At 33.3% G+C, this 214,847-nt stretch overlaps 4 protein-coding genes across 10 annotated transcripts; 2 read left to right on the top strand and 2 right to left on the bottom strand.

The window, feature by feature from the left end:
• Positions 1-64,333: 64,333 nt before the first annotated feature.
• On the bottom strand, positions 64,334-170,947 carry LOC135687950 (uncharacterized). Of its 7 annotated transcripts, XR_016144954.1 has the most exons (9): positions 170,729-170,946; positions 159,135-159,230; positions 145,390-145,569; positions 136,300-136,386; positions 80,127-80,209; positions 75,655-75,869; positions 73,527-74,114; positions 69,543-72,429; positions 64,334-69,227 (listed from the first exon to the last, which is right to left on the bottom strand). XR_016144954.1 is itself a non-coding variant. In XM_089114231.1 (4 exons), the coding sequence occupies exon 4, from the start codon at positions 127,177-127,179 to the stop codon at positions 126,247-126,249; it is 933 nt and encodes a 310-aa protein (XP_088970357.1). In that variant the 5' UTR covers positions 127,180-136,386; positions 145,390-145,569; positions 159,135-159,230; positions 170,729-170,847; the 3' UTR covers positions 123,839-126,246. The 7 variants fall into 7 exon arrangements, 2 of the variants coding, with proteins under 2 accessions (XP_088970357.1, XP_088970358.1); XR_010516318.2 differs by having other exon boundaries at positions 69,543-74,114; positions 170,729-170,947; XR_016144955.1 differs by lacking the exon at positions 75,655-75,869 and having other exon boundaries at positions 69,543-74,114; positions 170,729-170,947.
• An 8,577-nt stretch (positions 170,948-179,524) lies between these two features.
• Positions 179,525-183,065, bottom strand: LOC135687949 (uncharacterized). Its single transcript, XM_065204582.2, has one exon. The coding sequence runs from the start codon at positions 182,287-182,289 to the stop codon at positions 181,387-181,389; it is 903 nt and encodes a 300-aa protein (XP_065060654.2). The 5' UTR covers positions 182,290-183,065; the 3' UTR covers positions 179,525-181,386.
• Positions 183,066-189,491: 6,426 nt separating this feature from the next.
• Positions 189,492-193,090, top strand: LOC135688274 (uncharacterized). The gene has a single exon (XM_065205050.2). The coding sequence runs from the start codon at positions 189,649-189,651 to the stop codon at positions 190,558-190,560; it is 912 nt and encodes a 303-aa protein (XP_065061122.2). The 5' UTR covers positions 189,492-189,648; the 3' UTR covers positions 190,561-193,090.
• Positions 193,091-203,398: 10,308 nt separating this feature from the next.
• On the top strand, positions 203,399-213,686 carry LOC135688157 (uncharacterized). Its single transcript, XM_065204884.2, has 6 exons — positions 203,399-203,562; positions 205,360-205,403; positions 206,945-207,003; positions 208,307-208,426; positions 209,741-209,812; positions 213,116-213,686. The coding sequence occupies exons 1-6, from the start codon at positions 203,414-203,416 to the stop codon at positions 213,386-213,388; spliced, it is 717 nt and encodes a 238-aa protein (XP_065060956.2). The 5' UTR covers positions 203,399-203,413; the 3' UTR covers positions 213,389-213,686.
• Positions 213,687-214,847: the final 1,161 nt, after the last annotated feature.

The raw sequence follows: 214,847 nt of genomic DNA on the forward strand, positions 1-214,847 counted from the left end.
CTCATTACCCCGGACCTGCAAAAAAGTTCAAAAAATCTGAAATTTTTCAAAAAAATTTTTTTTACTCGAAAAAACCAAGAAAGTTATAAAATACGTTCCAACATCATTCTGGGTAGTTTCGGAGAATTTTAGACTCTTACCTTTAAGATAAGAACTTAACCATTTTTGAAAAATCTCATGACCCCGGACCTGCAAAAAAGTTCAAAAAATCTGAAATTTTTGAAAAATTCTTTTTTACTTGAAAAAACCAAGAAGGTGTTAAAATACGTTCCGAACATCATTAGGGGTAGTTTCAGAGAATTTTAGACTCTTACCTTTAAAAAAAGAATTTAGCCCCTTTTGAAAAATCTCATGACCCCGGACCTGCAAAAAAGTTCAAAAAATCTGAAATTTTTCAAAAAAGTTTTTTTACTCGAAAAAACCAAAAAAGTGTTAAAATACGTTCCGAACATCATTACGGGTAGTTTCAGAGAATTTTAGACTCTTACCTTTAAGATAAGAACTTAGCCATGTTTGAAAAATCTCTAGACCCCGGACCTGCAAAAAAGTTTAAAAAATCTGAAATTTTTCAACAAAATTTTTTTACTCAAAAAAACCAAGAAAGTGTTAAATTACGTTCCGAACAACATTCTGGGTAGTTTCGGAGAATTTTAGACTCTTACCTTTAAAAAAAGAACTTAGTCTTTTTTGAAAAATCTCATGACCCCGGACCTGCAAAAAAGGTCAAAAAATCTGAAATTTTTCAAAAAATTTTTTTTACTCGAAAAAACCAAGAAAGTGTTAAAATACATTCCGAACATCATTTCGGGTAGTTTCAGAGAATTTTAGACTCTTACCTTTAAAAAAAGAATTTAGCCCCTTTTGAAAAATCTCATGACCCCGGACCTGCAAAAAAGGTTCAAAAAATCTGAAATTTTTCAAAAAAGTTTTTTTACTCGAAAAAACCAAGAAAGTGTTAAAATACGTTCCGAACATCATTACGGGTAGTTTCAGAGAATTTTAGATTCTTACCTTTAAAAAAAGAACTTAGTCATTTTTGAAAAATCTCATGACCCCGGACCTGCAAAAAAGGTCAAAAAATCTGGAACTTTTCAAGAAATTTTTTTTACTCGAAAAAACCAAGAAAGTGTTAAAATACGTTCCGAACATCGTTTCGGGTAGTTTAGGAGAATTTTAGACTCTTACCTTTAAAAAAAGAACTTAGCCATTTTTGAAAAATCGCATGACCCCGGACCTGCAAAAAAGGTCAAAAAATCTGAAATTTTGCAAAATTTTTTTGGTCGAAAAAACCAAGAATGTGTTAAAATACGTTCCGAACATCATTTCGGGTAGTTTCGGAGAATTTTAGACTCTTACCTTTAAGATAAGAACTTAGCCATTTTTGAAAAAGCTCCTGACCCCGGACCTGCAAAAAAGGTCAAAAAATCTGGAACTTTTCAAGAAATTTTTTTTACTCGAAAAAACCAAGAAAGTGTTAAAATACGTTCCGAACATCGTTTCGGGTAGTTTCGGAGAATTTTAGACTCTTACCTTTTAAAAAAGAACTTAGCCATTTTTGAAAAATCTCATGACACCGGACCTGCAAAAAAGGTCAAAAAATCTGAAATTTTTCAAAAATTTTTTTGCTCGAAAAAACCAAGAATGTATTAAAATACGTTCCGAACATCATTTCGGGTAGTTTCAGAGAATTTTAGACTCTTACCTTTAAGATAAGAACTTAGCCATTTTTGAAAAATCTCATGACCCCGGACCTGCAGAAAAATTCAAAAAATCTGCAATTTTTGAAAAATTCTTTTTTACTTGAAAAAACCAAGAAGGTGTTAAAATACGTTCCGAACATCATTTTGGGTAGTTTCGGAGAATTTTAGACTCTTACCTTTAAAAAAAGAACTTAGCCATTTTTGAAAAATCTCATGACCCCGGACCTGCAAAAAAGGTCAAAAAAACCGAAATTTTTCAAAAAATTTTTTTTACTCGAAAAAACCAAGAAAGTGTTAAAATACAATCCGAACATCATTCCGGGTAGTTTCGGAGAATTCTAAACTCTTACCTTTAAAAAAAGAACTTAGCCATTTTTGAAAAATCTCATGACCCCGGACCTGCAAAAAAGGTCAAAAGATCTGGAACTTTTCAAGAAATTTTTTTTACTCGAAAAAACCAAGAAAGTGTTAAAATACGTTCCGAACATCGTTTCGGGTAGTTTCGGAGAATTTTAGACTCTTACCTTTAAAAAAAGAACTTAGCCATTTTTGAAAAATCTCATGACCCCGGACCTGCAAAAAAGGTCAAAAAATCTGAAATTTTGCAAAAAATTTTTTTGCTCGAAAAAACCAAGAATGTGTTAAAATACGTTCCGAACATCATTTCGGGTAGTTTCGGAGAATTTTAGACTCTTACCTTTAAGATAAGAACTTAGCCATTTTTGAAAAATCTCATGACCCCGGACCTGCAAAAAAGTTCAAAAAATCTGAAATTTTTGGAAAATTCTTTTTTACTTGAAAAAACCAAGAAGGTGTTAAAATACGTTCCGAACATCATTTTGGGTATTTTCGGAGAATTTTAGACTCTTACCTTTAAAAAAAGAACTTAGTCATTTTTGAAAAATCTCATGACCCCGGACCTGCAAAAAAGGTCAAAAAATCTGGAACTTTTCAAAAAATTTTTTTTACTCGAAAAAACCAAGAAAGTGTTAAAATACGTTCCGAACATCGTTTCGGGTAGTTTCGGAGAATTTTAGACTCTTACCTTTAAAAAAAGAACTTAGCCATTTTTGAAAAATCTCATGACCCCGGACCTGCAAAAAAGGTCAAAAAATCTGAAATTTTTCAAAAAATTTTTTTGCTCCAAAAAACCAAGAATGTGTTAAAATACGTTCCGAACATCATTTCGGGTAGTTTCGGAGAATTTTAGACTCTTACCTTTAAACAAAGAACTTAGCCATTTTTGAAAAAACTCATGACCCCGGACCTGCAAAAAAGGTCAAAAAATCTGAAATTTTAAAAAATTTTTTTTACTCTAAAAAACCAAGAAAGTGTTAAAATACATTCCGAACATCATTTCGGGTAGTTTCGGAGAATTTTAGACTCTTACCTTTAAAAAAAAATTTAGCCCTTTTTGAAAAAACTCATGACCCCGGACCTGCAAACAAGTTCAAAAAATCTGAAATTTTTCAAAAAAGTTTTTTTACTCGAAAAAGCAAGAAAGTGTTAAAATACGTTCCAAACATCATTACGGGTAGTTTCAGAGAATTTTAGACTCTTACCTTTAAAAAAAGAACTTAGCCATTTTTGAAAAATCTCATGACCCCGGACCTGCAGAAAAATTCAAAAAATCTGCAATTTTTGAAAAATTCTTTTTTACTTGAAAAAACCAAGAAGGTGTTAAAATACGTTCCGAACATCATTTTGGGTAGTTTCGGAGAATTTTAGACTCTTACCTTTAAAAAAAGAACTTAGCCATTTTTGAAAAATCTCATGACCCCGGACCTGCAAAAAAGGTCAAAAAAACCGAAATTTTTCAAAAAATTTTTTTTACTCGAAAAAACCAAGAAAGTGTTAAAATACAATCCGAACATCATTCCGGGTAGTTTCGGAGAATTCTAAACTCTTACCTTTAAAAAAAGAACTTAGCCATTTTTGAAAAATCTCATGACCCCGGACCTGCAAAAAAGGTCAAAAGATCTGGAACTTTTCAAGAAATTTTTTTTACTCGAAAAAACCAAGAAAGTGTTAAAATACGTTCCGAACATCGTTTCGGGTAGTTTCGGAGAATTTTAGACTCTTACCTTTAAAAAAAGAACTTAGCCATTTTTGAAAAATCTCATGACCCCGGACCTGCAAAAAAGGTCAAAAAATCTGAAATTTTGCAAAAAATTTTTTTGCTCGAAAAAACCAAGAATGTGTTAAAATACGTTCCGAACATCATTTCGGGTAGTTTCGGAGAATTTTAGACTCTTACCTTTAAGATAAGAACTTAGCCATTTTTGAAAAATCTCATGACCCCGGACCTGCAAAAAAGTTCAAAAAATCTGAAATTTTTGGAAAATTCTTTTTTACTTGAAAAAACCAAGAAGGTGTTAAAATACGTTCCGAACATCATTTTGGGTATTTTCGGAGAATTTTAGACTCTTACCTTTAAAAAAAGAACTTAGTCATTTTTGAAAAATCTCATGACCCCGGACCTGCAAAAAAGGTCAAAAAATCTGGAACTTTTCAAAAAATTTTTTTTACTCGAAAAAACCAAGAAAATGTTAAAATACGTTCCGAACATCGTTTCGGGTAGTTTCGGAGAATTTTAGACTCTTACCTTTAAAAAAAGAACTTAGCCATTTTTGAAAAATCTCATGACCCCGGACCTGCAAAAAAGGTCAAAAAATCTGAAATTTTTCAAAAAATTTTTTTGCTCCAAAAAACCAAGAATGTGTTAAAATACGTTCCGAACATCATTTCGGGTAGTTTCGGAGAATTTTAGACTCTTACCTTTAAACAAAGAACTTAGCCATTTTTGAAAAAACTCATGACCCCGGACCTGCAAAAAACGTCAAAAAATCTGAAATTTTAAAAAATTTTTTTTACTCTAAAAAACCAAGAAAGTGTTAAAATACATTCCGAACATCATTTCGGGTAGTTTCGGAGAATTTTAGACTCTTACCTTTAAAAAAAAATTTAGCCCTTTTTGAAAAAACTCATGACCCCGGACCTGCAAACAAGTTCAAAAAATCTGAAATTTTTCAAAAAAGTTTTTTTACTCGAAAAAGCAAGAAAGTGTTAAAATACGTTCCAAACATCATTACGGGTAGTTTCAGAGAATTTTAGACTCTTACCTTTAAAAAAAGAACTTAGCCATTTTTGAAAAATCTCATGACCCCGGACCTGCAAAAAAGTTCAAAAAATCTGAAATTTTTCAAAAAAATTGTTTTACTCAAAAAAACCAAGAAAGTGTTAAAATACGTTCCGAACATCATAAGGGGTAGTTTCAGAGAATTTTAGACTCTTACCTTTAAAAAAAGAACTTAGCCATTTTTGAAAAATCTCATGACCCCGGACCTGCAAAAAAGTTCAAAAAATCTGAAATTTTTCAAAAAATTTTTTTTTACTCGAAAAAACCAAGAAAGTGTTAAAATACGTTCCGAACATCATTCCGGCTAGTTTCAGAGAATTTTAGACTCTTACCTTTAAAAAAAGAACTTAGCCATTTTTGAAAAATCTCATGACCCCGGACCTGCAAAAAAGGTCAAAAAATCTGAAATTTTTCAAAAAAAATTTTTTACTCGAAAAAACCAAGAATGTGTTAAAATACGTTCCGATCATCATTTCGGGTAGTTTCGGAGAATTTTAGACTCTTATCTTTAAGATAAGAACTTAGCCATGTTTGAAAAATCTCATGACCCCGGACCTGCAAAAAAGTTCAAAAATCTGAAATTTTTCAACAAATATTTTTTACTCAAAAAAACCAAGAAAGTGTTAAATTACGTTCCGAACATCATTCCGGGTAGTTTCGGAGAATTTTAGACTCTTACCTTTAAAAAAAGAACTTAGTCATTTTTGAAAAATTTCATGTCCCCGGACCTGCAAAAAAGTTCAAAAAATCTGAAATTTTTGAAAAATTCTTTTTTACTTGAAAAAACCAAGAAGGTGTTAAAATACGTTCCGAACATCATTTTGGGTAGTTTCGGAGAATTTTAGACTCTTACCTTTAAGATAAGAACTTAGCCATTTTTGAAAAATCTCATGACCCCGGACCTGCAAAAAAGGTCAAAAAATCTGGAACTTTTCAAAAAATTTTTTTTACTCGAAAAAACCAAGAAAGTGTTAAAATACGTTCCGAACATCGTTTCGGGTAGTTTCGGAGAATTTTAGACTCTTACCTTTAAAAAAAGAACTTAGCCATTTTTGAAAAATCTCATGACCCCGGACCTGCAAAAAAGTTCAAAAAATCTGAAATTTTTCAAAAAATTTTTTTTTACTCGAAAAAACCAAGAAAGTGTTAAAATACGTTCCGAACATCATTCCGGCTAGTTTCAGAGAATTTTAGACTCTTACCTTTAAAAAAAGAACTTAGCCATTTTTGAAAAATCTCATGACCCCGGACCTGCAAAAAAGGTCAAAAAATCTGAAATTTTTCAAAAAAAATTTTTTACTCGAAAAAACCAAGAATGTGTTAAAATACGTTCCGATCATCATTTCGGGTAGTTTCGGAGAATTTTAGACTCTTATCTTTAAGATAAGAACTTAGCCATGTTTGAAAAATCTCATGACCCCGGACCTGCAAAAAAGTTCAAAAATCTGAAATTTTTCAACAAATATTTTTTACTCAAAAAAACCAAGAAAGTGTTAAATTACGTTCCGAACATCATTCCGGGTAGTTTCGGAGAATTTTAGACTCTTACCTTTAAAAAAAGAACTTAGTCATTTTTGAAAAATTTCATGTCCCCGGACCTGCAAAAAAGTTCAAAAAATCTGAAATTTTTGAAAAATTCTTTTTTACTTGAAAAAACCAAGAAGGTGTTAAAATACGTTCCGAACATCATTTTGGGTAGTTTCGGAGAATTTTAGACTCTTACCTTTAAGATAAGAACTTAGCCATTTTTGAAAAATCTCATGACCCCGGACCTGCAAAAAAGGTCAAAAAATCTGGAACTTTTCAAAAAATTTTTTTTACTCGAAAAAACCAAGAAAGTGTTAAAATACGTTCCGAACATCGTTTCGGGTAGTTTCGGAGAATTTTAGACTCTTACCTTTAAAAAAAGAACTTAGCCATTTTTGAAAAATCTCATGACCCCGGACCTGCAAAAAAGGTCAAAAAATCTGAAATTTTTCAAAAAATTTTTTTGCTCCAAAAAACCAAGAATGTGTTAAAATACATTCCGAACATCATTTCGGGTAGTTTCGGAGAATTTTAGACTCTTACCTTTAAAAAAAAATTTAGCCCTTTTTGAAAAAACTCATGACCCCGGACCTGCAAACAAGTTCAAAAAATCTGAAATTTTTCAAAAAAGTTTTTTTACTCGAAAAAGCAAGAAAGTGTTAAAATACGTTCCAAACATCATTACGGGTAGTTTCAGAGAATTTTAGACTCTTACCTTTAAAAAAAGAACTTAGCCATTTTTGAAAAATCTCATGACCCCGGACCTGCAAAAAAGTTCAAAAAATCTGAAATTTTTCAAAAAAATTGTTTTACTCAAAAAAACCAAGAAAGTGTTAAAATACGTTCCGAACATCATAAGGGGTAGTTTCAGAGAATTTTAGACTCTTACCTTTAAAAAAAGAACTTAGCCATTTTTGAAAAATCTCATGACCCCGGACCTGCAAAAAAGTTCAAAAAATCTGAAATTTTTCAAAAAATTTTTTTTTACTCGAAAAAACCAAGAAAGTGTTAAAATACGTTCCGAACATCATTCCGGCTAGTTTCAGAGAATTTTAGACTCTTACCTTTAAAAAAAGAACTTAGCCATTTTTGAAAAATCTCATGACCCCGGACCTGCAAAAAAGGTCAAAAAATCTGAAATTTTTCAAAAAAAATTTTTTACTCGAAAAAACCAAGAATGTGTTAAAATACGTTCCGATCATCATTTCGGGTAGTTTCGGAGAATTTTAGACTCTTATCTTTAAGATAAGAACTTAGCCATGTTTGAAAAATCTCATGACCCCGGACCTGCAAAAAAGTTCAAAAATCTGAAATTTTTCAACAAATATTTTTTACTCAAAAAAACCAAGAAAGTGTTAAATTACGTTCCGAACATCATTCCGGGTAGTTTCGGAGAATTTTAGACTCTTACCTTTAAAAAAAGAACTTAGTCATTTTTGAAAAATTTCATGTCCCCGGACCTGCAAAAAAGTTCAAAAAATCTGAAATTTTTGAAAAATTCTTTTTTACTTGAAAAAACCAAGAAGGTGTTAAAATACGTTCCGAACATCATTTTGGGTAGTTTCGGAGAATTTTAGACTCTTACCTTTAAGATAAGAACTTAGCCATTTTTGAAAAATCTCATGACCCCGGACCTGCAAAAAAGGTCAAAAAATCTGGAACTTTTCAAAAAATTTTTTTTACTCGAAAAAACCAAGAAAGTGTTAAAATACGTTCCGAACATCGTTTCGGGTAGTTTCGGAGAATTTTAGACTCTTACCTTTAAAAAAAGAACTTAGCCATTTTTGAAAAATCTCATGACCCCGGACCTGCAAAAAAGTTCAAAAAATCTGAAATTTTTCAAAAAATTTTTTTTTACTCGAAAAAACCAAGAAAGTGTTAAAATACGTTCCGAACATCATTCCGGCTAGTTTCAGAGAATTTTAGACTCTTACCTTTAAAAAAAGAACTTAGCCATTTTTGAAAAATCTCATGACCCCGGACCTGCAAAAAAGGTCAAAAAATCTGAAATTTTTCAAAAAAAATTTTTTACTCGAAAAAACCAAGAATGTGTTAAAATACGTTCCGATCATCATTTCGGGTAGTTTCGGAGAATTTTAGACTCTTATCTTTAAGATAAGAACTTAGCCATGTTTGAAAAATCTCATGACCCCGGACCTGCAAAAAAGTTCAAAAATCTGAAATTTTTCAACAAATATTTTTTACTCAAAAAAACCAAGAAAGTGTTAAATTACGTTCCGAACATCATTCCGGGTAGTTTCGGAGAATTTTAGACTCTTACCTTTAAAAAAAGAACTTAGTCATTTTTGAAAAATTTCATGTCCCCGGACCTGCAAAAAAGTTCAAAAAATCTGAAATTTTTGAAAAATTCTTTTTTACTTGAAAAAACCAAGAAGGTGTTAAAATACGTTCCGAACATCATTTTGGGTAGTTTCGGAGAATTTTAGACTCTTACCTTTAAGATAAGAACTTAGCCATTTTTGAAAAATCTCATGACCCCGGACCTGCAAAAAAGTTCAAAAAATCTGAAATTTTTCAAAAAAATTGTTTTACTCAAAAAAACCAAGAAAGTGTTAAAATACGTTCCGAACATCATAAGGGGTAGTTTCAGAGAATTTTAGACTCTTACCTTTAAAAAAAGAACTTAGCCATTTTTGAAAAATCTCATGACCCCGGACCTGCAAAAAAGTTCAAAAAATCTGAAATTTTTCAAAAAATTTTTTTTTACTCGAAAAAACCAAGAAAGTGTTAAAATACGTTCCGAACATCATTCCGGCTAGTTTCAGAGAATTTTAGACTCTTACCTTTAAAAAAAGAACTTAGCCATTTTTGAAAAATCTCATGACCCCGGACCTGCAAAAAAGGTCAAAAAATCTGAAATTTTTCAAAAAAAATTTTTTACTCGAAAAAACCAAGAATGTGTTAAAATACGTTCCGATCATCATTTCGGGTAGTTTCGGAGAATTTTAGACTCTTATCTTTAAGATAAGAACTTAGCCATGTTTGAAAAATCTCATGACCCCGGACCTGCAAAAAAGTTCAAAAATCTGAAATTTTTCAACAAATATTTTTTACTCAAAAAAACCAAGAAAGTGTTAAATTACGTTCCGAACATCATTCCGGGTAGTTTCGGAGAATTTTAGACTCTTACCTTTAAAAAAAGAACTTAGTCATTTTTGAAAAATTTCATGTCCCCGGACCTGCAAAAAAGTTCAAAAAATCTGAAATTTTTGAAAAATTCTTTTTTACTTGAAAAAACCAAGAAGGTGTTAAAATACGTTCCGAACATCATTTTGGGTAGTTTCGGAGAATTTTAGACTCTTACCTTTAAGATAAGAACTTAGCCATTTTTGAAAAATCTCATGACCCCGGACCTGCAAAAAAGGTCAAAAAATCTGAAATTTTTAAAAAAATTTTTTTGCTCGAAAAAACCAAGAATGTGATAAAATACGTTCCGAACATCATTTCGGGTATTTTCGGAGAATTTTAGACTCTTACCTTTAAGATAAGAACTTAGCCATTTTTGAAAAATTTCATGACCCCGGACCTGCAAAAAAGTTCAAAAAATCTGAAATTTTTGAAAAATTCTTTTTGACTTGAAAAAACCAAGAAGGTGTTAAAATACGTTCCGAACATCATTTTGGGTAGTTTCGGAGAATTTTAGACTCTTACCTTTAAGATAAGAACTTAGCCATTTTTGAAAAATCTCATGACCCCGGACCTGCAAAAAAGGTCAAAAAATCTGAAATTTTTAAAAAAATTTTTTTGCTCGAAAAAACCAAGAATGTGATAAAATACGTTCCGAACATCATTTCGGGTATTTTCGGAGAATTTTAGACTCTTACCTTTAAGATAAGAACTTAGCCATTTTTGAAAAATTTCATGACCCCGGACCTGCAAAAAAGTTCAAAAAATCTGAAATTTTTGAAAAATTCTTTTTGACTTGAAAAAACCAAGAAGGTGTTAAAATACGTTCCGAACATCATTTTGGGTAGTTTCGGAGAATTTTAGACTCTTACCTTTAAAAAAAGAACTTAGCCTTTTCTGAAAAATCTGATGACCCCGGACCTGCAAAAAAGGTCAAAAAATCTGAAATTTTTCAAAAAGTTTTTTTTACTCGAAAAAACCAAGAAAGTGTTAAAATACAATCCGAACATCATTTCCGGTAGTTTCGGAGAATTTTAGACTCTAACCTTTCAAAAAAGAACTTAGCCATTTTTGAAAAATCTCATGACCCGGACCTGCAAAAAAGGTCAAAAAATCTGAAATTTTTCAAAAAAATGTTTCTCCTCGAAAAAACCAAGAAAGTGTTAAAATACAAACCGAACATCATTTCGGGTAGTTTCGGAGAATTTTAGACTCTTACCTTTAAAAAAAGAACTTAGCCGTTTTTGAAAAATCTCATGACCCGGGACCTGCAAAAAAGTTCAAAAAATCTGAAATTTTGAAAAAAAATTTTTTTACTCGAAAAAACCAAGAAAGTGTTAAAATACGTTCCGAATATAATGACGGGTAGTTTCAGAGAATTTTAGACTCTTACCTTTAAAAGAAGAACTTAGCCATTTTTGAAAAATCTCATGACCCCGGACCTGCAAAAAAGGTCAAAAAATCTGAAATTTTTCAAAAAAATTTTTTTACTCGAAAAAACCAAGAAGGTGTTGAAATACGTTCCGAACATCATTTTGGGTAGTTTCGGAGAATTTTAGACTCTTACATATAAAAAAAGAACTTAGCCATTTTTGAAAAATCTCATGACCCCGGACCTGCAAAAAAGGTCAAAAAATCTGAAATTTTTCAAAAAATTTTTTTTACTCGAAAAAACCAAGAAAGTGTTAAATTACGTTCCGAACATCATTTCGGGTAGTTTCGGAGAATTTTAGACTCTTACCTTTAAGATAAGAACTTAGCCATTTTTGAAAAATCTCATGACCCCGGACCTGCAAAAAAGTTCAAAAAATCTGAAATTTTTGAAAAATTCTTTTTTACTTGAAAAAACCAGGAAGGTGTTAAAATACGTTCCGAACATGATTTTGGGTCGTTTCGGAGAATTTTAGACTCTTACCTTTAAAAAAAGAACTTAGCCATTTTTGAAAAATCTCATGACCCCGGACCTGCAAAAAAGGTCAAAAAATCTGAAATTTTTCAAAAAAATTTTTTTACTCGAAAAAACCAAGAAGGTGTTAAATTACGTTCCGAACATCATTTCGGGTAGTTTCGGAGAATTTTAGACACTTACCTTTAAAAAAAGAATTTAGCCATTTTTGAAAAATCTCATGACCCCGGACCTGCAAAAAAGGTCAAAAAATCTGAAATTTTTCAAAAAATTTTTTTTACTCGAAAAAACAAGGAAAGTGTTCAAATACATTCCGAACATCATTTCGGGTAGTTTCGGAGAATTTTAGACTCTTACCTTTAAAAAAAGAACTTAGCCATTTTTGAAAAATCTCATGACCCCGGACCTGCAAAAAAGGTCAAAAAATCTGAAATTTTTCAAAAAATTTTTTTGCTCCAAAAAACCAAGAATGTGTTAAAATACGTTCCGAACATCATTTCGGGTAGTTTCGGAAAATTTTAGACTCTTACCTTTAAGATAAGAACTTAGCCATTTTTGAAAAATTTCATGACCCCGGACCTGCAAAAAAGTTCAAAAAATCTGAAATTTTTGAAAAATTCTTTTTGACTTGAAAAAACCAAGAAGGTGTTAAAATACGTTCCGAACATCATTTTGGGTAGTTTCGGAGAATTTTAGACTCTTACCTTTAAAAAAAGAACTTAGCCTTTTCTGAAAAATCTGATGACCCCGGACCTGCAAAAAAGGTCAAAAAATCTGAAATTTTTCAAAAAGTTTTTTTTACTCGAAAAAACCAAGAAAGTGTTAAAATACAATCCGAACATCATTTCCGGTAGTTTCGGAGAATTTTAGACTCTAACCTTTCAAAAAAGAACTTAGCCATTTTTGAAAAATCTCATGACCCGGACCTGCAAAAAAGGTCAAAAAATCTGAAATTTTTCAAAAAAATGTTTCTCCTCGAAAAAACCAAGAAAGTGTTAAAATACAAACCGAACATCATTTCGGGTAGTTTCGGAGAATTTTAGACTCTTACCTTTAAAAAAAGAACTTAGCCGTTTTTGAAAAATCTCATGACCCGGGACCTGCAAAAAAGTTCAAAAAATCTGAAATTTTTAAAAAAAATTTTTTTACTCGAAAAAACCAAGAAAGTGTTAAAATACGTTCCGAATATAATGACGGGTAGTTTCAGAGAATTTTAGACTCTTACCTTTAAAAGAAGAACTTAGCCATTTTTGAAAAATCTCATGACCCCGGACCTGCAAAAAAGGTCAAAAAATCTGAAATTTTTCAAAAAAATTTTTTTACTCGAAAAAACCAAGAAGGTGTTGAAATACGTTCCGAACATCATTTTGGGTAGTTTCGGAGAATTTTAGACTCTTACCTTTAAAAAAAGAACTTAGCCATTTTTGAAAAATCTCATGACCCCGGACCTGCAAAAAAGGTCAAAAAATCTGAAATTTTTCAAAAAATTTTTTTTACTCGAAAAAACCAAGAAAGTGTTAAATTACGTTCCGAACATCATTTCGGGTAGTTTCGGAGAATTTTAGACTCTTACCTTTAAGATAAGAACTTAGCCATTTTTGAAAAATCTCATGACCCCGGACCTGCAAAAAAGTTCAAAAAATCTGAAATTTTTGAAAAATTCTTTTTTACTTGAAAAAACCAGGAAGGTGTTAAAATACGTTCCGAACATGATTTTGGGTCGTTTCGGAGAATTTTAGACTCTTACCTTTAAAAAAAGAACTTAGCCATTTTTGAAAAATCTCATGACCCCGGACCTGCAAAAAAGGTCAAAAAATCTGAAATTTTTCAAAAAAATTTTTTTACTCGAAAAAACCAAGAAGGTGTTAAATTACGTTCCGAACATCATTTCGGGTAGTTTCGGAGAATTTTAGACACTTACCTTTAAAAAAAGAATTTAGCCATTTTTGAAAAATCTCATGACCCCGGACCTGCAAAAAAGGTCAAAAAATCTGAAATTTTTCAAAAAATTTTTTTTACTCGAAAAAACAAGGAAAGTGTTCAAATACATTCCGAACATCATTTCGGGTAGTTTCGGAGAATTTTAGACTCTTACCTTTAAAAAAAGAACTTAGCCATTTTTGAAAAATCTCATGACCCCGGACCTGCAAAAAAGGTCAAAAAATCTGAAATTTTTCAAAAAATTTTTTTGCTCCAAAAAACCAAGAATGTGTTAAAATACGTTCCGAACATCATTTCGGGTAGTTTCGGAAAATTTTAGACTCTTACCTTTAAGATAAGAACTTAGCCATTTTTGAAAAATCTCATGACCCCGGACCTGCAAAAAAGTTCAAAAAATCGGAAATTTTTCAAAAAATTTTTTTTACTCGAAAAAACGAAGAAAGTGTTAAAATACAATCTGAACATCATTTCGGGTAGTTTCGGAGAATTTTAGACTCTTACCTTTCAAAAAAGAACTTAGCCATTTTTGAAAAATCTCATGACCCGGACCTGCAAAAAAGGTCAAAAAATCTGAAATTTTTTTAAAACATTTTTTTTACTCGAAAAAACCAAGAAAGTGTTAAAATACATTCCGAACATCATTTCGGGTAGTTTCGGAGAATTTTAGACTCTTACCTTTAAGATAAGAACTTAGCCATTTTTGAAAAATCTCATGACCCCGGACCTGCAAAAAAGGTCAAAAAATCTGAAATTTTTCAAAAAATCTTTTTTACTCGAAAAAACCAAGAATGTGTTAAAATACGTTCCGAACATCATTTCGGGTAGTTTCGGAGAATTTTAGACTCTTACCTTTAAGATAAGAACTTAGCCATTTTTGAAAAATCTCATGACCCGGACCTGCAAAAAAGGTCAAAAAATCTGAAATTTTTCAAAAAAATGTTTCTCCTCGAAAAAACCAAGAAAGTGTTAAAATACGTTCCGAACATCGTTTCGGGTAGTTTCGGAGAATTTTAGACTCTTACCTTTAAGATAAGAACTTAGCCATTTTTTAAAAATCTCATGACCCCGGACCTGCAAAAAAGTTCAAAAAATCTGAAATTTTTGAAAAATTCTTTTTTACTTGAAAAAACCAAGAAGGTGTTAAAATACGTTCCGAACATCATTTTGGGTAGTTTTGGAGAATTTTAGACTCTTACCTTTAAAAAAAGAACTTAGCCTTTTCTGAAAAATCTGATGACCCCGGACCTGCAAAAAAGGTCAAAAAATCTGAAATTTTTCAAAAAGTTTTTTTTACTCGAAAAAACCAAGAAAGTGTTAAAATACAATCCGAACATCATTTCCGGTAGTTTCGGAGAATTTTAGACTCTTACCTTTCAAAAAAGAACTTAGCCATTTTTGAAAAATCTCATGACCCGGACCTGCAAAAAAGGTCAAAAAATCTGAAATTTTTCAAAAAAATGTTTCTCCTCGAAAAAACCAAGAAAGTGTTAAAATACAAACCGAACATCATTTCGGGTAGTTTCGGAGAATTTTAGACTCTTACCTTTAAAAAAAGAACTTAGCCATTTTTGAAAAATCTCATGACCCCGGACCTGCAAAAAAGGTCAAAAAATCTGAAATTTTTCAAAAAATTTTTTTTACTCGAAAAAACCAAGAAAGTGTTAAATTACGTTCCGAACATCATTTCGGGTAGTTTCGGAGAATTTTAGACTCTTACCTTTAAGATAAGAACTTAGCCATTTTTGAAAAATCTCATGACCCCGGACCTGCAAAAAAGTTCAAAAAATCTGAAATTTTTGAAAAATTCTTTTTTACTTGAAAAAACCAGGAAGGTGTTAAAATACGTTCCGAACATGATTTTGGGTCGTTTCGGAGAATTTTAGACTCTTACCTTTAAAAAAAGAACTTAGCCATTTTTGAAAAATCTCATGACCCCGGACCTGCAAAAAAGGTCAAAAAATCTGAAATTTTTCAAAAAAATTTTTTTACTCGAAAAAACCAAGAAGGTGTTAAATTACGTTCCGAACATCATTTCGGGTAGTTTCGGAGAATTTTAGACACTTACCTTTAAAAAAAGAATTTAGCCATTTTTGAAAAATCTCATGACCCCGGACCTGCAAAAAAGGTCAAAAAATCTGAAATTTTTCAAAAAATTTTTTTTACTCGAAAAAACAAGGAAAGTGTTCAAATACATTCCGAACATCATTTCGGGTAGTTTCGGAGAATTTTAGACTCTTACCTTTCAAAAAAGAACTTAGCCATTTTTGAAAAATCTCATGACCCGGACCTGCAAAAAAGGTCAAAAAATCTGAAATTTTTTTAAAACATTTTTTTTACTCGAAAAAACCAAGAAAGTGTTAAAATACATTCCGAACATCATTTCGGGTAGTTTCGGAGAATTTTAGACTCTTACCTTTAAGATAAGAACTTAGCCATTTTTGAAAAATCTCATGACCCCGGACCTGCAAAAAAGGTCAAAAAATCTGAAATTTTTCAAAAAATTTTTTTTACTCGAAAAAACCAAGAATGTGTTAAAATACGTTCCGAACATCATTTCGGGTAGTTTCGGAGAATTTTAGACTCTTACCTTTAAGATAAGAACTTAGCCATTTTTGAAAAATCTCATGACCCCGGACCTGCAAAAAAGTTCAAAAAATCTGAAATTTTTGAAAAATTCTTTTTTACTTGAAAAAACCAAGAAGGTTTTAAAATACGTTCCGAACATCATTTTGGGTAGTTTCGGAGAATTTTAGACTCTTACCTTTAAAAAAAGAATTTAGCCATTTTTGAAAAATCTCATGACCCCGGACCTGCAAAAAAGGTCAAAAAATCTGAAATTTTTCAAAAAATTTTTTTTACTCGAAAAAACCAAGAAAGTGTTCAAATACATTCCGAACATCATTTCGGGTAGGTTCGGAGAATTTTAGACTCTTACCTTTAAAAAAAGAACTTAGCTATTTTTGAAAAATCTCATGACCCCGGACCTGCAAAAAAGGTCAAAAAATCTGAAATTTTTCAAAAAAATTTTTTTACTCGAAAAAACCAAGAAAGTGTTAAAATACAATCCGAACATCATTCCGGGTAGTTTCGGAGAATTTTAGACTCTTACGTTTAAAAAAAGAACTTAGCCATTTTGAAAAATCTCATGACCCCGGACCTGCAAAAAAGGTCAAAAAATCTGAAATTTTTCAAAAAAATTTTTTTACTCGAAAAAACCAAGAAGGTGTTGAAATACGTTCCGAACATCATTTTGGGTAGTTTCGGAGAATTTTAGACTCTTACCTTTAAAAAAAGAACTTAGCCATTTTTGAAAAATCTCATGACCCCGGACCTGCAAAAAAGGTCAAAAAATCTGAAATTTTTCAAAAAATTTTTTTTACTCGAAAAAACCAAGAAAGTGTTAAATTACGTTCCGAACATCATTTCGGGTAGTTTCGGAGAATTTTAGACTCTTACCTTTAAGATAAGAACTTAGCCATTTTTGAAAAATCTCATAACCCCGGACCTGCAAAAAAGTTCAAAAAATCTGAAATTTTTGAAAAATTCTTTTTTACTTGAAAAAACCAAGAAGGTGTTAAAATACGTTCCGAACATCATTTTGGGTAGTTTCGGAGAATTTTAGACTCTTACCTTTAAAAAAAGAATTTAGCCATTTTTGAAAAATCTCATGACCCCGGATATGCAAAAAAGGTCAAAAAATCTGAAATTTTTCAAAAAATTTTTTTTACTCGAAAAAACCAAGAAAGTGTTCAAATACATTCCGAACATCATTTCGGGTAGTTTCGGAGAATTTTAGACTCTTACCTTTAAAAAAAGAACTTAGCTATTTTTGAAAAATCTCATGACCCCGGACCTGCAAAAAAGGTCAAAAAATCTGAAATTTTTCAAAAAAATTTTTTTACTCGAAAAAACCAAGAAAGTGTTAAAATACAATCCGAACATCATTCCGGGTAGTTTCGGAGAATTTTAGACTCTTACGTTTAAAAAAAGAACATAGCCATTTTTGAAAAATCTCATGACCCCGGACCTGCAAAAAAGGTCAAAAAATCTGGAACTTTTCAAGAAATTTTTTTTACTCGAAAAAACCAAGAAAGTGTTAAAATACGTTCCGAACATCGTTTCGGGTAGTTTCGGAGAATTTTAGACTCTTACCTTTAAGATAAGGACTTAGCCATTTTTTAAAAATCTCATGACCCCGGACCTGCAAAAAAGTTCAAAAAATCTGAAATTTTTGAAAAATTCTTTTTTACTTGAAAAAACCAAGAAGGTGTTAAAATACGTTCCGAACATCATTTTGGGTAGTTTCGGAGAATTTTAGACTCTTACCTTTAAAAAAAGAACTTAGCCTTTCCTGAAAAATCTGATGACCCCGGACCTGCAAAAAAGGTCAAAAAATCTGAAATTTTTCAAAAAGTTTTTTTTACTCGAAAAAACCAAGAAAGTGTTAAAATACAATCCGAACATCATTTCCGGTAGTTTCGGAGAATTTTAGACTCTTACCTTTCAAAAAAGAACTTAGCCATTTTTGAAAAATCTCATGACCCGGACCTGCAAAAAAGGTCAAAAAATCTGAAATTTTTCAAAAAAATGTTTCTCCTCGAAAAAACCAAGAAAGTGTTAAAATACAAACCGAACATCATTTCGGGTAGTTTCGGAGAATTTTAGACTCTTACCTTTAAAAAAAGAAGTTAGCCGTTTTTGAAAAATCTCATGACCCCGGACCTGCAAAAAAGTTCAAAAAATCTGAAATTTTTAAAAAAAATTTTTTTACTCGAAAAAACCAAGAAAGTGTTAAAATACGTTCCGAATATAATGACGGGTAGTTTCAGAGAATTTTAGACTCTTACCTTTAAAAGAAGAACTTAGCCATTTTTGAAAAATCTCATGACCCCGGACCTGCAAAAAAGGTCAAAAAATCTGAAATTTTTCAAGAAATTTTTTTACTTGAAAAAACCAAGAAGGTGTTAAAATACAAACCGAACATCATTTCGGGTAGTTTCGGAGAATTTTAGACTCTTACCTTTAAAAAAAGAACTTAGCCATTTTTGAAAAATCTCATGACCCCGGACCTGCAAAAAAGGTCAAAAAATCTGAAATTTTTCAAAAAATTTTTTTTACTCGAAAAAACCAAGAAAGTGTTAAAATACATTCCGAACATCATTTCGGGTAGTTTCGGAGAATTTTAGACTCTTACCTTTAAGATAAGAACTTGAACATTTTTGAAAAATCTCATGACCCCGGACCTGCAAAAAAGGTCAAAAAATCTGAAATTTTTCAAAAAATTTTTTTTACTCGAAAAAACCAAGAATGTGTTAAAATACGTTCCGAACATCATTTCGGGTAGTTTCGGAGAATTTTAGACTCTTACCTTTAAGAAAAGAACTTAGCCATTTTTGAAAAATCTCATGACCCCGGACCTGCAAAAAAGGTCAAAAAATCTGGAACTTTTCAAGAAATTTTTTTTACTCGAAAAAACCAAGAAAGTGTTAAAATACGTTCCGAACATCGTTTCGGGTAGTTTCGGAGTTTTTAGACTCTTACCTTTAAGATAAGAACTTAGCCATTTTTGAAAAATCTCATGACCCCGGACCTGCAAAAAAGTTCAAAAAATCTGAAATTTTTGAAAAATTCTTTTTTACTTGAAAAAACCAAGAAGGTGTTAAAATACGTTCCGAACATCATTTTGGGTAGTTTCGGAGAATTTTAGACTCTTACCTTTAAAAAAAGAACTTAGCCTTTCCTGAAAAATCTGATGACCCCGGACCTGCAAAAAAGGTCAAAAAATCTGAAATTTTTCAAAAAGTTTTTTTTACTCGAAAAAACCAAGAAAGTGTTAAAATACAATCCGAACATCATTTCCGGTAGTTTCGGAGAATTTTAGACTCTTACCTTTCAAAAAAGAACTTAGCCATTTTTGAAAAATCTCATGACCCGGACCTGCAAAAAAGGTCAAAAAATCTGAAATTTTTTTAAAAAAATGTTTCTCCTCGAAAAAACCAAGAAAGTGTTAAAATACAAACCGAACATCATTTCGGGTAGTTTCGGAGAATTTTAGACTCTTACCTTTAAAAAAAGAAGTTAGCCGTTTTTGAAAAATCTCATGACCCCGGACCTGCAAAAAAGTTCAAAAAATCTGAAATTTTTAAAAAAAATTTTTTTACTCGAAAAAACCAAGAAAGTGTTAAAATACGTTCCGAATATAATGACGGGTAGTTTCAGAGAATTTTAGACTCTTACCTTTAAAAGAAGAACTTAGCCATTTTTGAAAAATCTCATGACCCCGGACCTGCAAAAAAGGTCAAAAAATCTGAAATTTTTCAAGAAATTTTTTTACTTGAAAAAACCAAGAAGGTGTTAAAATACAAACCGAACATCATTTCGGGTAGTTTCGGAGAATTTTAGACTCTTACCTTTAAAAAAAGAACTTAGCCATTTTTGAAAAATCTCATGACCCCGGACCTGCAAAAAAGGTCAAAAAATCTGAAATTTTTCAAAAAATTTTTTTTACTCGAAAAAACCAAGAAAGTGTTAAAATACATTCCGAACATCATTTCGGGTAGTTTCGGAGAATTTTAGACTCTTACCTTTAAGATAAGAACTTGAACATTTTTGAAAAATCTCATGACCCCGGACCTGCAAAAAAGTTCAAAAAATCTGAAATTTTTCAAAAAATTTTTTTTTACTCGAAAAAACCAAGAAAGTGTTAAAATACGTTCCAAACATCATTCCGGGTAGTTTCGGAGAATTTTAGACTCTTACCTTTAAGATAAGAACTTAGCCATTTTTGAAAAATCTCATGACCCCGGACCTGCAAAAAAGTTCAAAAAATCTGAAATTTTTCAAAAAATTTTTTTTTACTCGAAAAAACCAAGAAAGTGTTAAAATACGTTCCGAACATCTTCCGGGTAGTTTCGGAGAATTTTAGACTCTTACCTTTAAGATAAGAACTTAGCCATTTTTGAAAAATCTCATGACCCCGGACCTGCAAAAAAGGTCAAAAAATCTGAAATTTTTCAAAAAATTTGTTTACTCGAAAAAACCAAGAAAGTGTTAAAATACGTTCCGAACATCATTCCGGGTAGTTTCGGAGAATTTTAGACTCTTACCTTTAAGATAAGAACTTAGCCATTTTTGAAAAATCTCATGACCCCGGACCTGCAAAAAAGGTCAAAAAATCTGAAATTTTTCAAAAAATTTTTTTTACTCGAAAAAACCAAGAAAGTGTTAAAATACGTTCCGAACATCATTTCGGGTAGTTTCGGAAAATTTTAGACTCTTACCTTTAAGATAAGAACTTAGCCATTTTTGAAAAATCTCATGACCCCGGACCTGCAAAAAAGTTGAAAAAATCTGAAATTTTTCAAAAAATTTTTTTTACTCGAAAAAACCAAGAAAGTGATAAAATACGTTCCGAACATCATTTCGGGTAGTTTCGGAGAATTTTAGACTCTTACCTTTCAAAAAAGAACTTAGCCATTTTTGAAAAATCTCATGACCCGGACCTGCAAAAAAGGTCAAAAAATCTGAAATTTTTTTAAAAAATTTTTTTTACTCGAAAAAACCAAGAAAGTGTTAAAATACATTCCGAACATCATTTCGGGTAGTTTTGGAGAATTTTAGACTCTTACCTTTAAGATAAGAACTTGAACATTTTTGAAAAATCTCATGACCCCAAACCTGCAAAAAAGGTCAAAAAATCTGAAATTTTTTAAAATTCTTTTTTACTTGAAAAAACCAAGAAGGTGTTAAAATACGTTCCGAACATCATTTTGGGTAGTTTCGGAGAATTTTAGACTCTTACCTTTAAAAAAAGAATTTAGCCATTTTTGAAAAATCTCATGACCCCGGACCTGCAAAAAAGGTCAAAAAATCTGAAATTTTTTTAAAAAATTTTTTTTACTCGAAAAAACCAAGAAAGTGTTAAAATACATTCCGAACATCATTTCGGGTAGTTTCGGAGAATTTTAGACTCTTACCTTTAAGATAAGAACTTGAACATTTTTGAAAAATCTCATGACCCCAAACCTGCAAAAAAGGTCAAAAAATCTGAAATTTTTTAAAATTCTTTTTTACTTGAAAAAACCAAGAAGGTGTTAAAATACGTTCCGAACATCATTTTGGGTAGTTTCGGAGAATTTTAGACTCTTACCTTTAAAAAAAGAATTTAGCCATTTTTGAAAAATCTCATGACCCCGGACCTGCAAAAAAGGTCAAAAAATCTGAAATTTTTCAAAAAATTTTTTTTACTCGAAAAAACCAAGAAAGTGTTAAAATACATTCCGAACATCATTTCGGGTAGTTTCGGAGAATTTTAGACTCTTACCTTTAAAAAAAGAACTTAGCCATTTTTGAAAAATCTCATGACCCCGGACCTGCAAAAAAGGTCAAAAAATCTGGAACTTTTCAAGAAATTTTTTTTACTCGAAAAAACCAAGAAAGTGTTAAAATACGTTCCGAACATCGTTTCGGGTAGTTTCGGAGTTTTTAGACTCTTACCTTTAAGATAAGAACTTAGCCATTTTTGAAAAATCTCATGACCCCGGACCTGCAAAAAAGGTCAAAAAATCTGAAATTTTTCAAAAAATTTGTTTACTCGAAAAAACCAAGAAAGTGTTAAAATACGTTCCGAACATCATTCCGGGTAGTTTCGGAGAATTTTAGACTCTTACCTTTAAGATAAGAACTTAGCCATTTTTGAAAAATCTCATGACCCCGGACCTGCAAAAAAGTTCAAAAAATCTGAAATTTTTCAAAAAATTTTTTTTTACTCGAAAAAACCAAGAAAGTGTTAAAATACGTTCCGAACATCATTCCGGGTAGTTTCGGAGAATTTTAGACTCTTACCTTTAAGATAAGAACTTAGCCATTTTTGAAAAATCTCATGACCCCGGACCTGCAAAAAAGGTCAAAAAATCTGAAATTTTTCAAAAAATTTGTTTACTTGAAAAAACCAAGAAGGTGTTGAAATACGTTCCGAACATCATTTTGGGTAGTTTTGGAGAATTTTAGACTCTTACCTTTAAAAAAAGAACTTAGCCATTTTTGAAAAATCTCATGACCCCGGACCTGCAAAAAAGGTCAAAAAATCTGAAATTTTTCAAAAAATTTTTTTTACTCGAAAAAACCAAGAAAGTGTTAAAATACGTTCCGAACATCATTTCGGGTAGTTTCGGAAAATTTTAGACTCTTACCTTTAAGATAAGAACTTAGCCATTTTTGAAAAATCTCATGACCCCGGACCTGCAAAAAAGTTCAAAAAATCTGAAATTTTTCAAAAAATTTTTTTTACTCGAAAAAACCAAGAAAGTGTTAAAATACGTTCCGAACATCATTTCGGGTAGTTTCGGAGAATTTTAGACTCTTACCTTTCAAAAAAGAACTTAGCCATTTTTGAAAAATCTCATGACCCGGACCTGCAAAAAAGGTCAAAAAATCTGAAATTTTTTTAAAAAATTTTTTTTACTCGAAAAAACCAAGAAAGTGTTAAAATACATTCCGAACATCATTTCGGGTAGTTTCGGAGAATTTTAGACTCTTACCTTTAAGATAAGAACTTGAACATTTTTGAAAAATCCCATGACCCCAAACCTGCAAAAAAGGTCAAAAAATCTGAAATTTTTTAAAATTCTTTTTTACTTGAAAAAACCAAGAAGGTGTTAAAATACGTTCCGAACATCATTTTGGGTAGTTTCGGAGAATTTTAGACTCTTACCTTTAAAAAAAGAATTTAGCCATTTTTGAAAAATCTCATGACCCCGGACCTGCAAAAAAGGTCAAAAAATCTGAAATTTTTTTAAAAAATTTTTTTTACTCGAAAAAACCAAGAAAGTGTTAAAATACATTCCGAACATCATTTCGGGTAGTTTCGGAGAATTTTAGACTCTTACCTTTAAGATAAGAACTTGAACATTTTTGAAAAATCTCATGACCCCAAACCTGCAAAAAAGGTCAAAAAATCTGAAATTTTTTAAAATTCTTTTTTACTTGAAAAAACCAAGAAGGTGTTAAAATACGTTCCGAACATCATTTTGGGTAGTTTCGGAGAATTTTAGACTCTTACCTTTAAAAAAAGAATTTAGCCATTTTTGAAAAATCTCATGACCCCGGACCTGCAAAAAAGGTCAAAAAATCTGAAATTTTTCAAAAAATTTTTTTTACTCGAAAAAACCAAGAAAGTGTTAAAATACATTCCGAACATCATTTCGGGTAGTTTCGGAGAATTTTAGACTCTTACCTTTAAAAAAAGAACTTAGCCATTTTTGAAAAATCTCATGACCCCGGACCTGCAAAAAAGGTCAAAAAATCTGGAACTTTTCAAGAAATTTTTTTTACTCGAAAAAACCAAGAAAGTGTTAAAATACGTTCCGAACATCGTTTCGGGTAGTTTCGGAGTTTTTAGACTCTTACCTTTAAGATAAGAACTTAGCCATTTTTGAAAAATCTCATGACCCCGGACCTGCAAAAAAGTTCAAAAAATCTGAAATTTTTGAAAAATTCTTTTTTACTTGAAAAAACCAAGAAGGTGTTAAAATACGTTCCGAACATCATTTTGGGTAGTTTCGGAGAATTTTAGACTCTTACCTTTAAAAAAAGAACTTAGCCTTTTCTGAAAAATCTCATGACCCCGGACCTGCAAAAAAGGTCAAAAAATCTGGAACTTTTCAAGAAATTTTTTTTACTCGAAAAAACCAAGAAAGTGTTAAAATACGTTCCGAACATCGTTTCGGGTAGTTTCGGAGAATTTTAGACTCTTACCTTTAAGATAAGAACTTGGCCATTTTTGAAAAATCTCATGACCCCGGACCTGCAAAAAAGTTCAAAAAATCTGAAATTTTTGAAAAATTCTTTTTTACTTGAAAAAACCAAGAAGGTGTTAAAATACGTTCCGAACATCATTTTGGGTAGTTTCGGAGAATTTTAGACTCTTACCTTTAAAAAAAGAACTTAGCCTTTTCTGAAAAATCTGATGACCCCGGACCTGCAAAAAAGGTCAAAAAATCTGAAATTTTTCAAAAAGTTTTTTTTACTCGAAAAAACCAAGAAAGTGTCAAAATACAATCCGAACATCACTTCGGGTAGTTTCGGAGAATTTTAGACTCTTGCCTTTCAAAAAAGAACTTAGCCATTTTTGAAAAATCTCATGACCCGGACCTGCAAAAAAGGTCAAAAAATCTGAAATTTTTTTAAAAAATTTTTTTTACTCGAAAAAACCAAGAAAGTGTTAAAATACATTCCGAACATCATTTCGGGTAGTTTCGGAGAATTTTAGACTCTTACCTTTAAGATAAGAACTTGAACATTTTTGAAAAATCTCATGACCCCAAACCTGCAAAAAAGGTCAAAAAATCTGAAATTTTTGAAAAATTCTTTTTTACTTGAAAAAACCAAGAAGGTGTTAAAATACGTTCCGAACATCATTTTGGGTAGTTTCGGAGAATTTTAGACTCTTACCTTTAAAAAAAGAATTTAGCCATTTTTGAAAAATCTCATGACCCCGGACCTGCAAAAAAGGTCAAAAAATCTGAAATTTTTCAAAAAATTTTTTTTACTCGAAAAAACCAAGAAAGTGTTAAAATACATTCCGAACATCATTTCGGGTAGTTTCGGAGAATTTTAGACTCTTACCTTTAAGATAAGAACTTGAACATTTTTGAAAAATCTCATGACCCCAAACCTGCAAAAAAGGTCAAAAAATCTGAAATTTTTGAAAAATTCTTTTTTACTTGAAAAAACCAAGAAGGTGTTAAAATACGTTCCGAACATCATTTTGGGTAGTTTCGGAGAATTTTAGACTCTTACCTTTAAAAAAAGAATTTAGCCATTTTTGAAAAATCTCATGACCCCGGACCTGCAAAAAAGGTCAAAAAATCTGGAATTTTTCAAAAAATTTTTTTTACTCGAAAAAACCAAGAAAGTGTTAAAATACATTCCGAACATCATTTCGGGTAGTTTCGGAGAATTTTAGACTCTTACCTTTAAAAAAAGAACTTAGCCATTTTTGAAAAATCTCATGACCCCGGAACTGCAAAAAAGTTCAAAAAATCTGGAATTTTTCAAAAAATTTTTTTTATTAGAAAAAACCAAGAAAGTGTTAAAATACGTTCCGAACATCATTCCGGGTAGTTTCGGAGAATTTTAGACTCTTACCTTTAAAAAAAGAACTTAGCCATTTTTGAAAAATCTCATGACCCCGGACCTGCAAAAAAGTTCAAAAATCTGAAATGGTTCAAAAAATTTTTTTTTACTCAAAAAAACCAAGAAAGTGTTAAAATACGTTCCGAACATCATTACGAGTAGTTTCAGAGAATTTTAGACATTTACCTTTAAAAAAGGAACTTAGCCATTTTTGAAAAATCTCATGACCCCGGACCTGCAAAAAAGTGCAAAAAATCTGAAATTTTTCAAAAAAATTTTTTTACTCGAAAAAACCATGAAAGTGTTAAAATACGTTCCGAACATCATTACGAGTAGTTTCAGAGAATTTTAGACTCTTACCTTTAAAAAAGGAACTTAGCCATTTTTGAAAAATCTCATGACCCCGGACCTGCAAAAAAGGTCAAAAAATCTGAAATTTTTCAAAAAATTTTTTTTACTCGAAAAAACCAAGAAAGTGTTAAAATACATTCCGAACATCATTTTGGGTAGTTTCGGAGAATTTTAGACTCTTACCTTTAAAAAAAGAATTTAGCCATTTTTGAAAAATCTCATGACCCCGGACCTGCAAAAAAGGTCAAAAAATCTGAAATTTTTCAAAAAATTTTTTTTACTCGAAAAAACCAAGAAAGTGTTAAAATACATTCCGAACATCATTTCGGGTAGTTTCGGAGAATTTTAGACTCTTACCTTTAAGATAAGAACTTGAACATTTTTGAAAAATCTCATGACCCCAAACCTGCAAAAAAGGTCAAAAAATCTGAAATTTTTGAAAAATTCTTTTTTACTTGAAAAAACCAAGAAGGTGTTAAAATACGTTCCGAACATCATTTTGGGTAGTTTCGGAGAATTTTAGACTCTTACCTTTAAAAAAAGAATTTAGCCATTTTTGAAAAATCTCATGACCCCGGACCTGCAAAAAAGGTCAAAAAATCTGGAATTTTTCAAAAAATTTTTTTTACTCGAAAAAACCAAGAAAGTGTTAAAATACATTCCGAACATCATTTCGGGTAGTTTCGGAGAATTTTAGACTCTTACCTTTAAAAAAAGAACTTAGCCATTTTTGAAAAATCTCATGACCCCGGAACTGCAAAAAAGTTCAAAAAATCTGGAATTTTTCAAAAAATTTTTTTTATTAGAAAAAACCAAGAAAGTGTTAAAATACGTTCCGAACATCATTCCGGGTAGTTTCGGAGAATTTTAGACTCTTACCTTTAAAAAAAGAACTTAGCCATTTTTGAAAAATCTCATGACCCCGGACCTGCAAAAAAGTTCAAAAATCTGAAATGGTTCAAAAAATTTTTTTTTACTCAAAAAAACCAAGAAAGTGTTAAAATACGTTCCGAACATCATTACGAGTAGTTTCAGAGAATTTTAGACATTTACCTTTAAAAAAGGAACTTAGCCATTTTTGAAAAATCTCATGACCCCGGACCTGCAAAAAAGTGCAAAAAATCTGAAATTTTTCAAAAAAATTTTTTTACTCGAAAAAACCATGAAAGTGTTAAAATACGTTCCGAACATCATTACGAGTAGTTTCAGAGAATTTTAGACTCTTACCTTTAAAAAAGGAACTTAGCCATTTTTGAAAAATCTCATGACCCCGGACCTGCAAAAAAGGTCAAAAAATCTGAAATTTTTCAAAAAATTTTTTTTACTCGAAAAAACCAAGAAAGTGTTAAAATACATTCCGAACATCATTTCGGGTAGTTTCGGAGAATTTTAGACTCTTACCTTTAAAAAAAGAACTTAGCCATTTTTGAAAAATCTCATGACCCCGGACCTGCAAAAAAGGTCAAAAAATCTGAAATTTTTCAAAAAATTTTTTTTACTCGAAAAAACCAAGAAAGTGTTAAAATACAATCCGAACATCATTCCGGGTAGTTTCGGAGAATTTTAGACTCTTACGTTTAAAAAAAGAACTTAGCCATTTTTGAAAAATCTCATGACCCCGGACCTGCAAAAAAGGTCAAAAAATCTGGAACTTTTCAAGAAATTTTTTTTACTCGAAAAAACCAAGAAAGTGTTAAAATACGTTCCGAACATCGTTTCGGGTAGTTTCGGAGAATTTTAGACTCTTACCTTTAAGATAAGAACTTAGCCATTTTTGAAAAATCTCATGACCCCGGACCTGCAAAAAAGTTCAAAAAATCTGAAATTTTTGAAAAATTCTTTTTTACTTGAAAAAACCAAGAAGGTGTTGAAATACGTTCCGAACATCATTTTGTGTAGTTTCGGAGAATTTTAGACTCTTACCTTTAAAAAAAGAACTTAGCCATTTTTGAAAAATCTCATGACCCCGGACCTGCAAAAAAGGTCAAAAAATCTGAAATTTTTCAAAAAATTTTTTTTACTCGAAAAAACCAAGAAAGTGTTAAAATACGTTCCGAACATCATTTCGGGTAGTTTCGGAAAATTTTAGACTCTTACCTTTAAGATAAGAACTTAGCCATTTTTGAAAAATCTCATGACCCCGGACCTGCAAAAAAGTTCAAAAAATCTGAAATTTTTCAAAAAATTTTTTTTACTCAAAAAAACCAAGAAAGTGTTAAAATACAATCCGAACATCATTTCGGGTAGTTTCGGAGAATTTTAGACTCTTACCTTTCAAAAAAGAACTTAGCCATTTTTGAAAAATCTCATGACCCGGACCTGCAAAAAAGGTCAAAAAATCTGAAATTTTTTTAAAACATTTTTTTTACTCGAAAAAACCAAGAAAGTGTTAAAATACATTCCGAACATCATTTCGGGTAGTTTCGGAGAATTTTAGACTCTTACCTTTAAGATAAGAACTTGAACATTTTTGAAAAATCTCATGACCCCGGACCTGCAAAAAAGGTCAAAAAATCTGAAATTTTTCAAAAAATTTTTTTTACTCGAAAAAACCAAGAATGTGTTAAAATACGTTCCGAACATCATTTCGGGTAGTTTCGAAGAATTTTAGACTCTTATCTTTAAGATAAGAACTTAGCCATTTTTGAAAAATCTCATGACCCCGTACCTGCAAAAAAGTTCAAAAAATCTGAAATTTTTGAAAAATTCTTTTTTACTTGAAAAAACCAAGAAGGTGTTAAAATACGTTCCGAACATCATTTTGGGTAGTTTCGGAGAATTTTAGACTCTTACCTTTAAAAAAAGAATTTAGCCATTTTTGAAAAATCTCATGACCCCGGACCTGCAAAAAAGGTCAAAAAATCTGAAATTTTTCAAAAAATTTTTTTTACTCGAAAAAACCAAGAAAGTGTTAAAATACGTTCCGAACATCATTTCGGGTAGTTTCGGAGAATTTTAGACTCTTACCTTTAAAAAAAGAACTTAGCCATTTTTGAAAAATCTCATGACCCCGGACCTGCAAAAAAGGTCAAAAAATCTGAAATTTTTCAAAAAATTTTTTTTACTCGAAAAAACCAAGAAAGTGTTAAAATACAATCCGAACATCATTCCGGGTAGTTTCGGAGAATTTTAGACTCTTACGTTTAAAAAAAGAACTTAGCCATTTTTGAAAAATCTCATGACCCCGGACCTGCAAAAAAGGTCAAAAAATCTGGAAGTTTTCAAGAAATTTTTTTTACTCGAAAAAACCAAGAAAGTGTTAAAATACGTTCCGAACATCGTTTCGGGTGGTCTCGGAGAATTTTAGACTCTTACCTTTAAGATAAGAACTTAGCCATTTTTGAAAAATCTCATGACCCCGGACCTGCAAAAAAGTTCAAAAAATCTGAAATTTTTGAAAAATTCTTTTTTACTTGAAAAAACCAAGAAGGTGTTAAAATACGTTCCGAACATCATTTTGGGTAGTTTCGGAGAATTTTAGACTCTTACCTTTAAAAAAAGAACTTAGCCTTTTCTGAAAAATCTGATGACCCCGGACCTGCAAAAAAGGTCAAAAAATCTGGAACTTTTCAAGAAATTTTTTTTACTCGAAAAAACCAAGAAAGTGTTAAAATACGTTCCGAACATCGTTTCGGGTAGTTTCGGAGAATTTTAGACTCTTACCTTTAAGATAAGAACTTAGCCATTTTTGAAAAATCTCATGACCCCGGACCTGCAAAAAAGTTCAAAAAATCTGAAATTTTTGAAAAATTCTTTTTTACTTGAAAAAACCAAGAAGGTGTTAAAATACGTTCCGAACATCATTTTGGGTAGTTTCGGAGAATTTTAGACCCTTACCTTTAAAAAAAGAACTTAGCCTTTTCTGAAAAATCTGATGACCCGGACCTGCAAAAAAGGTCAAAAAATCTGAAATTTTTTTAAAAAATTTTTTTTACTCGAAAAAACCAAGAAAGTGTTAAAATACATTCCGAACATCATTTCGGGTAGTTTCGGAGAATTTTAGACTCTTACCTTTAAGATAAGAACTTGAACATTTTTGAAAAATCTCATGACCCCAAACCTGCAAAAAAGGTCAAAAAATCTGAAATTTTTCAAAAAATTTTTTTTACTCGAAAAAACCAAGAATGTGTTAAAATACGTTCCGAACATCATTTCGGGTAGTTTCAGAGAATTTTAGACTCTTACCTTTAAAAAAAGAATTTAGCCATTTTTGAAAAATCTCATGACCCCGGACCTGCAAAAAAGGTCAAAAAATCTGAAATTTTTCAAAAAATTTTTTTTACTCGAAAAAACCAAGAAAGTGTTAAAATACATTCCGAACATCATTACGAGTAGTTTCAGAGAATTTTAGACATTTACCTTTAAAAAAGGAACTTAGCCATTTTTGAAAAATCTCATGACCCCGGACCTGCAAAAAAGTTCAAAAAATCTGAAATTTTTGAAAAATTCTTTTTTACTTGAAAAAACCAAGAAGGTGTTAAAATACGTTCCGAACATCATTTTGGGTAGTTTCGAAGAATTTTAGACTCTTACCTTTAAAAAAAGAATTTAGCCATTTTTGAAAAATCTCATGACCCCGGACCTGCAAAAAAGGTCAAAAAATCTGAAATTTTTTAAAAAATTTTTTTTACTCGAAAAAACCAAGAAAGTGTTAAAATACGTTCCGAACATCGTTTCGGGTAGTTTCGGAGAATTTTAGACTCTTACCTTTAAGATAAGAACTTAGCCATTTTTGAAAAATCTCATGACCCCGGACCTGCAAAAAAGTTCAAAAAATCTGAAATTTTTGAAAAATTCTTTTTTACTTGAAAAAACCAAGAAGGTGTTAAAATACGTTCCGAACATCATTTTGGGTAGTTTCGGAGAATTTTAGACTCTTACCTTTAAAAAAAGAACTTAGCCTTTTCTGAAAAATCTGATGACCCCGGACCTGCAAAAAAGGTCAAAAAATCTGGAACTTTTCAAGAAATTTTTTTTACTCGAAAAAACCAAGAAAGTGTTAAAATACGTTCCGAACATCGTTTCGGGTAGTTTCGGAGAATTTTAGACTCTTACCTTTAAGATAAGAACTTGAACATTTTTGAAAAATCTCATGACCCCAAACCTGCAAAAAAGGTCAAAAAATCTGAAATTTTTCAAAAAATTTTTTTTACTCGAAAAAACCAAGAATGTGTTAAAATACGTTCCGAACATCATTTCGGGTAGTTTCGGAGAATTTTAGACTCTTACCTTTAAGATAAGAACTTAGCCATTTTTGAAAAATCTCATGACCCCGGACCTGCAAAAAAGTTCAAAAAATCTGAAATTTTTGAAAAATTCTTTTTTACTTGAAAAAACCAAGAAGGTGTTAAAATACGTTCCGAACATCATTTTGGGTAGTTTCGGAGAATTTTAGACTCTTACCTTTAAAAAAAGAATTTAGCCATTTTTGAAAAATCTCATGACCCCGGACCTGCAAAAAAGGTCAAAAAATCTGAAATTTTTCAAAAAATTTTTTTTACTCGAAAAAACCAAGAAAGTGTTAAAATACATTCCGAACATCATTTCGGGTAGTTTCGGAGAATTTTAGACTCTTACCTTTAAAAAAAGAACTTAGCCATTTTTGAAAAATCTCATGACCCCGGAACTGCAAAAAAGTTCAAAAAATCTGAAATTTTTCAAAAAAATTGTTTTTATTAGAAAAAACCAAGAAAGTGTTAAAATACGTTCCGAACATCATTCCGGGTAGTTTCGGAGAATTTTAGACTCTTACCTTTAAAAAAAGAACTTAGCCATTTTTGAAAAATCTCATGACCCCGGACCTGCAAAAAAGTTCAAAAATCTGAAATGGTTCAAAAAATTTTTTTTTACTCGAAAAAACCAAGAAAGTGTTAAAAAACGTTCCGAACATCATTACGAGTAGTTTCAGAGAATTTTAGACTCTTACCTTTCAAAAAAGAACTTAGCCATTTTTGAAAAATCTCATGACCCGGACCTGCAAAAAAGGTCAAAAAATCTGAAATTTTTTTAAAACATTTTTTTTACTCGAAAAAACCAAGAAAGTGTTAAAATACATTCCGAACATCATTTCGGGTAGTTTCGGAGAATTTTAGACTCTTACCTTTAAGATAAGAACTTGAACATTTTTGAAAAATCTCATGACCCCGGACCTGCAAAAAAGGTTAAAAAATCTGAAATTTTTTAAAAAATTTTTTTTACACGAAAAAACCAAGAAAGTGTTAAAATACATTCCGAACATCATTTCGGGTAGTTTCGGAGAATTTTAGACTCTTACCTTTAAAAAAAGAACTTAGCCATTTTTGAAAAATCTCATGACCCCGGACCTGCAAAAAAGGTCAAAAAATCTGGAACTTTTCAAGAAATTTTTTTTACTCGAAAAAACCAAGAAAGTGTTAAAATACGTTCCGAACATCGTTTCGGGTAGTTTCGGAGAATTTTAGACTCTTACCTTTAAGATAAGAACTTAGCCATTTTTGAAAAATCTCATGACCCCGGACCTGCAAAAAAGTTCAAAAAATCTGAAATTTTTGAAAAATTCTTTTTTACTTGAAAAAACCAAGAAGGTGTTAAAATACGTTCCGAACATCATTTTGGGTAGTTTCGGAGAATTTTAGACTCTTACCTTTAAAAAAAGAACTTAGCCTTTTCTGAAAAATCTGATGACCCCGGACCTGCAAAAAAGGTCAAAAAATCTGGAACTTTTCAAGAAATTTTTTTTACTCGAAAAAACCAAGAAAGTGTTAAAATACGTTCCGAACATCGTTTCGGGTAGTTTCGGAGAATTTTAGACTCTTACCTTTAAGATAAGAACTTGAACATTTTTGAAAAATCTCATGACCCCAAACCTGCAAAAAAGGTCAAAAAATCTGAAATTTTTCAAAAAATTTTTTTTACTCGAAAAAACCAAGAATGTGTTAAAATACGTTCCGAACATCATTTCGGGTAGTTTCGGAGAATTTTAGACTCTTACCTTTAAGATAAGAACTTAGCCATTTTTGAAAAATCTCATGACCCCGGACCTGCAAAAAAGTTCAAAAAATCTGAAATTTTTGAAAAATTCTTTTTTACTTGAAAAAACCAAGAAGGTGTTAAAATACGTTCCGAACATCATTTTGGGTAGTTTCGGAGAATTTTAGACTCTTACCTTTAAAAAAAGAATTTAGCCATTTTTGAAAAATCTCATGACCCCGGACCTGCAAAAAAGGTCAAAAAATCTGAAATTTTTCAAAAAATTTTTTTTACTCGAAAAAACCAAGAAAGTGTTAAAATACATTCCGAACATCATTTCGGGTAGTTTCGGAGAATTTTAGACTCTTACCTTTAAAAAAAGAACTTAGCCATTTTTGAAAAATCTCATGACCCCGGAACTGCAAAAAAGTTCAAAAAATCTGAAATTTTTCAAAAAAATTGTTTTTATTAGAAAAAACCAAGAAAGTGTTAAAATACGTTCCGAACATCATTCCGGGTAGTTTCGGAGAATTTTAGACTCTTACCTTTAAAAAAAGAACTTAGCCATTTTTGAAAAATCTCATGACCCCGGACCTGCAAAAAAGTTCAAAAATCTGAAATGGTTCAAAAAATTTTTTTTTACTCGAAAAAACCAAGAAAGTGTTAAAAAACGTTCCGAACATCATTACGAGTAGTTTCAGAGAATTTTAGACTCTTACCTTTAAGATAAGAACTTAGCCATTTTTGAAAAATCTCATGACCCCGGACCTGCAAAAAAGTTCAAAAAATCTGAAATTTTTGAAAAATTCTTTTTTACTTGAAAAAACCAAGAAGGTGTTAAAATACGTTCCGAACATCATTTTGGGTAGTTTCGGAGAATTTTAGACTCTTACCTTTAAAAAAAGAACTTAGCCTTTTCTGAAAAATCTGATGACCCCGGACCTGCAAAAAAGGTCAAAAAATCTGGAACTTTTCAAGAAATTTTTTTTACTCGAAAAAACCAAGAAAGTGTTAAAATACGTTCCGAACATCGTTTCGGGTAGTTTCGGAGAATTTTAGACTCTTACCTTTAAGATAAGAACTTGAACATTTTTGAAAAATCTCATGACCCCAAACCTGCAAAAAAGGTCAAAAAATCTGAAATTTTTCAAAAAATTTTTTTTACTCGAAAAAACCAAGAATGTGTTAAAATACGTTCCGAACATCATTTCGGGTAGTTTCGGAGAATTTTAGACTCTTACCTTTAAGATAAGAACTTAGCCATTTTTGAAAAATCTCATGACCCCGGACCTGCAAAAAAGTTCAAAAAATCTGAAATTTTTGAAAAATTCTTTTTTACTTGAAAAAACCAAGAAGGTGTTAAAATACGTTCCGAACATCATTTTGGGTAGTTTCGGAGAATTTTAGACTCTTACCTTTAAAAAAAGAATTTAGCCATTTTTGAAAAATCTCATGACCCCGGACCTGCAAAAAAGGTCAAAAAATCTGAAATTTTTCAAAAAATTTTTTTTACTCGAAAAAACCAAGAAAGTGTTAAAATACATTCCGAACATCATTTCGGGTAGTTTCGGAGAATTTTAGACTCTTACCTTTAAAAAAAGAACTTAGCCATTTTTGAAAAATCTCATGACCCCGGAACTGCAAAAAAGTTCAAAAAATCTGAAATTTTTCAAAAAAATTGTTTTTATTAGAAAAAACCAAGAAAGTGTTAAAATACGTTCCGAACATCATTCCGGGTAGTTTCGGAGAATTTTAGACTCTTACCTTTAAAAAAAGAACTTAGCCATTTTTGAAAAATCTCATGACCCCGGACCTGCAAAAAAGTTCAAAAATCTGAAATGGTTCAAAAAATTTTTTTTTACTCGAAAAAACCAAGAAAGTGTTAAAAAACGTTCCGAACATCATTACGAGTAGTTTCAGAGAATTTTAGACTCTTACCTTTCAAAAAAGAACTTAGCCATTTTTGAAAAATCTCATGACCCGGACCTGCAAAAAAGGTCAAAAAATCTGAAATTTTTTTAAAACATTTTTTTTACTCGAAAAAACCAAGAAAGTGTTAAAATACATTCCGAACATCATTTCGGGTAGTTTCGGAGAATTTTAGACTCTTACCTTTAAGATAAGAACTTGAACATTTTTGAAAAATCTCATGACCCCGGACCTGCAAAAAAGGTTAAAAAATCTGAAATTTTTTAAAAAATTTTTTTTACACGAAAAAACCAAGAAAGTGTTAAAATACATTCCGAACATCATTTCGGGTAGTTTCGGAGAATTTTAGACTCTTACCTTTAAAAAAAGAACTTAGCCATTTTTGAAAAATCTCATGACCCCGGACCTGCAAAAAAGGTCAAAAAATCTGGAACTTTTCAAGAAATTTTTTTTACTCGAAAAAACCAAGAAAGTGTTAAAATACGTTCCGAACATCGTTTCGGGTAGTTTCGGAGAATTTTAGACTCTTACCTTTAAGATAAGAACTTAGCCATTTTTGAAAAATCTCATGACCCCGGACCTGCAAAAAAGTTCAAAAAATCTGAAATTTTTGAAAAATTCTTTTTTACTTGAAAAAACCAAGAAGGTGTTAAAATACGTTCCGAACATCATTTTGGGTAGTTTCGGAGAATTTTAGACTCTTACCTTTAAAAAAAGAACTTAGCCTTTTCTGAAAAATCTGATGACCCCGGACCTGCAAAAAAGGTCAAAAAATCTGGAACTTTTCAAGAAATTTTTTTTACTCGAAAAAACCAAGAAAGTGTTAAAATACGTTCCGAACATCGTTTCGGGTAGTTTCGGAGAATTTTAGACTCTTACCTTTAAGATAAGAACTTGAACATTTTTGAAAAATCTCATGACCCCAAACCTGCAAAAAAGGTCAAAAAATCTGAAATTTTTCAAAAAATTTTTTTTACTCGAAAAAACCAAGAATGTGTTAAAATACGTTCCGAACATCATTTCGGGTAGTTTCGGAGAATTTTAGACTCTTACCTTTAAGATAAGAACTTAGCCATTTTTGAAAAATCTCATGACCCCGGACCTGCAAAAAAGTTCAAAAAATCTGAAATTTTTGAAAAATTCTTTTTTACTTGAAAAAACCAAGAAGGTGTTAAAATACGTTCCGAACATCATTTTGGGTAGTTTCGGAGAATTTTAGACTCTTACCTTTAAAAAAAGAATTTAGCCATTTTTGAAAAATCTCATGACCCCGGACCTGCAAAAAAGGTCAAAAAATCTGAAATTTTTCAAAAAATTTTTTTTACTCGAAAAAACCAAGAAAGTGTTAAAATACATTCCGAACATCATTTCGGGTAGTTTCGGAGAATTTTAGACTCTTACCTTTAAAAAAAGAACTTAGCCATTTTTGAAAAATCTCATGACCCCGGAACTGCAAAAAAGTTCAAAAAATCTGAAATTTTTCAAAAAAATTGTTTTTATTAGAAAAAACCAAGAAAGTGTTAAAATACGTTCCGAACATCATTCCGGGTAGTTTCGGAGAATTTTAGACTCTTACCTTTAAAAAAAGAACTTAGCCATTTTTGAAAAATCTCATGACCCCGGACCTGCAAAAAAGTTCAAAAATCTGAAATGGTTCAAAAAATTTTTTTTTACTCGAAAAAACCAAGAAAGTGTTAAAAAACGTTCCGAACATCATTACGAGTAGTTTCAGAGAATTTTAGACTCTTACCTTTAAAAAAAGAACTTAGCCATTTTTGAAAAATCTCATGACCCCGGACCTGCAAAAAAGTTCAAAAATCTGAAATGGTTCAAAAAAATTTTTTTACTCGAAAAAACCAAGAAAGTGTTAAAATACGTTCCGAACATCATTACGGGTAGTTTCAGAGAATTTTAGACTTTTACCTTTAAAAAAAGAACTTAGCCATTTTTGAAAAATCTCATGACCCTGGACCTGCAAAAAAGTTCAAAAAATCTGAAATTTTTCAAAAAAATGTTTTTATTAGAAAAAACCAAGAATGTGTTAAAATACGTTCCGAACATCATTCCGGGTAGTTTCGGAGAATTTTAGACTCTTACCTTTAAAAAAAAAAATAAGCCATTTTTGAAAAATCTCATGACCCCGGACCTGCAAAAAAGTTCAAAAATCTGAAATGGTTCAAAAAATTTTTTTTTACTCGAAAAAACCAAGAAAGTGTTAAAAAACGTTCCGAACATCATTACGAGTAGTTTCAGAGAATTTTAGACTCTTACCTTTAAAAAAAGAACTTAGCCATTTTTGAAAAATCTCATGACCCCGGACCTGCAAAAAAGTTCAAAAATCTGAAATGGTTCAAAAAAATTTTTTTACTCGAAAAAACCAAGAAAGTGTTAAAATACGTTCCGAACATCATTACGGGTAGTTTCAGAGAATTTTAGACTCTTACCTTTAAAAAAAGAACTTAGCCATTTTTGAAAAATCTCATGACCCTGGACCTGCAAAAAAGGTCAAAAAATCTGAAAATTTTCAAAAAATTTTTTTTACTCGAAAAAACCAAGAATGTTTTAAAATACGTTCCGAACATCATTTCGGGTAGTTTCGGAGAATTTTAGACTCTTACCTTTAAAAAAAGAACTTAGCCATTTTTGAAAAATCTCATGACCCCGGACCTGCAAAAAAGTTCAAAAAATCTGAAATTTTTGAAAAATTCTTTTTTACTTGAAAAAACCAAGAAGGTGTTAAAATACGTTCCGAACATCATTTTGGGTAGTTTCGGAGAATTTTAGACTCTTACCTTTAAAAAAAGAATTTAGCCATTTTTGAAAAATCTCATGACCCCGGACCTGCAAAAAAGGTCAAAAAATCTGAAATTTTTCAAAAATTTTTTTTACTCGAAAAAACCAAGAAAGTGTTAAAATACATCCCGAACATCATTTCGGGTAGTTTCGGAGAATTTTAGACTCTTACCTTTAAAAAAAGAACTTAGCCATTTTTGAAAAATCTCATGACCCTGGACCTGCAAAAAAGGTCAAAAAATCTGAAATTTTTCAAAAAATTTTTTTTACTCGAAAAAACCAAGAATGTGTTAAAATACGTTCCGAACATCATTTCGGGTAGTTTCGGAGAATTTTAGACTCTTACCTTTAAAAAAAGAACTTAGCCATTTTTGAAAAATCTCATGACCCCGGACCTGCAAAAAAGTTCAAAAAATCTGAAATTTTTGAAAAATTCTTTTTTACTTGAAAAAACCAAGAAGGTGTTAAAATACGTTCCGAACATCATTTTGGGTAGTTTCGGAGAATTTTAGACTCTTACCTTTAAAAAAAGAACTTAGCCTTTTCTGAAAAATCTGATGACCCCGGACCTGCAAAAAAGGTCAAAAAATCTGGAACTTTTCAAGAAATTTTTTTTACTCGAAAAAACCAAGAAAGTGTTAAAATACGTTCCGAACATCGTTTCGGGTAGTTTCGGAGAATTTTAGACTCTTACCTTTAAGATAAGAACTTAGCCATTTTTGAAAAATCTCATGACCCCGGACCTGCAAAAAAGTTCAAAAAATCTGAAATTTTTGAAAAATTCTTTTTTACTTGAAAAAACCAAGAAGGTGTTAAAATACGTTCCGAACATCATTTTGGGTAGTTTCGGAGAATTTTAGACCCTTACCTTTAAAAAAAGAACTTAGCCTTTTCTGAAAAATCTGATGACCCCGGACCTGCAAAAAAGGTCAAAAAATCTGAAATTTTTTTAAAAAATTTTTTTTACTCGAAAAAACCAAGAAAGTGTTAAAATACATTCCGAACATCATTTCGGGTAGTTTCGGAGAATTTTTGGACTCTTACCTTTAAGATAAGAACTTGAACATTTTTGAAAAATCTCATGACCCCAAACCTGCAAAAAAGGTCAAAAAATCTGAAATTTTTCAAAAAATTTTTTTTACTCGAAAAAACCAAGAATGTGTTAAAATACGTTCCGAACATCATTTCGGGTAGTTTCGGAGAATTTTAGACTCTTACCTTTAAAAAAAGAATTTAGCCATTTTTGAAAAATCTCATGACCCCGGACCTGCAAAAAAGGTCAAAAAATCTGAAATTTTTCAAAAAATTTTTTTTACTCGAAAAAACCAAGAAAGTGTTAAAATACATTCCGAACATCATTACGAGTAGTTTCAGAGAATTTTAGACATTTACCTTTAAAAAAGGAACTTAGCCATTTTTGAAAAATCTCATGACCCCGGACCTGCAAAAAAGTTCAAAAAATCTGAAATTTTTGAAAAATTCTTTTTTACTTGAAAAAACCAAGAAGGTGTTAAAATACGTTCCGAACATCATTTTGGGTAGTTTCGGAGAATTTTAGACTCTTACCTTTAAAAAAAGAATTTAGCCATTTTTGAAAAATCTCATGACCCCGGACCTGCAAAAAAGGTCAAAAAATCTGAAATTTTTTAAAAAATTTTTTTTACACGAAAAAACCAAGAAAGTGTTAAAATACATTCCGAACATCATTTCGGGTAGTTTCGGAGAATTTTAGACTCTTACCTTTAAAAAAAGAACTTAGCCATTTTTGAAAAATCTCATGACCCCGGACCTGCAAAAAAGGTCAAAAAATCTGGAACTTTTCAAGAAATTTTTTTTACTCGAAAAAACCAAGAAAGTGTTAAAATACGTTCCGAACATCGTTTCGGGTAGTTTCGGAGAATTTTAGACTCTTACCTTTAAGATAAGAACTTAGCCATTTTTGAAAAATCTCATGACCCCGGACCTGCAAAAAAGTTCAAAAAATCTGAAATTTTTGAAAAATTCTTTTTTACTTGAAAAAACCAAGAAGGTGTTAAAATACGTTCCGAACATCATTTTGGGTAGTTTCGGAGAATTTTAGACTCTTACCTTTAAAAAAAGAACTTAGCCTTTTCTGAAAAATCTGATGACCCCGGACCTGCAAAAAAGGTCAAAAAATCTGGAACTTTTCAAGAAATTTTTTTTACTCGAAAAAACCAAGAAAGTGTTAAAATACGTTCCGAACATCGTTTCGGGTAGTTTCGGAGAATTTTAGACTCTTACCTTTAAGATAAGAACTTGAACATTTTTGAAAAATCTCATGACCCCAAACCTGCAAAAAAGGTCAAAAAATCTGAAATTTTTCAAAAAATTTTTTTTACTCGAAAAAACCAAGAATGTGTTAAAATACGTTCCGAACATCATTTCGGGTAGTTTCGGAGAATTTTAGACTCTTACCTTTAAGATAAGAACTTAGCCATTTTTGAAAAATCTCATGACCCCGGACCTGCAAAAAAGTTCAAAAAATCTGAAATTTTTGAAAAATTCTTTTTTACTTGAAAAAACCAAGAAGATGTTAAAATACGTTCCGAACATCATTTTGGGTAGTTTCGGAGAATTTTAGACTCTTACCTTTAAAAAAAGAATTTAGCCATTTTTGAAAAATCTCATGACCCCGGACCTGCAAAAAAGGTCAAAAAATCTGAAATTTTTCAAAAAATTTTTTTTACTCGAAAAAACCAAGAAAGTGTTAAAATACATTCCGAACATCATTTCGGGTAGTTTCGGAGAATTTTAGACTCTTACCTTTAAAAAAAGAACTTAGCCATTTTTGAAAAATCTCATGACCCCGGAACTGCAAAAAAGTTCAAAAAATCTGAAATTTTTCAAAAAAATTGTTTTTATTAGAAAAAACCAAGAAAGTGTTAAAATACGTTCCGAACATCATTCCGGGTAGTTTCGGAGAATTTTAGACTCTTACCTTTAAAAAAAGAACTTAGCCATTTTTGAAAAATCTCATGACCCCGGACCTGCAAAAAAGTTCAAAAATCTGAAATGGTTCAAAAAATTTTTTTTTACTCGAAAAAACCAAGAAAGTGTTAAAAAACGTTCCGAACATCATTACGAGTAGTTTCAGAGAATTTTAGACTCTTACCTTTAAAAAAAGAACTTAGCCATTTTTGAAAAATCTCATGACCCCGGACCTGCAAAAAAGTTCAAAAATCTGAAATGGTTCAAAAAAATTTTTTTACTCGAAAAAACCAAGAAAGTGTTAAAATACGTTCCGAACATCATTACGGGTAGTTTCAGAGAATTTTAGACTTTTACCTTTAAAAAAAGAACTTAGCCATTTTTGAAAAATCTCATGACCCTGGACCTGCAAAAAAGTTCAAAAAATCTGAAATTTTTCAAAAAAATGTTTTTATTAGAAAAAACCAAGAATGTGTTAAAATACGTTCCGAACATCATTCCGGGTAGTTTCGGAGAATTTTAGACTCTTACCTTTAAAAAAAAAAATAAGCCATTTTTGAAAAATCTCATGACCCCGGACCTGCAAAAAAGTTCAAAAATCTGAAATGGTTCAAAAAATTTTTTTTTACTCGAAAAAACCAAGAAAGTGTTAAAAAACGTTCCGAACATCATTACGAGTAGTTTCAGAGAATTTTAGACTCTTACCTTTAAAAAAAGAACTTAGCCATTTTTGAAAAATCTCATGACCCCGGACCTGCAAAAAAGTTCAAAAATCTGAAATGGTTCAAAAAAATTTTTTTACTCGAAAAAACCAAGAAAGTGTTAAAATACGTTCCGAACATCATTACGGGTAGTTTCAGAGAATTTTAGACTCTTACCTTTAAAAAAAGAACTTAGCCATTTTTGAAAAATCTCATGACCCTGGACCTGCAAAAAAGGTCAAAAAATCTGAAAATTTTCAAAAAATTTTTTTTACTCGAAAAAACCAAGAATGTTTTAAAATACGTTCCGAACATCATTTCGGGTAGTTTCGGAGAATTTTAGACTCTTACCTTTAAAAAAAGAACTTAGCCATTTTTGAAAAATCTCATGACCCTGGACCTGCAAAAAAGGTCAAAAAATCTGAAAATTTTCAAAAAATTTTTTTTACTCGAAAAAACCAAGAATGTTTTAAAATACGTTCCGAACATCATTTCGGGTAGTTTCGGAGAATTTTAGACTCTTACCTTTAAAAAAAGAACTTAGCCATTTTTGAAAAATCTCATGACCCCGGACCTGCAAAAAAGTTCAAAAAATCTGAAATTTTTGAAAAATTCTTTTTTACTTGAAAAAACCAAGAAGGTGTTAAAATACGTTCCGAACATCATTTTGGGTAGTTTCGGAGAATTTTAGACTCTTACCTTTAAAAAAAGAATTTAGCCATTTTTGAAAAATCTCATGACCCCGGACCTGCAAAAAAGGTCAAAAAATCTGAAATTTTTCAAAAATTTTTTTTACTCGAAAAAACCAAGAAAGTGTTAAAATACATCCCGAACATCATTTCGGGTAGTTTCGGAGAATTTTAGACTCTTACCTTTAAAAAACGAACTTAGCCATTTTTGAAAAATCTCATGACCCTGGACCTGCAAAAAAGGTCAAAAAATCTGAAATTTTTCAAAAAATTTTTTTTACTCGAAAAAACCAAGAATGTGTTAAAATACGTTCCGAACATCATTTCGGGTAGTTTCGGAGAATTTTAGACTCTTACCTTTAAAAAAAGAACTTAGCCATTTTTGAAAAATCTCATGACCCCGGACCTGCAAAAAAGTTCAAAAAATCTGAAATTTTTGAAAAATTCTTTTTTACTTGAAAAAACCAAGAAGGTGTTAAAATACGTTCCGAACATCATTTTGGGTAGTTTCGGAGAATTTTAGACTCTTACCTTTAAAAAAAGAATTTAGCCATTTTTGAAAAATCTCATGACCCCGGACCTGCAAAAAAGGTCAAAAAATCTGAAATTTTTCAAAAATTTTTTTTACTCGAAAAAACCAAGAAAGTGTTAAAATACATCCCGAACATCATTTCGGGTAGTTTCGGAGAATTTTAGACTCTTACCTTTAAAAAAAGAATTTAGCCATTTTTGAAAAATCTCATGACCCCGGACCTGCAAAAAAGGTCAAAAAATCTGAAATTTTTTAAAAAATTTTTTTTACACGAAAAAACCAAGAAAGTGTTAAAATACATTCCGAACATCATTTCGGGTAGTTTCGGAGAATTTTAGACTCTTACCTTTAAAAAAAGAACTTAGCAATTTTTGAAAAATCTCATGACCCCGGACCTGCAAAAAAGGTCAAAAAATCTGGAACTTTTCAAGAAATTTTTTTTACTCGAAAAAACCAAGAAAGTGTTAAAATACGTTCCGAACATCGTTTCGGGTAGTTTCGGAGAATTTTAGACTCTTACCTTTAAGATAAGAACTTAGCCATTTTTGAAAAATCTCATGACCCCGGACCTGCAAAAAAGCTCAAAAAATCTGGAATTTTTGAAAAATTCTTTTTTACTTGAAAAAACCAAGAAGGTGTTAAAATACGTTCCGAACATCATTTTGGGTAGTTTCGGAGAATTTTAGACTCTTACCTTTAAAAAAAGAACTTAGCCTTTTCTGAAAAATCTGATGACCCCGGACCTGCAAAAAAGGTCAAAAAATCTGGAACTTTTCAAGAAATTTTTTTTACTCGAAAAAACCAAGAAAGTGTTAAAATACGTTCCGAACATCGTTTCGGGTAGTTTCGGAGAATTTTAGACTCTTACCTTTAAGATAAGAACTTGGCAATTTTTGAAAAATCTCATGACCCCGGACCTGCAAAAAAGTTCAAAAAATCTGAAATTTTTGAAAAATTCTTTTTTACTTGAAAATACCAAGAAGGTGTTAAAATACGTTCCGAACATCATTTTGGGTAGTTTCGGAGAATTTTAGACTCTTACCTTTAAAAAAAGAACTTAGCCTTTTCTGAAAAATCTGATGACCCCGGACCTACAAAAAAGGTCAAAAAATCTGAAATTTTTCAAAAAGTTTTTTTTACTCGAAAAAACCAAGAAAGTGTCAAAATACAATCCGAACATCATTTCGGGTAGTTTCGGAGAATTTTAGACTCTTACCTTTCAAAAAAGAACTTAGCCATTTTTGAAAAATCTCATGACCCGGACCTGCAAAAAAGGTCAAAAAATCTGAAATTTTTTTAAAAAATTTTTTTTACTCGAAAAAACCAAGAAAGTGTTAAAATACATTCCGAACATCATTTCGGGTAGTTTCGGAGAATTTTAGACTCTTACCTTTAAGATAAGAACTTGAACATTTTTGAAAAATCTCATGACCGCAAACCTGCAAAAAAGGTCAAAAAATCTGAAATTTTTCAAAAAAATTTTATTTACTCGAAAAAACCAAGAATGTGTTAAAATACGTTCCGAACATCATTTCGGGTAGTTTCGGAGAATTTTAGACTCTTACCTTTAAGATAAGAACTTAGCCATTTTTGAAAAATCTCATGACCCCGGACCTGCAAAAAAGTTCAAAAAATCTGAAATTTTTGAAAAATTCTTTTTTACTTGAAAAAACCAAGAAGGTGTTAAAATACGTTCCGAACATCATTTTGGGTAGTTTCGGAGAATTTTAGACTCTTACCTTTAAAAAAAGAATTTAGCCATTTTTGAAAAATCTCATGACCCCGGACCTGCAAAAAAGGTCAAAAAATCTGAAATTTTTCAAAAAATTTTTTTTACTCGAAAAAACCAAGAAAGTGTTAAAATACATTCCGAACATCATTTCGGGTAGTTTCGGAGAATTTTAGACTCTTACCTTTAAAAAAAGAACTTAGCCATTTTTGAAAAATCTCATGACCCCGGAACTGCAAAAAAGTTCAAAAAATCTGAAATTTTTCAAAAAAATTGTTTTTATTAGAAAAAACCAAGAAAGTGTTAAAATACGTTCCGAACATCATTCCGGGTAGTTTCGGAGAATTTTAGACTCTTACCTTTAAAAAAAGAACTTAGCCATTTTTGAAAAATCTCATGACCCCGGACCTGCAAAAAAGTTCAAAAATCTGAAATGGTTCAAAAAATTTTTTTTTACTCGAAAAAACCAAGAAAGTGTTAAAAAACGTTCCGAACATCATTACGAGTAGTTTCAGAGAATTTTAGACTCTTACCTTTAAAAAAAGAACTTAGCCATTTTTGAAAAATCTCATGACCCCGGACCTGCAAAAAAGTTCAAAAAATCTGAAATTTTTGAAAAATTCTTTTTTACTTGAAAAAACCAAGAAGGTGTTAAAATACGTTCCGAACATCATTTTGGGTAGTTTCGGAGAATTTTAGACTCTTACCTTTAAAAAAAGAATTTAGCCATTTTTGAAAAATCTCATGACCCCGGACCTGCAAAAAAGGTCAAAAAATCTGAAATTTTTCAAAAAATTTTTTTTACTCGAAAAAACCAAGAAAGTGTTAAAATACATTCCGAACATCATTTCGGGTAGTTTCGGAGAATTTTAGACTCTTACCTTTAAAAAAAGAACTTAGCCATTTTTGAAAAATCTCATGACCCCGGAACTGCAAAAAAGTTCAAAAAATCTGAAATTTTTCAAAAAAATTGTTTTTATTAGAAAAAACCAAGAAAGTGTTAAAATACGTTCCGAACATCATTCCGGGTAGTTTCGGAGAATTTTAGACTCTTACCTTTAAAAAAAGAACTTAGCCATTTTTGAAAAATCTCATGACCCCGGACCTGCAAAAAAGTTCAAAAATCTGAAATGGTTCAAAAAATTTTTTTTTACTCGAAAAAACCAAGAAAGTGTTAAAAAACGTTCCGAACATCATTACGAGTAGTTTCAGAGAATTTTAGACTCTTACCTTTAAAAAAAGAACTTAGCCATTTTTGAAAAATCTCATGACCCCGGACCTGCAAAAAAGTTCAAAAATCTGAAATGGTTCAAAAAAATTTTTAACTCGAAAAAACCAAGAAAGTGTTAAAATACGTTCCGAACATCATTACGGGTAGTTTCAGAGAATTTTAGACTTTTACCTTTAAAAAAAGAACTTAGCCATTTTTGAAAAATCTCATGACCCTGGACCTGCAAAAAAGTTCAAAAAATCTGAAATTTTTAAAAAAATGTTTTTATTAGAAAAAACCAAGAATGTGTTAAAATACGTTCCGAACATCATTCCGGGTAGTTTCGGAGAATTTTAGACTCTTACCTTTAAAAAAAAAAATAAGCCATTTTTGAAAAATCTCATGACCCCGGACCTGCAAAAAAGTTCAAAAATCTGAAATGGTTCAAAAAAATTTTTTTACTCGAAAAAACCAAGAAAGTGTTAAAATACGTTCCGAACATCATTACGGGTAGTTTCAGAGAATTTTAGACTTTTACCTTTAAAAAAAGAATTTAGCCATTTTTGAAAAATCTCATGACCCTGGACCTGCAAAAAAGTTCAAAAAATCTGAAATTTTTCAAAAAAATGTTTTTATTAGAAAAAACCAAGAATGTGTTAAAATACGTTCCGAACATCATTCCGGGTAGTTTCGGAGAATTTTAGACTCTTACCTTTAAAAAAAAAAATAAGCCATTTTTGAAAAATCTCATGACCCCGGACCTGCAAAAAAGTTCAAAAATCTGAAATGGTTCAAAAAATTTTTTTTTACTCGAAAAAACCAAGAAAGTGTTAAAAAACGTTCCGAACATCATTACGAGTAGTTTCAGAGAATTTTAGACTCTTACCTATAAAAAAAGAACTTAGCCATTTTTGAAAAATCTCATGACCCCGGACCTGCAAAAAAGTTCAAAAATCTGAAATGGTTCAAAAAAATTTTTTTACTCGAAAAAACCAAGAAAGTGTTAAAATACGTTCCGAACATCATTACGGGTAGTTTCAGAGAATTTTAGACTCTTACCTTTAAAAAAAGAACTTAGCCATTTTTGAAAAATCTCATGACCCTGGACCTGCAAAAAAGGTCAAAAAATCTGAAATTTTTCAAAAAATTTTTTTTACTCGAAAAAACCAAGAATGTGTTAAAATACGTTCCGAACATCATTTCGGGTAGTTTCGGAGAATTTTAGACTCTTACCTTTAAAAAAAGAACTTAGCCATTTTTGAAAAATCTCATGACCCCGGACCTGCAAAAAAGTTCAAAAAATCTGAAATTTTTGAAAAATTCTTTTTTACTTGAAAAAACCAAGAAGGTGTTAAAATACGTTCCGAACATCATTTTGGGTAGTTTCGGAGAATTTTAGACTCTTACCTTTAAAAAAAGAATTTAGCCATTTTTGAAAAATCTCATGACCCCGGACCTGCAAAAAAGGTCAAAAAATCTGAAATTTTTCAAAAATTTTTTTTACTCGAAAAAACCAAGAAAGTGTTAAAATACATCCCGAACATCATTTCGGGTAGTTTCGGAGAATTTTAGACTCTTACCTTTAAAAAAAGAACTTAGCCATTTTTGAAAAATCTCATGACCCTGGACCTGCAAAAAAGGTCAAAAAATCTGAAATTTTTCAAAAAATTTTTTTTACTCGAAAAAACCAAGAATGTGTTAAAATACGTTCCGAACATCATTTCGGGTAGTTTCGGAGAATTTTAGACTCTTACCTTTAAAAAAAGAACTTAGCCATTTTTGAAAAATCTCATGACCCCGGACCTGCAAAAAAGTTCAAAAAATCTGAAATTTTTGAAAAATTCTTTTTTACTTGAAAAAACCAAGAAGGTGTTAAAATACGTTCCGAACATCATTTTGGGTAGTTTCGGAGAATTTTAGACTCTTACCTTTAAAAAAAGAATTTAGCCATTTTTGAAAAATCTCATGACCCCGGACCTGCAAAAAAGGTCAAAAAATCTGAAATTTTTCAAAAATTTTTTTTACTCGAAAAAACCAAGAAAGTGTTAAAATACATCCCGAACATCATTTTGGGTAGTTTCGGAGAATTTTAGACTCTTACCTTTAAAAAAAGAACTTAGCCATTTTTGAAAAATCTCATGACCCCGGACCTGCAAAAAAGTTCAAAAAATCTGAAATTTTTCAAAAAAATTTTTTTCCTCGAAAAAACCAAGAAAGTGTTAAAATACGTTCCGAACATCATTACGAGTAGTTTCAGAGAATTTTAGACATTTACCTTTAAAAAAGGAACTTAGCCATTTTTGAAAAATCTCATGACCCCGGACCTGCAAAAAAGTTCAAAAAATCTGAAATTTTTCAAAAAAATGTTTTTACTCGAAAAAACCAAGAAAGTGTTAAAATACGTTCCGAACATCATTCCGGGTAGTTTCGGAGAATTTTAGACTCTTACCTTTAAAAAAAGAACTTAGCCATTTTTGAAAAATCTCATGACCCCGGACCTGCAAAAAAGTTCAAAAATCTGAAATGGTTCAAAAAAATTTTTTTACTCGAAAAAACCAAGAAAGTGTTAAAATACGTTCCGAACATCATTACGGGTAGTTTCAGAGAATTTTAGACTCTTACCTTTAAAAAAAGAACTTAGCCATTTTTGAAAAATCTCATGACCCCGGACCTGCAAAAAAGTTCAAAAAATCTGAAATTTTTCAAAAAATTTTTTTTTACTCGAAAAAACCAAGAAAGTGTTAAAATACGTTCCGAACATCATTTCGGGTAGTTTCGGAGAATTTTAGACTCTTACCTTTAAGATAAGAACTTAGCCATTTTTGAAAAATCTCATGACCCCGGACCTGCAAAAAAGTTCAAAAAATCTGAAATTTTTGAAAAATTCTTTTTTACTTGAAAAAACCAAGAAGGTGTTAAAATACGTTCCGAACATCATTTTGGGTAGTTTCGGAGAATTTTAGACTCTTACCTTTAAAAAAAGAATTTAGCCATTTTTGAAAAATCTCATGACCCCGGACCTGCAAAAAAGGTCAAAAAATCTGAAATTTTTCAAAAAATTTTTTTTACTCGAAAAAACCATGAAAGTGTTAAAATACATTCCAAACATCATTTCGGGTAGTTTCGGAGAATTTTAGACTCTTACCTTTAAAAAAAGAACTTAGCCATTTTTGAAAAATCTCATGACCCCGGACCTGCAAAAAAGTTCAAAAAATCTGAAATTTTTAAAAAAATTTTTTTTTACTCGAAAAAATCAAGAAAGTGTTAAAATACGTTCCGAACATCATTTCGGGTAGTTTCGGAGAATTTTAGACTCTTACCTTTAAAAAAAGAACTTAGCCATTTTTGAAAAATCTCATGACCCCGGACCTGCAAAAAAGTTAAAAAAATCTGAAATTTTTCAAAAAAATTTTTTTACTTGAAAAAACCAAGAAGGTGTTAAAATACGTTCCGAACATCATTTTGGATAGTTTCGGAGAATTTTAGAGTCTTACCTTTAAAAAAGAATTTAGCCATTTTTGAAAAATCTCATGACCCCGGACCTGCAAAAAAGGTCAAAAAATCTGAAATTTTTCAAAAAATTTTTTTTACTCGAAAAAACCAAGAATGTGTTAAAATACGTTCCCAACATCATTTCGGGTAGTTTTGGAGAATTTTAGACTCTTACCTTTAAGATAAGAACTTAGCCATTTTTGAAAAATCTCATGACCCCGGACCTGCAAAAAAGTTCAAAAATCTGAAATTTTTCAAAAAATTTTTTTTTCCTCGAAAAAACCAAGAAAGTGTTAAAATACGTTCCGAACATCATTTCGGGTAGTTTCGGAGAATTTTAGACTCTTACCTTTAAAAAAAGAACTTAGCCATTTTTGAAAAATCTCATGACCCCGGACCTGCAAAAAAGTTCAAAAAATCTGAAATTTTTCAAAAAAATTTTTTTTACTCGACAAAACCAAGAAAGTGTTAAAATACGTTCCGAACATCATTTCGGGTAGTTTCGGAGAATTTTAGACTCTTACCTTTAAGATAAGAACTTGAACATTTTTGAAAAATCTCATGACCCCGGACCTGCAAAAAAGGTCAAAAAATCTGAAATTTTTCAAAAAATTTTTTTTACTCGAAAAAACCAAGAATGTGTTAAAATACGTTCCGAACATCATTTCGGGTAGTTTCGGAGAATTTTAGACTCTTACCTTTAAGATAAGAACTTAGCCATTTTTGAAAAATCTCATGACCCCGGACCTGCAAAAAAGTTCAAAAAATCTGAAATTTTTGAAAAATTCTTTTTTACTCGAAAAAACCAAGAAGGTGTTAAAATACGTTCCGAACATCATTTTGGGTAGTTTCGGAGAATTTTAGACTCTTACCTTTAAAAAAAGAATTTAGCCATTTTTGAAAAATCTCATGACCCCGGACCTGCAAAAAAGGTCAAAAAATCTGAAATTTTTCAAAAAATTTTTTTTACTCGAAAAAACCAAGAAAGTGTGAAAATACGTTCCGAACATCATTACGGGTAGTTTCAGAGAATTTTAGACTCTTACCTTTAAAAAAAGAACTTAGCCATTTTTGAAAAATCTCATGACCCCGGACCTGCAAAAAAGTTCAAAAAATCTGAAATTGTTCAAAAAAATTTTTTTACTCGAAAAAACCAAGAAAGTGTTAAAATACGTTCCGAACATCATTACGGGTAGTTTCAGAGAATTTTAGACTCTTACCTTTAAAAAAAGAACTTAGCCATTTTTGAAAAATCTCATGACCCCGGACCTGCAAAAAAGTTCAAAAAATCTGAAATTGTTCAAAAAAATTTTTTTACTCAAAAAAACCAAGAAAGTGTTAAAATACGTTCCGAACATCATTACGGGTAGTTTCAGAGAATTTTAGACTCTTTCCTTTAAAAAGAGAACTTAGCCATTTTTGAAAAATCTCATGACCCCGGACCTGCAAAAAAGTTCAAAAAATCTGAAATTTTTGAAAAATTCTTTTTTACTTGAAAAAACCAAGAAGGTGTTAAAATACAATCCGAACATCATTTCGAGTAGTTTCGGAGAATTTTAGACTCTTACCTTTCAAAAAAGAACTTAGCCATTTTTGAAAAATCTCATGACCCGGACCTTTAAAAAAGTTCAAAAAGTCTGAAATTTTTGAAAAATTCTTTTTTACTTGAAAAAACCAAGAAGGTGTTAAAATACGTTCCGAACATCATTTTGGGTAGTTTCGGAGAATTTTAGACTCTTAACTTTAAAAAAAGAATTTAGCCATTTTTGAAAAATCTCATGACCCCGGACCTGCAAAAAAGGTCAAAAAATCTGAAATTTTTCAAAAAATTTTTTTTACTCGAAAAAACCAAGAAAGTGTTAAAATACATTCCGAACATCATTTCGGGTAGTTTCGGAGAATTTTAGACTCTTACCTTTAAAAAAAGAACTTAGCCATTTTTGAAAAATCTCATGACCCCGGACCTGCAAAAAAGTTCAAAAAATCTGAAATTGTTCAAAAAAATTTTTTTACTCAAAAAAACCAAGAAAGTGTTAAAATACGTTCCGAACATCATTACGGGTAGTTTCAGAGAATTTTAGACTCTTTCCTTTAAAAAGAGAACTTAGCCATTTTTGAAAAATCTCATGACCCCGGACCTGCAAAAAAGTTCAAAAAATCTGAAATTTTTGAAAAATTCTTTTTTACTTGAAAAAACCAAGAAGGTGTTAAAATACAATCCGAACATCATTTCGAGTAGTTTCGGAGAATTTTAGACTCTTACCTTTCAAAAAAGAACTTAGCCATTTTTGAAAAATCTCATGACCCGGACCTTTAAAAAAGTTCAAAAAGTCTGAAATTTTTGAAAAATTCTTTTTTACTTGAAAAAACCAAGAAGGTGTTAAAATACGTTCCGAACATCATTTTGGGTAGTTTCGGAGAATTTTAGACTCTTAACTTTAAAAAAAGAATTTAGCCATTTTTGAAAAATCTCATGACCCCGGACCTGCAAAAAAGGTCAAAAAATCTGAAATTTTTCAAAAAATTTTTTTTACTCGAAAAAACCAAGAAAGTGTTAAAATACATTCCGAACATCATTTCGGGTAGTTTCGGAGAATTTTAGACTCTTACCTTTAAAAAAAGAACTTAGCCATTTTTGAAAAATCTCATGACCCCGGACCTGCAAAAAAGTTCAAAAAATCTGTAATTTTTCAAAAAAAATTTTTTACTCGAAAAAACCAAGAAAGTGTTAAAATACGTTCCGAACATCATTACGAGTAGTTTCAGAGAATTTTAGACTCTTACGTTTAAAAAAGGAACTTAGCCATTTTTGAAAAATCTCATGACCCCGGACCTGCAAAAAAGGTCAAAAAATCTGAAATTTTTCAAAAAATTTTTTTTTACTCGAAAAAACCAAGAAAGTGTTAAAATACGTTCCGAACATCATTTCGGGTAGTTTCGGAGAATTTTAGACTCTTACTTTTAAAAAAAGAACTTAGCCAATTTTGAAAAATCTCATGACCCCGGACCTGCAAAAAAGTTCAAAAAATCTGAAATTTTTCAAAAAATTTTTTTTTACTCGAAAAAACCAAGAAAGTGTTAAAATACGTTCCGAACATCATTTCGGGTAGTTTCGGAGAATTTTAGACTCTTACTTTTAAAAAAAGAACTTAGCCAATTTTGAAAAATCTCATGACCCCGGACCTGCAAAAAAGTTCAAAAAATCTGAAATTGTTCAAAAAATTTTTTTTACTCGAAAAAACCAAGAAAGTGTTAAAATACGTTCCGAACATCATTTCGGGTAGTTTCGGAGAATTTTAGTTTCTTACCTTTAAAAAAAGAACTTAGCCATTTTTGAAAAATCTCATGACCCCGGACCTGCAAAAAAGTTCAAAAAATCTGAAATTGTTCAAAAAAATTTTTTTACTCGAAAAAACCAAGAAAGTGTTAAAATACGTTCCGAACATCATTACGGGTAGTTTCAGAGAATTTTAGACTCTTACCTTTAAAAAAAGAACTTAGCCATTTTTAAAAAATCCCATGACCCCAGACCTGCAAAAAAGGTCAAAAAATCTGGAATTTTTCAAGAAATTTTTTTTACTCGAAAAAACCAAGAAAGTGTTAAAATACGTTCCGAACATCATTCCGTGTAGTTTCGGAGAATTTTAGACTCTTACCTTTAAAAAAAGAACTTAGCCATTTTTGAAAAATCTCATGACCCCGGACCTGCAAAAAAAGTCAAAAGATCTGGAATTTTTCAAGAAATTTTTTTTACTCGAATAAACCAAGAAAGTGTTAAACTACGTTCCGAACATCATTTCGGGTAGTTTCGGAGAACTTTAGACTCTTACCTTTAAGATAAGAACTTAGCCATTTTTGAAAAATCTCATGTCCCCGGACCTGCAAAAAAGGTCAAAAAATCTGAAATTTTTCAAAAAATTTTTTTTACTCGAAAAAACCAAGAATGTGTTAAAATACGTTCCGAACATCATTTCGGGTAGTTTCGGAGAATTTTAGACTCTTACCTTTAAGATAAGAACTTAGCCATGTTTGAAAAATCTCATGACCCCGGACCTGCAAAAAAGTTCAAAAAATCTGAAATTTTTCAACAAAATTTTTTTACTCAAAAAAACCAAGAAAGTGTTAAATTACGTTCCGAACATCATTCCGTGTAGTTTCGGAGAATTTTAGACTCTTACCTTTAAAAAAAGAACCTAGCCATTTTTGAAAAATCTCATGACCCCGGACCTGCAAAAAAAGTCAAAAGATCTGGAATTTTTCAAGAAATTTTTTTTACTCGAATAAACCAAGAAAGTGTTAAACTACGTTCCGAACATCATTTCGGGTAGTTTCGGAGAACTTTAGACTCTTACCTTTAAGATAAGAACTTAGCCATTTTTGAAAAATCTCATGTCCCCGGACCTGCAAAAAAGGTCAAAAAATCTGAAATTTTTCAAAAAAATTTTTTTACTCGAAAAAACCAAGAAAGTGTTAAAATACGTTCCGAACATCATTTCGGGTAGTTTCGGAGAATTTTAGACTCTTACTTTTAAAAAAAGAACTTAGCCAATTTTGAAAAATCTCATGACCCCGGACCTGCAAAAAAGTTCAAAAAATCTGAAATTGTTCAAAAAATTTTTTTTACTCGAAAAAACCAAGAAAGTGTTAAAATACGTTCCGAACATCATTTCGGGTAGTTTCGGAGAATTTTAGATTCTTACCTTTAAAAAAAGAACTTAGCCATTTTTGAAAAATCTCATGACCCCGGACCTGCAAAAAAGTTCAAAAAATCTGAAATTGTTCAAAAAAATTTTTTTACTCGAAAAAACAAAGAAAGTGTTAAAATACGTTCCGAACATCATTACGGGTAGTTTCAGAGAATTTTAGACTCTTACCTTTAAAAAAAGAACTTAGCCATTTTTAAAAAATCCCATGACCCCAGACCTGCAAAAAAGGTCAAAAAATCTGGAATTTTTCAAGAAATTTTTTTTACTCGAAAAAACCAAGAAAGTGTTAAAATACGTTCCGAACATCATTTCGGGTAGTTTCGGAGAATTTTAGACTCTTACCTTTAAGATAAGAACTTAGCCATTTTTGAAAAATCTCATGACCCCGGACCTGCAAAAAAGGTCAAAAAATCTGAAATTTTTCAAAAAATTTTTTTTACTCGAAAAAACAGAGAATGTGTTAAAATACGTTCCGAACATCATTTCGGGTAGTTTCGGAGAATTTTAGACTCTTACCTTTAAGATAAGAACTTAGCCATGTTTGAAAAATCTCATGACCCCGGACCTGCAAAAAAGTTCAAAAAATCTGAAATTTTTCAACAAAATTTTTTTACTCAAAAAAACCAAGAAAGTGTTAAATTACGTTCCGAACATCATTCCGTGTAGTTTCGGAGAATTTTAGACTCTTACCTTTAAAAAAAGAACTTAGCCATTTTTGAAAAATCTCATGACCCCGGACCTGCAAAAAAAGTCAAAAGATCTGGAATTTTTCAAGAAATTTTTTTTACTCGAATAAACCAAGAAAGTGTTAAACTACGTTCCGAACATCATTTCGGGTAGTTTCGGAGAACTTTAGACTCTTACCTTTAAGATAAGAACTTAGCCATTTTTGAAAAATCTCATGTCCCCGGACCTGCAAAAAAAGTTAAAAAATCTGAAATTTTTCAAAAAATTTTTTTTACTCGAAAAAACCAAGAATGTGTTAAAATACGTTCCGAACATCATTTCGGGTAGTTTCGGAGAATTTTAGACTCTTACCTTTAAGATAAGAACTTAGCCATGTTTGAAAAATCTCATGACCCCGGACCTGCAAAAAAGTTCAAAAAATCTGAAATTTTTCAACAAAATTTTTTTACTCAAAAAAACCAAGAAAGTGTTAAATTACGTTCCGAACATCATTCCGTGTAGTTTCGGAGAATTTTAGACTCTTACCTTTAAAAAAAGAACCTAGCCATTTTTGAAAAATCTCATGACCCCGGACCTGCAAAAAAAGTCAAAAGATCTGGAATTTTTCAAGAAATTTTTTTTACTCGAATAAACCAAGAAAGTGTTAAACTACGTTCCGAACATCATTTCGGGTAGTTTCGGAGAACTTTAGACTCTTACCTTTAAGATAAGAACTTAGCCATTTTTGAAAAATCTCATGTCCCCGGACCTGCAAAAAAGGTCAAAAAATCTGAAATTTTTCAAAAAATTTTTTTTACTCGAAAAAACCAAGAATGTGTTAAAATACGTTCCGAACATCATTTCGGGTAGTTTCGGAGAATTTTAGACTCTTATCTTTAAGATAAGAACTTAGCAATTTTTGAAAAATCTCATGACCCCAGACCTGCAAAAAAGTTCAAAAAATCTGGAATTTTTCAAGAAATTTTTTTTACTCGAAAAAACCAAGAAAGTGTTAAAATACGTTCCGAACACCATTTCGGGTAGTTTCGGAGAATTTTAGACTCTTACCTTTAATAAAAGAACTTAGCCATTTTTGAAAAATCTCATGACCCCGGACCTGCAAAAAAGGTCAAAAAATCTGGAATTTTTCAAGAAATTTTTTTTACTCGAAAAAACCAAGAAAGTGTTAAAATACGTTCCGAACATCATTTCGGGTAGTTTCGGAGAATTTTAGACTCCTACCTTTAATAAAAGAACTTAGCCATTTTTGAAAAATCTCATGACCCCGGACCTGCAAAAAAGGTCAAAAAATCTGGAATTTTTCAAGAAATTTTTTTTACTCGAAAAAACCAAGAAAGTGTTAAAATACGTTCCGAACATCATTTCGGGTAGTTTCGGAGAATTTTAGACTCTTACCTTTAAAAAAAGAACTTAGCCATTTTTGAAAAATCTCATGACCCAGGACCTGCAAAAAAGGTCAAAAAATCTGAAATTTTTCAAGAAATTTTTTTTACTCGAAAAAACCAAGAAAGTGTTAAAATACGTTCTGAACATCATTTCGGGTAGTTTCGGAGAATTTTAGACTCTTACCTTTCAAAAAAGATCTTAGCCATCTTTGAAAAATCTCATGACCCCGGACCTGCAAAAAAGGTCAAAAAATCTGAAATTTTTCAAAAAATTATTTTACTCGAAAAAACCAAGAAAGTGTTAAATTACATTCCGAACATCATTTCGGGTAGTTTCGGAGAATTTTAGACTCTTACCCTTAAGATAAGAACTTAGCCATTTTTGAAAAATCTCATGACCCCGGACCTGCAAAAAAGGTCAAAAAATCTGAAATTTTTGAAAAAATTTTTTTTACTTGAAAAAACCAAGAATGTGTTAAAATACGTTCCGAACATCATTTCGGGTAGTTTTGGAGAATTTTAGACTCTTACCTTTAAGATAAGAACTTAGCCATTTTTGAAAAATCTCATGACCCCGGACCTGCAAAAAAGTTCAAAAAATCTGAAATTTTTGAAAAATTCTTTTTTACTTGAAAAAACCAAGAAGGTGTTAAAATACGTTCCGAACATCATTTTGGGTAGTTTCGGAGAATTTTAGACTCTTACCCTTAAGATAAGAACTTAGCCATTTTTGAAAAATCTCATGACCCCGGACCTGCAAAAAAGGTCAAAAAATCTGAAATTTTTCAAAAAAATTTTTTTACTCGAAAAAACCAAGAATGTGTTAAAATACGTTCCGAACATCATTTCGGGTAGTTTCGGAGAATTTTAGACTCTTATCTTTAAGATAAGAACTTAGCCATTTTTGAAAAATCTCATGACCCCGGACCTGCAAAAAAGTTCAAAAAATCTGGAATTTTTCAAGAAATTTTTTTTACTCGAAAAAACCAAGAAAGTGTTAAAATACGTTCTGAACATCATTTCGGGTAGTTTCGGAGAATTTTAGACTCTTACCTTTCAAAAAGAAATTACCATCTTTAAAAAATCTCATGACCCCGGACCTGCAAAAAAGTTCAAAAAATCTGAAATTTTTGAAAAATTCTTTTTTACTTGAAAAAACCAAGAAGGTGTTAAAATACGTCCCGAACATCATTTTGGGTAGTTTCGGAGAATTTTAGACTCTTACCTTTAAGATAAGAACTTAGCCATTTTTTAAAAATCTCATGACCCCGGACCTGCAAAAAAGTTCAAAAAATCTGAAATTTTTGAAAAATTCTTTTTTACTTGAAAAAACCAAGAAGGTGTTAAAATACGTTCCGAACATCATTTTGGATAGTTTCGGAGAATTTTAGAGTCTTACCTTTAAAAAAGAATTTAGCCATTTTTGAAAAATCTCATGACCCCGGACCTGCAAAAAAGGTCAAAAAATCTGAAATTTTTCAAAAAATTTTTTTTACTCGAAAAAACCAAGAATGTGTTAAAATACGTTCCCAACATCATTTCGGGTAGTTTTGGAGAATTTTAGACTCTTACCTTTAAGATAAGAACTTAGCCATTTTTGAAAAATCTCATGACCCCGGACCTGCAAAAAAGTTCTAAAATCTGAAATTTTTGAAAAATTCTTTTTTACTTGAAAAAACCAAGAAGGTGTTAAGATACGTTCCGAACATCATTTTGGATAGTTTCGGAGAATTTTAGACTCTTACCTTTAAAAAAGAATTTAGCCATTTTTGAAAAATCTCATGACCCCGGACCTGCAAAAAAGGTCAAAAAATCTGAAATTTTTCAAAAAATTTTTTTTACTCGAAAAAACCAAGAAAGTGTTAAAATACGTTCCGAACATCATTTTGGATAGTTTCGGAGAATTTTAGACTTTTACCTTTAAAAAAGAATTTAGCAATTTTTGAAAAATCTCATGACCCCGGACCTGCAAAAAAAGTCAAAAAATCTGAAATTTTTCAAAAAATTTTTTTTACTGGAAAAAACCAAGAAAGTGTTAAAATACATTCCGAACATCATTTCGGGTAGTTTCAGAGAATTTTAGACTCTTACCTTTAAAAAAAGAACTTAGCCATTTTTGAAAAATCTCATGACCCCGGACCTGCAAAAAAGTTCAAAAAATCTGAAATTTTTCAAAAAAATGTTTTTACTCGAAAAAACCAAGAAGGTGTTAAAATACGTTCCGAACATCATTTTGGGTAGTTTCGGAGAATTTTAGACTCTTACCTTTAAAAAGAGAACTTAGCCATTTTTGAAAAATCTCATGACCCCGGACCTGCAAAAAAGGTCAAAAAATCTGAAATTTTTCAAAAAATTTTTTTTACTCGAAAAAACCAAGAATGTGTTAAAATACGTTCCCAACATCATTTCGGGTAGTTTCGGAGAATTTTAGACTCTTACCTTTAAGATAAGAACTTAGCCATTTTTGAAAAATCTCATGACCCCGGACCTGCAAAAAAGTTCTAAAATCTGAAATTTTTGAAAAATTCTTTTTTACTTGAAAAAACCAAGAAGGTGTTAAGATACGTTCCGAACATCATTTTGGATAGTTTCGGAGAATTTTAGACTCTTACCTTTAAAAAAGAATTTAGCCATTTTTGAAAAATCTCATGACCCCGGACCTGCAAAAAAGGTCAAAAAATCTGAAATTTTTCAAAAAATTTTTTTTACTCGAAAAAACCAAGAAAGTGTTAAAATACGTTCCGAACATCATTTTGGATAGTTTCGGAGAATTTTAGACTTTTACCTTTAAAAAAGAATTTAGCAATTTTTGAAAAATCTCATGACCCCGGACCTGCAAAAAAGGTCAAAAAATCTGAAATTTTTCAAAAAATTTTTTTTACTGGAAAAAACCAAGAAAGTGTTAAAATACATTCCGAACATCATTTCGGGTAGTTTCAGAGAATTTTAGACTCTTACCTTTAAAAAAAGAACTTAGCCATTTTTGAAAAATCTCATGACCCCGGACCTGCAAAAAAGTTCAAAAAATCTGAAATTTTTCAAAAAAATGTTTTTACTCGAAAAAACCAAGAAAGTGTTAAAATACAATCCGAACATCATTTCGGGTAGTTTCGGAGAATTTTCGACTCTTACCTTTAAAAAAAGAACTTAGCCGTTTTTGAAAAATCTCATGACCCCGGACCTGCAAAAAGGTTCAAAAAATCTGAAATTTTTCAAAAAAATTTTTTTACTCAAAAAAACCAAGAAAGTTTTAAAATACGTTCCAAAGAACACTTTGGGTAGTTTTGGTAAATTTTAGACTCTTTTCTTGAAGATAAGAACTTAGCCATTTTTGATAAATCTCATGACCCCGGACCTGCAAAAAAGTTCTAAAATCTGAAATTTTTGAAAAATTCTTTTTTACTTGAAAAAACCAAGAAGGTGTTAAGATACGTTCCGAACATCATTTTGGATAGTTTCGGAGAATTTTAGACTCTTACCTTTAAAAAAGAATTTAGCCATTTTTGAAAAATCTCATGACCCCGGACCTGCAAAAAAGGTCAAAAAATCTGAAATTTTTCAAAAAATTTTTTTTACTCGAAAAAACCAAGAAAGTGTTAAAATACGTTCCGAACATCATTTTGGATAGTTTCGGAGAATTTTAGACTTTTACCTTTAAAAAAGAATTTAGCAATTTTTGAAAAATCTCATGACCCCGGACCTGCAAAAAAGGTCAAAAAATCTGAAATTTTCCCAAAACTTTTTTTTACTCGAAACAACTTAGAGAGTCTAAATACACGTTGCGCACAACATCTCGGGAAGTTTTGGTGAATTTTAGGCTTTTATTTTAAAAAAAGGATTTAGTCATTTTTGAAAAGTTTCATGACCTCGGACCTGCAAAAAAGTTCAAAAAATCTGAAATTTTTCAAAAAAATGTTTTTACTCGAAAAAACCAAGAAAGTGTTAAAATACAATCCGAACATCATTTCGGGTAGTTTCGGAGAATTTTCGACTCTTACCTTTAAAAAAAGAACTTAGCCGTTTTTGAAAAATCTCATGACCCCGGACCTGCAAAAAGGTTCAAAAAATCTGAAATTTTTCAAAAAAATTTTTTTACTCGAAAAAACCAAGAAAGTGTTAAAATACGTTCCGAATATAATGACGGGTAGTTTCAGAGAATTTTAGACTCTTTTCTTGAAGATAAGAACTTAGCCATTTTTGAAAAATCTCATGACCCAGGACCTGCAAAAAAGTTCAGAAGATCTGAAATTTTTCAACAATTTTTTTTACTCGAAAAAACCAAGAAAGTGTTAAATTACGTTCCGAACATCATTTCGGGTAGTTTTGGAGAATTTTAGACTCTTACCTTTAAGATAAGAACTTAGCCATTTTTGAAAAATCTCATGACCCCGGACCTGCAAAAAAGTTCAAAAAATCTGAAATTTTTCAAAAAAATGTTTTTACTCGAAAAAACCAAGAAAGTGTTAAAATACAATCCGAACATCATTTCGGGTAGTTTCGGAGAATTTTAGACTCTTACCTTTAAAAAAAGAACTTAGCCGTTTTTGAAAAATCTCATGACCCCGGACCTGCAAAAAAGGTCAAAAAATCTGAAATTTTTCAAAAAATTTTGTTTACTCGAAAAAACCAAGAAAGTGTTAAAATACATTCCGAACATCATTTCGGGTAGTTTCGGAGAATTTTAGACTCTTACCTTTAAGATAAGAACTTGAACATTTTTGAAAAATCTCATGACCCCGGACCTGCAAAAAAGGTCAAAAAATCTGAAATTTTTCAAAAAATTTTTTTTACTCGAAAAAACCAAGAACGTGTTAAAATAGGTTCCGAACATCATTTCGGGTAGTTTCTGAGAATTTTGGACTCTTACCTTTAAGATAAGAACTTAGCCATTTTTGAAAAATCTCATGACCCCGGACCTGCAAAAAAGTTCAAAAAATCTGAAATTTTTGAAAAATTATTTTTACTCGAAAAAACCAAGAATGTGTTAAAATAGGTTCCGAACATCATTTCGGGTAGTTTCGGAGAATTTTGGACTCTTACCTTTAAGATAAGAACTTAGCCATTTTTGAAAAATCTCATGACCCCGGACCTGCAAAAAAGTTCAAAAAATCTGAAATTTTTGAAAAATTCTTTTTTACTTGAAAAAACCAAGAAGGTGTTAAAATACGTTCCTAACATCATTTTGGATAGTTTCGGAGAATTTTAGACTCTTACCTTTAAAAATGAATTTAGCCATTTTTGAAAAATCTCATGACCCCGGACCTGTTAGATGGAATCTGCATTTAGCTGGAATCTAAGAAGAAGATAAAAAGAAAAGAAAGAACATGAACTATGGTTAGAATTCTTTTAGGCTCTAAACAACTGAACAATTTCTGTCTTCACATATACATTTTTATCATACAATTTTACAATATACTGATACACCTTTGCCCTGGATAAAACACTGATTACCCTGGACCAAATTCTGAAGGGCAACCAGGCATAAGGAAGCATAGTGATGATAAGCCCTAAATGCTGTAACTGTCAGATTAGTTGAGGAGCTAGCAATTAATGAAAATAAAAAAAACAACATATATATGTCTTTAAAACACACATGTGCTTTCAAAGAAGATTATAGCAAGACATTTGCATGTTGTTCTTTTGCTGAGTAAAAAAACACTATACTGGTGCCCAGAGCTGCAAAAATGTATTCCTTTTTGGGAACCTGGGAAACAGAACAACAATTTTTGTATGAGGTGAAGTATTGTGTACAATGCCAGCTTTAATAGATGCCAGCTTTATGGAAGATGAATCTAGATACCTGTTTATATTTGTCAGCCAGCTTTTTTGGTCTTCATTTCTAATGATGGGTACACATGTCAACATGAACTTTGAAACTAATAAAGGGTGACATCTTAATATTTAGAGGGAAAATGTGATGTTAAGAACATGAGGATATCAAATACCAATTGAAATCTTTGGGAGATCTGTTAAGATCTCAATCAAAACTCAAAATTCAAAAACTCAAAAAAAAGTCTGCCAAGACCTCAATCAAGAGTCAAGTTCTAGCAAGAAGAGAACTAGCAAGAAGGGTGCAAGCAATTTTCATAGCTTTTGATCTTTACAAATCCAAAAGCATAGACTGACATCAGGCAGCTGAAACTGTCCTTTTCAAAACACATAAATTGCCTACTTTGGGTCTGCAGCTTCATCTGTTAAAAAGGTTCTGGACAATTTTTGTGATATTTGATAAATGATTGCTAGTTTTTGTAAAGGTTTAATGGTAAACTTCTTCACTTGATGCATTCTACAACCTGAGGATATTAAGCTTACATTTTAATGAACATTAAATCTGTTGTGAAAAAGTCAAGAAAAACTTTTGTTATTGCAAAAAACAGCTGTTTTCATCAAGTTTTGCTAAAAATTTTCTGCCAAGGCAAAAAATATCTGGGATTCCAATACTACTTGCAGATCTGCTGATACCCAACCCTTTAAAATTTTGCACACTATTTTTACAGCAAACTGGATCCCAGATTTTCTCACAGAAAAAGATTATATAAGACAATACAATGTCCAATTAGGCTGATGTTGGAATGACACAGTATGTTCCAATGTGATTGTTTTCTCTGTATGGATTTATACAAACAAGTTTGAAGTATTTGGAATAAGAAATAAGCGGACTTGGGAGTAAGTCACAAGACACATGATAACTGAAAAAATCCTGCTTTTCCCTAAAGACAGGCCACATTTTCAAAGGATAAAAAAAACCATGATGGAAAGACTAACGAACAGTAAAAGTACTTTGGTTAGTAGGAAGGCTTTGAGTAGAAGGACTTAAGCTCACGGTGCCTAAAGCACATTGGTTCTTGCTCTTACTTTTAATTTCTGCTGCCAAACACTCCCATTGCCAAATTTTCTACACAACAAATATTCCCTGAATCCAGCACAGAGCCTTTCAAAGCTTTTAAGAATTTATGGATGCCATTAGTATTTGAAGTTTTATAAAAGCATATGGTTGTTAAATAGGTATGTAAAAAGCTCTGCTTCTATTACTGGCCATGACAAAATTCTTGCGAATCTAAGATTTTAAAAACTTATAAAAGTTTTCATACATTTTCATGAAAAAAATCTCTAGATCCTATATTCAAATTAATATATGTTATTCAAAAGAAAATGATTGAGTTTAATTTACACAATGTAATTTTTTCAAACTGGAACTGCACAAAAAATTTTGAATCTGTCATGAACATTTCATAAAAATATTTTAAAAGCATGTTTGGGTACCTTTTATGTTTCATTTTTTCTCTTTTTGAGCCCTTTTGCTGTACATGCTAATGAATAAATGTGTTTTGAATGCATGTCTGTGAAGTGAGTGGGCCTAAATTCCCTTGATTTTCTACTCTTTGAAATCGAGATGTAGCTTTCTGCAGTGATCAGAGAAAGTTAAATGTTTTTGTTTTGACGTCATGCTATGATTGATTGCATGATCACAAAATATATTTTGATTGGATAACCTGGGTATCCTCATCGCATGGCACAATTTTGAGATTCTCCAACATTCCTGGACGAAGTATATTGCACATGCGCATGGACAATGCCAAGTTTGCATAGAATCCTGGTTTTTTATCAGAGCATATTATTGTCAAACCTTTGATTATTCCTTTTTATCAACCAATCAACTAATAAAGACATTTATCAGAAAAGTATTATCATTTCCCATCCTAGAATTAAACTCTTCCATTATCCCTAGTCTTATATCGTATTCTTATTTAGATCACCAAAACTGTGTTGTGTTCAATCTGCCTGTCTGCCATTACCCATGGATGCCCGACATTACCAACATGGAGTTATTAGCGCTGATTTCAGAAAAACAACAAACTATGTAACTGTAATGTAAGAGTAAATTCATTAGAAAATTTCCTTATAGATATGATTTCCTAAGAACAAACAATTTTATCGAAAAGAAATAGTGGTATTGACAGATTGGCAAAATAATTGAAGGTGTCCGACATTACACCCATGACTACCCTATAGGATACAATATATCGCGGACGTAGCTACATTTATCTACATGATCAAAAATCCGAGTTTGGTCCTCCTGAACCAAATTTAAACCAATGTAAACCTGCATTGCTGAATGAGCTACCATAAATAATTGAAAGTCATATGCATGTGGTGGTGCTTCGAAATCCAATGAAAATCTGCCTTGGTTGGTCTTTCATAAACGCTGACAATATGAACTATACAGGGTGGAAATTTGAACTTACTGGTAAGCTGCATAATCAAATATGCAACGAACTTTGTCTTTTCGGAGTAGTCTACGAGCCTTGGTTTACTGCAGCATCACCCTTCTGCATTTGCCACTCTTGCACCCATTTGCACTTGCACCAAGCACTCTACACCAACGCCTCGTGTACCCTTGTGTCGAGACCCCGCTCTGGTTAGAGTTCCCGCCATTTTTTCAATGCGAGGCCAGTCGAATCGCAGGAACATTTACTAGAAGTTTTGACGGAATAGTTATGAGCCCAAGGACATGGGTGAGATAGTTTGCGCTTAATACTCCGACTATCCGGGATTCCTCTGCCAACAAGGCGTCATTTTTGGCCGAATATTCTTGAACAGGTTTACATTAACAACAACAAAATCTCTTCGCGAGAGATTGAGAACAATTTTTTTCTGCGAGTTGTTCTTCGATTTATTTCTAAATGAGACAAAAATTTGTCAACATAAAACTTTCACTTTTCAGGAGTTTGAGAACTATTATAGAAAAACTATTCCTATCACCCAAAAGAGTTCTGTTGTTTATGAATTTAGGAGCTAGTGTAATACTTGCTACGTTGGAAGCCAGTCCCAAAGATGGGGGGGATAGGGTAAATCAATATGTTCCTCCAACATAAGAAACAAAACTACCCCTGAAAGAGAACAGCCCTCTTGATATTGTAGTTCTAGAAACAACATTGTGATTTTCCAATCGGACAACACCTTTAGGCAATCCAGATTGTACGAAAATATTGGCAATGCCGAGTTGTCTTTTCATCTAACAATTTTGTAATCCTAACATAACTCTAAAGGGAACCAGAAAATGGTTTCTTGCACGCGAGTTCGTTAAACAGGGAGGAAAACTATGGCTATCTCAACTTCTGTGCAGATTTTGTTCAAAACAAACAAGCTGAACTCATATATGTTTAATGAGAGTTATGATTTCCTCCGAGATAAAGTGATAAATTAGCACTAGGAATAAATCAAAAAAATATAAGATGAAATATATATGAAAATTTCCTTATATTAAGGGTAGCTATGTTCGTAATAGCGATAGTTCCTTAAATCCAGGTTTCGTTATACCGAGAGAATTTGTAGAATCCAAGTGACCAAGAAATTTAGTTCTTCATACTCGGAAGTTAATTATATTCAAGGTTCGTTATCCACGGTCCCAGGTACTATTTTATTGTGCAGTATTACACACTTTGTGCAGTATTAATTTAAAAACGTGCAGTATTGATTTCGAAAATGTGCAGTATTGAATTTTGGGATTTGTGAAAATGTCTTTTTGCGGCTATCCCAGATTCCTACTTTGTTCACAAAATGAGAATTTTCCTCGTCAGTTCGATATAGAGGTCATGTACTGTAATTCTCGTATAACCATCGGAAAGACTCTCTTATCAAAACTTAAAACAAAGCGAAATGGCCAAAACCAAAAACAAAACATCCCCTGTTAATGTCAGCATTGCTGTAAATTTCGTAATTTGATCTTGTCGAAGATAAAGCATTCAGTAATAATTTATCAGTTGCCCTATGATGCTCTGGGCATCTAGCCTAATAAAATTTTTTTGTTTTACTTTCCAGACAAAACATTTGATAGTGACTCCGTTTACAAGAGATAATGACTGTTTGTTTTGTTGCTGTTTTGAAATATTATTATTGATTGTGTATATTATCGTCTATCTGTTTGTGATTTCTCCGTCGTGGCCTATACACGTGTTCAAAATTCGGGCAATTTCCTCGCTACGCTTGCATGGCTAAGATACCTTGGGTTTGCAAGGGTTTCCACTGATTGCAACAAAAAAATTTTCTATAAAAAAATATGATTATAAATGTGCAGTATTTAAAATTTTTTAAAAATGTGCAGTATTGAAAATTTCTTAAAATAGGCCCTGCATGGTCCTGTATTCCACTGTACAATACAAACGAAAAAGTGGGTATTGTGTAGAAAGAAGAAGTTTGTTTTTTCTCTTGGAATCTAGTTGTGATAGGTACGCGGTACTGATTTGACAACTATACCGGACATGTGCTTGCATTTTTCTGATTGGCCTACTTCCATCAACAATTTCGTATATTTTTTCCAACTTGTTATTTTGGAAGCTTTTATTGAATGGAATTGACGAAAAAGGCTTTAAAATGCTTTTAAATAGATTTAAATTAAATAAATAGGTAGTTAGATTAAATAGATAGAAAAAAATAGATTTAAAATGTCTTTTTAATCAAGGTCTCAAGTATCTACGACTTCAATACCAAAAAAGGACTGTTAAGCAAAAAGTTTTGCCATTAAGAATTTAAGAAGTACATTGCTAGCTCTGTTGTACTAAAAATCCACAACGATAATTTGTCATGATGAAATTCTGAGTAATTGCGAAAATTTTTTTTACCAAGTTTATCCATTGAAAATACCCCCTAAGTTACCAAAAATTTCAAAGGTTGGCCCACCACATGCTGAAAGGCATATGAAACTGTAGTATATTGCGTTGCTGCAAGAGACAGCAAAAATCAGTGCATTCATTTTCAAAACATTCAATAGGCCTTAAAGGAATTTATTCATTGCTTTCGTGGCACCGAATATGGCTACAGTTAAAACCTACCCCGCGTCCCATCAGTAGGTAACACAAAAACCAACGCAATGTGATAGAACACAAAATGGGGTTTGCTTCAAAAAAATTAAATACAAATAAACAGTAATTAGGCGAAAAAAATAGTTCACATGCAATAGGTTGGACCGAACAAGCGATACTCAATGTCTTTTAAGAATGAAAGATAATATGATTAAGAACAAGAAATCACTCACAGTCCATTTGCTTCCAAAACCACACCTTCTTGTCCATCACGTTTTGCTTAATGGAAGCGAAATTATTTTGCTTTCGAGGAACGCCCTCCGCGTCTTTCAACTTCTAACTTTGCGTGGCTTTACTTCAATGATATGCCAATGCAGCGCCCAAAGAACGTGTGCACAGCATAAACTGTTATGAAGACTGGGTTCAAGAACATTCCATATTCGGTTAAAAGCAACAAGCAAAACAACAAAAGGCTGGAAGTGAGCGTTAGTTCGCGCGTGCATTAATCAAAAGGAAACAAAGAAAGAGCGAATAATAATAAACAAATTGAAGGTTGTTGTCCCTTGACAACCCTTCCCATGTTACAGTTTGATATCTGAACCACAATTATTGCACGTGAAAAATTTGCCTCGTTGGCGAAACTTTTAATTCTCGTTCGCTACCTACAATACTTTGCGCTGTGCTTTTCTATTTTGCATTTGCCTTCCCGAATACTACTACTTCCGTCCCCCTTTCCTCCAAAACAATGTTGGAAGTGTAGAAAAATATCAAACAAGCCACAAGAAAAAGCATAATCCATAACCCCTTTCTTTTTTCCATAGTAGATCAACATTGGTCCTAGGGGGAGAAGGGGGTGGTTGAACTTGCCTTTGAAAGCCTACGTTAGTGTTCCAAGACTTTTGGCGTTGATTGTAGTAGAGGCCTCTTCATTGTCTTTATAATGGTTTCACGGCACTCACGGTTTTTCTAATTTTCGTTTTGTGATCCGAACTGTCTTTTTCTGCAATACCCTGTATATTCTACAGTACTCAGTCCTATTGATAGCATGATTGATATCTTATCTCATAATATTGATATTTAAAATCACCAGAATATTCGAGTATTTGATAGAAATGAAAATATAGGCTTTGATTTGCTATTGTGTTTGGTGAAACTTGACCAAAACAAGGCAGCCATAAATTTAAAGCAGGAAGAAATATTCGGGAAATTTACTTATTAGTTTGCTTCATGACGGTTTTAAAAATGAAACTAAATCAGATTTTATTCATGAGGAGCTTTTGAGCTTTAACTAAGTCGCTTGAGATTGTTATCATTTCCTATTCGTTATGGTCTCTTGTGTCACTCTTCCTCTTGTCTTCATTTTCACCCTTCATTTTCTTGTACCTGCACTACCAGATTATGGGCAATGCGGAATCTCTCGTCCTCCTGAGGATTTGATTTGTAGGGTAAGATGCGTGTTTCGTTTATTTTCTTGGTTAATCTAGGGAATTTAAGGTTTTGGTATAGAGTGGGTCTCACCTTCCTTGGTGAAGCCCTATAAAGTAGGCTGTTTATTTTCCCAGCCCTCCCTTCCTCATTTTGTTTCTTTTTCCTTGCTTCTTTACGCCCCTTGTACCTTTATCATTTATACTCTTTAGCAATTTTGATGCTATTAGATAGAAATGGTGCATCGGCTATTAGTGGAGGAAAGAGGTGTTTCCTACCCATTCCCTTCCATTCATCAGTCAAATTTGGGAGTCTTTTTGTAACTTCCATTAGTTACCCCTTCCTGTTAGAAATTTATGGCAAGTTGAGCGATTTGCGCCAATGTTCTAACGGCCCAACTCATTTTTGATGATGTGGGAAGGTAGACTAATGACTCACCTTCTGATATATTTTGCATGTTTTTCTGAGGGAGCTTTATGCCCTTTATTTTGTATTGGTATTTCATTCCCGAGTTAGAAAATTTAATAACAGCAAATGCAGTTTTGAGATTGTAGAAAATTAGCGGTTAAACTATCTAGTAAAATTTTCCTCAGCCAATGGATAAAACAGGACGGTAAAGATGGGGGGGGGGGTTAGGAGGGGCAAAAGGTCCGGGGCCTGTGCTCTCATGGAGCCTGTTATAGTTACTTTGTTACTAATTACAAGGTCTATTTACAATGCAAAAAAGGTACTATTTTAGCTACTTATACGGGATCAATGCCTGTGAGTTTGTTGCAGAGAAGTGTCCATATGTCCTTCATTCATGTAAAATGTTTGTGCACATTCTTGTAAAAACCCTTAAAAAACTTTTTCAACGGTTGTACCTAAAAAGGGCGTTTCCCTTGTTCTCTGAGAGCCTGGAGGGTGTGGCCAAAGGAAAGTTTTCGAAGGGGGTACAGTTTTGTGAATCACCCCTGGGCCCGAGCTGCTACTCGACGGCCCTGGATACAAATTCTGGAATCTGTTGAAGTTATCCTTTGCCATTAGCAACGAAATTTTAAAAAGCATCTCTATCATACACAGGTGCAGAGAGGGTAGTTAGTCGAGTCAGCCTGTTCAGATAAAACTATAATATTTTGACAACTTCTAAAGGTTTTGAGCTACAATAACCATTTTTAACTGAATAAAAACTGCTGAGAACAAAATCGTTTAAAGCAGGTCAAATTTAGGCGTTATCTTGCAGATAGATACAGCTTTTACATGTCATCCATAATGCGAGCCACCTCCAGCTCTCACTGCGGCATAGTAGACACTCGCGTATTTCACGCAGTCATGGAAAGCGAAAATGCTACAAGCGCGTTGCTTGCACTTTCTCAGCATATTGCGGTAAAATACCTGGTCACATCCCAGCCTTGAAGATCGTTCCTAAAAAATTAAAGGCTTGAAATTAAGAAAGGAATGAAAAATTATTTGCATTTAGCGAGCGCATGTACGGGCAAGCATTGTGGCAAGGATTGCCGGGGCAAACACGACCATCCCAAGCAATATTAACTGAAGGATTAAGAAAAATTTTCATTAACATATTGCTTACGTAGTTTCTTTTTTTAAAGAAGAGCATACTGATTTCTTAAACAGCTGTTTTACAATTTATACTAAATGCCGTCAGTACCAGTTCTATTTTCTTCTAGTTTCCTCTGCTGTATATGAAAGCATCATTATTGAAATTACATCCAGGTTTACCTTTATTTTCCTGCAGTATTTTTTCATATTTTTGCATATTTTAGCTTGCCACTTTAAACCAGCCCCCTGAGTGCGGAAATAGATCAACGTTACTGTGGATTAGGGTTACATGCTGGACATTTGCGGAATGCAGATACATTCGCTGAATAACAGTAGTTGCTAAACATTGGCACTGTTATTGCATGACGTAGGAAGCATTTCAAAAGTAGTGGGAACATGAAGGCCAAGAGAGGCACCTCCGTTTCTGAAAAAGTGGAGACAATCAGCGGAAAGTTTATTATATATCAAAACTCATCCACCCACGAAATTTGAAGATTTTGTAGAACGTCAATTTTTCTAACATAAATTGTCTGAAAAACTTCATCATATTTAGGTGACTTTCAACACTGACATTTTACCCTCTTCGAGCTTTCTTGATGGATACAATTAGTTTTCCCCATAGTGCTTTGAAGCTTAGTAATAGTTTTCTTAGTTGTGAAACAGTTTTGTGTATGCAGTTTCACTAAATTTATTTATGACTGCATATTTTCTTACTAGATGTAGACTTACACTTTGTCTATGAATCCCAGGGGTATAGTGCTGGGGGAGGCTTTGGGAGGCTGATCAATGAGCTAACGAAAGATTAGATAATCCCTCAACAATTAATGTATTCCTAGACGGCACATATATTTCAGGTCCCCCATCTTATCTTTGCACAAAAACTTGAAGGACACCGTACAAAAAAGCTATTTTTACTGCGCCCCCTCCCCCTACTCAAGTATAATTTTTAACCCGAGACCACCTATCTGATGTATTTTATATCAATTCCTGCAGTTAAAGTTTCACCAACAACTGTTATGTAAGCGGCAAAAATGTTTAGTGAAGATTCAGTATTACTGATGAATCAACTTTGGGGTGAATAAGTGGTAACCAAATTCCATTCTTAAATCAAAACCCATCGATAGAGTATTAAAGCAGTTAGGTGATATTGCTCTACAATTCTAAAAGCTAAATCGGGTACAAAATAATTGCAAAGATTAATGGAAATGAAGGCCTTTAATGTTGATCTAGCTTTATCCCTTCAATCGAAAGTACAATTTATCTTCTACTGTGCTCTCCAGAAACTGTACGTTAATTGAGCCAATGTGATCTACATAGATATGCCTAAACATAAACAGATGGATTTTTTCAAGACTGACCAGAAGAGACAGAAGAGAGATTTTTCTGAAAAAGTGCTTTCTTAGCGTCTTGTTCAGGTTGTTGATACTCTTTGATTCAAAATTATTAACAGAAAAGGTCCAAGGCAAGATTCCTGTGGAACACCAAAATGTAATTCTGCCATTCGTGACGTAACACCGTTTATCGAAGCAAACTTTGGACTCCAGGGCCTAAAGAAGGACCTGAAACACCAAAAGTTATTTCCACTTTTGAACTAGAAATTGATTTTTCAGTTTCTTCTTTAGGCAGTTGGAACACTTTTAACACCCAATAGTTGGAAATAAAAAAAGTGCTGTTCTGCTATGCTGATGACTTTTTATAAAACAGAAGCAGTTAGCAGCAGCACCAGAGTAAAGGAAAAACGGTTAGGGCTCAGTTCCGAGCAAATCCTATAACGTATAGATTCAAGCAGAAGTGTGAATCTACGTGTCAGGCGGATAAGATGATGCAGGTCGATTCATGTGTCTAAGTTCAACGAGAGTCATTGATATTGAAATCCGTTCATATTGATATAATTTTACGATTCTGCTTATATCTAAAAATTTAACCGTGATTACCAGCTATAGCTGTCTTGACAAATGTTTCACTTGATGATAACAGGAAGGTCATTATTTTCTTCAAAGCTTATGAGTCAGGCAGCAATGCATTTGGAGGCTTGCTTGTTACTTCAGAGGCGAACAAACAATTAAGCACATCCAAGTGACTAATTTGTAAGCAAATTTACAACCTTGTCTCCTAAGGTTGCTCTATTTATTTGAGGGAGCAGGGAAACAGAGCACAGTCTCAACTGCAGCGCACTTGTGAGTTAATACTTAAAGTGAATTGACCATTGATCTAGGGGACGTTAATGCCGATGATAGTTGTGATGGTTCTGGTGAAGACAAGAATAATGTAGCCGGCAATATCTAGAAGCAGTACAAACTCGTTTGACTACAGGGGGAAGGGATGATGCAGTCGTTAGGGAAACGAGATAGGGTTAAGACCGAAGGTTGCAGGTAGCCAACACCCCCCACCGCGTCAAGGGAGTAGGTGCGAATGTTGCAATTCACGGAAGATAGGCAATTTGAAGACATACAACCAAGTATGTCTAGTGAGGGAAAGAAAGGAAAACCATGATGGGAGGTGCTAAGAAAGAAGAAAGTTTATATCAAGTTTGTTGATTATAGTTTTGAGACCCACCTAGGAATTTAGTTTTCAGGCCATCCCAGTTCTTAACAAGGGAATCTGCCGCTTTTTAAAGGGAATATTTGAACATTTTCTTTCCTGAAAAGAAATGTGCATCTACTTTATCTCGAGCATTTTCAGTAGGCCATGTTCATACATCCACAATGCACACAATGCAATTTTACAGAAAGTTATCTACTGAATCGATGCAAATTATAAACAAATAATAGAAACATACCTAACTTAGTTAATAAAAACTAAACTACAACGCGTTCCGTACCGTTAGTAAGTTAGTAAATAGATCAAATAAAATCAAGCAGTATAGAAACTGTTTGTTCTCTTTTTATTTTATACTCTGTTTATGAAAATTACAAAAGAGACCGTCAAAAATTTTCATCTCTAAAGAAGTGGGGGAGCTTGAGATGCCCTCCCCCCTAGCCTACCAGTGGCGCCCTGCCTGAACAAAAGCACTTCTTGGAGAGTTCTTCGGTCAACTTTCGCTAAGCTGGAGCTTTGTCCTGAAGGCCTACAAAATAAGGTCATAAAAAGGTCTGTCATATCAAATTACAACACGAGGAACAGCAAGGGTCTCCATGTACAAAAACTAAAATTAGAACTTGGTATGTTCTTGTACCTGTTCTTGTACAAAACTCTTGTACATGAGTCCAAAAGCTTGGAATCCTATAAGCTATTATCGATAGCATATATAGGGGCAATTCTATTGATTATCTTAGGACATATACTTTTAATTTAATAAGATAGAAATTGTAACTTTCATTGTAATTTACTTTTATACAACTGAATGGATATCGTGGTTAAATATGATTAAATGAAATGAAATGAATCTTCGATTTTTTTAAGCTTAAAGGCTAAAAGTGCAGCTAGATCTCGCTAGATCTCTTTGCTTTTTAGGAATCTTCTTTCTCTACAAAAGACTTTTAAAGCCACACTAAATGTTGCATGAAAAGTAGTAACTGTACGCAGAGCGTGACTTGAAACCGGGCTAAACTAGACAGCTTTATATTTTTACAATAAAATGTTATGTGACCTACGCGGAGTCACTATAAAAGAAGTCTACTTCAACCCCTTGAACAGCCACTTCGACTAGCCACCCGAGCCAATCCGCTTCTGCTTTTATAAGCACCTTCTCGTACAGACTCCCAAAAAACATGCCCCCATCTAGAAACTGTCTAATTAATGAGCCCCCAGGGCAATTTCTTGAATTCACGGTATTTATTCTAGCGGATCATCTTCCGTTTGACCTTTGTTCCTTTCGAATTCCACGCATCCCATTTACGGGGCCCTTCATGCTTAAGTGTATCTCCAAATCTCTAGTTCATAACTATGAGCTTGAGTTTTTATACAGATGAGAAATTATTTCATCAAAGAACTTATTCCCTTAAAATATTTTTCTTGGTTTTACAATTTTTTTTCATTCATTTTCATTTTCATATTCATTTGTTTTTAAATATTTATACAAGTTTAAAGATTTCAGTAACAAAATAACTGTTTTACAAATAGAACTGTGCAAAAACAGAAAAGCCTAAATTAAAGAGAATTACAATGTACATTAAGTTAAAATCAAAAGAGCATAATAAAACTAAATATAAAAACCAAATGTACCTCATATATGGATTTTTTAAAGATAGTCAGGGACGGTGCCAATTTAGTTTCCTTATTCAGCTTATTCCATAATTTTGCTTCTAGATAAGAAAATGCTTTTCGGCCTGTGCATGTTCTTGAAAGAGGTATCTGCAAGTTTGTTTCAGTAGAGCGAAGATTGCGAACACTGCCCTCTGAGCATTTACTGAAAAGTTTCCCTAAATATTGAGGAACAAGTGGCTTCAATGCCTTATCGGTCAACGTTGCTGTTTCTTTTTTTGATAAGATCTCTGATCGAGGGCCAGCCAAGATTTTGGAGCAGAGGGGCAGCAGGAGCATCGAAAGGACTATTTCTGGTTATTCTTGCAGCTATATTCTGGTTTTATTGGAGAGAATTGAGTTTGGTTTCACTACAACAACCCCAAACCGAGCAGCAATAACTGAAATGTGGCTCAACAATTCCTCTATACATTTTCTGCAAAACCCCTGATGGAAGAAATTTCTTGGCATGCTTAATAAGACCGAGAACTCGTAGTGCCTTAGCCTTGACTTGCTCAATATGCGATCCCATTGTCCCATTGCACTTTGTTGTCTGTGAAATCGTTGTCTCTGAAATTAATAGGAGGGAAGATAAAAAGAGTTTGAATGGCAAATAAGTGAGTTTCTGAGTGAGTGAGTAAGGTTTCTATAGAGAAACACAATACGTGCTGAGAACATGTCACTTGTGACGTCAAAGATGATCGCTCACTCGTGACGATTTTCGCCTCGAGTCTCAAGTTGTCGGAATAATTGTCGTTTCTCAACTTAAAACGCCTGTATTTCGAAAACGGTAACTATGATTATTAAAAATTTTTCGATCCCGGAATTTGCTTGTCACAAGCTACCGTTTTAGCCAAACTTATTTTTGCGTGTCAGTTCTCCTTTAAACTACAAAGTTTCTTGAAAGGCGCCCACCAGGAAATCTCCCGGTGTCCCGCCTAGCCACAACGCTCCTGACAGGTCATAACAATTTTGGAAGCAAGAAGAGGTATAGCGTCCCCTGTTTCAACTGTCATTAAAAACTTTATTACATACTTGTGAGACATGAGGCCAACTTAAATATTTTCTGAATAAAACGTTTATCTAGATGTAGAGGTAAGTAATCCAGTCAGGGGCGTAACTTGGCCAATAGATTTTTTGGAGGGTGGGGGGGGGGGGGGTGGTTGGATGAAAAGGGTTTCTGCCTTGCAAAACTGAGTGGTGCCCTGCAGACCACGAAGCAAAGATTTGTCTATAGGTTACTAGTGAAAGCTCTACTACTAGACATATGTCCTTACTAAGGACAAACTTCTAAGCAATAAAGACAAACTTGAAACTTAATTACCGATGAAATATCTATTTCTCTTGGTGATATGATTGATATGATAAGATATGATATGATATATGATATATGATATATGATATATGATTTATGATATACGATATATGATATATGATATGATATGATATGATATGATATGATATGACATGATAATAACACATTATCCCTTTAAATTGTTTTTTATAACGTATTGAATAAAATAAAATAACGCATTGAAATTTTTTTTTTAAAAAATGCAAATGATAAGATTGTTATATAATAGCAATGAACCTCGAACCCCTACATCACAAAACCTTATAACTTTTGGGATAAAGAGAATAGTTAGTATGAAAAAGTGTCAAAATAAGGAATTAACTTGGGCTAAAAATATATTTCTATTAGTTGTACGCTGAGCTAAGGTAGGCAGAGAATTGACATCCACAGATCCCATGTACTGAAATTTTCTCTCCATGCTGCTAGTTTTAGCTGATTGTAAGGGTAACTCGTTGGACTTCGTGTACAATATTTATGAGCGTTGCTATTTATTGTTAGAGTTGCAGTTAGATATTGTGGAGTGTTTACTTGCAAGCATTTGGTAATCTGATTTACTATGTGTACAAATCATTTTTGCTACTTCTGCCCTGACCAAAATGTTGTTGTCAATCTCAAGTTTAGAAAACTCTCTAGGAATTTTCTTTAGCATGGCTGCTGTACCTATCAGCATGTACTTAAACCTGTCTGGATTGGCTTTCAATTTAGTTTCAGTAAGCCACTCTATCAGAATATGTAGATCATCTTAAATCTGCTTACGTGCTGCAGAAATCAGATCCATGGAGATGGTTTGGAAATGGTGAAGGTCTTGTATTTTCCGCAAGTGCTAATTGTAAGTCGTTGAGATAAATCAAGAACTGGACTTAGAACAGATTCTTGAGGGACACCACATTGCAAGTGTGATTCGTTAGAAAGTTTGCCATCCACCTTAACATGTTGAATTCCACATCTTAAATAGCGTTTGAACCAGAAACCTGAAAGGTAATCAAAACCGTACTTTGAGAGTTTGATAAGCAATTTGTTGTGGTCAACTGTATCAAAAGCTTTACTAAGGTCTGTGAGTATAAGTGATGTAACAAGACCTCTTTCTATATTTCTTAGAATGTCATCTGTGATCTTAATTAAGGCAGTTGTTGTGGAATGAAATCCTCTATACCCAGAAAAGTTCTTACTAATTAGACTGTTACTCTCAAGATACTTCATAATCTGATAACAGACAGCTTTCTCTAGTATCTTGAGCAATAAAAGTAGTGAGATGGGCCTGTAATTAGCAATGCCGTACTTGGATCCATTTTTGAAGATAGGAGAAATGACTGTAGTTTTCCACACTACTGGAACTTCCCCTGTTGCTAAGGATAAGTTCATTAGCTGTGCAACTGATGGTGCAACTATTTCTATAACTGGTTTTAAAGACCTCACACATATACTTTCTATGTCACTTGCTATATTTTATGGCATACATGATACTATCTTGGTGACATCCTTTGTAGAGAGCGTATCAAATGAAAACTTGTTTGTTTGATTAGGAAAATGAGTTATAAGGCTTTTCTTGGCTTTTCTCAATTGACTTTGCGTTTTTGTATCAATGCATGCAAAGTGATTGTTAAACTCATTTGCAAGAGTTCTTTTGTTTGAATATGATGGAAGGATAGCTTGTTTCTTCTTGTATAGTATTCTGGAGATTGTTTTCCATAACTGTTTAGAGTCATGTATGTTTTCATTTATCAGGTTTGAGAAAAGGCATCTTTGGTATCTTTTACAGCTTTTTTTACTTTGGCTTTCCAGGTTCTGTATGTTACCCAGTCACTGGCTAGGCCTGATGTTTTCGCCTTTCTTTGCAGTTGGTCTCTGCGATTCATCCATTTTTTAAGTGAATAGTTAAACCATGGTTTTGATATATTCTTAATCTTTACATTTTTCAGTGGTGCTTGCTTGCCTAAGATGTCAAGGAATGCCTTATTCCAGAAAGTCACAGCTTCAATGATATTTGTTTTTTTAAATTTCTTTGAAATTAGCATTTAAAGATCCTCCTTCTACTTCTTTAAATTTAGGTAACGAGATGAGCGTGCAGACACGATACTGCCTTTGGCTTTGGGATTTTTGTTGGTATAATGCAAAAAGCCAATGAATGGTCACTTAAGCTGTTTTGCATTACTCAAGACTTTAGAATTTCATTTGACTCAGGTGAAAAATTTACATCAATCATGGTTTCTGTTTTATCAGTTATTCTTGTCGGCCCATCTATAACTTGTTTGAAACCAAATGATTCAATAATGCTATTTAGGCTTTTGGCTTCATCTTGATTCTCTTTCAGTAAGTTGCAATTTAAGTCCCCCAGTACATAAAAATTTAAGTTCTGGGAACTTTCCAACTCAACAGACTCTTGTACTTAATTTAGGGATGACAAACCTGCATCAGCTGTAAACAGCAGCAAATAGTGATGGTTTAGCTTTTCCTATTATTAGTTGTACCCATGACTGTTCAATTAGGTTGTCTTTTGTAGCTTATGTAGAAAGCTGTTCAGATTTTGTGACATTTAACCAATATTTGTAGTAAATGATCATACCACTCCCAGATTTCTTGCTTGTCACTTCCATGATCATCCTTATTTATTTAAAACCTTCAAACTCTATAGCGGAAAGAGTCACAATTGGCTTGAGCCACGTTTCAGTAACTAATAACATGTCCACATTGGAAACTCTAGAAAATGTTCTATTAGCTCTTTTGAACCCAATAGTGGGCACATTTTAATGTGACAAATTTTTAGATCATTTTCAAATCCTCCAAATGCTCCTTGGAGCAAGTCGGTCCGGTCTGGCTCTATATATTGGCCAGATGTTTGACAGCGTGTATCTGTTGTTGCATAATCTGTCAATGTTGTACTTTCCCATACTTAGTATGGCACCGAAGTTCAAAACTTTCACACGTCAAGGCCCTGTGGTTTACAGCCACTGCCTTTTTGCGCATCAAGCAAGGTTGCTTGATAGGGCCAGGATTTAATTTAACATCTCCAGATAATTGCATTAACACTGTGCTGTCAGTTAAACATTGAAACGTGGGGCTGTCAGTTCCTGCATAGATGTTTACTCTCGAACAAAAGAACATCCTTTTGTCTGGCCGATCTGCATTATGCCTAGGCCTAAATCCTTCGTTCATTTTGGCGGTGATTGCTGCAACAAGTCCATTCGAATCTTCAGCATCGTTTGAGCTATTTACACTTTGACAACATGTACTGACTTTTTTTGATGCCACGATTTGACTTTACCCTGAAATTTCCGGGACCAGCACAAAACAACAACGTGCAAAAAATCAGATATAGATAGCACGCTGCAAATTTCAATGTTGACGCCATTTTGCCTGTTTAACGTGAGCGTAAATCAAAGGTCAAATTTAATTTTCCTTGATAATAAAGCTTGTATCTCATGGCATATGATTTTTGGTACATGATGTGGTCGGTGAGACAAAATTGAGCCCAGGAGGGCTAACAATCAAGTTTAGTGAGGTAGGAAGGCCCACCATTGTTGGGTCCGACGTGTAGAAAATTTTTGAAATTATACCTTGTAAAAGGGCTAAAAAGCATCTCCCAGGCTAACGTTTAGCAAATAACTAAAATGCTAAAAAAACTGATTATTGGAAAAATAGGGAGGCGGAATGTCATGCTAAAATTGTAGTAATAGACCTTGGGGAAGAAAAGAAACGGTAACCTTTCGTTTCAGATTGCACATAGTTGTGAATGACAGAAGAATGTGTTGTTATGATTGAGAGAATTTTATTTCTTAAACAGAAATGTGCAGTTTCTTGTCTCGAGAAGGCCATGTTTACACATCCAAAATGAAAAAAATGATACAGAAAGTGATTTACTGAATTAAAGACTTGCCTTTTTTCGAAAAATTGTGTTTTCTAAAACGACACAATTTTCTAAAAAAATTGAGTGCCTTGGAGTCTCTCTTCAATCTCAATAGATTCTTATCATATTTGATCAATTTGGGTCGGCTTTAGACCAAAAAGTCGACCTTCAAATATTGGCAATTATGGTAAGCCTATAGACTTGCCTTATTTCGAAAAATGGTCTTTCTTAAAAAGACGCAATTTTCTTCAAATAACGCAGTGCCCTAAGAGTCTTTCTTTTTTTAATAGTTCCTGGCCATATATAATGGAATTAGGTTGATTTAAACCAAAAAGTTGACCTCCTAAAAAAAAAAAATTTTTGCAAGCCTATAGGCTTACCTTTTTTCGCAACTCAGACTCTTCTACAAAGTCAGTTTCGAACACAAAATACTAAAAAAAATTTTCGACTCATTCCTCTAAAAGATTGAGTTTTAGTTAAGAATGCTGTGCTCCTTTAGTATTTATTATTGTTGACTATAAATACTTCATGATTATATTGAATCCTTCATGGTCGGTTTCTGGTCTTTAAAAAGTGGCAAATTTGGTTGTCTGCTTTCTTGCATGCTTTCTATAGGCTTGCCTGTTTTCAAAATATCGACTCCGTTACCATCGTATTTTGTTAAAACAAACTTTGCCCCTAAGCAATATTTCATGATCTTTAGCAGTTCCTGATCATATATATTCTATTTATAGAATTGATTCTATTAATTCTATTCCACTATTTGAGCAATTTTGTTAAGTGTGCATAGCATGACTCAATTGCAAAGTCTTCGTTTTCCTTGGAAAGCTTTTTTTAAGAAATTTTCTCGACTTTTTTTGCTCTCTAATCACATTGTATCGAATTTGATCGACTTTTGACAAAACATGTCTCTTCAAAACCTTTTCACCTTCATAGTCCTTTCTTTTAATAATATATCGACCCCCGTAAAAAGTCGCGTTGAAGTACATAGGTGTAATATAACGTACACTTTCTTTTTAAAAAATACCAGCACTATTACGATATGATACAAAGTAGAAAAATAAATTGTTTAAAGACAAAATTTTTTTTGGTTAAAATCTTGGGATCATTCAAAGCCTGAGGCATTACTTTCTTGTGTGACATAGCAAGGTTGCTTCCCAGGCATGGCTCGTGGTAGCAGTGGCTGGAGGGGCAAAATAACAATAATTAAGAAGCTCTATAGTGGGATTTCTGCCTAGTTATACTGCACCTCCTGCTTTTTCTAGGGACATGTTCGTCTCATATCACGAAAGCCCCACTCCCAACATGCATATCTTGTTTGAATAAATTTATAAAATTCTGAAATTTTAAAAATGAAGATTGTGTTGATTTTTTTCATACTTACACTGCCTGGATAAGGTGGACTACAAGACCTCATAATTTCCTGAACTCAAAGCTGCAACCTTCGACATTTAAATCTTATAAAACCTAGAATAGAAAAAATATCTCTTAAAAGTAGAAAGATGGCATCTGGCTGTTGAAAAAAATACTTGTCAGGCACACACGAAGAAATGATGGAAAATAATTAAGAATTATAAATTTAAAACATGACTGTTGACAATTCCAAAAATTTTCACAAACAATATGTCACTTTGCAAATAAAGTTCAAATCTGTGTTAAATTTTGATTAGTGATTTTAGTGAGATATCATATTTTGATGCATATCAGAGTGAAAGGGCCTTTAGTGTTAACATTGAATAATTTTCATATTTTATTTTCGACTGTAATCTATTTGCTTGTACATGAAAAAAGGTTTGCAGTTTGATATGTTTCATTTGTTGGTGTCAACAATGCTCAATTATGCAGCGTCGGTTTGGTAAGTTTATCTTATATATCGATAACAATTACAACATTATAAACAAATAATGGTTCTTATGAAAACTACCCTGACAGATACTACATACTCATCGTTGTCATAGATTTTCTATGTAGTAACTGGCTATAAATACTCGATAAACGAAGTAGAAACTAATCTTTAGAATAAATTTCACAACAACGAAATAGAGAAATGCATGTACAAATTGAGTGAAGAACGTACCGTACTCGAGTAACCTATAGCTAGAATTGGAACATACTAGTGTGTGTTACCTTAAACCTATCGCAATTTCTTTGCTTGTTTAGAACTTCAAGCCATAAGCTACCATTTCCAAGCAAAGTTGAAGCATGGGAGATAATTGCGTGGCAACGTTTTTGACAAAAAGAATACTCTTCTTCATTAAAATTTTAGATTTTAATGAAGAAAAACAGCAGTATTAACTTGGCTGATATTGCTTTTTTAGAAAAAAAGTAAATATTTTGAAACATACTGAAGTTTTCACATCTGACAGTCTTCAGAGTATAATGCGTAAGAACTTGTGTCAAAAACTCAAAGCTAGAAAAATATGCATACATTGTTGTGGATCGAAATAGGCCAACTGGCATGTTTCAAAATGTTTGCTTTTCAAAGCCACTTTGAGTTCTGTACCACCAAAAAATGATTGCATACTTTGCCCACAGCTTCTCAAGAAAGGAAGAAACTTCTACCACAACTCCCCGGCCCTACCTAAAGCAGATTGAATTGATTGTTGCATTGACTGTGCCTGTAACTACTGTTGCTGTATGATTTCATTTTGTGCCAAAACTATACATATCGTCTTGTTGATCGAGGCTCGATTTTGTAGATGAACATCTATTCGGTGTATGGAACAGGACGGTTCTAAGTTGCTACTCTGAGTTTCACGCTTAATCCCATCAGCAGGCAACTGTATGTTTCAGAATGTTGTCTTATGATCGCACCAACAAAGTTGCCTGACCGGTGAACAGTAACTCTCATTAAGCAAATACTAGTAAGCTATTAGCAAATCCTTATGCTGTTTTAACCACTCTTTTAGTATAGGGTTAATTTCCAGGTAATGACGATATTTTCTGGTAATGACGATAATGACTAATTCAAGTTTCAGCTTAGCAATAACAATGGGCCGATTATGATGTCGCTGTCCAACATCCCCCCCCCCCTAAATATAGACTTTTACTTTGCAATTTATGTAGCATCATACAAGGTAGAAGAAAGGAATTGTATTATCATAGGACATTATAAGATCACTTTTGGCACTGTAACAGAGTGGGACGTAACGAAAAAGCAATATAAAACTAGGGATATACAAAAACTCAAGCTTCTTATATTTTCGTCTAAAAATAAGAGTATTGCATAGTACGTTTTGAAGATGGTCGTATTGTCTAGCTAGGGTTCCCAGTAATCTCTACGCCACGTTGTCACCATTCTGAATGAATCAAAACAGTGGCAAACTAAACAGGAAAAAAACCGAGAACCATGAACAACAACAACAACTGGCAGAATCTGCTGGGCTGGTGGTTTATTGAGCCTCAGTCTCTTAAACGTTGCCCCTTGAAGCTTTAGAAAATAGAGACAAAACATTAGGAGAAATGACCTGTGTCAGAGTTTTCAAAGGCGAACAGCTAGCGGCTAAGATATGCAGCGAGATACTCAGCGTGGCAAGGAAAATCGGCCGAATTGAAAAGCCACGATTGGAGACGATTATGTGAAGGACTGCTGACTCTCTATGATTCGCATACATGCGCGTAGTTTGGCCTAATCTTGGTGAACCTTAAAATTATTTTAAGGATTAACTACTTAGGTTGTGCACGCTTAGTATTAAGGCGATCAACACAATGTGGTTAGATATTTGCGATATGGGAGGAATAATTTGTGCCATAGTTTCAATGATTGACATTCACAATGCAGAGGAGGATTTGTTTACACAAACTTATTAGTAGAAATCATTTCAATGTAATAATAAAACCGCTTTTAATAAATGTTGGAATAATATATTAATATTTATATTGGCTTGCTTTTGGAATTACATAGAGATAAATTCAATTTGCATTAACTTATTACACCGGCTTACGCTCTGGTTATTCCCTGAGTAGATTAATTCAAGTCAACGCCCAAGTGCTTTCTCTAGATTTACAGAGATAGATTCGCTTTTAACACACCTGAGCAGACGTAAATTTCATGCCTTCTCCAGGATTAAAACCGTGGCTGATTTTTACTCTAAATATGGATTAAAGCGCTGAACGTTTTGCTACATGCTGAAATAAACATTTCAAAATAAGCCCAATTTTTTCACTTTATTTAATCATGGTATATATAATGTGAGATTTGTACCAAAATAAGATTAACAGTGGAGATCATAGAAGTGTAGTGTTATTATCGATAGAGAATGGGCTGATAGCATTGTTGAACGTATCAATAGGCCACTTTTGGCTACAAGCAGTCTTAGGCCGAAAGAGTCTTCAATGACAGAGAAAGTTTAGGTTTTATCGCAATACCAGATGAAATTTAATTACTAGTAGCTTCATTTCTCCTTACTGAGACCTTTGCAGCAAATATCCAGGATTTATAAGTAATACAAAAATGGGTATATAAGATGATACGAGAAATTAGATAAACAAATTGACATAAACAGATACAGTTGAAAAGTCAATAGCTGAAATTAAACCTTGTTTTTATAATAATAACAAACATGATATGCAGGAATAAACAAGGCGATATCTCTCTTTTAAAAGATTAAAGTTACAACAATCATTAACCATATCCTTCATAATTTACATCACGAATCGCAGTTAGGATTTCAATCTTCCGAAGAAATGATGGGTTTTTTGAATAAGCAGATTTATATTTTATTATGTTTAAGACAGCCTACTAACAGTGCCGATCATCTGTTGATGACTGTGAAAGTCGTATTCACAACATGTTAATATCCGAATCAACATTTTTATTTTAACTTGACAGAAGACTGGCATACGATGATTGCATTCAGTAGCATTAAAACTTTTCCTCGCACTTTAGTTTCTGCCAATAATCTACCCTAGACTTATTTGAGTTATGAAAGCAGAAAAAATATAACATGTAAAATATAGACAAATTAACTAAAGCTAAAAGCAGTAAACTTGTCTTGATTCCTTGCTGTCATACAGCAGAATCAAAAGCAAAATTGTAAAGAAACCTTGTGTGAAGTACGTAAAAAACAGCCCTTCTTCCAAAAACGGAAGGGTAAGGATCTTTAATGCCAGAGCCCCGATGAAGCCGTTGGCACCATTCAAATTAAAACAATTCTGTAATTCTTTGCATTATTTTCAGCTATTGCCATTCCTCCACACCGTTCTCTGATACTGCTTACCAAGGCTTTTTAATTCCACTCTTATTTTCCCCATTACTTCCCCCTAAATTGATGCCATGACTATAAAACTGAGATAAAGTTAATCAAATTGACTTTTATCTAGTAATCTTTTAGGAAAAAAGAAAGCAAAAATTAACAGAATGAGAAAAATTGAAGATACAGGATTTTTAAAAACACGATTGAAATTGCAAAGTTTTAAGGACATCGCCTGGGATAGTTCTTGGTAGAAAACAGGCCAGACATATTTCAAAGCATGAACAAGCCAGTACCAAACTTCATAGCATACGAAGAAGCGTTATATTCTGTAATTCTCTTAAAAAATTCTTCTTCTTTAATAGAATTTAATGTCTTCATTAAAGAAATCATTTATTGAAATGACAAAAAATATCATTCAAAGGTCCCTTCCCGTGTACTCGAGGCTTCTCAAAGTATTTCTTATTGCCTCTATTGATGAATACGTTGTTGTAATACAAGTATTTCTAGCAGAAAGAGCCAGTTTGAAGATTTTTAATGAATGTATTTCCAATTTTAGCATTTTGATGTATGAATGTAAAAGTCCGCTGTAAAAACATGTCATGAAACTGAAGTTATCAAGAAACTTCTCGAAAATCCACGATTTCAAGAAACATCTAGAAGTGTCAAGCAGCCTAAGCAATAATTTGATGAGTTATTATGCAAAAAAATTGTCAGAAACATATCGTAGACAGTCTACCGAAGATCTTATGTATACTTTAATACCTTAATGTGATTTGCAAGAGAAAATACTTGAGCTAAAGAAAGCTTCAAGAGAACGCCTACTTCATTATGACGTCATAAAGCTAATTCAAAACACTGAAAGATGGTATCAATATTAATGTAAAAGGGGTTAAAGACAAAGCTTGTGGCACAATCCAGTTCACGGTTTACTGTGCATAACAGTTTGAAATGCAGAGAATGGTGAAAGAGGGTTTTAATTCAGAACTGTCTTAAATATGATAGACTTTTTCACATAGAGAAAACTGTTGACATGGTGGAGGCAGCTGACGGGGTCCTTTGTTTACAATTTCCTATAGCACCCAAAGGATGAAATTCTCGAAATTTCCATCGTTACTAACATGGCGATGATTTTCAGTTGATTCCGTACATTATTGGAACTCTAGATGCGGTTTTGCTTCCGAGGCACGATTAACAATCACTTCAAGTGAAGCTGTTCTGTATCTAGGCAACCAATCGTGCGAGGCTGTCGGCTACATTTCGCTCTGTCAGAGATGGGTCGGAAAGGATTTAATTTTTTGACTAGATGCAGCGGCAATCTACTCGTACTCGTTTAAGCGTTGGAAATAATTCCCTTGAACCTCCAAGCCAGCCCACAAACAAGGTTTTCATTCAACGACAAATAATAGAAATGAGAGAAGCTTTTTCGCACAAAATTTAGCTCTTCTGGTATAGGTGATACATCATGACAATATAACGGCTATTTTATCTTAAATGTGCACAAATTTCTCTGCATTATCGTTAAAATATTTTTATTAAGTCACTATCTGTTTATCGAAATCTTATACTTTATAGTCTTAAGAACATGCTTAATATCATCTTAATATTGAAGTACATGGAGTATTTAATGCAAAGAAGAAAATTAATCCGAACCATAAAGCTTAATACTGATAAAAGCTGATTCACAAATTTAAGTAACAGCTTGATTCGATAATCAAAAGTAACAACTTGATTTTCTATTTCTAGTGACAGCTTCAATAAATATTCCCTATTTTCTCGATTTATACTAATGATTCTAATAAATTTTCTTTAGCAAAAAATTGGCTGAATATTCTACAGTAACAGCTCGATTCAATAATTTTAAGTAACAACTTGATTCAATACCTACTACGTAACACCTGGCCCAGTATTTTCTAGTTGCAACTTTTTTCGAAACTCTGTAGTAAATATTTGATGAAATATTCCTCAACAACAGCTTGACTCAGTATTCTCAAGTAACAGCTAGATCCGATGTTCTTAAAACTCAATCGTTTATCGCTTAACAAAACATCCAGTCAATATCTTTACCTATAAACAAAAAATTCAAAATAGGAAAAATAAACATGTTTATATTATTTATCTCTCGATTAAAACAGGCGGTTTCTTCTATGTTTATTTCGCATTACAATATTTGAATACCCAAGACACAGTTTATGGATCATGTTAAAATGAGATCTCTGCGGCTATCAGATATGAAGAACTGATCTGACAGCCACCAGCGAGCCAACTGTATTTTTAAAAAGGTCCTTATCTAAGCAAATGTGTATGCTCATCTTGAAAAATAGGAGTTCTTTATTTGAAGTTTTTGCATTTTATAAGATAAAGAAGTAAAAAAATTCAGCAACCTCCTTCTTACGATGAAGGAGCATGCGCAATAATGATTTAGCTCGATGCTCATGACTTTGAAATACAAAGGTGGCTATAAAAGACTGTCACTGGTTTGTTTCCCAATGTAGGCAAACATTTAAACACCCAAAAGCAAAATATGGTTTTAGGATAAACACGATGACATTTACAGAAATTAACAAATACCATGGAGGCCAGAAAACGTTCGCGAGGCCAGAAACTGTGGGCGTGTCTCAGCAATGAGTTTAACCAAAGATTTAGTCATTTCAGAAAGAGGAATTTGTAATATTGAAAGGAAAAACTTTGTAAGACTGCGTATGCTAGCCATAGTGTGGTAAAAAAATTACGCCTACTTCTAAAAACATTTCAAGGTTGCCAAGCAGACTTGATTGGAGCAGGCAAAACATATTGAATAATGCAAAAAAGGGAATTAAAATATCAAATTTCTTACCCAGAACAGAAATCACTTACATGATTTCATCACAGCGTAGAGAGCATTAAAACACGCTTAAAATATCTATTTTTTCTGTTTGGTCGTTCGGAAATGATTTTATGGATCGCAAATTTGTTTTAGGAAAACACTTAACATGGATTTTTTTGTGGCAAATTTTCTCTACATGCATCTGCTTAACACCTTTTCGTTAAAAATTGAAGCAAAAATTGTTCTCTTCGAGCTTAATTTCTACTAACATTGATAAAAAAAATAAAAGCAAGAAATATTTTCAAGACAACAAAGTATAACCTAGATTGAAGCTAATGTAGCTTACAAAAGGAAAAGCAATAAAAAAAAATAAACTGCTGAAGTCTCGACAAGATACAAAATAATAAAATAATGTATCAAAGAATACATTCTATTCTTTTCGCCAGTACAATCTGATAATACATGCAAGTATAAATTCTAATAGCATTTTCATCAAATAATTCTGAATTCAAATAGACTTTCATGAATAAAATTAATTTCTTTTACAGTCAATTTTCTACCCAGAATGAAAGAATGGCTTTAAAGGTTATATGTCTGCACAAGTACCTTGCACCGAGAGAAGTGTAGCTTCTCTCAACGAATCAACATACAAAAAGCTTGGGCTAAGCCAATCAATGCACAGAACTTAATACGTATCAGCATTTTATCATGGAGCAGCAACCTATATTGCCTCACGGCATTTAGCTCTTTTACAATCAACGACCTTGCTTAGACTTTTTGAAATCTCAGTTCTTTGCTAAGTTTAGATGTAGTGTTACAATACAAACCGATTGTTTGGACTGCATCCCACTTCGATTTTAGTAGCTTATGATAAACACATTATTTCTAGGTTGTCAAAATATGGCTTCTCTAATCACGCTTTAGTGATCTTCAAAGCAAGCCTACTGTGAATCTTCGACTTAATGGCTCGGTTTTGAATGAAAATTTCCACTCGAAGGAGGGGTGTTGAATAAAAGGAATGCTTCAAAAGGGTGCCTTAATAAATTATTAAAACATAAAGGGTGCATCCAATAGTGTTCATTGTCGCTTACTAAAAATATGATTTTACAGAAGTTGCCAGGAATTTCGTAAATATAAGAAGAAAATGGAATGGCTAAACGTATCTCAACTGCGTGTGTTGTCAATATCCTGTGAGTAATGAGTCCTTCACTGTAGTTTCCTTTACTTCACTTTACTTCAATAATAAGCCCCCCTCCCCCTAAAATTTGGCTGTCTAACAGAGAGACGATAAAGACGGCCAAGGGCCTCTAGGAAAGGGTTTGTTTGGTAATTCAATGTGCCAACACTGTACAATGATACTTCCTTTGAAATGTTGTTGAGAGCAAGAAGTTGACTTGAAAAGGTTCAATGTTACAAGATTTTAATAGGGTAGAGAAATACTGCTATCTTTCATAAGTGATCGAATAGATGCTGATTAGTCTATCTAAGCACACAAAGACTGACATCCGCAGAAAATTTAAAAAGTTTTAAGAATCTATTAAAACAAAGAGAAGGACGGCATTGCAAATGTAGTGCCTGCCAGCTTCTGCCAGTAAACGCAAATTAATCTTTAACTTAGCATCTATAATTACTTCAATGTAATAAATGGTAGCTATGTTCGATTTTGATCGACATTGCATACATACGCATATATTGTTGGCTATTGTTTTTTAAAACGAATCAAAATAAATTTACAACAACAACATTCTTAGGATTGATTAATAAACTATTGAATCCTATAAAAATAAACTGATACTCGGAAAACTTGCATTGTTCATAGGAAATTTCTCAATCTCTCTTCATTAAATGCTATCCTCAATTGCTTTTCTTCTCAAAAGCCTAGATTGTTGGTTGGTATAAATTTTATGCTTTCGGTCAACATAATAACAAAAAAGTAAGAATGATATCATACAAATCTAATTAGATTAATTTCGATGCAAGGATGGCTCAGTTGTTAGAGGCGCTGACTACAGACCCAAGGGTCCGTGGTTTGAGTCCCTGGCATGACCAAATTTTCACCCAGAATGAGGAGAGTCGCCAGCTCTCTGTAATTCCAGGCATAGGAATCACGAGGTGTGGTCACATCGAGAGGAAGGACCAGGACACTGCTCGATAAGCATAAGCTTCTCAGTGTCCTAAAAACTACCTTCGGATGCTAGGTAGAAACAACTACAAATACATTGTTTCAGCTTGTATTTTAGATTTTACGGAGAAATGAAGTTTGAAAACTTGTAAGGGATTTGACAGCAAAAATCGTTCCGGGGGAAATTTTACCCCCCTAGTCGCCAATCACGGTCAAATCCCTTATAAAGTTTTTATCTTTATGTCGTCATAAAATCGATATCGTGAGCAATATGATAATGAAAACTTACAATTAGACTAAAATCATTGCTTTCAATCCGAATCTGAGGTCAAAAATTTTATACAAAAAAATTTTGAAGAATTTTTCAAAACGAGGCCGTAAGTCAAATTGGTGTATTGCCATTATTCCTAAATAAAAGAATCAAAAAAGTATTACCCCTCTTGAAGGGTAAGTCCTGTTTCGAACTTGATAAAATTGAAAATATTATTTTTCAAATGGATATCCAAAAGACGCGCTTTCTTTTCATGCAAGTGCCAAAATTCCTCTTTGTACGCATCGTCTTAAATCTGTGCAGCAACGGAATTCGTAAGGTATTTGAAAGAAACATTGGAAAAAAAGTTTGATATATGAAGATTTTTCAATGAAAATTAATGAAACAAATAGAAATAGAAATAGAAATTTTCTTGAAAAACTGTCAAAAAAGGCTATAAATACCTATCTACTTTGACATTATTTGATACATGCAAATCTTTTAGCAATGGTGCTAGGAAACATTTTGTACTGATGGCTAACAAAACGTAACAACCTTTCTTTCTACAGTTGCAAAAGATGTAATATTCATAACGTGTAAAGTAGCATATACATGTTGTTATTCAAACGTTACCAAAGTGTAACGTCATCAAATTGATATCTTTCAAAACTTCTTAGTTTTGACTACATAATTTTAGAGAAGATGCATAATCAGCTAGATATATTAAAATTGTACGAGATATGACCAATGAAAGATTTCAAGTTTGCTAACGGATAACTGTTATTATGGCCTGGTTGATGAGGTTGTGAACAGAGACAAAATTACAAAGGTTTGATGGGGGAAAAGCTTGTGCGTTTGTGGCCATATCTCAACCCACTTGTAACTCTTTCCATTTATTTTGCACATTTAGAGGTACTTCATAATGCTCTATGATCAAAATTGAAAAGTTCTGAAAAAAGATTTTTTGACGTCATCACTTCGATATTCTATTGTTTAATCTATTGTTATAAGCTTTGTCAAATTTGCTACAACAGTAGTTTGTACAACAAAAACCTATTATTCGACCAGTTATGTTCTTTGCATAAATCCCCCATTATAAAACGTGCTAGTAGATGCTGGTAGCTAACCAGCAAATCGGAGAGAACACTCGAGAGAAGAGGATTTAAAATTGTCTTAATCCCATTTTCATTCAACACATCCTATCGCCATAATTAGCATTATTGCAATAACGCTATTTGCTTCAAACTTGCACATAGTCGCTGAACTATTTAGCAGGAAAACTTTCAATATAAACTCAAATTCAGTTAGCTCGATCTTTTTTGCTTTTTAACATAATAGAAACACATCTGCGCTGACCGTCTTTATCGTATGCTTTTATTGATTCAAGACAGCGTAAATTAAGTCGATCGAATATGAGACAGGCTTTCTGATCCCTTTCGTCGCGCAGACCCGATTATGTTAATCGACAGACAAACGTGAATTAATTGATTTTCAATATGCATAAGCAACAGCGACGCCACAAAACTCTAAAAAGAGTCTTGTGCATAAGCTTTATATCTACTTATCGTTAATCTACGCTGAAAAATACTATTTCTTTTCAACTCGTTATTGAAATTTCTTCATTTTCTGAAGGTCCTTCTTAAGGCTTATCGCAACAAGAGAACATGAGGCTTAGCTAATCTTAGGATAGTTTTTCTACATAGTGTTGGCATATATCAGAATATTTTTCATGTAACCAAAATATTATAAAATTTGACTTAATAACAAAATTGAACATTTGTAGGCCTATAGAAGCTGTTTAGAAAATAGTGAATTCCTATTATATCAGGACTTAAAGTGACTAACGATTACCATCTTCTGTTGTATTAATAAGAATGTTGATGATTTTTTAGAAGAAAAAACAAAATGTAGGGGAGGAATGAAATTACAATCAAATATTGACTGAAAGCTTCAAGCACAGAAATTTTGCAAAATGATTAGAACAAAGTTCAAGTTAGCATGGTATGACTAGATTTAGACGACGACGGAAAAAGTCATTCTATACTTGTAACATTTAAATTCCCTTTATTTCAAAAAGTAAAGAATAATTTAGAAAAAATAAACGTGTTTTGCTACTTCGTTAATTTGAGATCCAGGGACGTTTCTTACACGTCACAACATCTATGGATTGGTCTTCAGTTTCTTTTTGGCTAACCTCCTAGAAACTTCCAAGTTGTCCTTTCGACGAAACTGAAAAGCTTAACTATTAAAATAAGAAATTTTCAAAAACTGCTTAAATAATAAACCTTTCACAAGAGATTATTCCTTTAAAGGGTAAAATTTTTAAAGGAAAACAGGCAACCCTCAACAGGAAAGTTCTAAGTAGTTTTAAAAAAAATTTTAGAAAGAAAATAACAAAAAGCATGCTTTAATTATCACATGTTGTAGCATAATTGTTTTTGCAATTTAACCTTCATCATTTAACAGAAATTTCACTTTATTCAAATTGAATATGCCTATATAGCAAAAAATATCCTTATAATTCACAGCTATTAGCAACAACTTTCCGTTATTTGAATTTTGCACCATCTTTTCATATCATTTGTCAACTAATTGCTCAAACGCATACGAATAATGAATTTCATCAATTATTTTTGAAATTTTCCCCTTTTATGAAAAACTATAATTACAAATCAAATACGCTAGTCCTACGAAAAGGTAAATAAAATAGTTTGCTGCAAGATACAAACGCAAGGTTATTTCATTTCAAGGTCAATGAGTTGCAGTCAAGACTGATTTAAACGGGGGTCGAGCTACAATCATGTTAATGAGACCCTATATAAGTTTTTTTAGCACATCTGTTTTTAATCTCTAGCAAAATGCATTGAATTGTTTCAATTTCATGGCTACCATGGAACGCTTTTTGCTTACCATCGTTGTTGGTATTCGATTCTAAATAATATCGTGAAGACCAAAAGCCTTTATTTTGCGACGGATTGCTCCATCTGTCTTAAATACACGGGCTTGGTTTTCTGTACAAGCAAATTGTTTTGAAACATACGCACAATCGGAGAAAATGTGATTAAAGCATAGCTTCGTTGGTTTACTAACGGGATTATCAAGACTGCAATTACAGATCACGACCCATATTTACAAATAAACAGGCTAATGAGTTTAGCAACATTAAGATACACTTCTTTTGAAATCATTTGCAAATTGACCTATTATGTAAACAATGGATTCTGATACAAGCTGTCGATCAAAATGTTGGTATTTGGTGATTCTGTTATTCTTCAAAAAGATAACTATGTTCAATGCCCATTTCGAGTCTCAGTTAAATCAAAATCTTCTGAAAGATTCTCATCACAATCTAAATTTAATACTTCAGCTTGGCAAAACATAGCCATTAACCGGTCATAGGTAACTGATCTAAGTATAGATGCGATGGTTTCTTGAACATGACTACCGCAAGAATCAATGATGGTTTCATTGCTGTTCTCGCTTATACTCTCGAAGTGATTTTATTTAATGTCAACATTCTATGGGGTCTTTCATTAAATCAGAACACCTCTGGAATGATCCATTTTACAACTAATGGCTCGGGGCTCAATATAAAAGTTGACAAACTCAAGTATACTTGACTTTAATGATAGTGTGTAGCCTTGTTTCTCGGCTATTGTTTGTTGAATTTCCAGGGTCCTCGAATCTACCAAGATGGAAAAACAAAGTAAAGGTGGCCATTATCAGGTAAAAATTCCGATATCAGGTACGAAATGCAAACTGACTAAGATAGAAGATGTATTCTTTGGCACACTGCTTTTCAAATTCATTTTGTGGGGCTTAAGAACATATTCAAAATAATTCATATCTCCGCTCTTAGCAAATAAAATATTAGGTAGCTATGGCGTAGCAAAAATATCATTTGATCGAAGTTCCTGCTATTTAAAGAAAGTTCACCTATCCTAGTAGTCTATCAGTAACATTCAACTCCCATTATGGGATCAGTAATTGACCTTAAGTATTTGAAGTTGATTTTAGGCAGGTGAATGACAGACAGTTTTAAAAGATGAATTTATAATCTCATATAGTTGAAAAACATCATATTGAAAGTGAAAGGGAAACAAAGAAGGAAAGACAGCCGAGCAAATAAGATGTTGAAAAAATTTCTTGTATGGTCTTTGGTTGAAAATATTAGCTAGATCAATCTTGAAACAATTAAATTTCCAAAATCTTAAAAGGAAATTGTTGTTAACAAAAAAGATCAACTCGCCTCAAAACAGTTAGACATAACTGACTTAAAAGATAGGAATTTTATGGATTTTGAGAAGCTAGAAGTAGATATTTTTGTCCCATAGTCTGCTACTTTAAACCTTTATTTTATTTAAATCACGAAAGAAGGGTATCCCTAACTGAAAGATCTGCAAAAATTTCTTGTGAAACGTTAAGAATTGTAAAATTGGAGCCATGCGTGAAGATATTAGCTGGTAAATAAGGATGTTCAAACATTGCTAGGGCTCTGTTAGGACTGACCAGCATGAGACTAAGTCTTGAGTGACGCGTGAATTGTTATTTCATTGTATTTTATGGTAATTCTCACAAGTTGTGTGAAGCTTTGACCGTGTCAATTATCTGTCTCTTTCCATGTTAGCTTGGTACAGTAAATCTTGGAAAAAGAGCAAACTTGTCAAAGAGCATCAGAGAAATCTCTAAGCAACGACACAGAAAAAAACAATATTTCACTATTTTCGTAAATGTCAGGTTATTGTACCGATTAATTGCAGACTAATTGCCCTAATGACCTCCAGATATCCTGTCATTGGTGCTATTGCAACAAAAAATATCTGACGAATTCAAAAGCAATTTGGCTCAGGTGCGAGGATGGCTCAGTTGTTAGAGGCGCTGACTACAGACCCAAGGGTCCGTGGTTCGAGTCCCTGGCATGACCAAACTTTTAACCAGGGTGAGGAGAGTCGCCAGCTCTCTGTAATTCCAGGCGTAGGAATCACGAGGTGTGGTCACATCGAGAGGAAGGACCAGGACACTGCTTAATAAGCATAACTTCTCAGTGTCCTAAAACTATCTTCGGATGCTAGGTAGCAACAAATACAAAAAACAATACAACTTTGCGAGAAACAAGAATTTCACTATGATAAACGTTTCAGAGAACTTAACTTCTAAGCCAATAGAAAGCCGTAGTTAGCTTCATATTCGCAAAAATCACGAGTCAAGGTCATGACAAAGGCACCAAGAGAGAAATGGAACTATTGACATTTAAGACAAGATGTTACTCAAATTAGCGATGACTGCTAGGCAAGCAAAAAGTATAAAAAATCTTTGATGAAGGTCAAATATACCTCCCTTTTGAAAAATGCAATGATTTCGAAAAGCTGGTTTTACTAAATGTTGGATTCTTACTCTAAAGAAATGGCGGGCAATAGAAAAAAGACTGAATGACCGCAAGAAGACAGAAGAACAGGAAATGTCGAGGTATTGTAACAAAGCAATGCCAACTTGATACTCACAACAGGAAGCCTCTAAAAATCGCAACACCAGTGCGCAATTAGATCGAAGCGAGAGATTTAAAACCGAAGATCGAGAAAATTGCGGCGTTTCTAGTTTTTCATAAATAGCCAGTAAGAAAATTAGTCCTTTTCTTGTATTCGGGCAATATGACCAATTTACGAAATTATTTCTCTAGCCCGCCGGCTTTGTGATCATTAAGTTGACAAAAATCGGTTGCCTGTATCTCTACGGATCTTAACCCTTATTGTGCGAGTCGCAAGCTGATTGCTCAAATCGTCACTACAGTAAATTATCCATGTGCGTTCCGTTGCCAGGACTAACCCACAGCCACATCTATATTTGCGTCGGCATCCTCGAATTGATTAAGCCTCCAATCCAGATTAAGGATGTGTCGTTTATAGACCCTTTGATAAAGATCTCCGACATAAAAAAGTCCCTGTCTTCAAACCTTAAACTCACTTTTCTTTTGTTCACTCAATATCTTATCATGTATCGCGCTCTTCAGACAGACAAGAGTCACTTACATCGCTCATTGTGGGAACGAATTCATTCCATGACGCATGACTCAATTCTGTAGGCAATAAAATTAGCTACTTTTTTATTGAAGTCTCAGGTGGGAAATGAAAAATTTTCTTTATTGCTTCAAGATTGAAAAACAACTTGGTAAAAAGAGTGTGAGAGGGGTGAATCTTGCAAAGTAAGATTGGTAAATCTAGAAATTATTCTAGCTGTTAACAGTGCAGGAGCAATAGAAAATGAGAATGCAAATAAAGAATCAGAACATATAAGAGATTTGTTTGAACTGTGCAATGGGCGAAAAATAAAGAAAGAAAAGGTTACTTCTACATACAGCTTCTTTGCAGTTTGGCTTAGAATTGCTACTTCAATTGCTACTATAATCCTAAGAACAAGAAAAGAATACGAGAGACTTTTCTTCACGTGGGTTGACTTTTCAACTTCCAATAATTTAGAACCTCAAATCTCTGTTTCAAATACTTTTAGGCAGTGGTGTAGTGATATCATAAAAACAAGGGAGGGGGGGGGGGGGCTATTGCCCATTATGTTGCTAAAAACAAAAGCAAAATTAGAAATTGGTTATATTTTTGGCATTAACAGGGTTGCTTGGTCGCCCTGGCACCCCTAGCATAACCCCCTTGCCTTGAGCTGTTTTGCAGAGAATGAGTTGGTTGCAATTGCTGTGTCAGTTACTTGGATTACCTTGGATACCTTCAACTCTAAGAATAATTTATTTTCAATATTATAGTTCAAATCTCTTTATGGTAGAGCAAAAGGGAGGCATCAAAATATATAATTGTAAAACTAAGAATATAAAAAGAAGAAAAATCAATAGGATTGAGGAACAACAAAGAACTTGATCACTTTGAATAGTTTGTTACAAAAATACTTTTATTAAAGACAGAAAAACTTTTAAAAGAATAAATGGAATTCGATAGTGGTATGATTAAGACTATAGAAAGGAAATTAACAGAAATTTTGTTTGTATAAGTAAATGAGCAATGGTAAACGTAATGGATAAAATAGCAGTGACACAAACAAGACAAATTTTTCTCAGATATTGCCTAGTTTATTCGTACCGGCCAGATAGAGGTACATTGAATAACATTCGCCGTATGCAGAAAATAATTATGCAGAAAATAATTATGCAGAAAATAATTATGCAGAAAAAAGAAAATATTCACTTTAAAACAAAGCTATTTTAGTCAATTTCCAAACCATTTACATCTAGTTCATGAACATATTTTCAGAGATGCGAGCTAGAAAACTTCCGAAAACCCATCCAGTGATGGAAGATATTCAGAGTATATTGTTTGTGAGCTTATTGAAAAATATCAGCTGTACTCAAATCTGATTCACATACGGCTGAATACTTTTCCATTGAGACAGAAATATAAAGTCCCTTATCTGAAATACAAGCAAAGATAATATCACAGTCGCTATATTTCAAATGATGTTAGGCCTACATATCGCTGCCATTTGAGCTTTAGCTGTTTGTTTACTTTGTTCCTGCCATGTCACGTTGCATTAATTCTCATTTACATAAAGACCTCCCAGCGGTCGTTAGTTTTCTGGTTAAGACTTGAAAGGCAGAGACTTTCAATTTCCACCACGGTAGCGAATACTTCTAACAAATTGAGGACTGATAATCGGTCTTTTCAAGGGCAGCGGGACTAACCAAATTGACCGTTACATTATACATAACATTGTGCAGGGAAATTACTTGTTTAATCGGTTCTTTGTCGCTCAATTTCCGTCATCGGTACCTTCTTTTAAAATATAAAAAAAAACCACGCAATGCATGTTTTTTAAAGTTTATCTGCATTTCGGCGTTAAGGCCATACAGCAACCAAGCTAATACGGTTGACCACAAGATCGTGTCGTTTTATTGATCGTCATCGTCATTTCAGGAACAAAAAGCGCCCGAAAGTGTTTGTTCAACATGGATGAGAGGGCAGCAGCTACTATAAACAACAAACATTAAAGTAACCCATTTACATTTAATGAGACAATTTAATGTAATTAAATTGCATTATCAAAGGCTTTCAGTCAAAAAGGAAAGTTCTGAGATTTTCTTGAAATTTGCTGTCAGCTCGCAAGAAAATCACAACTAGGGCAACCTGAATGCAATTTTTACTAAGAAATGCTTGATATTTGATTCGCGCTTTTACGCTTTGAAGAAATACTTGATATTTGGTCCATAATAAAAGTAATAGACAGTGCTGACCAATGAACAAGCGCACATCCAGAGCCAAATGACGTCATAATTTTTATTCTTGGATTACCTTTATTCCTTGGCAAAATATTATAAATCCTTTTCAACAACAATTATTCATTGGCCTCCTCTCTACTGCAGACGAAGAAAAGTCAAGTTTCGAGTCTCATTTCATCACGAAAAATTCAATATTTGAAACATACAAAAAAATCGAATAGGTAGAGATAAATAGAGAATAGTAGACGGGAGCTATAAAGAGCCGAGATAAGTAAAGAAAGATATGAAATCTAGAAATGTCACAAAGAGAGATACACGGGAACAAAAGAAAATCAAAATATTCATCACAGAGATAATGGGCACCTGTCGACAATCCGATAAAGCAAACAAAAAGTGAAACTTTGAATTTGGAAAAAATTATGCAAAATCTCAAAATATTTATTTGCATTTGCGCATGTTGGATTGAATTTTCATCTTTATCATCAATTTTACTAATTAATGTTTTATCTATAAACCAGGCATCAACATATCTCCAACTAATAACTTTATTTTAAGCAAATTCTTCCCTGAACGGTCATGTCAATGTGTTTTCAAGACGTTTGTTTCTTATTAGCAGGAAAACATATCTCATCTGTTTCCAAAATATAACAATTTAGATTTTAGTTATATAATAACAAATTTTGCATTTAGAAAATAAGAAAAGATAAAATTTTTCAACGTTATGATTCTTGACAGATAGAAGTACAAAAGGTGAGTCATTCGTTGATACAGGCTATTAGCAAGACATTTTGTCATCAATGTACCTTTGAAAAACAAATGGATACCTAGCCACATTATCACCACCTTAAGCGTATTTTCAAACAAAGTCATCAATTTACAAACAATCTTTTGGTGGTATAAAATTTAGAAATGACTTTGAAGAAAGCAAACATTTGAGCATACTGAAAGTTTAAGTAGACTCCTATGTTTGCTTTTTTCAAAGCCATCATCAATGTACATTAGCTAAGCACCGAGAATCTTTCAAAACTTGAAAGAACAAGATTGAACATTTTAAGGCAGTAGATAAAGGAGATAAGTCATTTCTCAACATTGGTGTGGTTTCGTCTTTTCTAAATACGATATGCCATATTGAACTCTTAATGAACACTAGAAATTAGGTCCGGTATGAAAATATTCATTAAAATGCATAAAACGCAAACAAAACATTTTTCTCTTTCTGACAAATGTAAACCTTCTTTGATGAACTTGTAAAGGTGCATAATGATTGGAAACCCTTCCCTTAATTTGTAAACTAGAGAAAGGTATTCTGAGCAATATTCTGGCTGAAAATTTATGTTACATATGTTTAGCTACAACTGAATTTACATGCACTCTCAGTTTTCAATTACCAAAGAAAAACCAGCGCGCGACTTTCCCACTACACAATCTTAAGAAACGCCTTCTTTTATGAAATTTTTTGAAGATGGCAAGGAAAGGATTAATGCAGAAGAACCTTTGAATTGAAGAAAAGAAAGAAAATTAATCATAGAAGCTCGTGACAGAATATTCGAGGTTCTGTTACTATAGAAACTCAGCTGGATTCGAAAAATTTGATTTCTGCAAGACTTTAAGATGAATAATAACAGTTAAAAACAGAGCTCATTTGGAGAATAAGGACAGAAATGCACGCTGCGGGCGTCCGTTATCTTGTAAATGTGAATGTTTACATAAGTGGCAGAATTTTCAATAGATGTCGGCCTGTCAATGCAAGCTGTGAAGGAGAATACAAAGTCAAGAACTCAAATTTTTAAATGTCGTAAGGCATTTGACTATCACGAGTTTTCAGAATGTTTAACTGAGAAATACTGCTATGACATCCATTGCTTTGTAAAAACAATAAAAAGCCATTGATGATGATATAAATGACCAGTTTCAATACAGTCTTTCTGTAATCAATAAAATCATACATAAACATGATGACAGTCTTTCTTTCGGTTTGTCAATACAAATTATAATATCGTACCATTCCAGACGATAAGGCCCACTGCTCTCTGCCATACAGCGTCAATTGCGCGTGCACAAACAATTGGCCGTCGTTTCACTTAATACTATTGCAAAAATCTACTCATTTTTCAATCGTAAAGACACCGACCTCAGTCAAAGAAACTCGCAGAGCAGATTTTGATTAACGGATGCAATATACAGTAAAATTTAGGCACATTCTTATTCAAAGAATTAATACATACATCTTCCTAGCTAACTCTGAAAAACTGTGCCATAGAAAATTACGAAAAATTTTCAAAGAAATAAAGAATTAAACTTTTCATAACAAAGTGAAAACTCAATCGACGCTGAAAGAGACATATTGCTGCGCAAATAACCTTGATTTGCTAATGAATTTCAAATTTTTAGGTAAGATGACTTGTGTAACCTTACAGTGAATATCATGTTCCTAGTTTTGTATTGTCGAAGATTTATCATTAAGCAAGATGCGTATAAATCAAAACCTTGACGTTATGTGTAAATTTGGAGTTGTTTAAAAAAGTCAAATTCAAGCAAAAGTTGAAACGACACGAAACTATTTGTGAACTCGATTGCTTGTTTTTTAATAAACTTCAAAATACTAACAAAAATTATTGGGTTTGAATCACAAAACATTTTATTGACGTAAATGCTCCAAATTCTACGTTTAAACTACTTCAAGGTGTGACTAGGCTCTGTGTCTAATAAAATTTGAATTTCAAAACATTTATATAGTAATTATTTGTGTGTTTCTGTTTTATTTAAAAAAAATTTAAAAAATCTTTTAAACAGGAAACATTTATGTAGGTTTCTACCAAGAGGAAATAAAACATTCATGTGGTCAATATAGACAGCAATCTATTAGAAAGTAGTTATAAAATCTACAAAAACGTTAAGATGCAAAATATGACGGTTTAATGATCTTGGGAGCCCTTAACAAATTAATAAGCACTAAAACTTAATTGCACCTATATCGAACCAGCGAAATCTGTCCATCATCAAGAAAGATGCTTTTAGCGAGAGGTGGTCTAGAGCCTTGTGCATTTAGCACTTTTAGAGAGTCAAAAGGGAATTAGCAGAGAATCATATTATGGAAGATAACTGTATCTTAAACAGCACTCCAAGGCTTAAAAAGTGTTCAATTACAAATAAAACAACCATGTCAGCAAATAAACTATTTGGCAAAAAAGAAAAATATGACGAATGCCTCTTGATTATCAAAGTGAAAAACAGATGACTGCCTCCTTTTGATGTCACATAATCGAAGCCGAGGCTTGTTTAGATATCCTCAGTCCAGTTTCGTTTCTCAGCATATTTTAACTTCATACGATCAGTTTAATCTTCCGAAGAGTCCCGAATTTTGTTTAATCAAATAAATGATAAAAATATTGGATAAATATTTTTGTCACTTATTGTTTAGGATTTGTTTGGGCATCATTTTACATTTGAAAAACCGTTATGGAAATATGTTTCTTTGATGATATTTCTTGTTCTCAATTGATGCTATTAATAAAATTGCGCATGCAAATAAATTAAGCTGCCATAATTATATGGGAAACTGACACGACTTCTTCTAGATAAAATCAGTGTTTGACGCCATCTTTCTTATTCAGCAATGGCAAACTACTCCATGAAATGGGCGCATTAGTTTTTTCCTTTACTTCGAGAAAATTATATCACCGTCAACAACGACATTATCGTGCAATTTTGCTATAATTGGTTGGTAATCATCTCATAACACTTTAGGCTAAACTCGTAATATCACTATATAATTGTGATTTTTCTTAATTGCACTGTTCTGACGTTATGATAAATTTTTTTTACTGGGCGTTCTAAGCTAGAAAACTAAGTAACATTTAAATTGCATGTGCCAGGAAGTGAACTTACCCTATGCCATGCTTAGAACATCACTAGATCAATCATGTCCAATACGGTGAAAACCCTCTTAAAGATCCTGCTTAATCATTTTACACTTTGCAAAATCTTCTTTCAATAGGGCGCAATTTTCAAATAATTTCAATTTCGAAGTTCAAGAATAATTAACATAGAAGCGTGGATAGCAACAAAAATATATTCTTGTTTGGAATATCAGAAACAAAACTTCAGTATGAAACTAAAGCATATGAAATATAAAATTTTGAAAAGCAGAGAATCTTCAGTTTTAGTACCAACTCTAGGACGATACTATAAAACACTAAAAAAGATCAATGTAAACCATTTCTTCTTATAGGAATTCTTTTATATATTTTTCTTTAAACAATCGGATAGCAGAAAGATTTTCCACGTGCTACAGAAAGATCAGCGAAACATTTTTGACGAAGAAAGATTTAGTCAAGATTTACTTAAAAATATACACTTTTTCCATCCTCTTAAACTAAAATGAAAAATGAAACTTTAATAGCCCATATAAATAGCGTTTTTGATTATAATCAGCAATATCTACTAAGTTTTATTTGTGATCGAGATTTGATAGAGGATCATTTGACCAAATCAATTACCAAGATACCAATTTCAAAAGTGTGTGGACCAAACTCACTTCTCAAATTTAAAACAGTTGATATTGAAATGTTGTAGTACACTTTTCTTGTTTTAATGCACGTTATATCGGTAGAAAGGCACTAGAATCAATATCAGGTTTATAAAGCAAGCAAGAGTTTATCCGCTTTGCCAGACGTAGTATACTGAAAACCTTCTGTTTTATGAATACATCTAATAATCCGAGTCACATTATAAATGTTAAGAACATATCTTAATGTAATTTCATTGATTTTTGAGGCGCTAAAACGTCAATCATAATGTAATCATCGACATAAACCAATTATTATTTCACCGAAAATGGACGCTTCAAGGCCAATAAGCTTATAGCATTTCTTTTGCATTTTCATTAAGCGTTATCGGGTCCAATAAAACCTATGTCGTTTATAATCGACTTTTGCTAATAAAACTACAGTCCACTTTGAACATAGAAACGATGCGATAAAAAGTTGAACGAATTTCACAAAAATGTGTATCACCACCATGCAAATGACATCTACGCCTGTCGTATGGCAGATAAGCCAAATTAAAACGTGCTTTGGGAGTCAGGTGAACCATGTTTAATAAATTTTGAAAGGCGTACTAAAATTCTGCAAAACAACATGACCAAAGGAACGGAAAAATGACATGTCTTTGACTGGCATCAAACCAATTCGAGGACATCCATCATTATTGAGCATAAATTAAAAATTTGCAAAGGTTTTAGACGTGACCCCCTGAAAGATTTGAATTTTCTACTTTTGCTGGCATCACTAGGGCCCAGAGCTGGAGACATTAGGGATATAGCCGTTTAAAATTTTTACCGTTCATAGATCTTGCCTTCGTCGAACGATTCCGTATGAGTTTGTTTTCGTTCTTTAAATGAAATTTCGTTCTGCTGACATTTTGAAACCTAGACAGCACTTAGATAGACAAACAAGCACTTTTTAAATTGATAGAAAAGCTTCGATAACGGTAAAAAAAATCTGATAACTGATGGATATCAAATGTTTGTAAATCGACAAGCAAGGTAATAAAAAACACTATATACGTTGTCTAAAAACTTTGCGAAAGGGTACCCTTGTCAATCAGTCTCTGAATCTTTAGTAGACACATAAGACTACTATATCTTAAAAACCCTTGTTGCATTTATATTCTCGGCGCCGCTCAGTCGATAATGTATCTACTTGCAACGTATAAGATAACAGCTGCTTATCCATTTTCACTAACAAATTTTAGATCTTTGAGAAATTTTTAATTCTTAAGAGTTCCGCTATTTAGTACAAAATTATAGTTATATGCTGTTTTCTCAAAACAACATAAGGTTAATTAGATCTTTGGCAAAACATCTAAATTTAGTACATAACTATCCGGAAGAAAATTCAAATATGGAACATAAGTTCAGCTGAAGACCTAATTAGAAAAAAAGGGATTTAGTAAAAAGTAGACGTCCAAAGAGAAGATGAGATATTTGCCGTATGCGAGCCTACTTCTGCTCTAATATGACATTTGTGTATTGTTGCTATTCGTAGTGGAATAAATGATTGACTGGTCGTGACACGACAGTCAGCCAAAGACAGAACTCACAAATATCTTGGATATGACAAACACTCGACATTTAAAGCAAGAACATGCCTTCTTAGGTGCATTCAATTGTTTTATTGCCTTATTTTCACAGGGTAGTACACAGTAATTTGCATATACTGCAGCAAAATGGTTTTTTTGGAACCAGAAATGGAAAAAGCAGCGATGTTAATTCGACTCAATTAGTTGACCATATATGAAAGATCGACTCTGTGTAACAGTGAAAAATTACAAGTGTCTTCTAGAATATAAACCTTAAGAGTTAGGTATGCAACAATGTCTTGTTGCATTTCGCAGTTAGGATTGATATTGCAGTCTTGAACTGTGGCCAGCGGGTGACTAGGTTTAACACAAAACTGTTCTGAAAAGAATCGCCTCGTCGCAAGTGTTTCTTAGATGTAAAAAACACATTTCATTCCATTGACATAATAAGATAAATTATTGGTCTCCTGTGATACAAAAGTTTCCATAGTGCTTGTAAGAAATTTCTTTTGCTTGCTAGCCTCACATCTGGTCATAGAAAAGTAACAAAGGTGATATACGAAGGGCGTTCTTATCTCGCATTGATTTAATCAAATTTTTACACAATGACGCACCAACTTTTCCCAACATGTGGCTAGGTATGGCTAGGTTTTGTCATTGTTCAAACACTCACATTTTGCACAATAGTCCACAAAACACTTCTATTAAAAGTAAAAAATTTCCTATTACGTAAGGAAATTAAAAATTGTCATTCTTGAAAGAGTTGAATACAGAAGCTGCTACGACATGCAGACAGACATGTCAGGCGAGAAACGAAAACAAATTCAGTGAAAGTGACGTTTCAGTAAATGAAATACTCAAACTATGTTTGTTTGGATATTTCATGTAAACATTGTCTCACTGTAACTAGTATTAGAATTTGATTACTTTGGACAGTCTCTGCTCAAAATGATGTGAGAAAAACGCGTATTCTGAAGAAATGCCATATAATCGTACTTAGCGTGAAACCCATAGTTGCAACTTAGAACCGTCATGTTCTCAACCTCAAAGTGTGAATAAGGCATACATAAAATACATATACCTCGTGTACATTTTTCGCGGCCTTAAGATGTTTTCTGTTAAATGTTGTCTGTAACATATATTACATCTAATGCTTCTGGCTATGAATAAGACAAGTATTTAAACGCTTCTAAGTCAGGAGAATTTGTTTGATACCAGTCAAGTGTTAGAATAATACACGTTTAGAAATTTGGCTGAGAGTTTATGAAGATTTTTGTGCGAAGTTTGATGTTCGATGAACATTGAAAATTTATAATTTTAACAGTATTTTCATATGACACAACTACCAATGCAGATCTATGTTCTTAATAAAATCATTTTACAATATACTAACAACAAATTCCTAGTGGCAAAGACAATCTAATTAAATCATCTTTTTCTGAACAATATTTTCTATACTCCAAGTTTTTTTTGTAATATAGTTCTTGCTTGTGCTGGAAATCAATTTGACCATTCAAACAGAAATTACTTTCATTATATCCGTTCTCAAAGTAAGTATCTAGTCTGCATTTCAAAAATTTTTCTGATGAAATCAAATGAAACGTTCTGTCTGTTTTCGTGCCATCATAGAAAATGGTGACCTAAATAGTTTTTTGAGTACCTGCCCTAATTTGGGGTCAAAATAAGACACGCTTATCTTTTGTAGTTGATATTTGGCTATACAATCTCAAAGGTTTACAGATTTTCGTCAATTAAATATAAGACTAAAGCTTAAAATTAAAATAACAAATACAGTTACTTATAACAGAATCGTGAAAACATCGTTTTTTAACAAAAGTGCCATGGCGTAGTTTTCCAAACAGCATGTTCCGAACATCTAGAAGTGCATAAGGCCCGCGGGTTTTCTTTCCATTGTGTTCAAACCAGGGTTATCTATGAAGCAAATGGCCTCCATGTGACCGAGTAGAATAGTGACATTGTCTCCCAAGCCCTGCGTCTCCGCCGGTGCAAATGTGATTTGAAACCAACCGTTAGGTCACAATTAGCAATTGGCAACTCTACGCTGGTTAATTTTATTCAATTATAAAATATTGTTGATAGAATACTTTATTTTCTTTTTCTGCCAAAACAATAAAATTACGGGGAAAACTAACAAAACAGTGTGTAAAATAGCTCAAGGTGTGCTAGGCCAGGTGCAAAAGCTTGCCTTTCCCTTGGATATGAGCGTAAGAGATTTATCACAAGACCAAATATCAAGGCTGGGAAAAATACAATGGTAGCTACAATGCATTTTGATTTGTTTCCCCTCTCTATTTTTGACATAGAAGTCAAAATAAAATGCTAATGAAATATTTCACAGCATCTCGAGCACGCCTGTTTTTTCAGCAATAATTTCAAGTTTTTATATAGTACGAAAAAGTCGAAACATATCATGCTGAAGTACCTTTCTTCCGACATTCTTCAGATTACTTTCGGTCGATAACCGACGTTTTCAATCTTCATGCCATCTTCAAATCTATATCTGTTTAGGAATTATAGAATTCGTTGCTTTCGAAATGAAATGGAATTGTTCCAGTCATCATCACCATAAAAAGAGATTGTTTTACAAAATTTGTTTTGTAAATAAGAATGATCGATAAATTCAGGAACGGATTGTATCAGAGTGTTTACCTAAGTTATCAGGAAGATTAGCAATGTTGACAAAATAATTCATCGTCCTCACGTTATTTCAAAATTTATGACAACTACCAAACAAATTATGAATACGATATCTTCAGGATAACTCGGTGATTTGTAACTTTTTGTCTAAATTGTAAAGTTAGTAAAAAGCGTTAACTGTTTGTTTTTTAAAAAAAACACTCTTGAAAATTCAATGAAAGATGATAAAGAAATGATTTGTTATCAACAACGTGGCAAAAACTATGCAAAGGCCAATTCAGTAGCGGCGCCACGAGGGGAGGAAGGACTGGGGGGACACGTCGCCCCATTTATTGGCAGGATTAATTTTTATTTCGTCTAAATTCGATGAGAAAGCGTTGGGGGAGTAGAAATGTTTCGACAAAGTACTTTTTGTGTTGTGATTCTATGATTTTTAAGCTCTCGGGGCGGAGGAGGCGGGGGCACCGAGCCTGTTCTCAGTCCAATGATTTCGAAACTGCCTTTATGCAACCAAAAGTTAGTAATTGGTAATTTGTCCCCCCCTCCCTTCCCCAGAGACAAGTGGCTAGCACCTCCACAGGGCTAACTGATTGATGATGCAGATCCTAGTACTAACGGTAGCGACACCCTTTTCATTTTGACATATGTAAATGGTTAGTTGCTTTTCGTCTTCCACTATAAGAAAACACTTAAAACATTGGCTTAAAAAAGATGATAGATAAACAGATCGAATTTTCATTGCTCTGCAACGATCTTAAAGATTGGAAGAGCCAAAGATGTCTGTTGGACGTATTTTTACTGTTTATTGTTGCCAAGCATCGTAGCGGTGAGATAGCCAAAACGCCGCCCTCTAAAGGTGATAGATAAGAACGTGCGTCTATAATTTATTGACAAATCCAGCATTGTCATCTGGAGCATAGTCGATAACGGGCAGTATTCTTAAAGATTGTTCTTAAAAAGACGCAGTGGAAAGCTTTGATAGGTCGGAAGGGAATGGATAAAATTATGAATCAATGCTTTCTATTTGTTTTCAAAAGACACGATAACGCCATGCTTACAGAACTGAAAACATGATTGCCATAAAATTTCCTAGTGAGAAAGGATTGAAAGTAGAGAAGGATTTGATGCTAGAACAAATAGGTTGTTCAACCAGCCGTAGCCTGAAATAGTTGTGCATCCAGATGTTCAGTAATAATAGTCTAGAAAGCAAATTGATATAAATGTAGCAAGCTCGTGTTGGGAGGGTGCTTAAATCTATCTTATAAGATTTGATTGATTAGCCCTGCTTACACTACAACTTTTAACCTGGGTTGAGCCTGGGTTAATGTTAACCTGGGTTAGAAATTTTGTAGTGTAAACGCAGCTAACCTGGGTTGAACCTGGGTTAAGCAAACCCTACTCTGGAAATGCAGTTTAAAATCTTCGAAATGCAGTTTAAACGCAAACCTGGGTTGAACCCAGGTTAACGATCTAATTCGCGCATGCGCCTTTTGAGCCATGAAAGGCGCCAAACACAAAGTCAAAATAAATTCTTTTTGGGACGCTCGTGCAAAAAGGTCTTCCAACTTAAAGCAGCATATCTCGAAAATGAATGAAACAAGGACTGAAAGAGGTAGACTATGGGGCGACGATGAAGTCATGTCGTTAATTGAAATGTGAGCGGACGAAGACATCATGCAACAGCTAGATTCGTGTACAAGAAAGCGTCCTTCACAACGAAGCGCACGCGTGACGAATCTAACCTGGGCTCAACCCGACTTTGCGTTTACACTATACTTTGTTGCAAATGTAGTGTAAACAAAAGTGGGTTCTACCTGGGTTCAACCAAGGTTAGCGTTAACCCAGGTTAAAAGTTGTAGTGTAAACAGGGCTATTGACTATAGGGAAGATTTGATATCTGAGGGTTGTGGGTTTGGACTCGGCGGTTGAGTGCGGACTAAAACTATCAATTCAATTTTTTTTAAATTTTCATCGTATGACTGACATCAATGTAATTTTTAATAACTTTGAAGTATCTAAGCAGCATTTTCTTCATATTAAGAATTTTTGCCTTTAACTATGAAATTAAACTTTTAGTATACAGTTTTTTGGGATATGTTTTAGTTAAATATATTTTAATTCAAAGAGAATGCATTTTAGGACGAGTTTTATATCTAGAATAGTATTAACAACATATGACGTGTAGGGTGCAAAAATAGTTTGGATAATACCATCTTTGAGGGTAATTCTGTGGCTCAAAATATTAAAACGACATTTGATATTAGTAAAATATGTCATCAATATGGAAGATCGGTAAGCATGATTGGGGTTATGGCAATATCTAATCATACTTTTAGATGCTGGAAACCCTTGAAGAAAAGAAAGTAATTTTCCATACATTCAATAACAATATTGGCTGTAGGTCAATAAAACAACCGTTTCCTATGATGAATAGCCGTTAAATGCAATGAATACATTTACAAACGATACCGCTTAAACATTCATTTTTCTAAAATTCAGTGTGCGTTAGAAAAACCTCTTTGGCTTAAGCTCATCAAAAAATTATACTGTGAATATTTTCAACGCCGAACAAAGCTCTCCAAATGTCTTTCGCCATACATTGTGAATGCAGATGGAGATGCCATTGTTAAAAAACCTCTGAATCGTTAAACGACATAAAGTAAATTAGGCCTTGCAAAAACCCTTCTATAGAACTGGCCACCTGTTAGTTATTCTTGTTATGTTTTGAATTTGTTCTGTAAAAAACGAAAACAGCTTCACAAAGGAACACAGTGTCCAGAGAACTCGATATAAGGATTATTCACAATCTTATTGTAGACATACTTTCTCAGACCTAGTACATTGAAAATACCACATGCAATCCCCCACTAATTACTACAATATTTAGAATGAAACAGTACAAAATACGTATTTAATTATTCTTGCGCTAATATTGAGCGTGAAAATGTATCCAAGTTGAGGGATTCTTCTGGACAAAATAGTGCTCTATGGAATGGAGTAAAAAAAAATTCGATTAGTTGTTGCGATAACTATCTTATGATAACCTAAATCGATGATTGTAAAGTATCTTATGACAACCTAAATAAATAAATAAATAAATAAACAAGGCGATGTGACGTGTTTTAAGATGGTGACGTAGGCAACAAAGAAAAAATGTGTACGTCTAATAGTTAGCCTTAAAGGCGTGAAGCTCTCAAATAAATATTATAATGTACATGTAAATCTTTCAAGTTATGTTGCTCACATTATTCAAATCGAAGGCATCTCTTCCGCCTTATCTTGGTACGTTTCGGTATAAGCTCTTATGCTTTTAATCTGATTAAGCTACGAGTCATATTGCAGTGAAAGTGTTACTTGAGAATGTAATAACACTTCTTGTTTCTTTTTCAACCCTGCTGTCATTAAGAGCATAGAAAGCAGGGCCAGTAAAGTTTTCAAGACATAATTAATACGCTGTATCTAAAAGCTGCCAAGGAAGACCTAGTGATAACATCATATGTCTGTATGGTTGTAATATTGATGGTTTAATAGTGACTGAGCAAGACCGAGTGATAATATCATATGTCTGCATGGATGTAATATTGATAGTTCAAAAGTGGTATCAAATACCCAGTTTTTTTGTAGAAACTAACCACCGTAATGGGAATTCTACAAAACATCTTTGCACGTGCAACTCGATTTACAAAGCTCCGGCAAATCGATCGAAGAACATTGCTACTTGTAATGAAACACTTAAGTTTCATTCACTAATACCGATATTTGAAATGGAACTTGATAATTACTTGCCCAAATGAAAATTGCAGCGTTTCCTTTGTGCATTCAGGGGTTTTACTGGCTCTATATTTCACCCTTATTGTTAAAACTGTTAATTGAATTTGCATGTCAAGAGGTTCTTATTTACGTCCTTTAAGATTTAAATGATTTTACATAAAAAGTTCTGAGAATATTTATATTTATTTCATAATATTTATATATGAATATTTATTTCATTTGCCAATCAAGGAGCTCCTCTTTTCAATTCAATTTTTGTAATGATTTTCCAATGAAAGGGTGGTAAAAATTTTCATAAAACCAATTTTAACGTAAGTATGAGACGGAAATCTGATTCTGTTTTTTCTGAAGAACCGCAGTATTTTAAAATTATGTCCCAATGTTTTAAATTTCTTTATGTTGTTGCCAAACTAGAAAATTAAGAATATTATTTTAACAAAGCAAATGATAGTAATAAACACAATCTTGATGGTAGTTTCGAGTAAATTATTTATTGATAACATATGCTTCTAATATAAGCAAATACTTTTAACTGAATTGACACCTTTACAATATTTCCTATTTTCATATCTCGAGCTAAGACTATCCCAAGCATATGTAAAGCCCCAAACGCAAAAGGGATGCAAATGGAAATTATAAACGTGCACTCTGGAAATTATTCTCCTTTCGCATTCCCAACATTTGTGATGCACAGAAAACAAGTATACGCAACATTAATGGCATCTTAGGTTGGTGAGGCTATCATTGCAAACTGGATTCATTAATTGGCGCAAGACTCAAAGTTAGGCCCTTTTTTCTTCAGAATTAACGCATCTGCTAGCTAGACACATATGATAACGTCTATATTAGCAAATCTCTTTCAAACACCTCGCTAAATAATTCTATTCTTTATCAAATTGAAAAGCAATTCTTAAATTACTAAGCGAGCTAAACACAGATAAAAAACTCTGAAGATGTCAAAACTGAAAAACAGACTATAAGTTCAGATATCGTCGCCGAGAAGGATTACAAATCTCCTAGCAAAAGCGACTTGAAATGACTAAAAGATTGATGTGTTGAGATAAAGAGTTTCGATTTGAAATGAAACTACTGGCGATTTCAAACATAGATTTATTCGAAGCAGAGGCTTGACCTATGATATGAAAGATGTAATTAGCTAGAAAATTCGGCTTAATAGAAACATCCTGAGATGATTTCGAAGACAAGAGAATCTACTCTAAAGCATCTTTTGAGCGAATTCTAAATTCAATTTATAATTCTAAAGGCTTTAAGAAGGAGATTGGACTTAGATCTAATACGACGAGTTTATTAAAGAAGATTGCTATTGTTAATGAGTCAATACGTGCTAGAAACAGGTGCATCTAAATGAAATCTTTGCATTTTAACTACTGAATTTTCCCAAAGCTTGAATCTACCATAAGAGGTGTAATCAAAACGAGATAAAGACGCGGCAGGAGGCAAGAGTATACTCACGAATTGACGTTATGTTATTTTTCAGAGAACCCTGTGAGGACTTTCTGAACTAGTAGATTTAATGACGAGAAAGAAAAGATGCATCCATGCAATGCACTAAAACCTATAGGTACTCCTGTAAGATAGCAAACAAACAATATTGGAAAAGAGCAAGCAGCGAGCTAGAGAGAACTCGGGAGGACTAGAGAGAATGGGGGAGTACTTGGGGGGGGGGGACTGCTGATAACTGAGATGGATTTAGGAGGACAGGAGGGGGCTAGAAAGGATTAGGAAAGATTAGAGAGAACTCGGGAGGGCTAGAGAGAACGGGGCAGTACTTGGGAGGACTGCGGATGACTGAGTTGGGTTTGGGAGGACAGGAGAAGACTGAGGAGGACTTGATAGGGCTAGAGAGAACTAGAGAGGGCAAGAAAGTAGTAGAGTGGGCTAGAGAGGACTAAGGAGGGCTAGAGAGAACTTGGGTGTACCTTGGAGAACTTGGGTGAACTTGGGTGGAGATATTCACCCAGTTATCGAGGAGGTAGATTTTCTAATTTCTCTAAATTTGTTGTTTTAAGTAATGTAAAGGGAGTAGTTTCATTTTCACTTAGGAAATACATTCATTTTTGCTAGGCATGAGATCTTTTAAACAGTATAAAACTTGACGATCTTTGATATAAAAACAGTAGGGATGTGAAATTTATTTTACAAATTCAAACAGTTTACTTTAACATCCAGGAATCATTTACTGGGTAAACACACACCACAGACAACGTCTGAGCATCATTCATTCCGATTATCTCATACATTTACACATACTGACAGAACTAGCAGAAAGAATAATGTTTTTCAGTTGTCAACTGGAGATATTCTCAATATATTTGCAAGAGCTTGGAGCTATGTATTTGCGAAATTTAGAAAAGGGCACCAATTTCAAAAAGTGAATTTTCTGAAAAAGCCACACCCTTTGATGCCAACAATATTGTAGAATAGTAGATAGAGAAAACTGTTTAAAAGGTTTCGAATTGATTAAAGTGTTGAAAGGGCGTATTTTATGATTTTCAGAAATCTTAAGGGTGTGGTTGGGATAATCCCTCAAAGTTTCCACATAAACATATTCAGGCTGTCGACGGAGCTTAGGTCTTCAACTTACAAACGTATGTTTATCTGAAGTTAGTTAGCGTCATAAATTCCCTGTTTAAAGTTTATTAATATTGCTGGATAATATGAAATCAATCTGAAAAGAATTTCGCAAAAAATACGAAAAAAATTGGAACGAACAGTAAATTAATGGCAATAAACAGAACATGCGACAGGTACTAATTGACTACACTTGGGAAAGATATTTACGAATTGAAAGATACGACAAAAACAGCAAATAACCGAATATTTGCTGAGCAATAAGACGAGATCTGAATCAGTTTATTCGGTGATATTCATTAAACGACATTGTTCTCGAAGATGTCATAAAAAGGGCGTGGCTTTCGGAACAAAGAGTATAAAAATACATTGTTTCAATCGTAAGAAACAAATTTTTTAACTGTTACTGAAATTTGCTAAGCGACAGGTCTCAGAAAAACAATAATTATAAATGGGAAGACATTCAATAGATAGAATTACTGGCAATATGAAAGAAGCCCAGCTCATATATATTTTACATATAAAATTATGGTCTATTATGTTTCAGGTCTTTTTGGGAAGCAACCGAATATGAACACCTCATTGAAAGTTCGTAAAAGTTTCAATGTAAAGCCTTCTTTTCGATAACGTAACTATCTTTTAATGCTCCAATTAGCGTTTTGCCAGGATTGTGAATCTTAATCATGGCAAAAGGATCGTTCATTGATATTACAAAAATATAGTGTTGGTTTTGGAAACAAATTGATTCATCTGGTCTTTATTTTAGTAAACAAAAAATATACAGACATAATTACAAATTCTCCAAGAGATTTGTTTATAGTTACTAAAACTATGTTGAAATTCAAAAAATTTCACTTTCTCTTAGAAGAATAGCCTTACGGTTATAATGGAAAAGTTATTGAGTGTTTTGGAAATATCTTGCACTAAAAACTAAAACAGTAGATTCAAGAACGCTGATCAATACTGTCGGTTCATAGGCTAATTTGATTATTTTATTAGTAATGAATTTCGAATCTTTTTAGGCATTTAAAGCTAAAATGTAATGGTAATTATGTATAGCCTAGAGATTAAATGACTTTTTTAGTGCTGTTTTAACGAGCGATCTGCAACAAGAGCTAGAAAGAAAACCTAGATTGTTTGTTCTGACGCCAAACACCTGCCTACGAGTCACGCTTATATAGCAAGCTGGAGGTTTCGCAGAATTGAAAACAAGATACTTGCTGTGTAGCAAGCATTTCTTTACAGCTAACAGTTAATATTTCGAAACAAAATAACAAGGTACAAGTTTGCGACTACATTTATATATTTAAAAGCGATATCTCCACTAGTGCTGTTAATTCATTTTGCAAAATTTAAAATTTTTCGATCAAATGTAGTGACAAAACAGATAGGATATAACGCTAAAACTAGCATGACAGTTACATATTCATTGCATTATATTTGCAATAATTTAGGCATGAAACCCCCTTCAGCAATGCTGGTTTACAAAGGGCTATGCAAAATTAACACATATAGAAAATATAGAAAAACTAACACAAAATTGAGTAAAATAAATAGCTACTATAGATTTCTAAACAGACAGAATTACACCATTTCTAGCTTTTGAACTGACTCGCAAAATGCTTCCTCCGGATTTACCGAAATAATCTTTATTCATCACTAGTCTCGTTTTCATTCTGAGCATTTTGGTAAATCTTGATTAGGCTTAATTGTTCGCTGCAACTAAATTTCCAATAAAACTATCCAACAATGAGCGCTTCTTAAAGAAAGAAGGGTTGAGAGCGGCGCGTTTAAATGAAATGACTGTTTAAAAGAAAAATGTTTCTTTTAAAGGTTTCCATTAAGAAGTTCTTGATTTATTCTTGATTTACTTCAAGTTCTTGAAAATCTCTCTCAGCAGTTCAATAATTCCCATTTTGATTACCCCCAGATGATTAAGAACACTCAGGGAAGCGGAAATTATTGTGTTAAAAATGTTTGTCGAGTAGAAGAATCGGAAATTCATTAAGGATATCTTAACAGCTAATTTCCATTATTCTGATGCAAAGCTTTTAGTTTCATCTTTTTGTAAGTGCAATTAAAATGGAAAGAAGAATCAAGATGAAAGAAAAACAGAAGAAATATGATGCATTTTTATCAATTATCTTAAAGAAAGTGTACTACTTTTAAAAGAATTTAGACAAAGCTATAACAAAATACCAGGGTATTAAAGGATTTTAATGGTTCTTTCAAGAATAAATGGACTTTATAACGGTCGCTCGAGATGCTCACTTCTAAATAAATATTCATAAGAGGATAAATGATCTAAGCCTGTCGCTTGACAAAAGCTTTAAGAAAGCCAGAAAAGCATCGAGAAATGGGATTAATGTTAGGGATTTATGCGTCTCCATGCTAGAAACGTACTGAAAACTGCTGCGTCAATTTTCAGATGACTTGACATGATATTCTGTAGAGAGACTTTTCGTAGATTCCTAATTGTTAATTTACATTACAAAAATGTCGTGCAGATTTGTAGAAAGAGAGCATGCTTTCAGCATTTTAATAGAAACTCATGAAGTGGGACACCGTTAAAGGTTTTGTAGAAGAATTGATATTTGAAGTTGATAGTTTAAGAAGACGTTTCTGAAAAATTGTCGATAGCCTTGGGGGATTTTGAAAAGAAAGAGGAGGTTTGATTTGAGAAAGATTGGATAATATTTGTTGACGAATATATTTCGTTTTAGAATATATTACAAAACGAGAAAAACAATTTCTTTAAGCAAGACTTACAGGGAAGTAAGATTTGAAATGATATTGAATTTTCACCATAAATAAATTCTTCCCACGCTTTTGAGGGGCCTATCTTTTCAATTAAAACTACAAAGAACCAAAGTAAAGAAAAGTGGGGATATATGCATGTAGATAAGCAAATGAAACTTCAATCAAGAAACACCTTTCAACAAGCCGCCTCTAATAACGGACCCCTCCCTACAACAGATCTTGTGTCTGGTCAAACATGTGCCGGCTACCTAAAGATTTGCCTATATGCTAAAAAAGCCTCTAAGTTGTATATATTTGTAATGATTCGAGCAAAAAATAAATAAAATATGAGATAATTAAGTACAAATAGGAAAATGTTTTGATTGATGGAGGGTTGGATAAGATATTTATCCAAAAAAAGGAAAACAAACAAATAAATATACTAAACTTGCAACAAACCTAGGGCGTTTCTTCGAGATTTATTGAAATAGAATAAGTAAAAAAAACATACAGTTAAATCCCGCAATTATGAAACAGCTTGATTTGAGCTTTTTGCTCTCACAAACTAAAAGTCTGGTTCCTTGAAATACTCATAGTATAACATACCCGCTGTATAACGAACAACCGCTTTTGTGAAGTTTATTCTTTGACCCTAGAGAATTCGTGACAGCGAGATTCCTTTGTATTTAGCAAAATGAAGGTAAGTATAAACTATAAGCTAAATTCTTAATGCATTGAATTCCCTGTTATTTTAATTGGTGACAAATGTCTAAAAAGGCTAAATAAAAATGTTATTACTTTGCAGATAATTGTTATTTAACAACTAGCCTTCAAGGAAATATGTCCCAACGAACATTGTTGATCGCCTAGTTTTCTTATTTGCTAGAATTAAAGAAAAGGTAATAAAATTTGCTTTATTTGAAGCACAGATAGGAACCATGACTTAGCAGAACAACAACATGGTCAAAGGGGTAAAATTGTAATTCGAGAGGTGACTAGAAAATATTTCCTATAGCCATTTCAATACTGATTGTTGGCAGCCGGTGTGAATTTTCTACTAACCCATGTTATTTTTGCAGAAAAAATATCATTGACGTCATCGTCATTAAAAAATAAACAAACAAGACCAGGAAAATTACAACCCTGATGATTAATCTTAAGATAACATTCAAAAGTAATCTTTAATATTCTGACATCTCTTCTAAACATTAAAGAAGCGGCACTTTTGTACGAGCTGCCACTATATTTAGGAACCTAATTTTTGTTTGGTCTTTGGATTTCAGCCAAAGTTCATATGAGAATATATTTTCAACAATTTTCAAACACAAAACCACGAATTTCTTGGAAATTATAATAAAAAGGAAGGCTACAAAGCAATAAAAGTGATAAACGCTATTCGCCTTTGAAGTGCGTTGAAGACAATAGGATGTCATGTTAATCCCGTGCCGACAAATATTTCCGGGAATGTGAAAAAAGTTTTTGTAATTGATAACATTTCCTTCCACCTCTGGATACGCGAACCTTGCGAAAACCGAAAAGAATAACTCCTTTCAACACAGACGTAGATTCATGGTAACGTTTCCCAATTCGCATTTCCTATTTCCACGATGTCTCAATTTGATTGGCCAAATAAAATAAAATCAAATTTTTGATAAGGATTCTTCTAAAACTCTAATAAACCGTTTAGAGAAAAATGGATTGGATTCAACTTCACCGAAAGACAGAACGTGGAAAACTGGTTTATTATGGACGGAAAATCTTGAATTGATATTAAAAATAATAGAATTGAACAAGACTTTATTGCTTTACGAATCGTTTTTAGCTGGGTTGACGACAATAGGCTTATAAACCAAAGGCAAAGGTGGGTTTGTTAGAAAAGCTTTAGATTGGTTGACACATAGTAGCTTGTAGCAAACGAAATAAAAAATACAGTTTATAAAGTTCATTAAAAGTTTGGTGTAAGTCAAAACGAAGTTGAATAACTTTACATCAGATTGAAAAGACTGTACTATTTTTCTCCTTGTGGCATAAGGACTGGAAAATATGAATAGCGGTTATATTGTGGTCCTTATATTGACCAATCATTGCATTCTAGCAAAAAGAAAGTCAAGGGAACTGAAATCAGTTCTTCGGCTCTTGAAAATTTGAAAAGAATGAGAATGGAAAATCTTCATGTCTATTCTGGGTAGGCGATTGAGTTGGGTGTAAAAAACATCAAAAGACGCATATAGGCTCTAAGCACAACAAAAGAGAAAGAAGTAAGATATAAGGATAAAAAGTGATGCGGTGATACAAATAAAATTGGTGGCTGTGAGATACAGGGCAACAGCCTATCATTGGAGCCTCACACTTGATGTTGAATAGGCCAGTTGCCTCAAACAAGACTTACAAATAAACGTTTTATGAATAGCAAAGTAAATCTGTTGAAAGTTAGATCAGTTAATTGGAGTAGAGAGGGGAGAATGGACTGTGGTTAAAACAGTAACATTGTCCGGCGTAAATGATTTAAACTTGAAGCTACCAGAAATAAGTTTAAGACTGCATAAGTAATCGTATTTTCAACCAACAAATAGACTACAACTATAGATGGGATTTCCAAAACTGAATGCTATATCTTACACAAAGTTCCCACGTTTCAGAAACAAATCCTTTAAGAGGCTTGTTTTGGCTTAAAAGTTATTTTGAATTTTCCACGTTGTTCAGAAATGACAACGAAAAGACGAGGAAATTGTTGCAAGTAAACTATACCAATCAATAGTCTACTGTTTCAATGCAGATGCCCTAAGCATGGAAATTCTTAAGTATTTTGCAATGTTTATTTAAGAACGAAAACATTCATTACAGTTGAATTATAAAGAAAAACAATAAAACATAAACTTAGGAAGCTTATGTTTCCTTTGTGTCCGCTAAGATGCTTGAGACAAATGCCGCATCAACCTTTCGCTCTGACTGACTTTAGTTTTGGTTTCAACAAAGATCTTACTGATCTTTACCTTCATGCGAATCCAAGAGATTCCTTTCTAATAAAAATACAGATTTGAATATTTCAACTGGGTGGCAGTCTCTTAGGTCACTCTGCTTACAAGAAACAAAACTATAACTAGGAACACTTGCTAAAGTTTTGTTAGAGTTGTTAAATTTCCTGAAGTATCATCAATTATAAATACCTGTTCCAAATTTCTTGCTGCTTTTACAAGGAATGGAACAAGTCTCATAGAAAATACAGTACACAAGAAGTTAAGATTTAGATATCAATATTAGTGAATATTCACATCAAAAAAACACCCCACTATATAACGACCGTTTGATACAACCCAATATTGCCACATGTATTTTACAAGGGTTATTGCATAAAGAATAAGTCTACCTGAGAAGGATAATGTCATCATATTTTAATAGAAAAATACATCACATTTTTTCTTACTAGATTTCAACTAACATGAAAGAGTTAGCTCTGCATTAACACGAGGTGTTTTTTTTACCAATTTATATTTTGTAAATATGTTTGTATACCGTATAGCACCTGTTATATCACAAATTGCTTTTAGCAGAGTTTGATACACTAACGAGTCAAGAGAAGCAGTAGTAGTAAAAAGTGGATATAAACAAGACATTTTTAGTATCGTACAACAATACTGTTTAATTATAATATAATATTTCATTATTAAGGTATAATAATAATATTCAATTTCAGTATTAGTATTACTCTGTAAATTTTTCTTTTGTAGATAGTTGGTTTAAATTAGCTGTTGTATTTAGCTATTGTAAATACCAACTATAAATAATGTAATATAAATAATGTAATAATAATGATAATTAATATATGTTTATTTAATGTTACACCAATGTTAAAACAAATGTTGGAAAAGACCTTATTGATATTTAACTTAAACTCAAAACGTCTTGTATTGGTTGCTATGTATAACCGTTAGCTTAGCATAAACAATATTGATTTGTCTAAGTGTACAACAAACTCAATAAATTGATGTAACGAAATAGAAAAAACATTATCGTTCTATTGTCAGTGAATAAAGCGTGTTTAGATTGCATTTCTTAAAAATCACTTTTCACTTAGGCAAAACAAGTAAACTAAACACTTCTAACAAAATCAATCGATTGCATCTCTTGTATTACGAAATTCACCTAAGGGTTTCGAATGTATTTGCAACATGTGAAACGTCCCTTGTGCTTCAAAATATATCAAAGGATTTCTAACGTATTTGAAACATGTCAAACATTTGTAAAATACAACCATGATATCAAGCAACTGCTTTTTGGAGAAAGAAAGCGACAGGTTATAGCAATGTCCACAGAGCACATAACATCTAATTGTATTTTCAAGATTATATTCTTAACGAGCTATAAATGCCTCAAATATGAAGGATTGAAGGATTTTCAAGTTAAGATAAAGTGACTTCCACTCCTTAAAAAGCCGAAATTCACTGCTTTGCTCAGACCACCATGCAGGTCATGAAATTCCTCAGAATCTATGTCAATATTTTGACGAATCTTGTAGAAGAGCATCAATATTTTACTTCAGTCAACATAACATACAAATCTTAAGCAATTTTTATTTCAAAAGCCGAATTTGCTGCTTTAAAAGAGGCTAAACGTTTAATAAGTCATATCCTGTTGCTGAAGAAATATAAAGGTAGCATTTTTGATCAATTTTAACACCATTTTTTCAAAGATATTGGTCAACTCGTCAATAAATACGATAAGTCTTGTACATTTTCTCGTATCGAGATCTCTAAATACTTTCAAAAGCCATATTTACAAATTTGAAAACTAACGGTGTTTTGCAAGGATAAATAGAATCAGTATCTACCAACATTAACATTGCCGATTGACAAAAGATTCAACATCAATTTGTGAAAATTATAAACATACCATCTAAGGTTTGGCAACAATACTGATGTTTCATGTTCAAATCGCGAACATTGTTTGATGACGTTGTAACACTGTTATCGATCACGCCATAATGGTAATAATTGTTACAAAGAAACAAAGTCGTTCAAAATGCAAAGTAAAATAAAATTATGACTTTCATATGAAGAAATAATCGTTACTGATATGGCAGTGACGTATCAACATTTGTAAAATACAAATATTGAAGATAAAAAGGATATTGAAGGTCTTTCACCTAATTGAAAATTTGAAAAACAAAAACGCAAAGAAAAATCACTATGATAAGAAATATCAAAATGTGACAAAACCAAAGATTTCCAGAATGAGCTGCATATCTGCAAAGTTAATACATAATTATACTAATTAACCGTGAATTGGACACTGAAATTCTGATAGACACCAAAATTCTGAAATGCACTTTTGATCTGTACATCTGAGAAATACTTCATCAAGTCTTAATCACTATAATATTCAAATACATCTAAAAAAGATTATGAGGGCCATCGCCAGTTTCAGACATACAGCTTTAAATCATAAGATATCGTGTTGTAATTTTAAAGTGGCGAATTCAAACACGTTTAACAAGAAATTGACTAAAAATGTTACTTATTCTCTTTTCAATCATTTTACAAATGATACATTCATGTTTTGGAAAGACATTTGTTTGAAAATAAAGATAAGACTGACAAACAAAAGTTTGCATGATCATTTTCTACCAGTGCCAAAATTAAGGTGCTTGCAAATGGAAATGAAATGGGTACAGGTTAAAATTTAGAACTCCATAATTCTAGCTTAGAGTCTGAAAATATATAAGAGAAATAAAATTGATTATAAATAATTATGCTAAAACATTCTTATCTGTTGGATTCAAATAGCTTTGCATTGTATAGAAACACAGGCTAGTGCTTTGTATAAGTATCACCATGGCACAACAGCAATTAAAACACCCTGTGACAAACTCAAATCCACGTCGCAGGTTTAAACTAAGATGAAAGATGAAAAAGGAAAGCATCCCTCTAGAGACATAGAAACTTCAACTAAAGCTAGTTTAATAAACGCATTAACATGTTTGATGAGTTTCTGTTGACACATATTCAGATAAATCTAATGTGCCCTGACAAGCTTGCTGCTATTGCTCAATCATACATTTTGAAGTATTCAAAATAAAAATAAAAAGCATTCGCAAGTAATCCATCCTGCTTATCAAATACAAGCAGAATCAATATATCAATACATTGGTATATAAGTTTACATATATTAGATTGAATTTTTCTTTTATTCGTTATATATACGTCAGTTCCAAACTTTGGCAAAATCAAAAGCAGCAGAAAAAATAAAATTCAAGATCATATTTCAAACTTCTCTACAACATAACAGGGCGTAAACTTCGCAGGTTTTTACTACAACAGAATTATATATATTCAATCTGGTAACAATTAAAATGACATTTAAAAAGGAAATTAGCACAATCAATTTATTTGATGACTAGAATGATAAGCCCAAGCAACTTTGTTCCTTCGTAAAACCAGAAGATGACATACGCAGAAGTTAAACACAAAAAGAATGCTAATTGGTTGTCAGAAGTGTCTTCTTGTAGGTCTTTAACTCAATTCAGAACCTATCTACTTCTGATTTGAACACGCTTTGGTTGGTTAATTAAGGAAAGTTTTTGTAAAGTAGTGCGTGCTTTCAATCAATGTGTTCTAACAACCCAGGTGCCTTGATCGTTTGTGCTCATGAGCCAACTGTTAGGTTATCAACTGTTTTTGTCTAATAAAAACACAATGACAACAATAGAAATACAGATTTTATCGCTCATTTCAGAGTATTCCTCTGCCATCATCTTTTCCAAGAGAAGCTTTCAAACAGTGATGCTTTTGTAACAGCAAAGACATAAGACGCTGAGTAAAAATTTCCTCAATATTGGCTTAAAGATGTCAGTGAAGACAATCAATAATAAATTTGATCTTCGAAAATTTATATATATATAAAATGTAATTCTTAAAGATTAAGATATAACACTTAGTCTCTAAAGCTCTGAATGTCAATCAGAAATTTATGGATGAAACACTTTGCTCATCTGAAAATAAATTATCATTTCCTTTGATGAAATAAACACATGCAAGATTCAATGAAGTATTGAATTGCTGAAAGGAAGAACAGAAATGCCACATTGTAGCTGCATTTTGAAAGGCTTTGTTTAGATAGATAAGCCTGAGTAAAACTGTACTTTCGTCCGATTAAAAGCTTCAACTCTTTCAGTTTTTTTACAAAAAATGCTCTTTGAAAAGGTGCAAATATAACTGTACAATAATTGGGACTACAGAAAATTTCACAAAGCTGCAATTTCAGAAGACAAAATGTTGATAATATGAAGATGTGAGTTCAATGAAGTTCAAACACAAACAACAGATTTCCTATAGAAGAAACTAGTTAGACTTAATATAAAGCATACTATACAAGTGCCAGATGCATACACAAAACTCCATGATATTCAAGCAATGTTCTGAATCACCAATATGAAGTTGGAAAAATAAGAGATGAAACTATATCTGAAAAGACGAGCAAACGTATGGAAATGATTTTTTTGGTGCTACAACTCTTTAATAAAACGAAAAGCTACGGAAGCGATATAATTGTGTCAGTATCAAAGAGAAGTTCAAATTCCTTTGAACAGCCTGAAGTAAATCGAAATAATACAACATCGGTACATTGACTAGCGGAAAGTCTAAACTACAATCACTTTTGAAACAACAAAAATCGATTCTCAATCACTAGTTTGCCTATTGAATTCTTGACATAAATTTATAAGCCATCATTTATTACAAAAATTACCACTGATATGAAGGAGACTGCAAAGAATTAAAGCTGGGTCTCACTGGATTCCACTAGAGTTTCAGAAACAGGCTATGTGTAAAACGGCCTATATTATATCGTCAAACAGCATTTCGTGCAAAGTAACTTTCTCTTCTTTTATGGTCTCTAATTTTCTGGGAATCTTCAAGGACAACAGTGGAAAGCAAAGCAATAGAAAAATTATGTAGAAACAAATAATTTACATTCGAATGCACCCTACTTTTAATGCAAGAAAGAAGGGTGTTGTGCTGAAGAATGTTTAATGTGTCCTGTGCTTCTGGAAAGATACCCAAAAATCCTTCCAAGGAATAAAAATTCAATAAACCTAAAAGCTTAGTTATGATGGAGTAATTCACAATCAATTTCAATTTATGAAAATGTTCACAAATTTTGAAGCTTTTGATTCATACAAATGATTCTTCGTTCAAAAATACCTGCCTGAATAAAGAAAGATTCATCGTGATGTTTAACAAGCTTTTTCAAAATGAGATATTTCTTGTTTTGAAATTATTTCTTACAAGATAAAAAATACTTGAAGTACTGGAAAGTACTCTTTCGCTAGTCTAGTTGTTGATAGTGTGATGAAAACGATCGCCTGAGTTGTTCAGTAAACTGCCGCAACTGAAAACATGATTTTCAACAAAAATAAAAAAAATCACGATTCAAAACCAAAAAAGACCTTTGCTAGGTAAAGATTATTGCAGAACGCCATATTATCAACAATGCGATAAAATATCATTTAAAATACAGAAGTAAATGCAAGATTCGATGAGCAAACCCAAGCTTTGGTGTAAGAAGTATCAATCGTGAATCAAAAACTTTGAGCACGCCATTCTAGAAGCCAGACCATTCATAGCAGAAGATGATATGATCACAAAACATAATCTCATCTACGTCCAGCTCAAACGATAACAAATCGTTTGTATTTCATAAAATTCATTTTAAACATAAACAACTTGCAAAACATTGTCTAATACTTAAATACAGTTGACACTTAAATATTCACATGACTGCGAGACAATAAATAAATATTGTGCTTTTTACAGATTTGTCATTACAATACACATTTAAAATAATAGAGTCGACATCTACAGAGAAGCAAATAGTAGTTAAAGATATTATTTCTAATGATAATATACTTTACATTTTCTTACTTGCAAAATCTAATATTTCCTTGTTAAGACTTTGCTAGTGATATAAATATAAATTTGACCGAAAATAAATCAAAAAGCCACTTTCTGGTTATAATTCATGTTATCACGATATCATCTTTATTCATGCTCTGACTTTTATCAGAGCATTTGTAACTAGGGAAATAAGGGCATAGAAAGCCTGCTAGTAAAACTCGTCGAAGAATTTTCAGCAGCGATAAACTATTGCTCGGGAAAGATTAATAAACCTAGCAATAAGGGAAATCCACAATTTTGTCTTGAGAAAAAGCGCTAACTTTATGGCCAAAGCATCTAATAAAAATTTTAAGAATATCAAAGAACATAAATAGGTTTTATACGTTATGACAATAAGTCCCTATTGTAATTATAATCTACAATAAATTAAATGCTAATGAACCCAAGTTTATTAAAACTTCCAGTTGATAAGGAAATATTTTGGTAATAATAAAAACAATTAATATGCTAAGCTAATGTGCTAAAAAGTAGTCAAGCTACACTAAAGTTTTCTGTTGCTGGCAATAAATGAAAACTTGTTAATGATGCTTTTAAACTGTATGCAAGCAAAGACGATCTAACTTATAGTTGCTTTTGGAATCGGAGTGAACTCGGAAGGAAGGACGACGCGAGTTAACGGTCAACATGTCAATATGCGGGCGTAAACTGTTATCGTGAAGGCCGAAGCGTTAAAAACGGCAATGGATGCTGTTACTTTTACTTGACTGCAGATGCAGCAGTTTTAAGATTCACATTCTAGAACAGGGAGTTTGTACTACAAAATATAATAATTGCATGAGACACAAGAAACATTTTGAATATCATTGATGTCCATGCGTGATCAGGTCATCAATATAACGCATTTGGCTGCTCGCCTAAAGTGGCATCTGACGCAAAGCTATAAGGCAATTTTCTAGCGACTTTCTTTAGAATCAAAAACCTTAGTTGCAAAAATGAACCTTTTTAACAAAATCTGTCAAAGATTTTATTGTAAGCTTTTCGACAGCGCATTTTCTCTCTGATGTAGCTACAGGCATCACATGGGTTATCTTTCTATCGAAAAACTTCAAATGGCTCCTTGATTTAAATCATGAAAGGATATCAATCATGAAAATGTGGTGCTTCTTTGAAAGTCAGCTATCAAAAAACGCACACCCAGTTCGTGAATAAACGTGGGTCTTTGGACAATGTTATCTTCAAAATCAAATTTTTCGTCATTGAAAAAGGCAAGCAATCAAAAACAGATGACTTCTAACGGCTGTTGTTAAAATGGAAACGACGAGAAATGAGGATCTTACAAAATGAAATATTGTTGGACATATGGATTATACACATTCTAAATGCAAATATCAGATCACTGAAAAGCCAGAGATATGGGGGAAGAATCGTTTTAAATAACAGGCCAGCTTCAAATAAGCAAATGTATATTATATTTAATAGACGGCCACATATTGATCTTTGGAGCAACGAAAATCAGCACTTTTAAGCAGATATCGTTTTGTCTTAAGAGTTTCTCGTATTTATTCTTCTTTAATCATCGTTTATATACAAGAATAGCTTGCTGAAGCACAAAATTGTCTCCAGAAAAGGTAACTACTACAAGAGTACCATTTCTGTTTTTTTCGATTAAGGAAATATTTTGCACATCTCGAATTTCTAAGTGTGCAGTTTTAATAGCAAGTCGCAATTTGAGGGGAGTTCTGCCGGAAAATGCAAAAATCGGGGCTGAAAAAGCAACAGATAGTTTAATTCTTTGATTTAATTTCATTGCATTATGTTTTGTTCAGATCTTTAAAGCCCAATTCTATTTATTTGCTTTGCTCTGTCAAAACAAACAGATAACAACCTTAAAACCACTTCAGTTGTCAAACTTAATAAATCAAAGAGCTATCCAACCTATCACTGGCAAATATACGATATTGATTTTAATATAATCGTATCGGCAGCGACACAACACTTATAACTTACAATACCATTAGCCGATATAATGTACGATATTATTAGGTGTATTTGTGCGGTAAATAGTTAGAAGTTCATAACTTAGTGAGCATGTCCGTAAAGTATACATATTGTACAGAAATAAAAACTTATACAGTATTCTGAATTTCCTATTTTCATTAAACATAATAAAACCTACATAACAGGACTATTTGCATGCAAACTTCGCCCTGTCATGCCGTTCCAACATGAATAGTTCATATGAGAGTCTAGGCTTGGCGTTTTGTAGCCAGCATACGAAGGCGAGCCAAGATTGTGGTACTGCGTCGTTACTGGGTACGGATTGTAAGAGCTAATTGATGGAGATTCGGCTCCTGTTTGGTGGCCAATATGATTGTAACTTTGCATGTAGCTGCTGCCAAAGCTATGGGCTTCATTTGATGAAAGTGGGCTCAGTGAACTATGTGAATTCATCGACAATGGATAAGACAGGGAATTGCTCGCGTTGCGCCAATTGCCCTGCATGGACGATGAGCTTAACGAGGGATGATGCATAGGCCAGGTAGGCGATGAATAACAAGAATTACCGTAATTTCCATACCTTAAATCTGTGCCGAAATACCCGCCAGGGTAAGGGTATTGAGTCATTTGCCTGTATGGTCGTTTCATCCGTCTTCTTCTTCGGTAATTTCCATCTTCAAACATGTACTCACAAGCAGGATCCAGAGTCCAGTAATTACCCTTTCGTTCACCACCTCCTTCTCTGGGAATCTTCAAGAAGCATTCGTTTAGTGACAGGTTATGTCGTATTGAATTCTGCCAACCCTTTTTGTTTTTCTCATAAAATGGAAACCGATCTATGATATACTGATAAATTTGGCTTAAAGTCAGTTTCTTTTCCTTCGAATCTTTGATCGACATGGCGATAAGAGCCACATACGAATAAGGTGGTTTCACGTTTGGGTCTTTATCAGGATCCAATTTTGAGTCTTGTTTCTTCGAATCGGTAGACTCACCTTTGCCTTCCTCCTTAAGTCGATTATTATCATCTAACATCTTTGCCTTGGATAAAACTTGCTTATCAGCTATTTCATTGCACGATGCAGTGCTAGGCAATTTGTATGACATGTTTGTTTTCTATCTTGCTACACAGCTAATATTTTACAAGCTTCTGTGTCAAAGCTTACAAACTGAGTGACTACACGGACGCCACAATGTCAATTTGACTTGCGGCTGGTAAGTCGAAGCCCCCCGTCCACGAAGCACTGAAATATTCGTGCGATATGATTGGCTATTGACGGAGGAGTCAATCCAAATTGTCTAGATAACAATTACGCTACAGTTATAAGGCCTCAATCGCCACACGATCGCCTTTATTCCCTTTCTGTATTTCTCCTGTCTTTTGAATTTCTGTGGCTTTGCTACAAGCAGGACATGTGTTTTTTACAACGATGTGATTATCGCGATCGCTAGCGCCCTTCTGCTAGCCTGCTATAGTTTCAGAAAAGAAATATTCTGTTTCGAATTATCCATGCAAAATCGCCCTGCAATTTATGCAAACTTTTAATCGACAAGTAATAGCTTTATTGGCATTCTGAAAATCGTTAATCGGATGGCAACTATATACATTTTGTCTGGTTAGAAGCAACTTCAAGTAGCTTCTTACGGATTTTAAAGGGGTTCATATCATGATTGAACAGTTATTTTTAAAGTATTTACCTACCAAGTCGAAGCAGACTTTGGAGCAGCAATTGCAGAATAAAAACTTGATCTAAAATTTATAATTTCTAATTAACAGGAAATTGAGATTGATTGCTAATAAGATTTCACGGAAATTATAAAAACATTCATAACGTAAATTTTCATTTGTTATTCATTGACTGGTTTAGTGTTTAAGGAGACAATGCTAAATAAGGTGTCGCAAAAGTAATCAAACTCAAAGCTTACAGAGTAGGAGCTAATTTGCGCACTTTATTTTCATTCTTACAATTATAGAAAGAGAAGGGCATCAATTTATTCACCATTAGATTATTTGCGAGAAAAAAAGGGGAAAATGAAGATGGCTTACTTTCTCGTTGCATTGAAAAATTTCTCTTAAACGAATCAAAGAAAAAAGGCATAAATTAAGTAAAGAAAAACCACTAATAAACAAACCAAAACAATTTGATCAAAGCTCTAGGGGCTTTGACATTGAGATTATAACTGGAAATGATTTATTTTCGATCGAACGGATTAGCTAAAAAGAAGCCAAAAAATTTAGCCTGTTCCGGCACTAGTAAGTTGATTCTCTACAAGTATATTTAATAACTCTACGGTAATGATTGTAAACTGTAGTTTAATTCTGGTTTAATTTTGATTGTAAACCGTGGTGCAGAATGACCAAATAAACCCAATGTTAGTTTCAGCAGAGTCAAAGGGTGCAAAAAGAACACAGAAAGCACGTGTTTTAATACAACACCCAGTTTCTTTAAAATAAGCATAGGAAAGCGTAGGTTAAAAACCGCAATGAAATACAAGTCGAATGCAAGGAAATTCTGAAAACAAAAGAAAGCATGTTTCACTTTTAGATTTGCCAGAGCCAACTTTGCGAAAATTTTAAGATATTTTACGAGTCGAACCGACAAAAAGACATCTTTCCGTTGTTTCACAAACAAGCTCTTGGTACATTATGCAGATTGGGTGACCTGGCAAATTTGCAAATAGTTAGAAATTCTCGCCTAAAATTACCGAATCCTTGCTAAAGGTTTATTTTTTACTTAGAAATATAAACAAAATATTGAAAAGCGTATTATGGTCGCTGTTTCTTTGGTGGTGTTTTCAGAAATACTGAACTCACAAGGTGGTCAAATCCTATATTCTATGAAAAGCGTTTTAAATGAATACTAGCTAAAACCGTAGCCTACATGGCACACTTTAAATCTCAGCTGAAAACGACTCTTAATATAGACTTTTAATTATTCAGTATCTAATACGGGTTTATCAGTGTGGTTTTGAAAAAAAGAACTTCCAGCTGATATATATCTAATTGGTTAGTGGTCTCAACCGTCTCCTGATATGAACAACTTTAAAACAGTTAAAAGTTACTAGCGATAAGGCCGTGTCTATACAGTACCTAAAGAGAGTGAATGGAACTACCTTAAGCAAAATTATGAAATAAAGTATAGCTATGATTCGGAAAAAATAATGTTGTCCTATTTTTCTGCTTCAACATTGATGACATTCTCATTAACTGGTACGAACCTATTGGTAAACGTAAGCTTAACAAAAAATTTTCGGTCACAATTTCTTGAAATTGCGATGCTAATGATGATAAATTTACGCAGAAAATGCAATGAAATCTCTACTTGCAATTTCGAAACTACAAACGGTGTTCATTTTAAAGACGTACAAACTGTGTTGTCTTGAGCTTAACGGTAATAAAATCTTGAGCGTAAAATGATTAGACACAACTATTCCCCTGTGTTTGGTCTATAATTGAAAGGCAGTATTAGACTAGGCGAATTAGGTTCTGATTCAGCTGCATTACTTCAAGATATAACCCTTCCACACCATTAGCCATCGTTTTTCAATCAAATATCATCTTTTTGTATCAATATAATACAATTTGATGACGTCATAAACATAGATTCGGATACTAAATAACATTAAATCAATTTGGATAATAATTTGAATAACCTAAGCTTTGCTAACATCTACTGCTGATTTGACCTGTTTCAATGAAGTAAGAGCCAAAACTAGGCTACAATTTTTTTTGAAATGGCAATGTCTTTTCATAGGTCGAATTTCGATGCATTGCATGGCGTTGGTTTAGATTATATGGTCGAAAACCAACTACTTTGTATAATGATTATTCGCCTTTATCGTCTAGCAACACAAAAGAAACTTCGGTTCCTTATCTCTGTTATTTTTTATTGTACATTCCTTTTTGCAAATATGAGTAGTTGGGCAGAAAAAACACGAGGTACTGTATAATTATGAACTATTAGAACTTAATGAAACCTTACTAGTTGAAGTAGAATAAATGCTGGTAGAAAGCTGAATTGTGTAAAAAAGGCTGGAGACAAAGAAGCTTAATGTTGATAGATTAATTATAGTTTAGTTTATATGGCGTTAAAAAGCAAGTTCTTCGTTGATTTTTCATGACACTGTATTGGACAATGAAAAAGTGCATCAATAACTGCATAAACTTAGGCAGCCATGTTTTATTATGAAAATTTGGCCTAGTTATATTTGCTAGATTGTGCAAAACTCCAAAATGACGACATATTTCAGATAATTGGCAGATCCCGGTCTTCTTTAAATCTAGCAGTTTTGGAATTGACCTACATACAAACAAAAATCCCCCATGGTGTGACAGAAGGAGTTCGTTTTCTCTCTTGTTCCCCATTGGTAATTTTTCTATCAGCACGCAGCACTTATTGGACAACTATGCCAGTCATGTAACTGCGTTGTTCTGATTGGCCTATTTCGATCCACAATTTGATATACATTTTCCGTTGTGTTATTTCGGACACTTATTCTGACTTTTCATACACTGAGGAAAGTCAGACGAAAAAGATTTAAGTAGTATGTTGCGAAATGTTTGCTTTTTTCAAAGCCATTTTCTAGTTATATTTATAAGGTTAATTGAACTTTTAAAACATATGGCTGCCAATAAAAACTGCTTCACAGTCAACTGTAGCTATGAACTGACCTGAAGGCACTTAACCTGAAGGATTTAATTGTCAGTTTTAGAAAACATTTTGGTACACATTTGATAGAGACGCTATTTCGAAGACCACGCTTTATCGAATTTATAACGAAGATTACGACGTAAATTTCAATATTGCGTGCGTTCCAAGATGTAAAATTAATGCGAGGCATGACAAAAGTAAGCTAAGCAACTTAAAAGATTGTTTTTTTCATATGACAAGTGACACTTTTGACACAGGTTAAGATGGAAGAAGCACGTGGCATGCGTGAGTTGCTAACGCTCAGATATTTATAAAACGTGATTCTTGGGTTTGATTCTTGTGGAGCTGCTGATAAATCATCCTGAAAAGTCACGTCCAAAACACAGAAGTATTAACCGCCAAAATCCTCAAACTAATTAACTTTAACAAACCATACATTTACAAAAGACTTCACCAGGACGCAGTCTATATTGAGGCTCAATGACTTTAATACTGAGATGTTCATTTTTGGTTTACTTGTAACAATCACACTGGCAAGGTTGTGATTGCTTTTAGAGAGATATAACTAGATTAGTTTACGAGTCTGATTCTTTTAGTGCCTATCTTTGGTCTCTACATAAAAAGGGCTTTGTCTAAATAGCTAAAGTGGTTTTAAACTAGTCACCCATTGTACTGAAAATAGTGAGCGGACTTTTCACATTGATTTAAGGCTAACAGGATGCCACCTACCATTGGACCCTTTAAAATGACCACGTTGACAGGACTTCTTAACTGCAGAAATTACCATTAAAATTGTAACTTATCATACATTGTATTGCTTTAGATGTACTGCTTATCTGAATACACCGCAGGAAGCAATAAAAGTTATACAATAAGATAGGCGAGTAAAAGTAGAAAACATATCGCAATAGTGAAATTATGTGCGTGTGGACTATTTCTAATAACAGTTTTAGACTGGAGATAGGAACGTCTGCGTATGGGATTGGAAAAGAACATGTCAAGCAAGCTAAGGAATAGATCTAAGCTTTGATAGATGTACCATCAAAGATGGCTGTGACGTTGCTAGAAATCTCTGAAAACCTAATGGTAAATATTGCTAGTTAGTTGAGGATCATTCTATTTGCTGAAATCAATTCAAGAGAAATTAGTTGGTTTTATTGAAAATTTACAGTGTACTCTAGTGTCACCACACTAAGGTGCATTACATACATTCATAGTTTTGGCAGCATTCTGTAGTCTACTATCTCAGGATGTAATGATGGCTATCAGTAAAGGGACAAAGTTAATCAAACATTTTAGCATGAAGGATAAAAACGGTATATTATCCAACATTTGGAATTGCAAAATCCAGGAATTGCAAATTTATATATTTTTTACAAATTTGATAGAAAATTATCAGAAAAAAATCAGAAGAAACAGCGTACGATAATTTGACACTAACAAGGGTAACAAGAAAAATGCAAGTAAAGACAAATGCTTGATTTCAAAAGTTTGCATTCCGAAAAAATCTTATAAGAAACGACAAAAATTCATTTTGAACTATAAATGATATTAAATTAAAACCATTTGATAAGAAATCATATCGGGGGGTGAATGAAACTTTTACAACAAAATTAGAGCCAAGAACATATATATGCATAAAATATCACTCGTCGTTACGACATAGAACCGTCCTGGTTCATACCCCAAAGCGTGAACAATTATAAATTCACTTCATGACAGAGTACTTACAAGAGTAATTTTCATTGGAATTCTCATGTAATGAACAATCAAATTTAGACCTTCCGGGGAAAATTTCAGTTTCGTGTGAATATATGCATTCAATATTGTCGTAAAGAAAGACTTTGACGTACGAAAGCTTAATTCAATATTTTTTCATGTGTATTTTCAATTGGAAGGGTTCTAAAATGGAGAAAGTCTTTATTATTGAAATGAAAGTTAATAAAAAGTAGAGATAATCGCTTCAAAATGATTACAAGCTTAAATATATCTAAAGGATAAAAAGGATAAAAACATGTTTTAATTGACATGTTATTCAAGACACATGATGAGAACTGATCAAAACACTATCGTGTGATGCAAGATTGGTCTACACAACATTGCAATTTACATATGCTTTGATGATATGTTTCGATGCAGTTTCAAAAAAGTGCCAAAAAAAATAATTTGAAAGCCAAAAAAAACAAAACATAGTTCTTGAAATGGTACATTTGCACGTCAGGGCAAGGTTTTAGCGAGGTCCACTCTCTATAGGAAATATGTATACAACCTCGTCAATTACAACAGGGGTTATACGAACATGGGTTATATAGATGGCAAGAAATTGAAATTTCTATCTACCTGGTTATTTCACATATAACGATGATGCTTGTCTGCTACCGTTGATTGTTTTTGCTTCTAATCTAATGTTGTTCTTCATTAGATTTAGGTATATACTTAACATATTAAGAATCAAAAACTTAGCAACAATATATCGAAGAACACAGTTGACCCTAGTTCGAAATACAGTAAACGCCTGGATAAAACTACCGATTAAGAGTCTCCTTGCTAACCTTTGCTAACTAAGCACTAAGGCAAAAACCACTATAGAAAATTATAGGCGCTATTTGAGTCCGTTACAGACAATCAAGTCATTTTATCTTGGTTTTCACTGTAGCTGTTATTTAAATGGATTGCAGATTCGGCACGAGCAGGAAGTAGCTGGATATAATGTTGCATGTTCTAGAAATGTTAAAAAATGGGAAATAGAATCAGATTGGCATATGCCAACTGATTTTTGGAAATTGCAAATGTTTTTCTTTCTTAGAGAAAAGGTTTAAAAAAGACAGCAAAACAGCAAGTGAAAAACTTTTTATTGGTAAGTGGCAAATGAATATATTTGGAAAATACGGAGGAATAAAGGACCAGAATGTGTGAAAAGGTGAATCTAGGACAGCTTGAACCAATCCGAAGTGAGATAAATGAGTAGGAATATAGTATCTGGTAGAAGCTAGAAAAGATATAAACGAGGTATAGACAGCCACAAGCATGATTTAATCAATTACTACCTTACAATGAATGATGCATTAAAAAGTCGATGAATTGCTTGATAGTTTAATTGCCATACGATGAAACTGCCCATGAATTAATCACATCAATTTAAATTAATAATATACAACTTCACAACCTATAGTTCAACATATTTTTACAAACTGGGGACAGTATCACTTACAGATAAAGTGATGCCTGATATTATGATGCTTGCACTACTCAGAGCATAAGACGTCAGAATCAGGGTCCGAAAGAACAAGATGAAAAATATATACCCAGTTGTGGATCGAAATAGGCCAATCAGAAAAACGCAAGCACAATTTCTTTAGGCTCGCGGCACTGATTGGTCAACTATACCGGTCTTGTGCTTGTGTTTTTCTGATTGGCCTACTTCGATCCACAACTGGGTTTATATTTTTCATCGTGTTCTTTCAGACCCTTATTCTGACCTTTATGCTCTGAGGAGTGTCAGACGAAAAAGCTTGTAGAATGTTGTAAAATGTTTGCTTTTTTCAAAGTCATTTTCAAAAAGATATATCATTTATGAAAATATCTTAGATTAATTGAAACATATTTTACGTAGGTATACCTAGCTAGAATAGAATGAACGATATGATGTCAAAATTGATGGTCTTGTACAGAATTAATAATTCATAGCTCAACAGATACTTATGCTTATTATTGTGAAGTACCAAGATAATACAGTTGCCGTAAACATGTCGAAGAAATGAAAATGGATTGTTGAAATAGTTTCGGTGACCCATCGATTACACTTTCGTTTCTCAGTTTTAATAGTACAGCCCCCGTAAAAAGTATTTTGCAAATTTCAATTCGCAGACTGGACAGCATAGAAAAACCTGTAATAATTGAATCAGTGTGGCATAATGGAAAGTGTTCACTCTTCAAACATGGTTTTAGTGCAGACTTTAAGCGGAATAATTTATCTGAGAAGCTGGGCAAAAGGCGGCCTGGTTTCACTGCAATCGGCTGACGCTCAACTGGTTGCATTGCGCCGTAGTCATGGAAAGCTAGATTGGATTAAGCAGGATCATGCAGCTTTTCACGATGGTGTTTTAATATGCTTTGCGAACCCGCACTTCTTTTACTTTATTAATTGTAGTTTTAGTTTAATAAATCGGTCTTGGTTAGCCATGAATCGCAACGTGGCGATCTTGCGACTTGAATGCTGTTTGAAAACAGACCGAACACATGAAAATTCGCAGAATATCACAAAAGCTCCTCCGCGATGGCTTATACGATGGCGTCCATCAGTGATGTTTAAAGCTGGCTGTGATGCTTGCAGCCAAAGTGAAAATCGTCGCCAAACTGCTGATTATGCGCTCTGATTAAATGTGCGGCCTTTGGATTGTTTCTTTTACATACAAGATACACGACACGATACTCGATCAAACTTCCCATTATTCAAACAAAGGAATGCATGTTGATGCAAGATAAACGTTTCAAAAATCGTAATGTCTTTCAAAATTCGATTGTTCCAGTAAATATTCTATACATACATACTGGGTGCAGGCAACCTCCAAATTTATTCAAACTTTCAAATTTCAATCAATTCAAGCGCACAATAACTTCGGATGATAACCAACTCAGGGCCCAAGCAAAGAGGGTGCCGGGGGACCATGGTCCCCCACTTTTTTGCTAAGCAAGTAGTTCTATAGCTGCAGTCGAAGGGAAAAGAAGCTTTGGCTCCCTACTTTTGTAGCCGGGCCCCCCACCCGCAAATTCCTGCCGTGGGCCCTGTAGCTTCTTAAACGTATGTTCTTAACAGAACTTTTTAATGGTCAAATCCTAGTTCTCTTCAGATCAGTGTTTTCATTGAAACAATCACAAGTTCACACATAACATTCCAGGGCCATTGCTTGCCATTCGCAAAAATCCTTTGCGCGTCTGAATCTGCTCGGAGGGTATCAAAAAGCCTGCTCGACTGGAGGAATAGGAAATTGAAAATGCTTGCATTTGAAAGAAATTGTATCCTAACTAATCGAAAGGTTTCTGTGAATGATTCAAGTACATTTCTGGAAATTCAGCCGAGTATTGTCAATTATTCTACATTTGCTCGCCGAAGGGTCAATTTCCCGGCGATTAGGTGGTCTGAAAAAGTTTGTCGCTTTTACAAAATATCCGTTAGAAAGTGGTAGAAGGCGCGTGAAGGCTATACGTAAGCAGATCACCATTGAGGTGAATGTTCGTCACGGAATTCAAATAAATAACGATGAGACGAGTATCTAATGGGTTATCACTCCGAATAAACATCCACCTTGTACTGGGTTAGTACGACGTCAACAGCTGTTTCAAAGACTAGCATACTGTATCTTGCAAAGACAAAAGATGTGGTCTGGTCAGGTTTTATAGGGCAGCGACGCACATATCGTATTGAGAAGCCGAATAGTAAAGATTAAGTGCTTAAGATACTAAGACATTGTAAAAACAAGGCGTACGCAATGATCGCCAACTGTAAGATAGTCATTTCTTAGAAACATGACCCCGAAAAGCATGAAAATTAAATTGAGAGACTCGCTGTACTCACGTGACATATTGATGGTTTAATTTGCATTGTTTCTTCATTTATTGAAGATGAATCGTTGGTTTGTATTGGATCAAAACAGGAAAGAACCTAGAAATGAATAGAGGACAGCATAAATTCACCGCATGCTTAACCAATCTACCACACACTCTGCGACTTTTTTTAATCCGGCGTTATTATGAGAAAGCAACTGGAAAAGTGACATTGAAGTAATCTGCACTTATAACCTAGCTGTGAGAAATCTCGAAAAGTGACACCTTTAGAAATATAAACCTTATTATTCCAGGTTACAATTCTCCCTGGAAAACGGAGAAAATAGGCAAAATGGCCTAGATGTCAAAGTCTCGGGTTTTACAAGGTGACCTTGCTAATTGAGGGTAAGAGATCTATTTGGCTACACGATTCAGGTGAATATCCTAACATGAGCCATTCCCAGCATTTAGCTGACTTAAAATTTATAGGGATGGCCAATTAAATTTAGCTTTACTTATAAACGACCATTATTCACAAACAGCAAACAAATTTTTAATTCAAGGGTCATAAATATCTTGGTTCAAGACATCTAATGATAGTCAAATGCTTTTAATGACTTTGAAGGAACCGGAATAAAAATATTAAAAGCTAAAGAAAAATGTCAGTTAAAATCTGAAACGAAAGTAACAGTAGGGCCAACGAAACTAAATTCGGGAGTACAGCTAGCTAAAGAGCAGGTTGATCAAATCAAAAGAGTGATTGAAAAAAAATGAATTACATATATTTATTAGGAAAACAGGGAATTCTCAATATTCTACAAAGTACGCCTAGAAACAAGAATTCGCCTTTTTAACCATTGCAGTTAATCTCTTTCCATAAAACAAAAGATTATAATTTTCAGCACTAGTTGACGTCAACCAGATGATTAAAGTAAAAATGCATGTTTGTGGATATCAAAACACTAATTACTTTTATCTAAATTCTTTTTGACCACTGCCCAAGAAATATAACTGTCCTAAATTTAAATGCTTTTTGATTGTTTGTGAACATGTATTATTGAAATCCAATTTTGGATCAGACGCATATTACTTTATTTTGAGACAGTGCGCTTTCTCATATCATTTGTTTGTTTTGATCTCTTAAACGTTAAATTTCATGCTGTATTGCAGTGCAATTATTTTAATAATATATCATTTGTGTATACGTGCGGCTATAAATATTGGGAGAAGAAATTTATTGATCTTAATATAATTTTATAGCAATAAATACAGTTATTAGACGACTTGTTTCAACCATTCATTAAAAAAAGAAGTCTTTCATCCTTTGATTATTAAAGATGAGAAGTTACCTTACCGTATCATCTTAAAGTAATATTCAACGCTAAAACTTTATATCTGACATCAAAACTTTTTTCTACAATAACCTTAACCGTCTTATGTTCTAAATATCAGGGTGAACCAAATATTTGTTTAAAGATAAGGGCGGCGACACTCTAACGGGCGGATCAATAAGGCCAATTATGGTAACGAGTCAAGTGAAATATTGTCTGGCAGCTTTTGAACTGGCAAATCCCTCTGTATATGATTACTCCTCCTATCAAAGATGTCTTTTGGATATTCGTCTTTACGGATCATAATTTTCTGATTTTTTAAGGCCCAACGTTGCAGCTCTTTTCGTCAGTTTCGCTGATTTTCTATCGCTGAGTTTCGCTTATCTTTATCAGCAAGCCCATTGAGGTCCAACTCTATGTAATCTGTCAGGAAAGGTACTTTACATACTCTATTTTCTCTGTCTCTTTCTGTGGTGTCCGTTTCAATAACTGCTTTTATTGACAAAAATATATAATAAAGGTGTACACTATATAGGACCAAGTGTTTCCACTAATGTTGAAATTTCTTAAAGCTGCAGTATGTTTCTTAAAAATTTTCGGCTAAATTGCGAAATCTATTCCCTACATAACATGTCTCGGCCATTTTGGCGGTGGAACCAGTTTCGGCCATATCGCGATATCTAATTCCTGCATACCATGCCTGTTCGATTTTTGCGATGAAAAGTACCCACGAAAATAATTATCATCTGTTAGTTCATATCTCAGAAAAAAATATAACATAACAAATAAAATGAAGCTAATTCAGGCGAAAAGCAACATTAATGTAAACTTAACATAGAAAATATAAGAAGAACATGCATCGCATGCCGTAATGAATTTTTACACATAAAGAACTGTCTTAGTTAACCAACGAAATAGATAAATGCTCCCAGTAGCACATCATCAAATGACCGGTAACTTCAGGAAGAGAAGTGTGCTTCTATAGACGTTAGATCATTGATCTGATTTCTCTGCATGAAATTTAGCATTCTATTTGCGCCGGTCATTTGTAGACGGATATGCCTTTTCCACTTATAATAAGACACAATGCCAAATTACTTCCATAGAATGGACATTTGCAATGTCCACAGGTCTGCATCACCCAAAGATCTGCATATTTCTCCAAGACAAAAAAGCAGAAATTTCCGATCGATATTAGGGATGCGTTGTTTGAAGATTAAAGGAGTTCGTCGATCGAAATTTTACAAAGCAATTAAATAAACAAACATCGAATTTTTTAAAAAACACTTGAAAGAAAAATAATCTTTCTATACTGAAATTTGTAAGCGTATGGGGTAAACTAGGAAAATGGTGCCAGCGAATTGACTTAATCGTTGATACCATTTACTTCGTTGGAGCCGATAACGTTTTACGTAAACAAAATAAAAGGCGCATGGCAATAAATAGACAAATTAGTGGTGTAACCAAAAGACGTGATGTAATATTATGTTGTTCATAGCGATTTTAATGGTTTATTAATCCAGTTTAGATTGTCAGGCTAGCAACGACTACAGACATACCTTGCAATTTATTATGTGTCCCTCTAATAAATAACAATCTTGCAATTTGGCATGGAGCTCACTTAGAAAAACAGTTTGCTATGTATACATTAAAGAAACAAAAATATAGTTCTATTTTATATGAAGTGTAAATAGAAATGGTTATAATAAGTGTAGTGATTGATTCAACATTAATTGTAAAAGTTGATTTGCACATTTCGGTTTTGTTACCGTTCATTGAAACAATCAATCTGACAAGAAATATCCATCATAAAAAAAGGAAGGACATAGGTAACAACAAATCGCCGTAACATTGACTGATTCTAAACATTTCATTCAATGTTATCAGAAGATTATTCTAGTTCGCAAAATGCAGATAATGACAATGGCAAAGTATTACAAGTGCCTATACCCTACAACTGTCATGTTAAATATTCTGAGAAAGCCAATTTTGTATATAGACCATCCTTCAAAAAGAACTCTCAGCTTTTCCACGGTAATAATTATTTCCCTCTAATAGAGAAACTGCTGTGCACCTAAATTGAAACTACAGTTTCCTGTAAATCTCCCCTGGAGTGACTTTTGCTTCCCACTACCCAAGAGTTCGAAAATCTGTTAGCTAAAGTTGGCCTTCAATAAGACCACCTGCATACAGACCACTTGCATACTGACCATACCCAATACCATATACACGATTCATAGCTACTTTAGAAAATACATTCTCACTTTTCTCTGAACTAAAAACATTTAACACCATAGCCTGCATATGAATCGGGTCTAATAAAATATAAAAATTCATGGTTCAATGCTGGTGGGCGCGTTTAAATGTGATATTCAAATGCATCCAAGTGGCATTCTTAATATCAACAAAATAATTATTTGATCGATACAGAAATAAGTATTGGTAATAAATTTTAGGGGAATTAACGAAGACGGCATACATTACATACATATATATTACAGAAGCGCATTTGACTAATAAAAGATATTGACGTTTTTAGCAAACGAACAATATTTAAGAATTTACATTTAAAAATGACTGTCGGGAAGGTTTTGCGGCTTTCGCCATTATTGTAAAAACATGACTCGCACTGTTTCTCATTATGTTCCTTGAAGTTTTGATCCAAAAATAAACCGGAATTAACTCAGACTGAGCAAAAAACATCTTGGTAGGCAAGGAATGTGCAGGAGTCTAGGAGTCAATACTGAGCTTTTCATATGTATCAAAGTAGAAGGGTCAATAGAGGTAAATTGGATTTCATTTATTCTGTTACATAGGGTTTTGCCGAGAATTCAAACTATTGATCTGAGACTTTTCATGATGTATGAATATGAAAAATTGGCAATTAACAAAAATTATTTCAGATCAGTAGAAAATGAATCACTGAACGGTGACTCCACAAAAAAATAATGGTTGCAAAAATGACTTTCCAGGCCTTCTATAGGATAGAGCCATAAGACTAAACGCTGTTTGTTGGTTACAAAAACAGAAACCCGATTGTAAGTGAACAAAAAAAGTCATGTAAACACAAGACAGCCTTCAAAAGTCACATTACCTAAAAAACTAGATTTCAATGCAGGCAAATAATAATTTGCGCCATTTTAGGTTTCCGATCTGGCGTTCTGCTTTCAACATCTGGCGGAAACGTTGTTATGCAGTAGCATTTGTGGACTGGGGCACAGGCTATATTAGGGGCGTTTGCAGAAGGCTTTTATAATCAAACTATTCGGTCTGAATCTCTTGATAACAGGTTTTCTATCTTGAGTATTGTAACAAATTAAAAGTATAACATTTCTTAGCAATTTAAACCTTATCATGGTTCGGACTCAAGGGAATAATCTATAAAAATACAGAGGCGAATAGAAAATGAATATTGTTCTCAAAACGATTTTTCAAGACTTCGGCATACCATTGTCATTGTTACATATACTTTTAACTTCTCTATACTAGATGCTTTAAAAAATAGCTTTATTAGAGTTCCATCATACCACTTGCCTTTTTCAGGTTAAAGTGGACCAAGGGAGGCATTTACTAATGGTAAAAGGAGAAGTTATACCCAACCAAACGTCGAAAATACGCTTAGTCATAATTTTCGTGCTGCTGTGCTATTGGTTGAGTTGGAGTGCGAGGGTGACTCAGTTGTTGGAGGCGCTAACTACGGACCCACGGGTCCGTGGTTCGAGTCCCTGGCATGACCAAACTTTCACCAAGAGTGAGGAAAGTCACCAGCTCTCTGCAATTCCAGGCGTAGGAATCACGAGGTGTGCTCACATCGAGAGGAAAGACCAGGACACTGCTCGATAAACATAAGCTTCCCAGTGTCCTAAAAACTATCTTCATTCATATGCTAGGTACAAACGAATACAAAAAATACAAGATAAGGTTGGTCTGATACTGATCACATGAAGTTGCCTCGTACTGGTTGACAAAAGAACTTCTGCCAATAGCAAGATGTCAACAATCGATGCTGATATCATATGAAGTTACAGCGATCACGCTGTAAGCAAATGACCCCCTGTAGAGAAGGCCTATTTACCACGTCTCAATGCCTTTAAGAACCGCTTTGTCGAACAGAAATCTGATTACAGCAAACGCTTTCTACGTAAACGTGGAGAGAAGTGGTTGCGTTTTTCTTTAAAATTACATCAAATAAAGCCAATATGTCACAATTAGAACGGCTCAGAGCAGATGTAAATAATCCATAAAATAACAAACTTTAAACCGATTTCAGATACTCTGAAACGCAAGATCTCAGCTCATCTCATAAACTTTGTTTGTTTTCTCTTTTCTTGAGGTCATATAAATAATAAATAAACAAAGATAAGATTAAGCGGGAAGGCTATTTTATGTTGCTTATCTACCCATTGAATTAGGCTCTTTATCCCCAGTATTCTGACAAGATAAAGTGATCAAAATTTATCGCAAAACAGTGTCGATAAACTGTAAGAATATCACAAGTTCCACTAAAGGTGTTTCCTAGGTAATTCATTATCGCTGCAAACAAGTGAAACAGAAAATTGAATAATAGATAAACAACAGAAAGTACTGCAAAAACAACATTCGATTAATAGTCACCAATGTGCAATACGGACTTCTGTAATTTACACGACCTAATTTAAGGAACATAAAAATTGGCTTTAAATAAGTACCATACTTAAAAATTAAATTATTTACCGTAACTTTACTCAGTTTAACAAGCTATTTGACCTCAAAACAAGTGATTTGTTTTCAAATACCTTTTTCAATTTTTCGACTGAGTTGAAAAATGTAGCAAAATTGACACTTTTACGGCATTCTGAGATAACAAGCGAAAATACAGGTAAAAATAGGTAAATAAAAACTTTGCAAAGGATTGGACAATGAAAGGAAAGAAAGAGGTATAGCAAACAACGCTTCACAAATACGGCACTTATAAACAGAATTAGCCCCCCGATGATGCAGGCCCCCGATGGTTTCGAATTGAAATAGTAAGATTAGGCATCAAAACCTCGATTTCAAAATGAGGTCATTTGATGAAAAAATTGCTTGTACTCCTGTGTCAGTGACCTGTCTATCGCCAATATGACGGAAATGTGCACTTGTTGCAAATGCAATATACCCTGAGGTGTGCAGAAATTCTTTTGTGGCAACAATACGCGATGAGGTCACTAGAATAAGTAATATCATGCCACCTGCCTCAAATATAGATTCCAGTCAATAGCTTTTTCCAATATATCAAAATCAGGGGGATTGGTAGCTCAATTACCTGTAACTAGACTCATTTATATTTTCTTTTTAACTATTCATTGCTTATTATCTTTGTGGCTGGGGGTCTCAAGGGTTACCGACCATATAATGAATAGGTGATAACATAGAATATCGTTCAAACAACCAGCAACTGCTCTTGAGATCAATTAGTCTTCATACCTGTAAACAATCTATGTTGCAACAATGACCAGTAGCGTTTGCTATTTAAAACAGTAGCAAATTGTGTGACTGAATGGACGCTGGGACCCTTGTATAAACCAACTTTGACGAAGGACTTAATTTTGCTAAAAGGCGTCAAAATTAACCATGTCTCAGAATATTGATTTCTGTCAAATAAAAAAAAGCCGTTTCAGGAATGCATACCAACTTTGCAGCTTTTGTTGAAAGTGGAAGCGAACAAGTTTTGTAGGTCCTTCAAATGTAATAAAAGTTCCAGTTTAACTGGATACAGGACGTGAGTTGCTAGTCTACAAGCAAATATGAATAATAGCAGTTTTAATACCATTTATAACACATAAAACCACATTGAAAATAATACGGAAAGAGAAAATGAAAAGAAAAAGAATATGCTTGAAACGCAGTGACTGATTGAAAGAGAGATATAGTAAATTATGCCTGGACAAAGAAAGGATGGTCGCAAAGGTTGCCTAATAGCTCAGTATTTAGACAGGAGCCATACACAAAGGAATTGCAGTTCAAATCAATTACTTTGTCTAATCTGATAGCTGCAAATACAAGAGCTCGAAATTTATACTGTGAATTCAGATTTACGAACCACGAAATAGGACCAAATTCTATGGTAGCATTTCATCATCTGATCACCTGCATCTAGATACTCGGCGTTTCAGAAAATAATTGCAGTTATCGCTTGGAATCACTAGAAGGCAGAGTTCATTATTTTGGTATATGGTTTCAATACTGACGTTCGGCAGTCTGTTCTAGTCGTTCCAATACGCTTTTGCCTCCCTGTTAGGAGTTTACTTGACAAGAAGAAGTATGACCACTGCCATGCTCGATAAGCAAAGCTTCTTTGTATCAAAAAACAAACCTGTGACTGCTTGAAAGAAACACCAAACGGCAAACATTTAGGTTATTTCTAAAGATATGGTATAGCAATGATGAGAGACATATGCGGTCATCTAAAGTGAAGTGTTAAAAAAAATATGTTTATTGCCTAATTTCATTCTAGTATTAGATTGATTTAGATATTTAAGCAGCTGAAAGATTTAGGTATCTGAGCGAAAGGCATGCAGCAGACACTTCCGTTAATGCCTTATAAACGAAAACCTCGTAATGATATAATATTGGAGGTCTGGACATGAGCAAGCCATAACATACAAGAGAATTGCAACCAGAAAAGCGATTTGGAAAGTTTGACGTGAATGTGATTTATACGCAATCGAAGAGTGACCATGAGTTATTCATGAGACAGAACGAATTGCAAAATTTGAAAGTTGAAATTATATTCAGAGCTCACACAAACCGAAGCTTGAAAGATTAGTCAGCAAATCTTAAAAGCTGATTTGTGTCTGTAAAAAGATACTTCAAAACAAACAGGGTTAGAGTGAAGCGTTCAAAAGTTTTTTAATAAGAAACGTAAGACCGTGGCAATCACAAAGCTAAAATATTCAGTCAATCTTTTGTTAATACTCATTATTTCTGATATATTTCCAAAAAAATTCACAGTCAAGATAATGCCAAAAGAGTGTACGAAAAAACAGCAATCCTACGACCATCGCAGTGAACATGAAGATTCCATTTCAACATAATATTCAAAAATTCAAGATAGATTCTACAAATCACAAACACAAGACAACCTACTAAAGTCTGATGCAAAAACAATTTAGATTGACCAAAAAGATGACAGAAAATACAAATTTATTCACCAATGAAGTAATTTAAGAATATATTCTGAAAAGAAAAAAAACAGTTCCCTTTCTAGGGATAAAATGACAGATTATTTCCAAAAAAAGTTTGAAAGTTTCTACGTTGATGATAAAGCTACAAAGTTCATCATCAGTCCCGCTTGCCTATTGAAAATGTTGAATTTGAACAAACATTTTCAATAACCAAACGGCACTGATTGGGCAACCTCAACAGTCATGTGTTCGCGTTTCTGATTGGCTTATTTCGATCAACAAATGAGTATATAAATTTCCTAGCCTAGATTTTTCGATCTATGTTATGACGTTTTATCCTCTGAAGAGTGTCAGACGAAAAGCTTTAGTGTGATTTAAAAAGAATGTTTTTTTCAAAGACATTTTTAAGTTTTGTACCCCAAAGATCATTTGCCAATAGTGAAAAGACTTTTTCCAGAAATACATCGCTACCCACCAAAAAAACTAACATCAATAATTCTCAATAATTCATAATTATGCTTCATTATCAAACATTAATGATGAAAACCTGTCAAGTTAACTATCTGTTAGCTTAATTCACAGTATTGTCATTCCATTAACAGTTTGTTAAAAAACTCTATGCGCAATTAAAAAGGATATACTGACCTGTTTCCCCTTAGAATTCTTCAAAATACATGTTCCTTCTGTCCAACAACGTATCTTTTCTTGGCTCCTTTAGAGTTCGTAATAGTGACATTTTACTGTGTGTCATTTGAGATGTATGTATCTCCATCCTTGTCTTCTGTTTTGCATGATATTGTGCTGGGCTTGTTGGACTACGGGCAGCTGCATCAATAATAGAAATTGAAATTATATACGTCATTGGACCAAGAAAGGCTTTTGATAACTAAGATAAAATGTGCTCGCAAATTTTCATACAGAGCTCGCAAATTTAGGCCTTTTCTTTGTCGCTATTTAGACATGGATTTCATCCACAAAAAGAGCATTGTTTAACAAAAGACTTACTATTTATAACGATGCTTTACCAATGCATTTTAATATAATTAAAACATTTGGCATGAACAAATATCTTATGTAAACAATATAACAAACACTAGGGTATGATAAAATTAACGGCAAAAATTGATGTTTATAAAGCAATGTCATAGCAAGGCTGATCAGAAGCGCAAGAAGGAGAAAATCATCATTCTTAGAATATACAACAATAATATTTGATGATAAGATATTTAAAAAGATTAAATGTTGTAATAACATAGACATGAGCCGTTTTGTCAAGCGGTGAAATGCAAAGAAACGCAAACATCCAATTAAAATGGATGCCCGGTGACAAGAAGCAATCATAAACCACGCTTTAGTGCAAAGAACTGGACTGTTGCAAGTTGCAGCTCTGAGTTTTAGGCACAATACAATAATTAGACAACAAATAAACAACTTCTTCGTTGCTTATCAGTTTGTTATTACAGGATACCCAACAGGTTCCCTGGTTCCCGAATTCCCGCTACTTTTTTAGGCCCGATTCCCGATTCCCGTCCATCAATTCCCAAAACCCGGTGTTATCATTTCCCGATATACTATTTCCGGGCTCACAATAATTTGCCAATTCCCGATTCACCACTCTAGAAAATGACAACTCCTTGTTTCCCCGAAAAACTTATAGGGTACCCTCTTATTACATTTACTTGTTATGTCTCTACCAGAGAGCAACAATTGTTTAAACATCCATATAATCAAAATTTATGTTCATGAAAAACATGACAACAAGAAAAATGGTTCAAAGTTTCTACTTTGAGTTTCAATCTAAATGCGATAATGATGATGCTAATATTCATATATACTGATTGCAGATGGTTTTAATGGAAGTTTCTTCAACACTGATGCATCTATGTACAGTGAGGTATGCCACGAGATGAACACGCTTCAATGATGATTTATTTATTTACGGCTGCAAATTAGAATCAACCTGTTCTATACATAAAAGCATGTAGAAAAGCCAATAGAAGATTAACTTTCATTTCTATTTACAGTAAGTCACACTTGAAGCAATATATACTACATCAAGCCAACATATAAAATTTACATCTTTCACAATTACAGCTTAGGAAACAGAATGCGCATGACTCGAAGCGCAATTCAACAATACATTTAATTGCGACACTTAAATGCCTTTTTAGCTTCAAAATATCAAATTATTTGACTTTAAGAAGCGAATTTCTCAGACTTTGCGAATGAAAGCTAGCATTTCACGTATTGTGAAGATTTACTTCAACATGGATAAAGACCAAACAGTAAAGGCGACAGTATTGATCCTAGTGTGACAGCTTCCCTTGATAATAAAGCTTCATAGGTGGTTTTCAAACCGCTTCTATGCGCATACAGTCACTTATTGATAGCTTTTGATGTCACGAGCCTTATGTTGACGGAAAATCTTTCTGGTGACAAAATAACCGAGGTTACGAGAACAGGTTGAATGAACAGAGGAGGACTGCTAGAGATAGAAGGATGTCAGACAAGCATCCACTCTTTTGCCTAAACTATTTCTTGTTATTTAGAAACTAAGTAACCTCTTTTGGTTTTCCAGTACCTTTTTTCTAAGATAGGAAACTTGAGGTAACTTTTCTCTGTAGAGACAAGTGGCTGGGATTTGAAATGATAATAACGAGAAGTAAGGATACTTGAAAATCTAGATTTTTACAGAGAAAAAATAAATTTATAAAGATATTTGATATGATGAGGCTGTAGGGAAATACTGGAGTTTCGTTATAGTGGCGAACAATGAATCTTGAAATGCAACAGACCACAGGGTTCGTAATTTTGGCTTGAGTTTGCGGCAATGGTGGCAAAAATGGTTATTTGAATTATTTATAACTTATAAATCTATAGAAAAGTTTCTGTTAAGAATGAATGAAAATCTTTGTCATACGGGCATGCGGACGTCGGAAAGAAACCAAAGAAATGATTCTGCTAGGCATCGTTAGGATGCAGATGTTCTCGAATAAAAGATCTCTTGTCGACGTTTGTATGGGCATTCATTCCTACAAGGGCAGTCCCTATTGAAAATAACGTGATCATTTTGGAAGAAAGGTTGAAACTCTGTAAAGATCTTTCAATATCAGGTACCACAAAAGAAGAAAGAATGAGCGAAAGACACTGTTTAAAACTGTAAGGCGCGTCAGGTTCATATAAACAGAAACGTGGCAAGTATATAAAAATTTAACAAGGTCTAAACGCTGACGAATGAAGTTTTCGAAATCTAAAACAAGCTTATTGATATTTAAGTGTCTGGACTAACTTTTTCAATCCTAAAATACTAATGGATATCAAAAATTATGAAAATTCCTAACTTTTCTAAAAAAGCCGCCATTGTGTAGACAGAAGGAATTCGTTTTCTCTCTTGGACTCCAGTGGTAATTTTTCTTTAGGCATGGAGACACTAATTGGTCAACTATACCGGTCTTGTGCTTGAGTTTTTCTGACTGCCCTATTTCGATCCACAACTGGGTATATATTTTTCATCGTGTTCTTTCGGACCCTTATTCTCTTGTTTAATGCTCTGAGGATTGTCAGACGAAAAAGCTTTTGGCCAATATGTTGCAAAGTGTTTGCTTTCTTCAAAGCCTGCTATCTTAACGTTTCATAACTTTTGAAAAAGGGCTGTTATTTACCATAGAAATGAAGGAACTCAATAAAAGAAATAATTGCAGTTGTCACGAAAAAGGCTTTGAGCACAGGTAATGAGACGGTAGAGATAGATGTTTAGACGTGATATTTAGACACTATAAACGACTCAGTTGATGGAAGTGTTGCTCTGGACAGACGCCAAAATGATGATAATTTTTATCTTGAGTTTTTTCTTTGAGTCGCAAAATAGAGATACTCGTGGCAAATAGAGAGCGGAAAGGACAATCAATGTTACCAATGGTGTGCATCAATGTCATCATACCTAGTGATGTTGCATCTTATTTGGTTTTATATCATCTAAAACGTATTAAAACTAACTGAGCATCTTATATTGCTCCATATGATCCTAATTCAGCTTACATTAATATACCAAGAAAAGAATTGCATTCCAGGACGAAATTTGATAAAGAAAATTTTGATTCGCCGATTCCAATCAATCTGAAAAAATATTGAAACATAATATTTGACGAAAGCCGACCAAAGCCAGCCTTTAAACAAATTACAAGAATAAACCCAACTTGAGCCAATAAAAAAACCAATAAGATTGACTTTGGTGTTATTAGGAGAACTCTTATTGCATTGCCAACCAAACGTAAATTCTAATTAAACTATATACATTCTTGAATTATCGAGGTACGACGTCACATGTGTCATTCTAATGTATTTGAAAAGTGGCTAAGCTTGACTTTAAAATAAACTGATTTGATATATTTTTAAAAGCTATCTTGAAGTTGATTACGTTAGCAATAGACAGGTTGATCGCATCAAAAAGCAATTTCAGAAATTGGTAATCTTCATGTCCTGCTTGTCACAATTCAAATAAGAATAAAATGTTTAAACAACAATATATGAAACATTTGATGTTTACAAAACAAATAAAATAAGACAAAAATGTTTTATTATCGTATCAATGGTGGTGAGTAATAGATAAAGGCTTGGTTGAAAGAGAACATTTGATATAACACGAAAATTTGTTTGTTTAACTTTCATTGGTTTGCGTTTGTAAACAATGAGGTTAATTACTGTTTTCATTTCAAGATAAAATATATAGATTCGTCGTTCCGTTATATCTTTAACTTAAGACTAAACATACCCAGCTTAATAATTTCATTTTCTTATAATATTTTACGTTTAAAATATCAAATTATGTGGCCATTCAATGCATAGCCTCAATCGTAGTTCTTTGACTTACCGCCCTACAAGCCCTGAAAATCAATTCATTGTTTTGTATCATAATAAATCAGGTTTCAAAGAATTAAAGATTAAAACACGGTAAGAATAGAGTAAAATCCTCGTCAGCAAGTTTCAGAAAAACATTTTTGTTTCAATATCGGACATTTCGAACAATAGATCACATACTTTTGCTGTGTAAATCTTTGAAAGCAGCAAAAATTAACTTAGGTATTGTATTTAAGACAAGAGGTGGTTTCCTGCGCAAGAAACATAAAGTTCATATCAATGTATCGGCAAAGTTCTTAACGGTTTTAATAGCATACGTGAGGTTTTCATTTTGTGCCACATTTGAAAAGCAACGCGAAGGAGGAAACCACATTATACAATTATCGAAAATCCTGTCAGCTCTAGAATTCGATCACACAAGATGTTTTCGATTGATCTATGCACTTTTACAAATGGCTTGTCTTTGACCAATATTTTTAAAACAAGAAACAGAATTTTCCCAGCACACCAGTTGGTGTTGATTAAACTCATTACATCAGCCGAAGAGCGTGGGAAGAGACCAAAGTTGTCCTCGGAACCGGATCGGAATAACGGTATATGGTAGATATCTACCAAGCATTCACGTAAGACGTACATTTCAAGAATTTTAAGCCTATTAAAGTTCGTGTAGGCACTCTTTCTAGTAATCCGTGTTTACAACACTTCGTTATTGAAAGCCTTTTGAATATGACGTTTTGCGAACATCATGCTTCAACGAGGTCACTGACGACAGGTCATGCCAAGATCGCTTTTGGGCCTATAATCTGGACCTCAAAGATAAACAAGCACTAGATCCAATCGAAATACAGAAAACGTCTTTGCAAATGACAATTTGCGAGGATAATTAAACAAAGATTGCGATTCGAGAAATAAAACAGATTATTTAATCAGAATTGTATCTAAATATCCAAGACATCCTTGATTCAAAAGGATAAACAGTATTATCCATAAAGGAGTTCAGCAATAAATAATTTGTTTTTCATATAACGAAAACATATAAACAACATTCCTACAGAACAGTTTGTAAATGAACTTGATGTAAAAGTACAACACTAACAAAAGCATGGATTATAGGCATTAAACTTTGATGTATTCATTAGCTCATTTTAATAGAGATCTTTTGATCACAGCATCGCGAAACAAAAAACCAAAATCGTTTAGAAAAAGATAGTCAGCTTTCCAAGTAAGAACTGATTGGGACTTCAAAATGTTCAATTAACTTCAGTTAAAATTTCTGAATAAATGATATTCATAACATTGATAAGGTTAGGTGGTTTCAGCAAAATTTGAGCTGTCCTTCCATTACGACAAACAAAACAAAAAAGATATTGGCCTAGCTTTGAGAAAAAATGATACTATGAGATAAGAATTGCGTTGATGTTTAACCTGAAAATTATCCATGCGTTGTTGCAATACAACAAATACAAAAAGGCTTTACGATAGTTACATTACTCTGCGTAAATAGCATTAAGCGGTATTTAAAAAAGGTAGATATCTATACATAGGTATGAAAGTGCGCGGTACTTTCGCATAAAGATTCAAAGAGAACACCAAAATAACCCAGTGTTTAAAAGGATATTTTAAGCAAAGGAATCATATTTGGTCTACCTGATTCCTAGTTTGTAAATTTTCTACGTAAACATAGGCCAGGTATAGATTACCCTGCAAAATTTAGGGTTTCTATTACAGAACAAACGTGGTTTTTAGTCTTTTCTTTTAGTTTAAGGACGTACCTCTGCTTTTGCTTAGATCTGGTGTAGGGGCTGAAAAAATTTAAAGCTACAAGAACAAAGAGAAAATTTAATCTTGGCGAAATCAATTTTGACGGGAGTTTAGAAGGAGTCTGCTTGGATAAAGTTAACGGAAGACCGGACAAGATATTTTCGCCGAATAAAATAACTACTCTTCTTTTTGCATTTATAGTTATATTTTTGTTGTATTTTGATCATATTAAGTGCGAAACTCGAAGTACTAAATTACAATCATCCTGAACTACACATAAAATACCAGCAATAATATAAGCATGTAAGCAATATAAGCAATAATATTCCTATGATATTCTGAGGTTCGTTGTATGCAGTTGTCACTGCAGCGCTACTTCTTTGTTAATGTAGCTCTTTAAATTTTTTCTTCTTGTATTTGTATTAGTATCTATCTTAAGTAGTATGTATATTAAGTGTAACTATGTAATTAGTAATTATTATAACCATGTAATGTGATGTTTATTGTAATAGTTGCAGTGTTGCAATGCATTTTCATGCTCCTTGCACTATCATCTTGTAATGTCGTTTGCTCGTTAGTGAATTGTAAATTCTCAATATGCAATGATATTGAATAGCTTCGTTTTACTCAATAATATTACATAGCTTTGTTAAATAGTATTGTTCCGAAACTGGAACCTTATTGGCTTTCAAGGCAAAATGATATGCCCTTAAAGGTTCATTAAGATTTAATCACCTTTCATCTAGCCTCTGTTATCTGATGTGACACTGACAATCCCTTCACTCCTGTCTTCCTGACAACAACTTTATCGCTCTTTCTGTGACTAGACAAAGCAAAGCCAAATCCACGCCCTTCGCCATCTGCAGTCGATTGAAGTCTTATGAAACATTCTATTATTAAGCTGACAAAACAAGGAAAGGTCGAGAACTAAACAAGATGCCTTTTTTGATCACGGAAAAAATTTAGCTTAAATTTACTATTAATTATCCAGACTTTATTCATGCATTTGTTGGTTACTTCATTCAACCCTACAAGAGCATGAATTGGAGATCGTATGCACAAGAATTCCAAACATGACTGAAAAAGAGGTCATTTAAATACCATTTCGCATAATAGCAGAACATAAGAAAAAACTTACATGTTTCAGTTTAAAGTAAGACAGTAAAGACATAAGATGCATGTCAGTTAATAAAAATAAAAATGTAGGAAAGCGTATTTACCCAATTTCTATGCAAAGCAGAGGTACAAGACTCTTAAAGTGTGGTAAAGTATCTAGAAAACTATGATACCACAAAAAGTGTCAATTGAAGTGGAATGTCTGCTTTCAGGAACTTGTTTCTGCGAGTACCTCAACTAGAAGGAGGCATTCGCAGTGGTATACCTAATAAAAAAATGTTTGAGCGTTTAACAAATAATGAATTAATTTTTCAACAAGGAAAAAAGCAAGGTGCAAGAAACGATTAAAAGAGGGTGGACATTTCCATGACAAGTACCGTATCCAAAATGCAAGGCAAAATCGCTTCTCTCTTAATTTTGTTAACATGCACCTTCTAATACCAAACAACTTTCTCCCAAGCATCACAATCACAAGATCTTTGGATGGGTTAGGTTTGGTTAGGTTTGGTTTAGTTAGGTTTGGTTTGGTTTGGTTTGGTTTGGTTTGGTTTGGTTTGGTTTGGTTTAGTTAGGTTAGGTTAGGTTTGGTTAGGTTTGGTTAGGTTAGGTTAGGTTTAGTTAGGTTAGGTTTGGTTTGGTTTGGTTTGGTTTGGTTTGGTTTGGTTTGGTTTGGTTTAGTTAGGTTAGGTTTGGTTTGGTTTGGTTAGGTTTGGTTTGGTTTGGTTTGGTTAGGTTTGGTTAGGTTAGGTTAGGTTAGGTTAGGTTAGGTTAGGTTAGGTTAGGTTAGGTTGGGTTAGGTTAGGTTAGGTAAGGTTTGGTTTGGTTAGGTTAGGTTAGGTTAGGTAAGGTTTGGTTTGGTTTGGTTTTTGTTTCGTTTTATTTTGTTTGGTTTGGTTTGGTTTGGTTTGGTTTGGTTTGGTTTGGTTTGGTTTTGTTTGGTTTTCTTTTCGTTTTGTTTCGTTTCGTTTCGTTTTTTTTGTTAGTTTTGTTTTTTTTGTTAGTTTTGTTTTTTTTGTTAGTTTTGTTTTTGTATTTGTTTTGTTTTGTATTTGTTTTGTTTTATTTTGTTTTGTTTTGCTTGTTTTGTTTTGTTAGTAGAGGAGAAGTACTAACATGTAGCTGCCTGATATCCAAATATTGAGTCCTTACGATCTTTTTATGGAAAGCTTATAAATTGGAGTTGTGTTGATTTGAAATAAACTTAAAAGCCAAGAAATACTGCTCCTCGTTTTTCCATATGTTTTGACTTACAGGATTAAACAAAACTATAATAAACTGACTAATCAATTTAATTCGTCAAGGGCAAATTCAACTTTAATCTCATATGACGACAAGCTCTGTTTAAGAAGCCCGTCCCTTCTAAGAAGACGCCAAACTATTCAAAAAATGTAGCTTTATAGCTGTTCATGAGGTAGCGCCATATTATTTCGTTTTGTCTTAGCACAATTTGCAATGACACAAGAAAGAAAAGGCAGTATAGATATAAAGGCACAAGTTTTTGGTACAATTTGTTAAAAATTTAAAAAAACTTAAATTGAAAGGTTGGAAATTAGAACCTTCATGATGAATACCAAATAACATGACTAATTATGTCCGGCGAACATACTTCACAAGGCTTTCAAAAAATTTTTACTAGTGGAAAGCGTTGTTTTAAACTTTCTAATTTAATAGCAATTATGTCCCCTTCGAATATGTGTTTTATAAGGCTAGATTACAGCATATTTTATTCTTTATCAATGAAAAAATCATATATAAACACAACAATATTTGAAATTAATGTGCACTTTTACGTTCAGTTTACGTTTTTCAATGTTAATCTACAATTCACATTAGAATAACTTTCGAAACTCTAAATATTTCATGCTATAAAATCAATTAACACTATCTTTTTAGTTGTAAAGAATCACAACAAAATCTTTCTAATCATAATCCATAATCAAGTTCCTAAAAATGGCTTTGAAAAAAGCAAACGTTTTAGAACATACTGAAGCTTTTCGTTTCACACTTTTCGGAGTATAAACGCCAGAACATAGACAGAAAATTCTAGGCTAGGATTTATAGATACTAAGTTGTGGATCGAAATAGGCCAATCAGAAAGGCGAGCATATATCTGTGGGGATTGCCCAATCATACCGCTTTTGATATCTATTTCTGCCTTTTTGCAACTCTGTATCAAAAATGCCAACAAAGTATATTAAAATAAACTTTCTGGTGGACAGAAACTTAACTGTTGCAGTTCCGATACCAAATAATTTTGTATAACTCTCCTCTAAGGAAAACGGATATTGAAAGAAGCTCGTGAACTAGCAAAAGATAGACTTGCCTTGCAAAAACAATTCGACTAGAAACCATGTGTTACACTAAGTAAATTTATTTGAGAAAAGAGTGTTTTATAATAACAATAATAATCCTCCAAGTGCAGGGACGTTGAAATGCAGGGAAGTTTGGAGGGCAAAAGGTGCAAATATTCCCCCAAAAATGTGGGTTAAATGTCTTTTTTCTAAGAATTGTCTCAGTTAGAACCTTTGGTAAAATCTCCTTTTCTTCTATACATATCATCTTTTTGCGAATAACTTTTAAATGGCTCTGACATTCCTGTCTGGTTGTCAAATTATCAGAATTTTTGTAGAAAGTCTAGAAATAGTTAAGTGTCAAGTAGATAATAGTTAAGTCACAAGTAACAAATTGAAATATATATATCTATTTTTATAAACCATTGTTATTTCTAATTTTTGCATTTATTTCATGACCTCTGTCGTTATTTAATAACAATGTTGACAGCCTGAGCAAAGTCAAGCGAAACAGGAATGCAAAAAAGAATTGTAACTAAAAATAAAAAGACAAGCACGAACCGTATTCCTAAAATTAACAGAATGGTATTTCGAAACTTTCAAAAGCGATAATGTAATTCTAAAATGAGCCTAAGTACAAAGTTTTTCAGGATAAATTTGCCAAAACATTGGCAGTTCTAATTGAGAGTTCAGATGCTCACCTGTGATCACTAAAAGCGAGTCCTATAAAATTGGAATCAGTTGAATATGGTCAAAATCCCAAAACCAAATCAAAGTGAACCGAACGGAACCGAACCGAACCATACCGAACCGAACCGAACCGAACCGAACCGAACCGAACCGAACCAATCCAATCCAATCCAATTCAATTTCTTTTGATAATGATGCTTGGAAAAATGTGGTTTTGTATTAGAAGGAGTGTCTTTCTAGGCATGAAGTGTTTTAGTTTGAATCGCCATTCAGGGAAATTATTGAAAACTTGTCCCAAAAAACGATTCCTTTTACTTTGATACAGGCCATTTCATACAATTTTTTCATGATATCTTTTTCTTGGTTGATTTATGCAAACTCTTTTACTAGGTTGATTTATGAAAACTTCAAGGATCTAGTTTCACATAGCTCAGAACGATTCACAAAGACATTCTCTCTTTCGGCAGAATGGTGAATTGAAGATCTCCTGCGCAATATTTGATTTTAAATTATAAATTGTCAACAACCTGAGCAACTACTACAGCCAAAATTTATAGATGAGAGGAAGAAAATTATCTCTCTAGAATTAGATTATTGAATTATATTTTAGCAATTTTTCCAATTTGATCATTTCTGTTATAAGATCCTTGAAATGCGATGGCAGAAACAAGATGTAATACAATGCCGACGTTTATAGGTTGCTTGCTAAATAACATGCAAAATAAAAATAATTCCCTATCTCCAAGTTCAATTTATTCGTACGAAAATCTTTTAAGAAACTAAAGTCAATTACTACCAAGGTTGACAGTAAAACAGTTGTCTTTTTGTTTTATTAATTTGGTTTATCTAATGCTCTTAAAATCGACAGCTGCATGCCAATTCAACGATTATCTTTAGCGTTAGCTTTTTCGTACAGTTCTATTGCAATTACCTCATGAATAGCGTAAATTTGAGAAGCCAGACATAACTAAAGCTAATGGCAAAGAGCATCAAGACAATGCTTAGTTGTTCTATCCATTTCGAAATGTTTACATTTTATTGCAGATAGTAACGTTTTTAAAAAGAGAATCACACAAGCAAAGAAAACCATAAGAAATAAATTGATTTAGAACCATAAAGAAGCCGATAAGGTAATTAATATATCTCAAGAATAAAAACGTTGCGAACAGGCTACGAAACGTTTTGATTACGCCGAAAAGAATAAGTAACGTGAACGATTTGAACTCAATTTACTGTTTCGTCAGTTGTAAAAAGGTTGGAGAATTTTTGAAAAGATGTTTCCCCGACATTATACTTAGAATTTGGTCGTGATTCCTTTGAAAAACGTATCTAGTAATACAAAAGTAATATCTTACGTCAGGTTTCAAAACGACTGCACACAAAAACGCTGATTGCCACTGTTAAATACGATTTTGGAAAGCATTTATAGTAAGGGAAGATAATACTTTAAATCCAGTGATATTAAGCAGCAATTAGTACTTCCATATCAACAGAATATATATTGATTATTGGACCTCAATATAAGCAGCTATTGCAACTTCAAAATAGACAGATTCTTTACTGATCATAGGACTTCAATATAAGCAGCTATAAGCAGCTATAAGTACTTTAAAATAAACAGAAAATGTATTGATTATTAGATTTCATTATATACATCTATAAATGCTTCCAAATAAACAGAAAATTTATTGATCATAGGACGTCAAAATAAGCAGCTATAAGTACTTTCAAATAAACTTAATATATATATTGATTTTTTAGACTTCAATATAAGCAGCTATTAGTACTGCCAAATAAAAAGAATATTTATTGAACATTGGATTCAATATTAGCAGACATTAGTACTGCCAAATAGAAAGAATATTTATTGAACATTGGATTTAATATTAGCAGCTATAAGTACTTCTAAATAAACTGAATATTTATTGATTATTAGACTTCAATATTAGCAGCTCTTAGTACTCCCAAATAAAAAGAATATTTATTTAACATTGGATTCAATAATAGCAGCTCTTAGTACTCCCAAATAAAAAGAATATTGATTGAACATTGGATTCAATATTAGCAGCTATTAGTACTTCTTAATAAACAGAACATTTATTAATTATTGACCCTTGCAGATCTTTAATACCGTGACAACAGAATAACGCAATTCCGGCATACATTTTTCACTAGTTTTTGAACATTCTTTTTAACAATAAAAAATATAATAAACTATTGCATTGAGTGAGCGACACGCTAAACAGGAAAGCGTGACATCCGTAAAAAGGTAACAAGGAGAATGTTGCCTTCCCATAACTTTGCTTTGATAAGAGCAAAAATTTGTTCAGTTTGATAAGAGCAAAAACTAGAGAGTGTTTCTCTCGAATAAAAGGAGACTGGAATAAAAAAAGATATGTTCTGAGAGCTACACGTGTATACAACTTTGGGACAAGTACCCGAGTTGTGAAAAAATTAATTTTAAGCTCTAAAAGTCTTAGAGCACGAAAACTTCAGCTGATTTGATCTGCCGTCTCGCACCTCTTTCGCTCCCTGTTGAGCTACTGGGCCCAGAAACATTATTAACTGCATTCGTGGACTTATATGGTGTATTTAAGGATGGTAGTAATTGCCGTTTCTTTCGGAGAACCAATAAGAGATATTTGACGAGCCAACATATAAATACAAAAATCTAGTCTACCCTATGTGAAGGCTTAATCTTAAAGTAAATTGACTCTCGTTCAATAGAAACACAAGAAATCCCTAACGTTTTAATTTCTACGACAGCAACACCTACTGTTGCAAGCATATTTTTCACAAGGTAGCTTCGCATTCTAGTAAATAAATTCTTTGAAGATAGGAAAATGTATCCCAATTCTGTCTGATATCGTTCCATTTTTAGTAAGCATTATTCGGTATTGCAGGGTGGAAATGATAACAGGAACAAGCATCAAGGACAATAACGAAAAAGTGACAAGGATAATGACGAGAAAGAGGCAATCGTAACGCCAAAAAGAGGCAATGAAGAATTTCCAGCAACTTTTTTATAATTAAGGACAAGAGCTAAAATATTTAAAGATGGAGAAACGGGGGCTGCATGTAGCTCAAGCTAGCTTAAAGGTCTTAACTCGAATTTGAAGACTGTAGCGGATACAGACATATTCTCGACTGAAATCGCATCTTCCAATTTACCAATGTACGTTAAAAGGGAATTAGCCGGGCTGAGCGTAACACATGTGTCTAAAATGATATATTTTCATTTAATTAGACAGCCTTTTATCCAATTGACAAACCATAAGACCAGACTTGGATTTTCCAATTCAAGCTGTACGGCAAAATATGATGATTATTTCTTAAAAACGATTGGAAGTATCAATCCTATCTGATGAATTATCGACATATCTCATCTTATCGGCCACAAGCTCAAGCCATTGATCTTATTATCGCAAAGGGCTTCCATCAATTTGATGATTCAATCCCAGGTTTTCAGATTTTATCGCAAACATCAAATTTCCTCTTATGTAAATCGATACAATCAGCTTATCGCTGGCTCAAAGTGGTCGAAGTCATTTTTTGTCTTGCTAATGCTTAAGAAGCATATTTTATGTAATGCCTAAAAAGCATACTTTATCCTTCGCTAGTAAATGCGCTAGATTGTTAATTCAAGCAAAACAAATAAAGAAATCATCTTCATACCTTTATCTTCTTCTTTTATTCAGTGTTGTCTCGTAATTGACTTCTTTTATTTATTATTTTATTCAGTTTTGACGGCTCGTTCCCTCCATGTTAATTCTGAAAACAGGAACAATGCGAAACTGTTAACAGCCAAAATAAACAACATTTATTAAACTCGATACAATATTATATATACAAAAATATTCCCAATATTACAAAAGAATACTTTCAGCACAAAAAAATGTATATAAATATAAAATTGTTACTCTGTTACTGGGCATTCAAGGGTACTTTTTACTTTAAACAAACAGGATTATGTTAGAGGGATTTCTGGTTGTTTTATCGTCACTTATGCCTTCCATTTGCCTATTTTTAAGAAATTAATTTTTCTAGGTTATATTTATCCATACAACAGGATTATTGATTAAAAAAGGTTTTTTACATAAGCACTATTTAAATCAGGGTATCTTGCATCACAATATTTTGCCTTACAGGAGCATAAACGCAACCAACCCATACAGACACAGGACAAACAACACAATTCATCTCTTTGGTTGAATCTGGATCAGATTTTTCGATGAGAAATGTAAAAACGGAGCAGAACTAGGCCTATTTTCGTTTTCAATCACACACGTGTACGGATCATGCGTAAGAATCCGTACCTTAAAGTATCAATTGATAAATCAAATGCCTTTATACACTTTCGCTCAGACACTATCATTTAGAATCTGCTACTGTTTATTATTTTCAGTAGCGCAAGCAGGGGCTGTATATATCATATATATGCCAGAAGAGTTGGAAACAATATGCGAGGAACATTAACCTTTGAAGAACTATAAAAGAACCAACGGAGCAAAATGTTAAGAGGAGTTGGAAGACGCAATGGTACAGAAGTGAAATATGCCACCTACACAAGAAGGGGGCATTTACTCTTGGGGCCGGTCTCACCATCAAAGGGTCCGTGTAGCTGAAGAAATAATTTCCTAGGTTGACTTAGGCTGAAATCAATATTGTTGGGTAAGACAAAAACATTTATTTACAGGTATCAATTTCTTCTTCTTTAATCCTATAAATTAGACACTTCATCTTATTCTTCACCCACGATCGCAATTGGGGTGCTTCTATATAAAAGTTTGCAAAACAAGAACTCTTTCATGCCTGAGCTACTCAGTAGCCTATTACGGTTCCAGTAGATCTTCTTCCTAAAGTCACTGAAACTTGAAATTCAAGCAGATAATCATGCCATTGAATACCGCTGCTAGAAATATATTTACTTAAGTTTATGTTTATATTTACTAGAATATGATTAAGAATGGATGTGCCAAACGAAAAGGGTTAGAGGTTTTGTTCTGGTCGAAAACCAGTTCCCCAATCAGGAAGATCAGAGAAAAAAATTGAGAAATGCGTTTGAGAAAGATATCAAGACATGAAAACTAAAAAGAAAGTCGCAGAAGAGAGATTATTGTCAAGAAAACATTTGTAATTTAATGACATAATTGCGAATTATGGCAAACATATTAATAACAAATCGATATAGATGAAGAAGAAGAAAAAGGCAAAATTAAAGGAAGTGTTTTAGAAAAAAGAATAAGAATAAAAAAAGGAAAAGAAAAGAAAAGGAAAGAAGAAAATAAAACAAAAAAGAAGCAAAGGCAATCAAGAGCAAAACGACTGGAAAAGAAAAATAAGAAAAAACACAAAAATAAGAAGAGGAATTGAAAAAAGAGAATGTTGAATAGAAAAACTAAGATAGGAAAGAAGCGAAAAGGAAATCTTTCACAATTTTGAATCTTAAAAATTGCAATATTAGCAAAATAATTATGCTTTTTTTTCTTTCTTCAAGTCATTTGTTCTTAATAAATTTTCCATAATTCTAAAAGTAAAATACGAAATTTATACCCAATAAGAATTTCCATTTAATGACAATTGTGAAATATTCAAATGCAGCAGTACTGTATACAAAAAAGGTAAAAATAATCTTCAAAGACTTTATGGCTAGTGTTAATATTCAGAAAACATTCAGTAAAATGCTGGTTATAAATAATATTGAGATTAGACGCTATCTTTTTGGATAAGAAAAACAAAGCAACAAAATCAGGTAAAAAACCAGGAAGAATGAAATACAAAATTATACATATTTCTATGAAAGGAAGAAAGCTGGAAAAGAACGTGCAACCCCAGTTCCACTATACGCCTACTCCAACACATGAACTAAACCGTATATTCTTTGATAAAATTATCAACAAACACATACCATAACATATTTCAGGATAAGTATGCAGATTCAGTCACTAATTGAAACACAAGGACTTTTTAGAGACACAAAAAAGTAAAAGAAGAAATTCTGAAAAATAGCTTTATCGGCTGTCTGAAAGTTTGGTCCATGAAAGTGTCCAGTTTATCACATAAAAGTGTCCAAACTACCATGGATTTGTAACACCTCCTTGCGATTTGAAAGTTAGCTTAAACAGGCCATCACAAAAAGTTTCTTTTCTGTCGATCCTCGAATTGTTTACAGAACTATGAGAGCCCTTACATCAATTCAAAAGTCGTGTTCCTACAACTCGAACGAGTTGTGTTGTTTATGGAAAAACGTGCCAGCGTGGCTCTGGCTACGTAGAACGCACAAACCAAAAATTGGGGGATAGGTTAAACAAAATGTTCATTCCAACATACGAAATAAAAGTGCCACTTAAAGTAACAGCCTCCTTAGGTATCTTGTAGGTGCAAACACTGGGAAAACAAGTGATTCTGGCAATATCTTTTAGACAACCCAAATTATTTCAAAGTCTTTAATGACGGCAAGGTTCAGGTACTTGACAGAGCCCGGTTGTCTTGTCATCTAGCAGTTTTGGAATAGATCTACATACAAACGAATAAAGCCGCCATTGTGTAGACAGAAAGCGTTGGTTTTCCATCTTGGACTCCAGTGGGGACTTTCTACGCACATGGTACAGGCACAGGATACTGATTGGACACTTACACTGGTCACGTGCTTGTTTTTTCTGATTGGCCTATTTCGATCCACAACTGGGTAAATATCTTTCATCTTGTTCTTTCTCATCCTTATTGTCACGTTTTATACCCTGAAAAAGCTTTTAGTATTTTGTGAAACGAATAAGTCACAATGACCTCTTTTTTCTAATCTCTTTATTTCATTTCAATTTAAGAGGAAATAGATACCTAGTCGTATAAAAATTTCTACCCCATAATGAAAAAAAGATTTTCAGGCAGTTTTTCAAGGTTGACAGTGATCAGTAATAGGGCGTCTTAATTTTTTGTCAACTTTATGCCCGGCTTTATATACATCGATTCTTAAAAAACGAATGTGGGCGACTAATCGTCTAATAAAAGTACTTCCACCTTATCTTGGAAAGAAGCAGTTTCCGAAGGCTAAGGGTGATCAGTACGATAAGCACTTAACATTTTGGCATCTCAGGGATCCTTTTCTTTTAGACGGTTTCTTATAATAGAATGAGTCTGCTTATAATTTACCGTTTAAAGGCAGTCTGTCCCCTCAATGATTGGCTAATTTGAACAATTGGTCTTCCCGCCTTAACGGATTACGCTGCTCGAGGTGGCTGGCCTAGCTGCGGTAGTGGACGACATTTGAAACTGCAAGCAAAATGCTATCGGAAATGGCAAGAGCAAGATGGAATGATGATGATGGAAGCATTTCGTTTCCCTGTTTACATATCTGTCGCAAAAACCAAACAGGGTACCAAATATTTCTAGCCACAGCTCCACTACAACGGGAAAACAGCGATTTGATTCAAAAGCTCTGGAATCAAAGTTGTATCTGATTGGTTTGAATTGTCTAATTATCGATCAAGCTCAACGGTACGTGAATTTCACTCCCGTGAAAAGAAAGTTGAGCACAATAAGGGACAGACTGCTTTTAACTTGTCTAATCCCAAGATATCCTTCAAATTTTGCTTCAATGACAGTTCTTGAAAAACTTGAGGGTCTCCCAGGGAAGATATTTGTTACCGTGTTCCATTTTAAAAACAACCAATGTTCCCGTGTTCCCGTTGAAATATAAAAAAAGTTCCCTTGTTCCCTTAAACTATTAAAAATTTTCCCATGTTCTCAATGGAAAATTTTAGTTGTTCCCGTGTTCCTGCCCCATTTTTGGCCAAAACTCCTGCGAGACCCTCAAACTTGGCTTTTCCTTATCTTTCCTGACGTCTTATTTCTAATCTATTACATCTCTTAAACTTTGTTCATTCAGCGGATTGAGTTTGTCCATTCAATCGTGAATTTTAGGAGTAGGTCAGAGCCATTCATATCTGAGCACATTTTATGTCGGCAAGGTGGGCTTAGCAGTATTAAGTAGCATAAAACGTTACATTAAATAAAACCAGAAATTTTCTTTCATAAGGCATTCAAAGATGTTTTCCCTTCAAAACCAAAAAACATTTCAACAGGAAAAGGCACATAACAACAGAACAAAAACCATCTGAGAAATAAATTGTCATTAAAGAATTCGTGTTTTTGTTGAGGGTAGCATTGTCAATCATCATTACGTTAAGTAGGGTATGGAAGTAGTTTTTTGGGGATAAAACTAAGATTAAATGAAAGAATCGATAAGACCTAAGAAAAATGCACACAGGCTATCTTGAACATGCACACAGGCTATCTTGCATATGAACAAAAGGAGAACAAATTTGAAGTCAATAATATGGGATAAACATTTTAGAAATGACCAATCCAAGCCACTCAAACAAAACGACCTACGTCAGCAAATAGGAGTACTTGAAAGAGAGAAGGAAAAATTGATATTATTTACCAACCTCCGACACTCTACTTTCTCTAACAATATTTTACTAGGGTGCTTGACATTTGTTCGATGCTTAGATTTTTCAAGGAATTTGTTTGGCGAGAAATGTGAATAAGGGCACGGGCATCGATTAGAGCAATCAAGGTATTGTATTCAAATGTCATAGAAATCAGGACAGCTAGACCATGCTATCCCTGCCACTGAAATTGGGCGTGTTTATCTTTTGTTTTTAATGTAAATCATTTTATTGTATTCTTTTCTTACTTTTATAACTTGTAAATACTTGTAGTGTGGCGAACTATACATACATACATATGTAGACGTGGACCGCGAACAAGGGCTAATTTTTTTCTTTCTGTTCCTAAACTTTCCATAACTCCAAGGCTGGATTGTTGTAAATTTGTAATTAAATTATTAGGGTGTAAGCAGTGCAATCGCAAGTTATTGTGCTCAAGGGGAATGTTCAGCCCCCATTTGCCAACAAAGTAATTGAGCGATTTTTGATGCCGTTGAAAATTCACCGACAAAGCACCGTAACATGGCGAAGCACTCCTCATCTTTGAGATGAAAATTTTTGAGGAGGTTTCATAACTTTGTTAAAAACTAAATTTTACAGTACCTCAGCCTCAGCTTGTTCTTAGTTTGTTCTTGAGTTCTAACCAAATTCAAAGCTCGTGTTTTTATAACGTTGTTCTTTTTAAAAAAAAGTGTAGCAGGTAACATGAACGTTTCAAAAATAGTTCAAAAATTCTAATTTATGATCTTATCTCTACCCATGTCTCTAAGTTATAAAAAAGGGGAAACAGCAAACTAGTTAATCAAACAAAAACAGATACCTGACAATTACTAGTATCTGTTCTACAGAAAAGAGACAAAAAAACTTAATTTCGAAAAAATAAAAAAAAAATTGTAATATGAATGATTTCAAATTTGACATGCAAATACGCAGGCTTTGTAAAGTTTATACAATCTATCGACGTGATATTGATGCAGTAATGATTGACTTAAACATAATAATGATCTATATAATTTTAACATAGCAAATTATCAATGCCTGACCATGACTTCACATCAAACAGATTTGAAACGATTCTGAAATTTCCTATTTCCACATTGAAGTTTACATACGAAAGCTTTCTGCTTCCCACAGTGAAAACTCCAAAGATAAACTAAACTGTTGATTATCTAAGCCTGTTAATACATTTTGATTATCCTATGCTTTACTCGAAAGACATATTTGCAAACATCATATGAAAACATTTCCAGGAAAGGGACAAATCAAATTCGCAAACTTAAGAAAGAATTATAGCACTCCGCTACCCACTGGTTCGTCTAAGGCTGCCAAATCCAAAAACAAAACATATTTGTTACAAAATCGCAGCATTTTGTTTTATACAAATCTACATCTCCAATATTTTTAGAAAATTTTTATTGATTTCAGTCTAATGACCAGTATTGTTAGATCGACATCCTTAGTGGCTGTTCTATATGAAAAATTTTTTGCCCACTTCAATACACGCCGTCTTTGCAAAGTAAAGTTTGAATAGGCTTCCAAAATGATAATGTCACAAAATATATTTTATAAGCTTTTTATTTGCACGATGTAAGTGAGAAAAAATTGATCAAATCTCTCTAAAATCTTTCGTGATCTTTCGTCGTCAATGCACTGTAACTCGACCTCAGTTCTAACGAACCATGCAAGAAAACGGTTTTTGATTTGCAATATGTTTGTCAATTTGTCACAGATTAAACTAATTTTGCATATTTATTGCAGCTTATATGGTCAAAAAGTCAAAAATACTGAGAACAAATTTTGAGAAAATGATGTTTTTTGATGACTTTCTGAGAACAGTGCTGCCACAATGTGCTTTCGAGAATATATTTATGATGTATTAGGCCAACTGAAAATGAATTATGGACTTTGGAAGCATTTCAGAATTGCAGGGGCGCAAAGATGAAGGGACACTTTGTCGCATAGAAGAATGAGCTACTCTGGATTTCCCTTCAGTTTATGTTAATGCTTTACCATTATGAAACATGAGAATATACGTGGCAGAGTTTTCAGATTTTACTCTGGTAGGCTTTTTCAGATCAAAAAACCTTTCCAAAACCGTAACCAGTTCTGGATCTATGTTACCGCGTAATAAATGGCAAGATTACTTGTGGATGCCCTGTCCTATGTCGATCGACTTACTTCATAAAACTTCAAAGCCATAAACTTTTTCTGTGGGTAAAATTCTATCAGCCAGCTTTGAATACTGGGTAGGAAAAAGCAATTTTCCTTAGTATTTAGGAAGGGTGACGCTACTATCACGCTAACCGGTGCACAGTTTTGCATTTCGCCTAAGTTATTAAAAATTAAGGCTACACTTGAAAGGCCAAAACAGGTTCCTTGAGAGTCATGAAAAGGAGGGAGGGCTGGGAAAGACAGATTGATTTTTCGATGTTCTCGTTAAATAAGGGACCCAAGATTTTTACCAGGTGTTATATCTAGACTTAACATTAACCCAGAGACCAACACTAAATGCAAATCACTTGCATTCATTGCGAACTTTGATTTACAAGAAGGTTTTATAACAGGAAGGGGGCGAGTAATTAAGAAATACAGCATAAGATAAATTGGGATTTCTGGCAAAGAAGGAAAACAAATCTTGAATTTTTCAAATTTTACAAAAACAATTTTTCAATGACATAAGACTACAAAATTGACTACGGAAAAAGTTCCACGTGAGACATTTCAGCCTTGTATATTTCTTAAGCATACAACTTTCTTTCTGTGGGAATAATCCTAGTGTCCAGTGTCGTTAAAATCAAAACCTCTGTAGAATCTCTGGAGACAATAAGAGCCAAATATATAACATCGGGACAAATACTTAACCCGGTCAAATGTCAAGAGGACTGAATGGCGGTTGTTCTCAAAACCCTGACCTTGTGAAAACTGAAGAAAACAAACGCTCCCCGCAAAACAGTTGCTTCATACAAACGACAAGATGGCATAATTAGAAAAAAATTGATTTTATCAAAATAGATAGAAAAAACCCCATGAGATTGAAGTTGTTATTGTAATCATCATGAGAAAAGCGTTTGATTAATATATCTCAATTGTGTGAGTAAAAAATCTGACTCAAAAGTTTGATCAGAATTATGTACTAAGCTGATATTCCCTTTTTTTTGAATAAGATCTTAAGCATGTATGCTGCCTTGTTTCAAAAACAATGAACACTGACTGTAGATAAATCAAATATTTGCAAAATAACAAGAAGGAATTAATCAAAAGTACGCGATTTAACACTAAACGATCAAGAGACAATTTGACTCATGTTAAGAGAGAAAAAAATCAACAACATAGCTATTAGAAATTTAAGCTGCCACCACATGACACTAATCCACCATGCCTGCATGGTATTCAAAAATCTGCATTGATATTTACTAAACACGATTTCGTGTCTCTTAGCAACTTCGAAATCTATTAACTGTTCCGCTTTTACATAGCAACAAAGTATTAAATGCAATGGTAGGTGATCTCAAATTCAAAAAACCCTGAATTGAAAACATACTTCATATGACAAGAAAGAGAAAAAAGTCCCAAGTACTTGCAATGAATGTATATAATCATAACAGTGAGACTGATTTTAGAGTTTTGGAAACAAAACAGCACTCCTAAAATTTTGCAGAAAGTTGTATTGACTTTCATATTCAAATTCTCTTTATGTTTTTTTAATAAAGCATCATACGGTTATAAAGGAAACCACTTTTTGGTATCCATAAAAAAAAGGTAGCCGGCGAATGGGTATAGTAGAAGGATAATGATGCTAAATGTGCTGATAATTTAGTATCTGATGAAAAAATACAAAATGCCAATAAAACCTTGCCTGGTGTTCATAACAAGTAAAACATTGTATGCTTCAACTGAGTTTTAATGAGGAATTGTAACTATTATAAATAAAATTAAATAATGAATCCAATTTAGGAACCTGCCTCGCCTTTTTTGTATCAATGACTTTCTTCGTAAAACGAACTTTAAAATTGCTCATACATTACAGCTTTATAGATATGATGGGTGCCTGATACAAATTACTTCAATCAAAATCTACAATTTTAAGTTTTAAAAAAACGATTTTCATGTATCTACAACATTTTATTTATTTATTTAATATGGAAGATAAGCTAACTTAAAAACTGCTTGGTCATAATTTAAGACTCTAAATAAGAATGACATTGATAAATATTGATAAGAATTATATCACAGCACATGATAAGCTAACCCAACAATGAAGAACTAAAAGTTGAAATGAAAAAGTCAAATGAATTATGTACATCATACAAACAAATTATTTGTAACAAGAGCCATGAATCTAATATTATGTTGAGCTAACCTTTTTAGGGCAAGCTTTAGCTTTTATATTTTCATTTTTATTAAAAGTATTAACTTTATTGATATTGGGAAAGAGGTCAAGAGAATTGGTCAAGAGGCTAGATTTCTGACTGATTGTGGAATGGTGGCTATGGAAGCAAAACCAAATCAAATTTGACTAAATCAACTATTACTTGGAAAAGTTAAAAACAGGCAAAAATAAGTTACTAATGAATATGGACAAAAGCAATGTAGTAATATATACAAAACCAGTAGTTATGTGCCTTTATTTACCTCAGTATTCTCAAGATTAAGATGTTTTGGTTCTTAAGATTATAGGTACTAGTTGGGATATCTTTGTTATTTTCTAACTTTTCCCAATTTGGTATTGTTTGATTTTAAATAGCAACTTTGAATAGCAATGCAATTTAGTGTATTTTGGAATTATCCTCTATCAACTTTCTTGTAAAGAGTTGAAAGAGCTAAGATTTAAAAAAGAGTATATTTCTTATTGAAGACAGAATTCTGGAAAGTTGTTTGCTCTAGTATGAATAAGGTATGACAACAGCAAGTTGGCTCAATATATTCATAACTGCACTTTGTCCAGCTAGTCTATTCCTTATGCACAGTTGAAACTGACAGAATTATAGCAGTAGACCATCAGTCCATTTGGCCTGAAATGGCCCCCCAAAATTTAAGTAAAAAAACTGTTCATTATGCTGGCATATTTTTAAAAAAATATGGATCAGTCCATGTAAACAGGGACATAAAAATATCAATTTGCAACAATCTATGTCAAACCAGAATGTAATGGGATTTGAGCCCTGTGAAAAACTTAATGCCCTAGCTGGCCTACAAAGAATATTGAAATTACACCAGAAAAAATAACAAATCACTCAATTTTGCAAGCAAATTTGGGGCTTGTGAGCTGCCATCAAATGCTGAGCAGTTCAATTCTGCAAAAACTGTACAAAGTTGAACAATTTTCAAACATATCATAAAATTCCAATTTGATAAATTATTGAGAAATATTAAGGAAGGTTGACATATTTGTAAAGAAGAGTGTTTCATGTCAGGAATTTGACTTGAGCATTTTGCAATGATATGTTGGATTTGAGACTATTTTGATTTTCCCACCCCTCCTGTACCATATATACCAAAACTTCATTGCCTAGATTTTTGGTAAATTAGCACAACCATGCCTTTATGTACAAAGCCCAATGTTTAAGATTGGTGCAAAGTTACCAAGAAAATGCTAAGTCAGCAAAATGTGTAGCTGGATCTATTTGAAGCTGGAACTAAGTTTAGATCATACCCTGTTTAAGAAAAAGTTTTCCACAGAATTTGCCCAAAGTAAACATGTGCTCATTTGTAAAGGGGCTGGGCACATCTGCACATCTGAAAATTTTCATAGTACAATATAGTGTGTCAATGAAATTTCACCTTGATGCTTCATCACACACAAACCTGGCATCAATTTTTATTTAAAATTGAATATTCCTACTCACGTAAGAGTAAGTTGATACTTGCCAGCAACAGTACATGATTTTATTGTGGCCTTGTGTTCACTAAATGTTCAACCTGTATCAAAACCTCATAGAAGGTGATTCTGATCATCAGTTATGCATGATGGAGATGGATTTCTTGCTGAACCATGTACAAAATGCCAGGGTGCATTCCATGTACTTAGGCCCGAAGATCTTCGGCACACAACCAGGTTCTTTTAGGCCTTCAGCAAACAAACCAAAAGAAAAATTTTTGGCGTACTTGAAATTTTCATTAGTTGGCATGCTAAACATGAAGCCATGTACATAGTTAACGTAAAATAAGGACTCATACACCACATTTTTCTCTGATGATCAGTTTTCTTTGTCTGGCGCAAAAATTTTTACAGTTCTACTAACTCAACTGCTTTTATATTTTTGGCGTACCTAAACAAATGCCCAGGTGGACCTTCGCCTGTCTGCAGAGTATGGCACTTTTCGACAAGATCTCCGGTGTGCACGAGCAAAAAGCCTGGTGTGCCGGTGTGCACAACCAAAAATGTCTGGTGTGCTGGTGTGCACCAACTATTTTCCCCTGTTGTGGTTAAAATTTGTGAATTTGCATTTCACCGTAAAAATGTGTGTGAAGTATACTGTTGAAGATAGCGCAAGTTTTTATTTGTATATTTGTCAAGTAAGATTCATGATATCTCAAATTGTTCATACACAACTGTGCTTGTTTTTATCAGCTGACATTTTCTATGGGACCACACCACACCACACCCATGTTAGTGGCCACACCCAAAAATACCTGTTGTGCAACAGGTTTTGCACAAAAACATCTCCGGTGTGCACATGTCATACTCTGCAGACTGGGACCTCCGGCGTACAGTTGACCTGGAATGCACCCTGGACAAAATGCAGCCTATTTATAAGCATCTTCTAAAATTCCAAAAACATTACAAACACAGTTTTGAACAAACATCTTGATCCTTACCTCATACCTGGAAGTTTCAATGCCAGATTTCCGCAACCATATTCTACTTTCAAGCCATTTATGCTCACATAGGACTTCGCCCACCATTTTCCTGCCATTCTCCCGCCTCATCAACAAAAACATGGTATCGAGGCTAAAACCTGCAAAGCTCCTCGACGGCATACGGCACTGCATTGCTCAATGGTCAGTGGTACATTACCATACAATCTTTGAAAACCAAACCTCTTCCATATTATTGTATCTTTTCTTATATTTTGGCCTATTTCTTTACTTTATAGGAGGAATTTTTTCCATAAAGGCCTTTTTTCGATTCCTTTCTGTGAAACAAAAAGTCGTCCAATGGCTTTATGGCATTTTTTGCGGTACAGAACTTGAAAATGGCTTCGAAAATAGCAACCTTTTCACAACATACTATTAATTAAAGCTTTTTCATCTGTTTCGTTCTCAGAGTATAAAATTTCAGAATTTTTTTTGTTATTGTTAATTGTTCAGAATATCAGAAACAGGGGCGGATCCAGAGAAAATTTGAAGGAGGGGCAGTTGGTAATGGGGGCGACTGCCCCTAGTTGCCCCCCCCCCTAAATCCGCCACTGATCAGAAAGTGCCTATTTCGATCCACAACTGGGTATATATTTTCCATCGTATTCTTTCGGACCCTCATTCTGACGTTTGGGCTCCTTGACAGAACAAACTAAGCCAGAAAGACTTACATTCTAATAATCAAAATTATTTCCTGTGCATTTGTTTCTCGACCTGCAGCCAGTTAGGTGTAGCATTTTACAGCTGAAACTTTTGCACTTCTTAAATTTTGATTCTATCTTTTTCTTTCAAGGCCTCACAAAATTAAAACAATTTGACACCAGTTTTGTTGTTTCCATTATTCAAAGGAAAATTGGGCAGATTCGAGCCACGCGAACTTCATTTGTTTTTTCTCATAGAAGAAACGAGCAGAATAAGCTAAATCCAATCTTTTTTACTGACGCTGTGACATTTGAAGGTCCAACAATGGATAACATTTTCTCAAGCCTATGGAGACCAGGCTTTTCTAGATGCATTCCACAGTGAAGATATTGTGGACTAACGGCTTGAAAAATCTCATGAAGTCAAGTAGCAATTTCAAGTATCATTCAGCTTTTTTCAAAGAACAGGAAGTAACATGAAATAGGCTCAAGAGATTTAACTCTATTTTTGCACTTGACCCAAAGCAATTGTAAGTTTCTTCCAATGATATGCGCTTGTTTCGAATACGACAGTTAAGAGGCCATCCTCATTGTTTGCTTTCTATATCATATTCCCACAAAGCTATTTTTGTTATTTTCTTTTTTGAAATAATTCCCACAATAAACAATTTGACCTGCGACAATTTTTATTTGGAAATAGATTGAAAGAGTATTAGAGTCATCACGTTCAAATTGGTCATTCATTGACAAAATAAAGATAAATTATTACTATAGCAAACATCTAAGTAATGATATTAATTTGATTTATCTTGATGTCTTAAATAATTGAATAATAGTGAAAGCTGTACAATACACAAGCAACAATGAGATTAATTTTACTATCTGCAAATCTTTGCTCTGAACAAAATAAATAACATGTAAAATAATTTGATTTGAAGTCCTGTGACCTAGATACACTTTTTATAAGAAACTTTGAGAATTCATCGAACATTATTTTTAAAAAAGTATATTGTGCGTCATAGAGCAGAAGATTTTTGCTGTGAAAATCTACTTCACCGATTTCAGCAAAAAGCTGGGTGAGGGAGCTTTGCTTCAACCATTTTCAAGAAGCCACACCCATGGACATACACCCGTGGCCACACACCCGTGGCCACACACCCATGGCCACACACCCGTGGCCACACACCCATGGCCACACACCCTTGACCACACTCAATATACTTGCTTTGTGCAAAACATTTTCTGCTGTAAAAAATAATTGACGGACACAAAAGATTGACATGAAATTATTCATTCACGTATGTTCTTTAGCGCAATAAAGATTGGGGAATACAGAATCTTTCCAGCCACACCTGTGCAAGCTTTTTTGCGCAGGCAGAGCTCCCCGAAATCCCTCTGAAAATTAACAAGTGAGCCCTCCAAAACCCTTCCATAGCACCCAAGCTAAAAAGTTCTTGCTGACTTGAGGCGAATCGTCACGAAACTAAAGTCAAGACTTGCTTTGCAAAAACCCTTTTTTGAAAATATGGCTTGTCCATGACATATTCAGGAAAACTTTATTTATTCTCAATGGGAAATTTTTTATAGGACATGTTTGTATAGATGATTGAATAAACTTCAGCACTCCTCACATTTATTCTGTTGTATTGACTATCGGTTGTGAAAAATGCTTTCTTTTGTTCCTAAAAAGTCTTGCAAAATTCATATGTCTGCTTTATAAGCATGCTTTAACGAAGAAGATATCCCTAACAGTTTTGTCTTTATTGAAAATCCATGGATTTTGTTGTCAGTTTTTTCAATTAGTACATAGAAGAGCACTATAAAGCAAACTTTTCTTATCAAATCCTTATTCTTTCTAAATTTAATGTAAACAATACCATTGAATTAGGAAGGAGCATTTTTGTATCTTTTTCCTCCTTTAAGGCATGTTTTATTGCCTTTGAATTTAACTTGACTCATCCTAGTAAAATTTATAGCTAAAAGCTTTTCAAACCGATGTTGATATAGAGAAATATTTTCTTCAATTCCCCTTGTAAAAATAAGGCATTATCCACAGATAAGAAAATTTGGCGATACCTACAGAAGTAGATTTTTAAGATCACAGGAGAAGGAATAAAATTGGCAATACATTACTAAAATGTTGGCCAAATGACAACTTGTTTAATTCTTATGCTCAGTAAAGATGCTCTTATGCAAGATATAGGGCAAGAATCACTTCCTTACACCCTATAGAATTTGTCGCACTAGGAAATGAATGTTTGAAGAGAAAAAATTTATTGTATCATCAATGAGCCTACGTTGTCATCGAGTCATCAAGACTGAATTTTGCCACTGATGCATAGGCGTACTAAAATCACCCAATCTGCCAAAGGAATGGACTGAAAAAAAAACCCTTTTCCCTACCATTTTCGACGAACCTATTTTACCAAAATTTGCTTCCTGCAAATAGGCTTAGGTCGACTTCTTGCTAAAATTTTATATGATGATTGAGTCGTTCATATCATTATAAATGATATTCAATGCAAAAGAACCTTCGGCCTTTAACAAGGGCTGTAGAAAAGTTGGGCTAAGAAGGCTCAGGGGGGCTCAGGGAACTCAAGGGGCTCTAGCCCTTCTTCTACTTTTCAAAGGGGGCTGCACCCCCTCCTCTTTTTCTAAATAATTCTAAATTATCATGACTAATTTCTGGCAGGATCAAATCGTTGAATGGACCGACACTACTTTTTAACATTTGCATTCATGTCATTATTATGTTTAAGATTCTTTTCTTTAAGCAACAGGTATAAATTGGAAAATGATTTAACCCTAGAAAATATGGAAAGGTAGAGAAATTTGATAATGAGGATCCCTGCAAATGAAAACAACTGAAACGTTCATTTTGTTAACAACAAAGAGAAAGCTCTATGCCGCCCTCCACCCCCCCCCCCCTACATTTTTTGGCTCCACTCTACTGCCTTTAACCTACTTTGTTCTATTTGGTTGGAATAAACTGTAAATGTCATTGAGAGGCTTTTTAAAAGTGCTTGATCACATTCAGTTTTGTCATGACATCTCTATATCAAAATCAAGCAACTGAAACTTAATGCTTTACTGTTCCCATTCAAGTCGATCTTGAACTTTAAAATTACTACCAAACTCTTTCTGAGACTAAGAGTACTCGATTGTCCTTAGATATACGCTATTAATAGACTGGCAATGTTTATCTTAACAGTAAATACCTTGAAAAATCTTCTCAAGGGATTTGGATTTTGTAAATCTGGTATTGTCAATAGTCTTTCATATTGCGATGAATGCTTTAACATTACCAAGTTGGTACTCTGACATAGTGTAACTAGCTTAACAAGGGCGGTAGCGGATCCTTTCAGGTTTTCGTGCTTTAAAATGTACTTAAATATCATTAACCGTAAAGTAACATAGTTACACATCATGACTCGGCTTTCTTATGCGTTGCTAAAAGGAGTTCTTCGAGGATCATCTTCTTAAACAATATTATCTTATCCATGGATTACGTATTCGTGAAAAATGCGTGAGTATAGGAACTTTTGTGCAAAGGTTTCTGGACTGATGATATAGCACAGAAGTGGGAGACGGCAGGTTCTCAAAGGGTAAACTAAAAAAAAGGGGTTTGTTTATTTTGGCATTTAGGCAAATGGGACTGGCAAAATAATTCTAGGACTGCGATGGATAGGATTAAGTGTTTGAATTTTTGGGACCACATTTCACAAGAGTTAAACAACGCCTACAGAGAACACGATTTTGCTTTAAAAATTGCTTTGAGCTTTGATCCGAACCCTAATTCAGAACTCTCGTCCCTTTTTTTATCATGTTGTTGGTGATAAGGAAAATATTTGCTGCCATGAAGTATAAAGGAGTCATGAAAATACATTATAGGTGCCATGAAAGAAAGAGGGTTAGTTCGTGAGAGGGGCATCTCCCTTTTTACTGAATATTTATTTGTAAAGCTGTTTTAAGGAAACAGGCTCGAAAAAGCTACTCGAAAAACGTCACTGTGCTTGTCCCAACCTTTTCACATTACTAAAATGCTAGCCTTTTGTTACTATACCATGGAGAAGAAGCCAATTCGTAAGAGTGCCTGATTGCAGTGTTGAAGTTAACTGGTTTGATACGCAGACAATAAGTGGAGAAACTAATGCAGTTTGAACGAGATGACTTTTAGAGAGGAATATTGTCAGTAGTTGGTGATATATTAGAAAAACAGTTCCTGGCCAATATCGATTATAACTATAGTATAAACGAAATTAGGCTTACTAAGCGAGGGAAATTAATTTTATACATCCATTTTTAAAACATTGTGTGATATTTAGCAACAAAACTCAGCTTTCAAACAATTTTCTGTCACTAACTTCACTTTTTTGAGTTTTGTTCCTTCTCAAGCTTATGGTTCTCTTTACAGTCAATATGAAATATACAGCCAGTTTGGGATATTTTCTTAATCTGCCTATTCCATGCGGAAAATTTTGTTTACTTTACCAAACACCGCCAAGGGTAAACGATAAAGACAGAGAGTTCAAATTGGCTCACACACGCGACCTCATTTTGAATTGAGCGCCTCTTTTTAAGAATCTTTGGTTTAATTAAGTGGTTATTTGTAAACCATATTGATGGAATACAGATATGAGCTTTAATAGGAAAACATCTTCCCTACTAAATATTTTATTGATATATGTAGTATCCAAGCGCAAGTTTCAATGTAAAATACCAAAACATATGATGACCTATATGACATGATGACAAACGAGCGCGTTCCATCAGCATGTGAGCTGCCTAGATCGTATAGTTGTTTACATGTCCTAAATCGTTTCATGTTTGGTTTCTTTAGATTCTAACCGTAATTTAAAAAGTGTGGGAAAGCTATCCAAAATAACCATTTACTCAAGAGAAAGAAATCTTAGCAAAAAGGAGTTGCTGAGTAAACTGCTGATAATGGCGGCTTTGCAACCATATTCTATGATACCGCTAGATAAGTTCACCGCATTATTGTCCCAATCAAATGATGCAATCAATGTGAACAGTTGCGAATAGAAACGGTTTGCGTAGGGCCAATCGGCTAACGTGGGAATATCCTTATCAACGGTCATCGATATTGACCTTTCGTCTACGAGCGAAAGCTGTGGATGCAGACAACAGTCAGTGCATACGCCGACAGTATGAATACCATTAAGAGTTTGAACGTCAGAGAAGACTTAAATGGCAATTAAAAATGGCAGTTTATGCAGATAAAAGTTATACGAAAAGAGAACGGACTATGGAAAGAAAAAGATAAAGAGTTAATTTTATTTAGTTTAGTATTCAAAGAATGCATTCAAACCAAATATTTTCAAGAAAGTCTTTTGATAAAGGCGCTGATCAGCCCTAACTTAAATTCCAAATAAGTATAACGGTATATTTTGTGACGACATCTCCCAAAAAGCCATTAGCAATCGCGAATTTTATTCATAAAACTGATAAAAAAACAAAAAGAATGATGCTTGATTTTTACCCATGGTAGAAAGTGCTAGGTATAACTGTTGGATCAATTGCCATTTGTGAGTACTTACATAGACACCATTCCAACAATGAAACTCTAAAGGAGTTAAACTGGAAAGACACAGGCCATTTTTCTCACATGATGTCAGTCTTTGAATGATTGCTTTGGGTCTTACTGCAAATAAAGTAATGGTCTTGTCTTCTTTAATAACAGTCAATTTATCTTCTTTTTCAAGTATGCAATTGTAACGTGAAATTTCATTTTTTTCCTTGAAATAATTGGCTGGAATTCAGCCATCCCCTTTCTCTGAAATAAAATTTGATTAACCGGCCACTGACGTCAATGATTCAAGATATTTAGCAGGGACTTTAAAAAAATACTAAAACAATTTTTAAACAATAAGTTTTTTTAACACTATATCTCCTATGTACACAACAAGTAATGTTTCAAAAACAGCCGGTTCTCTCGACATTCAACAGTTAACATCATTGCTCATTCCTTAAAGTCCCAATGAGCGTGGTTTTGTCCTTTTTCAGACTATTTTTCTCGCTATAAATCATTATATCTTCTTGAGCAAAAGCATCATTACTCATGCCTTGAGATAAAAGAAGTCTTTATATCCAGATCAAAATTACATCTTAGCCTACTTTAAAACCTCAAATACGGATACCATTTTGAATTTGATTTGTCTCACTTTAATTTGAATTACCATTAATTTGTAGTTGGTAATCAATAGACCCACTAGCATGGAGGTCCAGACTATGCGTGGCTGTACGTCAAGAAGTTATCTATCCCCCTAAACGTTATAAATTGATTAGTTTTTGTGTGTATTGAAAATCAAACATGCTTGATGGCTTACTCTAATTAACCACCAAACTAATGTCGATGAACTACGAAATGCAATCTCATCTGACGGGGGTACAGATTTCTATGTAGTTATTATAAGCAACATGAGAGTTCTTTCAGCTGTTAAGACTTTTGAAAAAAGACTTTCCAAGAATAAAGACAAGAATAATTCTCGAGCATTTTGAAGCTGAATAATAGACTCTAACGGTAAATTCTTTAACAAACAATTATGTAGATTTCAACGGGCAAATATTGTAGATATTTCTTACTATATATTCTAAGCAAGGGACATTTTTAAAAAATTTACATATAACGTCTCTAGTATGGACATTTTCAAAAGATTATATTTTCTCTTTTAGATGAACTTTGCGCAGCTTTGACATTCATTGTTGTCATCTGTCACAAGGCTAATGAATTGGATGGGAATAGACTATTGTCTTTTTGGACGACAAGTGTATCAGGACTGCACATCAGACTCGAAAAGAATATGTGCAATGAAACAAAGCTAAAGAAGGAAACAGTTAGAAAAAGGAAACGACATTGTGAAATAGCAACTTTTGCTTCCTAAGACTTCATTCCAGCATCCAGAGCTATTCGCTGATTCTTTGAAACTCATTGCATAAGTATTGGCATCTTTTAAAAGAAGGAATTTTTACCGAAAAAAGATTCAACACAAAACCAACTGCTTAAATGAGCGGTGAAGTGTCAAAATTTATTAGAGTACACGCTTTTTATTATATAAGGAACCTAGCTCTAGGCCCAGTTCTTAAAGTTCCGTAATATTGGATCTCTTTTGATTGATTTGTGGTACAAAAGATTTCTTGATGTTTCCTAAATTCATCTTTGATAGTACATTAAAATTCTGATGCCATTAAAATTGCTGATAGTACATTTGAATTTTGTAGTGGTGTCGCTATATTCTCAACTGCTGCTGGAAAATAGCGTTTGAAATAGAAAGAAATAGAAAGAAATTTTAAACAGAATGTTACAAAATGGAAAAAAGACTAGAAAGATATTTTATTAATGAAAAAAATGACACAATGAAACACTCGATAGCTACTTTTGTTACACAATTTATGTGATTTTTAACTCAAAATGACATCACTGGATCGTTTTAATAAATATTGCACGATTCAATTCAAAGGCCATTTTGTGCAAATGGAATGCTTGATTTGCTCAAAACTTCAATGCTTCTACTGTATTCAGGAAATAAATAAAATCCTTTTTGCATGTATCTTTCAATTATTTAACCTTCAAAGGTACCGAGATAAGCTGCATTTGATTATTTTTGCTCCCAAGTAATATTTTGGTAAAAGCGGTGATTTTATTGACAGTGAAATGTAGAAATAATTTGGTTTGCAGCATTGCTAAGTATATTGCATGCAGAAGATTCTACCGGAAAATGCCAGTGCATTTTTGTGACAATGGCACTACATTACGGAAGCCGGGTCAATCTCTAAACAAAGGCTATACTTTGCACACTAAAAAGGCCTCTGCAAGTGCATTCCTAGCCCATCTAATGAGACAAATAAGTAATATGTAATATTGAATAAAGCTTTATAAGACTAGAATAAAAGTCTAACTCTTTAGCATAAATATCGACAACATTAGAACTTTCGTTTTGCTTTGAGATAGGCAGCTTTCTACATAGGTGAATTTGACTCGAGCCAGGCTATCTATTGTTGTATACATAAGCAGTAAACAGCATAAAAATATGAAAAAAATTTTCAAGAAGTCCTAGGTTTTGAAGAAACTTGTTCCTTTGTTCCTTTATCGACCATTACATTTATATTTCCTATGTGTTATTTATTTCCTGTTTAATGTTTGTTAACTTATCATTGCATGTCTTAATTTAAACTAATTTCATTTATTGAACGTATTAGCGGCAAACATTTCTGCTTATCACAAATAGTTCATTTGCTTTTCACTCACTGTTGCAATAAATATTTACCTAAATTTTTGCATTTAAAGTATTAAACTGAGGTTAAAAAGCAACCCAGTTATAGGAATCAGATTTTTTTTAATCTGTTCTTTTCCATTGACTTAGTTAGAGTGTTCCCAATAAGTCTCCCGATTCCCCAATTTCACGCTACGTTTTGAGCCCGATTACCGATTTCCGACCTTTAATTCCCGAATCCCTTTGTTATCGATTCCCGCATTCCGATCACAAAAGTTTGTCAATTCCCGACTCTCGACTTAAAGAAATTACCCCAAAAATCACTTTGGATAGCCTCAAGTTAGATGCTTCATATGAGAATACATTGATAATTTCCTTTAGCAATAAATATCATTTGCTTTGTTTTGTACTGTATCGGTAAAATTTAAAGAAAATTGTCAAACCCATTCAGTGCCTATCCGTGATAACAGATATATACCAAAAACTAATTCTTCGTCAGTCAAATGGAATGAATGAATGAATTTGTGAATCCAAATACAATTACCTGTCTAATCAATTTTTTCAACAAAGAAATCAAAGAAAACAAATCTTTAAACAATGGTTGTTGAAATTTACGATTCAATTTCCTTGTATTTTCCTTTTTTGAATTTGTCTTTGTTGCGGTTTAAGTTTTAAAAAGAACACAAAATGTTCTCTCCCTGCCAGTGAAATTAATCTTAGAAAAAAACAACAATTTCAAGGACACTTTCCATCAAAAGAATTTTTAAATATTTCTCCACAAGATGCTAACATATCAGAAATCTGCTTATAGAAAGGAAAACTCCAAAAATCTGATAGTATTCTATATTTAAACAATTCAGTAAGTGGCGAGTAAGTTTTACAAGGGAATTCATTCAAATGAAATTAACTATAAACATAGCAGTCCTTTTTAAGCTGTTTAATTTAAACAAATTGAGAAATTGAAAAGCATATGGACTTGATCGGTTCTCTGCTTACATGGTAATTCTGCAAGCCAAATAAGAAGCAGAGGAAAAATTACAAAAGATAAATTTATGTAACAAATTCCTACAAAGAATACATAGATAAATCTGTATTCATTCGAAAAAAACGTTTTGCAAAGTTTTCATATGTTAACAAATAATGTATATACAGTATAGTTCAAAAAGGATACTTAATTTTTATTCTACAAAAAAATTAATTTTCAAAAGGAACAATAAACAAAACATTATGACAAATAGCATTTTATACTTTCAGAAATATAAATTCGGATATATTTATTTACTACACTCATTTTAAAAAAATAAGATTAGAATTAATACTCAATGCATTCATTCTATTGTTGATTAAGGCACTTGAAGTTTTGTTACGTGTTTCTTGGGTACCAAAGAGCTACTTTTTTGGTGGGATAATATCCTAAAAACACGTAGTAACGAGATCTCTTGCAATGTCTTTAAAGTGAACTGGACAAAAAATTAAAAAAATTAAAATTATATAGGATACAACAGAAGCAGTTACAAAGAGAATTTTCTACTATATATATAGAGCAATCGAATCAGAAATGTGACCCAATTGCTAGAAATTACTTCCATACCAACCCAAACAATGTATTTTGCGCAGTTTTTTAAGGGCTGTGGCTGATTTTTGTCATATTAGGAGCTGGATTTATAATAATGTCTGTTTTATACAAAACAAATTGCACTTAAATATTAGGTATAGGCTAACGAAATTGATTTAACTTTATATACACTTACATTACAGCAGCAAAACCTGCTTCATATAAACGATTATTTTCTATATTGTTCCAAAGAGACCCATCTTGTTGAGTACTCTTACAGTATGGATATGATGTAATACTGTATTGGTGATATTGGCCAGAGCTGCTTTGCTGTTGATGATAGTATGAAGAATTATAAGGCGGAGAGTTCTGTTGCTCTTCACCAGGAGAGCCATGTACATACGAAGTTGTCTGATAACTTGAGAAATCTTGACTTTGTGCACTTGAGGTCGGTGTACAAGAACTGAGTGGGAGTGTTAATGCTTGGCCACCACTGAATGCAGCATTTTCAGTTGAAGGGGAGTACTGATCTGGCATTGACCAGCCATGGAAATTATTCATGTAGTTGAGATAACGTGGATCGGAATAATAGTAACCATTTTGGAACGGATAATGAGATGCCGTTCTGTACGGTCGCTTCATACGACGTCTTCTGCGATAATTACCGTCTTCAAACATATACTCACATGCTGGATCGAGAGCCCAGTAATTGCCCTTTCTTTCCCCACCGCCTTCTCTTGGAATCTTCAAAAAGCACTCGTTCAGCGAGAGATTGTGCCTTATTGAATTCTGCCATCCTTTCTTGTTCTTCTCGTAAAACGGAAATTTGTTTATAATGTATTGATAAATTTCACTCAAAGTCAATCTTTTTGCTTTTGAATCCTTGATGGCCATTGCTATCAGAGCAACATACGAAAACGGTGGCTTTGCGCTGGAATCTTTGTCGCCATCAGAAGACCCTTTGATGTTTTCTTGGTTGCTGTTATTCTCATCGGGTGACGGGCTTGCCTCTTCTATCTTGATTTCATTCTTCTGAAAGTCTTTAGAATTTATGCTTTCGCTTCCAAAAGATTTTTGATCAAAATATGTGTTCATGACTATGCTGATATGTCAAAATCGTTAACTGTTATATCAGTATGCGATTGCCTGTTCTTTTTTTCGCCTAGCTGACCTGGATACTGGCTTACGCTTTACAACTAACTTGGATGATGTGCATCACAGTTTAGTAGTTATTTCTCCATCAAAAAAGTTGACCCCTGACAATTATCCAACTAAGACCATTCAGAAAAAGGTTTGGGCACCGAACGGGGGGGATTATAGGATTATCTTTTATATTTGATGGGAAAAGAACTTGCGGTCGAAGAATGATAACTGGGTGGGCAGTTTGTTTCAAAATATTCGTGAGCGCTTCATGTGTTCATTGAAGTTTGACGATCCAAGGACAGGTGCCGGCATTTTGGAAAACGTCCGCCCTTAAAATGAAACTTTGTCATCCTTGATAAATTTGATTATGGTTACAAGATTGACAGGACCCGACCTTTCATATCTAATAAAATGTTTTGCTAAAGAATTAGCTAATTAATTGGAGATGAGTTTTCAATTGTAAATGTAAGAATGGCGGGAAGGTGGAGTGAAAGACGATAAGTCGACATTATACTTTATGGGAAAGACATATTCGGTGCCAGTTAGATTTGCTCTAACCTCAAAACTTGAACAAAGATATAAGAAAGTGTACAAATTGTTGATTTTAGTTCTGGATTGGAATGCCTTGGTTTATTTCTTTCTGAATGAGAAACATTGGAGGGGGTCAATATTTTGAGAACTCCCCTTGGGGGGATTCAATACTTTCTGAGAACCCTCGTCCCCTCCATTAAGCTACTCAAACGTACTTCTTTTAAAGTTACATTGGATATTGTTCTTTTAGAAAATCTATTGGAAACTAACATAGAAAATAGGAAAAACTCCTTGTGACAAACTGGTTGTAATATTCTACGCAATTTCGTGCAAACTTTTTGTGTTGCTAAAAAAAGCTCTTCAAAACTTTTGAAAAACCTCTAAGGAACATTGACTATTGAAAAAAAGGAAAATAGGTAGAAGGAAAAATAATCTTAGATTCTTATAAAAACCTCTATAGAATTCCTGCAAATTTACTTAATCATGTACCATTAATTAAAATTTGGTTATTAAAAGGAGGAGGATAATTTTTGGTCATATGAAATGTTTGGACTACCTTACCTATTATTCACTACCCTTCCTACTATATTCTACCTAATCCTCAACTTGATGAATACCTCAATCAATCAAAAAAAAGCAACGGAAAGCCTTCTCTAAAAGGGCAAACTTTTGTCAAGTAGGTTCAATAAAAGAAAATTTGGCTCCATTTGATCAGAGCTGAAAATTTTGAAAACTAACTTACTATCTTACCTTTTCAAAATTTTTCCTTTGCTAATTCAATGAAAAAGGAATAAGGAAAATGTTTATCGAAATTTTTCTCTTTCTAAGCCTTAGCAACACTTTCTAAGCATTTTTCATAAAGGTCTTCAACCGGGGGCTAAAGCATTTGTTTTTTTAAGAAGGGGAATAATAGCCAATAGTCTGTCAAAGGGGCATAACTAAAATACACTACGAAAACTAAAACTGCTATTTCCTATTTCATAAACTTTGAAATAAAAAAACTATTATCTTTCTTAACAGTGAGACCTCCATCAACTTTGGTCATCTCTTTTCAGGTGGTCCTCTGTAGGTGGCTTAATTAGACTGGTAGCCAATATCACTTGTCATTTGGTTACAGAGAAATCAGACAATATTCAAAGATTAGCAATGAAGGGAAATCGCAAGGACAGAATTTTTAACACCACCCAGAAGGAGTATTTTTGAGAATCGATGGCTGAAATTGTCATTAATACACGTTGGACGAATGAAAAATGCATTATCTGGTTAATTCTATTTGTGTCTCAGTAAGATTAAACTTACATTTTTATATGATACATGCCAATCTTTTAGCCTTATTTAAAGTCTTTGTTCGATAATTAACAAGAAAAGGTTTTCTTGCAAAAAGAGTTTACTGGGCATGGTCACCAAATGCTTTGAGCTCTCCACTTTTGTATAACTACTTAATTTAATTCGCAAGAAAAAGCCTTTGCTCTCCACAGTCCAACTTCAGGTTGTCTCGCAACGTGTGAAAAAAAGGGTTTGCCAATATACAGTTTTTATACCCAGGGCTAATGCACATTTTCATGCTTGTTGCTTTGGCCGTATAAAAGACAGAATGTACTACTTGCTCGAGCACTGCTACAATAAGCACAAAATCCTCAATCGTGCAATCTGTGCCAGATACCCAATGAGCACCGAAAGTGGGTACCCTGTCATATATCAAACGTGATTAAATCTCATTTAATCAAGCTTTAATTCACATCTGATACTCAAAACGAGTTCTTAAAATCTAGTTTATTTGAGTATAAAATTTAACTCATGACAAAATTAATATTTCTCTTATGAGAACAAGGTTTGATTTCATATCCTTGAAAAGGTATGAATGAAAAATTATGATGGAAGATAGGAATTGTACAGTCTAAAATTGTCAAACGGTGGAAAAATGTGATTTCATTTGCAGTAGGTAATGATTCGACAGTATTCTGCATTATTCAAAATCAAATTCAAAATAATAAATTTTATTGACAAATATTCATAGCACTATCAAATATTATTAAAACTAATCGTTTCATGTAAAACAAGAATTTTATTTCACAAAAAGATTAACAATTGCAACTTAAAGTCAAAAGTTATTGAAGAAGAAATACTTATAGCTATAAACCACTATTTAGGTGATAAAGCAATAATATTTGAACTGAAATACAACAAAAATTATGAAAAAGGATATGGTTTTAAGATAAAAGTTGGAAAAGGTAAAGAGAAAATTAACGGAAATGAGTTTAACGAAAATTGGAGGTGATTTACAAAATTAGGAAATTATGATTTATAACTTTAGAATAATGCTAAAATTCAAATCAAATAAGGATAACAAATACTAATTGTCAAGCTACTTGACAGAAGCTTGTTTTTCTAAATTTGCTCAATTGCAAGAGGAAGTTAATTCAGATTAATAAGCCTTGATAGTTTTATGGAAATGTTTCTTATTTAGCTTGAACCGGTGGAAATAAAAAGTTATTGTACAGTGATTGTCTGATTTCATAACAATGTTGTTTTTATATTCTGCCTGAAATATTTTTCAAACAGATCAGTTTTTGTTAACAATAACTATAACCAACCATAAAAAAAGAGTTGGAGAAGAAGTAAACTTTACAAAACTCATTATTCTAACTGCGTGTTGTTTGCCTAATTACAGGTTAAAAAGTTTTGCTTTAAATTGCTACCAATTAACCAGGAGAATCACAAAAGAGGGGTGTTGAGGGCGCTGTACCCATAAACACCCTGTTTGTCTCACCCTGTAGTTTAAGTGCAACTATTTTGCACCAATTGTGACGTATTAACATTCTATAGCAGTTAAACATTCAAAGTAGGGCACTAAAGTATGAATTTTCAAATAGAAACGTATAAAGGCAGCATATACGATTATATTTTTTATGTTCACACCCTTGAGTGAGTGAGAAAAGCCCTTTTGTCGGCAAAATCATTTTGTACCCCTCCAAAGAAACTGTTTTGGTTTTGATCCTGAAGGTAACAAATCATAAAATAATGAATTTGAATAAATAAGCTGAAGACATTCCATAGGTGTCTCATTGGGAAAGAAGAGGCGAATTTTGTTGAGAACTCAAGGTATTTTAGTAAACTCGATATGTAGTTAAAGAATACTTTCCTTTCGTGTCCAAGTTAAGTAAAAATTAAAATTTAGGCAACTGCAGTTATCTTGTCGTATTCTTTTTATCATTCAGATACAGTTTGACTTGACAAAGATTTTCCTTTTGCTCTGGAAGTATGAGTAGGGAGTTATATTTGGCGACATGCAGCAGGAAGTTAGCATAAATTTTAGATGATTCTCCAATAAGGATTGTTTCAAAGTGATTTAAGTCATTGCTGTTATAGATCAAACTAGTGTTTTGAGTTTCTAAAAAAACGTTTCAAGAAACAAATGTACTGCATGCGTTAGCATCAACACTAAGGCGAATATTCAAAATGCTAAACTGCTTTTTGGTATATAGAGAGCTCATATGGAGGGAATTTTGAAATTATATTGCTAATTATATCATAAGTTAGATTATGCAGCTTCTATGTTCCTTTTTTTACGAAGCCAATAAAAAAGGAGCCAGGACTGTTAATGTAAAAATATCCAGTGAATGAGTCGAAACATTAAGAAAGTAATCTCATAAGCGTGTATCAATATTTTCTATTTATTCTTCATCTCTGAATTCAAGATAGAAATGAAATCAAGAAAGCGAAGGCCTAAGAATGTATTGCTTGTTAGTCAGACTTTTCATAGAGGGTAGATTTCAGACCTTAAAACATGGCCAATATCTGTTTTTTAGAAATAATGTGAATATTGACTTCACCTTGGAGAGATTATGTTCAGGAAAATGTTTATTTTTATTTTTTAGAGGTGTATTTATATTGTTTTTTTTAGGTTTCATTATACCTTTAAGTTTATTGAGACTTTTAATAAAGAATAAACCAATATCTTCTCGTGAGAAAAATTTACAATATCTTACGATAGAAACATTCAACGGTTTGAATCCACCATTTATGGATGAAATATTTTCCATAAATAAATGCCCATTTAACTTAAGAAACTCCCAATTCAAAACAGCGGAGCCACGTTGCAACATGTATAGATTAAATACCGTATCATACAGATGTAGCCAAATAAGGAAAAAAGTTCCAAATGAAATAAAATATTTCCCTAACCTTACAAATATTCGAGCAAAAAATATCAGAATTTTCATCATTCAATTGTACTTGTGATCTTTGCAAGAAATACGTTTGCAACATCGGTTCTATTTGATTTACATTACATTATCCGTTGTTAATTTAAATTAGTTGGTTTCAATTAGTTTAACTATAGCTGGAGCTTGTACCATCTTCAAATAAAGAAAGAAATAAAGTTGTGGAAGAACTGCTTGAGGACTTCTAGTACAGAAGGATGAACATTTTCTCTTGTAGAAAGTTAACAAAATGCAAAACCCTGTTGGATTCCAAATTTGCTTTGCAAAAATTAGATACGATGAAGAATAAAAGCTTTCTTTAAAAAGTGTTTTAAAAATATACAAAGAAAACATGGCATTCATATTCACAAATTCGTAAAGTTGATAAAAGTAACACCAGCAATCTCTGTCTGCGATCCAATCATGAGCTCCATTTAGTTTAGACTTTTCAAAATAATCACTTTTAAAGAGCAATTCTCGACAGTATATTGCTACAAACTAAAGGTTATAACTGTTTTTAGGCTCTGCAAAAGTTACATCTGTCAATTATTGTTTTGAAAATCGAGGTATGAGACATAAAACTTTTCAAATTAAGATCAATTTGTAAAGAAAGTCCCAAAACATAAAAATTTCCTGAAGTTTCTCATCGATTCTGTTGAAACAAGCCATGTTTTTTATTGAGCCTGTCTTCATTACAAATTATTCGTGAAATGGTGTCTTAGTTGTTTGAGATTGTAGTTTTGTGTCAAATGAAGATAAACATGATTTTACCTTTAAATATTTATTTTTAGCAAACGGTTTAAGGGTGCAAGACTTTTCTGGAGCCTATTTTTGTGTCCCCATCGCGAGAATTGGATCAAATTTTTAGGAATAAGTCTCGCGCTAAGGGAGAAGCGCCATATCTCCTAGGTATTTTTACGGTCCTTTGTCAGATACGGGATGCTCAAACTACAAGTGGCAGTTACTCAGTAGGGTGATCGGCATTGAATGTAGCGTCTGCTCTGTACCAGTAGTTTCATAACACGTTCTTTTTCCCAGAACAGCATGTCCTAGAATTTTTTAAAAGTAAGAAATTAAGGATAGTCTCCGATTACAAACAATTTTAATTTGCATGCCAATTACTAGTGCTATCACACGTTGTGTGGAATTTTTCTACCGTTTGCCTTGGATTTGTAATGTCTCATCATCATCAGGGACCACTCTATTAGATACCATGACCCTCCAACTATCCCAAAATCTGAGTTTTGGTTTGTTGTCATGGTCATAGATGAAACTAAGGGGCTAATAGTAGAGATGGGCCCCCAGAACCACCTCTAAAGTGTTTTTTAAGGGACACCATCCATCTTTCCAAGAGTTCCTCCGCCCGAAGCCGTTGACCTCTGGAGTCGTAGCTCATCCGCCCTCCTTGCCGTTCTCCCGCCGAGTTAGCCGTTGGCCATCGCTCGTAGCCCTGAGCTAGGGAACTCTGCCAGGTGGTACCAGTCGGGTCAGGCTGGACCTGTAAGCTAGTGGAGAGAAGAGACGCTTTAATTCTCCTTTCATGTCCTGTCGGAGCATGCCACTGCCCTGTTGTAATGTCTAAGGTTCATGTTTATTTTCATACTTTTCTATATACTATTCACATTCATCACATTTTATTTAAAAATCAAAATGTCAAATAAACATTTTGAAGGTCACATAACGACGTTTTGTATTTTATGTTTACAGCTTTTTTGATCGAAGCAAATTAGAAAGTTTAAGTTTCACATTCAATTTTCTTTACCATTACAATCACTTGAAATATGTTATCCTTCACATTATTTTCCAATCCTCCTGTTAAAGACTTATATTTTATATGTTATGTTTCCTATTTAGTTTTATAAGGATTATCAAAAATCATTATTAAGCTTAATTAGATTAATGGGTATTCTATGTACAGAAAAGGTTTAAAACAATGCCCATGACAACTTGACATGTAACATTGCTTTTATTATGTTGTCAGAGCAATAACAAACACAGTCAAATACTACCCAGACAAAATAGTAACATTTTACTTAGCATAAAACGCTTGGAGTGACTATGTTGATTAACCTCGTTTGATTTTATATTCTTTTGAAATCGGCTTCATGGTTGAAAGTAAAGAGATTAGTTTCATAGCAAAAGTCAGTTATAAATGCAAGTGGTCGTTTTAATTACTTGCTACAACTTTCTTTTCCCTGATACAATAAATTTCGATAACTCTATCAGTAAGTGCCTGTGCACCTTGAAAGTTCTAGGAAATTGGATGATTGGAGAATATTTTGAAACAAACTGCCCACCCAGTTATCAAACTCACGACCGCAAGGCCTCTTCCCATCAAGGACAAAAGATAATCCTATAATCCCCCGATCCGTACCCTAGCCTCCTTTTGAACGTCTACAAGAATGGATAATTGACAGGGGCGCAATTTCTGGGTCGACAGAATGCTACTTAAATGATGTGTAATACAGCGGTGTTAGTTTCTTAGATCAAAGCGAGATTACACGTCAGGTGGACGGGAAAGTAAACAGGCATTCGCGTACGAAAATAATAGACAGCATTTGAAAATATCAGCATAGTCATGAACACATATTTTGATCAACAATCTTTTGGAAGCGAAAGCATAAATTCTAAAGACTTACAGAAGAATGAAGTCAAGTTAGAAGAGGCAAGCCCGTCACCCGATGATAGTAACAGCAACCAAGAAAACAGTAAAGGGTCTACTGAAGGGCCTGATGGTGAAAAAGATTCCAGTGCAAAGCCACCGTTTTCGTATGTTGCTCTGATAGCAATGGCCATCAAGGATTCAAAAGAAAAAAGATTGACTTTGAGTGAAATTTATCAATACATTATAAACAAATTTCCGTTTTACGAGAAGAACAAGAAAGGATGGCAGAATTCAATAAGACACAATCTCTCGCTGAACGAGTGCTTTTTGAAGATACCAAGAGAAGGCGGTGGGGAAAGAAAGGGCAATTACTGGGCTCTCGATCCAGCATGTGAGTATATGTTTGAAGACGGTAATTATCGCAGAAGACGTCGTATGAAGCGACCGTACAGAACGGCATCTCATTATCCGTTCCAAAATGGTTACTATTATTCCGATCCACGTTATCTCAACTACATGAATCATTTCCACGGCTGGCCAGTGCCAGATCAGTACTCCCCTTCAACTGAAAATGCTGCATTCAGAGGTGGACAGGCTTTCGCATACCCATTCAGTTCATACTCGACTTCTTCAAGCACACCGAGCCAGACCATGTCGACTTACTCTAATCCATACGGGTATTCCAGTAGCTCACCTTCAGAGCAAACCCCAGCATCTCCTCAATACCATTTTCCCTACTCGTATCAGCCAAGCTCATCACTGCAATACCAACAACATAGTTCGTCTTCTTACCCTTACTACAAGACCTCAACTGAAAGTAGTGGACACTGGAGTGCAGTTGATGAAAGCAGGGTTTATGATTCTAATTATTCGACTATAATGTGAAACGCTTTATAAAATTCCTTCTAATTATATTGAAATAGAAAATATATCTTTCAAGGTTAAGATTTGTAACATAAATGGACCTTTTGACGTGCAGATGAACCTTAGTTTGCCAAAAGTTAATTTTTTGTTTATAAGGTATTTCAATGTATTTAACATATTTTAAAAATTGGCTTTGAAAAAGTGAAAAGACAACACAAGCATATTTTATGTTTATTTAAATATGAATTACTTATATGTCTATTCTGTGGGTCACTCTAAGAAGAATTTTTTGGCTAAAAAGTAGAATTGCGATTTTAGAAATTTATAGAGTCGGTTGAAATAGGTAAGCAGTTCTTGCATGCTTTATTTTACATTCTATGAATGAAAAATTACTTTCTCAATCTTAGATTGTTGTGACACGTTTACCGAATCGTTCTATTATTATGTGATGTTATGTTAACTGTATTATGAGAATCGTTCACCAGTTTTTCAAGAGTAGGTTAATTTCATTTTCCTAGGGCTGCAATCCTTACACCTGTGCATATTATTTTAAAATACAAAAGTTAGGTATAAAGCACATGTGTCACTTACCATATTGAAAAGCTATTGCTTAATTTTTTATTGTACAGTATTATATAAGTAGATATTTAAATCTAATATGTCATGAAGAAAAAAAGTATCTTTTCGTTTTCTGCTGAAAACTCAGTCTTGTGCTCCTGTTCAAGGCATACCGAGACGTACTATGCAAATTTCCGTTTTACGGGAGCAGAAATTTCTTTATGATGCTTAAACCACTGATACGTGAAATATCATATTTGAATTTTTATTTATCTAACTTACTCTATCAAGAAGTAAACAATCATTGAAAGTTAAAATGGGATTCTATGAGGAGTCATTCGTCTCTGTGCTGATGACGAAATGTTAGATTATGTTCGGTCAGTCTGCTGTTTGTTGGTCGCTGGGTGCATTAGTTTTGAAGTATCAAATTGGACATACCTACAAATTCTTACCTTTGCAGTTACACATTTGCATTGAAGAAAACGAGCCCTACGATGACCAAATTATTAAGAAGCCATGCTTGTCATTTCTAAAAAAATCCTCTTCAAAAATTAGTATTTTCGACATTAAGACACCAGAGTTTTAGTATAGAGAAGATAAAGAAGAACTCCTTACAAATGACTGGGTATTCTACTCCATGTTATCCTAGTTAAGTTTTTGTGCTTTCAAAAGGTAGCTCTTTAGTGATTGGTAATGAAGAAATCTTTTGGCAACTTTTGGCAATAAAGTAAACAAGAAGGTATCAATCCCGAATTCAGTTTCGATAAAAATATGCATGTATGCATATATTTTGCTTGTTTTAAATGGAATGCTAAGATGCATTAGTAAAAATGGGAAATATTTAATTGATGTTCCTGTTTCTAGTTATTCTAAAGAATGAAGCTGAACTTGATAACAAAAAAGAGCCATTTAAACCCCCCTTGCAGAGATGAATATTTCAGCACAGTTTGCATTTCTGTTGCATTTCTCGTAGATTATCATGAACGGTGCTACACGACTTTAGCGTATTGTGCAATATAAGCAAAATTGCAGCCTGAGCAGAATAAGGAGAGAGTCGGGAATTATGTGCAGAAAATCTTAATATTTTTTGGTGTTTATTAAATGCCAGTTTACTTGTGTTCTCAAAGCACGCAGTTTCACGTTGGTTTTCATTAAATTCATAAATTAAATCGACTAATGGAAGTAATATAGTAGAAATATCTCAAATTCTATTTAGTTTCCGGCAAGAGAATCACAAGGTGTGGTCACTACGAGAAATACGGTCATGTAAATGTTTAATGACGGTGCTAGCGTTTGGAACAAAATTCAGAAAATTTGGCACTTGAGGGAGGAGTCGGTGTCCTTGATTTCCATTTAGACCTTTTTAATAGAGGAAAAAGAACAGATATTTTTTATAGATGGGGGCTGCAGCTCCCCCACCCCTCGACATATATAGAGCCTACCGCATTTGATTGTTTACTCTTAAGAATTTTAATGTAAGTATCATCAACATAAGTTGATTTGTCAAAATTTTAAGGACTTTCGTAGACTTATTAAGTTTACGAATGCTGTCCGTTCTTGTTGTTGTAGAGGAAGAGCTGTACACAAAGATATTTCAACTACATCATGTCAAGTAAACATAACAAGCTTCTTTTTATTTGCTCACACATGGGCTCTCAAGAGGATATTACGGTGGTGAGGTTGAAAATTGATATCAAAGAAGCGATTTCAAAACAATTTGATGTCGAAAAAGGCAACTACCGCCATAATCCTAGAGTAACAACCCGGAAACCATTGGTAAACAAACTGTTATGTCCGTAGGAACAGATTTATAAGAATATGAGGTAGCCACTTTGGAAACTCATAAAGATATCAAGAATATGTATCGGATGCTAATAATAAACTATCTTTGTATTACTTTGAGTCAAGCAGTTATCCAAATATAAGGGATCGGTGAGCCGGTTATCCTAAATATAGCAATAAAAGTCATCAATTTTGGCAGGCGTCCAAGTCAATAAAAGCATGAATTGTATTTTGGTCATCTGAAAAGTAAAATGACTAGAACAAAGCACTGCAAGGTGGATGTTGGGAAACGAAAAATCCCAAGTTTGGTATATATGCAGTTCAGGAGTATTTCTATTTTTTGTGGGAGTATTTTTGAATCATTCGTGAGCCCAAACCTTTGTGGACAGGAATGCAAACAATTTACAAGTCCGAATAAGTTTATCAAATTTGGTGAAAATTTAAACTGTGGTGAAAACAGAAAAAACATTCTCCTATATACCATTTTAACTCTTCAGTGAATCTCTCCATTCGCATAAAAATTCTCTGATCTAAAACGCGTCACAATACATCATCCGAGGCTGTAATTGATTAGTGGGTCCATCTGTAGAAAATTCAATGCAACCTCTAAAAGGCGGACACCTATTGTCCGTTCTAGGGAAAAGTCCGTTATCTGGAAAAAATTTGTTCATATCTTTGACAAAAAAGGAGGAAACTGCTTATAGTTATGTTTTTTGCAAGTATCTGTTTCATAGAGATGTCCGGTGTTCGGAGATGTCCGCTATTGGCAAGTCTCCCTTGTATGATATTTTACCATAATAATTCTTAATATAAGGCTTAATATAGGAAGGGCTTTCCTAGAGCTAATTCAGAGTCTTGTTCTCTTATAACGAGGGTACATTTTTCAGTATGTAATCGTTACATGACTAAGGATTTCTAAGTTTTGGTTTAGATATGACGCACAGCATTGTTTTCAATAAAACTTAACAACCTAAAAATTTTTTTAAATGATTTAAAGGGCAAAAAATTATTAACAAATTGCATATTATTATTCTTTAAGCCGCGTTGGGCAAGAAATCCAATTCTGAATCAGTACTTTAGATAATCAAAATTTTCAAGTGCAACGCTAGCAGGAACCATTATTGTAAACTTTCGAATAACAAAAAATTCCCTTTTTTTCTAAAAAATTTCAAGTTCTACTTTTTGTTTCTAACATATTTAAATGTATATAAAATGCTTCTCCTATGGTATGGAGAGCATGCTTAAGAAACCTTACAAGTACCTCAATTTCTTATAGCTGTCCAATCACCTGCTTTATTTTATATAGAAAGCCAAGGGAAAGAGAGGTTGCTGAATTTGCGCAAATACGTAAATTCTCTGAGACTCTTTGCAGAGATTATGGCATTATTAATACGAAATTGGCTTAGAAACTAAAGATAGATAAAATATGATCCTGCACATTGCTTTATTCCTACTTTTTATAACAAAAAATCGTAGTTAGCATTTTATGGCCACATGTGCAAGAATCATTAGCTTTGGTTTTAATTTTTCATTAGCTTAAAGAATTATCCTTCAGCATAACATTTGCAATGCATTTTGGGTTTCCCTGATCGTCACACACAGTTTTACTGTAAGAGCTAAATGCTATTGCAATACTGACCAAATAGCGACATAATTTATCTTTTTAGATTACCAGTTTCTTTAACAAAAGATAAAAAATGACACAATGATATTACGTATTTCTGGAACTGATCAGTGCCAAACTGATTAACCTAAAATATATTACAAATAGTTACTAAAATACGATAAGAAAAATTTACAGGAACTTCCTACTCCGCCATAAAAGATGTAGTTCGTTTCTCAGACGATAGAGTAACTTTTAATTGTATTTGCTGCATGACCTAACTTGAGACCCACTCAAAAAAGATACCTAACTTGTTTAGGAGAAGAAATCAATTGAATTAAGTCTGCATACTGTGAAAGGATACCGTGAAAGGTAATGCCTCTGTATCTACTTGCCTTCACTTTACGCCTTTTGCATTCCTTTAAAAATTTGTTTCATTAATCAATATTGACTATAAAGAGAAAACTACTTTGAAGATAACAAAACTTTTTCGAAAGGAAGTTAGCTGCGAGGGCAAGCCATTGTTTGCATAAAGAGGAGGACAATAGCTGATTGTTTGAAACGATGGAAAATCACTGCGCCTGTAGAAGACAATGAATACCTCCAACACACGGTAATATAGAATTGTAGTAAAAAATGGTGAATAAAGTTATCCAGTTTGGGAAACTTGGGGAGAAAGACGTACAAATTTTCCATTGAAGGCAAGGTACATAGCCATGTAGTATGAAATTTTTGGCTATGCGATGACATCTCCGAGGGCGGCAAATAAGCGCTATACATCTGTTTCTAAAACTAAGAGAACCAAAAAACCCTTTTGCCTCTCGGGCTCCTACGTAGTGGCGGCGTCATGGGGGTATGGGTGGGTAATTACTCCCCCCTTTCTTCAAAACATGGTCCACACATTTATTCTAGAAATTGATTAAGAAGTGCTAAGTAGGGGTAGATGTATGTATGTATAATGAATATTTTAAAAGGATATGTACATTTCAGTTAATAAAAACTGCTATCAACATGTTCTTTTAGTCCCAAAAAAGAAAAATAAATACATGAACAAATGATAATTTTTCTAAGGAAAATCAACCTGATACAAAGCACTGAAACGACGCAAAAAGGGCGCGGTCTCACCGGCAACGCCCATTAGCCTCCCACTCTACAGTGGCTAGCTCTGCCACTTTTCCTACGTTTCTGGATTTTGTCATCCTAGTATCCTACATAGATAATTTTCTTCTTGAAAATCGAAATTTTCTACATAGAGCGAGCTACCTTACTGTTACGTTTGTACTATTCAAAATGCCTTAATATAATAACAAACAATTCAGTTTGCTCGTAATCTGATTTTTTGTAAATGTGAATTACACCAATAGCTTTACGACAATTTTGCAAATTTCACAAAAGAAGTGGGTGATCACATTGTATCAGGGACGCCGGAACGACCTAAGGGTAAGGTGGCAGGCTGCAGTAAATGATATTTGTAAAATAATTCCAAGCTTCTGCTAGTTCTTTCGTAACTGTCATTCTATTTCGATTTTCTGTAGGCATCTTGAGAATGGCTAACTGCTGTCATATGAATTTTTAACACGTTTTGATACGTTTCATAACGAATAAGTAACTATAGTTAGGATTTCATATGAACCTTTCTGATAATTACAAAATTACAAAAAGTCAAGGGCAGTTAATATAGAAGATTCATTTTGCAATTTCGTTACCATAATACATCCTTTAACGCCTGAAACGAAAGAGAGGCTTCTTTTAATTTATCTTTTTAGAATGGCCCGCGCCACAGAGGAGCCGGGGGGCAATGGCCTCCCCACATTTTTACTAAGTAAGAAAATAAGACCAACTTAAATTAATCATATAGATAGACTTTTATATTACAACAATGCATTCGAACCAAAGTACAAAAGCGCAACAGCATCAGCAAAATATATGCCACAATGGGGGTTATAGAGGTAAGAGGAAATTTTCTTTACATTGATAGCCCTCCCCTGCCCCAAGTTGAGGATCAGTGGCACGGGTCCTGTTTGGACAATAATGGCAGCGATAGACCAAAAGTATCTTGGTAAAATGTAGTATATTGTTTGGGTCCTCTATTAATCATCTTCTTTGTCCTGCTAAATCAAAGCTTTGTAAAATCATTTGTCACTTCAAGATAATCTGGCTTTCAGTATAAACGCTGGCCCGAGAAACGAAAAACTACACAAAGCTTTTAAATAACGATTTGACCAAGAACAAGTTTAGCTAGATATTTCAACAAAATTCGATCATTTATCATGATTAACAATTTGTAGACGACCAGAGTGGAGGACACCACTTGGCCCTTTTGAGATGGTCACACTTAAGAAGGAAGTAGCAGTCGTTTAGACATATGAATTATCATTACCTAGTCAAAGTCTCAAGGAACACTTACATAAGCTTTGGGAATTCAACAATTTTGCTTCCTTTGCTGTCATTCTTCACAAGAAACGGATGCATAAAACCACCCATGTTTCCCAAAATTGCTTCAAATGACCAGATTAGAATTTCTGTTCTAAATTAAAAGGAAAACGACATACACTTGCAACGTATTCGTCCTTCAACTATTTAGCACCATCAATTGTTATTATTTGTTTGATATTTGATCAACTTCATTTCATCGCATTTCAAATTTGAGGTTCCTCCTACATGGATAGAACTAGAAGTCTGGCCATCACTGTTGGTGGCATTGCCTTTTCAAACATAAGTAGAATAAATGGAAATTTTTTAAATTGCCAGTTAGTAAGAAGAATGCATAACATACAGTTATTAATTTGCTGATCCATACTTTGAATGTCTAAACAAGACGACAAAAATCGAACCTTTGCTAAAATTCTTCACAAATGAACTTTGCTCTCTCCATTAAGATAATTTTTTCATGTATTCGTTATTTGTGAAGCGAAAATTCTAAATACACATAAATTTTTTCACATCCTATTCACTAAAATTAACTCTAAGATTTGGAAAAAACTTTACTTGCTTAACATAACAATGGCTAGGACCAGAGAAACTGACGCAAATTGGCAAATTACTTTATAAAGTTAGACAGGTGAGAATGGTGTTCTCTTTTCTATGGATTTCTGTGGAAGGAGTGTTACAAATTTCTATTCCCTGGTCAACTAAATTTGCAAATACGATTTCTTTTCAAGATCTTAATTCACTCGTTCTATTTTTTCATTTTATTAGATTCAAAAAACAAATATAATTCCGTTTTTTTTATACATCGCTAATATTTTACATTCTTTACGAAAGCCGTTTTTGGTAAAAATTTTGCTCTATACTAAATACCATGAGAATCGACTGCACAGACTTTTAAATTGCACAGGTTTCTTATCAGAAGATGAAAAAATTATCTGTGAAGAGAAAAAAAATTTGAAATAATTCAGATATTTTTGATTGTTTAAGTAACGATAATGCATCTTGTTCCCAGCAATCTTTTCAATGCATGACTACCTATGAAATGAAAAAAACTGCAAAAGGAACACTGTTACTCGTATTTTTGTTCAGATTGATAATGAAAAATTGATAAATTGAAGGCAAACATTAATCGGCAACTAGTTGATGCCACCTTTTTCTGCGGGAGGCAACTTGGTGCAGAATGTCCCGCGGGAGGCAACTTGCCTCGTACAAGGATAAATATAATTGGGTCCAAGGAACGTTTGAATGGATTTTAGAGGAATTTTGTGTGTTGTATCAGCAGCAGGTTTGTTGTTTTATGAACACAGAGATAACAGAAAGGAATCAAAGAATGAAAGAATAACGAAAACTGATGGAGACTGACAGAAATAGAGAAAATAATAGTTTCAAAGTGAAAGGCTACCTGATAAAGGACATGGAACAAATTTCTAGGTTATTGGAATATAAAAACAGGCCTTCTGATACAGTGGTTTTTTATAATCAACTGAAGTTTGTTGGAGTTTAGGAAAAAATAGTATGTCTAGATATAAAACAATATATTGCTTTAAAATTCAAGATAAGATTCTATATATCTTAATAGGCTTAAGATATCGTATATGAATCTAATTGGCACCCATTATGGAATTGCAAAAAAATTCTGACTGACACCAATTTTCCAGGTCTAATTACTCAAGGAAAATCAAAATTGGTCTAAGTCATTAAAAAACCGGATAATCAAAATTTTGTATATAGGAAATGTTTTCTCGATATCAAAAAGACTTGGTTCAGTAGTCTGGTAGCCTAATTATTGGAAATCTAATTCCATATAAACATACAAGTTCTTGCTAATTTTGCTCTTCAAATATTTGCCAAAAAAACATAAAAAGAGAAAATATGTAGTTTTGTGCTATAATTTAAATTCATTGTCTATCGCCTCCCATCAAACCTTGTCTATCGCCTCCCATCAAACCTTGTAATATATCAATTTTGGGCACCTTTTTTTATGATTAAGGTACGCTACGTTTGTGAATGCTAAAAAGGGTCTATTGAGGCCAAAAAAGGTTTTTTCCCCAAAATATTAGAGATAGACTGTCTCCAACAAAGACATCTATTTCTAGTTCTGATGTTCTGTCCAATCAACGTACCCTATGTGAAAAATTCACTTAACTAGTCACTCTCTTATGGATTGACTTCCATCGCTAGTTTCCAATTTATCATTTGATTTGACAACAAATTCTAGGGACTTTAGCGCAGGAAACTTTCGTGAATTTCAAAGATAACGGAGTTCTTTGTATTATTATGACCCATGCTACGGCTTTCATATGTTCGTTATTTATCTTTTTTTATTTTGCGCGATATATTATACCACTTTAACCTCAGGATATGAACGCAGATACCTACCTCAGGAAGATAAGCTTCGACTCTTACCTCGAAATATTGCCGAAAGACTTTTGCTTTGTACTGTAGAAAAATATTATCATTGTTGCTAAATCCTCCAGAAAGAGCGCAAGTACAGAAGTGAAAGAATGAAAGCTTTGTATAATCTTCTAAGCACTGATTTAGGTGGTTATCTTTGTCTCTTAATTGCAAAATAAATTGCGCAGATGACCCAACGTACATGCCCCTCCGTTTACACTTACTGGGAATCAGCTTTGTGTAAAAGGAGATCGATGTATCACCAAGTTCTTGAATTTGAGCTAAGTTTGTAGCGATATTTGTGTCTGAAAGAGAAAACTGTACACAAATGTCAACAATGAAGTGTTTAGGTTGTACAACAAACAAGCAAAATTTACTCAAAACCACATTTATTTTTGCAACATAACTCCGGAAATTTTACGTACAAGCAGAGGAAGGCCATTATCAAGATGAAAATGTTTTTAAAAGTCATCGATTTTTTTCAAAAAGAAGTAAGAAGGGAAGTGGAACGATTCAATTTTATATTTGTTTTTATTGTCATGCCGCTAGCTTGTGAGTCTGTGTGGCATTTACCCTCTAAACAAGGAATGCTGCTGGAGAATGTGGGAACTGAAATTCATCGTCTTAGGCGTGTGCATTAATCTAGAAGTAAGGCCATCTTGATATATGAGCAGCGTGGGATGCGTTTCTAATAACACAAATTAGCATGTAACCAGTCTAAATTAGTTTCTACTAGAACGTTTATCGTTACTTTGTTCATTAGGGTTATCTTTTAGTGGTTTATGCAAAAAAAGTATAGAAATTTTTTGGCGCTGAAAGTATTGGTGAAATTTCATGTTTTGACAATATTAATGCACTTGTAAAAAGAAAATAATGAATACGAGTTGAACCGGGCCTTGCAGTTATAGAGTATAAAGGATTATAAAGCTATCTTACTTAGAAAATAATGCCTAAACTTTATCATCTGTAGCGTTTAAGTTTGACAGACATAACCTACAGTAGGAGACATTTGTGAATTCTTTAGTGTCTGTACTGTGCCTACTGTGAAGCAGTCTAACTGTCCAATGAACTATCCGAAAGAGGGTGGGGCATATTTCTCTGCCTCTCTCAAGACCCACGCGCAAATATAATGCGTCAAACAAGCACATTCAGGTTGCGGACATTAAGGCATCAGCAACTGAAAGGCAACGTTAAATGCTAAAATCTTTTTCAATACCAAGGACCATGACTAATAATCGCTTTATTATTATTAATATTTTTAGAAAAATTCATGTAATAATCTAGTCTACCTCAATACCAAATAAGTCCAAAGACCCACGTGAAACTAGCTTGTGGGCGCTACAACCTTTTCTTATGATATCAAAGCCACGATCGTCCTTAGCTTTCCCTTGATCAACGTATGCAGTAATTTCTAGATTTGTCGAAAACTTGCAGTGAATTAGCTTACAAATAATTTTTCTATATTCTTCTGTGAAACATAAATGAAATAGTGAATTAAGGGATAATCACACAGATAAAGTCAAGCCCATAATCCTATGACGTAATAGTTTAACAGCCTTGATCTTGTTTAACTTTAATATGATTTCTTCGCCAAGAGCATAGGTTTTTTAAAATATGTCAATATGCTAAACCAATTGATAAAGCAATGGAAGCTTTTGGGTGTTGTCTATTAACTTGACAGATTTAATACAAGTGACCTCATTGAAGCGCAGCTTTTCACGGTGCTTTTTCAAGAAGAGTATTGACTTATAACGCCGAAGACAAGACAGGCTTCAATAATGCGCTCTTATTATTACAGCGACTTGCCTTGAATTTCAGAAACGCAGTCGCTAATGAAGAAGTCTCATTACTTTTTGCTATTTTTGCTATATGAGTCCGGTTAGTCTAACTTTCCTCTAGACAATACCTTAAAGTTCTTCAGAAAACCTTCCACAGAAAAACAATGAAAAAACACGGCGGGGTTTGGGTGTGGCAATAAACTTCCCAATGTTTAAAATGGCCATTTCTTCCTTGTAAATTATTAATTTAAAACTCTTTGTGTTCATGACGTTTTTGCTACAACTTCATGAACTATTTTTCTTTGAAGCTGTTGCAGAAAACGATGCAGCGATTGCTACGACTTTTAATGAATCAAGTTCTTCTAGAGCATACTCATGAGCAGCGGAGTGCCTAAAACACTAACTAGCTAGGTTAAGAAAAAGCACTGGCCCAAGGACACTTCCTTGCAGTACTCCGATTGACTCGGGTTTTGCAGATGAACATGATCTTCCAAGAAATGCAACTTATAATTTCAAGCAAAAGCATATTGTGCATAACTTCAGTTTAGGGCAAGTCAAATGATGATGATTTTAAAACTTGGGAATCCGCCTTATTCCTTTACCCGTTATAAATAGAACAAAAATGGCATTCTTAGTCTTACTTGTACCAATTCCTGCCTTGATCGTAGTTATAAAAAGGTCGATTTTCTTAAAATTTTTAGAAAATTCTTTGTATATATTGGCTTTTGTTGATAGTTTCGTTTTTTCGTTCCATTCCATTTCCTTCTCTCTTTCTGCAGCAGTCGCTCTTTGCCGAAGAAGCATTTGCCTGTCCAATTATCAGAAAATCATCATAACTTTGTAGAGCGCTAGATTAATCTGATTTTAATCTATCAAGGGTCTGTAGGCCTAATAAGTTTGGGAAGACAAACGATTTTTTTTCAAGGAATTGTAAATCAGTTGTTTTGAATATTTGAAAGACATTTAACACTGTGTAAAAAAGCTACAATCACGATAGCATATACTTTTTAGCCAACTAAGCAAAGTTAAAATCCTCGTTTAAAGTGAAAGTTTATCATTGTATCAAATTTTTACTAGTTTCCTGCAGATGAAAATGCTGCTCGAAATTTTTTTTTCAATGACATGATAATGTTCTCCGCTAACTAAACTTTATTTCATTTTCAATAGTTTGATACATTAAATTTACAATAAATTGAAAAAATCGAACATGTGTGGCAATCCCTCAAAAAAATGCTTGTGGTCATACCAGGCCATTACAAGGCCATCAAACTATTATACCTATGTGTGAATAAAGGTCACGATAGCAGGCTGCTCTACGGACTCCAAAGGAATTATTGCGGCGAAATATTGATAAAAATGTAGCAAATAAGAAACACCGCAATGCAACGAGAATGAACAACAGCAAATACATGTGAATCATTGAAGGCTAATATTTTGCCCCGGCATACGGGGCTTCATTAGAGCAATAGTGATTATGATAATTGAAATCAATCCTCTTGAATTCGCCGTTTTTTCAACTTGGAGGCTGTTTCTGTGAACACTGATCGTCATCACTGAACTGCCTGGACAATTTGCTTTTTTTGGGGGAGGGGTAGTAGTTTAGACAAAGTGACCAACTTTTCTTGCCCAACTTTTTACACAATTACATATGACAAAAAACAGAGCTATCACAGACAAATTTTGGCGACTATGCCCCCTTTGCTCATTTTGTATAGCATCTATTTCGTATATTCAAGAGCACTTTTTGGTTATGCAGTAGGCAAAAAGAGCAACACGGTGAGCTAAAAAGGAGCAGGTAAGCTGAAATTTTGGGGGAAAAGGGGGTACGTGCCCACTGTTCCCCCATGGCTCATATGCCTTTGCTTGAATTTAGGACATCATTGATGCCTTGACTGATATATCGAATATATGCGAACCAGTGTTTGTAGCAATCTGAAATCTGTTCAGCATGATCAGGGAAGTTAAAGAGAACTTTTCAACTTTTCGTGGTCAAAATTTTTGGCAAATCGATTTTCAGTTCTCATCAAAATGGAAAACATTGACCTTTGTCTTGCATGAAGGTATCGAGAGATGCTTGAAACTTAGATTTCAATAGCATTCAAAATAATTATATGAATTAGTATTGCTTGAAAATCAATTTCTTCAAAAGGGCACTTTGCTGCCCCTGTGCTGTCCCCGCTGCCCCCGTGGCTCCGATGCCCTTGGATAGAGGAAATTAAAAATACAAGGCTGATCGCTGATGATTATGTTGATTCATGGATAAAACCAAGACCTCGAGTTGATAACAATTTCTTGACCTCGTTTCGTTGAATTTGGTACATAATTCAAAATGGCTGCTGCTCTCGTGAGGCAGTATGCTAGTTGTCGCGGTTTATGGCAACAAAGCAAGTGTATAAACAAGGTATTTTGCTTCGAAAACCTGAAATATGCATCTGCGTACTCAACAAAGGTAGAACGACAGATGAGAAGGCAGGAATTGTAAGTATCGTTAGAATGGCTAGGCAATAAAATATATTCTGATTTCAGTGATGTCTTTTATTATGCAAAAATTCAGATCGGAATCTTTGAAAGATGCGCAGGGGATCTGTTTCATGTCCATGAAAACTGCGCATTTGCAATTAGCACAGATAAAAATTTTGTGCGGCTGAGACTAATTACCATAAAAATACAGTGTATAGGTAACGTTTGGTTATACATTAACAGAGAAAAACATTTCTAACATCATTAGTGGTGATAAAAACAATATAGCAAAGATAAAAATTTTTCATAATTCCTAAAAATTCCAATCTGGAGGAAAATTTTCAGATCTTGAATTGTTCACAGAATAAGTTAAATAAATCTATTTCCGTTAATTAAAAGAGAGGGCTCTAAAGGAGCAGCAAATTCAAAAGGAAAAAATAAAGGCCAGTATGCAGAGCATAGCATGGCAATTGCACACCTAAGATGCAGATATGGTAGTTTTTAAACAGCACAGTCTGGGGTGTGAGCACTGGACTTCCTGTGCTCACCTCTCAGGCCGCTAGTGACCCAAAATATCAAGGAATTCGTATATGATACCATAGTTGTGTTAACATGGTCATCATTCCTCGCAGCTCAAATGCTTCTGCTCACAGATTGCAGCTGACAATGAACCATTGGTTGAAGTGATGCGGTGGCAAAATCATTAATGTTTTCCAACACTGGGATAGTGCTTGTGCACCTTGTATTTTAGGATGATCTTTGCAAACCTGCACCTGAAGTGTGCAGACTCTTGGCACACTCAAGATCTTGTCAAAATTGACCTCACTCTGCAAAATGGAGTATGGCCAGGTCAGAGTGCAAAAGTTTGGTATGCATGGGTATGCATTTTTTCTAATTTAGATGAACCAAGGCATATTTGTGGGTGAATCCCATGCACAGCCATACCACAAGGCTTGCAAATGCTATTCAAAAATAAAATCCGACAGCTTTTAACCTGCCATTTTGCAACATTATTTGTTCCCGTGCAAGCATTTGCAGAAGTCACACCTAATCATAGAAGGAAAATGTCATCTCTATCCTCAGATTTTCGAGTTCTATCTATTACAAAGCACTCTGGAATACTTGTATGTAATGTCAAGGAAAATGGTATCTGGAGTTGATCAGCAAACATATCTTTGAAAAGAATTGACTTCAGATGTTTTCTGGGCATCACACATAGAACACATGAAAATGTTACAGGAAAAACAAAAGGTATATTAAATTGGCCAAGGAAAAACCTATGCAAGACACCAGAAGAAGTGAAGAATCTATGATATCATTCAGTTATATGACCCACCTTTGAATAGCCAAACTTAGTTTGTGACTCATATAAAAGAAAGACATAGCTGAAACAGTGAAAGTACAGTGGAAAGCTCTGTGTTTCGTCACTTCTTACTATGACCAAAATCCAGTATAAAATGCAGGAATTTCCATCATTGCAGAAGAGGGAATTTGTATCAAATATCTTGATGTTGCACAAGGCTATAAGTAAGCAGACTGCTGTTAACATTCCTCCCTTAGTGCCACCTCCTGGAAAACAATCTCAAGAAGGAAGCCTTCCACATGGAAGTAATATGATGAACATCATAGGAATTGTTGAAAAATTCCAAGAATAATGCTATTTGAATAATACATAATATATATTTGAATAATGCAAGAATAATACATAACTAAGCTATTTTTTAATTACATATTTCCAACTTAGATTTTGATTTTATTAGAAAATGACAGTCAATTGTTCTTTTAGAATTCAGAATTGTCTCCATTATATTTTAGGATAACAGAATTCAAAAAGGGTTCATACTTTGCAGACATCAGAGGTGAATACTTTTTTTACAAATCATGAATTTATTCTCTTCACCATTAAAGTTATGTTTTATTATATCAGTCATCAAAAAAGATTGATGGAATAGATCTTAATTTTTAATCATATAACTTAGAAGGGTCAAGTTGCTTAATTCTGTCCTAAATCTGAATGCAAACTGGAGACTTTTTTATGCAGAAAGCTTTCTGTCAAATTCCTTGAAACGTTCCTTCTTACAAAATTCAAATTGTTAGATACATTAACATTTTAATTATTTTAAGCTGTTTATTTTTAACATTTCCTTAACAGATCTTCTTAAGGTATAGAGCTATCTGTTGCTTCAGTTTAAAGTGAAAGTTTTGTTAAGGGTATAACTTTATGTTAAGCTGTGTTTTATGAGTGTTGAAATATGAGATAGTGTATTATGAAATATTTATGGTGCATGAAAAACTGCAAAAACATCAAAGTAGAGGTTATTAACTGTTCGCATTATGAATTTATCACATCAAAACTACCACATCATAAAAAATCCATAGAAATAATATAAACTCTTATGCCTTTTATAGAAATTCTGATTTTATAAAAAACACAAAAATTTGCATGGAAATGACCGGTTGCTCAACCAACATGGCCTTCATCTCCACATCGCTTCCTGGGCTTCCAAATAGTATTAAATATGGGACTGTGGTAATTTCATGGTTAAAGGCAATAGGAAATATAACAACACAAAATCCTTCATTTCTGAAGCAGATTACCAGGTTGTTTACCTTCCCACTCTTTGAGTAGGACGCTCTAGCTTCTTTTGCCCTTTCCATGTTGTGTTTTTCCTTGGGAATAGGAACAAACCAATGCACAAACTACTTGGTCTTTGGCACAACGTTAACTAAAACCAAACCCATAGGTGTTTTGATATATGGAAGAGGCATGGATATCTAACTTGAGAATGTTAACGTCCCCAAGAATATTTTTTATGATGCATTCCTGCTAGAATTGCACATTTGATTTCAAAATTTTAAACCTGGTCATTATTGAAGCCCTAAATAATATTCGAAGGCAATCAAAATTTGTTTTAATTCAGGATCTTTAAATAAACAATTAAGTATTTATTCTACTTAATTTTCTTGTCATTTTGATTTTAAGTTTCCTTTTCATTCATAGAAGGATTTTTTTCTGCAGCAAATATTAAGTTTGATGATAGTGCGAGGCTGAAGACCTTTGTGCACCTTTTTGGGAGAAATACTTTTCTTCTAAAAAGTAGGGTGTCTCTTTGATAACACAATGAAGACATGGCACCAATCAAACCATTATTAGTATGTGAATTAATGGAGACAACAGTAGATGTTTCTTGCAGAAGCATGAAAATAAGATATGTTAGATGGACATTATCCAAAATTCAAGCATGCACGAAACATTCTAATGTATATTTGTAAATAAAAACAATAATTGCTAGGAAAGCTTGTATTCAAACTAAGACATTCTTTTCATTAAAAGCAGTTCATCCACATTTCATGGTATACTTGTTTGCCCTAATATTTTCTTTTTTAACTAATTTTGCAGAATACCAAAGAACAGGAGGAAAGCGATTTTCTGCACCAGAAAACTTAGTACCTGCGCAGGTAAATTTTTTAATGATTTTTTCTTTCTGCTCGATAAATGTTTGCATTTTCTCACCTTATTGACAATGAGTTTGGTTTCCTTCAGGTTTATGGCAAGCTTCTAGGATATGGATAATGATCTACTTGTTCATTTTGTTTGAGTTTGAATTTTTTAATCTTTCACGGTCGTTTTTTGTCTTGTCTTTGTTAGTTAATCGTAATCCTTATTACGTGTATCAATTTGTGATGTTTATAAATCTAATGAGTAGAAGTGCGAGCAATGTTTGTCTAGATTTCCAGTATCGGTGCTCTTCTAATATTTTATACATTAAGATTTCAAAAGCAAGGTTCACTTTATAGTGAAATGTTTTGTTATTTAGTTTCATCTTTCTTCAATCCGCGATATCTAGGAAACATAAACCTGAGGTATATTTGACTGATGCTCTCTGAATTCACAAATTCATTTTTTGGACCAATGATTGTTTTGATACTTTTTATGCTAAATTTTATGTTGTTTTCATGTAATGGCTATCAAATTTAACATTTGAGAAAAGTTGACAAAACGAGGCGTTTACAATGCCGGAAAACTTTGTAAGACTCTATTTCCGATGAGCAGGCACTAAAGATGAGCAGGCACTATTTCCTGTAGTTGTATTGCGAAATTGTACGTGTATATAGGTAGTGAGAATGACTTATTTTGGCCTAAATATACATATTTAGGCTCCGAATCTGCAGGTAGTATATTTTGGTATTTTTGTATAAGGCTCGCAGGTCCTTTGACTGGGTCATTCTCGAAGGAATTGATTTTTATCTAAAAATCCAAACCAAAGCCTCTGGTAATCTTATGACACATTTAACATTTTTCAAGCAATTTGTTTGAATCCAAAAAAACGAAGTTGCAGATTGAATAGATTGTTAATATTGAAGCTTATCATTACCGTTATTTTTCTATCGAAAAACACACCTTTCAATTTCTTTCTGAACGAATAAGTGCAAGCCAAAATGCAGTTATTGAATATGTACCAACGTTAAGTCAATATCTCAAGAAAGTAAGACAGTCTGTGATTGGCGTTTATAAAGCAAATTTTACAAAACTATTTTGTTATTTTATACTTGTGTTAATGTTTGCTGCGTCAAATAGAATTTGCATTATTTTTGTGTTATAAGCTTTGTTAGTTGGTTTCAAAATATGGAAGGAAAAAATCAATGAATGACGAGAAACTAAACATTTTTAACGCGTAGTAGATCATTTATAGGTTTTGAAATGCTATTTATTTCATTTTCCGTGTGACTATAAACTATAGCAAAAACTTCTTTTTTGTAGAATGCTGTGGTTTTCCCAGCATTTTCTGCGACTGCCCTGTCGGGAAGATCTGTCAACCTGGAGGAAGAGTTCAAAGATAATGTGACGCTTCTTCTAATCGCTATGAGAAGCATAGCCCAGGTTTGTAAACTTTTAGAGATTCCAAGTATTTTTGTTGTTACCGTGTTCTTTGCCAATATTTCTCTTCACAAAGTCAATGTTCCATGTGGAGGTTTGTCTGTCATCTTGATGTTGCTTCTCAAGTCCTTGACTGCAAGATAGGAACTTTGGGATTAACTTGTTTGCCTATCATTGAGGTGGCGTGAGGTTAGGGTCGTGGAAAGGGATTCATGGGTGCGGTTGGGGGGAGGGGACAAGGTGGGGGTTGAATTCGCTCGTCTAGTGGGGTTTTCTGTACTGTAGATTCTGTCAATTAAAGCGTCAGTGCTTGAACTATGTTGAGTCAGAAAAGACAATCAGTGCTATCCCGTACTGCTAACTTGAAGCTATAAAAATCCTGCTATTCCGACTGAAGTTCCAAATATTATTTTCCATATTTTGATGTTTCATTTATTGGACAATATTATTTATTTATATTTGAGCCCCACAAAGCTGACTCCATTTGACAAAGTGATATTTCATTAGCCTTAATTTTATGGCCTGACTTTTTAACGACCTAAATAATTTAATGAATTTCAAATACCATGTACAAAGGGTGGAAACTAATGCACAAAATAGTTGTCAAGGGCTCACATCTGTACTGATGTAGATAATACACTTATTTTTGAAAGAGTAAACTTTAGAAGGACACCTGAGACCCGATTTAGCAAAGAAGTTAGGACTTAGATTAAACATCAGAAGAAACGGCAAAATGTTATTTAAAATCTTTTCTCACGCTAGTGAATATCGTTAGTGAATATAGTCAATTTTCTTACGTGAAATGAGGATAATATTGAGAACATCCAAGCCTCAAAGAACATCGAGTCTCTGCAAAAGCTATGGGGTTTGTCTTAGAAAATAGGGTACTGTACTGATAGGATACTGTTACTTATACGATAAGCTAATTTGTGTTTGATAACTATCGTTGCTCAAACGATATAATGTAAATCCGACCGCTCTCAATAAAGTATCAAGTATATATATATATTTCCTAGCGTAGATTTTTCGATCTATGTTCTGACGTTCTAAACTCTGAAGAATTCCAGAATGAAAGCTTTAGTTTACTCAAATGTTTGCTTTTTTCAAAACCATTTTAGAAGTTGGATTAGTTAGCATGGTTTTCAAACGCAATTGAAATATATCATAATGTTCAGTTTTTTTTATTGGGTAGCATAGCCATACCGACCTTCTCTAAAATGGGTGATTGGAGTGATATGTTATATGATGTTTAAAAGAAAATTTGTAGGAAGAATTCGATGCATGTATTCACCATTAAACCATCTCATCTTTTACCAGCCAATGTGTGATCAGTACCGCAAAGCATTTCAAGAGGAATTTCATGGAATTAAAGGTGCAAATTATTTCGAGGTAAGTTGCTAGAGTCTCTTTAGTTGCTTCTTGACAGAAATAATTCCGTTCCATTTAGACTATCCTAACAACTAAACTCTTTTCCTTAGACAAACCAATAAAATTTCTCGGGGATCCTTAGGCCATGACAATTCGGAGGTTTTAGTAGATATTTTCTTCCCTTTTTGTTTCTTTTTTGGGACATAATTCCAATATTATGGAACATTTTCAAAATTGCAAAGCTACAAGATAAATTTTTGTCCTTATCACCTACACAAGTATGCTATAACAGAAAAATTAATTTTTTAACTATTTTCCTGACATACCTTAGCTTTTGGATTGTTTTCCGACCAACATTATTCACTCCTTTTATCAATAAAACGCCTAAAATTATTTCCAAAATCGAAACGTCACCCCTCGCTCCCAGCCTTGACCCTCATTGTGCCTTTGATTGCGTACAGAATGCTCCAATTTAAATTGCAGAGACGCTAAATTGGCAAATATTATAAATCTGTTTTCTCGAAAAAATTGTTTTGGCGGTCAACACTTCTTTCTGCGATGACTGCTTTTCGGCGCCTGCTTTCCTGTTTCTAAAAAAGATGAGTTGTTGAAACATCCTGGAAACATTGCTCACTTGGAACCAGGAGTCGCTAAACAACGGCTACTCCATTTTCTTGCGGGGTTTATGAAACATCAAATATTTTTTGAAAACATCAAATAGCTTCCTATTGCTCCACGAATCATTGATCTGCCGGTGGACAAGGAGAACAAGACAAAACAGGCAATCACATTCAAGCAAAATCTCACAATCGATGCCTGTTGGCTGTTGTTTTTGGCTTGCCCAGACCCTTTGCACAAGACACCTTTTATATACGTCGTGTGTCTTGAATGAATGCAGTGATACTTTATCTTTTTTTAATTCGCTTTTAGATAACTTTTCTATTCCTATGCTAGAGTCTAGAAAAGTTTTAGTTCTTCCTCTGGGCATTTCTTTCAATCCTTTGGATTTTTTTTACTTTGGTTTTCCGCATTGTCATTGACCGTGTGATCGTCATTTTTCCGGGCTCTGGCTATGGTTCCGCTTTCCGTACCATTTTGATGTTTTCCAGTATGAGAAGGCATATTTTGTCTCTTTTTTGGCCAAAACGGTTTTCAAACAATTCAGAGTTTCTATCCACGTTGATTTTTTTTCCTTTCAAATCTCTGAACCTGTTTGAATTTCAAAATCCTATGAATTGTTCATTTTAAAGAATGTCTTGTACTCAACAAAACCATTGATAGATTTTACTGTTAAAAATGGGTTCATTAACGTCGGTTATAAATGTATTTTATTGTTATGAATAGCTAGCCGACACCAGACAGCTTTCTTTTGCGAAATTCCCTATGTTACAATAATACTTTGACACATACGGGTGTAATAGTTCCATCTGAAGTTGCTTCGTGCTTATAGGTTAAATTCCTAAAAGGCTTCGATTTCTAGAAGTTCTTCATAGTCACTGAAGTCCGTAGGTTTGTCGTTGAGAAATAGTGATAGTACATCAATATTTTTACACATTTTCTAAGTCAGCTTATAAAAGATGCATTGAATAAGGACTTGTGCTCATCGAAAGTATTAGAAATGATAACATGGACGATTGAATTTTTTAGATTCAAAATAATTCTATCGTATAACATTTCTAGCGATAATTACACTTTATATAAGATAAAACATTAACTTTAACGTTATTTAACGAAGCTAGCCGTTATAATGGTGATGACATCGTGCTCAGCGACAGCAAGGCAGTGCTGTACATGCTTCTATAGAACAAGACTGTTTTTAGGTTCCCTACGAATTTCACGCTTGATGCGATCAACAGGCAACTGTAACATGTTATTTATACCTAAAGTACTCTCTATTGCCTACTAACATTAACTGGTAAACGAGCGCCAAAAAGCATGTTAGGTAACATGCGTGAATAATTGAACATTTACCGACGCTTTTAATGTACAGAACAGGACCGTTCTAAATGGCTTCCTCGAGTTTCACGCTTAATCGATCATCAGGCAAAAGCATGAACAGCTCTGCCTTTACGGCATCGAATACTTTATGGCAGATCGGTAAACAGTAATTATCATAATTGAGAACAGAGATAAAAAATTAAAGAAAGGGGCGAGGACACAATTTGATCACTACCTGTATATGATTCTATACTTTGATGACCGAACATTTCTTTAGGTTCTCAAACCGTACGAGTTTTAATTTCCTTTACTTTGCGTGTTAATTCTGTTGAAATATTCCTGTCTAGTTTTGTATGCATCAGTAATATTGAAATATGTACTTAAATATCAATAAATCTAGGGTAAAATTTGTTGATAAAATTGAGAGCTTGACTTGGGATCAGTTATTTCCATGAATACATGCACTGAGATGAATACATGCTTCTTAAAAATTTAATATTAGATATTTAAATATTTAGACATATTCATATATTACATGATACTTATTTTAATCTGGTAGACGTTTATTTCCTTCAAAAATTTACCTCTACCAAATAATTATTTATAAGCTTGTTGTGCAAGATTATTGAAGTGTGCAAGTTAAAGATTATTGAAAAGAAAAAATTACAATTGAATGAGGAATTCTTATCTGTCCAATCTTATCTAATGTATGTAGCCTGAAGTCAGTCTAGTATGTCACCTTCTCTGTATCTTATTTTTGATTTACTGCTTTGCTGCTGTTACTGTGGTTTCTTGGATTCTGTTGCTTATCTAGTGTGTTGACTGGTTGTCACCATATTCATTTTCGCGATTAGTGAACGAGTTCTTAAGTGTGATGTCGTAAAATAAATCTATTATTAATTTTTTTTTATTTTTTTTATTTGATCATGGAACCTAAAAGAAAACCATGAAATACTTCGAAATATGCAAAATCAGTTTAATATGTAAAAATTGGATGAGATATGGCCAATGAAAGATCTTAACTTTGTTAAGGGATTTTTGATATTTTAGCTCTGTTTATAGAGTTATGAAAAGAGACGAAATTACAGATGTGGCCATATCTCAACTAATTCGTAACACATTTGAATTATTTTGCACATTTAGAGGTATTTAATGATGCTCTTCTCAAAAATTTTAAAAATGATGCTTGTGACGTCATAACTTGAAAACTAAATTGTAAAAGAAATTCAAGTTAGTCGTGATTTGGAATCAGTGGAATCCATACAAGATTAAGAATTAGTGTACACGCTTTATTTACGAGATATCAGACAATAGATGTTTTGGTGAATTTTGTTTCTAAGTAATTTTTTCTGCTGTCCGTTTAACTGTCAATTTTTCAATTTCAAGGTAAACGTTGTGGAGTACTGGTTTTATGGCTTATTTAGAGGATTCATATCACGAGCATTAAAGAACGCAATACCGAAGGACAGGCATGATAATTTCCTTTGCCTTTATAGCTCATTAAAGAAGTTGAGAAGTAGGGAACTCCTTGGAAATATTGTAGTTGGACATGCATTTCTAATCGATAGAAATGGTCTTGTAAGATGGAAGGCATGTGCTGAACCCACTGGTGATGAATTAATGTCCTTATCAAAATGTACTAAACAGCTGCTACCGTAGAATTTGCCTACGTTAGAGTAGATTACTATTCTAAAAAACTGCGCTAGACTTCCTTCCATAGAATATGTATATTAAAGATTTTCATTCCTTTTCATTCATTTTGAGAAATAAAGTTTGCAACACATGCATCTCTTTTGCTGTGCTCAGATCAGTTGTGCTGTGCACCATTGGACAGGGCAAAGGCTCTTACAGCTGCACTGTTCATTTCCGCATTAGTGAAATATATAAGGTCCTCCTTTGCAACAGTTAACTGTAAGGTAAGAGATTACAGCCGTCGATTGCAAATGACAAAGGCAGACCTTTAGGGTCTTATAGCTAACCAATGTGTGTTTTGCATGTTTTCTGACAGTGAACTTGCGCAATTTTTGCTTTTAACAGCTGCCTTAAAGTTCAGTCTTTCGGCTCTAGAATGTACACGAAAGTAGCCTCCTTGCTTTTTCTTTTTTTTTAACAACAAATTAGTAAACAAGATGGAACTAAACGATTCTACATGGAAATTGTATAGACTTTTGTCAAGAAAACACTCTGAAATGAAATTATTATGATGTAAATACCGCGTTGCCATTCATATCAAAGCTAGGTTGTAATTCATCATGACGGCAATAGAGTTGTCACGTGGCAGGTAGGAGTAACCTATACGATGATAGTTTATTAAAGCTTCTCTCTTCCTATGGAGATAACATCAGTACTCCTTTCCTTTAAAAGCTGCGTATTATGATAAGGAAGTAGGGGAAAAGAGACACGTTAAACAACAATATTTACCTAAATATGATTTATTTATTTACAATATACAATCACTAGCATTATACAATAGGATAACTGGCGTGAATTGGAACTTTTTCAGTCGAAACACAGATAAAATCAAGCACGCATAAACTTAATAGGTCTTAGTTTAAGATTACGGGGTAATCATTTACGTACTCTGACGTTACTATAACTCCATTGCTTATCATTTCACCTAGGCTATGAATTGTGGAAACTTCTTGACCGATCGACCAGTGACGTGCTTTTTTCTCCACTTAAGAATTTTCTTTAACATTTAAACAACACTTTGTTACATCAATAGCATAGTGATAAACTATTGACATATGGCCAACTGTATCCACAATCACTTTGGCTTGGACATATTTGGTTTTTTTCATCTATGTCGATTTCTTTTCACTACTTCAACGTGAATACTCACTTAGCTACACCACGCATAATTGTCTATTCAAAATCTTCTTATACATCTATCTTGGTAATCCGAACCTGCTTCTCCATCCTGGGTCATATTGCGACTTTGACATTGAAGGCGAAAAGGGTCTTCCTGTAGATGGTTCCAAATTTTCCCAGTATCCACGTTTTCCCCTAATATTATCAAATATGACAATTTTTATATGTTTAGATAGTATCAGACGTTTCAAATTGACTTTCTTTTGGTGCTACGATACCAACTAAATTACCAGGGTGCCCCACGCAA

This window comes from Rhopilema esculentum, chromosome 19 (assembly GCF_057945365.1).
Source record: "Rhopilema esculentum isolate cy_ngs chromosome 19, ASM5794536v1, whole genome shotgun sequence".
Lineage (NCBI taxonomy): Eukaryota > Metazoa > Cnidaria > Scyphozoa > Rhizostomeae > Rhizostomatidae > Rhopilema > Rhopilema esculentum.

Coding starts and splice junctions, on each gene's coding strand:
- LOC135687950 (XM_089114231.1), bottom strand. CDS start 127,179: ATGTCATACAAATTGCCTAGCACTGCATCGTGCAATGAAATAGCTGAT.
- LOC135687949 (XM_065204582.2), bottom strand. CDS start 182,289: ATGAACACATATTTTGATCAAAAATCTTTTGGAAGCGAAAGCATAAAT.
- LOC135688274 (XM_065205050.2), top strand. CDS start 189,649: ATGAACACATATTTTGATCAACAATCTTTTGGAAGCGAAAGCATAAAT.
- LOC135688157 (XM_065204884.2), top strand. CDS start 203,414: ATGGCTGCTGCTCTCGTGAGGCAGTATGCTAGTTGTCGCGGTTTATGG. Junction 203,563..205,359: donor CAGATGAGAAGGCAGGAATT/GTAAGTATCGTT, acceptor ATTATATTTTAG/GATAACAGAATTCAAAAAGG. Junction 208,427..209,740: donor CTATGAGAAGCATAGCCCAG/GTTTGTAAACTT, acceptor ATCTTTTACCAG/CCAATGTGTGATCAGTACCG.